Source organism: Caretta caretta, chromosome 1 (genome assembly GCF_965140235.1).
Source record: "Caretta caretta isolate rCarCar2 chromosome 1, rCarCar1.hap1, whole genome shotgun sequence".
Taxonomy (NCBI): domain Eukaryota; kingdom Metazoa; phylum Chordata; order Testudines; family Cheloniidae; genus Caretta; species Caretta caretta.
In genome coordinates, this window is record NC_134206.1 from 125,809,366 (window position 1) to 126,049,277 (window position 239,912).

At 43.5% G+C, this 239,912-nt stretch overlaps 4 protein-coding genes and 1 long non-coding RNA gene across 7 annotated transcripts; 2 read left to right on the forward strand and 3 right to left on the reverse strand.

The window, feature by feature from the left end:
• The first annotated feature begins 19,951 nt into the window (after positions 1-19,951).
• Positions 19,952-53,863, forward strand: LOC125640742 (granulocyte-macrophage colony-stimulating factor receptor subunit alpha). The gene is given in 13 exon segments (XM_048859602.2): positions 19,952-20,099; positions 20,101-20,172; positions 30,412-30,529; positions 30,717-30,850; positions 35,472-35,598; positions 36,263-36,392; positions 36,478-36,650; positions 36,875-37,020; positions 43,546-43,581; positions 46,536-46,665; positions 48,271-48,370; positions 52,120-52,210; positions 53,148-53,863. Coding segments are annotated over 13 exon segments (1,374 nt in total). The 5' UTR covers positions 19,952-20,054; the 3' UTR covers positions 53,220-53,863.
• Positions 53,864-68,079: 14,216 nt separating this feature from the next.
• Positions 68,080-73,363, reverse strand: SLC25A6 (solute carrier family 25 member 6). The gene is made up of 4 exons (XM_048859625.1): positions 73,179-73,363; positions 70,322-70,808; positions 69,248-69,388; positions 68,080-68,745 (listed from the first exon to the last, which is right to left on the reverse strand). Exons 1-4 carry the CDS (start codon positions 73,287-73,289, stop codon positions 68,588-68,590), a joined length of 897 nt encoding a protein of 298 aa, XP_048715582.1. The 5' UTR covers positions 73,290-73,363; the 3' UTR covers positions 68,080-68,587.
• Positions 73,364-87,366: 14,003 nt separating this feature from the next.
• On the reverse strand, positions 87,367-145,288 carry ASMTL (acetylserotonin O-methyltransferase like). Its single transcript, XM_048859645.2, has 14 exons — positions 145,095-145,288; positions 141,718-141,849; positions 138,953-139,000; positions 138,138-138,202; positions 134,841-134,902; positions 128,130-128,238; positions 115,642-116,068; positions 111,818-111,980; positions 108,894-109,078; positions 101,977-102,109; positions 100,430-100,573; positions 99,432-99,554; positions 96,289-96,518; positions 87,367-87,621 (listed from the first exon to the last, which is right to left on the reverse strand). The coding sequence occupies exons 1-13, from the start codon at positions 145,185-145,187 to the stop codon at positions 96,301-96,303; spliced, it is 1,902 nt and encodes a 633-aa protein (XP_048715602.2). The 5' UTR covers positions 145,188-145,288; the 3' UTR covers positions 87,367-87,621; positions 96,289-96,300.
• A 1,449-nt stretch (positions 145,289-146,737) lies between these two features.
• LOC142070169 (uncharacterized) lies at positions 146,738-153,939 on the forward strand. Its single transcript, XR_012666165.1, has 3 exons — positions 146,738-146,859; positions 150,581-150,681; positions 153,870-153,939. It is a non-coding gene; the product is annotated as an uncharacterized LOC142070169 (long non-coding RNA).
• Positions 153,940-165,385: 11,446 nt separating this feature from the next.
• On the reverse strand, positions 165,386-210,570 carry P2RY8 (P2Y receptor family member 8). Of its 3 annotated transcripts, XM_075131061.1 has the most exons (4): positions 210,312-210,570; positions 203,189-203,271; positions 199,027-199,180; positions 165,386-170,664 (listed from the first exon to the last, which is right to left on the reverse strand). In XM_075131061.1, the coding sequence occupies exon 4, from the start codon at positions 170,596-170,598 to the stop codon at positions 169,525-169,527; it is 1,074 nt and encodes a 357-aa protein (XP_074987162.1). In that variant the 5' UTR covers positions 170,599-170,664; positions 199,027-199,180; positions 203,189-203,271; positions 210,312-210,570; the 3' UTR covers positions 165,386-169,524. The 3 variants fall into 3 exon arrangements, with proteins under 3 accessions (XP_074987162.1, XP_048715633.1, XP_048715641.1); XM_048859676.2 differs by lacking the exon at positions 199,027-199,180; XM_048859684.2 differs by lacking the exons at positions 199,027-199,180; positions 203,189-203,271.
• Between the last annotated feature and the right edge of the window lie 29,342 nt (positions 210,571-239,912).

The following is a 239,912-nucleotide window of genomic DNA, read 5'->3' on the forward strand; positions in this document are numbered from 1 at the left end:
CAATGCAGGTAAAACAATAGAGCAGGAGACATACAATTCTTCTCCAAGGAGTTCTGTCACAAATTTAATTAACATATTTTTTTAAATGAGCATCATCAGCACAGAAGAATGTCCTCTGGAATGGTGGTCAAAGCATGAAGGGGCATACGAATGTTTAGCATATCTGGCACATACATACCTTGCAACACTGGCTACCACAGTGCCATGTGAATACCTGTTCTCACTTTCAGGTGCCACTGTAAATAAGAAGCGGGCAGCATTATCTCCCATAAATGTAAACAAAGTTGTTTGTCTTAGCGAATGGCTAAACAAGAAGTAGGACTGAAGTGGACTTGTAGGCTTTAAAGTTTTACATTGGTTTGCTTTTGAGTGCAGTAATGCAACCAAACGAAAATCTACATTTTGAACATTGCGCTTTCACAATAAAGAAATTCCACTAAAGAGGTGAATTGAAAAATATTATTTATTTTGTTTATCTTTTTTACAGTGCAGATATTTGTAATAAAAATAATAATATAAAGTGAGCACTGTACCCTTTGCATTCTGTTGTAATTGAAATCAATATATTTGAAAATGTAGAAAACATCCAAAATATTTAAATGAATGGTATTCTATTATTAACAGTGCTATTAAAACTCCAATTAATTGCAATTATATTTTTTATCTCATAATTAATTAATAATTAATTTTTTAATCATTTGGCAACCCTAATTCTTATACTTCTAATATGTATTTTAACAATAGTAACACAGAGATGAGCCAGACTGAATCCAGCTATGTATTTGTCAGCATTCTGTTGAGGCTTGGGGATCTTGCCATGAGCTGGCACCTGGTCTGCCAGTGTCACATTTGCCTCCCCCAATTCTGGGACTGGCCAGGGACTGAACTGCTCTCCAGGGCTGCTCTAACTTGCATTGGCTGGAACTATCTCCCTAGTGGCCATGTCACCTGCCCAGAATTGCCAGAGTATAGCATGTTCTAGCTCTGACCCCTCCCATGCTGGCATGCCCTGCCCCTTGACCCTCAACATCGAGGAGGGTAGAACAAGAGTAATAAAACCAGCATAGCGGGATCAGGGAGAGAACCTTTAGCCCTGAGAAATCTGACAAATAAAATAAGAATTATTGGGTGGCTGGCTAATTCATCTCTCCTTTTTCCCTCCAGATGTAAGTGTCATTCCCTTGTTGTAATAGTAACAACAACAAATTAATACTGCACTCTCAGATAGCATTTTTCATTGTACTTCTCAAAGGAGATAATATCATTCCCCCCATTTTATAGGTGGGGAAACTGAGGCAAAGAGATGGGAACTGACTTGCCCAAGTTAACCCACCAGATTAGGGGCAGAGCCAGGCAGACAACCCGGGTCTCCTGAGTCCCACTCCAGTGCTCTTTCCACTAGATCACACTGCCTCCCACTGTCAATTTTCATGACAGCAGGAACTATACATGACTAGAGGCACAGGTATTGTATTTCCATGTACATTCTATTGCTGGAAGCAGTCCTTTCATTTCCATATCTTCTTATATGCCAAGTACAGGGACACATTATATGGGGCAGATCCTTAATTGGATTAAAGCAGCAGAGCGCGATTCAAGTCAATTGAGCTATGCTGATTTACTGAAGGATTTACTGATTACAGGGGAGGTGCTGGCCTGATATCTTTCCTATATGGCTTATTTAGACCTTTCTTCTTTTGTGACTGCCCACTTACGATGTTCTTCTTACATCCTGGATGCTTTTCTAAAAAAGATATGCTCTACGAAATAGTTTGGGGAAATTCTATGGCCAGGCTTATACAGGAGGTTAGACTAGATGATCACAATGGTCCCTGCCGGCCTTGGAATCTATTAATCTGTGATCAAATTTGCCAAGCCTGCCACAGCTCCCGCTCATTAACATTCTCACCTGCACTTTGTCTGCATACGAGCTATAAAGCATTTGGGGCTGGAAGTTTAGGCCATTTGTTTTTGGCCTAATAGACAACTTGGAGTGGATCTATGAACGGAGCATACAGAAGAGTGGAAAGGATTTACACTTACCTGTGAAGCTTATGCTTCAGGAAAAATAATGGGCCAAATGAGAAAAAAATCTGTATTTCCCCATTACACTGTGTTGTGTGTATTACATGGTCATGATTTTCTCAGTTGCAGGAGAAAGTCCTCCACCTGGTGGGAAGCCTTGCTCACACCTTGTTTCAATGTATGCCTGTCTGAAAGCACAACCTCTAAAGAGCTAGGTGTTGTTATTACTATTGTTTTGATTGTTATAGAACTATAAAGTGAGACAAAAACTGGGCTTTTCTTGCATTTAAAGTAAATTTCATTTTTTTCCCTTTAACAAAAAAACAGACACTACTTCTTCAGTGTATAATCTACGTTCTCTTTTCTTTTGCAGTCATTCCTTCTAAACAATTGGGAGATATTACATTGTATATGTGTTGAATTAAGCGTAATTTCTTTTGTTTAAAGTATGTGATGCTAGTTGTCCATTGCTTATAATGGCTTGGAGTGCATTATTTCTCCCCCCCACACACACACACACACACACTTGAAAATGACATTGAGAAACTTTCTTTGAAATGTCCACTAAGGACCCTCACAGCACTGAATTATTTTATTTTTTTTAAGTCTGTCCTTAGGAACACTACTCACCTGCTGTACTCCCCTTTGATCCATCTCTGGTGATTTCTCAAAGCAGATAGCAAAGCAGTCCGGATAAGGCCCCTAAGAAATCTTCTCTAGGTTGAGGATAGCTAGCTCGCCTCTCTGGCCAAACCGAGCTAAGACTCCCATGGAATCACATTGTCAGTCAACCTAGCTAATGGTAGGAGACGTCAGAGGCTCTGGCTGGCTCCTCTCCCGCAGAGTGAGCAGTCCTCTAGGGGACTGAAGAGGTTTCTCCTACAAACTAATGAGGGTTTCCTTTGCAGGGCCACAGCCCTGGAACACTGACAATGCTGTTGCTATTTGTGGCTGAGACTAGCACATAACATCATGTTAGACAGGGAAGTTCACTAATAGACACAGGGTTAGAGCCACAAAGATACAGAGGCATCTAACTGCCGCAGCTCAACATTTAGGCACACTGACATCTTCAAAACCATCCCTCAGCTACTGCCTAAGCTTACTGGCTCGTAAGGTATCCTAGGTGGCTAAGTTTCTGCCAGTGGGCATGCACAAAGCTGCCAAAGTCCTGATGCTGCCCCACAGCTAAGGAGCTTCTTGGAGCTGTTGCTCGTGCTTAAGCCATGACAGGATTTTCAGACTAGGCATTCCCTAGTAAAGTAGCATGGCCTGATCTGTTAGGTGTTTTCAGAGCACACCTACAGGATCAGGCCTCACACACAAAATACAGCATAGGGTGAGCAAGATGGGAATTTGTCTGGCTGTGTGCATCTACCCAGAATGCTGTGTGGTTAGGGCACTCAGCTGAGATATGGGAGACCCAGCTTCAAATCCCTGCTCCAGTTAATATTTAATTATTTATACATAGCGGAACAGCTCCAACAGGAGAAAATGGAGGGAGCCATACCCAGAATAGCCAATAACCTAGTGGGAGGTAAGAGAACAGGGTGTAAGTTTCTCCTCCAAATCAGGCAGGGCAGGAATTTGGGTCTCCCGCATTCCAGCTTAGTGCCATAACCATGGGGCTATTGGTTATAATAGGAGGATTGGGGGGAATCTCTCTCTTTTTATGACAAGGAAGGGCTGGCCTGCCTTTGGCATATAACTCCAGGAGAATGTGTATAACACTGACAGACCCCGGTCATCGGTGGGTGGGATCGAACCTGGGACCTCTGGAGCTAAGTCCATGAGCTCTACCGCATGAGCTAAAAGCCAGCTAGCTATTAGCTAAGGCTATAGAGCAGACCCATTTTTTATATATATATCTCCCTCGCCCTCTTCTCGGTGCCACTAGATGGGACAGAACACCACACCCAAGGTGGGTTACACATGCACAGCCTCCCTCCAGCCCATCAGTCAGGTGCCTAACGACCTTTGTGAATCTGGGCCATCAGCCCCACCCCTTTCCTCTGCTTTTCACTCCTCGCTAGCTTAGACAGCTGCCCACTCAACACGCGGACTTCTGAGGATCCCTTTCTTAGGTGACTAACCCTCCCCAAGTATTGTACTGGGAGCCTGGGCTGAGGCTTCTTCTAGATGGCAAAGTGCCAAGAAGTTGGGTGTTGCCACACATAAGTCTCTTTGAGGCCTTAGCCCAAGACGATTGCAGACTGTAAAACAAGAAGAGCTTTTAAGTAGCTCTATTAAGGCAGTTCCTAAGCTCAGAGTTTGAACAAACATCTCCTGGAGGCAAAGTCCTGAAATGGTGAGTTGATCAACACCCAGAGAATTATAATTAAATGTAATCAAAGAAAACGTGATTTTTTCAAATGAAAAACATGTTGGCACTGTGCTTACTTGCATGCTCCTTGGTGGACTAATGTTGTAAAGACTTCCCAGTCACAACAGGCATGATACAAATTATCACTCCACTACTACTATATTGGGTCAGCCCTGAGGGTGGAAACCTGGACAAGGAAAATGGAAGTTGATTCTCCAGCAGCATCCAGAAGGGTGCTGGACTGTACACAGAGCTTAACAAAGTCTCATACAACAGTGACAGATAAGCTCCTGACCAAATCTTCTTTCTCATGAGTGTATGGTCACAGCAGTCAGGCAACTGAGGGGCAAAAGGGAAACACGTTATCCTAAATTTTAGAGAATTCCACATTTAAAATCCTAGGAAATTGCCCTTTTTTTGGATTTAATTTGACATTTCAAACACAAGTGGCTTTTCTGTGGTTTGGGACATTTTTGGAGGGAGTACTCTACACTTTCTGAAAAATCAGACCCTTAAAAGGTACCTCGGGTTGGGTGCCCAAAATCATTTTTGGTCATTTAGGCCACCGTGGACTGTCCAATACTAGAATGTTTACTGTTATTTGAACATACCCAACACACTAATCCTGTTTTACAATAAAACTCAGTCTTTAAAGAGAGATGTGAATGCAGCTTTCACTTAGCTGAGTTTGCATTGTTCAGAGAAAAACAACTTGCATTGTTTCAAAAGATCTCTTCAATATATGTACTATCAAAAGTGCAATGTAAGTTTCTAAGAACTCTGGATGTTGCACAAGTGCTGTTTATTCCGTTACAAGATGATTCCATGTAGTAAGAACTCCAGCAACTCTTTGAATGATATCAGCATAAACTGTTTTACCTATTTCTTTTTTTCAGCTTTAGTTTAAAAAAACAAAAACAAAAATACTTCATAAGTTGCTAAGATTTTCTGAAGATTTTACTTACAGGTAGTATTCTTCTTAGGTCTGCTCATAATCCAGGCTGCTCTCAGTCTTGATGCTAAAATAACATACCATTCACAGTAGATTAGAAGATCTGCATAATCATCCCTCTTTTGCTACATAGTTTGGTCAGCTGTGACATAGTTAACATTTCCATTTCAATCAACATCACTGGGCTTTAGAATTAGGCTCCTTTGAAACAACTAAAAGTCGTTCATCAGGCAGACATTGCTTCACCTGTTTCTGGTTCACATTTTGAGGGTCATCTTCATAAATATAAGGACTAGAGACTTTTTAAAAATGAAAATATGAGGCGAGATTCTGTGCTGCACCACTAAGAGTATGTCTACACAGCAACTGGGAGGTGTAATTCCCAGCTCGGGCAGACGTACATGCACTAGCTCTTCTCAAGCTAGAGCCTAAAAATAGCAGCGTGACCACCTAGCAGCACAGACAAGCTGCCTAAGTATATATCTAGGGGGTCAGCCGGCTCGTACTTGGGTGGCTAGCCCATGCAGCTAAGGCTATACTGCTAATTTTAGCATGCTAGGTTGAGCAGAGTTAGCACATGTGTGCATCTGCCCAAGTTCGGTGCTAGGAACCAGGACATAGGCATTCTGGCCTACCAGTCAGAGCAGGAGTCAGGGCTAGTGGGTAGAGCAGGAGTCCAGGTCAGGGAACTGAAGCGGGGATCAGAACCAGAGAGTAGAAGCACAGCCAGGACCAGGAACCTCAGCTGAGGGTCAGAGACAGGGTCAGATACCAAATGCCAGAGCCCAGGGTTGAGCCAGAGTTGGAGTCAGAGGTCAGAGCCAGGATTGGTAGCCCACGGTCAGGAGCGAGGTGAAAGGGCAGGAACTGGAGAGACACAAGGATCAGACACAGAGCAGGAGCAAGGTAGGAGTGAGGAGCAGGAATAGGACTGGATACAGACTGCAGGAAGCAGGCATGAACAGAGTCCAATGTAGCAGCAGAAAGAAGTCTGAACAGTTGCTTAGACAGCTCACCAACCTCACTTCCTGGCTTAAGCAGCAGGTATGGACCAGTCAGGAGGCCACAAGCCTTGAGTGTGCCAGTAGCACAGCTTGGGGGGCCTGACCTTCCAGGTTTAGAGACCTAATGCTTTGCCTATCTCCTTGAGTGGCAATGTCAGAGGTCCAGGGTTCTCACAGTCCTGAGTTCTAGACCTACACTCTGAGACACATAAGTGCTGGATTTATGCCTCCCAGTAGCTGTACCGCCCTGGGCACAGCCTAGAACTCACATTCCAGGAGACAGCTTTAAACCATTGAACAATAGTGCAATCCTGACTTGTTCTGGGACCCCAGGCATAATTTCAACAGCCCCCAAAGCACGTGTGAGTTACAGCAGCCTCCCTAGCCTAGAATCTCCACCATGCTGCACGTTGCAGCCCCACCCTGGTGACATACTGCTCCTGAAACAAGCACAACCGTGCTCTAAGACTTTCAGAAGAGAGCCTTATAGCTGCCATCTGCAGTGCCTGTCCCAAGGGCATCTTCCCACAGCCAGACCTGTGGCATTTAGGGTACTTTTACAGCACACTAGCCCTTTCACCCACTGTAAAGAGACTACAGAGGGGGTGAGGGGCTCACCCATAGTTTCTGGGTGGAGCACAAAATACAGCCAATGGATAGGTGTGATGTCATGGAAGAAGGCAGGAAGATGTTTGTGAGAAATGGAAATGAAAAAGGGTATTGAAAATGGTGTCTTTGAATTTGGCAGAGTGAACAGAGCTGAGGGGAACATGAAAGAGGATCGGGTCAGAGATGATAATGATAATGATAATATTGTTGCCCCTTGATCCAAACAGCTAGCCTATAGGTGGAGCCTTGCTAGGCTGTTTCTGTTAGGAATTGAAATCAGATATACTACTTAGGTGTTTCTTTGATGCGAGCCTGCTTATTTACAAAGAATATACACAAAGTCCTGTTTCCCTGAACACGGTAGGAACAAACAACAGGAGGCAGTTTCCTTATTCAGACATCCAAGCCTACTTTCCAGCCAGTCCTGTGCCCAAAAGAATCTCTCTCTCCTGGCTTTCTCTCAAGGCCACCCTCACAGTCATCAGTGCTCCTTTGATGGTCTGTTTACTTTCTGGTTTCTTTCACACACAGACAGATACCTGCAACCAAATCAGTGCCCCAGCCCCTGCATTTGCAATCAGTTCCCCTAGGGACACGTGGTGCAGCTTTGATTCAGGATTTACCTTGCTGCTCCATTTTGTGAGAGAGAGCTTCTATTGTTTCAGCTCTTTTATTCCATAAGGGAGTTTAAGTGCTCCTTCCATTTACTCTGAATGAAAGGTGGATAGCACACCCATCAGCTTCAGCGAGGTCTGTAATTGCCCATGGATCAAACACACCCTGTCAGACACCAAGACCAGGATAAAAATATTTAGCTTTCATATAGCACTTTCATCAATAACCTCAGAGTTGTACAAAGGAAAGCGTGTGTCGTCACCCACATTTTAACAGGAAAAACAGATGAAGAGCAATAGTAGGTGGGGACTGAGCTATACGGGGCCTTAAAAGGAAAAATGTTTGGGCTTTAATGCACAGCATGATGAGGAACAGTAAAGTAACTCCAAGAGGAGTGACATGGTCAAAGCAACAAACAAGAAAAATGATTTTGGCCACAGCATTTTGGTGTGGATGAGGGCTATGGATGGATCGATCTCTAATATGGATAGCTTCCCTTTTAAATAACTTACCTTCACCCCTAGAAGGCCCCAGAAACGCTCCTATATGTAGGTTTCAGAGTAGCAGCCGTGTTAGTCTGTATTCGCAAAAAGAAAAGGAGTACTTGTGGCACCTTAGAGACTAACAAATTTATTTGAGCATAAGCTTTCGTGAGCTACAAATGCTTTTGATGAAGTGAGCTGTAGCTCATGAAAGCTTGTGCTCAAATAAATTTGTTAGTCTCTAAGGTGCCACAAGTCCTCCTGTTCTTTTTTCCTATATGTAGAGATATCATTTATTCAGACTCCTCCCACCCCAAAGTTTTGAGGGGATGGTGGCCAGGTCACCTCCATCTTAAGGGCAAACAAAACGATAGGACGCCCCTGAGCAACATAAGTTTCACCACCCCCCAGCGCCCATGTAGACAGTGCTGTGTCGGCAGGAGAACGTCTCCCGCCGACATAGCTTCCACCCCTCGTGAAGGTGGAGTAATTAAGTCAATGTAAGAGCTCTCGCCTGCCAGCTTAGAGTGTCTTCACCAGACACATGACAGTGGCACAGCTGCATCAGTAGCGCTTCTAGTGTAGAAATTCATGAACCAAGAGCTGATGTAAACTTGTAATATTAGCTCTGGAAACAAGCTATCAAAATCATAATGGCAGCATTTTACACCCACTCTGCCTTCACTTTGCATAGATGTAAATGATTACACCAGCTGCAAGGCTGTGGAGAACGAGGCTGATTGTCACTTTTTTTTAGGGAAGGCCATTTGTGTGTGTGTGTGTGTGTGTGTTACAGTGTTAGAGATACAACCCTAAGTTTTGCAACGAGGGAGGGTTGAGCTCTTTTGCTTTAGCAGTCATTGCTATGCAATAGCTTTTTTAATAAAGAAGCAAGACATGAAAAATAGGAAGTGAAATGGTAAAATCACCAGAATTGAGGTTTTCATGGTTCACTATGAATTTTTGGAACTGGTCCAGTTGCATGAATAATTCTGTGAAATGTCACTGCACTGGCTTGGAAAAGGGTTCAGCGTTCAGCCTTAACTTCTGGAACTGCCTGACTTTAGCATTCTTGATTTCTCAACCTGGCTACTGAATTAATGCTACCGTTTTTTTGCTTGAGTTATACCATAACCAGAACAAACTAAAGGCATAGCCTTGAGCTGGAGATGTGTCTGAACCAAAGGCCTGGACCTGAAATACCCTCCCAGGCCTAACACTTGGAGGAGTTTCAGAATCAGAATCGAGTGGCCAGGTCCTATCTCTATAATGGGCCAAACCAAACCCTTGCCTGTGAATATCCCTGGAATTGCGGGGTAGGATGTTCACAATTTGGATCTGAATTTTGCAGCTCTGGCCCATCTCTGTCTATGTATCACCCACAAGAGGATGATCATCTGAAAAGTTGCATTAGTAGAGTAGCTAGAGTTGTAAAAAGCATGGTGCTTTGGTTGTTGTTACTATTTTTTTTAATTTCATGTGACCATTTTAGCCATTTAATTTGGGGCAATTTTGTATTCCTAGAATGTCAGTTTTCCACACCATTCTGTGAAATTCTGAGCAAATTCAGGGAATGCATTCTTCCTTCCTTTTTTAAAATAAAACCCACCTAATTCAATACATTTCATAATATTTGAGCCACATTTGTAGGTATATTTCTCAGAGCAGGTATTTTGATTCCTGCTCTTCTGTAAGGTGATGATCACTCAGGCCCAAATCCTCACAGATATTTAAGCCACTAACTTCTGAGCTGGGCATAAGGCTATATCCACACTACAAAATTATGTCAGCCTAATTTACGTTGGCATACAGCCACAGCAGTTATTAAATCACTTGTGAATGTGCACGCTTGTCTCCTTGTGTCGGCGGTGCACGTCCCCACCAGGAGCACTTGTATCTATTGTGTTGTCAGTGTGGGGCATTGTGGGATGGCTCCTGAAAGCCAGTAATGGTTGATGTAAGCAACGCAGTGTCTACACTGACACTGCGTTAATCTGATTACATTGACCGTGACTCTATGCTGCTGAGGGAGGTGGTGTTACTAAATTGCCATAGAGAGGCAGTTATGTCAGTGGGGCCCAAATTTAAGTGAAGACACTTCCACAGCTAGGTAAATGCAAGGCAGTTTGCGCCAACCTAAATCCGTAGCGTAGACCAGACCTAAGTTACTTCTTCCTTTTTCATAAGTTACTTCTTCCTTTTTCATAAAGCAGCTTAGGCCCTTATTTGCACACAATCAGTTGCTCTGACACATAGTAGGGGTGGATCCACAGTTTCCTTTTTCTGGGTCTTTTTCTGGGTTTAAATGAGTCAGACTACATTTTAGCCACTTCCTATTTTGTTTTACATGAAAAGTATGGTGAAACAGATATGTGGGTTCACAAAGAAGAAAAGATACTGATTGTTCCTCAATTAATATACATTTTTACTTCTGAAGAACAGCATACCTGTGTTAGTACATAGCAATACCTTACCTCAGAGACAGATGAACTAGGCACTGTGCCAACACATAGGAAGACCTGGTCCCTGCTCTAAAGAACTTACAATTCTGTAAAAAGAAAAGGAGTACTTGTGGCACCTTAGAGACTAACCTAAGTTAGTCTCTAAGGTGCCACAAGTACTCCTTTTCTTTTTGCGAATACAGACTAATGCGGCTGCTACCCTGTAACCTGACAATTCTGTGTCAACAGACATATACACAAAGGATACTTCTTGCTAACAATGATAGTAGTTCAATAAATCACAAAGATGTTCTCCAAGTGTCAAGTGAACATGTAGTAAAACCTATCAGTAGTTGTCAGGACTTCAGATTTATTAGTCCGAACAAACATGAATTAATTTATGGGAGAAAAGAAGTCATCCAGCCACAGCTTTTTGTGGTGTTAGGCAAGTATCTATTTTTTATCCATGTCACAATCTTTACAATGGTGGTTAAGCAATAACTTTCTATTCTATATAGGTTTTTACACTGTGCTCACCACCCCGGTATCTGAGCATCTTCCAGTAGTGCATTGACCAACATGATTAAAATCTGTCATGCTTTGTTTGTTCCCTCATCCTCTCCCCATGCGGAGAAGCATATACAGTGAAGTATCTCAATTTAGGTCTGTTGAGGGTGTTTTTGTTTTAAATCCACACGTTGCTATTTATTTATGTTAGAGAAGGCAAGGTCAAAGGAATGCACCTTCCACTTGGGATGGAAGATGGTGAGACTGGTGATTGTCCTTATTTCTTAGGGGAGTTCATTCCAAAGTCTTGGACTGATCCGCAAGAAATTTCTGTGTCCTGCACAGACGAGCTTTACCTTGTGGTAGAAAGCCCCATTGTAATAGAGGTGCACAGTTGTCAGCCACAGTCTTCATCCTGGAGCTTTAGATGACTGTAGCGATGTGAGGCTCACCTGTGTGGTGCCTCCTGCTGGTCATCTCGGGAATTAGCTCCTTCTAGCCTTCAGAGCACCCTCTGCAGGCCAGTGTCTCGCCTACTGCTGGCATCCAGGTCCCTCCCGGACCCCAGTGCCCTTTACCCTGCCCCAGCACTATCCCCACACTGTGGGTCTCCCCTCCCTGGGGAATCCCCAACCCTCTAAACCCATCTTGCTTCAGTGGCTACTGACAGTCATCATCTAGCCCCCTTTCACTGGGGCAGACTGCAGTCTATCATTGGCAAGGGGTTAGGACCTGCTGCCTTTGCCTATCCCTGGGCTGCCCCTCTGCAGCCCCAGTACCTTTTGTAGGCCTTCAACAAGGCCTGCAGCCTGGGTGTTTACCAGGCTGGAGCTCCCCAGCTCCCTTTGCCCTTCCACAGCACTGCTCCACTTCAGGTACCTCCCTCTCAGGCAGCTAGCCCTTCTCCCTCCAGGGCTGGAGAGAGACTCCAGCTCCTGGCCCTCGGCCCTCTTATAGGGCCAGCCGTGGCCTGATTGGGGCATGGCTCCAGCTGTGGCTGCTTCCCCCAATCAGCCTAGCTTTTCCCAGTCACAGCCCTCTCCCAGGGCTGTTTTAGCCCCTTCAGGGCCGGAGCGGGGTGATCACCCCGCTACATGACCTTTTAGATACCCTGGCCCCAGATTATGGAGTGCCTTAAAGATAAGGATCAAGACCTTCAATTTAATTCAAAATTCTATGGGAAGCCAGTGTAGAGACTGGAGGACAGGTTTGATGTGCTTGTGGTATCCTGTGTTGCTGCAAAGATGCACTGCAGCATTCTAGTTGAAGTTTCCTAAGCACTGGTGGCTTCATGCTCAGGTATATTGCAGTGCTTTAATCTAGATGAGCGGTGACAAAGGTATGAATAACTGAAGCCAGGTTATCGTCCACCAGGAGAGTCTCCCAGCCCTTTGAAGATGGTAGAAAGCATTACTTGCAGATGCTGCAGATGCTGCCAGCAAGGAACCCAAGAGTACTAGACTACAGACTGAATTGACCAAAGAGATTGCATCATAGTTTCAAACTCTTCAAAATTCTTTCCTATGTCCGCCAACATCGTCTCTGTTTTGCTCAGGTTCAAGTTCAGCTTCAGCCAGCTGTTCTTCACCCACGAGCTGATCTTGTCCAAGCGCTGAGCCATTGTGGGTGGTAGTGGTGTGGTCAGATATAGTGAAGGATAGGTAGAGCTGTGTGTCACCAGCATAGTGCTGGGAGTTGAGTCCATGTTGTCTGATCAGTTTAACTAGTGGCTGAATGTACACGTTGAAAATGACAAGGGGGAGAATCACCTTGTGGAATTCTGGAAATGAGAGGGCCTGTTGATGTTGTACAGTTTCCCATCACTACTCATTGGGTGCATCCTCCCAGGAAGGATTCAAACCATTTGAGCACATTACCCTGGGCCCCTGCCATTTTTCTCAGGTGGGACAGCAGTATCTCGGTCAACAGTGCTGAATGCTGCAGAGAAGTTCAGGGCAATGAGAATGGATGTCTGTCCTCTCTCCACCCGACAACAGAAGATCACACATCAATGCCACTAAAGTGATTTCAGTTCCATATTGTTCCCTGAATCCAGATTGTACCAGGTCTAAAATGTTAGTTTCAATTAGATGAGTTTAGCTAGTTTCTCCATGAGCTTCTCAGGAACAGAAGATTTGATATTGGGCAGTATTTGGCTAGAACTGATGCATCCAGGGTGGGGGGTTTCAGTGTTGGTTGGATTATTGCATGTTTGAAGGAGAAAAGGAAGATTCCTTCTGTAAATGATACATTTGCTATTTCCATCAGGAGTAGCACCAGTTTTTCATGACTGACTTTCAGAAGCCAGGAAGAGCATGGCTCAGGTTCACAAGTCTTGGGTCAAGACTCCTCTAGGGTGTCCAGAACTTCTTGATGAGTGAATGTACTGAATTTTGGGAAGGCAGGTGGGCTGTGGTTGGCAGGTACAGGCAGAGCAGATACATACTGTTTGAGAAGGCTTCCCAAATGTGCGTAACCTTTTCAGCAAAGAGGGATAATAGTTCTTCACAGCACTTGTGCTCAGTTTTAATGCAGGTTGTAGGTATACAGGATTGATGAAGAGGTTTACCACCCTGGGTAGCTCCTTGGGACAGGATTTGGCAGCTTCCGCAGAGGCTGATAGGAAAATTCTTTTGGCCTGTAATACAGCGTCAGCATAGGCTTTGAAGAATTCATTATGTTTCATCCTGTTTGATTTAGCCTTTTTTTTTCCTGCCATCAACACTCAAGTTTCCACCCCCCTCTTCATACAGTGCAGGGTGTCAGAAAACCCAGGAGATCTATGTGGGCAATGGAGAGGAAGGGACCATTTGGAGACCAGTGCGTCAGTGGCCAAGGTCAGTGAAGAATGGTAATGATTCACCAGATCTTTGACTCCTTGTCCTGTGGAAGGAGTGCTGCTGTCTTTTGGCAGGCTTTGGAATTTGTCAGAGTCCATGAGCCTTTGAAATTGAATCAGGATCATTTGTCTTTCTTGTTCCCGGGGAGCTGGACGATCTCTGACAAGTGCCTTAATGAGGTAGTCATCTATCAAAGACAGATTGCGGATTGTGATGTCTATGATCTTGACATTTAGGCTGAAGATCAGGTCCAAAATGCGACTGGCTGTGTGTGTTGGACCAGGGGTGACCCATGAAAGTCCTAGGGAGGCAAGTGACAAGATTAATTTTGGGGGCTTTTGCATCTGTGGCCTTGTTGCTATGCATGTTGAAATCTCCCAGGATGACAAGTCTGGGTATTTAATCACCATCGCCATCAAGGTATCAGTGAGCTCCTTTATGAATCGTTTAGTCTGTGATGGTCTGTAAATGAGTATAAAATCAGTTTGCTTTGGTTCTGGCTTCTACTGTCAGATGAATGAAAGAAGGCAGGAAGATGTTTGTGAGAGATGGAAATGAAAAAGGTATTGAAAATGGTGTCTTTGAATTTGGCAGAGTGGACAGAGCATTTAAGGTGTGCAGACAAGATGAAAGTAGTGCCATCTGCCTTCTTGTCCTCTCTGGGTCTCTGATGTGCCGAGTATACTGGAGGGACAAGGTGGGCTAGCACAGGGCTTGCGGTGTCATCCAGCCAGGTCTTGGTGATCCAGGTATATTGGGTGCTTAATTGCTGATGAAGTCATGTATCGTTTATTATTATTAGCAGCAGATCCTGCATTGTTCAGCCTCAGCTTTAGTTTGTGTTGCTTTGTGCTGTCTGCTTCTGACCTGTGCCTAGTCAGTGGTCCTGTGCAGTGTATAGGTGTAGGATGTCTGGAAACCGGTTTCTTACATCTGCTTTTCTATTTCTTTGGTCAGTTCCTCCCACTTTGAACTGGTGATGAAGTGGACGGTGCCATGGGATGATCTGAGTGGAGGAAAAGTTGACTGGTTTGCCAGATGCCATGGGAAAGGCAGGTCTGTTGGATACCTTTTGGGAGCTATAACCTGGTAAATCCTGGAAACAGGCAAAATTGAGGCAGTGTGCTCCTGGGGTAGAGTTGTTGTGCGGGAAGCATGGTGGCACAACAGCAGTGGAAATAGTAATAATAGTGACTGTTGGTAACTTTCCTCCATATCTCAGCTCTGAGATTCTGGAAGATAGTCTCATTACTTTGTATTTGAAACCAAGATCTCTTGTGGCTTTCTGCTGCATCGTCATGTGGTAGCTGGTCTACACACAAACTTGCACTGAAATAACTGTCACTTTTAATTCACACCATTTGTTATTTCAGTGAAAGTCAGAATACAAGTGCTCTAGACTGACAAGCAAAATCAAAATAAGACACTTTTATTCCAAACTTTCACACAGACTTGCACCAAAATAATAAAAAGCTGGGAACTAAACCTGATGTAGTTATTTAGGTGCAGATATGTGTGTAGATAAGCCCCCAGGATATACTTGTACCTCCTCTTGTTAGGCTGTAGCTCTAGTGGCAATAGCTTAGAATCATAGAATCTCAGGGTTGGAAGGGACCTCAGGAGGTCATCTAGTCCCACCCCCTGCTCAAAGCAGGACCAATCCCCAATGAAATCATCCCAGCCAGGGCTTTGTCAAGCCTGACCTTGAAAAACTCTAACGAAGGAGATTCCACCACCTCCCTAGGTAACCCATTCCAGTGCTTCTCCACCCTCCTAGTGGAAAAGTTTTTCCTAACATCCAACCTAAACCTCCCCCACTGCAACTTGAGACCATTACTCCTCATTCTGTCATCTGCTACCACTGAGAACAGTCTAAATCCATCCTCTTTGGTACCCCCTTTCAGGTAGTTGAAAGCAGGTATCAAATAGCCCTCATTCCTTTCTTCTGCAGACTAAGCAATCCCAGTTCCCTCAGCCTCTCCTCATAAGTCATGTGTTCCAGTCCCCTAATCATTTTTGTTGTCCTCCGCTGGACGCTTTCCAATTTTTCCACATATGTCTTGTAGTGTGGGGCCCAAAACTGGACACAGAAATCCAGATGAGGCCTCACCAATGTCAAATAGAGGGGAACGATCACGTCCCTCGACCTTCTGGCAATGATCCTACTTATACAGCCCAAAATGCCATTAGCCTTCTGGGCAACAAGGGCACACTGTTGACTCATATCCAGCTTCTTATCCACTGTAACCCCTAGGTCCTTTTCTGCAGAACTGCTGCCTAGCCATTCGGTCCCTAGTCTGTAGCAGTGCATGGGATTCTTCCGTCCTAAATGCAGGACTCTGAACTTGTCCTTGTCATCAGATTTCTTTTGGCCCAATCCTCTAATTTGTCTAGGTCTCTCTGTATCCTATCTCTACCCTCCAGCGTATCTACCACTCCTCCCAGTTTAGTGTCATCTGCAAACTTGCTAAGGGTGCAGTCCATGCCATCCTCCAGATCATTAATGAAGATATTGAACAAAACCGTTCCCAGGACCGACTCTTGGGGCACTCTGCTTGGTACCAGCTGCCAACTAGACATGGAGCCATTGATCACTACCCGTTCAGCCTGACGATCTCGCCAGTTTTCTATCCACCTTATCGTCCATTCATCGAGCCCATATGTCTTTAACTTGCTGGCAAGAATACTGTGGGAGACCGTATCAAAAGCTTTGCTAAAATCAAGGAGTAACACATCCACTGCTTTCCCCTCATCCACAGAGCCAGTTATCTCATCATGGAAGGCAGTTAGATTAGTCAGGCATGACTTGCCCTTGGTGAATCCATGCTGACTGTTCCTGATCACTGTCCTTTCCTCTAAGTGCTTCAGAATTGATTCCTTGAGGACCTGCTCCATGATTTTTCCAGGGATTGAGGTGAGGCTCACTGGCCTGTAGTTCCCCAGATCCTCCTTCTTCCCTTTTTTAAAGATGGGCACCACATTAGCCTTTTTCCAGTCATCCAGGACCTTCCCCGATCGCCATGAGTTTTCAAAGATAATGACCAGTGGCTCTGCAATCACATTCGCCAACTCCTTTAGCACCTGCAGTGCATCCGGCCCCATGGACTTGTGCTCGTCCAGCTTTTCTAAATAGTCCTGAACCACTTCTTTCTCCACAGAGGGCTGGTCACCTCCTCCCCATGCTGTGCTGCCCAGTGCAGTAGTCTGGGAGCTGACCTTCTTCGTGAAGACAGAGGCAAAAAAAGCATTGAGTACCTTAGCTTTTTCCACATCCTCTGTCACTAGGTTGCCTCCCTCATTCAGTAAGGGGCCCACACTTTCCTTGGCTTTCTTCTTGTTGCTAACATACCTGAAGAAACCCTTCTTGTTACTCTTAACATCTCTTGCAAGCTGCAACTCCAGGTGTGATTTGGCCTTCCTGATTTTACTCCTGCTTGCCTGAGCAATATTTTTAAACTCCTCCCTGGTCCTTTGTCCAATCTTCCACTTCTCGTAAGCTTCTTTTTTGTGTTTAAGATCAGCAAGGATTTCACTGTTAAGCCAAGCTGGTCGCCTGCCATATTTATTATTCTTTCTACATATCGGGATGGTTTGTTCCTGCAACCTCAATAAGGATTCTTTAAAATACAGCCAGCTCTCCTGGACTCCTTTCCCCCTCATATTATTCTCCCAGGGGATCCTGCCCATCGGTTTCCTGAGGGAGTCAAAGTCTGCTTTTCTGAAGTCCAGGGTCCATATTCTGCTGCTTTCCTTTCTTCCTTGTGTCAGGATCCTGAACTCGACCATCTCATGGTCACTGCCTCCCAGGTTCCCATCCACTTTTGCTTCCCCTGGTAATTCTTCCCGGTTTGTGAGCAGCTGGTCAAGAAGAGCTCTGCCCCTAGTTGGTTCCTCCAGCACTTGCACCAGGAAATTGTCCCCTACACTTTCCAAAAACTTCCTGGATTGTCTATGCACCGCTGTATTGCTCTCCCAGCAGATATCAGGGTGATTGAAGTCTCCCATGAGATCCAGGGCCTGTGATCTTGTAACTTCTGTTAGTAGCTGGAAGAAAGCCTCGTCCACCTCATCCCCCTGGTCTGGTGGTCTATAGCAGACTCCCACCACGACATCACCCTTGTTGCTCACACTTCTAAACTTAATCCAGAGACACTCAGGTTTTTCTGCAGTTTCATACCGGAGCTCTGAGCAGTCATACTGTGCTTGTACTGTGGTACTGAAAAATTAGAGTTCAGCCCTCATGATAATTTATGAGGGGATGGTCGGTACATAATATAATTTGATATTCTCATTTCCTATTAGAAGAAAAAATACCTAGGAAGTTACATTAAAAAGGTTATTAACCCATTAAAAAGGTTATTTAGGTTGGACAGTCAACTACTTGAAAGTTAGGAAATGCAAGATTTATGGTTGCCTGTGCAACCTGTTTCTTCTCCCTGGTGTATGCGTTATAATACGGTCTTTAATTACATGATCATATGCTACTTTTTTCCACAGAACCCCTGTCTTATTCAGGGCACAGTACTGACACACGAAGGGGGCAGGGGGTCAAGTGCTTGATTTTGCAACCAAAATAATCTTCTTTTAAGGTGTGTGTGTGGGGGGGGGGTTATTCTACATATATATAGGAGCAGAGTCTGATTTCAGTTATGCTGATGGAAAGCCAGAGTAAATCCATTCTGGAGTTACTCCAGATTTACTCCAATATAAGTGAGATCAGAATCTGGTTCACACAGTCTGTAAAGGTCTCAGGATGAGATGATGTGAGAAGGAGAAGGAAAGAGGGGAAGAAAGAATCTTACTTCTGCAGCTACCATGATGAAGGTTGCTCAGTGAATAATATCCGGCAGGCCCCTCGCCACTGTTGTTGTGGCTGGAAGTGAGGAATTGAGACCCTGAAGAAGAGGAAACATCTGCTTGAATTTGTACAGAGGGAAAAGTTGCTGTTGAGAATCAAACTGTAGGAGATCCAAGCAGCCAAAAGCACAGCAGGTTTGAGGAGATTGGTCTGTTTGTATTTTCTCCTGCCATTAGATAGAATATGCAATGTAGATATGTGAGTTACCTGTAAATATATGTGGTTTTTTATTACAGTCATAGCTCCCAGGAAATTAAAGACTAAAAAACCATATACAAACAAAATTAAGGTTGAGGAGACTTAAAAGGGACAAAAGCAGAAAAATGCAGAGATATGGTATAGATTGTAAGCTCTCTGGGGCAGTGATGGTATTATTGTTATTATATGTGTGTACGGCACCTAGCATAATAGGGCCTTGACTCCTGACTGAGGCCTATATGTGCTATAATAATAAAATAATAGTAATAATTAATAATACATAGGCTGTCCTTGACTCATTAATTTTGCCTGTAGTAAGATTTGTAGGACAGAAGTATGAAATGTTATTTACTGTTCTAAATCCCCTGAAATGAATGGGCACTGAATGGAGAAAACAGATCGTATGTTTCAAATCAATTTTTTTCTCTTATTAAACTGAGTTTTTATGATCATGAACAGATACAACATACATCCCGAACTGTGATGCAACTCCTACTAAACCAATGCTCATTTTTACTTCTAGATATACGTGCAAGTTAGTATTTCAAGTTCTTGGGCCAGGTTCTCCTCACGTGAACGCTGAAGCGTAATTCTATTCAGGAGTGACTCAAATGAAGATAATGCAATTTCACATGTGTGAAATCCTTGTGAGAGGGGAAGCAGTCCCAGGGGTGCATATTTAAAGTTCAGCCATCTGTACTATTGTTTACTTGTTATCCAAGCAGTATTTTTGATTTGATATGGTAATAGTAATAAATATTAATGTTTGTTTCACAGTTCAGTGTAGAGAAGGATGTTTGTTAAACAGATGCACGAAGGTGCCTTGATCCCGTTACACACAATTATACTGCTGTGTTTGCATTGGTCCTGTCTAATAATAATAATACTTATTGGAACAGAAAGCTCTTTTGGTGAGAAGAACTTACAGGCAAAGTATTGTTTGTGGAAGAGGGCTTATTTGTAGGAGATAAATTTTCTATATGTACATTTACATCCAATGGTAGACCCAAAGGCACAAATGGACCAGATGAAATGGGAAGAGGGTGTCTTATTAATTAACTAGATGTCCATTTTGTGTGAAATTATTTATATTCTGCAAACAAGGAGATTAAAGAAGTTCCGGAAACTGCGAAGGAAATGAACCAAAGAACTGTCTCAACATCAGTCTTGCAACACTTCCCATGAATCGGATACTATGCAATGATAAAGCATTGTCGCAGCAGTACGACAGCTTCAGTCTCAAGCCATTTCAATCATCTCTGAGTCTCAGACCCAAGACCCTAATTTAATTGAGATACCAGCCTTTTGCAAGGAAGAGGTAAGCTAGTTTTTGTCTTTGTTTTTTGTCTGTTTGTCTGGGGTTTTTTATTTTTATTTCTCAAGGCTCCTATGACAAAACACAAACATTTGCAATGGAAAAAAAGCTATATTAGACTGAGTTCATCTACCTCCAAGTGCAGATTTGAGGATGGTCTTAGCCAAAATTGTGATGGCACATTATTATTTATGATTTATGATCTGAAGTTAAGGATACATATCTAAATGTGAGTAAAGGGAGTGATCAGATTCCCAGCATTGCCTGCCAGGTCCAGGAAAAACATTAGCAATATTTTCCCTCATCTGTTGGGTTGCTTTATTTTGTCTGACATCTATTTTGTGTATCCAGGAGAAATGTTGCTGTCTCTTTCTTCTTTTAAAAAATAATCTAACTGGAAGCATTTGTATGTTGTCTCCTGTACATGAGTTTGTGTTTGGTAAGTTGCAGATCGCTCCATAGAGTGAATCAGTTCTAGGAATAGCATGAATTAACTAAAAAGAAAAGGAGTACTTGTGGCACCTTAGAGACTAACAAATTTACAGCTCACTTCATCAGATGCATTCAGCCGGTGAAGTGAGCTGTAGCTCACGAAAGCTTATGCTCAAATAAATTTGTTAGTCTCTAAGGTGCCACAAGTCCTCCTTTTCTTTTTGCGAATACAGACGAACACGGCTGCTACTCTGTAACCATGAATTAAATGTATATTTTAATGACTGATATGTATCCTGGCTTTTAATTTTATTTCAATCCTTTAATAGTAAATGTTACACATATATGGTGCTCTTAGGATCTCAAAGCAATTTATAAGCATCCATTTATCCTCACAACACCTCTGTAAGGTAAGTATTATTATCCCTATTTTATAAATGGCATTTCTATTTGAGATAGAGACATATGAACGCCATTGGACAAGGGACTGCTCAGCCCTCATTTGGAATTCTGTGTATAATTCTGGTTACCCATGTTCAAGAAAGAGTAATTCAGCTGGAACAGCTGCAGATCAGGGGAATGGCAAGCCTGTCTTAGAAGGAAAGACTCTGCTTGCTTTGGTTAGTCTATCAAAGCAAAGGCTGAGAGGGGATATGATTGCTTTTGTAAATACTAGCCATCAGTAAATTCAAGTTGGAAATTAGAAGCATTGTAAGTAGGGCTGTTGATTAATCGCAGTTAACTCATGCGATAAACTCAAAAAAATTAATTGTGATTAATATTTTAATCACGATTAATTATAATTTTAATAGCACTGCTAGACAACAGAATATCAATTGAAATGTATTGAATATTTTGGAGGTTTTTCTACATTTTTATATATATTGTTTCCATGTTGTAATTGAAATCAAAGTGTATATTTTATTATAAATATTTGCACTGTAAAAATGATAAACAAAAGAAATAGTATTTTTCAATTCACCTCAAACAAGTACTGTAGTGCAATCTCTTTGTCATGAAAGTGCAATTTACAAATGTAGATTTGTTTTTGTTACTTAACGGCACTCAAAAACAAAACAATGTAAAACTTCAGCGCCTACAGGTCCACTCAGTCCTACTTCTTGTTCAGCCAATCGCTAAGACAAACAAGTTTGTTTACATTTGCAGGAGATAATGCTGCCTACTTCTTGTTTACAATGTCACCAGAAAGTGAGAACAGGCATTTGCATGGCACTTTTGTAGCCAGCATTGCAAGGTATTTATGTGCCAGATATGCTAAACCAGTGGTCTCCAACCATTTTATGCCCAAGATCACTTTTGAATTTAAGGGCAATCCAGGATCTACCCCGTCCCTTCCCCGAGGTCCTGCCCCTTCCCCAAAACCCCACCCCACTCACTCCATTCCCCCCCCTTAGTCACTTGCTTCCCCCCCCCACTCACTTTCACTGTGCTCAGGTAGTGGTTTGGAGTTTGGGAGGGGGTGTGGGCTCTGGGCTGGGGCCAAGGGGTTCACAGTGGGGTGCAGGCTCTGGGAGAGAGTTTGGGTGTCAGAGGGGGCTCCGGGCTGGGGCAGAGTGTTGGGGTGCAGGAAGGGGTACACGGTGCTGGCTCCGGGAGGGGGCTCAGGGCTGGGAGTTGGGGTGCAGCCTCCCACTGGGTAGCACTTACCTCCGGCGACTCCCAGTTGGTGGTGTTGTGTGGTTGCTGCTAAGGCAGGCTCCCTGCCTACCTTGGCCCCATGCCACTCCCGGAAGGAGCCAATGTGCCCCTGCAGCCCCTGGGGGGGCACAGGAGGCACATGGCTCCGTGTGCTGCCCCTCTGTGCAAGCACCACCCCCACAGATCCCATTGGCTACAGCTCCCCATTCCCAGCTAATGGGAGCTGTGGAGGCGGTGCTTGGAGGTGGGAGCTGTGCACGGAGGGAGACCCCTGCCCCCGGGGCCATGCTGGCCACTTCCAAGAGCAGCATGGGGCTGGAGCAGGCGATTAATTGTGCAATTAATCATGATTACTTTTTTTAATCGTTTGACAGCATCTAATTATAACCATCAGAAGAGATAGATAGGTAGCCATCCTGCAGCAAAAAAACTTCAGGACCAGACTTCAAAGAGCAACTGCTGAGCTTCAGTTCATTTGCAAATTTGACACCATCAGCTCAGGATTAAACAAAGACTGTGACTGACTAGCCAACTACAAAAACAGTTTCTCCTCCGTTAGTGTTCACACCTCAATTGCTAGAAGAGGGCCTCATCCTCCCTGATTGAACTAACCTCATTATCCCTAGCCTGATTCTTGCTTGCATATTTATACCTGCCTCTGGAAATTTCCAGTACATGCATCTGAAGAAGTGGGTATTCACCCACGAAAGCTTATGTTGCGTCTGTTAGTCTGTAAAGTGCCACAGGACTCTTTGCCACTTTCATCAGAGAGAGAGGTTCTGGAACAGCCTCCCAATAGGAGTAGTGGGGACAAGAAACCTCAATGGTTTCAAAATGGAGTTTATTAATGGGATTATAGGCCAGGGTTGCCTGTGATAGCAGTAGACTGGACTTGATGATGCAGGAGGTCCCTTCCAGTTCTATGTGTTTATATTCTTTTATATGCGTAAAACAAGCATGAGTGACTTGCCCAAGGTTGCACAGCTAGTCAGTGGCAGAACTAGGAATTAGAATCTAAAAGTAGGGTCTTCCATCCCTTTCTCTCTCCACAGATGGTACTCTCTCATTAAAGACCTAATAAAAATGAATTTGTTGATATTTGCTCCCATATAAAGCCAAGCTGATCCTACTTACCCAGTGATAGTGGCCACAGTAATGATAGCCCTCATTACTTGAAAGTTGCATTTAGGGCTATTGGAATCAGTTAATCACTATTGTATAATCTCACCAATGGAGAACCGGAATCAATCTGGGGAAAATGGACACATCCATTCCAGCAGGATGTTACCTTGTAAGAACTAACATTTCCAAGATCCTTTCCCATCTTAGCCTGGGTCTTGAGGGGAAGATGAGATAGATTTGGATTATTATTTCCATATCACTGTAACCACCCCGTCCCTTTCATTCTCCGAATAATGCTCGTCTCGATGCCCTGTTTGGACACTTTTCCCACAAGCATCTCCACACTTTCCTCTATGCCTTTCCCTGTGCATGGAACACCTTTTCTTAACTGGTTTCAGAGTAGCAGCCGTGTTAGTCTGTATTCACAAAAAGAAAAGGAGGACTTGTGGCACCTTAGAGACTAACCAATTTATTTGAGCATAAGCTTTCGTGAGCTACAGCTCACTTCATCGCATGCATTCAGTGGTTTTCCACTGAATGCATCCGATAAAGTGAGCGGATGCATTCAGTGGTTTTCCACTGAATGCATCAGATGAAGTGAGCTGTAGCTCACGAAAGCTTATGCTCAAATAAATTGGTTAGTCTCTAAGGTGCCACAAGTCCTCCTTTTCTTTTCTTAACTGATCCTTTTCATACTGAAGTCCCTCCCAAAGACCCACTTCTATTGTAATGCCGACAAGAAACTAACCAGCTGATTGTGGCAAGGTTGGGATTTACTTGGGAAAAGTCGATATATGTTATACTAGTTTAAAAAAACCCAAACCTTGTTTTAACAAGACTTCCCAATCAGAACATGGCCAATTACCACCTCACCACACTGCTTGTGTGGCGTACATCCTTTCCCTACCCTCCATCTTGCTGTTTTTGTCCTCTTTGTTTTGTCTGCTTAAGAGTATAAGTTCTGCTTTTGCTTACCACATTGTGAGTGCTACTGAAAACATATAAATAATAATAGTCATAGGGCTTGTCGACACTAAAAATGCTGCAGCGGCACAGCTCACCACTGCAGCTGGGCCGTTGCAGCACTTCAGTGAAGAGTCTAACTACGCCAACAGAAAGGGCTCTCCCACGGGCATATGTAATTCACCTCCCTGAGAGGCAGTAGCAAGGTCTACACCGGGGATTAGGTCAGTTTGACGGCATCGCTGCTGGGTATGGATTTTTCACACTGCTGAGCGACGTTGTTCTGCTGACCTAATTTCCTAATGTAGACCAGGCCATAGTTAATAATAGAAGGCAACATATAAATGCATGGTTTCAAAGAGGGCAGTATGTACATTAGGAATGCAGTGCAAGTCCATGGCTCTTCCATTTATTCGTGCATTTTATTTATTTTCATTTAAATTTTTCAAAGGCCTCTCCCCAGCTCTAGGTGACCTGGAGGTTATTTAAAGCAACAGTCCACCAAAGAATAATCACACAAGCAGCAACCCATAGTCCACACACCACAAAATGAAATTATATACAAAGGTACATACCACTCACAACCCCCATCCCATTCAAACCTTATACCCTCCCTGAAAGCCCCAATAGATAGATGGCCTTTGCAGCATGTCCTAACAGTCTACAGACTCAGGACTAAAGCTAGGTGAAATTTTTCAGTCAAAACTTTTATTTGATGAAAAATGCAGATTTGGTCGAAATGAAATGTTCAGCTTTGGGTCAAGTGAAATATTTCATGTGACCTGAAATTATTATTTTCTTTTTGATTCACCAAACATTTAAAAAAAATCAGTTTTGGCTTGACCCACGATGATTTTATTTTATTTTTTGAAATTGCCAGTAAACTGAAAAATTTCCTCAGCTTTACTCAGCCTATCAGCAGAACAAGGGAAGCAAGTGCCAGAGCCAAGAGGTCTCACTGAAAATGCCTTCCAGCAGCTCGCTCTAGTTTACCCTGAGGGGGTTCCAGCTTGTCATCCCTCTGCTGACAATATGGCTGGATTAACTCGGGGGGGGGGGGGGAGGGGGGCACTCTATTTCAGGCAGATTCTGGAGATGCCAGTGCTACACCAATAATGGCCAGTTAGCTATAAAGGAGCCCTATTTACACTAGTACTGTACCAACAGCTGACTCAAAGTGATGCAAGGCCTTGCTCCTCACCTTGAGCAGACTGTAAAAGGGGTCATGATACTTGTAAGGTTGTTAAGGTGAAACAGGGACTCTTTGTGGCCCTGTATTCACCCCATAATGCATTATTTAAAAAAAGAAGAGTGAACTTTTAAAGGCCCCAGGATCACCCCAGAGAATTTCCCAACATGTCCTGATTCTGGGAGGAGAGTTTACAGCACTGTTCCTTGTTGAGTGGTGGGGCAAAGTCCATTCTGCAGTGGTGCCTGTGAATGTTTCCAACAGCAGCATCATAAAAACATGCACTGCGCTTGCAAAATCATGGCTAGCATCATGGTGGATGAGCTAAGCAGGGGGAGAGTGAGATTTTGAAGGTAGGATAGGAATGACAAGGGGAAACAATGGGGAATGAAGACAGAGTAAAGGGAAACAAGAAATTAGGGAGGGAAGGAAAGAGGGATCGAGTGGGATGCAGATGAGCAAGAGAGGGATGGTTAGGAAGAGCTGAGAAGAGGGACCAACAGTATCTAAGATTCCTGAGCACATCATTGGAGACAGATAGAAAACATCTTTTGTGTCGAATTTTCGCAGCTGTCTGTTCAGCTCTAGCACTATGTGTGATTTGTACTGAAGCGTCAGCAAACTCTCATCCCAGCAACTGTGCCCGTATTGTTGCCACACAATGACGTCATGAGAATGATTCTGCAGTGTTTAAAAGAGAAGGTCTCGGCAACGGTCTGTCTGCACTGCAATAACAGTATATCTTGGCTGTCCCAACCTGGGTTTAACGTGGCTTTGAAGAACAGTGGGTACGAAACTATTCTCCCTGAAATGTGGGGTGCCCTGTGGAAATGTTTAAGGGTCTAATATAGCTTGAGGATATGGCTATGGTTCTGTCTGCACTACAAAATTGTAATGAGTTTTAACCAGTTGTCATGGATCTACAGGGTCCGTGCTATGCCTCAGACTTGAAGTAGTCTCCTGGGAGTACCTCTTCAGTGCTCCATACCTCCAAGAAGTCCCACTTTTCCTCCAGGATAGGCCACACAGCCTCAACACCTCTGAGACTGGGCCTTCAGGCTCCACCCCTCCTGTTTCTCACTGTGAGCTCTGAACAGAGAGTCTGACTAAGGTAGACCTATGTTGAGAGACATTTTACCCTCTTCAGGGGCCAATGTCCTTCATTAAGTATTTGCAGCAACACCAGGCAGCCTTTTCAAAATGGAATGGGTTTTAATAGTCAACTGGAAAACAGTGTTGGGAAGTCCTTAGGCTAGCACAGAGAGGCAACGGGTAAGACAGAGTTCATACTGGCCAAATCCAGGGTTCCACCAAGCTAGTCTGCCCTAGAATCCATCTTCTCTCTCTCTCTCTCTCTCTCTCTGTCCCTTTGACTCTGAGTCCTGAATGGCTCCTGTGTTCTCTGTGAACCCTGTTCTAACACAATCTCCTATCACCTCTCATCTTTGATCTCTGGACACAGACATGCTTGTTCACATGTTCAGCTTGCCAGAACCTCCTGTGGGTTAGTGGTAATGTTCAGACACTGGGGTTCCTATTGTCTTTTCCGGATCCTCCATTGGTATGTGTTGATTCCAACCAGCTCTTGATGGTGCATTCATACTACCCCAGACAGCTAGGTGACCCAAACACCTCAGACCTCCTGCTCAGTTGCAGGAGACATATTTTAACCCCTCTGTCCCAGTCGGTAACAATCCCAAGCCCAATGGGGAGAGGCATGTTGCTCATAAACATATTCCAGAGTATTCTCACTTTCATAACATTTCTCCTGAAATGGCTGTAAATTGGGCTGTAGAAAGGCCTTAAGAAAAACAATTCACAGAATAAAAACATCATATTTCCGTTTCCTTGAGTTTGCGATGATTAACCCCCCTGAGAGCAATTAAAATCTTATGTAAGAGAAGAACTTTTCTCATCATGATCAGAAATTCCAGTAATTAGTGTTGTTTCTTTGTACTGTAATGGTTTTTCTAAGGAGAAAATCTCCTTTAACAGCAAAACAGGTACTGAAAGAAAGAAAAGATTTCTCCTCCTAGAACAGTAATACTCAGACGTCAGTGGTTCAGGAGCCAAATTAGTGATCAGCATTTCCCAAAAGAGCCACAGTAGTATGAATTCATTGTTTCATTTACTGTAGTACAATATATTCATATTTAAACAGTATGACAGGGGAAATATAAATATATATAAAATCACAATAAAATGACTGACCAAGTATTATTATTTTATCAAATACAGTTGGTTAATAACATAGTAAAAGCGGCAAAGAGTCCTGTGGCACCTTATAGACTAACAGACGTATTGGAGCATGTTGCATCCGACGAACTGGGTATTCACCCACGAAAGCTTATGCGCCAATACGTCTGTTAGTCTATAAGGTGCCACAGGACTCTTTGCTGCTTTTACAGATCCAGACTAACACAGCTACCCTTCTGATACTTAACATAGTAAAAGCATCCTGATTGATTAGTAACTTAGATTGGTTAATAATTAAATCACATTGTGTTTTAATATCATATGCTGCAGAGAGACGCAGGAGACACATTAAAGAGCCAGTAGTGGCTCGCGAGCCTCAGTCTGAATATCACGGTCTTGGAGGAAATTCAGTTTCCTATGAGAAGAGTGAAATAATGGATCTCTTGTTTAGTATTTCATAATTAGCCACTCTGAACTAAATTTAGATGTGAGTCTAACTGACTCTCAGGGAGTCTAAGCAGGTGTAACGTGGGTCTGCTCAGTGTTGTTACACCAACTTAGACTTGCACCTACTTGCCAACATGTTATTTACACTTTCTTATACATTACCTCTCGATCTGGCCCACTGAATGTAAGGCACTAAAGTCTTATTCATGAACTTAATTTCATTGGGACTACTCATGCAGGTGAAGTTAAGCAGATGTGTGAATCTTTGCAGGATCAAAGCCATAGCAAGAGTAGAAGAGGGGTCAAACAAGGGAGATGTAGCAGAATAATGAGCAGATGAAAGAAGGCTGTAAATTAAGTGGAGGTATGATCTACTTCTACCCTCCTATTAAAGTGCAAAAATAACTCCTTCAAAATTAAACAGTCTGGAGAACATGGTGAAATTTTTGTCTCTCTCGCTCTCGCTCTTTTTTTTTTTTTAACTAACTTTGGACCAGAACTTAAATCTGAAATCCAAATCCAGCTTGGACCCAGCAACCACATTAAAAAAATAAACCTCCAAACCTCAAAATGTATTAATTACTGGATATCAGGCAAAATAGCTACTTGTTATTTACCAGTAGTTACTTAGAATTGCTCAGAATTGTTTAATATTTGTTAAAAATTACTCTGTTTCGAATTACTAACTCCCAGCAAACTTATTATTTGGAATCTATTAATGATTGCCTAGAATCATTTAATCACTAATAAATGACAAGAAAATTGTTTTACTGAGGATTAGTAATATAAACCTAAATCATTTCTACCAGATACTGAGTACCTCCAGATAATTTTTGTTGGGAATTATCTAGTGATTTTTAAGTAGTGAATTCTGATTTGTACTAAAGCAATCACTTCTTGCAAATCTGCAAATATCAAGAATGATTAGGGAGGATCTGAGGGCAGTGGGGAAGCCACCAGGAGCAGAGCTGCCAAAAGCCATCAGAAAGATGGAGATAGGAGAGGGCAGAATGGTGGAGGCAAGAGAGCTCCATGGGGATGGCCTCTGTCTCAGCAAATCTTCTGAGATTGGTGGGGAGCTGAGTCCCTTGCTGAGTCTTCTCCATTCATCCCGCATGGAAGCAGTCCAAGAAAATTTAATCCAGCAATACATGGATTTTCCAGGTGTGAATACTTGGTATGATTAGAACTGAGAAACTGCTGAACTAAATTTCTTCAGATAGTTTGTTCCTTAGATTTCACAAAGATTTACAAAAATAGCCAATGTTTGAACAGTTGTTCAAGAATTCTAGAGACTTCTGTATGTAAAGTTCCTGATTGGGACTGTTGGGACAAACGTATTGTTTTCATTTGCATATGGTCCAAGCATAGAAAATTTCAGCTCTAGAGTATTTTATAAGAGAAAGTATTAAGGAACTGAAAAGAGGGATTTATAATGGAAGGGATAAATCAATGAAGTCAATGACAAATAGCAATGCATAGCAATATAATTAATTTCACCATCCATGGGTGGAGGAGCCATACCAAAAATTAAGCACGGTAGAAAGGGGATTTCTTAATAAAAAAAAAGAGGAAGCTAGTCAAAAAGTCCATAAAGTCAAAAGTGAAAAAGTGAAAATCCTTAGATCTAGTATGGAGGTTATTTATTTAACAAAAGACAAAGGCGACTCTGAATGGTCCTAAAGACGAAAGGAAGCAGGTAGATAAGAAAAAAAATATGGTAAGACACAAGATTTTATTTCTCCACACAAATTTCTTTCAGAAAATAGAAATCCATCCAAATGAAGTCAGTTGAAAGCACTATAAACTATGACAGGTAAAAAGTAAGATGGTTTTAAGTGGGCCAACCCAGATTTTAAATAGGAGATAGGTAAAGACATTAAAAAAATAAGAAATAATTTAAATGTGTCAAAAGCAGGGTGTCTGTGAATGAATTGGTGTGTCCACCCAATTACCAGGGATTAAAGGGAGCAATTAAGGAGGAAAAGGGCATTGCAAAGAAGCAAAATTATTTCTTTACATCATTCTTAACCAGAAAGACTCATGGGGAGGAGGGATAGCTCAGTGGCTTGAGCATTGGCCTGCTAAACCCAGGGATGTGAGTTCAATCCCTGAGGGGGCCATTTAGGGATCTGGGTCAAAAATTGGGGATTGGTCCTGCTTTGAGCCGGGGGTTGGACTAAATGATCTTCTAAGTCCCTTCCAACCCTGATATTCTGTTTCTTCTCTTGTAGGTTTCATTCCTGTCTATTTCCAAGAAAAAAAAGATGTCCGCCACTCTAGAATTTATTTCCATGTTTTGGTGCATCATGTTATTTCCTACGTTGCATGCTGTCATTTTGGATACAGAGTGTAAGTATAATACTTTAATTGAGATAATCTAAAGGACTGGGTTTAATTCATCTCACTCTAGGGATATTTGCCCATCTAGTTATGCTATGTATTGTCATAGCAGGCCTGCTAAATACTAGCCTCTGCACCTGAAAACTTTGAAAAATCTTATTGCATCCTCTCTGATATTAATTCATAAAACTTTCAGCGAAATCATCATCTTCACCCATTGCCAACTTGACGCTGAATCCCAGAAAACTAAAGCTGACCTGGGACAGCAGTGTCACCGTTACTGAATACAGCTGTTCTATGCATGTAGGCCTGCATATGGCGAAGAAAACTGTAAGTTTTCTATTTACTTATTAAAGGAAATAATTAACTGTACTTTTTTCTTTTCCTTTTATGTATTTGATCTATAGAGAAAACATATATATGTATCACTTGTAGAATCATAAAAGCCTAGAAAATGACAATATGTTTCCAGAGTTCTTAGAGACTTTTATTACATATATTAGGGCAGGTTCAGTTCCCAGTGAGGTATATCAACTGAAGGAACCAACTAGAAACACCCCTTAGCCCAATGTCATTCAATATCTTTATCAATGATCTGAAAAAAATGTACATTGAATGCTGGTAAAAACTGGTGGAATAGTAAATAATAAGTTATACAGAGAGCTGTAGATGACTGGGGGAAGTGGGACCATTGGAACATGCATTTTAATACAACATAATGCAAGGTTCTACACTTAGGAACATAGAATGTAGGTCACACTTACAGAATGAGGTACTCTATCCTGGAAAACAGTGACCCCGCAAAGGACATAGGGTTCATGGTAAAAACCAGCTCAACATGAGCTCCTGGTGCAACTCTGTGCCACAGGTATGTCTACACAGCAACGGAGAGGTGTAATTCCCAGTGCAGGTACATAGTCACACCCTGGCTCTGCTCAGGCTAATGCCTAAGAATAGCAGTCTGGCCTTGGCAGCATAGGTGACAGGTTGGGCCAGCCACCCAAGTACAATCCTGCCCAGTCACCAGGTGTATACACAGGCAGCTAGCCCAACCCGTTGTCCATACCACCACTGCCCCACTGCTATTCTTAAGGTGTCCAGGCAGTTCTAAACAAAACCTTTTTCTCTTTGTTCCAGGCAAACATTTCAGTACATTCTCTGATTCTCAAAAAAAGACTAACGCCAACAGTGCTCCTGGCCCGTCAGAGAAACAGCAAAATGTGAAACAAATAAAGTCCCCCTCTTGCAGCCACTGTCTCCAAACAGTCCTTTATAAAAAGGTATGCTGTCATCAGGAGGACTTTTCTGCTTTTGCTGTATCTACCAGATACAGTGGATCACAAGAATGCGTGCTAGGAATTTCTGTATTGGATCAGACCAGTTTGAGCAGACATGGCATGAGTATTTCATTTCCAGCATGGGCAGACAAACTTCCCAGCTGTTGTGTAGACATACTCTGAGAGCGCTACTGCGATTATTGGAAATATAAGCAAGAGCATATTGAATAGGCATAGGGTGCTCTGTGTACAGCACAGCACGAGGAGCGCTTCCACTGACCTAACAGAGGCAGTGTGGGGAGCTGAGCCATTAGTGAGCTCACTCTGTTTAGCTTATCAAAGAGAAGGTTAAGAGGTGACTTGATCAGTCTGTACATACCTACAGGGGGAGAAGACTTCTAATAATATAGAGCTCATTAATTTAGCAGGCACCTTTCTTTGTAGCATCGGCTGCTGGCCTCTCTCAGAGACAGGATACGGGACTAGATGGATAACTGGTCTGATCCAATACAGAAATTCCTAGCACGCATTCTTGTGATCCACTGTATCTGGTAGATACAGCAAAAGCAGAAAAGTCCTCCTGATGACAGCATACCTTTTTATAAAGGACTGTTTGGAGACAGTGGCTGCAAGAGGGGGACTTTATTTGTTTCACATTTTGCTGTTTCTTTGACGGGCCAGGAGCACTGTTGGCGTTAGTCTTTTTTTGAGAATCAGAGAATGTACTGAAATGTTTGCCTGGAACAAAGAGAAAAAGGTTTTGTTTAGAACTGCCTGGACACCTTAGTGTGTGAAGCTTCCCTATCATAGAATCATAGAATATCAGGGTTGGAAGGGACCCCAGAAGGTCATCTAGTCCAACCCCCCGCTCGAAGCAGGACCAATTCCCAGTTAAATCATCCCAGCCAGGGCTTTGTCAAGCCTGACCTTAAAAACCTCTAAGGAAGGAGATTCTACCACCTCCCTAGGTAACGCATTCCAGTGTTTCACCACCCTCTTTGTGAAAAAGTTTTTCCTAATATCCAATCTAAACCTCCCCCACTGCAACTTGAGACCATTACTCCTCGTTCTGTCATCTGCTACCAATGAGAACAGTCTAGAGCCATCCTCTTTGGAACCCCCTTTCAGGTAGTTGAAAGCAGCTATCAAATCCCCCCTCATTCTTCTCTTCTGCAGGCTAAACAATCCCAGCTCCCTCAGCCTCTCCTCATAACTCATGTGTTCCAGACCCTTAATCATTTTTGTTGCCCTTTGCTGGACTCTCTCCAATTTATCCACATCCTTCTTGTAGTGTGGGGCCCAAAACTGGACACAGTACTCCAGATGAGGCCTCACCAATGTCGAATAGAGGGGAACGATCACGTCCCTCGATCTGCTCGCTATGCCCCGACTTATACATCCCAAAATGCCATTGGCCTTCTTGGCAACAAGGGCACACTGCTGACTCATATCCAGCTTCTTGTCCACTGTCACCCCAGGTCCTTTTCCGCAGAACTGCTGCCTAGCCATTCGGTCCCTAGTCTGTAGCGGTGCATTGGATTCTTCCATCCTAAGTGCAGGACCCTGCACTTATCCTTATTGAACCTCATCAGATTTCTTTTGGCCCAATCCTCCAATTTGTCTAGGTCCTTCTGTATCCTATCCCTCCCCTCCAGCGTATCTACCACTCCTCCCAGTTTAGTATCATCCGCAAATTTGCTGAGAGTGCAATCCACACCATCCTCCAGATCATTTATGAAGATATTGAACAAAACCGGCCCCAGGACCGACCCTTGGGGCACTCCACTTGATACCGGCTGCCAACTAGACATGGAGCCATTGATCACTACCCGTTGAGCCCGACAATCTAGCCAGCTTTCTACCCACGTTATAGTGCATTCATCCAGCCCATACTTCCTTAACTTGCTGACAAGAATACTGTGGGATGCTGACAAGAATACTGTGGGAATAAGCCATGTAGGGGAGTAGAAAGTCTGGAGACATGCATTTGCAAAATTTCCTCCTTTCTCTTAGGCAGAGGGGTTTGCCCTCACATAGAAGTAACTGGTGATTTGGCCAGATCCTCAGATACACACAGATTCCTGAGAATCCACTGGAGGGAAGGGGTGTCCAAGCAGAAGGCCCTGGCTTCCACACTGTCACATAACCCTTTCCTGCACAGTCCCTGCAGGCTGTAATCCACACAAATTACCAAATTTCATTTGGCTTGCTTGTGTTTGGCCAAGAGGGGAAAGAATCTAATGAAGCACAGTTCCTACTCAAGCCCTGATCTCTCCTGCCCCTGCTGTGGTGCTGGACTCCTGCAGGGCCCCACAGAGGAGCTTTGGGACTTAAGGGAAGGTGGCTGTATAAGAATATATCAGATTTAAATAGTAGTTTTAGAAATATCCATCACAGTTTCATACACTCTATAGCTCTGAATGTGCTTTCAGAGAGAGCTTTCAGAGTGGAAGGATGGTCCAGGGGCTAGGGCACTAACCTTGTGTCTGCTCTGCCACGGACTCTCTGTGTGACCTTGGTCAAGTAACTTAGTCTTTCTGTGCCTCAGTTCCCATCTACAAAATGGAACACTCACTAGCTTATGAGGTAATCAGATGCTGCAGTGATGGGGGCCGTATAACTACCTATGATAGCTAGTTACTGGAGGACTGATTCGGCTCACGGCGAGGTCAAATATCATGATGGGGAGTAGGCCACAGGGAATATAGCTCTTCCTTTGAATGCATGATAAACACAAGAGACTTCTATTTACATTTTTAAAAAGAACAAATAAAACCTTAACTTTACAACTCTGTCAGTCAGGCTTCCTTCCATTCTACATTCAAATGGGAGCTGCCTTCCCAATATACCAGGATGCATTTTCAATATTTCAGCTTCCTTGTCACTGATTCTCATTTTTCAAGACTATGATCTCAAAGGGGATCGTACCACTGCTTCCTTGGGGTTCGAGAATTTTTCATTTAAAAATAGTGGCCCTGAGTCCCATCTGTGTCACTCCAGTTTATTCCGATGTAACTCCGTTGGATGTAAAACTGCAGTAATATAGCAGTGAATTAAGGCCAACATTGCTAATCATTCTGGCTGTGAAGCTAAGTTCCAGACCATAAATTGTTTCAATAATTGGATGTATTGTATATTGTTGCACAAATCGACAGACAGCAAACATTTTATAATAGGGGTAAAAATCATATGCACACCATCTTTAATTAGTCCCTCTGTAATTCTTTGGACAACAACAAACTTTTGGAAGACTTTTGATAATGCATGGGGGAATCCTCTGGATGCAGATCTACCCTTGCCTTTCCAGAAGAGAAGGGAGCTTGCTGCTACCATCATTTGATCCCTGCAAAAGCTTCTATACTCTTTGTTGAAGGAACTCCATGGAGTCTGGTGGGAGGGCAGTAGAGGAGAGGTTACTGCTTGCACTCCAGGGCACCTCTCTTTGTAGATCCCCTAGACTTCCCTGCAGAAATATGGGAGGCAATTCATGCAGCTGGAACTGTGCAAACAAAGACCCTACCGCTGAAAAGACTTACACCTGTGCTTAACTTTACACACTGTGAGAAGTCTTACAGGTTTCAATTGACTTATGCTTGGGCTTTTCCCATAGTAAGAACAAGTTAAAACTGGGAAGGAAAAACAAAGGATTAATACAAATGCATGTTATTTTTCAGGTGTACAATAAAACCTGCATGTTTAACACAGAGCTCGCTCAGCCTATACATAAGGGGGCATTATTTCAAGTTCAAGCAATGTACAACCACACTTCATATTCAGCAGAAGTCAGATTCATTCCTCAAGGTAATGCATTCGTGTTTGTGAAAGGTTCTGTCTATCTACAATATTTTGAGAAAAAATTCTCAGAGTACATTTCATTCTAGAAGTGATCATTGATTTCATTTTTTATTACAAATGCTTTTGCAAATCTGCTACAATGATGCCATTTGGTAACTAACCGTGGCCTCAGTTGTGCAGGTGACATTGTGGCAGAAGAAGGGTCCACTTTTGCACAGTAACTTGCAGGACAGAAACATCTGTGTGTGATATAATTGTTTTTCTTATGTCAATCTCTCAGAGAAAGTGGGGATTAAAATGGCGCATAGCACAATAAAACAGTGACCACAGTAGGCGTCTCCACTGAAGCAATTTTTGGCTAACATGAGCCTCATTCTGGCTGACTATACAAACTGAGCTCGCTAGTCATATTTTTAATGGGTATGACAACTAGGTTTAATCACCATGTTTAAATGTAATGCAAAAGTTTTCAAACTTCGGTGCCTAAAATTAAGCACCTAAAGACTTAGGTACCTAAAATCATCAATAGAAGTTGCAGATGCGCAAATTCTCTCTGGGTCTGACCTGGTGTGTGCAGAGTTGTACCAGAAGTTCACCTTTTCTTTTTCTTCTTCTTCACAAAGCCAGTTGCCAGTATATAAACACACATGTAACTTTTCTTGGTTTCCAGGCATGAATGGAACATCTGTTGAAAATTTCTCTTGTGTGATTTACAACATTTCCTTCATGAATTGCACTTGGAAGGCTGGCAGGAATGCTCCAGAAGACACCAAATATTTTCTTTTCTTGAAATACCCAAAGTAAAGAGTTTTCATTGGCTCAAACGAATTAAGATTTGGCAGATGACATTTCTCGTGTTTAACTGACACGTTTTGGTATATGCAGGGAAGATGAACAAGAATGTCCACATTACATAAGAGATGCACTTGGAAGACATATCGCATGCAGTTTTCAAGATGTGAAAGACATTAAAGAGAAAGTTTACTTCCTGGTGTATGGGTCTAGCAATGAACTGGAGATTCAGTTTTATGATGAGTACATCGACTTATATAAAATTGGTAAGGAAAAAGTTTCTTTCTGTTTAATTTCCATTTTTACTACAAGTAGCGTGAACCATTCTTCACTGGGAGAAGGGCCTGCATTTGTTTCAGAGCTGTGATCTTTCTTGTTTTAAAAGCTGTTTCTAGCCCTTATGGTTGCAAAGATGGAATTCCAAATGTGAACTGATTCTTTATCAAAAGCTGATTCTTTATCAAATGTAATACTGATTCTTTTATTCTAGAAAAACTCACTCCTCCATCAAATATCACTGTGAACTGTTCTGAAGAGCAACTACAGTGTACAGTGCAATGGAAACAGCCCCACCTAAGCCATCTGGAAGGAAATACGGCTGAATGCTTTGAATATCAAATTGAAATTCGAAATAACGTAAGTATAATTTTTTGAATGACTCTCATTATGAATATATATTTTCTGTTTATCCATCTATAATATATACACAAATATGAACCTCTCCTACACTATGAGTCGCCTCTCCTTCCCTATCTGTCATGCAGTCCTTTTTAGATCCAACCCTTCCTGCATGCTACATAGTTTATTGCCTCATTTGCTAACCTTGTCCCATAACTGTCTTTCAGCACCTGCAACTGACTGTGCCCACTCTCTTCTCTACTTTTGTTTCTCACCAGCATTATACTTGCTCTTACATCATTGCTAACCCTAACACAGCGATTACTTTTCTGAACTCAGATCCAACAGCATGCACCCACAGAGACAGTGGAGAGAACTAGACACTACAATTTGCTGTCCACTGAAACAGGTGAAAACCCCAGCTTACAATGCCATTCATTAGCCTGGGATGTGAAGACACAGCTTTTTATAGCTTTTATCCCTAAGAGTGCAGGTCACTAGATGATTGATTCACTAATTTAACTCATCCCCACCTCCAAATATGTCTTTTTGCAATGACAACCTATACAATATTATAAGCAAGGCTGATAACACCACCTATTATTAAGGTTACCCGACACTTCCCAGTCTAAGACCTTGTTTTTGGTTACTTATAACTTTCCCAAACTTTAACTGTTTGGGCTGAAATTTTCCATAGCAGGTATTAGCCAAAATGGTGCAGCCATTTCCAAGAATGAGACTAGAGAAAAATACAGTTTTTCAACATTAAAAGAATTCTAGCAATCTTTTTCTTTGGAAACTCAAGGCCCCATTATTTGGACCAGGGATCTGACATTTGGCAGGAGGTGTCCTTTGTGTCAGGGTGTGCCTTTTACCATCCATGTGAAAATCTGCCCAAATTTGAGCAGGTGAGAAGCCTTTGAAAAATCAGATTGCACTTGCTCAGTAGAGACTTGCTAAATGCTGGATGCACTGAGCATACCTGAGCCTCTCACAGCTCCTAATTTTGCCTAGACTGTGCATGCGTGTCATCCCCAGAGAGCTGCTGAGCATGCTCTAGCACAGGCCTATGAGGTTATGGCTGCTCCTGGCTGCTCCAGGCAGGGTGGGACTGAACATTGGAGCTGAGAGCTGGGCAGCTGCCTTTCCTGTGCTCTCAGTGCACCCCTGCTGGTGCCCTCCCAGTGTGGAGGAGGAAGACGCCAAATTCAGATTCAAATGCAGAAGCCACAAGAGCCCAACCTAAGACATTGTAGGGGAGGCCTGGGGGAGTAGATTGGGACAAGAAGCCTTGTGGGGGGAAGAAAGAGAGTGCGGGGCGGGGGGGGGAACTGAGACTGGATGAAAGGAGACTGTGACTAGGAACCAATGGGGCAGAGAGAAGGAGGTTGTGGGGGGGAGGAGAGACAGATCTGACAATGAGTTGGAGTGCCGGATAAGAACTGGGACTGGCTGCACAAAGAGACTGGGACAAGGAGACTGGGACATGGAGGGTAAGGACACAGAGTGTATGAGAAGCACAGGAATGAAGACTGGAACTGGGAACCATCAGGGATGGGGAATGTGAATGTGTGGGGGGGTGAGTAGAGGCTGCAGGGAGAGACAGACAGATCAAGGAGTCAGGACAAGGACCTGGGAATGGTTGGACAAAGGGAAGACTGTGTCTGGGAGCAGGGCAGAAAACTAGGACTGGGTGTGGGGAAGACTCGGAGCGGGAGTCTGGATGATGGGTGAGATTAGGACCTACTAGGCAAGGAGCCTGGGATTGGGATCAGAAGCTTGAAGAGTGGAGGCTGGGACTGACTAGGTGAGGAGAATGGGACTGGGATAAGCAGCCAGTGTTGGGGTCTACAGGAGTCGCTTGGGTTAGAGGGGGAAGGGCAGAATGGGTCATGTTTGTGGGGAATGGGCAGAAGAGTCTTTGTCCACAAAAGAACAATTGCCTCCAGAGCCTGCAATGAAACCCAAGATCCCAGAGTCTCCACATTCTTCTACAATCAGCAACTGTCTGTGAAACTCACTGGTAAAGCGTCCCATCCCCTTCTAGTGCTGGGCTAGTAGTGATCAATAATTAAAGACTGTATCATAATGCATACTACAAAGGGGCCAAATTAAGTTTGCACAGGAACTTTAATTTTTGTGCTACATTTTGAGTGCTTGACTTTGTAAACATAAAGTTCTTTTAACACAGGTGTTTTGTGTGTGATTTCATATATGGCATTTGGCAGGGGGTGTCCTTTGTGCCAGCAATGTTCCTACCTGTTTATGTGTTTCCATTATAAAGGTCATGGTATAGACAACCTTTGACATTTTCAGCGCTTCACTTGGACATTTAACATTGTTTTAAAGTAGCTTTTTATATGGACTATACTTTTATTCCACTTGAGATAAATTGATTGTAAGAGTTTGTTCCAGGAGACAGGGATTTGCACTAATTAACCAACCTTTTAATGCCTTCTGTATTCAACTGGTGTGATGCTAACTGTGCACTGGGTTACTACAACTAGCTGGGACTTGGAGCAAGGAGAAATCAAGACTGTGATGTGACATTCATAAGCCCAAATTCAGCTCTGGGAAAAGAAGGTATAACTGATGGGGATTTTCCGTCACTGGAGTTGTCACCCCTACGAGAGGTGGTAGCTAGCTTGACAGAAGAATTCTTCCATCAGCCTATCTGGGTCTACACCAGGAGTTAGGTCAAACTAACTACAGAACTTGGGTGTGTACGTTTTTCACACCCTGGGCAATATAGAAGAGCAATCTAATTTTTCAGTTTAGACCAGCCATCAGTACTTACTGAGGCAAAACTTCCCTTGGTTTAAGGATTGGGCCCTTCAGATGTTATATAAAAGGAACTCAGTGCCAGAGCATAACAGGAAAATATAACTAGAAGGGCAGAGTATCAGATCAAAGAATAATTATATAAAATTAAGGGAGGAATTTAATCCTGTTCAAAGTGAAATTTAGACCTTGAGCCTACCAGTCCTAGTAATTTTCACTCCATATGTCTGAAGAAAGGGGTCATAGCCCACGAAACCTTATGCTCTAATAAATTTGTTAGTCTTTCAGGTGCTACAAGACTCCTCTACTAGGTCAAAAAGCCAGTACCTTGTTCCCTCAATATTAGCAGTTAAATCTGAATTACATTTATAGATTTGTGGGGGGGAGGGACAGGCTCCCTGGACTCCCCCTGAGTTCCACTGTCTGTCATTTACCTCCTCTTCTCCCCATTTGGCAGTCTTTGGGGAATCTCTTTGCAGCCTTATGTTCTTATGCCTACCACCCACAAGCAGAAGTTTGGCTCCTGTTCTTCCCTTCCCTTTACAAGAGGGGAAAGTCTGGCTGGAACAAGGATCAGCCTCTCAGGCGGCCCCTAGAGAGTCTGCTCTAAGGGCTCAGTCTCTCCGAATCTATTGCCCCTTCATGGGGTTTACCTTCTACTCTTCTTCCTGGGGCTTATTGTTTTACTATTAGTCAGGGTGGCTTCAGGAGTGGTGCATCTTGCGGCTGTCTCCTCCTCGGCTGGACTCCCTCTGTTGCCAACAGTCCCTGGCTGGAGCAACCTTCTTCCTGTTTACTGTCCCCTCCTGTGGTAGGTTTCCCCCTTTTAAGCTCCTCCCACACCAGACTGAATAAGCCTTGTAGGTGTGTCTTGTTAGCATGGAACAGGCACAGAAGAGATAGTTAGCCTCTTCTATACCAGGGTAAGAGCATGTCCCTTCATATGTCCTACCCCTCAAGGTGGGAACACCATTCGGGGTTGAGTTGTCTCCATCCCCAATCTGTGAAAATAAATCTATGTTAGCATGGTCCTTTCCCACCCAGTATTGTACTCAGAAACTATAAGGTTGTATGAGGGTTCGTATCCGTCATGGACTGGACCCAGCATAGGGGTGCATGATCTGTGATCAGGGAAAAGGAGCTATGCAACGGGTAATACCTGAGGGCTTCTACTGCCCACTGGATAGCGAATGCATCCTTCTCAATAATGGAGTACCACTTTTCCCTTGTGAATAGCTTCCTACGTAGGTAAAGAACCCAGTGTTCTCCCCCTTCAAAGTCTTGTGAAAGGACGGCACTGAGACTGACGTCCAAGGCATCAGTGTGTAGTATGAATTCCCAAGAAAAAAAGCAGGGCTGAAGAGCATGGTTGCCTGGCATAATCATGTTTTCAGTTCTCTGAACACTTCCTTGCACTTGCGATCCCAATGGATTTTCTTAGGGTTGTTGCCTTTTATGAGGTCCATAAGTGGAGCTGCAATTGTGGCTAAGCCGGGGCTAAATGGTTGGTAATATCCTGCCAGACCAAGAAAATGTCTGACTTGCCTCTTTGTCTTGAGGATGGGACATGCCTACACCTTATCAACCACTAGTTTTAACCAGGCCACCTCCTCCGCAGTACCCCAAATAGGTCACTTCGCTCACAGCCACCTTACATTTCGCCAGGTTGGCTGTAAGTCATATCTCCTATAGCGCTTTTAACACCTCCTATTAATGCTGTAAGTGGTCTTCCCAGGTGGTACTGTAGACAATACTGATGATGTATGCTGCAGCATATTGATGGTGGGGATTGAGGATCTTATTCATAAGCAGTTGGAAGGTAGCAACAGTTCTGTGGAGACCAAAAGGCATGGTCTTATATTGCAAGTGCCCAAAAAGAGGTGGACAAAGCCATTTTCTCTTGTGAGGAAGGGGATCAAGGGATCTGCCAGTAAGCCTTTGTCAGGTCGATAGTGCTGAGGTGCCTCACTGATTCCAGCCATTCTAATAACTTGTCCACCCTTGGCATTGGGTAGGCGTAGAATTTTGTGTTGGCACTTACCTTCCTGAAGTCGATGCAAAATCAAACCATACCGTCTGGCTTGGGAAATAGAACTATGGGGCTCCTCGCTTCACTTTTGGATTCTATAATCATCCCCATCTTCAGCATCGCTTGTACTTCCTCTCGGACCATTTCCCACATCCTTTGTGACAAGGGTCTAGGGTTTTCTCGGACTGCCTGGCCTGCAGTAGTCTCTAGGTGATGTTGAACCAACCGGTTTTCCCCAGGCGGTTGGAGAACACCACAAAAAAGTCCCCAATTAGTGGGAGGATTTGTTTCCTTTGTGCAGGAGAGAGCCCTTCACCCCCTAGTACTGTTGCTGGAGCTTTGCTGCTAGGCACCTGGGGTACAAATTCTGGTTTTGCTGGAAGAGGAGTTATCAGCAGAGCCTCCCATGCCCTCCAATGTTTGAGAAGGTTCATGTAGTAGACCTTGGTTTCCTTCTTCCTCCTGGGTAGTTTGATCTCAAAGTCCATGGGCCCTGCCTGCCTGATCACTTCGAATGGACCCTGCCATCAGGCCATTACTTTAGACTTGGCTAAAGGCAGAAGAAGAACATGGTCACCTGGCTGAAAAGTCCATAACTGTGCTCTCTTATTGTAATTTTGTTCCTGGGTGTGCTGGGCATTCCTCAAATTCTCCCTGGCAAACACCCCTCTGTTTCTGAATTGCTCCCTTAAGTTAAAGATGTATTGGGTCATGTTTAAGGCTGCCACTTTTTCTTCTTCCCACCCTTCTCGCAACAGGTCCAAGATGCCCCACAGTTTTTGACCACAGAACAACTCAGATGGAAAGAACCCCTTAGAGGCTTCTGGGACCTCTCTTGTGGCAAACAGAAGTGGTAGGAGTAGCCAGTCCCACTGCTTGGGGTTGTTGCTGACAAAGCACATGAACATCCCCTTCAGGGTCTTATGAAACCGTTCTACTAGACCGTCAGTTTGTGTATGGTACACCGAGGTCTTCAGGGACTTGACCTTCAGAAGGGAGCATAATTCCTGCAGCAGTTGGGAAGTGAAATTAGTCCCTTGGTCTGTTAATATTTCACAGGGAAACCCTACATGTGAGAAGAGCTTCAAGAGCTCTGGAGCTATAGCTGTCACTTTTGGGGAGTGGAGAGAAACAGCCTCCATGCTTACAGAAGAAAGAACATAAGGCAAGCAAGAGTAGCCACATATGCACCCAAGGAACCAGACTTAGCCTCAGCCTCAGCGTCCTCTTCCTTTGTGTTGTCACAGTGAAACAGGGCAATGGGGAGGGAGACTTTAATTCAGCACCAGCATCATGCAATTGCTTAGCTAAAGAAAGAAAGAAAGAAAGAAAGAAAGAAAGAAAGAAAGAAAGAAGATTTAAGTTTCCTTTCTTTTTTAACCTGAAATGCAAGAAGCCCAAACTTTGAATAGAAACCAAACTCAGGAGAGTTATTGGAGCAAACTCTCCAGGTTTGCCAGTCATTAATTACAATCAGGGATATCTGTATGTGATAGGAGGACACTTATTGCATAATATTGGAATCTTACATATTGTACATTCTACTTGCACCTTCTTCTGAACCAAGCAAGCAAGTAAATAATCAAAAAGGAAAAGAAAGAAAGAAAGAAAGAAAGAAAGAAAGAAAGAAAGAAAGAAAGAAAGAAAGAAAGAAAGAAAGAAAGAAAGAAATGGATTATTACAGGGTAACAAAACAAATAATAAAATAATAAAGATTTTTCTTTGTTTTACAGGCCAATCCCGAGGAAAGCAGCACTGAGTCTCATACGGTAACTATTCTCTTCCCATACTAATATATGGTCTTGTCCCGGCTTAGCATTTAGTCTAGTGCAGTGTAAAATATTGTTACTAGTCCCTAAATAGTTTTGGTGTCAGTATAACACTCAAGTAGCTGTGACCGTGATCGCTGGAGGGGCCATGCTGAGATTGCTCAATCAGGGTCAACTGCAAAGAATGGGGCAGACGATCCCCAAAACCAACGGTTTATTCTTCTAATTAGATTCACCCAGTTAGACCAAGCAGCTTCTGTAATACTTTACTGGTTACCAAGAAGCTAAAATAGAGTTCCCCTTAAGCAATCCAAACTTTGGCTCCCACCAAGATAGCCAAGTCTGTCAAATATGGTGAGGATTACTTAAAATCTTATTCACCATATATAAAGTTCTAACAATCCCAAGAGATTGGACATATTGACCACCATGTCAATGAATATTTCAGATTTTACCCAAGTACACACTTACAGCCAATTCTTATTAGCTAATTTAAGATTTATTTACAAAGAAAAAAAAGATACTTTGGTTAAAAGATCATTATACATATAGATATGAATAAAGTTCTTAGGTCAGTTTCATAGCAGAAATGGTGAGCTGCTGATTTGCAAAAAGTCCTTCCAGAATCAGTTTAATAGGTTATAGTCCAATAGCCAGTCCATGTACAGAGTTTGTTCAAATTCTTCCATAAGAATTTGCAGGGACAGTCCAGGGTACCTGGAGATCTCAGTCTTGCGGCTTGAACTTCCTCTGACAAAGTTTAAGCAGATCTGAGATGAAAAGGATTAGGCCCTAGAGTCCTTTTATAGTTTGCTAGCAGGCTATGACACAGCAGGCATTCCTTGGATGAAGAATAGGTAATATACATTGTTGCTTTGAAGTAAATCTCTATTTCCTAGGCACACACTGGTAACTAGCTGCATTCATTAGTATAAGGTAATTAACCATTCAAGTAGTTGATAGGTAGTTTACTACAAATTTCAAAGAGAAATAAAGGTAATGATATTATTACACCCCAAGTTTCATCTAAATGTTTTCATATAAATGTTAATATTTCTTTTTCATCCCTGAATCAATAGAATATAATAACAGACAGGAACAGACATTTAGTATCCACAAGCTAATCTGGGCACATTTTAAACATCTAACAAGGTCTAGGTAAACAAAGACAAATACACTCAGTATCTTCTTCTAATTCTCTAACAATACAGGTTTACATTACAAAGAATTTAGTTTACTACTTTAACATGGCTTTGAAAACTATCTACAAGGAATGGCCCTGTTTACCATTTCAATACTTGTCTAATATGTCTTTAAGGTTGATTTTGGGTCACTTAGCCTTCTGATTGCTTAACCCTCACTGGCTCAGTGTCACAGTAGCATACTATAAGGTATCTTTATGTATCAGTTTTCTTAAATATATCATATTCCAAACTGTTGGGCCAGAATCAAGGATTTATGTAATCTGGATGGACCCCCTAAAAATTTTTACATGGAGCTGCAGACCCCTTTGGAAATCTTAGTCATAGTTTGCAGACCCACAGGTTGAAAACGACTGTTCTATGGTAATGACAACCTTTCACGAATCCCTTAGATATAATCTTCAGACCCCATGGGGTCCGCGGACCACAGACTGAAAACCACTGCCCTAGCACATCAGGTACTTCATTCAAAGATAGACCATTATCTAACTTTCCACACACCTTTCAAAACCTTCCGTTTTCTGTTGGTTTCACACACACACTGATACAAATAAAATACATTCTGTCTCTTTATCATAATTTGATGTCGTTTTGCAAAAGGTGGGAAACAAATTGTGTTCCCTTCTTTGCAATACTTCCCCGTGTATGGTGGCAAACAAATAACAACAAAAAACCCAACATCAAAAGCTTAGGAGAGTTTAAATTAGACAAAGAAAACTTCAAGCTCTCTAGGAGCCTCAGTATCTTATTGAGTGGGGTTCCAATATGTGCCAAGATATTCACCTTAACAGGAATATGGCCTGTGTACTTCACCTCAATCCAGAAAGCCATCCAAGAGTTAGCAGAACCATATCTTAAAGGAACTTAATCCTAGTAACAAAAAGTAGTGTAGGTCTTTACGATATACTGTATAGGAGCTATTGGGTGGACTTAAACACAGTAGTGTCTAGCAGAGACAGTGAATAGCATTGGGAGGACATCTTCTCAGCGTTCTTGTTTCTCCCAGCATAGGTAGGGGAGGAGAAAGGCAAAGGCATGCTGCCACTGTTCCCTATTTTATATCCTCAGTCCATGTGTCTAGAAGACACTTATCCAGACACGTCCTGGTGGGCTTCGCTGAGTCACTGGGTTGAGCAATCTCCCTGGTGTGGCCTTGTGCAACTGAGTCATAGAGTTGAGCTGTCCCCATTGTGTGGTGCTTGGCCAACTGTCATTGAATTGTAAATCCCTTGATTATAAGTCCCCAGCTGATTAATGGTCATTGAACACCCTCCTGGGTTGGAGTCCTTTGTATGTCACTAGCAAATTTACAGTATATTTCAGTAACCATACAACAAAATCTCATAACTTCATACATACTGATGATATACATATTTGGACAGAACAAGGGGTTTCAGCAGATCATGACCTTTCATATGATATCTTATATGGCATGCTTTATATGAAATATCACAACCACATATGAATGATGAATATGGGAGTTTCAGGGTGCTATTATGAGGTACAGTGTGTCACAACCATATTCTGTTTACATAAGCAGGCACAAATATACTCTTTGTAAAGCTTGGATTAACAAATGAAAACTTGCATGTTATTAACATCTACATATACAATGAAGAGAAGTACTTAGTCTAACTATTCTGTGTTTGTACAGTGTCTAGCACAATGGGGCTGCATTCTTGGCTGGCCCTTAGGCACTACCATAATACATGTAGTTATTATTAATAATACTAATAATTGCATTGTTTTTAGGTAACAAGAAGAAGCTACACATTTCAGAATTACAATGGGAAAAAAAAATACAACTTGCAAATCAGAGCAAAAGGAGATACTTGTCGGATAAGTGAGAATTGGGGGGAATGGAGTGAGCCCATTGAGTTTGGTAAGGATGTTGAGTATTTTATTTAATTTTCCCTCGGTAATTACCTGTTTCATTTACTGTCTGACCTTCACAGACACAAACAAATCTTAATTCGATTCAAATATTTTATTCCTACCTGCTCAGAAGAAAGTGAGGGAGATTACCATGTACCTTTTAATATTTGGGAAGCACTCAGATACTATGGTAATGAATGCCAGAAAGAGTTAAGACTGAAACAGCAATAAGTGCTCAGCTACCATGGTGATGAGTGTGGCATATCATAAACACATGTTCCATTGCCACCAGCTCATTGTTGTCATCTCTTCTTCCACCACCATGTCCTCTCCTACTCATCCTCATTCTCTGTATCCTCATCCCTGTCCTCCTCCTCTTTTGTCGTCTGATGGAGTCCTCAGAAACTCCTGGGCTCCATATGTTGGATCATATTAAAGAACTTCTGTATTAAAATCACAAATGAGTTTGATTCCCCAGAGTTTAAATTCCAGGGTATTACTAATTAAGAGGTCTCTTGGTTTTTGGTACTGTTTCTCTCCCTCTATGTGTGAAACTTGCAAGGTGCTAATTGTATTAGTACATCCTAAGACAGAGTCTGTTATCAGAGCAATTCTTTATAACAACTACTACTCACACAGAGAGAGACTCAAAGCAATACTCTGTAACAACAGAAACAGCACCCAGAGACTCCCCGCCCTTTTGTTGTATTCATCTCGCTTTGTTAACAATTGTGATTAAAATAGAGATAGAGGATGTATGTGGATGGATGCTTGGTGTGGATAATAACTGAATGATCAGGGAGGTGCCAGCCTAAGAATCCAGTGTCCATTGGCTGAAGAAGGCATCAAGTGGAAATAACCAGAGGACCCCCGGAGGGCAGACTGGAATCCACCCAACAGCCTCAAGGATGGGAGAACCAAAGAACAAGATAACATCTGGCAGCACAGAGCCGTCAGGAATGTGCCTTCTGCAGATTGATTCAGCAACAGCATGATGAAGCAATTCCCATAGACTGGCATAGGAAGAAATTCCTATAAAAATGGACTCTAGCAAGTGAGAAGTTTGGGGTCTGATTCTGCAAACCAACTTCCAGGAGCATCAGATGAGCATCTGACAAGGCCCTGCTCACTCCTCATGTCCAGGCCACCTGGCCAGTGGCTTGGCATGAGCAACTCTAAGGCTGGTAACTATGATAACAACCTTGCAGAACCTCTGTGTGTGTGTGTGTGTATGAATGAATGTGTGAATAAATATGAGATTGAATGGAATGTTATAGCTATAACTAACTGCTTACTATGATTCTTTCTGTATTCACAATAAATGTGGCATTTTGCCTTTTCCCCTTTAATAAGATCCTGCTGGTTTTTATTTTACTGGTATAACACATGGCCCTGGCTGATCTATACTTCTGTTGGATTTATAAATTCTATCTGTTCCTGAATCCTTTACTCAGTAAAGTATCAGACTGAAAGGTATTTCAGATTACACAAGTATGCTTGTCATGCTGGCATTCATTGCTATCGGTCATCTAAGCAGCTATTTGACATAGCCATGTGTGCTCATCTTTACTATGCAAAAAATGTATAACCTTTGTAACTGTCTTTCTTTAAGGTAACCCAGATGATACAGTTCTTACAGCTACAATTGTTTTACTCCTCATAGCACTTGGAACAATCCTAGTGGCATTGGTCATATTTTTTCTCTGCAAAAGGTAAAACTTTTTGTGAAACATGGATATACCCCCCCAAAACAACTTTTAAGTGTCTAAATTTTGCCTGATCTTTTTTTTGCAGGGTGATATTTATAAAGGGATTGCAATATATTAGGGGGAACTGGTACCACCACTATTTATTAAGGTTGCCCGACACTTCCCATTCTAAGACTCCTGTTTTCGGTTGTTTATAACTTTGCCAAGCCATTTGGACAGAAATTTTCCATGCTGCATCAGGGTGAATTAACTTTCTTTCTTTCTTTCTTTCTTTCTTTCTTTCTTTCTTTCTTTCTTTCACGTCAGCCAAAACAGTTCAGTCATCTCAGAGAATTAGGCTAGGAAAAATATGCTGATTTGCATTTGTAAATAAACAAGAACAGCGATCTTTTCTTTGGATAGCTCTAATGCTGATGCAGCCATGCTTTGGAGCAGGGACTTGAAATTTGGCAGACTGGTACCCTTTGTGGCTGTGTCTTTTGCTGTTGCTGTGAAAATTGCAAACATTTGGCCTAGTTATAAGCCTTTGAATAACTGAGGTTTGCACATGCTCGGTAGGGCCTTGCTAGAGCTTAACAGCTGAAATCTCTAAAGATTTCACCCTCACCTGCATGCTTGAGTGTCTCACAGCTCCTGATGCTGACCCAACTGCCTATGCACCATCCCCACAGAGTGACTGGAGCATGCTCCAGACCAAGACTACAGGGGTTCATTCCCTATAATGGCAGCTCCCAGGTGCTCTGAAACGAAGTGGGGCTGAACACCAGAACTGAGATCAGGGAGCCTGTCTCCCCTGTCCTCTCAGTGACACCCTGCTAGCACTCAGGCAACATGGAGGAGGGAGTAGTCTGATTCAAACACAGAGGGATCAAGAACCCAATGTAAGGCATTGCATGAGAAGTCTAGGGGAATAGATCGGGACAAGGAGTGTTGGGGGCAAAAACTGGGCCTAACTGGGCAAGACTAGGTCTGGGAGCCAAAGAGAGAAATGGGGGAAAGATGAAGAGAATGGGTGGGGAGGAAACTGTGATTGGATGAGAAGCTGGGTGAGATTGGGACTGGAAACCAGTGGGATGAGGAGAAAGTGTGGGGAAGGGAGAGAGATCTGACAATGAGCTTGTCTGCAGGAGGAGAACTGGAGCTAACAGGACAATGAAACTGGGACAATCAGCCAGGGGAGATGAGAACACTGAGATTGGATGAGAAGCCACAGGAGAGAGACTGGGAGCAGGGGAGGGAACTGGGACTGGCTGAGCAAGACAACTGGGGACAAGGAACTGAGGCATAAGGGGAGGGAGGACTGGTAATGGCTGGTCAAGGAGGCTGGGAGTTGGAGAGGATGGTGACTAGGTCTTACTGGACAAAGAGGCTGGGATTGGGATCAGATGCCTAAGGAGTGGAGACTGGGACAGGCTAGTGAGGAGAATGGGACTGGTAGCCAGTGGTGGGATAAAGAAAGGACTGGGAGAGGGACAGGTTGGGGGGAATGGGGAAGAAGAGGTAAAGCCTGTGGGGGATGGACAGAAGAGTCTGTGCCCACTAGAGCAGTGTTTCCCAAACTTGGGACACCGCTTGTTCAGGGAAAGCCCTTAGCAGGCCGGGCCGGTTTGTTTACCTGCCGCGTCCACAGGTTCAGCCAATCGTCCCACTGGCTATGGTTCGCTGAGCCCGGCCAATGGGGGCTGCGGGAAGCGGCGGCCAGTGTGTCCCCCGGCAAAATCTGTCAGCAAAATCTGCAAACCACACTGGCAAAGTGTCCCATCTCCCTCTAATGTTGGTCGACAGAGGATAACAACCTACTATTGGTACCAGTTATCTATTAGCTGAAATGGCAGAGGTCTATGTGGTGGAGGTTGAAAGGTTCCAACCCTGCTGATGACCCATGAAGATGTCAATTGATGCCATATGATGGAATTTCTGGGGGGGTTTTCAACAGGTTTTTTAAAAATCGTAGGTAATTACACACCAAAAATCCATTAAATCACATTCATGTGCAAAGTCAAGCACTCAGAAGTTAGGAAATGGCAACTTGTACAACCCTGATTTATTGACCTTGTGCATGTGCATTATGATACAGTCTTTAATATGACCACATACATACTATTTTTTCCACAGGACCTCTGCCTCATTCAGTGCACAGAATGGTGTGCATTTAATGAACCGCTAGTCAGTATTTTGTTTTATCCTCATTATTCAGTCTGTGGGTCCCAGGCCTTTTTTATTGCACAATATTCTAATCCTGATGTAAAGACAGAATTACTGGTTTTTAAATAGGCTTTTACATGGTGTTCATTACTATAGTACCTTCACTAGAGTGCTTCATAAACATTAATGAATTATTTCCTCAATACCCCTGTGAGATGAAAGGGGCTATTTTATTCCCATTTTACAGATGGGAAGAAGAGGCACAGAGAGATTAAGGTCATAACTATCCACTAATTTTGGATGCTCAATCTGAGACAGCTAGGACCTTATTTTTCTGAGTACTCAGAATTATGCAGAACTTCATGTGTTCAAAGTGAAACTTCCATTGACTTCAGTTGCATTTGTCAGTTCTCAGCACTTCTGCAGCTCAGAGCAAGGATTTCAAGTCAGGTACTCTTAAAAAGTGAAACACACAATTAGTGACCACCTGTGGAAAGTTTGTTTTAAGTGAGCACAGAATCTCATAGGAACTCTGGCAGAGGGAGGGATAGAATTCTGTTCTCGAGGGCATCATTCAACTGCCTCAACCAGGAGACCAGCTTTTCTCTTCCTGTGAGCCCTACCTCATTCACTGCACACTTTCCAAATTCTGCAACAAATGAGCCAGGGAACCTACACACAATACACTCATTCACTGCACAACCCTGAGCAGGTCCATCCTGTGAATTGAATGAGGCAGGAGTTCTGCAAAATAATATGAGATTATGTAATTAAAGACTATATTGTAATGCATGCACACAAGAGGGCAGAACTAAGATTGCCCAGGCAACCTTAATTCTGGCATTTCCTAACCTTGCACTGCTCGACTTTGTAATCTTAATAACGTTCTTTTAACATAGTTTTTGGTGCAGTTACATACAAAGATTGTCTTTTCTAAAGTTTTGTGTCCCAAAAAGCTTGCAATCTAATTTATATAAGTAAACACCTGGAGTAGTGAAATCAGTGACAAGTCTGTAACTATGCTTTCCTATATATTAAATCCTGTCAAGTAATATTTGTACTGTTTCTTTAACACTGCAGCAGGAAGCCAGGTCAGTGGGACAGAGGTGGAGCAAGGTTTGGGCAAAAGGTTACAAGTGAAACATAAGAGCTTTAATAAGGAGCATAATTCTCCACCTGTGTGGTTATTTACACTAATGCAAAATAAATGTAAGTTGCTATCATTCGTATTCAATAGCATTTTACATTTACTTTGCAATTATGTAAATGGCATCATAAAGTTCAGGGCAATGGAGAATCAGGCCTAAAATGGTTTCCTTATTCTAATCAAGTTCCTTGTTTAGTATTAGAAGACAGTGACTTTCTGTGATTTTTTTTTTTAACCAGTCACAAGGCAAGTAGTAGTAGTAATCAAAATTCTAAACAATTAATTGATGTTACTCCACTCTACGCTAACCAAGCATAAATTTTCAGTTCCTCCACCGATTCACTGTACCTTGAAAAAGGAAAATAAGAAATGTCTCAAACATGTAATAGAACAGAAAATATTTGTGCATGTCCTATACCCATCTTTTTTTTTATTTCACCATTTCTTTTTGTTCCCAAAGATACTGCAGTTTGAAAAAATTGTTTTCTCCAGTTCCACAGCCAAAAAACAAATTTGATGAACTTTTCCAACTATCTGATAAAAATATACAGGTACATTTTTCTTATGTAACATTTGTTGATTGTAAGGATCTATCACAGACTGGAAGGTCTGGCACAAAAAGTCGAGGTTTGCATTTCAATTTACAAATATTAAAACAGTTTGATGTGAATTCTTCTTTGCTGTTGTTCAGTGTTATGTGCTGTTAAACAGTTGTTCCAGCCCACTGGTTCTCCCACTCTAATGCTGAGTGACTATTGATACCGGTCAATTACAGGTATATAGATGTTTGTAATTCTGACCAGTGTCACGTGATTAGGGTCAAAACATAAAGATAATTCTTTTGCCAGCCCTGCTGTGTTGCTTCTTCATACCGTCTTAATATGCTTGAGTAAGGACTGCAGAATTCCCATTCACATTCATTGGAGTTTTGCCTGAGTAAAAACTGTAAGAACCAAAGTGTTTCACCCTTTATCTACAATCTATTTGGGTTAATAGAAAACTAGACAACAGAGAGACATTCACAGACTGAGAATAACTTTATTTTTCTTTACCATGTCTGGGAGAACTGAAAGAGAAGTTCAGTATTCAAATCACCTCCTTTGGTTTTATTCAGTTTGACATGGCTAGTTGACATTTAGCTCTTGACTATCACGTCAATAGTGTTGAAATAAACAAGACTGGCTCTTAGCTGGAAGATATTAATTTATTGTTTTCTGGAAACATCTTTTACATTGCAAAACAATGTAATGTTGATTTTGCCTTTGAGGTATCATAATACTGGTATACCCAATGTTGTTTTCCTCTTAATGATAACTCTCTGATAACCAAGAGGTGGGATTATAAAGAAAAATTAAAGGAAAAAAAGGAAATAATTCCATTAAATACCTTTAACCGTTAAATGAATAAACTGAAGTCTCAAGTGGTAAATCTCTAATTAATCTCATGCATGAAATTAAAGGGAGATTTTTTTTTTCTTCCCTTCAATAGAGGGAATGTATGGATCTACCACCAACAAAATATGAAACTGAAGAAATAACTACTGTTGAAGAAATTAAATAACTTCTAAAAGCAAAACGAAGCACTTGGATTCCCCAACTCAAACAACTACAAATCCTCATGGCAATTTTGTATGTTTTGCACACTCGTTCCCTTTCTCTTCCCTACAGATACTGCCTAACACTTACATTATAAGACCCTGTATTCAGTTTCTTATAACTTTGTCAAATTTGAATCCTTTGGACAGAAGCTTTTCCATGCTGCATGTCTACTTGAGGGTGAATATTCTTGGAGTGTTTAAAAAAACCCATTTCAGTAATTTGTTAGAACAACTTTAGGGAAAAAAATAAGTTATTTTGCCCATATTAAAAAACCTCTTACAACGTTTTCATTGACAATCTCTAGTGCTTCCCTGCTTTGACACTGGTGGAAATTCAGCAGGGGTGTTGCTGTGATGACAGGAATGTGCTTTATTCATCCTTATGAATATCAGCCCAAATTTGGCCAAGTTATTAACCCTTGAAAAATCATGGTTCATCATCCAGATCATTATTAAAGATGTTGAACAAAACCGGCCCCAGGACCGACCCCTGTCCTTGGTCTTTCTCTTGCTTCTAACTTATTTGTAAAATATTTTCTTGTTACACTTTATGTCCCTAGTTAGGCCAAGGAACAAAATGAGATTAAACTTTCTAATTTTGTCCCTATATGCCTGTGTTGGTTTTTTTAAATTGTAACCTTTCTGACAGGTGGAGCTGGCAGCAGCCAGGGCCAGGTTCAATATCTAGGGGTTCCTTTTCAACAATACAACACAGAACCGGCTCGAGCCTCCACTCAATAACATGGGAAAATTACACATCACCCCGGGGCGCCTGAAAGGCAATACTTCCCCACTCGCAAGCATGGAGTCTGAGTACAGAAAAGAAACTTTTAATGAAAGGAGAGAAGTCACTCAACATTAATTAGGGAAAATGCCACAAGCAGGATTCATAAACCTAAAACTGTGAGCAGGACACCCACCCCAGAGTGGGAGGGGCAGTGCCTTCTGCCTCATGTTCTACAACCAAAAGTTCCTTTACTGTGCCCACCTCTGCTCCCTCACCATATCCCACTCACAGTAGTTGTCCTTGGTCAGTGAGGACCCAGGGTTCAGAAATATATTTGTGTGAGTCCACCTCCCACCCGGTGAAAAAGACACCTGGCTTGCTCCGCCATCTGAGCACTTGCTCTGGCTGGCCACCCTGCCAACTGCTGCTTCTCGTTGTCTGCAGCCGGCCAACTGCTCACCACTTTTTCCGGCTGACTGCTTGCCACTTTCACTGGCTGCTCCCACCGGCCACCCATCAGTCACCTTCCACTGCCACTTGTCTCTCGACTGTAACCTCTGTAGGTCAGTCTCTTAGTGATTTTTTTAAGCTCTCAGTAGGATGGGCAGAAACACTGCTCTACCACAAGTGATTTCAGCTCTCATTGAGTACTTAACATAACAAAAGGCTCCTAATGATGCCTATTTAGCTTCATCTTTAAACACTGGGGAGGAACAGGGTAAACCAGACCAGGGACCTTTAAGAAAAGTCCACACCTACCATCTGGGATACCTATCCCCATGCCTCTTACTTTCACAAGGCTCTGGCAATCGAGCACCTGGCTTAACGAGGTCCTTTCAGCTGAGGGTGACCTCCTCATTTGGGACAGGTTAAGCACAGTTCTGCTCCCCTTTATTCATACAGCAAAGACAACTATATTGATAACATCATTTCATTCCCCTGCATTCAGTACTAAAGTGATTTGTAACCCAACACCAGCCAAAGTTGATCACTTTGAGCAACACCGCACTATCTGCTTGATATCTAAGCAGAGTATCATAGAATCATAGAATCATAGAATATCAGGGTTGGAAGGGACCCCTGAAGGTCATCTAGTCCAACCCCCTGCTCGAAGCAGGACCAATTCCCAGTTAAATCATCCCAGTCAGGGCTTTGTCAAGCCTGACCTTAAAAACCTCTAAGGAAGGAGATTCTACCACCTCCCTAGGTAACGCATTCCAGTGTTTCACCACCCTCTTAGTGAAAAAGTTTTTCCTAATATCCAATCTAAACCTCCCCCACTGCAACTTGAGACCATTACTCCTCGTTCTGTCATCTGCTACCATTGAGAACAGTCTAGAGCCATCCTCTTTGGAACCCCCTTTCAGGTAGTTGAAAGCAGCTATCAAATCCCCCCTCATTCTTCTCTTCTGCAGGCTAAACAATCCCAGCTCCCTCAGCCTCTCCTCATAAGTCATGTGTTCTAGACCCCTAATCATTTTTGTTGCCCTTCGCTGGACTCTCTCCAATTTATCCACATCCTTCTTGTAGTGTGGGGCCCAAAACTGGACACAGTACTCCAGATGAGGCCTCACCAATGTCGAATAGAGGGGAACGATCACGTCCCTCGATCTGCTCGCTATGCCCCGACTTATACATCCCAAAATGCCATTGGCCTTCTTGGCAACAAGGGCACACTGCTGACTCATATCCAGCTTCTCGTCCACTGTCACCCCTAGGTCCTTTTCCACAGAACTGCTGCCTAGCCATTCGGTCCCTAGTCTGTAGCGGTGCATTGGATTCTTCCATCCTAAGTGCAGGACCCTGCACTTATCCTTATTGAACCTCATCAGATTTCTTTTGGCCCAATCCTCCAATTTGTCTAGGTCCTTCTGTATCCTATCCCTCCCCTCCAGCGTATCTACCACTCCTCCCAGTTTAGTATCATCCGCAAATTTGCTGAGAGTGCAATCCACACCATCCTCCAGATCATTTATGAAGATATTGAACAAAACCGGCCCCAGGACCGACCCTTGGGGCACTCCACTTGATACCGGCTGCCAACTAGACATGGAGCCATTGATCACTACCCGTTGAGCCCCACAATCTAGCCAGCTTTCTACCCACCTTATAGTGCATTCATCCAGCCCATACTTCCTTAACTTGCTGACAAGAATACTGTGGGAGACAGTGTCAAAAGCTTTGCTAAAGTCAAGAAACAATACATCCTCTGCTTTCCCTTCATCCACAGAACCAGTAATCTCATCATAAAAGGCGATTAGATTAGTCAGGCATGACCTTCCCTTGATGAATCCATGCTGGCTGTTCATGATCACTTTCCTCTCATGCAAGTGCATCAGGATTGATTCTTTGAGGACCTGCTCCATGATTTTTCCAGGGACTGAGGTGAGGCTGACTGGCCTGTAGTTCCCAGGATCCTCCTTCTTCCCTTTTTTAAAGATTGGCACTACATTAGCCTTTTTCCAGTCATCCGGGACTTCCCCGGTTCGCCACGAGTTTTCAAAGATAATGGCCAATGGCTCTGCAATCACAGCCACCAATTCCTTCAGCACTCTCGGATGCAACTCGTCCGGCCCCATGGACTTGTGCACGTCCAGCTTTTCTAAATAGTCCCTAACCACCTCTATCTCCACAGAGGGCTGGCCATCTCTTCCCCATTTTGTGATGCCCAGCGCAGCAGTCTGGGAGCTGACCTTGTTAGTGAAGACAGAGGCAAAAAAAGCATTGAGTACATTAGCTTTTTCCACATCCTCTGTCACTAGGTTGCCTCCCTCATTCAGTAAGGGGCCCACACTTTCCTTGGCTTTCTTCTTGTTGCCAACATACCTGAAGAAACCCTTCTTGTTACTCTTGACATCTCTTGCTAGCTGCAGCTCCAGGTGCGATTTGGCCCTCCTGATATCATTCCTACATGCCCGAGCAATATTTTTATACTCTTCCCTGGTCATATGTCCAACCTTCCACTTCTTGTAAGCTTCTTTTTTATGTTTAAGATCCGCTAGGATTTCACCATTAAGCCAAGCTGGTCGCCTGCCATATTTACTATTCTTTCGACTCATCGGGATGGTTTGTCCCTGTAACCTCAACAGGGATTCCTTGAAATACAGCCAGCTCTCCTGGACTCCTTTCCCCTTCAAGTTAGTCCCCCAGGGGATCCTGGCCATCCGTTCCCTGAGGGAGTCGAAGTCTGCTTTCCTGAAGTCCAGGGTTCATATCCTGCTGCTTACCTTTCTTCCCTGCGTCAGGATCCTGAACTCAACCAACTCATGGTCACTGCCTCCCAGATTCCCATCCACTTTTGCTTCCCCCACTAATTCTACCCGGTTTGTGAGCAGCAGGTCAAGAAAAGCACCCCCCCTAGTTGGCTCATCTAGCACTTGCGCCAGGAAATTGTCCCCTACGCTTTCCAAAAACTTCCTGGATTGTCTATGCACCGCTGTATTGCTCTCCCAGCAGATATCAGGAAAATTAAAGTCACCCATGAGAATCAGGGCATGGGGTAGGTGTGCTCATGCAAATACAATTTGCTCCTGAAGTCTCTCTCTCTCCCAGCTAGCTGTCAGGGGAGAGTTCATTCAGACTTTGCTTACATCATATTCATCCTTTGTAATTAGACCTAGTTTCTACTCTTTGTATGACTCTTTTTCCAGTTTCAGGTCATTGAATATCTCTTGGTTAAGCCTAATAACTAGGTCAACATACAGTATTTATAAATTATTAGAGTGGCTCTACTTCCATCAGCCTTTTCCTATAAGTTTCCTCCTGGCAGCCAGGAGACACTGTGGTGCCTGACACAGGAACTGAGAGCAGGGAGACTCTCCTGTGCTCTGTGACATCTAGGAGGAATCAGCCCGATTGGAATGCAGAGGGGACAGAGACAGGCTCCAGGAAGGGCTAGGCCAGGGCAGAGATAGCCTGTCCTGGAGCAGGTTTGAAATGGGGCAGGCTTTGGAGGGATGGGGATAAGGGCTGAGACCAGGACTGCATTCTAAGGGCAGGGGCAGATAGAGTGAAAAGGGAAAGTATCTGTAATCACTAGAGAACACTCCCCCCTTCCCCCTTCCCCCCCCCCCCCCCCCCCCCCCCCGGCCTCCCTGAGCCTGGACTAGAATCAAGGATTTTTGAGTCTGCTCATTCTTCTGCTGTCTAGCAAATATTTATGAAACCCTCTGGCAAAGTGTCTTATCTCACTTTTGTGGCTGGTCCACATAGCAGTAGCTGGTGGTTATTTTCTATCAGTTACTCCATTGTATTTTAAGTGGTAGAAATCAGTGTTCTGGATCTAAAGGTTACAGTCTTTGCTGATAACCCATGTAAAGGGTCTATATGGTTCCACACAATTCAGTTTATTTTCAGTTTGTTTTTTTCTTTTTGTTTTTTGAAACCTAGGATATTCATACAAAACTGTTAAAATTAACATACATTACAAAGTGCACTCATACATAAGGAAATGCCTGAATAAAGGCTGCCTGTGAAACCTAAATTTGACCCCTTGTACATAAGTATTGTTATAGTCTTTAATGAAATGATCATATTCTATTTTCTTCCCACAAGACCACAGCTTCATTTGGTGTATAAGACAGATATTGCTCACTGAGCTGATATGTATTCAACATTTTTTTTTAAACTCAGTACTAAACATATGCTTACATCTGTTTCACAAACATTAACAAATTTATCTTCACAACCTGCCAGTGAAGAAAGGAGGTATTATTCACCCCTTTACATAAGTGCAACTGAAGAGCAGAAAATAATAAGGCTAAAATGGTCACATGTCCACTAATTTTCGATGCCCAACTTGAGATGTTTAGGGCCTGATTTTTCAGGGTACTTGTCCTATTGCTATCAAACTGAGTTGGCATATACATAACCATTGTAAAAAAATGATTCATAATGTCCAGTGAAACACATCTGTGAAAATTAAGAGGGAGAAAAGTATTCAGTATGCAAATAGTTGATATATTTAAGGGCTAGCTTTGTGAAAACTGGCTAGTTTTTATACTTTTTGAAATTTTCCATTATTCAGCATGTACAGCTGGTACCTACTACTGCCATTAGTCAGTCTTTTGGGCGTTCCAATTAAAAACTCTTTTTGGGTGTAAATTTCTGAACATCTCAATGTTGCCTATTTTCCTAGGGCTTTTTTTAAAAAAAAAAAAGTTTAAACTGTGATTGGATACGTTTGAATAGAAATTGGTTGTTGCAATAATACAGAAAACAAAAATTGTTAAATGTCTCATTTATTGAGTTCTGTGTTCCCACACTGTATAATCACACAAAGCTGCTGTTGCTAAATATGATAAAGAACCATAAAAAGCATGAAAAGTGATACAAGCTGTAATTTACAGCAGAGATGAAGGGGATGCAAGTTCCATCAACACTTCCTTAAAAAAAATTGGGTCCCCTCGTCCAGTTTGCGTGTGTATATATAAACATTTCAATACCATACCAATCACAGTGGCTGCTCCAGTGCTAGCAGCAGATTTTGGTCTTTTCTTAGCCCTGGTCTACACGAGGATTTTAGGTCGAATTTAGCAGTATTAAATCCATGTAAACCTGCACCATCCACACGATGAAGCCCTTTATTTTGACTTAAAGGGCTCTTAAAATCGATTTCCTTACTCCACCCCTGACAAGTGGATTAGTGCTTAAATCGGCCTTGCCGGGTCGAATTTGGGGTATTGTGGACACAATTCGACGGTATTGGCCTCCGGAAGCTATCCCAGAGTGCTCCATTGTGACCGCTCTGGACAGCACTCTCAACTCAGATGCACTGGCCAGGTAGACAGGAAAAGAACCGCGAACTTTTTAATCTCATTTCCTGTTTGGCCAGCGTGGCAAGCTGCAGGTGACCATGCAGAGCTCATCAGCAGAGGTGACCATGATGGAGTCCCAGAATCGCAAAAGAGCTCCAGCATGGACTGAACAGGAGGTACGGGATCTGATCGCTGTATGGGGACAGGAACTCCGTTCCAGTTTTCGAAATGCCAAAACCTTTGTCAAAATCTCCCAGGGCATGAAGGACAGAGGCCATAACAGGGACCCGAAGCAGTGCCGCGTGAAACTTAAGGAGCTGAGGCAAGCCTACCAGAAAACCAGAGAGGTGAACGGCCGCTCCGGGTCAGAGCCCCAAACATGCCGCTTCTGTGATGAGCTGCATGCCAGTTTAGGGGGTTCAGCCACCACTACCCCAGCCGTGTTGTTTGACTCCTTCAATGGAGATGGAGGCAACACGGAAGCAGGTTTTGGGGATGAAGAAGATGATGAGGAGGAGGAGGAGGTTGTAGATAGCTTACAGCAAGCAAGTGGAGAAACCGGTTTTCCCGACACCCAGGAACTGTTTCTCACCCTGGACCTGGAGCCAGTACCCCCCGAACCCACCCAAGGTTGCCTCCTTGACCCAGCAGGCGGAGAAGGGACCTCCGGTGAGTGTACCTTTTAAAATACTATACATGGTTTAAAAGCAAGCATGTGAAAGGATTACTTTGCCCTGGCATTCGCGGCTCTCCTGGATGTACTCCCAAAGCCTTTGCAAAAGGTTTCTGGGGAGGGCAGCCTTATTGCGTCCTTCATGGTAGGACACTTTACCACTCCAGGCCAGTAACACGTACTCGGGAATCATTGTAGAACAAAGCATTGCAGTGTATGTTTGCTGGCGTTCAAACAACATCCGTTCTTTATCTCTCTGTGTTATCCTCAGGAGAGTGAGATATTATTCATGGTCACCTGGTTGAAATAGGGTGCTTTTCTTCAGGGAACACTCAGAGGAGCCCGTTCCTGCTGGGCTGTTTGCCTGTGGCTGAACAGAAATGTTCCCCGCTGTTAGCCACGGGGAGCGTGGAGGGTTGAGGGGGTAGCCACGCGGTAGGGGGAGGCAAAATGCGACCTTGTAACGAAAGCACATGTGCTATGTATGTAATGTTAACAGCAAGGTTTAACCTGAAAGAGTGTAGCCACTGTTTTATAAAATGTGCCTTTTTAAATACCGCTGTCCCTTTTTTTTTCTCCACCAGCTGCATGTGTTTCAATGATCACAGGATCTTCTCCTTCCCAGAGGCTAGTGAAGATTAGAAAGAAAAAAAATGCACTCATGATGAAATGTTCTCTGAGCTCATACTGTCCTCCCACACTGACAGATGAATGCGTGGAGGCAAATAATGTCAGAGTGCAGGAAAGCACAAAATGACCAGGAGGAGAGGTGGCGGGCTGAAGAGAGTAAGTGGCGGGCTGAAGACAGGGCTGAAGCTCAAATGTGGCAGCAGCGTGATGAGAGGAGGCAGGATTCAATGCTGAGGCTGCTGAAGGACCAAACCAGTATGCTCCAGTGTATGGTTGAGCTGCAGCAAAGGCAGTTGGAGCACAGACTGCCACTACAGCCCCTGTGTAACCAACCGCCCTCCTCCCCAAGTTCCATAGCCTCCACACCCAGACGCCCAAGAACGTGGTGGGGGGGCCACCGGCCAACCAGCCACTCCACCACAGAGGATTGCCCAAAAAAAGAAGGCTGGCATTCAATAAATTTTAAAGTTGTAAACTTTTAAAGTGCTGTGTGGCATTTTCCTTCCCTCCTCCACCACCCCTCCTGAGCTACCTTGGTAGTCATCCCCCTATTTGTGTGATGAATGAATAAAGAATGCATGAATGTGAAGCAACAATGACTTTATTGCCTCTGCAAGCAATGATTAAAGGGAGGAGGGGAGGATGGATAGCTTGCAGGGAAGTAGAGTGAACCAAGGGGCGGGGGGTTTCATCAAGGAGAAACAAACAGAACTTTCACACCGTAGCCTGGCCAGTCATGAAACTGGTTTTCAAAGCTTCTCTGATGCATACCGTGCCCCCCTGTGCTCTTCTAACTGCCCTGGTGTCTGTGCGCGTAACCAGCAGCCAGGCGATTTGCCTCAACCTCCCACCCTGCCATAAACGTCTTCCCCTTACTCTCACAGATATTGTGGAGCGCACAGCAAGCAGTAATAACAGTGGGAATATTGGTTTCGCTGAGGTCTAAGCGAGTCAGTAAACTGCGCCAGCGCGCCTTTAAACGTCCAAATGCACATTCTACCACCATTCTGCACTTGCTCAGCCTGTAGTTGAACAGCTCCTGACTACTGTCCAGGCTGCCTGTGTACGGCTTCATGAGCCATGGCATTAAGGGGTAGGCTGGGTCCCCAAGGATAACTATAGGCATTTCAACATCCCCAACAGTTATTTTCTGGTCTGGGAATAAAGTCCCTTCCTGCAGCTTTTGAAACAGACCAGAGTTCCTGAAGATGCGAGCGTCGTGTACCTTTCCCGGCCATCCCACCTTGATGTTGGTGAAACATCACTTGTGATCCACCAGAGCTTGCAGCACTATTGAAAAGTACCCCTTGCGGTTTATGTACTCGGCGGCTTGGTGCTCCGGTGCCAAGATAGGGATATGGGTTCCGTCTATGGCCCCACCACAGTTAGGGAATCCCATTGCAGCAAAGCCATCCACTATGACCTGCACATTTCCCAGGGTCACTACCCTTGATATCAGCAGATCTTTGATTGCGTGGGCTACTTGCATCACAGCAGCTCCAACAGTAGATTTGCCCACTCCAAATTGATTCCCAACTGACCAGTAGCTGTCTGGCGTTGCAAGCTTCCACAGGGCTATCGCCACTTGCTTCTCAACTGTGAGGGTCGCTCTCATCTTGGTATTCATGCGCTTCAGGGCAGGGGAAAGCAAGTCACAAAGTTCCATGAAAGTGCCCTTACTCATGCGAAAGTTTCGCAGCCACTGGGAATCGTCCCAGACCAGCAACACTATGCGGTCCCACCAGTCTGTGCTTGTTTCCCGAGCCCAGAATCGGCGTTCCACAGCATGAACCTGCCCCATTAGCACCATGATGCATGCATTGGCAGGGCCCATGCTTTCAGAGAAATCTGTGTCCATGTCCTGATCACTCACGTGACCGTGCTGACGTCGCCTCCTCGCCCGGTATCGCTTTGCCAGGTTCTGGTGCTGCATATACTGCTGGATAATGCGTGTGGTGTTTAATGTGCTCCTAATTGCCAAAGTGAGCTGAGCAGCCTCCATGCTTGCCTTGGTATGGCGTCCGCACAGAAAAAAGGCACGGAATGATTATCTGCCGTTGCTCTGACGGAGGGAGGGGCGACTGACGACATGGCTTACAGGGTTGGCTTCAGGGAGCTAAAATCAACAAAGGGGGTGGCTTTACATCAAGGACTATTTCAGGCAGGACTTCATGGAGGGTTCCAATAAGAAATGGTGCACCTAAGTTATTGTTCTTATTGGAACAAGGAGGTTAGCTTGGCCTCTGATTGATACATGGCTATATTTACCTCGCTGCACCTTCTCTGTGAGTGACTGCAGTGTGACCTAGAGGAATGAGTCCCCTAGACGGGGGAGGGGGGGGGAAGCAAATGAGTACAAAACAAATCTGGTCTATTTCTTGTTTTGATCCACTCCATCTATCTTTTACATCTTTGGCTAGCAGCAGACGGTGCAGAAGGACTGCATGCCATCCACATCTCATGGCTGCCCGGCAGAAGATGATGCAATAGGACTGCTAGCAATCCGTATCGCCTGCCTGCTCACCATAAGATGGTTCAATAGGACTCACTGCAGGACTAAAGAGAATGACCTCGTCGAGTCACTCCAAATTTAGTCCCTGCGCCCATGTCTGCCCAGGCGCTCCTGGCCAACATGGCCAGGAGCACCTCGGACATGACGAGGACGGCTACCAGTCGTACTGTACCGTCTGCTGCCACAAGGCAATGGGTTGCTGCTACTGTGTAGCAATGCAGTACCACGTCTGCCGGCACCCAGGAGACATAGGGTGACGGTTACCTGAGCGGGTTCCATGCTTGCCGTGGTATGGCGTCTGCACAGGTAACTCAGGAAAAAAGGCGCGAAACGATTGTCTGCCCTTGCTTTCACGGAGGGAGGGAGGGAACGGGGGCCTGACGATATGTACCCAGAACCACCCGCGACAATGTTTTAGCCCATCAGGCATTGGGATCTGAACACAGAATTCCAATGGGCAGCGGAGACTGCGGGAACTGTGGGATAGCTACCCACAGTGCAACGCTCCGGAAGTCGATGCTTGCCTCGGTACTGTGGAAGCACTCCGCTGAGTTAATGCACTTAATGCACTTAAGAGCATTTTCTGTGGGGACACACACACTCGAATATATAAAACCGATTTCTAAAAAAACAACTTCTATAAATTCGACCTAATTTCGTAGTGTAGACATACCCTTACTGTGGAGTGCTGACAATTACTTAAGTGTACCTATTGTATTCTCTCCACCTTCATGTACCAATAGCTCCTAAAGGGGGAAACTAGGATGGATCCTGTTTATTTTTAACTGCTTTAATAAGTAGTCTTGACATCTGAAACAGCAGCTTGAGCTGAAAAACAAACACCACAGGAGCTGCCAGCTCTGCACAAACTACGTAGTATGAGAAATAACACCATTGAGTATGTTGAAGATAAGAACCAACATACCTGCTAGCAGTAATACCTACAAGAGTTAACCATGTGTGTTATTGGAAGATGCACCATGTATCTAAGGAATGTGATTACATTACATAAAAACCTTAAAATCAATGGCTAACTGCTACTGGAAGAAATCCAGCTTCAACTCTGACAAATGTCTGTGAACCTCAAGCCTCCAGAGGAAATATTAGCCAAATCATAGACCAAGTGGCCTGAGCACCTAGTGCCTAGGGTTATACTAAAGGTTATATCAGAGGTGGTCAAAATATAGCCCACGGGACAAATCTGGCCCATGTAATATTTCTGTCCGGCCCACCAGGCCCTTTGGCTGCCCCCTCACTATCTCCAGGCCGCTAAAAGTCCCGTGGTGCAACAGTGTGCTCAGGCAGGCTGCCTGACTGCTGTGGCCCCACGCCGCTCCTGGAAGTGGCCGGCTGCTACTGGCATATCTCTGCATGCCTCTGTGTACTACCCCCACCCCCATCCTCACAGCTCCCATTGGCTGAAACTGGCCAATGGGAGCTGTGGGGGCACTGCTTGCAGCCACCAGCAATGCACAGAGACCCGCTTTCCCCCCCCCCCCACGGGGACGCGCAGAGTCGTGCCACAGTGCCAGCAGCCACATGGGGCCATGGCCTGCAGGCCTGAGCCGCCAGTATAAGCGCCTCCCAGCCAGAGCCTTCACCTCACACCCCCTTCCCAAACCCCAACCCCAGGTCAGAACCCCCTCCTGCACCCAAACTCCCTCCCAGATCCTGCACCTGCTCCTACAAACCAATATCCTGCCCAGAGCCCCCTCCTGCACCAAACTCCCTCCGAGAGCCCACACCCCAACACTGCACAAGCCCAGAGCTCCCCCCTGCACCCAAACTCCCTCCTAGACTCCGAACCCCCTCCATTAACATAGCAGAAATGTGCAGCCCATGATGACATATCAAAATTCGTGGAGTGGCCCCCCTGCAAAAATTATTGCCCAACCCTGGGTTATACTAATGGTTCCCAACCTTTTCCCATTGGAGGAGTGCTCCTGTGTCCTAAAAGACCTCACACCATGCCCCAACATAGTTTTCCATTTGTGAAAGGGGGAGCTGGTTGAGGCTTTTGGAGGTGGGGGATGTTATTTTCTTTTTCCTGTTTCCCTCCTATGTTCTCTACTTCACAAAGCAGTTTTGGGGAAAAAACACATCAGGCCTCTGTACATTATAAAAATGTAAAAGGTCAGCCCATTTTAGAGCTGATCGCAAAAAAAAAAAAGTATTTCTCAGTAAGAGGAACAAAAAGAGGTTCCCATGTTTATCCTTATTATATCAATGCTGCCAGTTTTGAAAAGGAATATTTGCCTTCCACAACTGCCAACATGGGATTGACAGCCCTGTAGGTTCTTTATTATTGGGGACAATAGTGTGTAAGGAGTAAAGACCACGCGGGCTCTATTTTGTTGGATCATATTAAAGAAGTTCTGTATTAAAATCACAAATGAGTTTGATTCCCCATAGTTTAAATTCCAGGCTATTACTAATTAAGGGGTCTCTTGCTTTTACTGTTTCTCTCCCTCTCTGTGTGAAACTTGCAAGCTGCTAATTGTGTTAGTACATCCTAAGACAGAGTCTGGTCTCAAAGCAATACCTTGTAACAACTACTCACACAGAGACTCCCCGCCCTTTTGTTGTATTTATCTCGCTTTGTTAACAATTGTGATTAAAATAGAGATAGAGGATGTATGTGGATGGACGCTTGGCATGGATAATAAATGATCAGGGAGGTGCCAGCCTAAGAATCCAGTGTCCATGGGCCAAAGAAGGTATCACGTGTAAACAACCAGAGGACCCCCAGAGGGCAGACTGGAATCCACCCAACAGCCTCAAGAATGGGAGAACCAAAGAACAACACGGAGCCGTCAGGAAAGTGCCATCTGCTGATAGATTCAGCAACAGCATGATGAAGCAATTCTCGTAGACTGGCATAGGAAGAAATTCCTATAAAAAATGGACTCTAGAAAGTGAGAACTTTGGGGTCTGATTCTGCAAACCAACTTCCAGGAACATCAGATGAGCATCTGACAAGGCCCTGCTCACTCCTCATGTCCAGGCCACCTGGCCAGTGGCTTGGCATGAGCAACTCTAAGGCTGGTAACTATGACAACAACCTTGCAGAACCTCTGTGTGTGTGTGTGTGTGTGTGTGTATGAATGAATGTGTGAATACATATGAAATTGAATGGAATGTTATAGCTATAACTGCTTACTATGATTCTTTCTGTATTCACAATAAATGTGGCATTTTGCCTTTTCCCCTAATAAGATCCTGCTGGTTTTTATTTTATTGGTATAACAATTTTGCTTGTCACACATGTAAGTTACGTCATCAATAATAATGCACAACACAAATTGCCTTTGGTATATTTGGACAAGTATAATTGACTACTAAACCATTCTGTTGATACCAGCTTCCCCCCCCCCCCCCAAATATTTATACTGTACTAAGAAAAACAAAAACTTGTGGTGTGAATGACAAGACTACAGAGATCTGTGGGCAGATTCTTTGCTGCACCTAGCCCAGGGCTCAGCAGAGAAGCACAGCCTGGATGGCAAGGGGAACGAAGGATCTAAATTACTTCTGGGCTGTAGAGTGTTTTACAGGGGCTGAACCATTACAGCAATAGAGGGCAATTAAAGTACAGATGGCTTATGCTGGCCATACACAGCTTGTCCACCAAGGAAATTAAGTCTGTCTGTTACAGCTCCTTTATAGCCTCTCCACTTCAAGTATTCTAAACTACATAGTCCTTTAGATTACTACGGAAATCAAGCCTCTCTCTCCCCTAAAATTTGTTATCCCAAAACAAAATTTAAGCTCAATTTAAGTTTCACCTTCCTCTGAAGCATTCATCCAAAACTAATCCAAGAGCAATACTAGATACTATGAACATACATAAGTATTTTCAAGCAGTCATTGCTTACAGGGAGCAGTAATGCCTTTTCAGTGAAATGTGGACAGGTCACCCAGCTTAAAACATATTTAGGTCTTGGTGAAAAGCTTGGTTATTTAAAAAACAAACACACGCAAAGAACTAATACTCCCTTGCCTTTTATTTTTTAGGCCTTGGTTCTTAGCTGCCTTGCACTTTTTGCCATCATTTACAACATGCAAAGTATATGTGAAAGAGTCAGAATTACAGCATAGTTTGAGATCACTCTGGATCAGCGATTTACAAGTAGAATGGAATTTAAATCCCTGTTTGGAACCTGTAAGCTGCTACCACAGAAATGACTTTACACTAGGGACCAGGTAGCTGAGAACCAAGCAAAGACAAACCCATCCAAAAAAACTCCTCCCGTAGCACAGTGTACTCTTTATATCAAGCACGGAGAATTGAATGAGTGATGGACGTTTGCCAGCTCATGACACCATTGTGTACAGCACCTTTACATCTTCCATGGAAATGTTCCATCCAAGCATTTACCAGACCTAAATCTGTTTATAGCGATAATATGAATGCACCATGTTGTAATGCGGTGGGTCAAGCAGTGAAGGTATCAGGTGAAACTGGAATGTTCTTATGAAAAGATGGTTGCAAAAGTTCCCCAGGAGAGCCAACACTTCGATATAATTAGTTTCAACAGAGTAAATATGTTTATTGTTTTACAGCAGAATGCCCCAATTTAAAAGAACATATTTGCTAAAGGGTCAGCTGTGCAAAATGGTACAGAGTGCTTAAGTACAAGTGGAATAGACATGATTTGTTAAACAAATATGCAAACAATTTTATGGTCCTATAAGACAGGAAACTAGAGAATGATCAGAGGGCAAATATAGAAAAAAAAACAAACAACTTTCTTTGCCCAAACTGCTTCTGTGGACCCAGAACTACTGCCACTGATATCCAAACACTGATACAGAAAATTCAGTATGCTGAACTGTCAGTTTCAGTGTCTGCGAAAAAAGGCAATCCTGAAATGGATCAGTTCCCTTGATAAGTTTCTAGCCCCATCTACCAACGTGATCTGGCCCCGATAAATAAGACAACACAGGAATTTCTTGAAGGTCAATGGTCCATAATGGTAAAGTTATTCTACATGATCTGCTCAACTTGGTTTCCAATTCTAGTTAGGCTGTTTTTAAATTACTTTCTTTAATTCATCATACAGCACAAGCACAAAAGCACCACCCATGCCTCGGAGAACGTTGGACCATGCACCCTTGAAAAAAGCTTTTCCTCCTTCATCCCTTGCAATCTTCTTCCAACAGTCAACTGTTCCGGAGTACATGATGTCAGCTGTGGAGAAATGAAAATTTTCCCCCTAATTTAGATAATTTGCTTCAGTATTTTCCTAACTGCAACTTAATGTTATAATGGAAAAACTTCAATTTTATTAAAACCTAATTGAGACAGTAAATGATCATGAAGCTGTAACTGTCCATGTGGCGTTACCTATTTGCCAATTACCCATGCCACATAAAGATCAAGCACTACCCTACATAAAAACAGCACCCTCAATACAAGTACCAAACTCATTTGTAAATATTACAAAGTACTAGTTCCCTAAAAGCTAGTCTCGTGATTTGAAATGCTTATGACAATCATTGCTTAAGACAATTGGTTTCACACTATATAAAATGTGTTGATGGATTTGTTCTAAGAAAATTAAAAGCTGCTCAAAAAATAAACTGAACTGGAGTTACCAGCTTTTGCACCAAGTCAAAAGCACTGACAAGTATCGGTACCACCGCTAAAGTGCGGAACAAAAGTTTTAGACTAATAAATATCAAGACTGTACCTCCTTTACGTCCTGACTGCATCATCATTCGACGCCGCACTGTATCAAAAGGATAGGAGACAACACCAGCCACAGAAGTCACTGTTTGTGCAATCATCCAGCTTATCACAATGTGAGTGTTTCTGGGATCTGGGAGCATGCCTGCAATAAAGACACCATAACATAACTTTTAGTTTTATACCCAATCCCTCCTCAGACTCACACAATTTAGAAAAGCAGCCGTCATTCAAAGTTTTACAAAAGAAAGCAACTCAGTCTCCTGCAAGGATGGCAATGCATGAAATGTTACACCATGACCACATTTACATCTCTCTTCCAAAGATAATTAATATACTGTTTCAGAAATTTAGATTAACGATTAAGTGCTTTTGTTTTTATAACTTTGATTAGAAAAAGTATTTTTAACAATGAATCGCCCAAGGATTTGAAATATGTCATTTTTAGAGTATCTTGGAAACTTTTGCAGACTGAGAAATAGAATGGGGAAGGAGGGGCAGTCAAATACACATAGCCTTTACAGTAAAATTTGCTGAAATAGCCCATAAAAACACTAACTTGTTTAAGTGAAATTATAACCTGTGTTACTGTGATATGCCTTAGTAATCCATCAAATCAAAAACATTGAAGCTACTCTATCTCATTATTAGAACTTGTTTCTGCCAGAAGTGTGGTAAGCTGCTCTATCACCATATGTAGTCCACAAATACTCTGTCAATCCACAAACAGCATTCTACATTTTTAAAAGATGTAAATAGTATTTTCTCCAGCATTGCACTAAACACTGACAGGATAACAAGATTCTACACTTAGCTTTTTAATGCTGGAAAGTAGTTTGACTAACAATACAACAAGTAGTGGCGTCAGTAACTAGAAGTAGGGTGATAGTAATGGCTCCAATTAAAAAAAAAACAAATGATCACAGTCTTATATTCATCGCCAAGGCAATAGCATTAAATGAAATGAAATACAAAAAGCTACATTAAAGCTTTCATGTTGCAGTCAAGCACCCCAAAGTTATGAAATGCCAAAATTAAGGTTGCCTGTACAACTTTCCAGATTCCCCCTATAAGTTACCTTTTGCTGTATCATAGATTCCAAAGTAGGCAGCTCTATAGATGATGATACCCTGCACAGACACATTGAACCCTTGATATAAGCCACGCAGACCATCAGACTTGGTAATTTTGACTAGACAGTCCCCCAGACCTCTGAATTCTCTGTCAGCACCAGCTTTTCCGACGTCAGCAGCCAAACGGGTTCTTGCAAAATCCAAGGGATAGACGAAGCAGAGAGAAGTGGCACCAGCTGCACCACCAGAGGCCAGATTACCAGCAAAATACCTCCAAAATTGAGTGTGCTTGTCCACTCCTCCTAAGAACACCTGCTTATACTTATCCTTGAAAGCAAAATTGAGAGCCTGAGTGGGGAAGTATCTGATGACATTTGCCAAATTTCCACGCCAAAAGGACAGCACTCCTTGCTCCTTTGGGATACGCACCACGCAATCAATGATTCCCTTGTACTGTTTGTCAGCAGCAATTTGTTTACTTGCATGTTGTACCTATAAAAAATGTATTTAATACATTTATTATTTTGATCACATATCCAATAAATACTACAGGTGGAAATCAATATTAGTAGTTCAGACTGTTTATCTATACTCATCCTAGAACAGAAGAAAGGGACATCACTAAGTCTGATTGACTGGTCCAAATGATCATTTATCGAAATGTATACAACCCTTCACCCATCATTTTACTGTACATTTTCAAAAGTGGTTGTAAATATCTATAAATCAGAAATTATTTCATAACTGGAGACTATGGATAGAGTTTTCTATTCATTAGTACAATTTAATAGAAACTTTCTGCTTGTACATAATACTGGAAGTTCCTCCCCGTCAAAACAACTCAGTAATTCAAGAGGATGGGACATTTACATTCATAAAAAAAATTTAAAAGGTGAACGCCATAAGAAAAATTAAAAAGGAGTACTCGTGGCACCTTACAGACTAACCAATTTATTTGAGCATAAGCTTTCGTGAGCTACAGCTCACTTCACTGGATGCATACTGTGGAAAGTTTTCAGAGTAACAGCCGTGTTAGTCTGTCTTTGCAAAAAGAAAAGGAGGACTTGTGGCACCTTAGAGACTAACCAATTTATTTGAGCATGAGCTTTCGTGAGCTACAGCTCACTTCATCGGAAAGTGTAGAAGATCTTTTTATATACACACAAAGCATGAAAAAATACTTCCTGACACTCCACTCTCCTGCTGCTAATAGCTTATCTAAAGTGATCACAGTCCTTAAAGTGTATGATAATCAAGGTGGGCCATTTCCATCACAAATCCAGGGTTTAACAAGAATGTGGGGAGGGGGGATAAGGAAAAAACAAGGGGAAATAGGTTACCTTGCATAATGACTTAGCCACTCCCAGTCTCTATTCAAGCCTAAGTTAATTGTATCCAATTTGCAAATGAATTCCAATTCAACAGTTTCTCGCTGGAGTCTGGATTTGAAGTTTTTTTGTTGTAATTTCGAAACTTTCATGTCTGTAATCGTGTGACCAGAGAGACTGAAGTGTTCTCCGACTGGTTTATGAATGTTATAATTCTTGATATCTGATTTGTGTCCATTTATTCTTTTACGTAGAGATTGTCCAGTTTGACCAATGTACATGGCAGAGGGGCATTGCTGGCACATGATGGCATATATCGCATTGGTGGATGTGCAGGTGAACGAGCCTCTGATAGGTTGGCTCATGTTATTAGGCCCTGTGATGGTGCCCCCTCAATACATATGTGGGCACAGTTGGCGACGGGCTTTGTTGCAAGGATGAGTTCCTGGGTTAGTGGTTCTGTTGTGTGGTGTGTGGTTGCTGGTGAGTATTTGCTTCAGGTTGGGGGGCTGTCTGTAGGCAAGGTCTGGCCAGGACTGGGATTTTTAGTTTTTTTTAAAGTTACAACATTTAATGTAAGTGACTGACTCCAAATAAGGGGAGCCCCCCTCCTCCATTAGTCAGTCTCCCTGGTAGCTCTAGGGCCCCATCGCTAATTTCCCGGTGCCTCAGGCCAGCGTTGTTGACCCGTCCTACAGATGGGGGCGGAGGAACCGGGGCGAAGCGATCGGCCCCAGGCTGGGGCGCCGGATCCCAACGAAGCCAGACCGGTTCCTCCTGTCACCGAGAGGCCGCTCCCCGGCAAACGCCGCGAGCATCGGTCTGCCGGCAGGGGCGCGCCAAGGTCACCGGTCCCCCACGCGGCCACTGGGCTCGCTCCCCCCAGGCAGCGCAGGGGGACTGGGGGGGTCATGGGGCTACGGGCGCGCGCCCACAGCGGCCCTGGGGAGGGGTGTCCCTGGCAATAACGTGACCCCTGCGGGCGCGGGGCCGGGGCGCGGCCAGGCCACGCGCCGCCAGGGCTCCGGCGACAGCCGGGGCAGGGGAGGAATCCGCCGCCGCGGAGAAGAAGAGACGTCCCGCGAGGGCCGCGGCCCGCGCCACCCGCCGTCACGTGACGGTCGCGCTACAACAGGCGGGCGGGCGCCGGCGGCGAGAGGGAGGAGGGCACAGCGAGCCGCCTCCCCACGTGACACGCGCGCCAGGCCCCGCCCCCCTCTCGCGTCGCACAGCGGAAGACCTGGGCTGCCGCTCCTCCGCGCGCCCTCCCTCCACGTGACCGCCCCCCCCTCCCCGCTCTCGTAACCGGCTCCTAGCACTGTAGTGGCCGGGGCGAACGCGCCCCAAGCCCGCTGTTGCTGCTACCGCGGCAACGGCGCGAGGCGGGCGCGCTTGGGTCGACGGCGGGCCCAGAGCCTTGCGCCCCTGCGGACACGCGCGCTGTGGGGAAGCGAGGCCACGCGCCGCCACCCCGCTCTCTCCCGCCTCGGCCCCGGCCAGACCCCCGCCCCTCCGGCTCCCGCGCGCCGCTGACCTGGAGCAACAGCTTGACCCGCTCGATGGGCGCCACCGCGGTTTTGCTGATGGCCGCGGCCACGCCGCCCGCCAGGAAGTCCTTGGCGAAGGAGAGGGCTTGGTCCGCCATGTTCGTGCTGAGCCGGGAGCCGCTGGGGGGAAAAAACGCCGCAGCGCCCACGCACCGACAGAAAAAAAAAGGGCAGGATGGCCTCCGCGCATGAGCTAAACGCCCGGGCCGGCCGGGCCCGCCCCCGCCGCGCCATTGGCCGCCCGGCCGCAGAGAGGCGGGGCCGCCCGGGAGTTCTGCCCCGGCCCCCCGCTTCCGGTCGCGTCGCGCGCTCGCCCTGACGTGCCGGTTGCAACCTGCCGGCGCGAGCCCTGTCCCGCCGAGCGCGCGCGCTCCCCGGCCTGGGGCTGGCGCTGGGGACCGGCAGGTCTTGGCAGACGCCGGCCCCGCTCGCTCCCCCCCCGCCCTCAGGCAGCACCGCCCCGGCGCCTGGAGCCCGGCTTTCCGGCCTGGCCCCCTCCGCGCCTGCGGCTCCTCCTCGTTCGGTGCCGGTACCGGCGCCGCATTTCACAAGCCGCTGGGCGCCCACTGCCCTAGTGTGACACACGGGGAAGGCGGCTTCCCCCGTCCGCCAGATGCGCAGTTTCCCCATCTCTCCGTTTGAAACGCTGCGGCCTCAACAGAAAGAAAATGAGTACTTGTGGCACCTTAGAGACTAACCAGTTTATTTGAGCATGAGCTTTCCTTAGCTACAGCTCACTTCATCAGATGCATACCGTGGAAAGCATAGAAGATCTTTTTATACACACACAAAGCAAGAAAAATACCTCCTCCCACCCCACTCTACTGCTGGCAATAGCTTATCTAAAGTGATCACTCCTTACAATGTGTATGATAATCAAGTTGGGCTATTTCCAGCACAAATCCAGGTTTTCTCACCCACCCACCCCCCCCACACACACACAAAGGTATTTTTTCATGCTTTGTGTGTATATAAAATGATCTTCTGTACTTTCCACAGTATGCATCCGATGAAGTGAGCTGTAGCTCACAAAAGCTTATGTTCAAATAAATTGGTTAGTCTCTAAGGTGCCACAAGTCCTCCTTTTCTTTTTGCGAATACAGACTGACACGGCTGTTACTCTGAAACCGGTCTCAACAGTGACTGCGTAGCTAGCAAAGCGCGACAACGTGCTGGCCGCTTCTAATCTCATATTAAACAGGGGCTAGGAAGCCTTCCTCCGTTATTTATGTAGCTCCCGTTTCTGCCAGCTTTAACCACGCTGAGCAGCCCCATTGATTTATGGGGCAACAGGTGGAGCAGAGAAGCATTTTGATGCCAAAAGAAAAAAAAACCCTCCACTTGCTCCTCCTTTTGTCTTCATGACTCTTCTGCCTCATTAGATTTCTCATTGCCCATGCCTTTCGGTGTCACCAGAGGTTAGAATATAAATTTTTAACAAAACAGCCAGATGAGAAATCTGACCATCATGTTATGTATTTATTTAATTGAAGAAAAAAAGTGCTTCATTGTGAGACTGGTAAGATGCACAGTTAGATGTTAAGGTTGCACATGCAACCTTAATTCTTTCTCCTTGTGCATGTATGTTGTGGTGCAATTTTTAATCACGTTATTTTAAAAAAATACAATATACATTTTTTTCTATAACATTAAATACCTACATTAATGTAAGTGTCATAAAGGTCAATTATGTATTAAATTATACTTTGCAATTGATAACCTTTTTTCTTTCCAAGATATGAAATGTAATAGTTTTGTCAGCAGCCATGTAGTATACACGTTTTCTTTTCCACCACCAGCACAGCTTTAGATGCAATTCAAGGATGAGGCGGTAAACTATATATCTGATAGGCTTTATCAGGAAAGTTATTCAATTCAGAGGATAATCCAGTTGACTGTGAAACTAGGTGAGCTGTGAATATTTTTTTCAGTGCAGAGATGAGACAGTTACCCAGAAAGCTAATTTAAGGGTTTAACCTGGAGTGAACTGTGTGTGGGTGTGGCGTTACTGTGGTTTTAAGAGAATGAATAGATTCTTCATGGTGTGGGAACTGACAGTTGGACAAAGCAGTTGATTTTAGGTTAGGCTGATAGATTGTCTTGAGTTAAGATCAGTGGTGGGCAACCTGTGGCCCGTGCCACTTCCCGCAGCTCCCATTGGCGGATGTGCAAATGTAAACAAACTGGCGGCCTGCCAGCAGATTACCCCGATGGGCCGCGTACCACAGGTTGCCACCCCTGGTTAAAATGCTCTGTTTATATGTTAACAATGTATCTAAGAAAGACTTGTTAAATTACTACCAGTGAATTATTATTAAGACTTGTGGATTACTTGAATATAAAACAACACAGTGGGTTCTACATGGCAGGAGAGATCTGCCTCCATAGAGCCTGTTGCACTATCTGGGGCTTGTCTACACTTATAGTCCTGCAGTGGCACAGCTGGACTGGTGCAGCTGCTCTGCTGTAGTGCTTAGTGAAAATGCTGCCTATGCCAATGGGATTATTTCCCATCGGCATAGGTATTTCACTTCCCCGAGAGGTAGTAGTTGTGTTGACGGGAGAAGCCCTCTCGTTGACACAGCGCTGTCTACGCTGGGAGTTCGGTCGGTGTCATTGCGTCGCCCTGAGCAATGTAGTTATACTGACATAAGTTTGTACTGTAGACCAGGGCTGGGCCTTTACTGCAAACTTATGCACCCTGTACATGCTATCAATTCCCATGTTACTCTTTATTGTATGCTGAAAGTGATATTGCAAATTTAAAAGCCACACTTCTGTCTGACATTATACCTACTATTTTTAAAAGTAACATGTAAAATTAGATTACATCTGAAAAAGATTAGACAAAAAAAGTTTATTTTTTCAGCTGTGCATTTGACAGTACTTTGTATATAGCTAGTTTAATTCTTTCCCCTCTAATAAGTTTTAGTTGTCCTTTTTGTTGACCTTTCCTACAACATGAAACAAAGAAAAACATTTTTAAAACCAGGAAAGTATGATTGAATAATCACAAAAATTGCAGCCCATGAAAGAACTGTTAACTCATTTATGTAGTTGACTACATTTCAAAATGACAGTTCCCTTTTATCCTCAAATGTCATATAACAAGATTCTACATATGCATCTAAGAATGTTGAAGAAATTATAAAAACAAGGAGGAGTCAGGTGTCACCTTAAAGACTAACAGATTTATTTTGGGCATAAGCTTTCATGGGTAAAAAAACCCACTTCTTCAGATGCAGATTTTTCTTCAGATTTTTGTGGATATAGACTAACACGGCTACCCCTCTGATGTGCGGAAATTATTTGCTATTTTAGGACCTGCTCTTGTTACTGAATTCACAGGAGCAGACTCTAGTACCCATACAGATCTAGTTGATGCTGAATCAATACACATGCACAAGGGTGGCACGTGCAACCTTTTTCAAGCAGAGCAGGGACCTGAACCTGCAACTTCTACTTCACGGCTAAACCCCTAACAATTGAGATATTAGCTATGGTAGGGGAAGGGGAACCCACACATACTTTGACTAGAAAGTTCATCTTGGATCATGGACCCCTTTCCAATGAAAATTTAATTGAAACTGATACATACCCATAAAAAGTTTTGGTTTCATCAAATTGGCATTTTCCATTCAACCCCTCCTTCCCCCCCCAAAGGAAAACAAAAACTTGCTCTGTTGCTTAAGCATGCAACTTTAACTTCTTCTAATATAATGTTTTATATAGAATTTATTAGATTTTTAGAATAAATATGGGCGGGGAAATACATATTTAAACAACTTCAATTTCTAGGACTTAAAAGTTATGTTGACTTGTGAAATTGGAGAATAGCATATGCCAATTCTGTGATTTGGAACTGTTTAGCTAGACACAACTGAGTATCCTGTCCTATGCACCTTAGGAGATCAGATACATCAGCTTGGGGCTCCAGCCTCTTGCAAACCTTACAAAGGTCACACCATGTAATGTTTTGTATCAGCATGTTTCTGTATACTTTTCACCCTTTTGCACTGTTTCAGTGTATTTGTCTCTAGAGCTATCACTTTCTTTACTCCCTCTTTTTTATCTTTATTTTTTCTTTTTCCTTTCCCCATTTTGTCACACTTTTTATCATTCTCATTTTCCCCTTTTCACTTCTGACCCTGGGATCTCGTTCCCTTCTATTTCTGCACCTTCCTTAGTCTTCTCCCAGTGCTGGGTCAAGTCACTGGGGGGGCCTTTGACAGCCTGATTTTGCCCCCACACACACACACACTTGGAAGATCTAAGATTCACTATGTGACCTTCCTTTACCTGTTACGCTGGCATGTTCGGAGGTGGGATAAAGAAGTTTAGGTTCACGAAAGGCTTTGGGAGCAACAGGGAATATGTACAGAACTGGCATGTATGTTTTTGGAGAGAATTAGGGATATAATGGATAAGTGGGTTCTTGTTAAATGGGAGGAGGGGGATAGTGGTGGTGGATCTGAGATGTTCCCAAGCTAATACTGTGATAAAGGAGGAGCCATCATAGCCTCCATTGCTCTCAGCACAAAGATCTCAGACCTCAGAGCATGGTCAGTAAGCATCATGGTAGTGGAGTCTCTCATGCCTAAAATGTGACATCATTGAATGGGTCCTGATTTCTCCCCCCTTTCTGCTCTGTATTTCTGTATCTGTTTATATACACACACACACGCACATACATATACACATACGCACATATATACATACTGTGACACTCTATACCTTGGGGGAGCCCCCTGTAACCTCTGTATTCCTCATCTGTATATAATTGTGATATTGCATAAAACGCATGCCATGTGAGGTATCTGGGGAAAGGTTATGATTTGCTGAAAGTCATTATTCTATCTAAATATGTGTATCATCAACGCATATGAAGTTATGATAATTGTGTTGTATGGTTGTCACTAAAACATGCTGTGGGTTTGGGAGGCACCCAGATACTGACTCTACAGAGACAATGACAAGGGAGGTAACCAACACCCAGGTGGGTGCTGTTGAACAGAAATCACCAGCCATTGTCCAGCAAGGGGGCTACAATTCAATGACTCACTTGCATGAGGCCACACCAAGGGAATTGCTCAACCTTGCTTAGGGACTCACCAAACATGCCTGAACTTCTATTCTCCAAGCACACGGACTAAGGGTATAAAAACCAAACATAGGGGCCCATGCAGGGCCTTTCTCCTTCACCCACCTACACTGCAAGCAACAAGGACGCTGAAGACTTGAGACTCCAACTGAGGGGACTGGTCCAGATTTCAAAGGTGAAATCTGTATACTATGGGCTGCAATATCCAGTGGGGTGAGAAAAACTGCTTTATCTAGATGTTGCCCAGTCTAATAGGGTTGAGAGTTTAGACTGTGTACTTATATTTTATTTCTTTCAGTAACCAACTCTGACTTTTTGCTTATCGATTAATCTCACTTAAAATCCATCTTTTATAGTCAATAAATTTATTTTACTGTTTATCTTTACCAGTGAGTTTGTATGAAGTGTGGGGCAAATTTGCTCAGGGTACAAAGGTTAGTGTATATCCACTTTCTATTGTTGAAGTGGTGAACCAATTTATAAATTTGCACTGCTTGTCTTGAGCAGTGCAAGATGGTATATTCCTGGGGTACAGTGCTGGGAGCTGGGGGGATTTGGCTCTGGTGCCTTTCTCCATGTGATTCATGAGTGTCTCTGGGAGCATTCATGCAAGCTAGCTGGGTGGGGGGTTTCCACAGGTGGTTGTGCTGAGTGATAACAGCACCTGGAGGGATTGCCGCTGGTCACTAGCAAGGCATGGTGAGAGACAGCCCAGGCTGGAGAGAGTTAAGGGGGCACAGTGGTCCCACGTGGTTAATTTTTTTGAGTTAATGGCTTAATTGACAGCCCTAATAAATATATAAACAAAAACAAATCCAGAGAAGAAATGGGGGAGGAGAGAGAGCAAGATGTTATTTAAAAGCAAAAAGGCTTTCACATATTTAACTTTTCACAATACAGCTCTGCCTTCCACCTTCACAACAGCGCGCATACTAAGTAGCACTTCAGGAGGTGGGCAGCTGACTGTCTTTAAGCAAAATGAACTGCCTATGACCCCTTCTGTCATCTGATCACCGTAGCTACATAATTTTTGTTCTACCACTGGTTCCAGGTAATCTTATAGCATGCAGAAGAGTTTCTCTGGAGTCTGCTTTAGAGAACTGCTGTCCTAGTTCTTCTGTTTCCAGCTTCGATAGGATTATTCTGCCACAGCAGATTGCTCTTTGACTTCATTATTTTCTTAAATAACTTCACACTTACAATATTTTAGCAACCATGTACAGTATATATTGGGGAATTTCCTTTCTGGAAAGTAGCCTGTGGAGAGTAGCAGATACATGATTGATGAATCTTACAGAACTGTGACCAGATGATTTGAGAACACTGGTGTAAGTGAGCTGTAGCTCACGAAAGCTCATGCTCAAATAAATTGGTTAGTCTCTAAGGTGCCACAAGTACTCCTTTTCTTTTTGCGAATACAGACTAACACGGCTGTTACTCTGAAACCTGGTGTATCAGAGGGTATCTTTAATCACTTTTCTTCAACAATACATCTCTGCACCATTTAATGGAAATGCTACATATGTTGAAACACTCAGGAATGAATAAAAGATTAGAGGAAAAGGGTCAAATTACACCTGTGCTGTAGGATTCTCCAGAGAAGAGAGATGGCTCCTTGTCCCTCTCTGAGGGTCAATCCTGGTCTACTGCAGTCCTTACATAAGCATAGAGTCTTCTGGCACTGTCACTTAAGCAGTTCTGCTTTACTGAGGCATAATTTAGCCCAATGATTTTGTACCAAATTCATCCTTACGGTAATGGCACCTACCACTGTGTGGTCCTGGTCCATAAGTAGGGCTTCTAGGTGCTACGGTAATACAAGTAATAAATAATAACATCATTAACTTCAGTGAAGTTATACCAGGGATGAACATTTCCCTTTGTGTTTAATATGACAACTGTAATTTTAAAAAGGTGAAGAATAATTGCCAGAGTGATTGCAAAGCTCCCAGCTGTCTGTAAAAACAGTCTGTGTAGATAAAGAAAGAACTCCAACTTTCTTAAACCAGAACACATTCAGTTATACATAACCTGTAGTTCACCAAGAACTAAGAAAAGGGCCCAGGGGAAACAGAAAGTAGTGAGAACTTCTTGTGTTATCAGTGGAGGGGCTTGTGACTATATAAAGAATGAGAAGAGAGAGCAATTGCTTGCTTCTCTAGGGCCATACTGTTCTCATGATTTAATTAATCAAATTAAATATCACATGACAGTAGATAACCCCTTTCAACATCTATTTCTCAGTACTGTTGATAAGACTAGGCCAGCAATTATGATTTATGACTAAACTATTGTGTAGAATTTTTTTTAAAACTTCAGAATCAGGGCATTGATCTCTGAATTTAGCAAATCCCATCAACTGTAGTCTGCTTTTTTAATCACAACTGAAGATTAGAAGATATTTCATCTTTTAAAAAAGGGCAGGTTTAAACTGGTAGTAGGCTGAGCCATCCAGTGATGAAAATTAACTGTTGAGATTCAGATATTCCAAGAAAATTGTTTCTGCAGTGAAAAAGAAACACAGTCAATTTGTTACAGAATGTAATACAAAGTAGTTTTGTATAAGTGACTTTCATACTGTACATTTCCTAGAGTACTTTAGGACATGAGGGATATTAATTATCATTCTATCTGACATCAGTGGTGTTACACCAGTGATGAATTTGTCCACAGTTGTATATATACACAACAGTCACAACAAAGTGCTTATGGAGGCAGATGCAGTGACCATTATTGTCAGCAATTGCTCACACACAACACTGGACATTAGAACCTATTTTTATTAAGAGAGGCAATGTTGGACAGGACACCAAGGCTTAGTACCTACCCTTTTTGAATAAGTGCCAGACTACCTCAGGACAGTTACCAGAAATGAGAGAGAAGAGAACCTAGAAGAGACCCTTCTTATCTCAGTGGGCAGGTCATTCGTCTTGAATTGTTTCTCTGCAAACCCTATAGCTTGTTAACAAGAATCCCCAACTGCTGAATTGGTTACTTAATATTTTTACGCTTGTTTGAGAATATAATTTATTTTCTCTTGATTTTGTCTTTTCCCAGTCATTACACTGAATCTCGCCCATCCTGACTCCCCTGCCATGTTTCTAATGGATCCTGAGCCAAGTGTGTTTAGGGTTTTGTTTGGTTGTGTGTGTTTTTGCTATCAACTTTATTGATCATAGAATGAGGTAGAACAGAGCTTATTCTGACTGCACAGTATGCATCCAATGAAGTGAGCTGTAGCTCACGAAAGCTTATGCTCAAATAAATTGGTTAGTCTCTAAGGTACCACAAGTCCTCCTTTTCTTTTTGCTACCTTTCATAACTACTGTTCTTCAAGATTTGTTGCTAATGACCATTCCCTTTCTAGGTGTGTGCACACTCATGGGCACAGTTGTTAGAGAGCTTATTCCTTCACTCTCCCACTTCCCTGGTTCTTCTCGCATGAACAGAGAGCAACAATACCCGAAGTCCGAAGGTGCAAACAATTCGATGTTTATTGGGGTGAACTTCCAGCAAGCTAAATACAAGTTCCTTTTTCCTTATTTTCGAATCCCAACTTACTTCCTGTTTGCCCCTAATTTATATAGTAATATTCTTAGCTATACATTAACCAATCATTCTACTAAAATTTAACTAACCAATCCTAACATGGATTAGCTAACCAATTATATCCCACCACCTTAATTAGTTTACACCCAGCAAAATTAATTATACAGCAGACAGAAGCAATCACAGAACCAGACAGAGACCATGCCAATAAACAATAGCAAAGTGGGAACTATAATGACAAAACAATACAGAAGTGAGGATTTCACAACTACATCTGTAAAGACATAAGAGTTTCCCAGCTGTGTCTATTGATAAGTGAGTTCTTACCAGACAGAAAACTATCAACCTCAATTTCCTTTTACAGCTTCTAGGCACTTCCCTTTCTCTGGAGGTGATAGGCACTATAAGGACAGGATTAAATTCCTAACAGCCCAATAGCACCTTATTTCAATGTGACTAGTTTGGAATGTGAGGATGTGACCATTCACTTCCCAGCTTATGGCTGCCTCTGTCGCTTAGCCAAAGGCCTTAGCCTAAGAACAGGGCCTCAGACTGTCACAGTAAGAGAAGGCCCTTACACTGGCAGACAGTGATTTTGATTCTTTCTTTTATACCTCTAACTAGCCAAGTGATAGGAATACACCTAAATTCTTAGAGTATAGGCCTTTACAGACAGGCCTGAATATCTATATCCTAACAACAGTCATCAGAGATTTTTGCCTTAGTGGTATCCGTAGGGTTGTCCCCCACCTCTGGAAGAGGACACTGACCACCTCTGGATGGAGCAACCATTCCTGGCGAGATGAGAATGCCCTGCTAAGGCGATCTGCCAAAGCATTTCTGGCCCCGGGGAGGTGTGCGGCTACGAGATGAGTGGCTTGCTGAACACAGAAGTTCCACACCCTGAGAGCTTCTTGGCAAAGGGCTGCTGATCAGGCTCTGCCTTGCTTGTTGATATAGAATACTGCGGCAGTATTGTCTACCAGGACCTGAACCATCCTGCCCTTTTTATGACGTGGGAAAGCGTGGCAGGCCAAGAGTACCTCTCTGACTTTATGTGTAGGGAGCGATCGTGACTCAACCAATGACCTTGCAGGCTGAGATCGTCCAGGTGGGCTCCCTACTCCAGATCCGAGGCATCGGAGACTAGGGTAACTGACGGGGACGGGATCGCAAAGGGGACTCCTTCCAACACCAATAAGGGATTCAGTCACTATGCGATTGATGACAGTATGTGGCCCGGTACCTTGATCACATGGTCTATGTTGTATCTGTTGGGGCCGTAGACTGATGCCAGGCACGCCTGTAGGGGACTGAGATGGAGCCACATGTACCAGACCATGTAAGTGCAGGCTGCCATGTGGCCCGACAACCTCAGGCCCATGTGAGTGGTGGTGAGAGAGTGGGCTTGCATGCACAAGATCAGATCTATCATGGCTTGGAATCAGGCTTTGGGGAGGAAGGCTCTGGCCCAAGTGGAGTTGAGGACCACTCCAATTACCTGTATGTGTTGCATCGGCACTAGAGTTGATTTCTTCTCTTTTATTAAGAGACCCTGAGCGTGACACGTGGAGAGAACCAGATCGAGGTGCCACCACACCTGATCCAAGGACCGGCCCTTGATTAGCCAGTCGTTGAGGTACTAGTAAATCTGAACACCCCTCCGGCTCAGGTAAGCAACCACTGGTGCTATGCACTTTGTAAACACTCTCGGTGCTGATGAAAGGCTGTGACAAAGTGTGTGTGTGGGGGTTCTTGGTTTCTTCTTGTTTTTCCAATGGTTTGGATGCAGAGGAGGAGGGACTCAGTTTCCCTGGGTGTTACTGGTTTAATGAGGTGATGGGAGAGGGAGTTTGTTGTTACAGAGGTCCAGCGATGGAACTTGGGACCCCAGCCAATGGATACCCCAGCAACTGGTGACTTGGCAAACTGGAGGCCCAGCTCAGGAGTCACAGCCGGTTCTGGCCGGTGGGAGGACAATGGGCCGTGGAGAGAGGACACCTGGTGACCTGACCAGCCAGTTCCAGCCAGAGGGGGCCAGAGGACAGAAGAGAGGAAAGGAGGCCCAGGCAACTCTGTTTACCTGGAGAGAAGACAATAGACAGAGGTGGGGCTTGGGGGAGGTGATATCAGATGCCCAGCTGGAAAGCGCAGGGGCTCTGGGCTGGGGAGAGAGAGCAGGCAGAGCCCACCTGAATGCAGGGGAGACTTGGATATGCTGTGCTGATGCAGTCCAGGCCTGGGGGTCTGAGAGTTTCCTGTGCTAGGTTCAGACACTCACTAAACCCTCCTGTTTTATGCTGGCTGAGAGTCACTTCGGTCTAAAGATCAGGGTTGCATTATTCCCTCTGAGAGTGGAGGCCCTGGGGGTCCAGAGCGAGTGGATTCCCTGAGGGGGCCCATGGCGAGAAACAGGTGCGCTAAGGCTCAGAGAGGTGCGGTTCTAGGAGGTGGAGGGGCTTAACCCCCAAGAGAGAGTGGACCCCCGAGAAGGGTTGTCTCATTGAAGGGGGTTCCCCCCAGGGACTGCACAGGGCCAAGAGTGGGCACGACCTGTGAGTCCATGACAGAGGCCAAAGGGTAATCCCATGAATTGGAAATGGCGCTGGCCCAACACGGAATGGAGGAACCATGTGTGTCCTTGGAAGATGGAGATATGGAAATATGCATCATTCAAGTCGAGGGTGGTATACCAGTTTCCCGGATCCAGGGAGGGAATGATGGAGGCCAGGGAAATCATGCGGAACATCAACTTTTTGATATACTTGTTGAGGTGTCACAGGTCCAGGATGCGTCTCAGGCAATGTTCCCTCTAATTTTTTCCATCCATGTGCAGAATGAATTTTGTTATGTGCAGCACCAATATCAAGGGAATGTGCGGATGTGCACAACCAGTACAAATGAAAAACCTAGATATAGCACACCAAAATGTGGCATAGTGATTGGTTATGGGTATTTTAAATGAGTGTTTAGGACCCACGCTGTGCAAGTGCAACAGAGCCCTGTAGAAACGGGCAAAGTTCTCCTGGTTTCAGATTGTGTGTGTCACCAACTCAAAAACTCAGAGTAGACTCATTAAGTTTTTACACATTAACACATGGCTTCAGAGTTTGCAGATACTTCTCTGCTTCAAAGAGCTTGCAAATAAGGTCTGTATCCTACAAAAAAACTAGTGCTACTTGCTACTTATGAGTCAATGGGAGTACCTGAAGAGCCAGAACTATACCAGATAGCAAGGATCTGGCCTTAATGGTTTCCAATACCTCTCCCCAAACAAATTCTAAAACTTAACGGGAATCATTTGTCTGGACAAGTGATTTCCATTGTTTTAGAATTTTTGGGGGGAGAGGCACCTCTCCAGCACTGTCCCAGCCTTGGAGCTGGGGGAGAGGCATCTCTGGACAAATCACAGAGGATGGGAGGAAAAGACTGAAGTGCAAGGGGTTGGTAAACAGCTCAGAAGCTGCTGCATGCCTTCCCCATCAGAGCCCTAAAGCCCATTTTCAAGAGAAGACCCCGGCTGCCTGTAATTGCTCTTGTCCCATTCCCTACTGCTTTCCTTATTTTGAGGGAGGTCCTGATTGTTGTCACAACAGCCTGAGAAGAAGTACAGGAAATCCACTGAACTCTGTTTTGTGAGGAAAACAAAGACATGGACACAGGGAGGAAGAAGGCAGGAACAGAAAGGCAAATATATGGCTGGATGTTAGGAGCAGAAGGGCTGAGAAGAAGGGGCGTCCCTCCCTGGCCACCACAATCCCAGAGCTGAAGCTGAGAAAAAGGGGGGAGGGGGTGTCTTTCCCCCACTACGGCAGCCACCAAGCTGGGGCTGGGAAGGATGGGAGAGGGTTCTGCCATCTCAGACCCTTTCCTTCCTTTTGGTTTGCTATTTTGTTTTTCATCCTCAATTGATAATTACTCCAACCTCCCCCTGTATAAATAAAACCTACAACGACTGCATGTATAATACACCATACACGTGTTTTATGGAATTTGTTTCTGCATATAGAGGAACTTTGGAAGTTTGACAAAGTCTTCCAAGTTTCTATGGTTGAAATTTAAGCAGTGTCTTTTTTGTGCATTAACTATTAACCCCAGTCATACATTGTAGCTAAAAAGTCTACCAAATTGTTATCTGATTTACATTCCTTAGGGTATGTCTATACTACCCGCCGGATCGGTGGGCAGCGATTGATCCAGCGGGGGTCGATTTATCTAGTCCAGACACGATAAATGGACCCCTGAGCGCTCTCCTGTCGACTCCTGTCCTCTGGCGCCATGAGAGGTGCAGGCAGAGTCGACGGGGGAGCGGCAGTAGTTGACTCACCACAGTGAAGACACCGCGGTGTGTAGGTCTCAGTACGTCGACTTCAGCTACGTTATTCACCTAGCTGAAGTTGTGTAACTTAGATTGATCCCCTGCCCCCCGTGTAGGCCAGGCCTTAGAGTTATTTTAAAGCCAGAACCTCCTAGGTGCTGTATTTGGCTTATCCTGGGATATATCTTTCCTCCACCACGGCTGGGGCTGGGAAGGGGTGGGATGTGTCTACCCCGCAGCGGCAGCCCTGTATGCCCTAAACTCCCCCCACCTCATCCCACCTACCTCACCCCACTGCCCCCCATCTATCCCCTATATCCCCCAAGGCCACCACCTCACTTTACATGTGCATCCTCTCCAGGGTCCAGGCGCCTAATTAGTGGAGCCACGCCTGCGCGGCTCCACTAATTAGCTGCGTGGCCCTTGATGCCCTCTTCCGCAGCCGCCCAGGCATGCACCTTAGATGGAACACAGGTCGCGGGCCCCCTTTTGCTTTCGGATGGGGAAATAACTAACCCTTAACTTAATGGCTAACTAAATTCCTAAGAACTATACACAATGAAGATAGATATTGGGCTGTTAAGAAACGGTAACGCTCTTGCGATGCCAGAGAAGGCGCTTCGACCAACCGTCACGGGTGGTAAGAAGGAACGGACAGGGCGTAGGGCCAGTGGCAACTGATATACGGGACGCATGTGCGCGGCCCTCCAGAGGGCCCCACTGGCGGCCCTATGGATACTGCTAAGGCAAAAATCTCCAACGACTGTGCACATGGGCGTGCACACACCTAGAATGGACTGGACCTGAACAAGCACTTGAACACGGAGAGCCGTACCAACATCCAAGGGATAGAGTTGGGGGTGGGGGGGAAATGGCGGCGTGTTTTGGTCTAGAAATAAAGGCCAGCCTACGTGGCACCCAACACAAAGAAACAAAGTAGTTCATTAGCAATGCCAAAATTATTGTATGACTGTTGATATGTCTTCTGAGTATGAGGTAACTTTAAAAAGTACTCGCAAGTCAATGCAGCCCAGAGCATTACTGCTGCCAAGTGAAGAGCGTAGCTTCTGGCATTTTACTCATATTTCGGAACGGATATAATCTCTCTCAATTATTGAAGTAGTTTCAGAAAGCTTCCAAAGTCACATATCTCTTGCATAAGCTGCTGATGGGAAATCAATCCTATAATAAAAATCATCAGATGTGATTGCTGATGTGTTCTGGTTTTTATTGCCAAATACAATTTCTTTATTTCTTAGTGCAGAAGACATCATCGAACACATTTCCTGTCAGTTTAATTTCTACATTTGTGAAGCCAAGATGTTCCAGTAAACATCTATATTCGGAGCCACTCCTCTCCTTTCCCTGTGTCTGACAAGCATGTTCAAGGACTGCAGCAAAGCTGTACTCCTTCTTTTCTTCTCATTATCCAACACCATTTCAGCCAGGAAAATGCCACAGCCTAATTTAAAACAAAGAAAAATTATACTAATCTGCAATCAGATTAATAAAAATTATGGCTGCCATATAAAAATGCATAAAATATAATACTAGTGGTCTAATTTTGCATTTCAGATGTACTCTCAAGTTACTAGACCAAAATGACTATATACATACTGTACACATTAGCTCCTTGTAGAAAATACAATGCCCATGGGCTAGATCACCTTTTTTTCTGTGAGAGGCGGCGTGTGTGTGCGTGGAAGAAATAGAGGTAATCCCATCTCAGTGTTACTCATTGTCCCTATCTTCTCTTAAACCTATTATTTACGTTTATATTGCTGTAATCTTCAGAGAACTAAGGATGGGGGAGCATTGTGCTCGACACTGTCCAAACATAGAAAATGACAATCCTACAGAAGCCCCTCCACAATTCTTCTGTGGGGATAGGTTGCTTTGTGGCGAGGAAGGCCCAGGTGTGAGAATAGAGGGAAGAGACTATGGTGCAATTTTCCACTGCATCTTCCTACCTCTTCCACCCAGTACGGAATATCAGAGTAAGATAATGCTGATCAAATGAACATTATTTTACTTGCTCTTCTCCATTGCTGTGTACAGTCATTTACATCAGTGCAAAGTGGATGTAAAATGCTAACGAATCAGACCAACGGGTAACATTTTACTCATTTTGTACAGATATAAATGCCTGCACAAGGTGCAGAACAACAGTGAATCGAATCTCATAGCTATGTTCTGTCCCTTGAGATGATTACCTCGGAGGCACTCATGACAGTATGGCTCCTACTGGCAGATGAGAAGCTTTGAGAGGCATATAGCTTCTTTGTGGATGGCCCAGGGCTCTGATGTATGGGTTTAAGGGACCTAATCCCCTTTCTGTCAGGGGTTGAGCATGCTGCTGGAGTTCAATACAGAATACCATAAATCATCTGGAGACATGCAATTCCTTCTGGCTGGGAATGGATAAAGTCCTCTGTCCCAAACCCTGCCTTACAGTGTGTACATACAGCGTGCCACATTCTCACCAGCAGAGAATTTAGCTGTAGAACACAGAGGCAAATGTACACCTTCTGAAATACGTGTGTGCTCATTTGGTCACACAGCCTGAATACAGACAGATTCTGTATTAGAAGGTTTTTCTACTCATATCCCAACAACTTTCCTCCACCTGCACAGGCAGAACTGCTGCTCCTGATCACACTGCAAGTGTTGCTATGTGGAGCAAAGCAAGGTGAGCACTTCTAGGCCACCGAGCCAACCTTGTATCACAATGGTTGAAGGGTCCTCCTGGACACTTTGAAGGGAAAACATGAACAGCAAGGCAACTAATACGCTACAGCAAATCACTCAAACATTGGGGACATCTGAATGACATGAACACAACATGGACAAAACATATGCACGGGAATCAAACACTGCCAGTCTGGGAAGGATGCCCATGTACTTTACAGAGAGCAAGTTATGATTAGCATAGAAAAGAAAAAAAAAACACAACAGGTAATTAGTATTTTATAGTAGGAACAAAGATCCTTCTTGAGAAAGGCTTAGACAGAATTTAACTTGGGTTCAAGGCTTTTCAGCCTTATCCTTATAGGAGCGGCAAATATGAGGGGAGATTATTTGATCTCTTTGCAGAAGGTTCAGGAGGAAACTATTGTAATGGTCCTTGCATTAGCCCAATTCTACACTGGTGTAACTCAAATGAAATTAATTAAGTTACATTGCTATAAAACAGGAGCGACGTAGCAGTGGATCATGCATTGTATGTTTTGAAAGTTGCAGAGAGAAATCAGAGGTATAAACGTGTATAGGACAGCCCTATAAAAAATAAATTGTAAAGGTTCTTGCAGCAAGGAAGCAATAATACATTACGGCTTCCATTTAGAATAGTTTAAGAACATGGGAAAATAGCAATGGGCCCATATATTACACAGTGACTGCAAGGGCAGGGGCGGGGGGAAAAAAGAAAAAGGTAAGTCTGGTGTTGCACAGTTTACATGCTTCAAGTAAAAGTAGACTGTTGTACCAATAAAATAAAAACCAGCAGGATCTTATTAAAGGGAAAAAGGTAAAATACCACATTTATTGTGAATACAGAAAAACTCATAGTAAGCAGTTAGTTATAGCTATAACATTCCATTCAATCTCATATTTATTCACACATTCATTCATACACACACACAGGTTCTGCAAGGTTGTTATCATAGGTTTCAGAGGAACAGCCGTGTTAGTCTGTATTCGCAAAAAGAAAAGGAGTACTTGTGGCACCTTAGAGACTAACCAATTTATTTGAGCATGAGCTTTCGTGAGCTACAGCTCACTTCATTAGATGTATACCGTGGAAACTGCAGCAGACTTTATATACACACAGAGAATATGAAACAATACCTCCTCCCACCCCACTGTCCTGCTGGTAATAGCTTATCTAAAGTGATCAACAGGTGGGCCATTTCCAGCACAAATCCAGGTTTTCTCACCCTCCACCCCCCCCCCCCCCCACACACACACTCTCCCAGCAGGAGAGTGAATTTGTGTGTGGGGGGTGGAGGGTGAGAAAACCTGGATTTGTGCTGGAAATGGCCCACCTGTTGATCACTTTAGATAAGCTATTACCAGCAGGACAGTGGGGTGGGAGGAGGTATTGTTTCATATTCTCTGTGTGTATATAAAGTCTGCTGCAGTTTCCACGGTATACATCTAATGAAGTGAGCTGTAGCTCACGAAAGCTCATGCTCAAATAAACTGGTTAGTCTCTAAGGTGCCACAAGTACTCCTTTTCTTGTTGTTATCATAGTTACCAGCCTTAGAGTTGCTCATGCCAAGCCACTGGCCAGGTGGCCTGGACATAAGGAGGGAGCAGGGCCTTGTCAGATGCTCATCTGATGCTCCTAGAAGTTGGTTTGCAGAATCAGACCCCAAACTTCTCACTTTCTAGAGTCCATTTTTATAGGAATTTCTTCCTATGTCAGTCTATGGGAATTGCTTCATCATGCTGTTGCTGAATCAATCTGCAGATGGCACATTCCTGACGGCTCCGTGCTGTCAGATGTTATCTTGTTCTTTAGCTCTCCCATCCTTGAGGCTGTTGGGTGGATTCCAGTCTGCCCTCCGGGGGTGGGGGGGAAGGGGGGTCCTCTGATTATTTCCACTTGATGCCTTCTTCAGCCGATGGACACTGGATTCTTAGGCTGGCACCTCCCTGATCATTCAGTTATTATCCACACCAAGCATCCATCCACATACATCCTCTATCTCTATTTTAATCACAATTGTTAACAAAGCGAGATGAATACAACAAAAGGGCGTGGAGTCTCTGGGTGCTGTTTCTGTTGTTACAGAGTATTGCTTTGAGTCTCTCTCTCTGTGAATTGCTTTGAGAACAGACTCTGTCTTAGAATGTACTAACGCAATTAGCAGCTTGCAAGTTTCACACATAGAGGGAGAGAAACAGTACCAAAAACCAAGAGACCTCTTAATTAGTAATACCCTGGAATTTAAACTCTGGGGAATCAAACTCATTTGTGATTTTAATACAGAACTTCTTTAATATGATCCAACAAGACGATGATCTGTGTGTCAGGGCCACTGCAGATTAGTTGCCATTCTTAGAAATGAGAATATAATCTTGTTACAGATTACCCCTAATCTCATATATTTTAATAGGCTGGTTTTGTGAAAGTGCAATGTTGTACTTACTCTCTCTCTCTCTCTTCATCAAATGGGATAAATTGGAACCATGAACGTTGTCTTTGGCTCCTGGTGGTTGGAGTACTCCAAAAGTGAGGGAAGTTATTGCTGCTACCTGGTGTCCCCCCACTCCCTCCATCAACTAATTTAATCCTCACTTCAAGTATAACATGGCAAAACTCCCATTGACTTCCATGGTACTAGGTTTAGGCCCAGTGATAAAAGTTTTGCAGGCCAGGGATGCTGCTATTGCTAGACTGAGTCTCAGCAGGCAGGGCTTGAAAGTGTATGGGTAGGCTTGCCTGGGCTGCAGCCACAAACCTGCTCTGTAGTGGACCAATCCCAACACCTAGCCTCAGAAATGGGAGTCCTTAACTCCATCCCCAATCAGGCAGCTGGAGACATGGGAAATGTCAGGGAGGAGGTGGTGCCTCTCCTAACAACCCATCATGGTGGAAAGACAGCAGGGGATGCAACGAGTGAGCCTGGAAGCCCCCCTGCTCCAACCCAGCACAACGACAAACCGATCCAAAACTGAACTGGCAGCCAAGAAGGGGATGAGGGGCACAGCCTTTTAGACAACACTGCCTAAACTCCTGCACTTGGGGCTCATATTGAGCCACACCACAGCCCCTTTGCTCTCCCAAGCACAGAAACTGGTTAATATCTGTAGTGAGTGTGCTAGGGTTGTCATTTTACTATTGGGCTAGGGGAAAAAATCCAAACAAACCTCTGCTTTGTCTTACCAGACATCCCCCCAGCCCTCAAGGATTCTTATTCAACTCATCATTCAGTAAGTGAGCATCTGAGCTCTCTTTTCTCTTATTTCCTGCCCTGTGTCTACGGATCTTTTAATCCCCAATATTTTACACCTTTTCTCCATTCATCTGGTGATCTACTCAGACAACAGTTCCATTACCTGATTTGTCCACATTGGACTTCCTCTATGCCATTTATACAGACATCTGCAAATGATCCCACATTCAAATAAATGTGTTGGATGAAATTCTGATAAGTGAACTGAATTCATATGAACATCCTCTCATCCATACGAAATCAGATATGCAGACGCAAACATAGTTACATTTATTTCAGTGGGTGGAGTTACTCATATCAACACGGGCATTCCTACTAATGTGAAGCAGCTTACCACCAAACAGCAAGTAGTGAACAAGCGGGCTTTAGTATTGGTGACAGTTCAGACATCTGGAGGATACAAAATAATCCCTCATTAAAGATTACGCAGATTTAGATAATTAATTTTAATGGCTCAAAATTATCCTTGACAAAGTTTCCTTATTGGAAAAAACTGTCTGAACAATGTTTTAAGACCCAGTCATTATAACAATAGTGAATAGAAACAAATTTTGTCCAGGGAAGTGGCATATTAATGTTTGTACCTTTATAAAAATCAGATTATTGGTCTATCTAGTATTTGGAATGTCTATCACTCTTCCAGTATTCTGTAGTATTTAAAATGATCATAAACTCCTCTCCCTGCCCTACCCAGCCCTGAATTCCTTGCACACGCTATACTTTCACTGAACTCAGTGGGAGTCTTGGCAGTGGAAGGAATACACCTGTGAACAGCAAGTGAAAATATTGCAAATATCTTTCCCCTCTGCTCTCTGAAAGACATACAGCATTGATCTTTTCTGCATGTCAGCAAATCTCTCTGAAATAGTATGGAGACAAGGGAACAGCACACAGACACCCGCTGTTGAGCAAAGCACATTCTCCTGCAGCTCATTAGCCACCCTTTGCGAGACATTCAAAACCAGTTTGCAAAAATGATTTTAGCTGTCCCCGTTCACAAAGAATGTTATTTGTTTCAACAGCTACTTCAGATGCATGTCTTATATGGAGTTTTCAAAAGGTAAGCTTCCCCCTCCACACACACCTAAGTTTGCAAAGCTAAAGTTAATGCAGACACCCAGGCTCCAGGGACTAAGGTGGAGTAAATATATAATGTTGTGCTTTTCTAGTTTAAGACACAGAGTTTATGTTTTAGCCAATTGTGTTCTATAAGATTTACATACAATAAGTGACTACAAAATAATCAGAGGGCATAACATTAATTTGACAGTATGGTAGAATATGACAGTTCTACAGCTTATGTAAATCAGTCACATGCTTGGTGGGACAGAATCAAACAGCAAAACTTCCATCTGTTGAAATAATAATGTTCTCTTTTATAAGGCAGACCAGTTAAAAGTAGAAAGAGGCCTTTTTTTGTACCAAAACAGAGAGAAACTTATTTTTGGTTTATTAAGTTTTCAGTAGTTGTATATACAATCTTACCAAATTCTACTCATCCAGGGCAAGAAACTGCTAAAGGTAAATAAAAATTGTCATCATTATTAATTATTATTATTATAGCAAAAAACATGGGTAAGTAGAGGGTGACAAATTTTCATGATGAATTTGAATGGTTGAAACATACTGTAATAAAAATGTCCCTCATTGATAATTTAACTCATCAGGGCCCCTTTACCCTTCTCAGTGCTCAAAGAGAAAAGTAATTATGCTAATGACAAAAAGAAAAGGAGGACTTGTGGCACCTTAGAGACTAACAAATTTATTTGAAGTGAGCTGTAGCTCCCGAAAGCTTATGCTCAAATAAATTGGTTAGTGTCTAAGGTGCCACAAGTCCTCCTTTTCTTTTTGCGGATACAGACTAACACGGCTGCTACTCTGAAACCTATGCTAATGACAGACATTTATGGTGCACTTGAGAAGACAAACTCTGCCCGACAAAACTATAGTATCTTTGAAAGTTGCTGATGTCAGCAGCTGAAAGTAAGTACAGCCCCTCCTCTTTTGTCCTGTCTGAGTGGAGGGATATTGCTATGGAAATCTGCTGCAGCCAGTAAACTCAACTTCCCAGAGATGAAAAACAGTAGCTTTATTTACAGGCAGGAGGGGTTCCACTACAGCTTTAGCAAAATATGTTTTATATGAAAAAAGTCACGACTGAAGAGTATCAGAAAAAAATAACGCATGAAATAGTGGGAAAACCAGATTGACAAATTAGTTGATAATCTGGACATACAATATATACTTATCCCTCAAATTAAAAATCACAGCATGAAAAACTGACATTTCTATATTCCTCTTCTATCAGCATAGTTGGAAAGAAGGGAAGAGCACTAGTATTTATATAAGGAAATACAGTAACTCCTCGCTTAACGTTGTAGTTATGTTCCTGAAAAATGCTGATTTAAGCGAAACGATGTTAAGTGAAGTGAATCCAATTTCCCTATAAGAATTAATTTAAAAGGGGGGGGGGGGTTCCAGGGAAATTTTTTCATCAGACAAAAGACTATATTTATATATATATATATACACACACACACATACACACACACACAGACACAGTATAAGTTTTAAACAAACAATTTAATACTCTACACAGCAATGATAGAATCGTAGAATATCAGGGTTAGAAGGGACCGAGGTCATCTAGTCCAACCCCCTGCTCAAAGCAGGACCAAACCCCAATTTTTGCCCCAGATCCCTAAATGGCCCCCTCAAGGATTGAACTCACAACCCTGAGTTTAGCAGGCCAATGCTCAAACCACTGAGCTATCCCTACCTTGTGAAGCTTGGGTGAGGTGGTGAAGTCAGAGGGTGGAAGAGGGTGGGATATTTCCCAGGGAATGCCTTTCTGTTAAATAATGAACTAGCACTTGGATGAACCCTCAAGCGTTAACACATTGTTGTTAATGTAGCCTCACACTCTACAAGGCAGCATGCATGAAGGGAGGGGAGACAGCATGGCAGAGAGAGACAGAGACATACTGGTGGTGGTGGTGGGTGCGTGTGTGAGAGAGAGAGACAGACACACATTGCCCCTTTAAGTATGCTGACCCCACTCTAAGTACACTGCCTTTTTAAGTAGATCAGCAAGTTGAGACAGCAGCTGCTGCCAGGAAGCTCCCCCCGTCCTGCTCTATGGAGATGGGGTACAGGAGCGGGGGGAGGGGAACACCCTGACATTAGCATCCCTCTTCCCCCCTCCCTCTGCACAGCAAGCAGGAGGCTCCTGGGAGCAGCTCCAAGGCAGAGGGCAGGAGCAGTACAGGGCAGTGGGTGGAAGGGAATTGCCTGGCAATTGATAGTCTGCTAAGTGGCTGCCGCACAGGGAACACAGGGGAACGGGAAGCTGATAGGGGGGCTGCCAGTCCACCTTGGTTCCAAGCCCCCACCAGCTAGCTGCAACGGGCTGCTCTTCCTGCAAGCAGTGGACAAAGCAGGCAGCTGGCAAACAATGTTATAAGGGAGCATTGCACAACTTTAAACGAGCATGTTCCCTAATTGATCAGCAACGTAACAACGTTAACCACGACGACTTTAAGTAAGGAGTTACTGTAACAGACAGAAAGAGGATGTCACCATCTAACCCTTTACCACATGGACTCTTCTCTCGAGAACAGCTGTATTTGAGCGGTATGATTCAGTCTGAGAGCATGTGGGTGGCCAATTCATTTGTAAGACAGCCTCTAGAGGGGCTGCAGTGAAATTATGGTCACTGTAGGACCTGAGTCTACAGTAGTAAAGATCCTTGTGACACGACAGCTATGGGTGGGAGTTTCACGAACACCTAAGTGACGAAGGGGTAGTTGCCTATGATCCTAAGACCCTTCTAAAAATCCCACCTTTTTCTTTTTTATTCCTGTTTGCAAAAACATGCATTTCAAGGTTGTTTCCCTCTTTTGCTTCTGAGCAAAGCACTAAGGACCAATGAGCAAAAGGAGAGAGCACCCCAAAATTGCCAAAGTTGTACAAAGTGCATTTTTGTAAAGACAAATGCAATGATTAATAACTACTAAATAATTGCTTAAGTAGCAAGAAAATTCTTGCAGCTTTAGACCATTTTGCAGAGAACTTTATATACAGTTCATACTGTACCGAAGCAATCCATACTATCGCTGGTTGATGGTTGTATGAAAGTTAAGTTACAAAAGCTCAGTGCCACACTTACTTGCAGTGCAAACTAATGTGCAGAAGTTTTCTTAAAGCCCAAAATCGCATCTAAAACGTTTCCTGTAATCTTAATTTGCACATTGGTGAATCCATATTTCTCCAGTAGTTGCTTATACTCTGAGCCACTTCTCTGCTTGCCTTCAGTCATGCTGAGGGACTGTAATACTGCTCTAGGAGGGTGTGTTTTCTCTTCATCAAGCACAATTTCTGCCAGTAGCAAGGCACTTCCTGTGTTTCCAAAACAACAACCAAAAATAGTTCAATAAAATATTCTTAGCTTCCAAACTGCAGTGCTGTTGGTTCAAATGCTATTATAAATGGGGAAGATGTGTACCTAAGATTGATGTGTTACTGAGTTTACTGTGTGAGCCTTTGGAGAACATTTCCCTTTCATTTCTCACTCCTGAAGCAGAGAGGTAGTTATTTCATGCTAGGAGGACATGAGAGCCTTGAGAGTTTTCTTACGTTTTCTGATTTCTATGTGAAATAACCTATTGTTTTATCCGCTGGTCAAAGCACATTCTCTCAAGCTAACAAGAGACTATTCTAAAGGTATAAAACAGGAAGGTGTTGGAGAATTGTCTTAAAGTATTTTATACAGCCCAGATGTAATTCTATTTCATAGAAAAGGGTTCAAGGCCAATATAGTGACCATTTCCTGCTAGATTAGGAAGTTAGTAAAGTATACGAGAAGGCAGGCATTCCTTCCTTTGGTTTTCAGGGGTGTTTCAGCAAACAGCATCGTTACTACTTGAAGTAAAAGTTATCAGCTAATGATATCATTAAGACCTCCCACTATAAATGTCATCAGCCAATCACAGAGACTCCTTTGCGGCAACATTTAGCCACAAGGTATTCTGAACTGCCCTTTGAAGCAAGCAGCCCTGCTCTTCTCTTACTGCTCTCTACGTCCACTGCTCGCAAGGATTTTTTGTCATGTCTCCTGTTCTCCATCCTACATGAAGAGTTACTGACAAATGAGGTTATTTGGTTATCACCTTTCCCCACCTCAGTCCTACTACTAGTTCCCTCCTTCCTTTGGTATTTTTATATTTTGCGTATGATATGGTACAGCATATGCAGGGCCATCCCTACAGGAGTGCAGGGCCGTCCCTAGGTGAGTGCAGGGCCCAGGACATAGGCGCTGAGTTTCTACGGCCCTGCCCGCACTCCACCCCTTCCCCCAAGGCTCCACCCCACCACACCTCTTCCGACCCCTGCCCCGCCTCTTCCTGCCCCCTCCCCGCCTCTTCCCCACACAGTTCCGCCCCCTCCCCCGAGTGTGCGGCGCCCTCGCTCCTCTGCCCTCCCCCCCCAGCGCCTCCAGTCATGGCAAAACAGCTGATCGGTGGTAGGTGCTGATCGGCAGAGCCTGCCAGTGAGCAGGAGACACTGGGGGAGGGAGAGGTTGGTAGGGGGGCTCTTCTTCGCCTCCCCGCATCATCACCCCTCCTGCCTCCTCATGAAGCACCCGGCCCCCAAAGCCCAGGGCCTGGGGCAGTCGCCCCGATTTGCTGTACCCTAGGGACAGCTCTGGGCATATGTGAGAGTCCTATTTCTGGACAGGGCTGGCTCTAGGTTTTTTGCCACCCCAAACTCCGAGAGCACAACTGCCCAAGCTCTCTTCCCCCCGCCCTCCCACAAAAGGGATGGCTAGAATGCCGCCCCTGTGCCTCCCCAAGCATGTGCTTGCTTTGCTGGTGCTTAGAGCCGGTTCTGTTTCTGGAACACTTCATTATTTTTATTCCAATAACACCCAGAATATGCTAAGCACTATTCACACACAGAGAAAAAACAAAAACAAAAACAGCCTGTCTCCTGAAGAGTTTACCCTCAAAGGCCCTGATCCTGAAAACATTTATGCACATTTAACTTTATGCACATGAGTAATCCCATTGAGTTCAATGGCACTACGCTCATGAGTTAATATAAGCATATGCGTAAGTGTTTACAGGCTCAGGTTGATGATGGAAAGCAACACTAACGTGGGGGGGTGGGAGAGAGACACCATCAAAATAGGTATAATTTTTTATATAGATCGATTTAGAAGTTAAATATAAATAAGTGAATTGATGGTTCCTTTGTACAATGACAGCCTTGATAACTTTACACTTCTTAGTAAGTTGTGCCATAACACAATTTGTAAAGGCTTCTATTTTAAGATGGGGAAGAAAAAATTGATGACAGACATGTTCATCTTTAATTGGAGACATTGTAACCCACTACCCATAAAATCCTTCTGCTATTAAGCACTATACTGTAAACACTAAGGCCTTGTCTACACTGGCAAGTTTCTGCGCAGTAAAGCAGCTTTCTGCGGTGTAACTCCCGAGGTGTACACACTGCCAAGCCCCTTAGTGCGCAGAAACTCCTCAGTTGCAGCGTTGCAAAAAAAACACCTCGATGAGAGTCATAAGCCTTAAAGTGCAGAGGCTCCAGCGCTGTTATTGGCAGTGTAAACACATTACTGTGCAGAAAGCACTCAACTGGCCTCCGGAAGTGTCCCATAATCCCTCAAGTGGCTGCTCTACTCACTGTTTTGAAATGGAGACATGTGCCTCTCCCATTTCAAAGCTCCCTTTCTGATCTGCTCTGGGACACAAAGCAAACCATTAATGTGGAATGCTCCTGCTGTTGAACAGAGGCAGTTGCTGTGCAGAGAGCTGGGGAGGGAGGCGGGGGTTTCCCCCTCCCCCTGCCTCAGGACTGAACTTACAAGACAGCATGCTGAGACACTCTCTGTCTCCCAAAACACACTCACTCTCTCCCTCCCCCCCTCCATACACACACACACACTCCCTGTCACACACTCTGCCCCCCTCCCCACTTCAGTTGAAAAGCAACTGGCAATGTAGTAGGATGCACATGCTGTGCCTGCCCCTATGAGGCATTGCAAACCATTTCCAAAGTACCCTGATACCAGCTGCACAGTGGGATAGCTACCACAATGCACTGCTCTCTTTGCCATTGCAAGAGCTGCTAATGTGGATGCGCTCCGCCATCACAAGGAGCACAGCGTGGACACACAACAATGGTTTAATTCTAGCTCTTTAATAAAAGTGGTATAACTTGTCGATCAGAAACTTGCCAGTGTAGACATGCTCTAAGGAAAAAAAAACCCACAAGATGAAAGACCCGTACCTGGTTTGCAAATAGCTGATATTTTGCTTAACAATATGTGAATCTTTTCATCATTCAAGTCATGTAGAATTAGTGAAAGGATGTAAAGATCTGCTTCTGGAAGATTATCTTTGAAGAAATCACCTGTTAGAAAATGTATATTTGGTATGATACAATTCTATAAAGTAAAGTGAAAGATATTTAGGGGGAAATTTATGTTTATTTATAGCACGGATGTAGTTTAGGGTGCAGAACATACAAGATAATTTCACGTAAGATAATTTCAGTGTCAGTTTAGTTTTAATGTACATTTGATTTTGAACTTTCTTCTGCTCCAGTTAGCAAGTCCATGAAACGTTTTAGAAACAAGGAGGGGAACCAAAGCTTGCATCCTAAAATAAATAGGGAGCCAGTGGAGGTGATGGGGACAGGTTTTTCTGTATGCAGCTTCCTACATTTGCTGGAATTCAGAACTCAGAACTGATGAGCCAAAGTAAAGGGAATTTCAATAGTTAAGTAGACATGAAGTCATGAATAAAGACTTCAGCACAGGTTATGCACTGTGCTACACATGTAATATTTTGATCTGCAGTTACAGAAGACACAGTGAGAGAAGGACAATTCATATCAAGAATGCTGTAGTTTGTGAACCGTGTAGAAGCCCGAGTCAAGAAGTGAAATGGAATTGTGATGGTAATGGAAGTATCCTCAAGCAAATTAATCCAGCATAGACGGGAGGAGTGTCCAGCCAGGCCCCTCACTGGTGTTGCTTAAGCCATGTCTCCTCAGTCACCACTATTCTCCACTCTCACCCTGTCTCTTTTTACCCTGCCATCTTATGAGGAAATGAAGGAACATGCAAAGACCCAAGATTTTCACTCAACATGGAGGATTCTGCCTTGTGCTTAACCTTGCTTGCCCCCAGACATAGCTTCTGCTCACACTTTCGCTGGAGCAGACCAGTGTGCTCCCTCCATGCTGCACAGTGAACCAGGATTGGCAGCCTAATGGTTAGTTACCTGCTGTGAACGTCACTGGAGTTATGTGCTGTCCTGAAGGCTGAAAGCAAGAGACATTTGCAATGACGTCTGGAAGGTCAAATACAGTGACGTTTAGGTTTGGGTTTTTTTGTACTAGCTCATGGGCCAGAACTCCAGTGCAACCTGTCGTAAGTAAAAAATAACTAAGTGAACCTTTTCCTTTGTATCTGCAGACATTTTACAAGTTCATATTGTACCTTACCTGAACACAACAGCCCTCAGTTAAGGATGGGGGTGGCCAAGAGACTCTATAAAGGGACTTGGGAGCTAGTGTGGCCTAGTGGACACAGGTCTGGAGTGGGACTAAGGAGACCTAGGTTCTATTCTTGTCTTTGCCACTAGCCTGCTGGATGAATGTGGGCAAGTCACTTCCTGTCTCTGTGCCTCAGTTTCCCCAAGGTTAATGGCATATTACAAACCTCCTTTGTAATCTATGGATGAAGAGTCCTATAAGAAGAGCTAGTCATTATTACCACTGCAAGGTAATTCTTGTACAGTTTGAATAGTGCTCCTGTTGGGAGGCAAAGGACGCAAGCAAAGGAGTAGGAGCTCCAAACTCTGTGGAAGTTCACTGGTAAAAGCATTTCCAACCGTGCAGTGTGCTGGTCCCTATGCGCTGTCCACCCTCCCACCCCCTGGGCAGCACCGTTCTCTCAGCAGCTCTCTTCTCGGCAAGCTTTCGCCTGCATTACACACCCTCTCTGTGGAGGTGGAGGCACAGCTAGGAACAGCATTAACTCCACGCTGATTCCTACACACAGCGAGCCCTGGAGAATCGCGGTTCTCCACTTGGATCCCCTTGAGGACTGTAACTGGGACACTGCAGTGCTAAGCTACAAAACAATACCAAATACTTGTGGGGGCCATCTTGGATTTTTATCCCACTAGAGATTTTGTCACTGAAAGTTTTTAAATTTTCTGAATTCAATTACAATTTTCACTCTGATCAGTTTAATACTTAGCACTTCCATAGTGCTTTACCAAGTTCTTTACACGGGTGGGTAAGCATTTTACAAGTGACCAAGGTCAAAATTTTCAAGAGTGATTTGTGATTTTGGGTGTCCCATATAAGACACCTGAAAGGGCCCCGGATTTTAGAAAATGCTCTGTAAATCCTCTGTAAAGCAGGCCTCTTTAAAATGACTCAAGTTTCACACCAAAAATAGCAGCATCCAAATGTCAATAATCATTTCTGAAATCTTGACATAATTAATATGTGAAGATCACATGGCAGAGCTGGAAATGGAAGAGCTGGAAACAGAATTCCCAGTCCCAGCTACTGAACCACACTGCTTCTCCTGGGGGACCCCCCTCCCCCGTCTTAACAGCCATACTCAAAGTAAATGAACAATATTTTAAGCTAGTGTACTTCCATTTAACTTCATTTGAGCTTTTTATCAGAGCTAATAACAGCAGAAAATTTACCAGTTAGAGAGCAACAATTGTAATTTTTGATTAGATTTTCTTAAAACTATGATGTACATAAATTTCATTAACTTGCATAAAAGTCAGTGTAGTAGCAATACCTCCCAAATCACAGACAGATCTAAACTGTGAAAGATCAAAAGCTGTTGCCACATCTCTTGCTGTCAATTTGGCAATGCTGTGCATGGCAGTCATGAAACGCTGCTTTGCCTCCACACTGTGATAACTGGAATCCTTAAAAACAGAATACAAAGATTTTACTTATGCACTTAATTTATTGCGATTTAAACAACGGAAAATATGCCTGTCCAAGGGTCTCGGTGCTCTACCACACCATTAACACCACAACTCAATCTATGTTGTTTGCCAGTGTTGTTGTAGCTGTGTTGGTCCCAGAATATGAGAGAGACAAGATGGGTGAAGTGATATCTTTTATTGGACCAAGTTTCGTTGGTGAAAGAGACAAGCTTTCGAGTTACACAGAGCTCTTCTTCAGGTCAGGGAAACGTATGCAGAGTGTCACAGCGAAATACAAGGTGGAACAGATTGTTTCGCAAAAGCAGTTAACACATTGCTGATAACAGATTTCCATCACAACTTCAGCAGCCACCACCCATCCATCAAACTCTCTCTAGAACACTCCTACACCAGCATCAACTTCCTGGACACCACGATCAGCTTCAGCAATGGAACCCTACAGACAGCTACACACAAGAAACCCATGAATCACCGCACCTACCTTCACATATTTAGTAACCACCTCAAACATACCAAGAAATGGGTTATCTACAGCCAGGAACTCAGATACCACAGAATGTTCTCCGAGGAGAAAGTCCGGGATACACACCTTAGCACACTTAAAGCCACCTTCACCAAATAATGACATTCCACCAGGAAAGTAAGTTGCATCATCAAAGAGGCCACCCAAATACCCTAAGAGAACCTGCTTCAATACAGAAGTGAAAAAACCCTCTAACCACACACCCTTAGTTGTCACCTACCACCAAACACAGGAACTTGTATGGGGTATCAATTATAACCCACGCTAAACATCAGAAACAAGCTCCCCATAGACCAGTACCCACAAACTTAAAGTGGCACCAGATCCTTCCAGAACAGGTGCAAAACCTGCAGCCATACCTCCATTGCTACGATGATCAGTACCCCCACAACACGCCTTTCAACATCCATGGGTCCTATACATGCCTATCACAACATGTGGTGTACCTCATCCAGTGCACCAAATGCTCCAACAACTCCTCTGTGGGTGAAACCAGATAATCACCACGCTCTCAAATGAACCTACACAGGAAAAAGCCAAACACACCTTAACACCAGTGGGCGAAGACTTTTCACAGAAGAAATCACTCCATATCTGACTTCTCAGCCCTCATCCTCAAAAGGGACCTGCACAACACCTTGAAAACCATGAGCCTGGGAGCTTAAGTTTGTAACTTTGCTAGACCTTAAAAATCATTGTCTTAATAAGACACTGGATATATGGCTTATTACAACAATTTGTAACCCCTCTTTTTTGTCATATGACTGCAGAGGTATTACCTGTTCACTTCACTTTGAATGGTCTTTTATAATAATCATAATCGATTGTTTAGCTTAAGTAGTTAACATCTGTTACATGTTTGTATTTAGCTGTGACACGCTGAGTACCTTTCCCAGACCTGAAGAAGAGCTCTGTGCTGTTCAAAAGCTTCTCTCTTTCACTAGCTGAAGTTGTCCAATAAAAGATATTACCTCACCCAGCCAGTCTCTCTAATAACTCAGTCTAAGCAGATTTTAAACGATCAGTTCAATAGGAACTAGCCAGCCAGCCATCTACAAGTGCTTTCCACCCCTTCATCACTGCGGGAAGCATACCCTCGCCCACTCCAAAAACCTGATCAAACAAAGGTCTTTTCTAGCATGCTAGGAAGTTCACCAAATGCTGATTATTTTGGACCAAGCTCCAGAGTCCTGGAGACCTTCCAAAAAATGATCCACCAACGTCCCCCTCTTTTATAACTATGGGAATCCAGCTTGAGCACCCCTGCTGGCTGGAGCTAGGGAACTATGGCAGAGAAAGAGGCAATCCATCAGGGGATAACAAAATCCTTTCTTTAACCAGTTATACCTGTGGCATATGAATTTATACAATAATTAAGCTCCATTCAAGAGAGTTAGTTGTCTGTTTATACTGTAAACTTATTTTGAGAGAAAGGAGTGAATCTTTGCTTCTAAATTGTTTTTGGGTTGTATTTTTCCTGCTATGTTTCCCAGTTGTTTTCACTGAATGCTGACATTTATTTATATCTATAATCCTTTGTCAGCAGGAACTTCTTAGCAGGCATTATGTAACTGGAAGTCATACAAAGAAAAGAAAAGGAGTACTTGTGGCACCTTAGAGACTAACCAATTTATTTGAGCATGAGCTTTCGTGAGGTACAGCTATGGGTACCCGCATGGCCCCACAGTATGCCAACATTTTTATGGCTGATTTAGAACAACGCTTCCTCAGCTCTCGTCCCCTAAAGCCCCATCTCTACTTGTGCTATATTGATGACATCTTCATCATCTGGACCCATGGAAAAGAAGCCCTTGAGGAATTCCACCATGATTTCAACAATTTCCATCCCACCACCAACCTCAGCCTGGTCCAGTCCACACAAGAGATCCACTTCCTGGACACTACAGTGCTAATAAACAATGGCCACATAAACACCACCCTATACCGGAAACCTACTGACCGCTATTCCTACCTGCATGCCTCCAGCTTTCACCCTGACCACACCACACGATCCATCGTCTACAGCCAAGCTCTGCGATACAACCGCATTTGCTCCAACCCCTCAGACAGAGACAAACACCTACAAGATCTCTGTCAAGCTTTCTTACAACTACAATACCCACCTGCAGAAGTAAAGAAACAGATTGATAGAGCCAGAAGAGTTCCCAGAAGTTACCTACTACAGGACAGGCCTAACAAAGAAAATAACAGAACGCCACTAGCGGTCACCTTCAGCCCCCAACTAAAACCCCTCCAACGCATTATTAAGGATCTACAACCTATCCTAAAGGATGACCCAACACTCTCACAAGTCTTGGGAGACAGGCCAGTCCTTGCCTACAGACAGCCCCGCAACCTGAAGCAAATACTCACCAACAACCACATACCACACAACAGAACCACTAACCCAGGAACTTATCCTTGCAACAAAGCCCGTTGCCAATTGTGCCCACATATCTATTCAGGGGACACCATCACAGGGCCTAATAACATCAGCCACACTATCAGAGGCTCGTTCACCTGCACATCCACCAATGTGATATATGCCATCATGTGCCAGCAATGCCCCTCTGCCATGTACACTGGTCAAACTGGACAGTCTCTACGTAAAAGAATAAATGGACACAAATCAGATGTCAAGAATTATAACATTCATAAACCAGTCGGAGAACACTTCAATCTCTCTGGTCACGCAATCACAGACATGAAGGTCGCTATCTTAAAACAAAAAAACTTCAAATCCAGACTCCAGCGAGAAACTGCTGAATTGGAATTCATTTGCAAATTGGATACTATTAATTTAGGCTTAAATAGAGACTGGGAGTGGCTAAGTCATTATGCAAGGTAGCCTGTTTCCTCTTGTTTTTTCCTACCCCCCCCCCCCCCCCAAGATGTTCTGGTTTAACTTGGATTTAAACTTGGAGAGTGGTCAGTTTAGATGAGCTATTACCAGCAGGAGAGTGAGTTTGTGTGTGTATGGGGGTGGGGGGGATGTGAGAAAACCTGGATTTATGCAGGAAATAGCCCGACTTGATTATGTAAAGAGTTGTCACTTTGGATGGGCTAGCACCAGCAGGAGAGTGAATTTGTGTGGGGGGGTGGAGGGTGAGAAAACTTGGATTTGTGCTGGAAATGGCCCACCTGTTGATCACTTTAGATAAGCTATTACCAGCAGGACAGTGGGGTGGGAGGAGGTATTGTTTCATATTCTCTGTGTATATATAAAGTCTGCTGCAGTTTCCACGGTATGCATCTGATGAAGTGAGCTGTAGCTCACGAAAGCTCATGCTCAAATAAATTGGTTAGTCTCTAAGGTGCCACAAGTACTCCTTTTCTTTTTGCGAATACAGACTAACACGGCTGTTCCTCTGAAAGAAAAGAAATGGCTTCTTAACAGATTGCTTTCCTGGACTCCAGCAGAGCAGAGTATATTTTGGTATTAATCTATCATTTCAGAGAGGCTAACTGGCTCTGAGCAAAAGGGGGGGGGGGGAAATCCCAGACAGACAGTTGAAGAAGCGAGTGTGTCCCACCCTCTCAACTGAGAAGAGACAGAGAAAAGATGGTAGTGTAGATAGAAGTAGACTACTGATCAGGCTAGAGAAAGGCAGCTACAGTGTGTGGAGAAAGCCCAAAGAGTTTGGAAAACCAGGAAGGCAGTTTGCAATTGAATTCTAGGCCATCTAAGAAGGAATATGATCTCCTTCCTGAGGCAGAGAGAAGTTTGGCTATAGCATTCCTGATTCCTTGAAGTTTAGAAAAGAGGAATTTGGGAAGACTATTATAGGGAAATGAAATAAAAATAAATAAATGCCTAGTAGATAGAGACCAGACGAGATCGAAGTGCTAGTCTTGGCATTGCTACTGACTCATTGTGAAACCAGAACTGAGTCACTTACCCTACGCATGCCACAGTTTGTGCAACTGTAAAATGAGAATACTTACCTAAATGACGCTGACAGCATTAATTAGCTAATGCCTATAAAACGCTAAGTTTCTTGGGTGAGAGGAGATTGGCACATTTTTAAAAATCATGAACTAAGCCTCTCACCATCCCTCTAAGCACACCTACATAAATGTTACACACAGAACAAGAGTAACTGACTGATGTGAAAGCAAACAGACTCAGTCTTACCCTTCAAACATATGGGTGAAACCTGAGCAAACAGCTGGGCTTTATCAGAGTCTGACCTTGGCACAGTGTACCAGGTGAATGTAGGAAGCACATTCCAGAGGTGATGGCTTTTCAATGGAAATAGCTGCCCCTGGCTTCCCAATATTCAAATCTAGAGCCTGGAAATGACAGTGCATCAACTGATCTCTACTGCTGTCACAGTACACAGGGAAGAAGTGCATTCTGATCTCCCAAGTTTATGCAAGCACCTGATTGGGCTGCTCAGTGTCTTCAGGTCAATATTCTCCCATCCAGGGCAGTCCTTAGGAGGTTGGCTGAAGGCTTTGAAGAGGAAGACCACAACATAGGACTGGCTGAGGAGACTGCACAGTGTGCCTGCTTCCCACTTTTGTAGCTTTTGAGCCACTTAGAGCAAGCAGCTGTTTGTCTCCCACATTCATATGGCCCTTGCTATCGTTACGCATGACACTGTAACCTCTAGAACAGATTGCTTTAATACCTTCTGTATAGGGCTATGCCGAAAACTGCTTGGACTATACAGCCAGCAAAGAATGTATGAGCCCATTTGCTTCGCAGTGTTAACGTGTTACACCTGTTCCCAGAGACTCTGGCCCCCTATTCATTTCTAGGTTCAAATCCAGGTGTTCATTGATCGCAAGGCCCTATACATTTTAGGCCCTCGCAACCTCAGGACCCTGAGGTCTGTGGGAGTTGAGGGTGTCCAACGCCTCCCAAGAGGAGCTCAGCTCCTTGCAGAAAGAATCTCCTAGTCCCTACACTCCTCCAAGCTTCTTCTACACAGACAATCCATTAGGTCCTGGACCTCTGCCACCCATTCTGCTGCATGCCCTCTGCTTTCCCATCCCCCATCAACTACAGCCCACTTCTGTGACAGGCGCACAAAGTGCGAGAGAAAATATGCCCGGGGAGTGGCCTTTCTAGGATGTTTGTAGTGCAAAGAGAATATTGGCAAAGGGGTAAATTGTGCAGTCCTTGCAAAGCTACAAACGGCATGATACATATGACCCAAATTGTACATGAGATGGAAATAAATGAGACAAATACTTAAGAGGGAGAGTCAAGGGATGGAGAATTGTGAAAATCTTTGAATCAAGCAAGGCAGATTTATAGACATGCTCACATAAAGGAAGAATAAGTTTGGTGTCTAAGCAGATTCTGGTCAGGAGCAAAATTAAGCTCAGATCTTATCTCAATTCAACTATAAAAATGCTGAAATATTTTTGGTTTTCTGCTGAAATCAGTTTTGGATGACAAGCTTTCAGGAGAGATGAAGTACATACATTGTAGATATTAATTCTGGGTTTTGGTAACTGTACTGTGACATTCCAATTGCCTCAGCACCCCAGGGCCCAATCCTGCACATTAAAGTCAATTTTCAGAGTAGCAGCCGTGTCAGTCTGTATTCGCAAAAAGAAAACGAGTACTTGTGGCACCTAAGAGACTAACCAATTTAGTTGAGCATAAGCTTTTGTGAGCTACAGCTCACTTCATGAGTTTAGCCATTGACTTCAATGGGAGCAGGACCTTAAAGAGTCGAATATATTAAAGAGAGTGGTCACTTTGGATGGGCTATCACCAGCAGGAGAGTGAGTTTGTGTGTGGGGGGGCGGAGGGTGAGAAAATCTGGATTTGTGCTGGAAATGGCCCAACTTGATGATCACTTTAGATAAGCTATTACCAGCAGGAGAGTGGGGTGGGAGGAGGTATTGTTTCATGGTCTCTGTGTGTATAATGTCTTCTGTAGTTTCCACAGTATGTATCCGATGAAGTGAGCTGTAGCTCACAAAAACTCATGCTCAAATAAATTGGTTAATCTCTAAGGTGCCACAAGTACTCCTTTTCTTTTTGCGAATACAGACTAACACGGCTGTTACTCTGAAACCTGTCATTGGTATTTGAGACAGTTCTGATAGTTTATTTACATTCCTAGATTATGATAATCTGTGTGATGACATGCTCAATCTACAATTCTCATTAGTCAATTTTTCTGGGCCCTATGGTTTTTCCAACTTGATAATTATTTCCTGTTCTTCAGTGCACAAGTAGCATAAAGACAAAATAAGGACCAGAGTCCGCATTACCTGAAACAAGTCCTCTGTTTCCTTTCCAAAAGCCTGATGGGTCTGCATGGTCCCCTCTTTGACAGCAACCTCCAGGTGTGTAAAGAGATGCCAAAGGCGATCATTAGAGTGGATAATGTAGCCATGAAGTGAATATTCTCTGTCTGACACCAGATATGTGTTCGCTGAATCTGTATTACTGTAACCTTAAGGGGCAAAAAAAAACCAAAAAACCTGTTAACTAGTTTTTTGCAGTGTTGTAGCAGCAGCCATGTAACTAGTGACTAGTTTTGCTATACAAATGAGTATGATTTTCAGTTAAATGTTTGCGGTAAGATTCTCCACTGGTGTAGGATGGACAGCTCCACTGATTCTAGCAGATTTACACCAGCTGAAGACCTGCCTCTTGATCTGCAACATGTTTACTTTAAAAAAAATCAAATTACATTTGCTTTGTTCAGTCTGTACACACTGTCCGGTTGATTTGCATAGTCATATGTTATCTACATCACAGCAAGTTCAACACAAAACAGCAGTTTGCAGTTAAAATACCAAAGAATACATTTAGATGTTCTTGCTTTTCACGTTACAGATGTGACACAAACCAGAAGTTATTACTGAGAAAAGCCCACCTCCCTGCTCGTAATGTGTCTCTGATTGTGAAATGAAAAGTGCTCCCTTTTTTAAATTGGATTTTAAAAGCCAATAAGTAACGTGTAGTAGTGAATATTTATTTTATGGCAACACTCAAAGGCCCCAATCAGGATTGGAGTATCACTGTACTGGGGGCTGTACAAGCATAGGGTATATCTACACTACAAACCTAAGATGACCTATATTAGATCGATTTACAGCCTCTGCAGTCATAGAATCATAGAATCTCAGGGTTGGAAGGGACCCCTGAAGGTCATCTAGTCCAACCCCCTGCTCGAAGCAGGACCAATTCCCAGTTAAATCATCCCAGCCAGGGCTTTGTCAAGCCTGACCTTAAAAACCTCTAAGGAAGGAGATTCTACCACCTCCCTAGGTAACGCATTCCAGTGTTTCACCACCCTCTTAGTGAAAAAGTTTTTCCTAATATCCAATCTAAACCTCCCCCACTGCAACTTGAGACCATTACTCCTCGTTCTGTCATCTGCTACCATTGAGAACAGTCTAGAGCCATCCTCTTTGGAACCCCCTTTCAGGTAGTTGAAAGCAGCTATCAAATCCCCCCTCATTCTTCTCTTCTGCAGGCTAAACAATCCCAGCTCCCTCAGCCTCTCCTCATAAGTCATGTGTTCCAGTCCCCTAATCATTTTTGTTGCCCTTCGCTGGACTCTCTCCAATTTATCCACATCCTTCTTGTAGTGTGGGGCCCAAAACTGGACACAGTACTCCAGACACAGTGATTTCTGTGGTGGTGCATGTCCACACTATCCTCCTTGGGTCAGTGGTGTGTATCCTCGCCAGGAGCGCTTCCATCGACCTAAGACAGGTAGTATGTGTGTGGGGAGTTGAGGGGGTGGGTTGAGGGTCCTGTCTGTCAGCTCCACTAGCAGTTCCCTGCCTGGAGAGCAGCTGCCTCACAGGCTCCCAGAAGTGGGAGAAGCCCCCCGGGGGATTCTCCCCTCCCCATGATACACTTGCCTTTGAATCTTATTCCTCTCCTTTCCCCACTGTTCTTCATTCATATGCAGTTAAGCCTCTCTCCATCTGCATTCTTCCTTAAGGGCTTTGTTCTTAACAAAAATCAGTTGTTGAGTTGGTCAAGGGTTTCCTTTGCTAGGCACCTTTTCATCATCTTTAAAAGGTTTATTATTAAGTGATGTATATCTGGGAGCTTGAAATTATGTAGTGCAGATTGAAAAGGGAAGGATGAACTTCTTAATTGTTCCATCACCTGTTTGTATCTTAAAATATTGGCAATTATAAGCTGCAATAGTTGACTGTTGTCCAGTTTCAGTGCCACATTCTGAAAGTCTTCTCTCCGTCACATCCATGGCTACACTACAGAAATCAGTGGTTCTGCAAGAGTGTAAACTCAGAGCAAAATTTGTCCCTTGTTGTTTGACCCACACTGAGACAGCAGCAGGCAGGAGCAGAGGCAGCCAAAACAGGAACTGGGGCAAAGGGAGTGAGGGTGGCAAAATGCAACACAACCAGGGCCATCCCTCCTCCCAACATCCTCCTGGACCCATAACTGTGCAGCGGAAACCTCTCTTCCCCCATTATGGGAGCAAATGGCTTTGGAGGAAAGCTGCAGAGAGAAGCCAGCCAGACACCCCACCTGGCAGGGGCAGAAGCAGCCACAGCAGGAATCTCTGGACATGCAGAGAATAGTTCTACATTTTGACTTGACTGTCTCTGCCCTGTGCTGATTGGGTGTTTACTCTAACATGGCCTCTCCTCCTCCCCCTCCGTAACAGTCTATTCACCTCAACTTCACTCCACACTTGCCTCTCTTCTCCTCTGCTCCATCCCCTAAGCTCCCCTTCCCTTTTCCACTGAGCTGATCCCCTCAGCAAAACGAGTCATTGGCTTGGGGAAATTTTGATTTGACTTTGATCCCCTCCTAACTAAACCTACACACCCCTCCAAAAAAGTCATGGAACATGCCATTTGCTGCCTTCACACTGCTTTTGTGTTAGACCCCTTCCCCTACATGGTCTGTCTTGTTTGTTTAGATTTCAAGCGCTTTGAGGTTACTTCTTTGTGTTTGCACAGTGCAATGGGGTCCCGATCTTCACTAGCTCGTAAGTACTATCATAATAAACAAAATTATTATTATTAATAATTAACAACAGTTTAATTTGCCAAGGACTAGTAATGGAAGTTTCCTGTACAGCCCCAGTGAACAGGGACAAACAGCTTAGTTTCACAATGGACAATAATACATTAGAAGTTCCTTCTTTCCATCTCTCCCAGTCCCCCTACACGTGAATTGTTTTACAGTAAAAAGTCACCTTGATGGGTTTTCTCCAGCAATCCAAGAGAAGCACAAGCATCGAGCAGTCTTTCTGTTCCACACACAGAGGCTTCTATCTTATTGGCAACATCCACAGGCTTCAGTATACATTTATCTTTCAGAAGATCAAACACTTTCAGTTTAGAGGCCACAAACAAAGCCTGTGTATATGAAATATGCATTAGTGAGTTAAATTAAAAATTACTACAACTAAAAAAATAACACACGTCTGTTTTAAAACAAAAGTACAAATATTCCGGAAAACTTTCTAGAGGTATGAATTAAGTTCAGAATATAGTAGTTGTGTGAAGACAAACCCATGCCAAAGAACTTAAGAATTGCTTGAGTCTGTTGAATTTTCTCCTGCAGAAAATTTCAGTTCAGCCCTGCTACTTCTGGGACAGTTTGTTCCCGGAATCAAACAAGAGATATCAGCATCTTTGCCAACAATGTTACGTGAAAAACAAAAAAATTACTAGTTAAAGCTTGAAAGAACCTGAAATGCCTACTTCAGGTTTTGTGTCTTAGACTCTTATTCATCAGGATACTTAAGCACATGACTAGCTTTAAGCATGTTTCATGAAGTCAGCGTGTGCTTAAGTATGCTTCGGAATTGAGGCCATAGAGAAAACACATCAAATCTAAGTTGATTTACCTAAGACAATTTGAAATTTCTTCAAAATGTACTTTTTTATTTTAATAGCTATAATTCATGCCATACTAATTTTCTAAAAACAAAACAAAAACAGAAAACCACAAGCATATATATCTGTGTACCTTGAACACCTTAACTAAACTTATACAGTACATGCTTGTATTGGAGAAGAATTTTCATATTATGCAACATGCACCTTCATAGCTGTGATTAGGTTGCAATACTGTGCCTTCAATTAATAGTGTTTCTGAGGAATTATAAAAGTAAAAAAAAAAATCAACATAGAGTGGAGAGGGAAGAAAAGAGTTGAAATTCTGTTAAAAATCAGATGGAAAAATTGCAGCTGAAATTTAGGGGCTTCCTATTCGTGATTTTTATATTTAAAATGTTTGTTATTTTGGGGGTGAAGGTGGTATATACAATTGAGACTGTCTCCAAAATGCCACAAAAATTAACATGCCTGCCTAAATTTAACAATATGATTCTTGTTTTTAATGCATGTTCCAAATCATTGCGGCATTCAAAAATGTACACTGTTTTGTAAAAAAGTTATTAGGTTTAACCAGAGAGAGGGAAGGTTCACAGCAGGTGTTTAAACAGTTTCTTTGTAGTAGTGGAAGATGATTAACGGCCAGCTCAAGGCCTCTGAGTTGTAAGTCAGGACTGAAAATTAGGTCATTGGCATAACATTAGCAAATAGAGCCAGTATTTATATTATGAGAGCACCCAACGGTCTCATTCAAGATGTGCTGGGTTCTGTACAGCCACAGAGGAACTAAACCAAACCAAATTTAACCCTGAACTTTCATTGACCTCACTGAGTGCAGGACCAAGCAAAAAGTTCCTAGACATCATTTTAATAAAGATGATTATTAGGTTTTTCTCACTTGTAGTTGATTTCAGCCTGCATTGTGAGGGCTCTGAACCTACGTAAAGGTCAAATTAAATTGAATTTAATTACAGTTTATCTTACACTTTCAGTCTTCGAAGCATTTTACAAACTAACTAGCTTCACAACATTATTGTCTCCATTTTACAGAAGGGGCAGTGCAGGCAGACATAGGATGAGATTTGCCCAAGGTCACAGAGTCAGTGTCAAAATTGGGATTTGACTTTAACAATCCAATCCTGTGCCCAGTGAAGTCAACAGCAACCTCCCATTGTCTTCAGTGGGGCCAGGATTTCACCCCAGGAGTTTCTGGTTCAGAGTTTTGTGAAGAGACCACATATCTCTCTGTTTCTAGTTAGAATACTTGGCATTTATTTCATCTTCTCTTTCTTCACTGCTGTCACCTTTTCTTTAGCTGCACTAGTCTGGCTCTGAGTAGGAAACCTGGCAGTGATTCAAAATTATCCATTTATCTGTTTCCAGGCACAGCTGACTGCTAGAGTGCACATAAATATTAGCTTCTATGTACATGTCTTCATGAAGGCCCAACACAAGCTACATGCATCTGACGAAGTGGGTATTCACCCACGAAAGCTTATGCTCCAATACGTCTGTTAGTCTAGGAGGTGCCACAGGACTCTTTGCCGCTTTTACAGATCCAGACTAATACGGCTACCCTTCTGATACAAGCTACTGCATTGTGATCATAAGCTACAGGCCTGGTTCACGCACAAGAGATTCTTAGAGTATTTCTGTGAAAAGTAGAGATAAAACACAACATCTGAGCAATCAAGAGAAGGAGGTTCTTACAGGAACCTACAATACAAATACATGGAAGGAAAAAGGATTGAGGCAGAGCACAATAAACATTACATATACATATATATAAAAAATATTTATTTTAAATGGGGGCATTTTGAAGTATTTCCTCTGCAGAAGTTAACAGGGAGCATTCACTAAAAAAAGTTACGTAGAAAGTTCAGTTTCCCTCTGAAGTGTTATTGTGCCAAACATGGAGGTTAAATTCAAATAATTACAATGAAAAAGAATTTTAATATTACTTCAAGTGCAAATCTCAACACAGATGAGTCACTATGGACATTTCCAGAATATATATTTCTCTCACCATTTACATGTTGTTTTAGATAATATTTCTGATTACTATGAAATAAATGTTACTTTGTGAATGGTCTTACATCCTCTCTCAATAAATGGTACAAATACATATAATATTTTAACAGTTATGTAATCACCTCTTTCCTCTTATATACCAGTCCCTGTCCCATCCTGATCCTTGCCCCTCCTCTCTCCCACCTTTGTTCCCCCACTTTCTGAAATCAACAGGAGATACAGGTGCTCAGCACCTGTTAGGATCAGATCTGAAGTAAAATGCTCTAGTGAGTTTATTCAGTGCCATTCTAGGTATATGTTTCAGTGGGGCATTGCCACTTGCCTTAAATCTAAGGGTGCTCGTTATTAAGGGCACTTCTGAAGATGTCCCTCCATGCTGCTGCCTAGGTTCCCACTAAGCTGCACGGCTGCACAGTAACCTATTAAGTGCCGCACAGGCGCTCAGGGCCAGCCCTGGACCTGCCATGACCAGAAGGAGAGGCGCCCCTCTCCAGCCCAGCCCCAGACCTGGTGTGGCTGGGGGCAGAGATGGCCTGGGGGAGAGGTGGCCCTCCCGGAGCCCCAACCGAGCCCTGGCCCGGAGCTGCCAATGGAAGAGGTGCTTATTTCCCCCAGCCCAGGTGCTGCTGCGGGGAGACAGAGCTGTGGGGAGTCACACCTCACCTCCGCATTGGTGCACATAACAAAATTTATTCCGCACATGACTAGCTGCTGCTTTGGAAGGTCATGAGGAAACATGCACAGACAGTATTGGCATCACTAAAAGGTACTTTTCAAAATGCCCTAGGCATTCTGGTGCCCTTGTTAGCCCAGTGCAGTAAATCCCCAAGGCTACTGTTCTTTTGGAGCCTCTTACTGGAAGGTGCGCTGGTACTACACCCAGGGTCACTGGTGCAGCGGCTGGGAGATGCCATTCTCTTGCATAACACACACAGAATCAGAATGAACATTAGAGTAAAATAAATGCATTTGATCATTTGTTTGAATGGGGCTGTTCCCCATAGACATGCGTAGTGCTGTTGTACTGCCTTTATTGTTAGAACCTCCAGACTACACAGAAATGTTTAAAAATACAAATTTGAATTGTATTAGCTCACCAGTGCAGAGAAGATTAGATCAAGGAGCAGTATTTTTTTTTTTTTTTTACCTTTGAAGCTCTGAAGCCATCCATAAGTTCTACAATTTTTGATGGGAATTTAGCTGGATATTCCATCACTCCACTCTGATTTTCCACAGCCACTGTACAAACAGGCTGGATGCTACCACTGTTTACTGGAGTATGAATGGCTCCTGAGAGGGGCACTCCATTCCTCTCTAATTTGTTAGCACTTTTATGCTGCATGGGATTTGAGGAGTCACTCTCTCCATCACTGAGGTTCTCAAAAGTCTCGACGGAGGGGATAGAGTCATGCTTGACATGCTGTATAGTATGCTTGAGGGGCGGATAATACAACTCTGCTAACTTTTTGCAGAAGTGATTCAGAGGAAAGCCGACCACGTTCAGGAAGTCTCCATGAACATATTCCACTAACATTCCACCAAGGGCCTGGATTCCATAACCACCCGCTTTGTCCCTGCAGGGGGAAAAAATACAGACATTTAGTTAAGACAATGGTTAAGAGTGAATATCGGGATGGAGGAAAGTGGTAACCACTTAGTACGGATTGTAAATCCAGGAGTATGAACATGTTTTATAAGAATGGAAATGGCAGAACTTTGCCTTGATTGAACTAGTGTGCTAAAGCTAAAGATGGATTAAACCGACTTGTGACGGTCCTGGTTCAACACTGCAACTTTTGAATCACAACAGTAACGCTTGCTCTTTCACTACATAACTCTAGATAATTGAGTTCAAAGGAGAAAGCCATCCTTACCCACTAGTCCATATTCAACGCTGGTGTAACTCTACAGAAATAAATGAGATCCTGGTGCAAGACTAGTGCTCTTAGGTGCTACAGTCATATAAAAATAAATAATAATTAAGAATTTGGTGCAATTATTTCATATATCCTAAATAAACTGATTTTGGAGATCCAGATTCAATAGCCACTGGGTACTGTTGCAAATTTCTTTGGATCATTATATCTTCAGACACACACGTTCAATTTCCACTGGGCCAAATGGACCAGGGTGAATTACAGCCAAAGATTTCAATGAGAATTGTGTACATGTCTAAGGGAAAAGTTTAACCTATTGCTTGGAACTACATTTTCTACATCACAGCCTCACAACTTTCAGATCCCAAAGCCCATAGAAGACTGAAGGTTTAAAACCATGGGGCCAGATTCTGCTAATCTTACATGGAGTACTACCCTACCCTTTGGGGTCAATGGGTAAGACTACACCCTCCCAGCCCACGTCAACAAACTCAGGCTTGTGCTAAAGGCTCTAAAAATAGCAGTGTAGCAAGTGCTTTGAAGTTGCAGCTCAGGCTGGAGCTTGGGCTCTGGAGCCTATGGAGGTGGATGGGCTCCAAAGCCTGAGCTCCAGTCCCAGCCACAACTTCAGAGCGCTGTCTACATAGCTACTTTTAGAGAGCTAGTGTGAGCCCCGTTAGCCAAGTCTGTTAATCCATGCTGGGAGGCTCACTCCAAAAAGCTGTGTAGACATGTCCCGGGGGCCTCCAGCAGAGTAAGTTACTACTCAACAAGAGTAAGCTTGGTTGAATCTGGCCCTTAAGTCTAATCAGAATAGACTCCTTCTCACAGCCCATAACATTTGATTTCTGAATTGCCCCCACTCCTACAATCACTAGTTTCTCATTGCACCAGTACAATAGGGGAGAAATGAGATATGCCATTTTCAGTTATTACGAATTATAGCATTATGCTGGTTCCTAAATCTTGCATTTTATCTGGACTTTAACAGTATATAACTGTTTTTTTTTTTAAAGAGACAATATTCAACAAAAATATTCCTTTTTGAAAATGTGAATGTTTGTAAAGCACTTTGAAGTCATGAGGTGCTATATGAATACTAAGTATTATTTATATATGAATATATTAATACAAACAGATTTTTTTTCAGTAAGCAGACTAACACTCCACTAGCATAATGCCATTCTGACTTTCACTGAGGGGACATGCATGAGCTATGTTGTGGCCACTCACAGCAAGCACATTATTTTGCTAGGGAAGATCTGATAAAAAGTCAGCACTGGAATTCAGGAGAGAACCCCTGTCAGGGTTCCTTCCCCACTCTGAACTCTAGGGTACAGATGTGGGGACCTGCATGAAAGACCCCCCTAAGCTTATTCTTACCAGCTTAGGTTAAAAACTTCCCAAGGTACAAACTTTGCCTTGTCCTTGAACAGTATGCTACCACCACCAAGCGTTTTAAACAAAGAACAGGGAAAGAGACCACTTGGAGACGTCTTCCCCTCAAAATATCCCCCCAAGCCGTACACACCCCTTTTCCTGGGAAGGCCTCAGAATAATATCCTAACCAATTTTTTACAAAATCATCAAAGACCCAAACCCCTAGATCTTGGAACAATGGAAAAAAAGTCAGTCAGGTTCTTAAAAGAAGGATTTTATTTTAAAAAAAAAAAGAAAGGTAAAAATCATCTCTGTAAAATCAGGATGGAAAATACTTTACAGGGTATTCAGATTCAAAACACAGAGGATCCCCCTCTGGGCAAAACCTTAAAGTTACAGAAAACAGGAATAAACCTCCCTCTTAACACAGGGAAAATTCACATAAAACAAAAGATAAACTAATCCACCTTGCCTGGCTTACCTATACTGGTTGCAATATTGGAGACTTGCATTAGGATGGGTTGGAGAAGATGGGTTTCTGTCTGGCCTCTCTCAGTCCCAAGAGAGAACAACCACATAAACAAAGAGCACAAAACAAAAGCCTTCCTTTCCCCAAGATTTGAAAATATCTTGTCCCCTTATTAGTCCTTTGGGTCAGGTGCCAGCAAGGTTAGCTGAGCTTCTTAACCCTTTACAGATGTCAAAGTCAGATTCAGGACTCACATAATTTGTCAGACCACTCTGTTTATTAGCAAAGCGCTTTGCCAATGCACCCAGATATGGGAGCCCCTCTCTGAGGCTCAAGCTAACTTATTTATACAGATAAGCCAAAGCCAATTTAACATAAGAGACAAAAGGAAGCAGAAACTGACAAATATATATACACATATCTTATTTGCATACTAACATTTACCAATCTCCTAGCTCAGCAGTAGCTCTAAGTTAATTAGTCTGAGGACCCATTGTCTCACACTCCTTAATGTTTTCTTCCTGACAACTATATTTCAACAAATCCTTCAAGTAGCGTTTCTTTAACGAATTATAATTTCAATATAATTTATTCTACTTTCACACAGGTAACAGGATGTTGCCTCTGGCCAGGAGGGATTTTATAGCACTGTATACAGAAAGGTGGTTACCCTTCCCTTTCTATTTATGACAACCCCTTTCTAGCATTTTACTTCAGTCCTCTCCCATGGCAAGAGGTGCTGCCAGACTTTCAGCTACCAAGGTTCACCCTTGGCATAAATTCACTGATCAACAACCCATGCAGCAAAGCTTTTAGCCTAGTGCCTCACCATCTGCCTGTACGTAACTGCACACAATGCCACATATTACTTAGCCACTGTTTCTATTGTAGAGTAAAAGGTTATATGCACTGACGAGAGTTAAAATTCCCTCCCACTGGTCTCCTAATAATTCCTCCAGTGCTAAACTTCAAGGAATTGGTAAATATTTATACTTTACACACACTTTCACAATGGCTTTTTTTTTTTAAACTCTAGCAGTGAACTACCTTGTTGACATTTCAGACTAGATGAATTTACTGATATGTGGCTATCACAGAACTTTTTCTAAAGCAATCTTTTAGGGTTATCAATTATGCAAGAGCAGTAGATTACATCAATTCACCTACATTGGATCTTGCAACTAATAAGAATGCCCTTGAGGACCTTGACTTTTTAACCACTATTAAACAGCCCCCCACCCCATTTTTTTTTAAAATGCAACTCACTAATGTCAGTATTATACCAAAACATGCTTCACTGACTGCCCTTGGATGTGATTCCTCCTGAGGTCAAGGCAAGCCATGTATATATCTAATATGTTCTACAAGCAATGAAAAGGGATACAGTATCTATTTCAGGAAAATACTTCGAAAGGTGTGGGCTGAAAAATTACAGCACAAGGGAATGCTCCCTTTTCATCTGTTAAACAACCTGGAAATCATGTCCCAAAAATTGTATTTATGAGTGATACTTCAACAGTGTAACAATGGGTAAATGGGCAGGATAATCTCTACTAGGTTAGCTACTGTGAAAGGCCATACTGGACTGGAGTCACATGGCTAACAGAGCTTTGAAACGTGCAGAGAGGCAGCAGGTCAATGGTCTTTTCATACAGAGACTAGATCCAACTCCAGAAACTTGATGGGTTAAGCCAGGTTCCAAATTAACTCTGGATGCAAGGTAGGTGCAACTCCACTGACTTCCATAAAACTGTGCCTGCTTACGCAAACTGTAACTTTGGCCTTTATTCTTTGAGAGCCTGGGGCTGAAACCCACAGGCTGTCCATGCACCTATCTCTGCTATGGATTATAATTAAGCACAGGGTTTGAAAAATCCACTCTCCTACACTCTGGTGTGAAGGTTGAAAGCTTTTCTTGGCAAGTGTGATGCTAGGAAGAGAAAGTGCCATGGGTGCAGAAACTAAGCTTTCATTTCAGGAGTTAAATAGCTAGCCCTGGTGGCTGTGATGATAACTTTACAAATATGAACCAAGCAGTGCTGTCCTCCTAGATAGGCAGGTGGAGAGACTGACCGTTTGCAATGGCTTTTTCTGGCTTTAGCATTGCACTATTTCTTATAAAGTTTGCTCATGATACCAAGCTGGGAGGGGCTGCAAGCGCTTTGGAGGACAGGATTAGAATTCAAAATGATCTTGACAAACTGGAGAAATGGTCTGAAATAAATAGGATGAAATTAAATAAGGACAAATGCAAAGTGTTACAATTAGGAAGGAACCATCAGCTGCACGCATAGAAAATGGGAAATGACTGCCTAGGAAGGAGTACTGCAGAAAGGTTCTGGGGGTCATAGTGGACCACAAACTAAATATAAGTCAACATGTACCACTTTTGCAAAAAAAAAAAAAATAAAAAAATAAAAGCGAACATCATTCTGGGATGTAGTACCAGAAGTGTTGTAACCAAGGCATGAAAAGTAATTCTTCTACTCTACTCAGCATTGATAAGGCCTTAACTGGAATACTGTGTCCAATTCTGGGCACCACACTTCAGGAAAGATATGAACAAATTGGAGCAAGTCCAGAGGAGAGCAACAAAAATGATAAAAGGTCTAAAACATATGATCAATGAGGAAAGATTGAAGAAATTTAGTCTGGAGAAGAGAAGACTGAGGGGGGGGACAGGACGACATGATAACAGTCTTCACGTACATAAAAGGCTCTTACAAAGAGGAGGGTGATAAATTGATCTCTTTAACCAGTGAGGATAGGACAAGAAGCAATGGGCTTAAATTTCAGTAAGGGAGATTTAGGTTTGACATCAAGAAAAACTTCCTAACTGTAAAGATAGATAAGCACTGGAACAAATTACCTAGGCAAGTTGTGGAATCTCAGTCATTGGAGATTTTAAAGAACAGGTTAGACAAACACCTGTCACGGATGGTCTAGATAATACATAGCCCTCTCAGTGTAAGGAACTGGACATAGGGCTTGACCACACTTGCAAGTTAGAGCGCATTAAAGCTGGCAAGGCACATAGAGTGCTGGCAAGGCACATAGAGTGCTCTGACTCCATAGCTAGACCACTCCTGGTATTACACCTCGGCGAGAAGATTAACGCTTGTTGCGTAGTGGCTGAAATGCCCAGGCGCTGGTTTGAACGAGGTGTTGCATTACTGTGCTCTGATCAGCCTCCAGAAACGTCCCATAATCCCCTTAAGTCAAGTGGCCACTCTTGTCATGGTTTTGAACTCACGTAGGAATGCGGATATGCCCTTTGAAAGCTCCGTTTCTGACAGCCGGCTCTGAGACAAAGCAAGCCATTACTGTGGAATACTGTGTGTGAGAGAGAGGCGGGGGTGGCAGGGGAAGGGAAGGTCTGCTGCTGCATGAACTTACAAGACAGCATGCTGACATGCTCTCAGCCCCCCAAAAAACCAACTCTCTCTACCCCCACATACATACAACACACTCCCTGTCATACTCCACCACACCCCCACAATTTGAAAAGCACGTTACAGTCAGTTGCCTGCTGAGATAGCTGCCCATAATGCACCACTCCCAAAGCCGCTGCAAGTGCTGCAAATGTGGCCACGCCAGTGTGCTTGAAGCTGTTAGGGTGGACAGACTGCAACGCTTTCTCTACTGCGCTCTCCGAAGGCGGGTTTAACTCAAAGCGCTCTACATCTGCAAGTGTAGCCATACCCCATAACGGCCTATCGAGGTCCCTTCCAGTCCTACATTTCTAGGATTCTTGTGCCTGTGTCACTGATACTTAGAGCCTTCCCAAGTTGCAGTACTCTTGCTGGTTTAATTGCTGTTATTGAAAGCCCTGTGGAGGGCAATGAAATTGACAGAAATCACATTCATATTAATTTGCTGCTGCTTGGGAATTAAGAGCAGAAGCAGAGAATGGCACGAGAGCAGTGGTTCCCAAACTTTAACCACCTGTGAACCCATTTCACTAAAACGTCACTTCTCACGAACCTGCTCCTCAAAATGAATATTTCCAGGGATTTTCTCCTTTCCCTGAGTATAAATGATAAAAGCAGTGATCTTGAAAATACAAAATTTGTGTTTATGACATGATTACACACTGTTTATTATTATCTATCATTACAGTATTTTTATTACATTATGAAAACGGCAACACTCTTCCAAGATCTCACTTTCGTAGCTTGTCTCACTTTGAATAAGCCTGTTATAAGACAAGGCTCCTAGGTTTCATCAAGCAGTATCAGATGTGAAACAGCATGATGGTATTTAAGAAGCCAACTCGAAGAGTTCCTCCTACACAAGCATTCAGGTCTTGAGCAGTCCAGGCAAACGCCGCACGTTACAACAAAGCTTAAACTTGTTCTTCATAATAATTTAAAAATACTAGCTGCCTATTTAATTTAAAAAACAGCAAAAAATATCCAACTCCCTTTCCATTTCTTATAAGGAGTCTTGAAGTTTAAATCTCCTCAGTCTGATAGATACGCTTGCTTTGGTCTGCTTCGCTCTTGGAAGTCCAGGGGCTCCGGGCTGCTGGCCCCATGCTGCCTGGGGTCCCTAGGGACAGCTCTGTCCACCATTAGGGATTTTTTTCCCCCTGAGAACCCCCTGTAACATTCTGCAAACCCCAGTTTGGGAACCACTGCACTAGAGCTTTTCATTACCACTAGAGAAGAGATTCCAAAATAGAAGCTGGAGCAAGGGAGTAGCAGATAGGACCCCCTGAGTAATGTCACAGAACCCAGGAGGTATAGAATAGCTAAGGCCCAGCCCTTCCCCCCCCAAAAACCATTCAGACAGCTGCGGGAAGGAGATAGTAAAGACACTCACAGCAGGTAGGAAGCTCCAGGGTGGGAAGGAGACCGGGGGGCGGGGCGGGGGGGGGAAGCCAGAGAGGGAGAGAACAGCGTTATATTTTCTCCCCACCAGCAGGCAAAAGATTGGGAGGCTTCCTATTTGTCCGACACCCACTACCTAGAGAGTGATATGAAAGAATCCCTGTGCAGAATCCAGGGACAGCCCCAGAAGCCATTTCAGCACCCTTTCCAGAAGTTTGAGAGGGAAACTGGGCTGATCACCAATATGCTGCCCCAGGACAGTGCTTTCCACATCATTTTTTTACCTGCTTCATGCTTGTAGATTTAGACCCTGGCTCAAAGGAGTCTAGTAAATATCAGAAGCACTGATTAAGCCAACCTTTGTATTACAGGGTTCTTGGGTTTTGTCCACCATGTCACCAGCAACTTGATGCAATCCTCAATAATACAGAAATGTATTGCTTTGCTTTTTGGTATTCTGTGTAATGACTAAGTTGGCCATGACATCATGAAGCTGGACCCTCAAGAAAAAGCTTCTTATTTGGCGCAGAAGTAATGTCTGAACAAGTTCTTCAGTAGAGGACTGCTTTAGCCTATATAAATGGACACAGGAAAAGATGGATGAAAGAAAAACTTCCTCTTCCCAGGGCACACATTGGTTTGCATGTAATTTGTAGGTTGGTATTTTCAATTACTCCCACATCAACCCAGAGCAGATGCTTCCCCTCCTCTCAGGTATACAGTTTTCAGTCTGATCTGTTGCAGACAGGGGCAGAATAGATTATGTGAACTTTTGACCCCCAGAAGCCCACCTCGGTCTCTCGCTGTTAATTAACAGTCTGGTAGCAGAAAGAACAGCTAAGATGTGCTGTCCAGTTCCTCCCAACTGTGATTCTGCTGCAGCTGTGCTTCAGCAATGCTCTCTCACTCTTCCAGAGGCCATAATCACAACCCCTGGATTTCCCATGCTAAACTTAAAATTCTATCTAAAAATCCCAATAGTTTGCCCCTCAAATCTCATCTTTTTCATCAGTTGCATACTTGAGGGAGATTAGTTCACTAAATCAGTGTTCCCAAAAGCATACTGGGAATTTCTCTGCTAATGTGTACTCTTTAAAAAAAAAAAAAAAAAAAAAAAAAGGTATTTTTTTCCCCCCACACAGCCCAAGTGATCACCTTATTCTTTGTAACAAACTGCTCCTGCCCCAGATTTAATTATTCTTGTTTGGGTCGAATTTACATTGGTTCCTCTTATCCTACTAAATGTGATTATATTATTATTAGCCAAAAGCAAGGCCAATGGAACATGACAGGAAATTAAGAGTTACGGAGCCAAATCTTCAGATCCAGCAGAGCTATGTTTATTGCAGCACCCTAGGGGACTGGGACAAAAACAGTTCAAAATCACCTTTGCACTCTCCTGATCTCAGAGTCAGCTGGAGGCCAGCTCAGCTCCTAACACAAGGTCTAAGGCTGCACTAACTTACTTATGCTAAAAGTAACAACCCCCGAGGGGCTGCTCCAGCAGCTCAGGACTCCAGAGTGCAAGCAAGGAGTTAACTGGGAACTGATTTAACTGGGAATTGGTCCTGCTTCGAGCAGGGGGTTGGACTAGATGACCTTCTGGGGTCCCTTCCAACCCTTATATTCTATGATTCTAAGGCACTCTGGAGACTTACCCTTTCACCTTCAACACAGCTCCTATGCTACAAGACGGCTGGAATAGATTGTGTAGAGCTAGTTGTATAGATCTGGCGCTACACAGTTTCCTGGGCATCGTACTGCAGAGGTAGCTGAAGAAGGGTGGAGCAGGGGCCAATGATCTGGTCTACAGCTGGGTGTAGAGTATATGTAATATAATGGATTACAAAATCACGCAGTACTGGGCGATGTGACAGATCTGGCAATTCTTTTAAAGATATATAATGTGTAAGTTCCATAGCTTCCTTAGATTTCTCACTTCCCCAGCCTTGGACTGATTAGTGCTACTTAAGTTTTATACAAACCCACCTGTCTCCATGAACGCTCATGACATTCTGAGAATGCTGGCTAATTAGTGGAGGCCGGGGTGGGTGGAGGGAGAATAAGAGGGAACATGGGAAATCTAATAAATGCTTTATTAAAATTCAGTTGTAAGTGTCTCCTGAAATCTTCTTGAAAACATCATTCAAGTAGGCTTGGATAAAAGGGAGGACACACAAGGCCTGATAGTGCTTGATGGACTGTAAAGACTAAGGATTTGTGCTAGGTTCAATTTTATTTAACATCTTCTCTCTCGAGGGAATGTTAATGGCATTCACAGATTAAAATGAATTTAAAAACATCAGCTGAATAAGACAAAATGACCTAATTGATTTAGAAATATGAAGGGTTATTCTCCAAATCAAGAAGGTTCATCTCTTATTTCCCTTCCGTTTTTTACATCCTATAAGATCCCACATTGTGCGATATTCCATGTATCCAAAGATGGCTGGAAAAAACTTTCTCCACAGCACAGCAATGCTGCTCTTTTCAGAGCTGTCAATAAGCCTATTACATGACTCAGAAGGGTCTCAGCACCAGAAAGACTTTTCAACCCCACACCACCAAAGGATTCAGCCAATGCTGACTTGGAGATGAAAGACTCCATTAGTCTCAAACTCTGATCCACTGCATGATTATTACCATTTATTTTACTGAGAACACCAAGAAAGCACTACTTGAATGGTCTGACTTTCCCCAGAAGAACAAAAAACAAACAGATCACATTTTTGAGACAAAAAACTACCTCTAGTTAAGTGCAATTATTTAGGATTTTACTCAACCCATGTCAAAGTTAATGAATTACAAGTTTGATTGATAAACACAATAGTGTTGATGCAAGGTGTTTGACTTAGTACTGTATGACATTTTGATTAAATATTTAGAACAATATAAAATGAACATGGAGCACACTAAAACAGATTAAAAGCTGGCTAACTGACAGGCGTCAAAATGTAACTGCAAATGGGGAATTGTTATCAAGGTGTATTTGTAGTAGGGTTCCACAGAGATCAGTTCTTGACCCTATGCTCTTTAACATTTATATCAATGTCCTAGAAGAAAACATAAAATCATCACTCAAAGTCTGAAGATGACAAAAATTGGGGGAACTGGTAAATAACAAAGGAGGACAGTTCACAGATACCAAATGATCCAGATCACTCTGTAAGTGGAGCACAAACAAATATGCATTTTAATATGGTTAAATGTAAATGTATACATATAGGAACAAAATGTAGGCAATGCTTACAGGGTCGGGGACGCTATCCTGAGAAGCCATGATTCTGGAAAAGATTTGGAGGTTGTGGTGAATAATCAGCTGCCAAAAGGACTAATGCAATCCTGAGATAGATGAACGGGAATCTCAAGTAGGAGCAGGGAGGTTATATTATTTGGCATCGGTGTAACCATTATTGGAATACTGTTTTCAGAGTTGGTGTCCCCAATTCAAGAAGGATGTTGATAAATTAGAGAGGGTTTAGAGAAGAGTCATGAGAATTATTAAAAGGAGTGGAAAACATGCCTTATAGTGATAGACTCAAGGAGCTCAATTTCTTCAGCTTAACAAAGAGAAGGTTAAGAGGTGACTTGATTACAGTCTTTAAGAACCTAGATGGGGAATAAATATTTGATAATAGACTCTTCAGTCTAACAGAAAAACATGAAACATGGGCTGGAAGTTGAAACTAAACAAATTCAGACTGGAAATAAGATGCATGTTTTTAACAGTGAGGGTAGTCAACCATTGGAACAATTTACTAAGGGTCATGGTAGATTTTCCATCACTGGCAATTTCAAAAACAAAATTGGATGTTTTTCTAGAAGATCTGCTCTATTTTGGGGAAGTTCTATGGCCTGTGTTACACAGGAGGTCAGACTGGATGATCACAGTGGTCCACTCTAGGCTTGGAATCTATGAATCATGAGGAGTACAAATCCATACAACAGAAAAACTTGCATCTTTCTCTGTAGCAATATAAAACCTTCTCCTGTATTTTTTTTAAATTAGATTTACAGTCTAGTGGGTTTTTTTTTTATTACCTATCCCTCCCCAGTAGCAGTGGCTAGAGTCAAACTAATGTGGGAACATAGTCTGTCAATTTCCCCATGTAATTTGCACACGGTAACCCTTATGGACAGTAACCCTGCTAATTCCAGGCCTGTCTTCCACTGAAGGCAGTGCAGCCACTTCTGTATTGATTCTGTATGTATTTGCACAGTTTTCCATAGAGATGAGAAGCTTTAACATTACAGTCCCTTCAGCAGCCGCTGCCCCATTATTGATTTACAGGTAGAAGCCTGTAGCTGTTAATGACTCAACTCATAGATAAATCTAAGCAAAGACTCCTTTCAGCTCTCTGTATATCTTGATTAAGCTGTTAGTATCAACATGGACATTTATTAGTGCTGATTAATACAAAACAAATGCAAGTGTTTTCTCCACTTTGTAAGAGTTCTGCTGTAGGTAGTGCACTCATAACTGGAACATGCAATGATAACTGGCTCTATATCCTCACTACTGTGAGCTGCTGCATGTCCTAAACACCAACTGACGTCAGTAGGAGTTGAAAGTGCCTCACAGAATACAGGATAGAGTTCATTGTAAGTGTAAGGATAAGCTAAGGCTCTTCCAACTTTCCATACTATATCCATTGAGGGCCTAATTCTTTTCTCACTAACAATCTGTTTCATTGCTGAAGTCAGTAGATGGGTTCCAATTACCTTCATTGGGATCAGGCAATAATTAAACTAAAATTGGGCCTAAAACAGAATACTGCACAATTCCATTGTGCCATCCATTGCCTGAACTTTCAAATTAAGGGGCTATTGAGAAAAAGACTGCTAGCACGCTTAAAAAGATTGGGTTCAGAGTTTCCACCCTGGGAATTCAAATCTAGTCAATGTTGTGAATGCAACATTAACTTCCTTTTTGTTTCACACAGCACATCAACAACTGCATAAACACATGGCCAATTTCCCCCCAGAACGTGGCATACTGCTTCCTTTGTATTTGAGGCCAACAATGTCTTAAGGCCTAAACTCAAGTTAGATGTGCTGCGTTCAGCAGCCTACTTACATTGGTTCACCACTGTGAATATACTCCCACAAAAGCTCCTCAGATAGTTCAGCAAATTTAACTTTTGTCTCTTCATAGAAATCAGTGACTTCAGTCTCCAGACGATTATCTACAACAAAAAATCCCACTGTAAACAAAGAATTGTAACATTGTTACCTGGGGTTTTTTCAACCCAAGGCTCTCGGTAACTTTTACTCTGTGGGAGGTGGTGTCAGGAAATAAATCAGGGGAGACATGGCCATCCGAATGATAGATGGCTGGCACAAACAGGACAACACAACAGTGCTTTCTTTTAAAGCTAAACTTTACTTAGTCTCAAGCACTTACACACCTCCGCAACAGGTTAGTGAAACACCCACAACCCTCGATAATTACCGAAGCTGAGTGTGGCTCTCGAGTGGCACAGCGGCAGCCCATTTGCCAGTGGGGAACACAAGATGAATCCAGAGGGAGAGTCCAGTCCCGAAGAGTCCCCCTACCTCAAACTTTTCCCCCTTATTTACACATTAGTAATAGAATTACATGTCCCTTAAAGAAAACTTGTTAAGCAAGCAGTTCCAATGAGCAAGCAAGAAGCTCCTTCTGATTATTGATTAACCAGGTGTGGGTTTTTCCAGTTTGCAGCCTTGAGGCCCCAATAGACATTCCTGGGGCACATCCTGCTCTTCTAAAAATGCATGTATCAGCAACTTCAACACAATTCTTATCAGGAAGGACATGGGGTCAAGCTGCCCTTTCTGTGGCATCCAAAACTCCCTCCCCTCCTGCCTTGGTCAAACAGACTGCTGAATGGCCAATTTACAGCCTACTGACTTGGCTGCTTTTAGCAATAAGTCATAGTGGTTTCAGGCACTTTAATTTCACGTTCTACAGGGAGACTTTGGCAAACCAGTAATGAGACTAAAGGATAAAATAAATCTTGATAAATGGTTTACCTTTTGAATACTCTGCAACTGACATTGTTCACCCGAGAAAACAGTTATACAGGCAGACTTTTGATTCTATTTTAGGAAGAGATGTATTTAAGAGATGCTTTTAAGGTTAGTGGGCTCAAAAATTTGACCTACTTCCTTGCCTCCCTTATTAATGGCCTTTGTCACTGAAAGGTCCAGATTCCTGTATGTGTGTGTGTGTGTATATATATATATATATACATACACGCTACTCCTGGGGGAATTCTGCATCCCTGCGCTTGCGCAGAATTCATGGCCCCTGCAGATTTCTTTGCTTCCCCGCAGAAAAAGGGGAAGCAAAGGGAAGCTGCAAGAGAGGTCATGCGACCCATCCCCAGTAATGCAGGCAGGTTGGTTTGGGCACCTAGAGCAGCTGGTAGAGACATAAATCACCACCGGGGGGGTAGGGGGCTGGGCAGTGGCGTGCAAGAGAGACGCTCTGTCCCTCTTGCTTGCAACTGCAGCATGCTCAGTGTGGAGGGGCAGGGCTCTGGGGTGTTTCTGAAGAGGTTGGCGTGGAGCAGGCTCTGTTCCCTCAGGCAGAGCAGAATGCAGAAGCCTGCCTGCTTAGTGAATTCCCCCAGGAGTATAAAATAGATGTAAAAATTTTAAGGCTCCTTTACATTGCCAGAGTGGTCTAAAGGAGCTGTATTGTAAAGGACCATATAGTGCTTTAGTGATTAGAACTGGTCCAAATGTTTGGACTGAAAGAGTTTCCTGTCAAAATGTGCTCCATTAACTTTTTGCTACTGACCTTTTTGGAGATGGTCAGTAGCCAGTAAAAATTGTGAGTTTGAGTCCCCAGCCCTCACTTCCTCTTCAGTTGCCTATGATGTAGCACTCAGCATACGGCTGCATATATTTGTTGACTAATAACTAGAAGTAAAGGGTTAATACTAGCAATATACTATTAGACAAAGGGGTTTTGGCGATTTCCTCTAGTGCTCCTCGCTACCATTCTCCATTCTTTGTATTCTAGTTTAAATAAATTACCAAAATAACAGAAACCAGCTTGATTATATTGTGTTATTTTGACAAAAATTATGCAGAATTTTAAAATATCGTGCTCAGAATTTTTAATTTTGTGATGCAAAATTCCCCCAGAAGTAAGCAAGACAAGGGCTTACTCCCAAGTGCAAGTGGAACATCTATTCAAGAAAGCCAAAGTGAGTAAAACCCCACATTGTCTAATTCTGCAGAGTCACAGCATGTAACTCTCTACCCAGGTGGAGAGGGAGAGAGAGAATCATAGTAGGATGAAATTTGAATAGGAAGAGCTTATTCCCCCTTTATGGAATGCTCCCAGAATTAATTCTGTCATTGCATGACTAGTGGTTGATTGCCTGCACTGGCAGGAAATCTGCCTAGCTCAAAATCAGATTCAGTGGACATGCAATCAAAAACAGAGTAGAAGAAATGCAGTAGCCAACCCCCTAACATTGTGAATGCCATTATATTTAGCAATGTGTCACAGCATAAAACTGCAGCAGTGCATATAAGCACATACAATAGCTGCAAGCAGCAGTCTGTGTCATCCAGCAATCCCTATTATCCTAACATTTCCTCTGCAGCAGTAGAGAGCAGTGCTGAGCTGTAACATCCCATTTAAGCTGACACAAGCACTTTTGGTTTCTGTAGCTCGAAGCTGGTTTTGAGCAACCTGCAATGCAGAGTTGTGCAGATTTCGCTGCATGGAAAAAAGCCTTTGAGTGCTGGAATTAGAGCCCATGTGGGTTGCTCCAAGGGATCTGAAGCATACTGCCAAATATATATATATTTTAACTAGTGATCTGCATGCAGATAAGAGGAGAATATTGCTCTTGGTTTGGTAGGGAAGGAAGGAAGGAAACGTAATGCTCTATAAGTAGGCCCAAATGAATGATAGAGCATTATGTTTCCCTCCGTCTTAATATTCTGACAGCAGTGGAAGTTTCTTGGCAGAATACTCAGAGAACTGCAGTATGGATCAGAGATAAAGAGTTTTATCCAAATACTACAGTGTGAGTGATGGAAAACATTAACATTTCTCATAAAGCAACTTTCAGATTTCATCAAGAAGGTTACAAACAGTGAGTAAAAACAATTATGCATAAGTGATTAAACATAAATTGACAATGTCCTTTCAAGATGACAATGTGGTCATTCTGTAACACGATGCTTGGTAACAGGCTTTTTAATGATCTGCTAACTGAAAAATGGTGCATTCCAGGAACTTTTCTGTTAATTGCAATATTCTGGGGAATACTTTTCATTCATCAAATGCTGCTTTGGCTTAAGTGCATATACTCAAAATGGAATCTGCTGTCATACTCTCAATAGTACCGGATTGCTCCTCTTTACTTGCTTGTAAAAGTCAAAAGAAGAGTCTATAAATTTTAAGGTTTCAGAGGAACAGCCGTGTTAGTCTGTATTCGCAAAAAGAAAAGGAGTACTTGTGGCACCTTAGAGACTAACCAATTTATTTGAGCATGAGCTTTCGTGAGCTACAGCTCACTTCATCAGATGTATACCGTGGAAACTGCAGCAGACTTTATATACACACAGAGAATATGAAACAATACCTCCTCCCACCCCACTGTCCTGCTGGTAATAGCTTATCTAAAGTGATCAACAGGTGGGCCATTTCCAGCACAAATCCAGGTTTTCTCACCCTCCACCCCCCCACACAAATTCACTCTCCTGCTGGTGCTAGCCCATCCAAAGTGACAACTCTTTACATAATCAAGTCGGGCTATTTCCTGCATAGATCCAGGTTTTCTCACATCCCCCCCCACCCCCATACACACACAAACTCACTCTCCTGCTGGTAATAGCTCATCTAAACTGACCACTCTCCAAGTTTAAATCCAAGTTAAACCAGAACATCTGGGGGGGGGGGGGGGTAGGAAAAAACAAGAGGAAACAGGCTACCTTGCATAATGACTTAGCCACTCCCAGTCTCTATTTAAGCCTAAATTAATAGTATCCAATTTGCAAATGAATTCCAATTCAGCAGTTTCTCGCTGGAGTCTGGATTTGAAGTTTTTTTGTTTTAAGATAGCGACCTTCATGTCTGTGATTGCGTGACCAGAGAGATTGAAGTGTTCTCCGACTGGTTTATGAATGTTATAATTCTTGACATCTGATTTGTGTCCATTTATTCTTTTACGTAGAGACTGTCCAGTTTGACCAATGTACATGGCAGAGGGGCATTGCTGGCACATGATGGCATATATCACATTGGTGGATGTGCAGGTGAACGAGCCTCTGATAGTGTGGCTGATGTTATTAGGCCCTGTGATGGTGTCCCCTGAATAGATATGTGGGCACAATTGGCAACGGGCTTTGTTGCAAGGATAAGTTCCTGGGTTAGTGGTTCTGTTGTGTGGTATGTGGTTGTTGGTGAGTATTTGCTTCAGGTTGCGGGGCTGTCTGTAGGCAAGGACTGGCCTGTCTCCCAAGACTTGTGAGAGTGTTGGGTCATCCTTTAGGATAGGTTGTAGATCCTTAATAATGCGTTGGAGGGGTTTTAGTTGGGGGCTGAAGGTGACCGCTAGTGGCGTTCTGTTATTTTCTTTGTTAGGCCTGTCCTGTAGTAGGTAACTTCTGGGAACTCTTCTGGCTCTATCAATCTGTTTCTTTACTTCTGCAGGTGGGTATTGTAGTTGTAAGAAAGCTTGACAGAGATCTTGTAGGTGTTTGTCTCTGTCTGAGGGGTTGGAGCAAATGCGGTTGTATCACAGAGCTTGGCTGTAGACGATGGATCGTGTGGTGTGGTCAGGGTGAAAGCTGGAGGCATGCAGGTAGGAATAGCGGTCAGTAGGTTTCCGGTTTCCACTTTAGATAAGCTATTACCAGCAGGACAGTGGGGTGGGAGGAGGTATTGTTTCATATTCTCTGTGTGTATATAAAGTCTGCTGCAGTTTCCACGGTATACATCTGATGAAGTGAGCTGTAGCTCACGAAAGCTCATGCTCAAATAAATTGGTTAGTCTCTAAGGTGCCACAAGTACTCCTTTTCTTTTTTATAAATTTTAAATTACTGTTTACTCTTTGAAAACCACTGGACAACTTTTTTACAGTAGTTTCTCCCACCACTGCATATGCACATTTTTTATATGGGTACTAGGCTGCAGAGACAACTGGTTTGGTTTTTAAAGGTAAAAGCATTTATTCTGAAAAAAGCTTTTCAGAGAGTTGTATGGCATCTGCAAACAGAGAAAGAGGGGCAAGAGATTTGGACAAATTTCAGACAACTGATACTTCTGGGAGTTCCCTGAGTGAAATCCTTACTTTACTGAACTCAGTGGGAGCTTTGCCATCAAGTTCAAGAGTGCTGGGATTTTACCCCATGTGTGGAATGATGGTAGGAAACCATAATATTTATTATTGCTGTTATACTACCTAGGAGCCCTAGTCATGAACCAGGATGCTATTGTGCTTGTTGCTATACAGACACAGAACAAAGACAGTTCCTGCCCTAAAGACCTTACAATCTAAAGTATAAGATGTGAGACAACAGATGGATATAGACAGACCAATGGGGGAGTACAAGGAAACAATGAGACCATATTGGTCAGCATAATTTGACGGAGAAATCCCTTACTGGTCAGAAACCCATACATTTTAATGAATTATTTATGAAACAAAATATGGTCCAGGTCAATCTCAAACCCAGGATTGTACAGTTAAAAGTTAATGAACAAACCATTTTTTCACCTACCACCCAACAGATTTATTAGAACTGCTATTAATAATGGAAAAGTAATTTTCTAGAAAGCCATTCTCTTTACAACCTAGATATTAAGAAACTAAGTAGGACCCATACATGTGATAATCTTCACCATACTTGAACAGCATAGCCACTTCATTCTCACCTGAATAAAGCCCAGCAAAAAAAATGACTATGGATTGGATTCTGCCACCTTTCTCATGTTTACTCTGGGCCTGATCCAATGTCCGCTGAAGTGAGCGGGGAGATACTCCCATTGATTTCAGTGGGGACTGGATCAGGCTCTCTTTCAGTAGCCCTACTGATTTCAATGAAGTGCCTATTCTATTCTTAATAGGCTCTTATACCACTCTTAACACTAATTTCTGAGCACCCTTCAGCAATGCATTAGGTGATGCAACTAACATCTGTCACACATGGTTCATTCTCTCATCATCCTTTATGTGCAGCACAATGTTTAGTTTGTAGGAATGTTTGCTTATTTTATTTAATTACAGGTGTGGAAGACACTGCATTTCTGAGCAACAAGTCAGAGAGAGTTTATTACGACCAATTGCAAAGGAAGACTGCGGTCGGATGGGGGGGGTCTCCTGACCTTAGGCAGATCTTCCCCCTACAAGCAGTGTAAGACAAGTATTTATACTTTCCTGTTATATACATCAATGACTAACAGTTATCCTTTGTTTATGCAAATTCCCTCCAGACACTACCATATCTCAAGGTTTCTGCTTAAGTCGGCATTCCACCTTTAAAAACTAAAAACAAGGCGAAAACAGCATCTCTTACAACTCTCGCATTATTAGGGTAAGGGTTAGGGTTTCCTTTCACTCTACCCTTAAATCTGACTAAGACATTTACCCCCAGATCCTCCTTTTTCCTCTTTCTGCTTCCACATATATAATCCACTCCTCAGTATGGGAAAGGGTGGCAGAATCAGATGTTGTATGAAAGGGTTCCATCTTCACAATTAGAGTAAAATTAGATAACATATGTCTATAGAACATAAGACTTTACCACATAGGTATCTGTACAGTTCTCTGCAATTACCTTTACTGCTGCAGTGAACAATGGCCACTCCCGTAAAGACACTGTGCTCCTTCCCACTCAAACTAGGAGGGAAAAAATGAAGAGTTTTATAAAGTCTCTTTCTTCTTAATTAATGCATCATTGCATTACTATTTCACAGGTTTACAGAGTGTTCCACAAATAAGCCAATGGACACCACAGAAAAATACCAGCTCTGGTTCATATTCTTACACACAAGACATTGGGTTTTGATTTTTCTTTCACAAAGGTGAAGAGCTAAAACACAAAATGGTGCAGAAGGATTGGCACAGTCATCGGAATCTTTCAATGCTTAGTGTCCCCAAAATAGTAACACCTGCTGGCTGCTCAGTGGCCTACAATATGTTCATTTATATTGAGGTAAAATTTGGTTTTTTGGTTTTGTGTTCTTATTTTACTGTACTAGAGGAGAAGTGTCAGTCTCATGAGCAAAACAGGAACATCACCATAATAAATGGCACCGTGATAGGAAGCTTCAGCAAAAGGATAATCCATGGAGGGCTAGGTTGTACCTTTCCTTTCCTCATGCTGAATGGGAATATTGGTACTTCACAACACCAGTATTCCCATTCATTTCAACTGGGCTATTGATGGAGCAAAGTACCACGCGACTCAACTGAGAGTGGCAGAATCAGGCTCCAAAAGAGCAAGGAGAATGAACTATCCTTGCACCTGCCTAGGGATGATGCTTTCAAAGAATGGCTCAGAAATATCAGCGGGAAAGTGGGGGAAGCTTGAATTGATATTACTTATTTTGTCATGAAAAGGATTTTACTCTCCTGAGTAGTTAACTACCCTCTTTGCATGGAACATTGAGCACAGAGAGAAAACTGTACAGTTCACAGGTGCGTAAGCAGAACCAATGTAAGTTGAGGCAAGACAGCTTAACTTATTAGACAGTCTGATTATGAAATAGGATCCTAAACCTGAATTGTAATACCCTTACTCATATCAGATAATACCTCCCACCCTAGGTAGTCCCATTGAAGTAAACTACTTGTGAAGCATTAAACTACTCAATATAAATCATCCATTCTGACCCCTTGGAAGTTTGTGTAGCTGATTCGATAATTAACACAGAGATAAGAGACAAGAGTTTACATTGCTAGCACTGGATGCAAAATGGGGGGGGGGGAATATTTCAAATTCCCTCCCCTCCTTCCCAAATTCTCAAGTAATATATCCTAAGAATTGTAAGTCGCTTATAATTACTCTAGTTGCTTTAATCATTTAAGGACTGAAAAATATTGTGTAACAAAATCTTGTTTTAAAAGTTTTGGGATGACCTTTTTTTTTTTTTTTTTTGAGTAATGTAACTCACAAGACAGTTTATATTAATTCTGATCCACAAACATCTTTGTACATTTAGTACAAAAGTGACTATTTTCTGGAAGTCACCGAACCATGGTATAATTTCAAGCAAAGTTATGTATTAAATGAGAAGACCCTTTCCAGTCAGACTCCTTCATGAGTTTGGCAGGATATGTTTGGTCTCCTGAAAATATCACATTCTGCTCTTACTCATTCGCTCTGAACAACCATTACTTTTTATGGCTCCATCAAAATGGAGAAACCTAATTCATCAGCACAAAATCTAAATTAGAGCCACAAAGCAAAAATTCCAGAAAGCCATATGCAATGTGTTCTGTCCAGTGAATTTTTCCTAAATTAGTTTGTCTCTTTCATCAGCTCATATTCAATAAGTTGTATGTCACTGGCAGTTTGCCACACAATAGAATAATGATCAGCAGACTTTTCACATATCATTCTTTAACAAAGACACCATTTTATTTTAAAAGTGGTACAATGGCAGCCTTGAGAAAATGTGACGGTGTAACCTCCTACTTAATGGTCCCACCTGAATAACCCAGAGCTGCATTCCTCCTACACGACTACTGTAGGCAAGTATTTCTTAGTTTATGAATTATTACTATGTACTTCTTATCTTGAGATTTGTCTTACACTAAAAGCTTACATCCCACAAAACTGGCACATAAACACATTTGCTTTGATGACATTTTTCTACTGTGTTACTTAAATGTTTATTGCCATGATCTCAGAACTGCAAACCTTTAAGGGAAAAAAAGGTAGGTAAGTGAGTTGCCGCTAGAGGGCAAACGTGGTTTCTTCAGATTGAGATACAATCTGATTTCTCCTTCAGGCCTCAGGACAGGATAACAGCCTAACAGCATTAGAAAGTTAGGAGATTGAGTGACAATCAGTTCAAGTGTTCTAGCCTGGTAACAGGCTACAGTATTGTGTAATTGGCGCTTATTAAAAATGATGAGCTGCAGAAAGAAATAATTGCATTAATGAAATAGCTCACATATGGTAAGCAACAGAATGAGTCTGAAACATGGGGAAGAGGACATCATTAAGCTCAAATCATAGAATATCAGGGTTGGAAGAGACCTCAGTAGACCATCTAGTCCAACCCCCTGCTCAAAGCAGGACCAATCCCCAATTTTTGCCCCAGATCCCTAAATGGCCCCCTCAAGGATTGAACTCACAATCCTGGGTTTAGCAGGCCAATGCTCAAACCACTGAGCTATCCCTCCCCCTTGGTTGAGCCACCTTCAAAGAAGAAAAATAGAAGCCTGAGATGACTTAAGGACCCCAATGTATGACAGGAGAATAAGATATGATAGTAAAAAAAGGCAAAACTTTTGTTCTTGGTTACACCAATGTAAATTCAGTGTACTTCTATAAAAAAAAAATTATACTGTAAAGGAGAGCACAATATGGCTCCAAAAAAAGGAATTCCTGATTAGTTTTCTCCTAGTACACACATCATGCAAACCGCACCTGAGGAGAGGCAAAGGACCAATACCAAATGCCTGTACAGTTAAAGAACTTTTATTATTGACTTCCTTAATAATAAAACAATTGCAATGCAAATGCAAAAGAAGTTATCCTAATGATACTAATGCAACATTGTGATTGAGACTCTGGAAGGACACAAGTCAGGAAATTCCAAGCAATGGATCCTAAACACACCATATTTCACATCCCTTCTACAGATTAGTAATTTGTAAAAATATTTTATTTATAATCTTGTATTATTGTACTGCCTAGGAGTCCCAGTTATGGACCAAGTCCCCACTGTGCTACACACTGTACAAAAAGACGGTCCTTGCCCCATGGAGCATATGTTGTTATCTTTTATGCAACTCTGTGCGTGAGTGTTATAGAATTTTGCAGTTCCAATTGCTGCAGAAAACATTGCCTGGTTGTAGAATTGCCTGATTAATTCATTTAACCTTATTTAAAACTACGAACCTTGACAGCATCTTATATGCATCTTGTTTATCAACTGGTTTCTCCAGAATCTGTTTTCCCACAGTCTGAAATGGAAAGAGAAAAATACTCTGCTGTGTATCTCTAATATGCTGAAATTGAGATCAGGAACAGACTTTTCAAACCATGATTTCAGCCAGCCCTGCCAGCAACATTAGTCTACTGAAAAGTATCATGTTAAGTATCATATAATGATACTGACCTCCTCTGTAAAGCTTTTTGAGACCTATGGATAAAAAGCACTAAATAAGAACCTTGGAGACATGAGCCGTCTATTTATTAAGAGAGCACATACTATCAGTGCAAGCTTCCCCTCCACCTGGTGGCTGTTAGAAGAAACTGCAGAGGTGAGTGGCTAATTCAGGGTCTATCATAATTCATTCTTTGCCCTCTTTGTGAGGCTACCAGTAAGAGTGCCATTTGTGTTGGCTGTTAAAAATGTCTTAAATGACATTGCTTAGGCGATGCACGTTTCCTGATTCTCACAGCTGTTAAATAACTGAGTGTCTCTTCCACCATATTAGAGAGCCCGATACGGATTATGGAATATGGAGTATGTATACAAAAAATAAAATAAAGGTAGTGGTGGAAACCTTGTCACTTGAGATATTTCAAACCAGACTAAGTACTAGAAAATATACCGTAGGGACAATTCTGCACTGACAGGAGGATGGACTAGATGACTAGTCGGGGCCTTTTCCATCTTTAAATTTCTAGGAAGTTAGACCCCAATAAGGGAGTTTTAGCACTGGTCAAACAGGATTCAAACTACTGCTAAACTACACGAAAATTCTTACCACAATAGTGTCTGCTCCTATAACAATATCTGGAGTTCTAAGGTGTTTCTGGAAAGATAAGGAGACAAAAAAAAAGAAAAAAAGTAAAAAACAAACCATCAAACAAAAACCCCCAGAATATCCAACTCAAGACACTGTAGCTTTACCGCTTGGAAGGTATTGATCCAAATATATCTAGAAAGGAGTTGAAGTCTATGCATCCTTAACAGAATTGTAATCAGTTACATCTGTGAAAAACCAAGGAAAGCAAGGACTGTGGGCAAAAATAACTGAGGGTATGATTTTGCCTGCAGAACTTGTACTGATGATGAAGTGCACCCAGGAAAGAACCCAACTCAACTCTCAAGCACAGGTTGAGTTTCAAGGCTGCCAGTTACAAAAAAACCCCTTTTTTGTAATAAGCCAAGTGTATTGGATACAGAAATCATTGAAACACATTAACAATGAGTCCCAAAATGCCATTTTTATGGAGTTACTATTCAGATGTCCTTAAGTGTACTTGCATACCCCTCAACCACCTGAATTTAAACATATCCAGACATTAATAGGAGTTCTAAGGTTTCGTTTTATAGAATTCTCTCAGCCCTTTCCTTTTTCCCTCTCCCTGCTCTCAAACTGCAAAGTGTTCTGATTGTCCAGGATTTTTTGCTTGCCTACATTTCATTTGGATGCTTTCTGACCCTAACCCTACAGTTTATCATTGAATGATGTAACATGGCTGAGACTTACATTTATTCATTGTTCGTGATAGACATGACTGTTGATATAAACTTACTTCTTACGGCAGCTTGTTTTCATGAATAGAGAAGGCTCTAGTCTTAATATATTAGGTAAGAGTTAATACAGCAAATGAGAGGAGGAACTCTACTGGGAAACAGTGTAAGATTTGATATCATAATAAAAAGTGACAGAGCTAACATACTGATTAGTTTTAAATGGTACAGCTACATCAGGGGTTCTCAAACTGGGGGTCAGGACCCTACAGCGGGTTGCAAGGTTATTACCTTGGGGGTATCGAGCTGTCAGCCTCCATCCCAAACCGCGCTTTGTCTCTAGCATTTATAATGGTGTTAAATATACAAAAAAAAGTGTTTTTAATTTAGGGGTGGGGGTCACACTCAGAGGCTTGCTATGTGAAAGGGGTCACCAGTACAAAAGTTTGAGAACCACTGAGCTACATCCATATGCTACTTAACGAAATCCTGTATATAGGAAGCACTCAAAATCCCTCTGGATGGACTTAAGAAAACTATGAAGTAGCAGGAAAATTTTTAATAGTATAAAATACTATGAGTCTTTAAAAAGATTAAAAAGATTACATAGTATTCCACAATTAAAGTCCACTATATTCTTGTTAAGGTTTGAAATCCACTGCCCTAATATTACACCATAGTCTGAAGAAGAAAGTGACAGAAACAGATATGAATCTGTGTAATCATTTACATAGGATATAATTCAATATTTGCTCTGACAGACAGTGTCATTTGGCAACGGTGTTGGTATGGCGCATTCAGTATAGGTGAATCGATCTCAGAAAAGGATTAGTCTCTATTCCTCCCTTCCAGAGGAAAGTCATTAAGAAAATATTTGCAGATCCACACCAATAGCAAATGACATCCTATAAGAATTTTTTTTAAAACCTAATCATTTGGGCTTCAGGCTTGGTTGTGGCACAGAACCAGCCTTAATCACTGTGGTGGAGCACATTAGGGCAGTAGGCAGAAGTCTAATATCTATGCTGATAAATCTAATACTGGATTTCGACAACATTGATCACAAGGCTCTACTGGCTTGACTATAAGACTAGTGGAGAGGCAGACCAAGTTGCCTTAGTTCAGGGATTGGCAACCTGTGGCACGCGGCCCGTCAGGGAAATCCACTGTCGGGTCAGGACGGTTTGTTTACCTGCCACATCCACAGGTTCAGCCGATCGCAGCTCCCGCTGGCCACGGTTCACCGCTCAAGGCCAATGCGGGCTGGGGGAAGCGGCGGTCAGCACATCCCTCGGCCTGCATCGCTTCCTGCAGACCCCATTGGCCTGGAACAGCGAACCGCGGCCACTGGGAGCTGCGATCAGCTGAACCTGCGGACGCTGCAGGTAAACAAACTATCCCGGCCCCCAGCAGATTTTCCTGATTGGCCGCGTGCCAAAGGTTGCCGATCCCTGCCTTAGTTCATTGTTTTCAGAAAGAGGTCAGAGGGCTGTCTGCTGGGCAGCTGGTTTTTTGCTTCATTTATGAAGGCTCACACTGCTCACTCCAGTCACACTTCTTGTTCACGCAATATCTGAAGCCACTCACAGATTGCAAAGCATTATGGGTTACAGTATCATTGGCATGTTGATGACAGTCAGATCTGTATCTCTTCACAGGACCTAAATAGAATTGCATCTCTGCTCACCAAGTGCCTGGAAATCCTGGACAAAGTCTAACTATCTCAGACTCAATTTGGGAAGTTAGCTGTTGGCAGGACTTGGCGATTATACCTCAATTTAGAGCTTCTGCCTGCTGTCAGAGCTGTCTGTAATCGCTGTTTTGGCCTTTCACAAACTGAAGGCACTGGAGCACCTTTTAGCAAGTCTAGCCCATTTCAACAGGTAGTTGCCACAACAGTGACATAGGGGAAAATGTGTCTGTTTGCTTAAAGGATGCAAATGCATCTGTATATTTACTACCTTACAAGTGCACGTAACAGTAATAAATAGTGAGAACACCACACACCACACAAACACAAGATATGACTATTGAAATAGCTGACAGACTCACTAGATGCATTCTATTTGCCACTTCAAGTGCCTTCTGCTTTGCTGTTTCTATGGCATACTCATAAGGGACTGCAAAAGATGACTTCTCAAGTGTCTCTTTAAACCAGGATGGAACTACCTCAAATCGGAGACCCTAAAATATACAAAGAAAAGGCAATGTAGTGAGCATCATCAAATGTTTTGGAAGATTAAGTGGATTTTGCTCTTTTTTTAGGTCTATTTCCTCTACAGTACAAATTACATTTAATTATGCAAAAAGTAAATCAGAATAGAATGGAAGCTAATCTGAGAAATATCAGTGAAAACTATCTAGTTATTTATTTTTAAAAATTAACCTACTGTAAAATGCCATGTGTCTTCAAGAGAGGAAGAAAAAGACAGATATTGATAACAACATATAAACAAACTGTAGAATTACAAAACTATTGCAAACATTACAATCTAGTCCAAATATTGCAGACTTCACTCATTCTATCAGCAGTATGCAATCAAAATTAAAACCGAAACAAATAACAAACCTAAAATCCCATTGTGTGCATTTCATCTGAGAAGAAAAAACCCTATTGCACTGAATTGTTTTGAATTTACTCTTAATATGCAAACATCTCAAAATAAAGGCAAGAAAATCTATCCACGAAAAACAAGTTTTACACTTGGAGTACTTATAACCATTTTACTCTTGCATGTAACCACCTAACCACAAATGCATGACATCTCTCTCCTTTAGGGTTTTCTATTACACCCATCATTGTAGTATCTGTGGGCTTCTCACGTAAATTAGATCAGTGTGGTGAAGTCTTCAGTGACTATAATCTTGGCATTTACTTGTGCTGCACTGTGGATAAATCGGTATGAGTTTTGCAACACAACATTTAACTGAAACACAACTATCAAATGTATGCTTAGATGTAAATATTCACATGTAGCCAGAAATATACATTTTAGATTTGTCACAGCAACCTGGTTAGCTTTCTGGATTTTTTCCCCTAATTCCTGCCTCCAAACTACAGGTTCAATCTTGTTTCACCAGTGACTTAAACGAAAGCAGGATTTCATCCTCGGACACAATCTATGGTATGTTTGGATAGAGGGGAAGAAAGTGTGGCTGAGAAAAAGCATAAGTGAAAAAGTTTTTTTGGATTATGTGATGTGATCTAGTGCAAACATACCCTTCTCCCCCGCAAATAAAACACTAGCATTGTTTGTGTTTTTACTTCTACCAATCACCATTAATGTGAAGTATTGATCAAAATGTGTGTAACACAATTCTTTATATGAAGTGTAAAAATAAAAAAATATAAGTCCCATGGATACAATGACACTGTATGACTAACATTAACACTTAACGGGGTTTTTCCAAAAGTCCTGAAGGGCAGCAATGCAAAACCAATACACAGGGCCACAACTGTAAATTCACCAGTTAACACAGCTGAGACTCTGGCACCACGTATTATATTCCAGTGCTACTCAAAGTGGTGGTCTGCAGACTGGTGCCGGTCCGTGAGCCATCAACTGCCGGTCTGCACGCACATTGGAAAAAAAAATTGTTGATCCCCCACATCAGATAGCTTGAGAAGCACTGGTCTATTCTTAGGTTTCAGAGTAACAGCCGTTTTAGTCTGTATTCGCAAAAAGAAAAGGAGTACTTGTGGCACCTTAGAGACTAACCAATTTATTTGAGCATGAGCTTTCCTGAGCTACAGCTCACTTCATCGAATGCATACTGTGGAAAATACAGAAGATGTTTTTATACATACAGACCATGAAAAAATGGGTGTTTATCACTTCAGAAGGTTTTCTCTCCCCCCACCCCACTCTCCTGCTGGTAATAGCTTAGCTAAAGTGATCACTCTCCTTACAATGTGTATGATAATCAAGGTGGGTCATTTCCAGCACAAATCCAGGTTTTCTCCCCACCTTATGCACCCTTTTCACTGACAGCTGACAACAGTAACAAGATAAAACATGTTACCAGAGGTGAAAGTAACTTAAAGGACTTACTGGTACTCCAGAGTCCTGGGAGGGGGTGGGGGGTTGGGGTGGGGAAATGGCCTCGACCGGAAGAGGCGGGGCCGGGCCCTTTAAATCAAGATTTAAAGGCCCCAGGGCTGCGGCTGGGAGCCCCGGGGCCTTTAAATCACCCCCAGAGCTACAAGCTGCAGAGGCGGCTGGGAGCTTCGGGGCTTGGGGGCAATTTAAAGGCCCCGGACTCCGGCCGCTGCTACCGCAGCGGAGCTCCAGGCCCTTTAAATCATCACTGGAGCCCTACTGCTGCTACCCCGGGAGCTCTTGCGGCGGGGCTCGGATGGTGCTTTAAAGGGCCCGGGGCTCCCCGCAGCAGCCCTTTAGAGCACCAGCCTGGGGAAGCTGATCTGGTCCAGCACGGCATACTGGCTTTTGCCGGTACACTGAACCGGACTGGACCAGCTTACTTTTACCTCTGCATGTTACTATTTTAGCTGCATTCCCTACCGCAAACATCCCTCCCCCTCTGCCCTTTGTTGCATGTATTGAGACCACCTCATAGCTTGACCTAACAAGTTTCACATCCTATATCTGGGAATTGGCGTCACCCAATGGCATGTTCCTAAGAACTTCATTTTGTTCAGCTTCCTTGCCCCAGCCACACCAGCAGGCTACTTCCCAGCTGCATAACCCACCTCCCACCCCAAGACTCTGCTCAAGTGCAATTTATTTAAAAATATTCGCAAAAAGAAAAGGAGGACTTGTGGCACCTTAGAGACTAGCCAATTTATTTGAGCATAAGCTTTCGTGAGCTACGCTCAAATAAACTGGTGCTCACAAAAGCTCATGCTCAAATAAATTGGTTAGTCTCTAAGGTGCCACAAGTACTCCCTTTCTTTTTGCGAATACAGACTAACACGGCTGCTACTCTGAAACCTTTAAAAATATTGTTCTTCTGGTCACATAAGCCCACAAACACATGTCTTTCAACTTTAAAAATGTCAAGACGTCAACAACAGGGAAGGGGGGGAATAACGGCCCCTTGGCAGACTGTTAAACCACTCTCCTGTCTGTGCCCAGAGAGTCCAGCTGCTGCAGGGGCATTTCCAGGGAGCGATGGGGGGCGAGGGGGGCTCGAGCATTGGGAAGTGTACGTCTCCACCGCAATTAGACAACCGGGGCTGGCCGACGGGGCCAGCTGACTGGGGCTGGTCAACTGCTGTGTAGACTTCAGCTCTAGCACCCTCCCACCTCCCCGGGTGCAGCCCCAGGCAATGAAACAGCCCCTGCCCGGCGCCAGCGCCGGTGTCTGAGCGCCGTGCGGACTTTGCCGCGTAGACCTACCCCCAGTGACCTCGCCCCTCCATCGCCCGCTAGCGGCAGGGGGCCCGGGCGGCGCTGCCCCGGACTCACCACGTTGGCGAGGATCTCCTGCCGCCGGGGGGAGGCGCTGGCCAGCACCACCCTCTTGCTGACCAGCTTCCCGATCACCGGGTTCAGCGCCATGGCTGCGGCGAGGCCCGGGATCTCCCCCGCACGGCCCCGAGGCTCAGCAGCGCCAGGAAACCCGCAGCGCCGGGGCGGGGCGGGGGGGGGGGAGAGCGAGGAGCGGCGCGTTTATACGGCGCGGCGAGCAGGGAGGAGCGGGGCGGTGGGACCCGCCCCCGGCCCGGGAAGGCGGGCCCGGCGCTCTGCACTGGGCGGGAGCCGCGTGCTCTGCTGACGCTCCTGGCGGGGCCCAGGGGGAAGCGGGCCTGGCGAGCTGGGCACGTTCGAAATGGGACGGACGGACAGACAGACACTTAGCTACACAAAATGTTCCTGCCAGGTAGCTGGCGGGAATGGAGAGACAGACGGCTGGAAAGTTGGATACGGGGGCGGATTTAGTCCAGGGGCGTCAGTCCTGCAGTTTTCAACTTCCACCTGCAGTATTGGGAACCTCAGGTGCTTAAAAATCGTTATTCAGGCCCCAAAATCAAGAGCCTGGTTTAAAACGTGTGCGATTAAAAGGAAAATACATACAGGGTCGCTTTCTGGTTTCGGAGCCCTTAGGGTACACTCACCTTGCATTTTCAGCCTTTTCTCTGACACCACAAGGGCTAGATTTTATTTATTATTATTTATTTATTTATTAATGAATGCTGACCTTCACCTGCAAACTCTTGATTCCAGCTGCTGAGGCTTGCAGAAAAATGCCAAATCACATGAGACTTTTGATGAAACTGTGAGTTAGCAATACTGCAATGTCTGCAGGACGTTTTCCTTTGAGCTGGTCTACACTACACACTTCAGTAAAACTATGTTGCTCAACCCTGAAAAGGAAGGTGGCTTAACTACACTGATGGGAGAAGCTCTCCTGTCCTGTTCACATAGGAGTGTCTTTACTAAAAAAGCTGCTGTAGCACTTAAGTATCAGCCTGCTCTGAGGCCCATGGGGTGATCAAGATACATGGCAGTAAGGGACTAGTTTGATCTTTAACTCTTCATTTCCCAACTTATTTCCAGTGTTTGGGTACTTTAGAAGGTGTAGAATTTAACATCTTTAGATAATATCTTCATGAAGTGAGCTGTAGCTCATGAAAGCTTGTGCTCAGATAAATGTGTTAGTCTCTAAGGTGCCACAAGTACTCCTTTTCTTTTTATCTTCATCCTTGACTCTTATGTCATATGATGCTGAATGTGAGGGTTTGCACACCCTATATATATATATATTTTTTTCAAAATAAAAACCCTAAACATACATTTGCAAGACATTTCTAGACATGGAACTGATTAATATTTTCATTATCTGTCCTTATGCCAACTCAGTTACAAATAATCATAGAAAATCATTAAAGGGTTTATGCAGGTGGAAACTAATCAAAATTGCAAATGAAGACCACTTGTAGGTATGCATAAATAAGCAGGGAAATAGCTTTCAAAATAAGCATCAGTACAAAAGTGGTAGAATTTTCATTTGGCAACAATTATAGGAAATTCAGACAAAAGATAAAATTTCTGCAACCATAAAATATGCATCACTTGTTTTCTAGAAGTGAGACTGAAACAGCTGTAAATGATGGAGTCCAGATATCGCAGCCCCTCATCTGTCTTAAGGGCCAAATTTTGAGCTCTTCACTCCTGTTGATGAGCAATTCCTCATACAATTAGTCTCACCAAAGTGAATGGAACTGTCCATGTGAGTACTTTCACAGATTTTTGAAGTCAGAAAGGTTTATTATCATCATTTAGTCTGACCAGTTTCTCACCAGTGGGAACAGAGGAGTCACAATCAGGCCTTATAGGTAGGTGAAAGTTTTGCACTGAAGTTCAGATTCATCCTCAATAACTTTCAAGCAGCGATGCTGTGTCCTTTTCTTAATGGGCTTATTAAGAGTCATAGGGTTAAATATTCCACTTTTATTTAAAAAATTCATACACCCTCCAGGCAGTAAATTAGAATATCAGTTTGTACTGTAACTATGAAAGGGTTTCATAACCAAGAGCAGTGTCTCAGTATTCCTGGGCTAAGGATCATATCAGTGGGTAATGCAATTCTAAACATCAGAACAAAATAATATGGGAATGGGAGATTTCTTTTCATGACAGCAATGAGTGACTTGTGTTTGAGAAAGGATAAATGACTGTAGTTAGAAAGATTAGTGTTTGACTTTAAAGCTGCTTTAGCTCAAACCTTAAAATAAAAACAGCAATTAAAAGAAAAAACTCTAAGGAACTTGTACTGAATTAAAAAAGGAAAGAAAATGCCCAGACTCACTTCAATTGTTATCCTAGACCTACATTACTAAAAGCAATGGATTCTCCTTTCGCTCTGTCAAACTTACCCCACAGAAAAGCATTTAGGGAGTATTAGCTTTGGGAAGAGACCCTGGCAGTTCCATGGGAACTATAAAGCCAAAGGACTGGAGAAGGTCTGAGAAATGTGGGGAAGAAGGCCGTAGGTGCTGTGTCTGCCACAGATCTCCTGAAATCCACACAGATCTTGTAAGAGCCATGAGTTTTGGGTCCAAAACCACGGCTGCTACTTCAGGATTGTAGAGTGTGACACCTCTTCCCACACCTCCAAATAAAATAATAATAATACTTGAAAGAGGTGTTGCAGAAATAGAATGCACAATGTTTTTTAATTTGCAGTTGTAATGGTATCACATGAAAGAATTATACCTGATAAGAGCCCTGTCAAGGCTGCTACCAAGATACTTTTGAAAGAGTACTCTATCCCTATCCCCATGCCCATAAGTATTAATATCAGACCAAATCCTAATAAGTGCATAGCATCTGCTGAGCTGCTGCAACTCCCCATTGAAATTAATGGAATTCAAATAATCAGTTCTTCTTGGGATTTGGACCATAATAATTACAGATCCAAAGTCATTATTTCACACAATACCCCATATGATTTCAGGATATGATATTGTATTTCGGTGCTGTGCTGCTGTAGAGTGTGGAGTTGTTTAAATAGTGCTTGTATTAATCAAAAGTTTGAAAGACTTTTCCTCCCTACTGCTAATCAACCTGACTCCATAGTTACTTATGATTGTGTATATGTGGCAAAGTTCAAATATCCCTATGAGAACAAGCTAAGCGATGTCACATAAGCTAACACAGAGATGAGAAGTAGATGAGTCTCACACTTACATTTTTGATTTCTGAAAATTTATTATTGACAGGTAACCATTAAAAAAACACTCAGTTGCAGATTTTCAGAAATCAAAAGGTATAAGTGTGTGAGATTCTAGTGAATTGACTGAGATGAAGAACATTGACAGCAGTAGTTATTGGAAACGTGGCTGCCTACTCTAGATATGCTGGTCAAAGATTAGCTCATCCAAGGTTAGTTGTGAAACTGTCAACTTTTTCAAATACCTACTGTATTTTGGAAAAAGCAAGGTAAGAATTAGAGATGAATGGAAAGTTCTGAATTGTAAAGGCTTTTGCTATACTGTAAGATTGGTATTGCAGTTTTATATCTCTTCCTTTTTGTCTGTGTTCTTACACAATGCTTATCATTGTGGTAACTGTGAAATATCAGAGAATGTTTTAAGGGCCAAATTCTACACTCATTTCCACCTGTGTAAATTCAGAGTAACCTCATTGACTTAGATTTACTGGATTTACTTTACTTGGGTACAGTGTCTCTGCAAACACTGAAACTTCCTTATCAGGAGAACTATGCAGTTCCACTACACAGAGATGGCAGGATGCCAAGGGAGGTGCTACAAGGGGAGATACCGTAGAACCTCAGAGTTACGAACACCCGAGTTACAAACTGATGATCAACCACACGCTTCATTTGGATCCAGAAGTATGTAATCAGGCAACAGCAGAGAACAACAAAAGGCAACTACACTACAGTACTGTGTTAAATGTAAACTACTAAAAAAATAAATGGAAAATTTACAAAAAAGATTTGACAAGATAAGGAAACAGTTTCTGTGCTTGTTTCATTTAAATTAAAATGGTTAAAAACAGCATTTTTCTTCTGCATAGTAAAGTTTCAAAGCTGTATTAAGTCAATGTTCAGCTGTAAACTTTTGAAAGAACATAACATTTTGTTCAGAGTTACACACATTTCAGAGTTGCGAACAGCTTCCATTCCTGAGGTGTTTGTAACTCTGAGGTTCTACTGTATGTGTTACACTGTTAACCACAAGACTCAGCTTTGCAATGAGAACTTTGTTTATTCTGGGAATCCAAATGTTTGCCTGGTAAGAGCTTCTTTTAAGAGCTCACCCTACTGCATTCTCAAAGCGGCAGCTCCCATTTCTCTTGGGATTATTATACTGCTTTGTGCTAGAGAACACCAAACCCCTAAGATACCAGTAGTGTGCCAGGTGTATCATCACCTGCAGGCAAGCACAGTAGATGCTTTGGCAGTTAGGCCTTGTTGTAGGATCCAGCCCTGGTGGGTCCCATAACCACTCAGATACAGGGCTAAGGGAAAGGGTAGTTTACTAGGGCTGGCAGGAAAGGGAAAGATTGCAAATACAGTGGTACAAAGATTTAAACAGTGACAGTTCAAGGTGAAAAATAGTGGTGGTTGTTTGAGTCCATGTGGGATTCCATCAAGAATCAGGGCTCTTCGTGCCTAGTGCCTAAGGTGCCCTCTCCAGTCTAGTCTCTATTCTAGCAAATAGAAGCTTGCAGGTTTCTAAGCCAGGCTCACTTGGTATGTGTCTCTCTCAGGAGGCCCCTCTGCACTGTCTCCTACCTAGTTGCTGCAGTTGATCACATGTATGGCGGTATCACGTGTATATATAGAAATGTGGTCATAGATGGGTGCCTAAAGTTAGTACATTTGAAAGTCATTCCACGCTTAGGGGAGAAGCCCCCGAGAGGAAGGATGGTCAAATAATTAGGGTGTTAACCTTTGACTCTGCAACAGATTTCCTGTGTGATCTTGGACAAGTCTCAGTCTCTGTGTGTGAATTCCCCATCTGTACAATGAGCACAATACCACTTCCCTACAGTAGAGACTGTGAAATGCTTAGATACTTTGGGAATGGGGGCCATAAATAGGTACCTAAATATGGATTTAGGGTCTAGCTCCTCAAAGGCATTTAGGGGCTTAACTCCCATTGAGACCAATGAGAGTTAGGTGCTTAAATAGCTTGAGGGTCTGGATGTGAGAGCCTAATTTTAGGCACCCATATTTGGAATTTTTTGACCTATGGTAAGTTTCAAAAACAGGGTTCAGAATCCCATACTGCAATGGATGGGCCAATCATTCCTTTCATAGCCTACAATCTGTTTCCCAAAAAGCCAAGGAAATCATTGCGTATGATCTTACAGCCTGAAGAGTTGTAGGCCCTTTCTTCTTGGATTTCCCTGCTCAGAACAGTACTCCCCAAAGGCTCTGGGTGAATAGTGCTTAATCTATTACCTTTCTTATCCCAAAGGTGACTCTCTGTGAATGGTCTGATACGGTCTGCTCTAAAGTCATTTAACCATGCAGCTGAACTGCTGAGGTTGTGCACCAGAATAGATCTGTTCACAAAAGGTAATATAGTCAATCTCTTTTAAGGATCTTTTAAGCATTGGGTTTGCTTTTGAAGGCAAATTTTATCTTGACACGGCCATGGGCATTGGCTGTTCAATCTCCTTCACAGCAATAATTTGGGGGAGATCTGTCTGTGTACAACTTCTGAATTCTGTTTGACATTGGGGGACTCTTTATGTGTATCTGTGTCAGACTGCAGACTCCATTTTGAATGAGGGGCTCGCTGCCTTCTCTGTTGTTCTTTTACCTCCAAGGAATGATGGCACAGGGCTAACGGGGTCATGAAATCTTGATGGGGCCAATGTTGCCAACTCTCCTGATTTTTTTGCAAGTGACAGGATTTTGGCTGTGGCTGGAGCCAGCCTCACTGTGACACAATAACATCCGGTCCACTAGTGAATTTGAGTGCTACTTGGGGGGAAATCCCCTCTTCGTTACCTGCCCCACTTGCCCACCTCCAGGGGCAGAGCAACCAATTAGAGTTACAGAAAGCTGTCTCCCTTCCCTCAGCAGCCTGAAGCCGTTCTCACAGGAGGGGAAAGGAGAGGAAGGAGCTAAAGAGTGCAGCATCTCAGGGTGGCTCTGTTCCCACCTCTCACCTACCCTGCTGTGAGCAATGGGGTTGGTTCTTCTTCTCCCCCATGTAGCACTCAGCCTGCAAAGAGTTAGAGCGGGGGTTGGCAACCTTTCAGAAGTGGTGTGCCGAGTCATTTATTCAGTTTAATTTAAAAGTTTCACATGACGGTAATGCATTTTAATGTTTTTAGAAGATCTTTCCCTATAAAAGTCTATATATTATATAACCATTGTTGTATTGTCAAGAATCAGGGCTCTTCGTGCCTAAGGTGCCCTCTCCAGTCTAGTCTCTATTCTAGCAAATAGAAGCTTGCAGGTTTCTAAGCCAGGCTCACTTGGTATGTCTCTCTCTCAGGAGGCCCCTCTGCACTGTCTCCTACCTAGTCTCCTACTTAGTTACCTAGTTGAGCCTGGCTTAGAAACCTGCAAGCTTCTATTTGCTAGAATAGAGACTAGACTGGAGAGGGCACCTTAGGCACTAGGCACGAAGAGCCCTGATTCTTGACAATACAACAAGGTTTTCAAAATGTTTAAGAACCTTCATTTAAAAATTAAATTAAAATGTTGATCTTATGCCGCCGGCCTGCTCAGCCCACTGCTGGTCTGGGGTTCCGTTCATCTAGGCCAGCAGCAGGCTGTGCGGGGCCGGTGGCCGGGACCCCAGACCGGCAGTGGGCTGAGTGAGGCCGGTGACTGGGATCCCAGACTGGCAGTGGGCTGAGTGGCTCAGCCCACTGCCTCTCAGGGGTTCCATCTGCCGGCTCCTGCTAGCTGGGATCCCAGCTGCTGGACCCGCTCAGCCCACTGCCAGTCTGGGGTCCGAGCCCTGCCCACATACAGTGGGTACCTACCTTCTCCCTGGTTCTGGCCCATTATCTTCCTCTCTCTCTGCACTGAACTGAGGGGTGAAGAAGCAGGCCCGGGGTTGGGGTGTAGGGTCTGGCCAGGAGCTAGAATGAGGGAGGAGGCTCAGGGTTGGGGCAGGAGGTTTGGGTATGGAGAGCTTACCTGGGCAGCTCCCATTTGGTGGGAGGGGTGCAGGTAGGAATGTGGGGTGGGTGGTGCAGGAGCTCCCATTTGGTGAGGGGGGGGGAGATGCAAGAGTCAGGATGTGGGGGGTGCAAGAGTCGGGGCATGGGGTGTGGGGGACCTGGGTATATGTGGGGGTGCCAAAGTCAGGACTGGGGTTTGGGGGTGTGTGTGTGAAAGAGTCAAGCAGAGGGCTGGGTGTGTGTTTGAGGGGGGTATAGGGCTCAGGGCAGGGTGTGTGTGGGGGGGGTCCATGGGGTGCTCACAGCAGGGGGTATGCCCTGCTTCTACCCCACCCCCCCCTTCTCCAAGGCCCTGCCCCCACTTCTGCCTCCACCGGGAGCAGCAAGCACGCTGACCCTGCTCCTCCCCCGCCCCCTGGCAAGGGCCATCAGCTGATCGGTGCTAGGGAGGGACGGATGGAGAGGAGGAGAAGCAGGAACCCAGCACACTGCGGGACGAGTCAGGGAAGCCAGCAGAACCAAGCTTCTGCCACCTGCCCCTTGCCCCCATGGGAGGGGGGAGAAGGGCGGAGAAGAGCGGGCCGGGCTAGGCAGGGCAGGATTTTTAATGGCACGCTGCTGCTACCCCGGGAGGCAGTAGCATGCCATTAAAAATGGGCTTGCATGCAGTCTTTGGCACGTGTGCCATAGGTTGCCAGCCCCTGAGTTAGAGAAAGCTTGGGCAGGAGAGTGGAAGGGCACTGATTGCAGAGGTCAGAGTGAGAGTGTATGATTCAGAGGTTTCAGAGTAGCAGCCATGTTAGTCTGTATTCGCAAAGAGAAAAGGAGTACTTGTGGCTTTGCAAATTGGATACAATTAACTTAGGTTACCTTGCATAATGACTTAACCATTCCCAGTCTCTATTCAAGCCTATTTCCCCTTGTTTTTTCCTACCCCTCCCTGCCCACTGTTCCTCAGATGTTCTTGTTAAACTCTGGATTTGTGCTGGAAATGGCCCACCTTGATTATCATACACATTGTAAGGAGAGTGATCACTTTAGATAAGCTATTACCAGCAGGAGAGTGGGGTGGGGGGCAAGAGAAAAGCTTTTGAAGTGATAAACACCCATTTTTTCATGGTCTGTATGTATAAAACATCCTCACTGCATTTTCCACTTTATGCATCTGATGAAGTGAGCTGTAGCTCACAAAAGCTTATGCTCAAATAAATTGGTTAGTCTCTAAGGTGCCACAAGTACTCCTTTTCTTTTTATGGTTCGGACGAGAGCCACAGACAGAGGGGGTGCCCAGACTCCTCAAAGGTCTCTACCCTAAGCCCAAAGAATGCTTAAGAGCTATGAGGAAACTGAGGCAGAAAAATATGTACAGGTGTGTTTATTTGGTCTAGATCAGGGGTTCTCAATTTTTTCTTTCTGAGGCCTCCCCCAACATATAATAACTTCATTACCAACCTGTGACACAACAACTGTTTTTCTTTATATCCAATAGATTAAAAGCTGTATTAAATGGATAGTTATTCAGTTAAGCACACACATATATATATATATATATAATATAAAAAAGAAAGGGATATATAGGTACAAAAATAGAAAACTGAATATTATTTTTGTTTTACTTAGTGAGAAACTTTTGCTGGTGCTGGTCAACAATTCTGTGAAGACATGGAGGGTATCTTCAACAAGCATACGTGTATGTCATGGTCAGTGTTCATCATGGGTCAGCTTCAGCCCAGGGGTTCAGCTTCAGCGAGTCTAACACCAGCCCTTCTCTCTGGTTTATTTTGGTGGACCCCCTGAAACCTGATCACAGCCCCCCAGCGGGCTGCCGACCCCCGGCTGAGAACTGCAGGTCTAGCTCCCTGTATTTCTTGTGCTAGTTAATGTAAAGAGTAATTGTTTTAGAATCCTGTGCAAAGTCTGACTTTGCATCTTCTGGCTTGCACTGTCACATTCCCCTGAAGTAGTAAGGTGTAAACCCAGGGTACCAACAAGGGTGAAGATTTGCCAGTGTTGTGCTTAAACTTCTGAGGAGTCTGGAGGAGTCAGCACTAATCACAGGGCCTGGGCAGTTGAACTACTGGGTCTCAGTAGGTGCTAGACAGAGGATCTGCACCCTGAGAGATGCCTAGAGACCCTAGCCGGGGCAGTGCCTGGACTCTGTTCAGGCTCAAGAAGCTTCAAGAGCGCACAGGAGCCTGGTGATACGGGTCCCAAACACAACCACCTGGTGAATGTCCAGGGGGAATGCTCTATGTGTGAGAGAGTCATTCAGTGTCCTTGTAATAGGTTGTGCTCACCACCATGGCACCTCCTACTGGCTGCTCTGGGAATTAGCTCTCTCCATCAGCAGGGTGCCCTCCTCTTGTGGTGTCTCACTCTCCATCACTGCTTCTCCAACATCTCCACTGTCTGTGGGGACCCATGTCGCTCCTGGACCACAGCATCCTCTTCAGGACACAGCCCACTGGCTGTGCCCCAACTCAATTGTTTTCCCCCTTCCAGGGGGATCGGCAGTCCTTCTCCCAGCATCTCACCACAGTGGCAAACTGCAGCCCCTAGTCCAGCCCTCGCTCAGGGGAAAACTGCAATTCTTTGGCTGGCCACTTCCCTTGGCAGCCAGTGGGGCAAAGGTGGGGGTCAAGGCCCACCTGCTACTCTGGCCCCAACCCAGTGACCCTATAGCTGACAGTCACTCACTGCCTCTCCTTCCCCTCTGCTGCTACCTACTTTCCCTGGGCCACTTCCCCGTAGCCCCAGTACCCCTACTCAGCCCCTTTATCAAGGCCACAGTCTGGGAGCCAGCCAGGCTGGAGCTCCGCTATCTCCCCTGACCTGCCCAAAACTGCTCTGTCCCAGGTATTTCTCTCTACAAGCAGCCAATACATCTCCCTCAAGCTCCAGGGAAAGACTAAACTCCTCTCTGCCTAGCAGCCCTTCTTATAGGACCCAGCCTGGCCCTGATTGGCTGCTTCTAAGCCTTCCTCTGGTTGGCTGGGTTCTGCACAGCCATTCCAAGGGCTGCTATTAACCCTTTGCCAGCCAGTGTGGGGTAGCTGCCCCATCACAGTCCTTTATAGCTTTCAAGGCTTGTGAGCACTTTCTTGGAGTGGGAAGTAGCTAGGAAGCCTGACTTGCCTTGGCTAGCACATTATCTCAATGATATTAGAACATAACATAAGAATGGCCATCCTGGGTCAGACCAAAGGTCCATTTAGCCCAGTATCCTGTCTTCTGAGGGAATGAACAGAATAGGGCAATTATCAAATGATCCATCCCCTGTCATCCAGTCCCAGCTTCTGGTACTCTGTGGGTTATGGACATCCAGAGAATGGGGTGGGTTGCATCCCTGACCATCTTGGCTAATAGCCATTGATGGACCTATCCTCCATGAACTTATTTAATTTTTTTAACCCAGTTATAGTTTTGGCCTTCACAATATCCCCTGGCAACAAGTTCCACAAGTTGACAGCGTGTTGTGTTTTCTTTCTGGGGCAATACTGTCAACATTAACTTACTTAGGGAAAATTCCCCCAGATTTCCAGGGGCTGAGAGGTTACGGTGAGGGACTCTACCTCAGCTCTACCACCTCTTTCTCTGCCCTCCCGCCCCACCAATCCACTCCTCCCAAACTGACAGGGAAGCTCAACTGCATATTGTGTGCACAAGGCTGCTGATGGGTTGGCAGGAAGGAGAAATATTATCTCAACTCTCTCCCACTTCTCTGTGACAGACATTTCGCCTTAAAGAGTTAGTTTCCACTACTTTCATCCCTATTGGTGGGAATGTTTTAGTTCCCCTATTTGGAAATTCCTCCAAATTGTTCTTTGTGTAAATATATCTGTATTCCCCCCACCCCTGTATTTTTTCTCCCAAGTCTTCCAACATCTGTTTGATAGTCACCTTCAGGACTTGTCTTCACTCCATTGATAGCTTGAATTATATAATAACTCAAGTGTTGCCCCAACCTGAGGGCTGCGCACACACAAAATCTCTAGCATTTGTATGGGTTAAAGCTTGCAGGATGCTGATATTCGGGCTAGTATTGCAGTGGAGATGCTAACGCTGCTCTGTGCTGCTAATCCAATAGTTTACATACTTTGCAGTGTGACTGCTCTCACTCAAGCTAGACTACAACATTTAAGTTAACAGTAACTTCAGTTAACTCTGCAATGAAGATAAACCCTCACGCTCATGCTAATTCTGACAGGGTTTCAATCATGTTATGGGTCTTTTGCGAGACAGACCAAATACATTTTATCTGAAGATCCAGTTAATATTCTGGTTAGCCATAGAAATATAGTAATGTAAGGAGAAAATAGCATTGGTGAGTGGCAGCTAAGCTAACAGATCTATACTTTTTTTCTTGTTTGTCCTGTTAATGTTATAAAATGTACTCAGGAGGGCTTCAGATGGTCATTTTGCAGTGTGCCTGAGAATGTCGACTATGAACAATGGAGAAAGTATGTTACAAATATCTTTTTTTAAGTGCTGGAGGTATTTTTTTCATGAAACTACAAAGCAGTTTGTTTGTGACATTTGTAACCACAAATGTTGCAATACTTTAACTGTACTTGCAGAGTTACACTGATTTCTGTAAAGAAAAAAACCCCAAACCAAAAACCAAACCAAACCATCAACAAGCCTTTAATTCTGCAGACATCAGGAAAATAGGCCAAATTCTGTTTTCTCAGTTAGACCTCTGCAACCACACTAAAGTTAATAGCTTTACACAGGTAAAACTAAGAGCTGAAACTAGCCCAATGTTTTTAAATATATTTCTTGTTTTAGTGACTCATCTTTCTAGTCTTCAAGGACAAAGGATTCCAGCATTAGTCACTAAAATAGTGTAAACCTTAAAACAAAATGACTCAGATTTTTTCTTTTCTTCTTATCAGATTAATTGTTATAAATGTAACTTTGTGTTTTCCAGAATGAAAACCATGAACTATGAGGAAAAAATACAGCTCCTACTCAGAAACAAATTAAATTAATAATTTGGCAAAATCAAATTATTGTCTGTATAACCAATGAAACAAACATTGTTTAAACTTAAAATTTGCACAGCAATTAGTCCATAAAACAGTCTAGATTCGGTATTTTGTGAAACAAAGAAGTTATTTAAATTTTAAAAGACTTCCTCAAGTTCCTCAAAGACTTTTACCTTGCACGCTGTGATGGTCATAGGAAGAAAAATAGTGTAACTCCAGTAAAGGTCTTCTGCAAAGGATATTGGTGACGAAACGTTTGTCAGTTCAGGCAAAATATTAACACTAATGTAAAATTAATTATTAGCCCTAACTCAATAGTTTCCTACACTTATGCATACCACCAATATGTTCTTTTGTTTTTTCTAAATATCTACTCATTCAGTTAGCCACAAGATGGCAGTCAATTACTTCATTTTTCTCTATATCCCCGAAGCGGCTTAGCTTTCAAGTAACAATCGTGGCATAACTATAATTTCTTGTTCATTTCTCTTTAAAGTTTAAGGCCCCATTCTTGCAAACATTTATACACATGCTTGACTTTAAACATATGAGAAGTTAAGCATGTATGTAAGTGTTTGCAGGATGAAGGACATAAAGGGGCATAGTTAATAGCTTCATATTTAGGCTGTGTTGAGATTTGTAGCTGTAACAAGGATTAAGGACATAATCAAGCAAAGCACTTAAGCATGTGCATAACTTTAAGTATCTGAGTAGTCCCATATCAAGGGCTAAATCCCTTTGTTAGATATGAAGATTAAAAACAAAATGTACACTACGTACTCTTAGTGCACAGACAGTCTTCTAAAAAGAAAAGGAGTACTTGTAGCACCTTAGAGACTAACCAATTTATTTGAGCATGAGCTTTCGTGAGCTACAGCTCACTTCATCAGATGTATACCGTGGAAACTGCAGCAGACTTTATATACACACAGAGATCATGAAACAATACCTCCTCCCACCCCACTGTCCTGCTGGTAATAGCTTATCTAAAGTGATCATCAGGTGGGCCATTTCCAGCACAAATCCAGGTTTTCTCACCCTCCACCCCCCCACACAAATTCACTCTCCTGCTGGTGCTAGCCCATCCAAAGTGACAACTCTTTACATAATCAAGTCGGGCTATTTCCTGCATAAATCCAGGTTTTCTCACATCCCCCCCACCCCCATACACACACAAACTCACTCTCCTGCTGGTAATAGCTCATCTAAACTGACCACTCTCCAAGTTTAAATCCAAGTTAAACCAGAACATCTGGGGGGGGGGGGGGTAGGAAAAAACAAGAGGAAACAGGCTACCTTGCATAATGACTTAGCCACTCCCAGTCTCTATTTAAGCCTAAATTAATAGTATCCAATTTGCAAATGAATTCCAATTCAGCAGTTTCTCGCTGGAGTCTGGATTTGAAGTTTTTTTGTTTTAAGATAGCGACCTTCATGTCTGTGATTGCGTGACCAGAGAGATTGAAGTGTTCTCCGACTGGTTTATGAATGTTATAATTCTTGACATCTGATTTGTGTCCATTTATTCTTTTACGTAGAGACGGTCCAGTTTGACCAATGTACATGGCAGAGGGGCATTGCTGGCACATGATGGCATATATCACATTGGTGGATGTGCAGGTGAACGAGCCTCTGATAGTGTGGCTGATGTTATTAGGCCCTGTGATGGTGTCCCCTGAATAGATATGTGGGCACAATTGGCAACGGGCTTTGTTGCAAGGATAAGTTCCTGGGTTAGTGGTTCTGTTGTGTGGTATGTGGTTGTTGGTGAGTATTTGCTTCAGGTTGCGGGGCTGTCTGTAGGCAAGGACTGGCCTGTCTCCCAAGACTTGTGAGAGTGTTGGGTCATCCTTTAGGATAGGTTGTAGATCCTTTATAATGCGTTGGAGGGGTTTTAGTTGGGGGCTGAAGGTGACCGCTAGTGGCGTTCTGTTATTTTCTTTGTTAGGCCTGTCCTGTAGTAGGTAACTTCTGGGAACTCTTCTGGCTCTATCAATCAATCAAATACTCACCAACAACCACATACCACACAACAGAACCACTAACCCAGGAACTTATCCTTGCAACAAAGCCCGTTGCCAATTGTGCCCACATATCTATTCAGGGGACACCATCACAGGGCCTAATAACATCAGCCACACTATCAGAGGCTCGTTCACCTGCACATCCACCAATGTGATATATGCCATCATGTGCCAGCAATGCCCCTCTGCCATGTACATTGGTCAAACTGGACAGTCTCTACGTAAAAGAATAAATGGACACAAATCAGATGTCAAGAATTATAACATTCATAAACCAGTCGGAGAACACTTCAATCTCTCTGGTCACGCAATCACAGACATGAAGGTCGCTATCTTAAAACAAAAAAACTTCAAATCCAGACTCCAGCGAGAAACTGCTGAATTGGAATTCATTTGCAAATTGGATACTATTAATTTAGGCTTAAATAGAGACTGGGAGTGGCTAAGTCATTATGCAAGGTAGCCTGTTTCCTCTTGTTTTTTCCTACCTCCCCCCCCCAGATGTTCTGGTTTAACTTGGATTTAAACTTGGAGAGTGGTCAGTTTAGATGAGCTATTACCAGCAGGAGAGTGAGTTTGTGTGTGTATGGGGGTGGGGGGGGATGTGAGAAAACCTGGATTTATGCAGGAAATAGCCCGACTTGATTATGGAAAGAGTTGTCACTTTGGATGGGCTAGCACCAGCAGGAGAGTGAATTTGTGTGGGGGGGTGGAGGGTGAGAAAACCTGGATTTGTGCTGGAAATGGCCCACCTGATGATCACTTTAGATAAGCTATTACCAGCAGGACAGTGGGGTGGGAGGAGGTATTGTTTCATGATCTCTGTGTGTATATAAAGTCTGCTGCAGTTTCCACGGTATACATCTGATGAAGTGAGCTGTAGCTCACGAAAGCTCATGCTCAAATAAATTGGTTAGTCTCTAAGGTGCTACAAGTACTCCTTTTCTTTTTGCGAATACAGACTAACACGGCTGTTACTCTGAAAACAGTCTTCTAAGTTAGTAGTAAATCTGTTCAGTATCTTATCCATATGAAGGAGTTAAAAAATTCTTTTTAAAAAAATATGTCACCTGCTGTCTAACATTTTATTTCTGTATCCCTCTAATATACAAATGGCTTGGTTTTGCCCTTGAAAACTTTAGATACATTTATCTCCCCACAAAATCCCATGCACACTGGTATTCAAGGTGAAAATATAGACAAATTGCATTATTCATCAGTACTGTTTAACTTTCTGTTTATGCAAAGGAAGCCAATAGATAAAGTAATGCCAGCTAGCTCCTTTGCCCCAGGCAGTCTCCAATGTCCATGTCCAGCCCCTCAGCTGATCACAGCTCCCTGCCTTGACCACTGCACAGTCTGCCCTGCTCCATGGTTCCAGCCCTTCACCTTGGATCCCTTCATACCTCCCTCACGTGCATTGCTCTTCTCCTTCCATAGTCCTGCTGAAGAGAATGCCAGGCTGATCAGGCCTCCCAATTGGTCTTAGGACATCCACTAACCACAGAATCCTACCTCCTCACTCATCTCTGGCCCAGCAACAGCACTTAGGGGCCAGGAAAAAAACTGAGGCAAAATTTATGTTGACAGTGGAACTCCTAGCATCACTGGACAGGCATCTTCTCACACTGGCAAAGCTGGCAGGCTGGTGACCTTGTCCTGCAGTCCTGGGCCAGTTAGTGGGAGGCGGCAGCAGAATGAGGCACTTAAGCAGAAATTGGGATGATGTGCTGGCTGGAGGTTGGCTGGGAATCAGGAATGGAGGCTGATAGAGTGGCTGGAGTGCAAGGGAGATGGGGCCGGCGTAGGTATAAAAGGAACTGGGATGGTTGAAATAAGAGATAGCACTTCCAGAAGTGTCCCTTTTTTCACTGAAAAACTTCAAAGTCTGACATTTTCAACCAGCTCCAAAAATGAGAAAACTTGTCACAAATTCTTTTTGTGAAAACCATATTCCCTCGTTTAGTTGAAAAACTTTGAAGTTCAGAATTGTTGGACCAGCTTTACTCATCATACTTTAGATTTTCAGTGGGTCTAAGAGACCAAGTAATTTCAGTGGCATAATGTGGGGCTTGGAGGGCCAACCGGTCTAGTGGTTGGAGTACCTGGCTTCCTTCCCCTGCTTTTGTGATCAAGGTGCCTCAATCTTTAAGGCCCTCTCACTCTACCAGGTCCCAGCCATGGACATAGTTTGCGGGGCAGGGGAGGCATTGCTTCCCCCAAACTGCAAATGTCAGGCAGGTACAGAATTTGTGCCCCCCCCCCGCCCACGCAGTTGGCCTGACTGAAGCTGCCGCTCCAAATACAGAAGTCAAACTATGCCTATGGTCCCAGCTCAAGGCCCTGTTTATTTCACTCTGAGTACTGAGTCTACAGCAGGGAGTCTACATTCACTGCCCAGGGCTACTTCCTACTGTTTCCCTTTTGTTTGGGGCATGGCCCTTATGGTCCTTATGGTTTGTCTCTTAGTAATGTCGCCTCATGGACCCTGGGTGGTATCCTGCTGTGGTCCCCAGATTTCTCCAGGCAGGGCAGCCATAAGTTTGGTGGGGTGCGAACCCCCCCACAAGGTCTCTGTGTTTCGGTCACCCTAGTTCCTCTCAGGCCGGGTGCTCCTAGGCCTCTTTCTCTGTCTCTTTCAGCCAAGATGACAGTGCTTCATCCCTGGTGGCTGCCTCAGTCCGCAAGCTTGTGATACTTTCCTCAGGCAGGGTGGCAGATGGCTCCTGCCTTTTCACCAGTCAGTCCCAAGCTCCCCTCCAGGCCTGACACTGGCTGCAGATATAACGGAGCAGGGCTAGCTGGGCCCAAAGGCTCTTCTTAACCCCTTCCATGCTGGTGGGTGGTTCCTCTGCTTCACCACAATTGGCTTGTTTCTAACTATGATGTGAGAACTGAACACAATTGCCAGCAGCTCCTTCTGAACCAGAGTATAATTTTCTTCCCCCAAATTTAGAAAGCCAGTCTTAATGCTAATGGCTGGCCAGACAAACTTTGGACAGTTTTAATTAGATTAACCAAAGTGCGGATTTCTTTGGCTCACCTATCAGAACTGCTTGTGGACCATGAAGGTCCCATTTTGAATACCAGCTATGGTAATGTACAGGCCTTACAGATAACAGCAGACAATCAAAAATGTTCAAAAATCATGAGATTGTTTAAAATAATAAATGTTGGGTTTTTTTTCTTTGCCTTCTGGTTTTTCATCCTTCACATTTTCAAGGTTTTCTCTTCTACCAGAAGAGCTAAAAAATTTTAAATGACAGTTGAAGATTTTTGGGTAGTAGCATAATTCTGGGGGCTTTAAGAAAAACACTGAACATCACAAAAAATAAAATCACAAAATTTGGCAACATTGAGGGATACCAGATAGGGGACTCTGATAATAATTATGTCTGCTTTAGTGTTTGTTCACCTGATGTCAGCCACAATACAAAGTGGAACTATATTTACTCATCAAATATTTACTGATATATAGTTTAAAGACTTGTTAATTAGGTTTGGCAGCAGAGTTTGGCAGCATTTGGCAAGGTGAAGTTCAAAATCCACTTTGTCACTTTGTGAATACATGGAAGTGTATAGTGTGGGTCATGTTCTGCTCTTGGTTACATTGGCATAAATCCAGAGTTACCCCTGGAAGGCCCGGTATCTGCAGCATAATTGTGGTATGAGAACATCCTATTGTTTATCAGTGTGGATGTGCACAAAGTGTTCCAATTATCTTTCAGAACCTTTCCCACTCCATCTTGGACTTTTTAAAATATTAACCCAAATCTCTGCTTTCTGAGGTGGCAAGTCCAACAAATGGGAGCTCTGTGGTCATATTCATTATGGCAGGGTGACATTAAATCTGAATTATCTGAGAGTTGCAGAAGCTTTGCTTTCCTGACCATTATAAAAATGACATCATATTTAATGTATGGTCACAAAATTACTTCATGGGCTACCATCACTTTTGTTTGGGGGTTTTTTTGTGGGGGAGGGAGGGGGAGGTTGGACAAAGTTGTTCAGCAAGTCTGAGAACCTTACAATGCTTAGTCTCTCTTTTGACATCAATTATCAAAGGGTGTCTTTGACTGTTTGGGGAATATGTCTGTGTCCAGTTATGAATGCCATTTGGTTTTATGAACACTAGTTGGAGCTGTGACAGTCACTGTGAATTAGAACTTCCATTTTGGGACAGAACACAGATTATAGAATTGGCTACACTTGAAAGAATTTGCCAGTAAAGCTATACCAACAAATCTCCCTAGAGGAGATTTAACTTATACTGGATAAAGAATTCTTTAATTCCAGTTCCCCGAAAAAGTAAGCAATACTAGCAAATTGACTTTTTTACTGGCATGACTGCATCTACAGTTGGGCTTTTTCTGGTGTACTACATCAGTCAGAGGTGGGGGAGAAATCACATACCTGACCAAGATAGCTATGCCAGCAAAATGTATGTGTAGACCAGGCTGATGTCTGAGAAGCTGAAACAGTGCCATCTATCTTGAATAGCCCTACCCTGGAGGAGCAATAGGGGGCTACTTGCGGAACCATTAACTGTTAGCAATGTTTATGCACAGCAGCCCAGAGAAGCGGGTTGGAGAATGGAAAAGCCTAGCATAAGAAGTGAAGCAGGAAAAGGTGTCAGAAATTGCTTTTAAAAGTAAAGCAAAGGGAGTGACCACTGCTGCAGGGGAGAAAAGGGAGTCTTTCCTAGCCAGAACATGGACAGACCTTGGACCAAGAGCAGAGATTAAATCAGTCTGGTGGGGGACTGCATTCAGGTGTTTGTTGTTTTGCTTAGATCTTTTGCTTTGTGCAGTCTAAGAGTAAAATGTGGGTTTAAGAAACTAAGGCTATGTCCCTTACTTTACCTACCATGTGGTCCTTGAACAGAGTAACTTGAGAAACTAGGGATCACCCAGCTAGGTGGACTTCGTGGGGCACATGTCTAAGTAACTGGGGACGGGGGGCTGTGGCACTGGTTCCAGGGTTTAGGTGGCTGATCAGCAGGGTCCTGCTGCCAAGAAGGATGTCAGACATGTAATCTGCACCTGTAGTGTGCACCTGCGTGACCCTCACCTAGGAAGAGTGACCAGTCACTGCCCAGACCCGGGGGGCTTAGGGATTGAGTGGTTTCACTCACAAGGTTGGTATTGGTTCGGAGAATGGGACTAGACCAGGTTGCAACAGTGTCATCTATAAAGCCTTTTTGCATTTGATACATTGAACAATGTATACAATATAAATTAACACATATAGCTGAATGTATTTTTGATGACTCTTTACCACTAAGGAACATCAAAAACTCACAGATACTGAACATTAATATTTATTTGCAAACTGCAATGAAATGAAGAAAAAAGATACCGGAGCGTTGCTTCCATACAAGTGAGGAAAATCTGAATGTAGGTTTGCGCAAGAGAATACTACCCCTTTAAGGAACAGACAGGAGCCTATAGCTGGGACAGCCTGGGGTGTAATCAAGAAGGCCGGGGCTATATAAATAGGCAGAGGAAGCCAAGTTAGGGAGAAGAGAGTAGAAGTTATGCATGGGGGAGAGGGGTGGGAAGCGTCTCTCATGCTCTAGCAGAGCAGGCTCAGAGACTTTGTTTTATGGATGTTAAGGTTGGGAGCTCTGAACCAAAGTCCTGAGGTGAGGACCTTATGAATTGTTTTAATAGCTCCTGTTCTGAAGCCTTATTAAAAAGGGGAGGTGCTATTTGTTCATATGCATTGGCTTCTCCTTGCCCCAGTCTGTTACAGTGAATGCAGTGTTGCCAGTTAGGGGAAATTAAGGTAGGGCGCACCTGCAGTGCCACACTGAGGGTGTGCAGGGACTGCCCAGGCCTTTGCAAGGGTCAAGTTTTGTGGTATTTTTAAAATCTGCTTTACAGGTTTGATTGAGGAAAGTGTGAATGTTAATTCTGGCCCTGGTTTCTGTAAGGAAAAAAGAAGTGACCAGAAATGCAAAATATTCAGCTTTTAAGGCACTTGGGAAAACAGAGAAGGCTTTAAAGGAAAAAATAACCTAAAAACATAATAGAAATGGAAAACAAACTCCTGTTAGTTCATATTTAGCTGCCCTGTTACAAGTTTGGGAGCAACTCCTACATTGTAAACACACACAGAGGAATAATTCTTAAAATGTTTGCCTTTATTTTATTAACTACCCTAAGCATCTTCACAGCAATATCATAAAGCAAATACAAAAAAATTAGAACCCTATACAGTCATCCCAAAATGTAATCAACTATCCAAACAATTAATAAACAAAAGGTCCAACTTAGAAGTCTACATTCCCCCACAGTGAAAGCACTGTACACAAGGGCTACCTCCGCACTTCAGACTACAGATGTCATGTTGAGCTTGTGTAGATGTATGCACACTAGCTGTGATTGAGTTAGCAAGCTGAAAATATCAGTGTAGCTAAGGTGGGATGGGCTAGTCACCCCAAGCACATACCTAGGGTCTCAAGTGGTATGGTACTTAACATAACTAAGTTATCCTGCTGCCCTTGCCACCACCACTGTGCTTCTGTTTTTAGTGTGCTAGCTCAATCAAAGATAGCATGTATATGTTTACTTGAGCTGGAAATTACACCTCTAGCTCAAAACGTAGATGTATCCCATGGCTCCTCACAAACCTCCTAAATGGCCCTGTATTCATGTTGAACATGAAGGGTGACAAGGTAAAACTTTGGCAAGAGAATATTTTCAATGGTTCAAAGAACAACTCCCCAGACTGCTCTTTATGAAAACAGAAATACATTTCATAGCAAATTACCTTCACAACATGCACTACCCAGTCCTAAAGACTATGTACATAGAGCCAGATGCAATGTTCTTCAGTCAGGCAACAGCCGCACTGACTTTGATGGGAGTTTTGTCTGAACAGGGAGTCCAAGATCTAGCCCATAGTGGTTATTTAATAGATAATGTGGTGAACAATCAACTGTCCTGGCACCTGACTGAGACATCCTTCTGATTTATTGTCAGGTAGCACCAGAAGAAAGATGGAATGGTCTGCAGGGCTGTGTGGGGATGAGGGACAGAGCATTTTCAGTCACTTGGGACTGATCTTTTTTATTTCAGAAAGACCATTTCAGCATTTCTGAAACCATAAATCTGTGAGGGTCTGATCCTGCAAAGTTTCTGCACCGTCAAACTCCTTTTGAAGTGAGTGACAGTTGAGAGCATTCAGTCCCTGACAGGATTGGGCCCTAACTAAAGCACATCAAAAAATCTGCCCTAGAGCTAGGAGAAATTACCAATTTTTAATTGGACAATATTTGCATTTAAAACCCCCTTAATATTTAAATATGTAATCCAGAGCAAAATTGCTGCCATCTTAAGTATAGAACACCGATTTGGTAACAAGAATGCTGGAATTCTTAAAAGCTGATGGCTGAATAACTCAAATAGCAAAGTGAAACCATGTGCTAATAAACCTTAAGCACATTTGCAAGACATAAATAAACTCACTGAATTTCTAGATGATGAATGTGGAATGGGTTAAAGAGAATCTGCTCTGAAAATCTTCTCAGACACTGTAAGTAAATAGAGTACGTATCCAAATGCCTCAAATTCACATAATGTGTGTCCTCCCTTTTTTGAGTATTAATTTTTAAAAAATATTGTGCTTTCATTGTGCACTTTATTCGTAAAAATTAGTACTTTTATCTTCTTTCTTTCTTTCTTTCTTTCTTTCTTTCTTTCTTTCTTTCTTTCTTTCAGTGGGTTCCATATCAGATAAGTTCCCATGTGCTTAAAGAAAGTTAATGTGCAGTGTATTTTTTAAAGATAAGCAGAGTTTTCATGGACTGCTTAAAAATATTACTGAGAAGTGACATAAAACACTTCAGTTAACTTTAGAACTATAGTAGAACCTCAGAGTTACGAACACCAGGGTTACGAACTGATCAGTCAAGCAAAGACCTCCTTGGAACCAGAAGTAGGCAATCAGGCACCAGCAAAGACACACACAAAAAACCAAAACCAACCAAACAGACAAAAAACAAACACCCCCCCCCCCCCAAACAAATAGAGTACAGTACTGTGTTAAACATAAACTACTAAAAAGATAAAGGGAAAGTTTAAAAAAAAGATTTGACAAGGTAAGGAAACTGTTTCTATGCTTGTTTCATTTAAATTAAGATGGTTAAAAGCAGCTTATTTCTTCTGCATAGTAAAGTTTCAAAACTGTATTAAGTCAGTGTTCAGTTGTAAACTTTTGAAAGAACAACCATAATGTTTTGTTTACAGTTACAAACATTTCAGAGTTACAAACAACTTCCATTCCCAAGGTTTTCCTAACTCTGAGGTTCCACCATAAATCACTAATATGCATTGCTTTTCATCTTGGTTGTAATCTCCATCAGTACTTGACTATTTGACAGGTAGGATAATAGGTAGGAAAAATCCTTATAAATTCTCAAACATATTTTTTGGTTATCCAGTGACTATAACAAAGCACAGGCTAGAAGGTAGATGGTGCACAAGGCTAATGTATGGAACTAATAACATTTGGATTGCTGAGTTTGAATCATACTTTAGATGAAAAGGCAGATAAATTTTAGTGGTCTAATCTAGTACCTTTTAAATATTTTTGTCCATGTTACGGAGCTACCACACAGTTCACATAGCTGGCCGTCACTGCTCCAGGCTGGCCAATTTCTTGAGGCCTGATCCGATGTCATATCAATGTCAGTGGTAAGTTTCCTGCTGAGTTCACTGAGAGTTAGATCAAGCTCTAGGATATTAGAACTATTGTTGAGGTTTTTGGCCCAGTGGTGAGGGCCAAACTCTTGCTTGGCTCTAACAAGTGTCATTAGCTCCTCATTTTAATGAGTGTTGAAATTATGCAGAATTTCAAATAAAAAAATAGGAAAAAAAGTGTTTTGAGATTAAAAAGAAAAATGTAGATGCTGTTTTATTGTATTTCTAAGTAACCATTCAATTGCTGAGATATGAGGAGAAGCATGGTATGATGCAATACATTGGGACAGGATACTGAGGGTCTGAACATGCCACTGCACTAATAATACATGAGCTAGCTGCAGGAAGGTTGGTAAATTTCAACTGCCCAGTGCCTGCCTTTCTGTCTGTCTGTCTGTAAAACCTGTAGTCCAGATATGTAAAGTATCAAAAGCAAATGAGGTAATGCCAAGATTTAGGAGACAAATCTTCAGCTTGTTATATTGGCGTAATGCAATTGAGATAAATGGGATTACTCCCCTTTACACCAGATGAGACTCTGAACCATTATCTGAACTAGCTCCTAGAGGAAAGCAAAAATACTGTCCATAAACTACATAAAGCAATAGTCCCATTGACTGCAATGGGAACTGTATTCAATGCAGGACCATAGAGTTTGGCCCATTGCAAAACAAACAAATAAACTAAGTTAAGTGAATGCCAGCTCAGCAATATTAGTGTAGTGGGTCATTGTGAGAAAATTGCCATGTAAGCCACCTGAATTTCACCTCCCTCCTTAGAAATGTATAGCTCTAACAATGATGTAACCCACTCAGCAGCTGGGGCATTGATGTGGTTTAGGGTACTGACGTTGGTCTTTCTTTTTTACTTCATTTTACGAGATATTTCGATAGACGAAATTGAAATAAATAACTATTAACCAAGCTAACCTCTTTGAAGGTTAATGTGGTTAGGTTAAGCTGTGTATAAATCAAGCAAGTGATATATAAGTGTTGTGATGAGTTCATAGTGGCTACACATAATGTATTCATGATAAAATGGCAAGATATATTCATTCTTTTTCTGCAACAACACAAAAGAGAAACTCATGCCTCTATAAACAATTAACATATTATTTACAAAGGCAACTCCCTGCTCCCAAACCCACTTGAACATTATTTTCCTTTAGTATAATAAGTGAGATCCATGAGTATTTGGCTAAGCACTGAGATCTCGGAATCTGAAAGTTATTTTTGGTTTGTCCTTGCTTTCCAATCATATTCAGAAGTGTTCAGTAGAATTAATTCTGTCTTCATCCTTGTTTGTCAGTTTTGTCACTGGACTTGGACTGGATCACTTTCTTCCTTTGATAATTTTGGTTCATCTTACTCCTTCTCTTTTCCTTCCCAGTAAGTGGTTATTGATTTTAGACATGTGTGAGATACTTGCTGTTCAATTGGTTGGACTATTGTTGCTATGGGCATTGATGGTTTTTTCAGAAAATGGTTTACAAAAAATCCCTTTCTTTCTCCACTGAGAACTTGCTATCACCTTCCCACATCTGATTTGAAGTCTGTAGTTAAAAAACACTTTCTTGCCTTTGCAAACATACCTTAACTCCATCTAACCCTTCCATAGGCCCACTTGACATTGACCTGGCCGACATTGTCCTGCCAGAGAATAAGCTTTCCCTTCTGGTCTCCAGACTGTCAGTGAGCCGTACCTTATGACCTATTACCTGCATGAATTTCTGATAAAATTCTTTGGATGCAAAATAGTAAATGAATGGATCTATACAGATGTTCAGGCAACTGAGGCATAGGGTGAGCTTGTAAGCAGGGTATAAACTCTTGTGGAAAAAGAGACGGTTGATCATGTGCACAAGTAGAATAAAGTTATTAGGGGCGAAGCAAGTGATGAATACCAAGAGGACAATTGCAGCCAGGTAAATAGACCTAGTCTTCTGCCTGCTACCGGATCTGCTAGAGGTCTGAATGAGCTTCCGAATAGTGCCAATGTAGCAGGCTACTGTCACTATGAATGGGATCAGGAAGAAAAGAACAAACAGCGTCAGAAGAAAGGTTGCCCATGCTATAACATTGGGCAGCATGTCCCATTTGAGCACATCGAAACAAGTTATGATCCCTAGTGGTTTTACTTCATAGGTCAGATCTGTGCTTGCCAGTGGGTATAGGGCCAATAGCAAAACGGCCCACATGCCCAAGCAGGCAGCAAGTGCATATCTCTTTCTTCTCCACTTGACTAACTTCATTGGATACACCACTCCCAAGAACCGCTCTATGCTAATGCAGGTCATGGTGAGTATGGAAGAATACATGTTTGAGTAGAACATCACTGTGACTAAGCTGCAAAGGCTCTTACCAAAGATCCAGTTGTTGTTCTTGATGTGATAAACAATCTGGAAGGGAAAGCAGCAAGCCAGTGTGAGGTCTGTGATGCTAAGGTTAATCATGAAGATAACTGAGGGTGTCTTGGGTTTGATATGGCAGCAGAGCACCCAAAGGGAGAACAGATTCCCAGGGATGCTGATGAGGGCCACCAAGGAGTACACAGCTGGGAGGGTGATTGCAATAGCTCTGTTCTGAAGCATGGCCATTGTTTCATCATCCAGTTGGGATGTATTTGTAGGCATTATGGAAAACGACACTGTTGATTCTTAAAAGCCTTCTGGATCATATCATGAGAGTTCAGTTAAAATCTAAAGGGCAAATATAAAGAGAAGAGATATGTCAAAACAATAGTTAACAATACATTTTCCCTGTTAATTAAAAGTAAAACAATAGCATTATTTATGTTCACATTTCAAGTTAGTTTTGAACTGAACTGTCATTACATCACTCTGGGAAATATTTAGTGTGAAATCCTAGCCCTATTGAAGTCATGGCAAAACTGCCATTAACTTCAGTGAGGCCAGGATTTCACTCCCAAATTCTGGTTGCCCTTTACCATTCCCACTTTATATTCCTATGTTTGTCCAACAACAGTGTGGGGTCAAAGCTGTGAATGCATTGCAGCCAAAGAAGAGAAAGGGAAATGACAGACCAAAAGTTATCTCTGTGATGAGACAAGGTAGGTGAAGTGATATCTTTTATTGGACCAACTTCTGTTGGTGAGAGAGACAAGTTTTCGAGCCACACAGAGCTCTTCTTCAGGTCTGGAAAACACTCAGTATATTTCCCAGACCTGAAGAAAAGCTCTGTGTAAGCTTGTCTCTCTCACCAACAGAAGTTGGTCTAATAAAAGATATTACCTCACTCACCTTGTCTCTCTTATATCCTGGGACTCACACGGCTACAACAACACTGCACACAACAGTGGAAGAACTCTATGGTGGACATAACTGTGGCCCAGAATGAGGCCAAGGCTAATGCAGCTGGCAGCGGCGGGGACTGATAGTAGTGTAGAGAGGCCTGTAGGACCCGCTACATCCAGCTGGTGGCAACTATTGATGACTGTTTTATTAATTATTAGTTATTTCTCATAGTGCCCCAAAACTTTCTAGACGTCTGCCAAAATAGACTAAAATATATGACTGTTGCCCCAAAGACTTTACGAGCTAAAATCAGACAAGGCGTGATGAGGGGCTACAAAGACAGGAGGAAGGGGGCCGAGAGTATGAGCCCTGTATAGCCTTAAATTCCCAATTTTTTTTTAGAGTTAGCAGCCTTGGAATACTTTTAACCTAAGATAATTCAAATGTACTAAAAAAGATTTGATACTAATAAGGGTCTGTAGCAAACAGATAACATCAGTTATTGCTATTTGTCCTTTCGGGGTTTCTAGCCACAGTAGTTTTGAGTCACGCTAAGCAATCTGAGACACAGAACAAGGCAGTTTAGACTCTACAAGAATCCAGAGATGAGGTCTAATATGCAGTTCACATGAAAAGAAATTAACACATGCCAAGAAATAACTGCATCCCATGATCACAATTGCACAAAACCCTTGGGGGCAAATTCATCACAGCTGAATTTCATTCTTGCCAGTGGAGTTACACCAGGAGTGAAACTGGCCCTCTGTTTTTAAGAGGGAATTGCCAAGTCACTTCCTGACACAAAACTGTTGAAGAAGTGCAGCACGTGCAGAAGTCTCTCTCCCCACTCTGGCTGTCCATGGCTTTTACAGGAAAACATTTATTGTAGGCTCTGATCCAGCAAATCTTTATACGGATGTGTAACTTAAAGCATGTGAGTATAAGCTAATGGCACTGTGCTTAAGCGCCTACTGGATCAAGGCCACAGTGGCATATGACATAAGTAGGCACTGGAAGAACAGATGACAAGAATGACTGAAACCAGAGGAAAATGTGCAGAAGTCTGATCAGCTTTCTCATAGGCTTTAAATCTAGAAGGGAGCATCATGATCATCTACTCTGCCCTCTGCATAACACATGCAGCTTTTCTATCACCATCTTTCAGAAAGGGAATTGAGGCACAGAGAAACTAAATGACTTGCCCAAGGCCACACCAGAAATCTTTGATAAATCTGGCAGCTAAACCCAGGTTTCTCGAGTCTTTGGCAATTTCCCTAACCAGCAGACTATCCTTCCTCTTTGATTACTTTTCTTAACATAGATACATTCAATGGCAGTTGCCTGAAGTGGGTTGATCTAGTTTAATTGTCCCTATATTGTGCCTGGTTTTGTTTGGTATGTATATTTTCATGCTTTTCTGTACAATTTTTATGACCTCTTACCTACCACAGTCTTTTCTGTCACCTGTTGTTTAACTTAAATTTAATATGTGAAGTTAAAAAATAATTGTAGTAATTTTTGTGTTTAAAACCAGATTAGGATTAGGGTTAGAGTTGGGTTTATTCGCTGCATATTTTTCTTACCGCTGAAGACTTTTCCTTCAGTTATATCCTTCCAACCCAATTGAAATTAATGGAATTGCATGGGTTGAATGGGGAGAATTTGTCCCAGAACTATTTGAAATTTTAAACTTTACACATAGTTGAGCCACAAAAATGTTCATGTGAAAATGTCATGGTTGTGCTTGTACCTTGGTGACAGGTGCATTAGAAAGGATCACTAATTAGACAGATCATCTGACTAAGGGGTTTTCAAATGTGGAAGAGAAAAGGGAACAAAAGTCTCATTGCCATTCCTCTCAATTTCTGGGTTGTCAGATATCAAAAGACAGGTGTTTTAAGCAGTTAAGCTTCCTCTTGTCTTAATATGGACTTTTATGGAGGGTTATATGGGTTGATTTATTTCAGTTAACTTCTGATGTTAAGATGCTGCCTGAGTCTTCATAAGCACCCTGAAGTTGTAGCATAGAAGGGATTTCTTCTGATCATACTTGTCTCTGGTCAGCCACATCCCAATACCATAGCTCTTTGTAGCTTAAGTAAAATCAGATTTTTCTTCTGGCGTGCCAGTAAAGACGACCACCTGCATGTTAGATCTGGTGACAGGATCTGTAATTCCCCACCCCCCCTCCAATTGGCAGCCAAATGTAAATCACACAATAACAGCAATACCCTTACCCAAATGGGAAATATAGAAAGAAGATGGGACTGTGGGCTTTTTCTCACAGTAGGGTAACACCAAAAGAAATGTCTGCTTTCTCATATGAAAGTGCTAAATAGAAGAGATGGTTTTCCTCTCACACATTTGTTCTCTTCCAGTTAATAATACATCACCAAGTGCACATGTGAAAATTATGACTGACACAATAAATACTGGTTTCAGAGTAACAGCCATGTTAGTCTGTATGCGCAAAAAGAAAAGGAGTACTTGTGGCACCTTAGAGACTAACCAATTTATTTGAGCATAAGCTTTCATGAGCTACAGCTCACTTCATCGGATGCTCAAATAAATTGGTTAGTCTTTAAGGTGCCACAAGTACTCCTTTTCTTTTTGCGCATACAGACTAACACGGCTGTTACTCTGAAACCTGTCATTATGCAAGGCACTGCATTTAGCCGTATGGAGTGGAAATCTATCAACTGCACAATAAATACTCAGTCTTGGGTGAATCTACAAAGTTTTTGAGTTCAGGTTTGGATTGGATGCTTCAGTCTAAGCCTATCCAAAACTAATAAGATTTCACACTGACAAGTTCTGGCACCATCTCTCCCTCACTCCCAAGGAATCCACATTTCCTCTGTAGTGAAACCTGGCAACTTGCTGCTAGGTATCCTTACAGGTCTGTCTCACGTCATATGCCTCTGAGTTGGAGATAATCCGAGAGCACTGGAGTATTCGAGAAACCCTGTTTTTCTTATAACAAGAGAGCACAAGATATTCTTTACTTTTCCTGTAATATCTCTGACTGATCATCAAAGGCAAGTGAAATCTTGAGATCAGGTAGTAGAATGCCTTTCAATTTACTCTTATTCTATAAGACATTTATAACAGCCTGATAAAATAAATACGTCGAACTAAATGAGAAGCTTAAACGTTAAGCAACACAGAAGACTTTTTATTGGTTGCATATGTATTGAGGACATTGTTCCATCCCTGGAAGATGGGCTGGTTGCCTAAAAATAAGCAAACAAGGACAAAACATAATGAAAACCACACAGTTGGTAAATATTCAGCTGAGGATTTAATTCTACATGGAACCTCTGGATCACTAGGTTGGTGACAGGGCATTTGGTGAATGAGGCACAGTATTCCAAGTGAACGAATTTCCTTTTCTGATTGTGCGTGAGGAAGATGGAGTAGTTGCAGGGAGAGATACCATACTGCAAGAGGAGTTAGAAATACCCGATAGATAGCTAGGTAGAGCAAGGGGTTTTCAAAGGAGAAAAAGAGAAGAAAAGAACCTCATTGTCACATCTCAGTTTCTCTTCCTGAAATATAGTATGGCCTGCTTTTAGGTCCTGATTCAGTAAAGCACTAAATACATGCTTACGTCCCATTAAACTAAAGAATGGGCTTATGTGCTTTGTTGAATAAGGATGGACATAAGCATGTGCTTAAAATTAAGTGTGTGCTTTACTGCAACGGGGCCCAAATTAATAACTGGTGAGTGCTCCCTGGTTGTAATAACCTCATTCTGTTAAATATAAACTTTGGGGATGCAGACTTAGTTATTCATTGTAAATAAACTCAGAGGCAGAGATGTTTATCACCCCAGGGTTTGGTTATTGCAAAGTTACTAAAGCTCTGTCTCCACTGAAAAAAATAACGGTGTGTTTTCACATGGAGATAGCTAGCTTGATGTAAAATCCTAGTGGAGACAAGGCATTGTATCTTTTACTTTGATTATTTTCATCACTATACGGAGCTATACCACCTAAGTGAGGGGCCTAGCATTGCCCTAGTCTAGCTATAGAAATAAAATAACATGTGCCCTTGTTTACACTAGCATTTTACATTAAGATAGCTATCTCAATGTGACAACACACTATATTTGCAGCAATGATTTAGCCAGAGAAAACTACCATAGAGACCTTGAATCTAAGCTTTTTCTCCCGTAATCTGGGATAGCCACAAAATGAGGTGATGGCTTCATGAAAAAACTTCATGAAAAAACTCGTACAGATACAGACAGACATCATCTTAATTCCAAATGCAAACAGATGGACATCATACCGAAAGGCCTAAAGGTAAAAAATCCATTACAATCTACATATCACACAGACTATGCTGAGAGATTGTGCCATACACGCTCAAAGAAACTGCAAAACCACCTGATCAGCATCTTACACAGCAAACAGGGAAAGATTAAGAATGAGCTCTCAAAATTGGATAGTCTTATAAAAAAACAACCTTCCACTCAAACTTCCTCATAGATAGATTTTACAAAAACTAGACAAGCCATTTACAACACAAACTTTGCTTCTCTACAAAGGAAAAAGGACACTAAACTTTCTAAACTACTACATGCCACAAGGAACCACAACAGTAGTTCCCTTAACCCACCTAACAATATTGTTAATCTTTCCAGCTATACTCTTACCCCAGCAGAAGAATCTGTCCTATCTCGGGGCCTCTCCTTTTGTCCCTTTTGTCTCCAGGCCCACAAACATAATACAGTTCTGTGGTGACCTAGAATCCTTCTTTCGACGTCTCTGACTCAAAGAATATTTCCAACACACCTCTGAACAACATACTAATCCACAGAGACCTCCCTACCAACACTACAAAAAGAAGGATTCTAGGTGGACTCCTCCTGAAGATCGAGACAGCAGACTGGACTTCTACATAGAGTGCTTCCGTCGGTGTGCACGGGCTGAAATTGTGGAAAAGCAGCATCACTTGGCCAATAACCTCAGCCATGCTGAACACAACGCCATCAACAGCTTCAGGAACAACTCTGACATCATAATCAAAAAGGCTGACAAAGGAGGTGCTGTTGTCATCATGAATAAGTTGGAATATGAACAAGAGGCTGCTAGGAAGCTCTCTAACTCCACATTCTACAGGCCATTATCCTCTGATCCCACTGAGGATTACCAAAAGAAACTACACCATCTGCTCAAGAAACTCCCTGAAAAAGCACAGGAACAGATCTGTGCAGACACATGCCTAGAACCCCGACCAGGGGTATTCTATTTGCTACCCAAGATCCATAAACCTGGAAATCCTGGACGCCCCATCATCTCAGGCATTGGCACCCTAACAGCAGGATTGTCCAGCTATGTGGACTCTCTCCTCAGGCCCTACGGTACCAGCACTCCCAGCTATCTTCGAGACACCACTGACTTCCTGAGGAAACTACAGTCTACCTGTGATCTTCCAGAAAACACCCTCCTGGCCACTATGGATGTAGAAGCCCTCTACACCAACATTCCACACAAAGATGGACTACAAGCCGTCAGGAACAGTATCCCCAATAATGTCCTGGCAAACCTGGTGGCTGACCTTTGTGACTTTGTCCTCACCCATAACTATTTCACATTTGGGGACAATGTATACCTTCAAATCAGCGGCACAGCTCTGGGTACTCGCATGGCCCCGCAGTATGCCAACATTTTTATGGCTGACTTAGAACAACGCTTCCTTAGCTCTCGTCCCCTAATGCCCCTACTCTACTTGCGCTACATTGATGACATCTTCATCATCTGGACCCATGGAACAGAAGCCCTTGAGGAATTCCACCATGATTTCAACAATTTCCATCCCCCGATCAACCTCAGCCTGGACCAATCTATACAAGCAGTCCATTTCCTGGACACTACTGTGCTAATAAGCGATGGTCACATAAACACCACCCCATACCAGAAACCTACTGACCACTGTACTTACCTACATGCCTCCAGCTTCCATCCAGGACACACCACACGATCCGTTGTCTACAGCCAAGCTCTAAGATACAACCACATTTGCTCCAACCCCTCAGACAGAGACAAACACCTACAAGATCTCTATCAAGCATTCTTAAAACTACAGTATCCACCTGCTGAAGTGAAAGAACAGATTGACAGAGTCAGAAGAGTACCCAGAAGTCACCTACTACAGGACAAGCCCAACAAAGAAAATAACAAAACGCCTTAGCTGTCACCTTCAGCCCCCAACTAAAACCTCTCCAGCGCATCATCAAAGATTTACAACCTATCCTGAAAAATGATCCCTCACTCTCACAGATCTTGGGAGACAGACCAGTCCTCGCTTACAGACAGCCCCCCAACCTGAAGCAAATACTCTCCAGCAACAACACAACACACAGCAAAAACACTAACCCAAGAACCTATCCTTGCAACAAAGCCCCATGCCACATATTTATTCAAGTGACACCATCATAGGACCTTATCACATTAGCCACGCCATCAGGGGCTCGTTCACCTGCACATCTACCAATGTGATATATGCCATCATGTGCCAGTAATGCCCCTCTGCCATGTACATTGGCCAAACTGGACAGTCTCTATGCAAAAGAATAAATGAACACAAATCTGACGTCAGAAATCATAACATTCAAAAACTGGTAGGAGAACACTTCAACCTTTCTGGCCACTCAGTAAAAGATTTAAAGGTGGCAATTTTGCAACAGAAAAGCTTCAGAAACAGACTCCAATGAGAAACTGTTGAGCTTGAATTAATATGCAAACTAGATACCATTAACTTGGGTTTGAATAGAGACTGGGAGTGGCTGGGTCATTACACATATTGAATCTATTTCCCTAAGTTAAGTAGCCTCACACCTTCTTGTCAACTGTCTACATGGGCCATCTTGATTATCACTACAAAATTTTTTTCTCCTGCTAGTAATAGCTCATCTTAACTAATTAGCCTCTTACAGTTTGTATGGCAACTTCCACCTTCTCTGTATGTATATATATATATCTTCTTACTATATGTTCCATTCTATGCATCCAGTGAAGTGGGCTGTAGCCCACGATAGCTTATGCTCTAATAAATTTGTTAGTCTTTAAGGTGCCACAAGTACTCCTGTTCTTTTTACTTAGTTAGTGGGTTTGCATTATTGTAATGTACTTTTTTCTAAAGTCTTGTCTTCTGTTTTTGTCTGTCAGATCTTCTGCGGCAGCTCTCAAATGATGGACCTGATCTGAGAGAGAGGACTGAACATCCAATTATTGTTTCCTTTTCTGTTGTCTCATCCTTTTAATTTGCCATTCGGTTTTTCCTGTTTAAATTTAAACAGGGAAGAAGAAAACAGGATTGTAAATTGTTTCTTGTTCTACAAATGTATTACTGTTTTCGTCTGTTAAAGTTTTCATTACCAATTTATGTATCCTCTGTTTTTCCCCACATGTTATGACAGCTGAGAGAACATAGGCCCAGTTAAGGCAGCTCTCAGAGGCACGTGATGGGACTTATTTATGTTGGGGCTTAACTGACAGCTTGGCTGGACAGCTGAATCTGAAAAGTGATTCTTTCAGAGGATTCCTCCTTTTCTATAACCACCTTTTATTTCTTTGCCCTTCTCGAGCTGTGTGCCTTTTCTTTCCCTCTTTGCCGCACATCTGGCAGTGATATTTGCGGGCCCTGCCTTCACAGGATAGTCACTGAGGCCCCAATCCACAAAAGTACATAGGTGTTGGGGTAGACAGGCGTCCACCTACCTAACTCGCATGCAGGGCCTGACCCGGTAGTTGTGCTCAGAGGCCACCTACTGGATTGGGTCCCATGCAAAATCTGATAGCAGCAGAAGGTGGTGCCTGGGCTGTGGGAGACTGTTCCACTGTGGAAGTGGATAAATATTTAAATAGTTATGAGGCCGGAAACGGAGAGGAAGAGAGTGACAATGATGTGGTACCCTGGTGGTTCAGACACCCACATGGGAGACCCAGGGTCCAGTGCCCCTCCTCCAATGACCCTTTCATTATTTATCCACACTGGAACAGCTTCAACAGGAGGGACTGAGGGAGCTCCACATCTGACTATCCGCTCAGTGGTTAGAGCCCTCTCCTGAGACCCTGTTCAGCTCCCTTCTTCCCATTAGCCGTAAAAGGAATTGAACCTGGGTGTCCCATATCCCAGATGAGTGCTCTGACCACTGGGCTAAAAGTTATTAGGTGGGCATCACCTTCTACTTCTCCAGGTGTTTTATGTGGAGCGAGACAGGCACCTAACTCACTTCTGCAAGAAACTACTTAGGTGCCTAAACTACCTGACTCCAGGAGGGCAGTGGGTTCCTGTTCATGGATCACTAACTAGAGAGGGGTGCCTTGGGGAGAGCCACAGGGCTTAGTGCATACCCCTGTCATTGGCATCTCCCATTAGCTAGCTTAGCTGGCTCCCTGCCTAGCATGCTGGATTTTGTGGATCACATTCTAAAGCTCCTATCTCTCCCCATGCAGTGTATATAATGTGTTCCTGTGATTTTCTAGGCACCTAAAAGTTATGCACTGTTATTCTCAGCATCACAATGCCTCAGTCTGTGTATCTGGGCCCAAGCCTTTTCTGAACTAATCATGCTGCTTTATATTGGGACCTCTGCTGCCATCTGCCTTATGCTGTTTCCTAATGCCTGGGGTATTTTTGAAAATGTCTCTGCAACAATCAAGGCACAATTTTTGCTCACTAAGCTTGTGGTTATATTATCATACAGGTATAGCTCTTAATTTTCACCAATTTTTACCTCCCTTCCTTTAAAAAAACCTCAGAATCATGGGCACCTGCCAATTCTGCCTTCTGTGCACATGCCTGTGGATTCAGATTTGCACTTCTGAAAATTTAACACTAAATAGTTACATCATTTCTTACTTACTGTGTTTTGGCCTTTGAAGAACGAAAACAAAACCATAGTTCTTATTTTTCATTACATTCTCAATGTAAAATCCTAGTGGAGATGGACAAGGCACTATAGTTTCTACCTTGAGGTAGCTAATTAGGGTAAGCTATGGGTGAGGCTATAGGGTTGACCTCAACTAGCTAAGTCAAGATAAAACTACCGGTGCCTTGTCTCCACTAGGATTCTACATTGAGTTAATTACCTCAAATTATCTTTAGGTGAAAACACAACTGTTTTTTTTCAGTGAAAACATATGTATAAGTGTCACCATCTCCCTCATATTCCAAACCTCAGAGCCTGAGACCTGTAAAAGATTGAGCTCAGAGAATACACCAGTTCAAGCACAACCACCCACATTTGCAAGAGAACTTTATTTCCATCAAATAAAGAGCATTTTAGTTATCACAGGGTGCTGATTTATCTTATTTTCTCCAGTGTGAGAAACTGTAGAAGACCACATTTGCACAAGCCAACCAAAAAGTCTTAGGTGTGAAATCTACCCATGTAGAAGGAGGGGAAAAAAACAAGCAATGCTGTGTTAATCTGTTAGACTAGCTAAGGAGTGTTATTAACTGTAAACAGATAGCTTTTCGTTTCCTGTCTCTTTCCTGGATTTCTTACCATGCTTCATGAGTCTGTTTTCACAGAACACATTTGCACAGAGTTCTTGTCAATACTAAGGGAACATTTTTTAAAATTTCTACCTTTGCTACCACTGAGTCAGAAATGCTGGTAGCTCTACTGGTGTTAGCAACATTGAGAGCCCTAATCTATAAAAGGTTCCTATGGCCACCGCCATCTTATACATCATGTCAATTAAATCTGCTCAGAACAAGTCTAATCAAGTTGGTCTTAAAAATGAGCCTTGTCTACACTAAGGGCCAGAGTTCCCTAGTCTTTCAAACAGCACTACATTAAGGCGCACTAGGGAACTTTTAGTGCACATCAGCAGGGTCTACATGGACCAGTTAATGTGCAACACATTAGTGCGCTTTAGAAATCACACACCCTGCAGTGTGCATTGCACTATGTAAACAAACCCTAAGATAGGCTTTTAAATGGATTTAGTTAAACCAGTGAAAGAAGCACAATGCTCTTACTTCAGGAGTGGCTTATTTCAGTTTATCTTAAACCTAAAATTTAAGCTAAACTGAAAACAGCCACCCAAGCCCAAATCAGAATGTCCACACAGCAGTTTGCACCTGTTTAACTAAATTGGTTTCAGGTCACATCTTAGGTTAAACCGGTCCAACTTTCTCATATGGACAAGTCCTGAGTTAAATTGGCTCAACTTGAAATATAGACAAGTATAGTCATTGTTGTCTTAGTGTAGTCAAAACTTGTATAGTTATTTACATCGTGCAAAGTGGATTTAAAACACTACCAAGAACAATGGCAGCATTTTACACCTACTTTCCACTCTGGTCTAAATACTAAAATCTAACTTTTATATGTGTTTTTCATCTGTAGATCTCAAACTGGTTTACAAAGGAAGTAGTTGTCATTATCCCTTTTTTACAGAAATGAGGCACCTAGAGTGACAGCAACTTGCCCAAGGTCAGCCCACAGGGCAGCATTCCTAAGTCCCTGTCTTGTGCTCCCAAATGATCATACAGAGTGCATGGCAGTGGGGAACCAGTCCCCAGGGGCTCATTTGTGCCCTGTACAGAGGGTAGTGGAAATGCAGAACTATGCTGCTCCAGAAGGAACCCCAGTAGAGACTTAGAATGTTACTGAATTAACCATCCCAAAGAGTTGTTATAAGAATTAATTTGTTAATGATTAGACAGTTCTTTGACAATGCACTGTCTCAGTGCTAAGTTTAATTAATATATTAACTGGTTTCCGTTTGTATTAAATCTTTTGAGTACTGTCTATACCAGAGATCAACAGACTATGGCTTCCGGTCTGTGATTGCTCCCTAGCACTAGTGATTGCATCATGTGATTGTGGTGAAACTAAGAGGAAGATGTACAGTTGCTCATTTCCTTTATGACCTGACCTGCCTCGGCGAGGAAACAAGTGACAGTTTGTACACTGAGGCTGCCTGTTGCTAATATAAGGAGATATTTTTACAAACTCCTCAAAATTCAGGAAAAATCCTGCCCACAATTGTATATTTACTCTGTAGATTATAATTAGTGTTCTAATGTGTACTTTTCCCAGTTTAAATGCATAGGTTATATTTTCTCTCTCACTGTTCTGTGAAACTCTGGCCAAGCATTTTCTCACCTATTCAGCCCACTGAAGAATCCAGTCAGACCTGTACATGCACTTTAAAAGTTTATCTCCACAAATAGAAAACTCACATGTAAAAGACATTTGCTTTCTTTTTCTCTTTCCTGTGCATTAAGGATATGGCATTATGTTGCTGTTGCTGTTCAGTTTAAGACATGATGGAGTCTGTCAGCATGTTTAGTGCTGACGGCTCCAGGTTCAGTCTCCACTGATGACTTTGCTGGCTGTGTATGCAACGATAGTTCATTACAAAATGCCCTGATGGGTAGGACTTGAACTCCTGTGAACCTTGGATGCTTGGGAGAATATGTAATACAGTGACCTACTATGTATATAATTAGGTCTCCCCACGCCCCAGTTGTTGGTCCCAGTGACTTTACAACTTCCTACTATCTCACCTATAAAAGAGAGCTTTTTTAGATCTAGTGGTAGAGACCTGTGAGCGGAAGGGCCTGTATATGATCCCCATTGAGTGGACACACTTTGGTTTACTATTATTTTTATTACAGTGAAATCTATACATTAGATTCCTCAGGGCTAGGACCATCTTTTCATCGTGTTTATACAGAGCTCAACACAGTTGGGTTGGGGCCTTTAAGTGGTACAAGGATAATAATAACAAAGAGACAACCTTTATTAGGGAACCTACCTTCTTTAAGAGTTCTCTCCAATGTATCCACAAACACAACTAAAATTCTCTCTGTAGTTATTAGAGGATTATTTCTGTTAAATAGCCAATTGTTTCCAGTTCCTCGAGGGAGCTTTTAAGACAGGTTTCAGTTTATTAATAATACTAAAAGCTTTAAGGCCTTGTTTCTAACTAAAAATGAGCATCGGCAGACCCGTTTCATACTTACCACCTGTATTTAACCCTGGATCCCAGTGAAGGTTTATATTTACATATTCAGTGATACAGTTGCTATAATTGTTGGAATGAGACACTGTATCAATTTGTATAGAACTATACTTCATTGACAACTATGTATATATCCTTGGAAAATTCACGTTTTTTTTGTTTCGTGTGTGACAATTTACTGTACTACAATCACATGGTTTAGCTCTTTGTTTTTAAAACACAGCTGTTGTAATCTGACTGAGAAACAAAGTTTTTATGTATGCAGCATTGTTGTAGACATGTTGGTGCCAGGATATTCCAGAGACAAGGTGGGTGAGAGACTAACTTTTGAGGTTACACAGGTAACACTCTGAATTAGTTTCCCACACTTGAAGAAGAGCTCTGCGTAAGCTGGAAAACGTAACTCTCTCACCAACAGAATTTGGTCCAGTAAAAGATATTACCTCACCCAGCTTGTCTCCCTAAAGTTTTATGAGGCATTTTAGCAATTAGGCCCTGATCCTGCAAAGATGTTCACATGTGCTAAACTTTAAGCATGTGAGTAATCCCAGTGAAGTTAATGGGACAGATCCTCAGGTTGTGTAAATAGTGACAGCTCCATCGAAACTATGTGTCTAGGACAGTTTACACCAGCTGAGGATCTGCCCCAGTGGATTACTTATGTGCGAAAGGTAAGCATGCACATAGCTTTTGTCAGGATTGGGCATTATTCGTTATAATAGCCTGTGTTTAGGTCTTTCACAGGCTTTCCCTTCTTCTATGTATTCTCTAGAATATTTCACAGGTTGCTGCAAGAACTGTATCTGAGTCATGAGAATAGAACAGTTGCCTTTAGCCCAGAATTTATTCTGACATGAAAACAAGAGAATATTAAGCATCCGGAAAAAATAGTTTTCAGTTATATACCACAATCAGTGTATAAAATCAAAGGAAAGCATCTATCTGAGTTCTGAGTATAGGCCCGATCCAGCTTTGCTCGAAGCCCATAACTGTTTTGCCACTGCCTGCAATGGGGGAAGCACTGAGCCCCCTATTTGAATATAAATCAGTCAAATAAAACATGATTTGTTTCTTGCAGATCCAAGGCACACTAGAATAGTTGCATGTGAAAACCAGTCGAAACAAAATTGGAGTCCCAAAAAGGGTTTTATCTGCCTAACATTGATCACTTTTACTCTCTCTCGCGCGCCATATTTTTAACCAGTTTTATCCATTTTTGTAAAGATACATCTCTTGGTTCTGTAATGAAAATGCTGTACATAAAACTAAAAAGAAAATTTAACAAAGCACGTAAAAGACATGCTTTTTGTCCAACTGTTAGTAATTGTCCAGCACATATTTCTTACCATTCACTCACAGTTTACCTGTGAGACTGACTGCTTTACATAATCCAAAAATGCCTCCTCTTTATTTTCCTCAAGGCAAACTCCTGGCGTATGAGCCAAATGTGTCCAATCAATGTATACATCTGGCTCACACATGAATTAAAAATTATTCTACTGTTTGGTCAATCATCAGGATATGCCAACTCTCCCCCCGCCGAACAGGCTACAAAGTAAAATTACTACAGCCCCTGTGCAGGATCCCATGAGCTTGGTGAGATATAAAGTGACCTGGACTAGTTAATTTTCTTCTGTATCTAACTCTTTGCTGCTGGAAAGGAAAATTGATCAGGCTCCTTCCATAAGAGCTTTGGCACATGCAGAAGGAATCTGTCTATTCCTAGTCAGACTCCCTATGGGGGAGGCAAAAAGACCTCTAAGAGAAATGTATGAGAATATTCACCTTCTGCACTCTCTTACACAGGGAACACTTTGGAGGCAATATTCTGACCAATCCTGGAGAAAGCAGGGTGGCACAAAAATGGAGGAGAAAGTGATGAAAAATGCAACAGCAGAAGAAAAAGAGAAAAGAGCACATAAAAAAAGAGGAAAAATGGCAGAATTAAAAGGACTGAAAAGAATGAGTGGATACCTAAAAAGAAAAAAAAGAAGAAAGATAAATGTACAGAAAAGAAAGGAGACGAGATCTAAGCAGTAGGGACAGGTTAGAGAGAAACACAGACAGCAGAGGTAAAGAAAAATAGACCAAACAGTGGTCATCGTAACTCTGGTGCCCATTTGTTATTTCAACAGAATGTGTGATAATCTCTCAGTGACATGTGTACAACCCTGTTGAAGTCACTGCCCTACTGGGAAGAGGTAAACGTGTATATTGGAGAAGTGTTGCTGTGAGAGCTAGACCCACACAGGGATTTCAAGGTGATACCACCCCAGGCACTTGGAAGATGCTAATGTCCCTCACTATGATTTTGGACAATGCTCCCCCACCTTATTCCTACAGACCAGTGGTGTGTGCTCACTCTGCTCATCTTATGTGATCCTCCCAGGCTATATAATTGCTGTTTTCCCCAAGGGATCTTTCACTGTTATAACCCTTATCATGCCATAGCTTCTCCTTTTGTTTGTCACCCCTCCCAGTGTGAAGCCTAAGTTAGGGCCATGTTGCTGGCACTGTATTTTCTCTGAATGTTGGTCGATTACATATGGGTCCTATATCTGGTAAAAGTCCTGTTACTAGGGGAAGTTGCTATGTTGTACCATTAATGTTGCAGTTTTTTAGTGGGGCAGTCAACAGGATACCAACTGCAGTCATGGGACCCAATGGCTGACTGCCCTCCGGCCATGTCCCCCCCCCCCCCCCCCCCCCCCCGTGGTATTTGGTACACAGATCTCCAGGACAGTCATGTGCTGCTTCCATCTTTCTACATCTGAGCAATTCAGGGCACGTGCATTGCCACTGAACACTCTAAAGTAATAACAGGGATGACCACGGCTCCGTAATCTTAGGGGCTGCCACTCTTACATTTATGTAATTCCCACTGAAGTCAATGGCATTTTTGTGCTCACGACTACTCATATATAAAGTACAAAGGTGAGAAGCACCTTAGAAACAGATTGCAATAACTAGCCCATCTACACCAACTGAGAAAACGGAGTGGGTTCTTCCAGCCCCTTTGTTGTTTTTGTTGCTCTTCTCTGAATTCCCTCAAGTTTGTTAATGCATTACCTTCTAAGGCATGTCTACACAGCCAGCACAGCGCTCTGAGCATGCATCCTCCCCTCCCAAGGCTTCAGAGCCCAAGCTCTATAGCCCAAGGTGCAACTTCAAAGTGCTGTCTGCACAGCTATTTTTTGGAGCATGAGCTCTGCCAACCCAGGCTGGGAGGCTCACCCCTGTGCACTCTGTAGACATACTCCTAGAGGTGCAAGCAATAGCACATGGGAGGCAGAGAATGTGGAAAGGGAGGAGAGAGAAGGGGTTTTAACAAAAGCTCTTCTTGCTTTTTGACCTTTTATGCCTGCTTGGGCTAGCCCACCAAAAAGTAGACCCCAAGGATTCATAAAAATAACAGTGCTAATGTGCTGAAAGCACAACAACCCACTCAGTAATAGTTGTTCCATTCTCTTGCAGATGTGTTTTAGACGGTATGCAGAGTTATACAAGCCAAAGTTTCCTTCTTTTGAAAGCTCAGTGAAGGACATAAAGTTTCCTAATGTTAAAGTGAAAACCGTTCCTCAGTATTCCCCTTCATGCTCAAATAAATTATGCATATAAATCCCCTACAGATCAACAAGTGATTCGCCCTTCTAAAATTTCCCCATTTCTTCTCAGAGTGAAAAATTACATGTTTATCTTAACTATAATATTCATTCAAGAGTCATAGGCAGAGCACAATAGTGCTTTGTGGTTAGTTGAATTAATGGGGCTGATTGTGCTCTCACTGGCTTCACTATTACCCCAATGTTATGTCATTAATTTTACTGGAGTTAATATTGATGTCCGTAATGTGCCCAGAGTTTCTTGGATGACAGGTGCTATATAAAGCCTGGATCCACAAAAGTGACTTAGGTGTCGTGATGAGTGTCACAGCACCTAACTTTTAGGTGCCTAGAAGATCACAGGAAAACACTGCAATCCACAGGGCCCGAGTTAGGCACCCTAGGCTCCCTAAACAATGAATGGGGAGACACTGGAACCTCAGAATGGGATCCACAAAGCCTGCATGCTAGGCAGGAAGCCTCCTAAGCTAGCCAATGGGAGACACTGACCAGAGGTATGTGTGCAAAGCCCTGTTCCCTTTCAGAGGCAAGTTCAGGCTGCAGGGAGGCACCTATCTCTGCTTGTGATTCACAAACTGGGGAAGGATAGACGTTTGACCACTTAAGTCATGGTTGGGGCCCAGTTTTGTAGGTGTGCTCAGGGGCTGCCTAACTCCACACAAAACAGCTTGGGGGAGGGGCAGAGGAGCTCCCTTATAACCTTTAGCCCAGTGGTCAGGGTACTCCCCTCAGATATGGGAGAGGAACAGTTTAAGTCTCCCCCTCTGCCTGATGAACAGAAGAGATATAACGGGAATTTGTTACCTCGCAGTAGGCTATAATCATTCTAACTTTTTATCTGTCCCGATTAATATTTAATTATTCAATTATGTAATTAAGGTGGAACAACTTGAATAGGTGTGATTGAGGGAACCCCCATATCAGAATATTCCATACCCCAGCAGTTAGGGCGCTTACCTAAGAGTAGATCACTGTTCAAATCCCTTCTCCTTATCAGGCAGAGGGAAGACGTGAACTGGGGGTCTCCCACATCCTGGATGAGTGTCTTGGCCATTCGGCTAAAAGTGATAATAGAACTTCTACTCCTCCTTCTGGTTGTTTTGCGGGGAGTTAGGTGGCCTTTGACCATGCCTACTGGATCAGGCACCACATGACTTAGGTGGAGGAACACCTATCTTTCCCTTGGTACATGGATTGCTGTCAGGCTGAAGCAGGTGATAGACACCCAGATGCCCAGAGCTAGGCAGCACTTTACATTCTCATAGGCAAAAATTTAGGTGCCAAGTGAGTTTAGGTGCCAAAAGGATTAGGTAGCAGCTGAGTGGGAGTTTTGTGGGTCACATTGTACCTAAAAATAGGACTTGAGCATGTGATTAGTAATGCTTCTTTCTTTCTTCTTTTTTTGTTTGTTTGTTTGCAATCCTGGGAAAGTTAAAAAGAGGGATTTTAAATGTTAGATGTTATGATCTGAAGAGTGTAATTAATTTATCTCTTTATTTAAAAAATAGGAGGCAGTTTTTGGTTTCTGACCTTTGTATTTTGCAGCTGATGGGGTAGCAAACAAAAGAATTCTCATGCCTCAGTCAAGTCATGAAGAGCAAACCCACATTTTTAGCTTGCTGCAGTGTTTCCAGCTGCTCACAGATACAATCTGTGATCCTGACCCTCCTTTCTCAGGGTGAATTCTGATGTACCAGTTGGCTACTTTTATTTTAAAGTGACAATTACCTTAAAGAAACACAAAATGAGTCTATAAAAATGTGTCCAATTTTCCAATTATAGACACCAATACAAGGCCACAGAAACCTTAGAATGACTTCTGTGGGGTGGAAAGTGCGTTAGATGTATCTTATATTGAGTCAGGTCCTGAGAAAGTACTGCAAGGGTCTTTATGATGACAGTCCAGGTTGTGATATCATTTGGAGAATTTTTTTTTCTTTTTAAAATGTCCTCTCCCCTGTCCTCCAAAGAGGAGTTACAATGATTGTTGTGTTCCAGGTTAAAGGGAGCCTTTAAGTAATACTCTAATAGGATGATTCATGGCTGCCCTGAAACTTGTGCAAAGTAAGTGGAAGTCGATGTAAAATGAGACATCGAAGACCTCTGAGAATATCAAAAGATTGAATTCTAGTTCTTCCTGAGGCCTCCTCTACATAAATGGTTTGGATTCCACCCCCCACCCCCTTCTCCCCGCCCATCATCCCGTATAGTTACTGGATCATATAGGAGACTTTGCTGTGGAAGTCTCTTTGTTGTCAGGGGCCTGTTTCAAAGGGAATGGTTGCCCTGTAACCAGAATTCTGATGCATCCATCTAACCAGCCTCCAAAAGCCAGAATCTGTCCTTGACTTCAATGGAAACAGAGCTAGGCCAGTGCTGAGCACTTCTGCAAATCCTACTCTTGTGTCTAGCTGCTGTGAATGTATTCAGAAAGATCACCACTGTTTAGTGAGTCTCCATCTTCTTTCTTCGGGGTCTTATCTTTCATGGTGTTTAATTCTTGTTTCTGTTTTACGGCCCACTCTTACTTCCTTAGTAGCCAATTTTGATGGGAGCAGAGCAAACTCATAGTTCTATCATGGAGTAGGTGAAGCATAAGGAAATGAGTGTTCTTTCTGAAAACGTTTTTTAAAAATTTTAAACTCTTAATACTAGTCTTTTTTTAGTAAAATAACTCACTACTAGAATGAAGCATACAGTTTATCTGCTATCTAAAGTGTGTACGTGTGTGAATCATGAGAGATTGTTGTTATTTAATCTGATAACGAAGAAGAATGCTGAACTAAAGGGAGTAAGAAGATACAAGATTTACTATCCTATGTGGTAAAGAATTGGCAGAACACTACTTTGGTGGCAATCTACTGAAAAAGGGAATAGTTTGTACCTCAAGCTCAAAGGGAATAGGGATACCAAAAGTGGAGGTGATAGCTATGCCACCAGATACAAATAGATGTGAGAGATCATGTATATATGGATTTTGCTAATGGAGAAGAAGGAATGAAGCAGCATTTGGAAATTTCCATAGATATCCCAGTGTCATTACTTTGGACTGCTGAAATAATGAAGATATGGGCTGATCGGGCTGTTCAGTGCTAGAAATTATATAGTACCTACATCCCCAAAGTAAAGAAAATAGTATTCAGATATAATGGTAAAGGGGATTAAGTTTAATGGGAAATATATGGCTAAATCCCCTTCAATGCTTTTGATAATCTTAACCAAATCCCAAAAGAAAATCAATCTCAAAGAAAATGAACAGTCAATGTGAATTTCAGGAAAGTAAATTTAGAATATTCTTCACTCTTTTTCTCACTCCCCGACCCCAATAGAAAAGCAGAATTTCAGGCTTAAAAAAATCTTTTTTTTTAAAGGTAAGGTTATAAATTCTATTTTGTGAACAAATCTAGGAAGGACATGTTGTTTGTTAAAATGTTTTCTAGAACTAACTTGCAGGTGAGCAAAGACAGAACATTCAGACGTCTTAGACACTAAAGATAAGGTGCAATGATAAAAAGCTTCTCCTCGCACGATAAGGAAAAAGGTTTTTTACGTTGGTACTTTCTGCTTAGACCAATCCTGCTTTCTTCCTCTTTCACTTCTGCGAAACTCTTTAGAAAAATATCAAAAACAAATGTGAATGTGGTTTACTCACATCAGCTCTTCCACCACTCCCATATCATCTCTACAGATGTTACCTCTATGCGACACCATAACCTATGGTACGTGCTTTGCTTACTTATAGACTATAATAGATTTTGACGCATTCTATCATGCTAATATATGGATGATGACACCACACAAAAATATGCTTTATTTTATTTACCAGTTGCACTATTTTGCAGTAGCAAATTATTCTCCTCTACCAAGGACAACTGGAAAAAAAAGACACTTAGAAACTCATCAACCAAAATGTATTTTTTTAAAAAGAGTTTATACCTTCACAACAGGAAATATTTTTAAATGGCCATGTGAATCACAAGACAAACCAACCACTTTCTGAACTGTGTTCATTCTAGTCTTCTATTTTTAGATCACATCATGCGCAAACTGGCTGCCTACTCTGTTAGTATTTTATTACGAGCAATACAATAATCTAGTGCTAGCACCATTGGGAACAGGATTTTATCTCATGTCTCTATAAATCCTGATTTGGCATACTAAATTTCATCATTTGTGGGAAGCGGAGGGTAAAAACTGGTTAGAGACTTATGACCAGAGATTTCTTTGAATTGGCACCCTCAGCAATTAAATTTAATTCACTACAGTGTTTGCGAGGAGAGTGATTTAGCAGCAGAGTTCCAGCCTGGCTTCCATTCCCTGGCAAAGGCAAAACAAACAAAAACATACACAAAAACTAAACACCCCCCCACCACCATGTTTCCCTCCTTTTCCCATGTATATCCATGAGAGTAGCAGCGTTGTTAGCAGACAACTTTGCACGTGCATGAAGTTGCTGTAGAGGCTGAATAATTCATGCATGATGACTAAACATTAAAGCAACTAGTCATCTTGTTGAACATGCCTACAGTGCATGGGCATCTATGAAGCACTAACCAAAGCTTCCCAAGTGCTGTCTCAGCACGCACTGGGCCCAGGCTAAAACCTTTGATGGATCTCTTCATTATCGCTTGTTCTAAATGCATGGTTGGGAATGAGGTGAAATCATTACAGGCCTTCCCAGAGCTTTCTGTGGAAATACCCCTCACCCAAGTCAGTATCAGTCAATTGGAAGAGCCAGGAATCAGTTGAGAGCTAGTATGGTGTGGATGTCAAGGACAACTGGGATGAGGGTGGTCATGCCTGAAAGTGAGAGCCACAGGAGTGGGCCATGCCTGGAGATTAGAGCAGAGCCAAGCTAGATTCAAGAATCAGGACCATGGCCCATGCAGGGGCACAGTCAAGAGCAAAGCCAAAGGTCAGAGTCAGGGATCAGAAGCCAAATGCCAGAGCCTATGGGTGAGCCAGAAATTCAGTCAGGAAGTGAGATCAGGGGAATCAAGGATGGAGAACAGTCACCCCAACCCCAACACATTGAGTAGCCAGCAATCTCTGGGCACTGCTGAGTCTATCCCTCCATCAATCAGGAAATGCAATCAATTAGGCAGCCCCTTCCACGATCAGCTGTGTCCAGTGTGTTGCTAGGAGAGTAACCCTGCTGCAGCCGGCACCCTGACTCTGGAGGAGAGTGAATGACTTTGGCACTCAGATAATCCTGACTTTTAGTGCTGGCTCTGTCACTGTCTTGCTATATGATTTTGGGCAAGTCACTTCTCCTCTCTGATTCAGTTTCCCCATCTAAACCAGGGGGATGATAATACTTGTTTATTTACTTCTCAGGGGTGTGTGAGGATTAATTAGTCCATGTTTGTCTGTCACTTTGGACATCATTGTAGAAGTGCTAAGTATTATTATTATAAAGAGAACAGGAAGCCTTTGGAAATTGCCAGCACATGTCTAGATAAGTAGCCTATATTACTCATCTGATTTGGTCTAGGAGCACTTATTGCTTGTCAGAAGATGAAGCCTTTGCTGTAATGCATTAGCTCCTTTGCTTCAGAAGCTGCTTCTGTTCTTTTATGAGTTCTGGGCAACCATCTAGTCATTTAATTTTTTCTCTGATAGATAGACAATGTTGTATTGAGTTTTAAAACTACCTCATACAATTGTAAATATCATTGACTGGATTCACTCTTGTGTATGCCAACTTCTGCCAGGGGTGCTAGGAATAACCCCCAAAGTAAGCAGCAGTGGGCTGGGAAAGTGTGGTGGCCAATACATCAGGCGAATGTGCTCCTGTGAAGCCCCTCGTAGAAACTAAACCCTCATGCTTCAAACCCTAATATATATGCATAACTCTAAGCATTTGAATAGTCCTGTTGTCTTCAGTGGGACTACTAACATTGTAAAGCTAAGTATGTGTCATGGTTTTTCAGGACAGAGCCTAAGGCCGCTCCCCTGCAACATAACCTTTGCAGATCCATGGAAGTATATTGAGTAACTCCATGAGGCAACCATGATGAAACAAGGCCAAGGAAATAATTCAGAAGTTAAGGCCAAGGTTTTCCAACATGACTAGTGATTTTTTGGTTGCCCTACTTGAGACACAGTAAGGGGACTGCTTTTCAGGGGTGGGTGCTCAGTATTTTTTGAAAATTAGGCCTCTTTAAGGCAGTTCAAGTTGGGCACCCAAAAACAAATGTACCCCAAATCACTAGTCACTTTAGAAAATCGCTCTCCATGTGAACATAAGAACAGCCATACTAGGTCAGACCAGCTAGCCCAGTATCCTGTCTTCGGACAGTGGCCAATGCCACGTGCTCCAGAGGGAATGAACATAACAGGTAATCATCAAGTGATCCATCCCCGTCGCCTATTCCCAGCTTCTGGCAAACAGAGGCTAGGGATACCAGATGTGGCATTTGGAGAGGGGTTCTCAACTGCCCGGAGTGTAATAAACCACTTCCTGAGAGAAAGGAACAGGGGAATCTCTACAAACATTTCCCAAAATATTTTTCTCTCAGGTTTGTTTGTTGTCAAGAAACTTCAGGGTATAGTGAGATTTTCTGGCTGCATTTCTGTAGGCATCAAGTGCCTACTATTATACAACGTAGTGCAGCCCAGTTTCTGTTCTCACTGTATACTGGGTGGGGATTTTTGATTTAATAGGTTATTCACAACTCTTTCAGCAATTTCAAAAAGCCACATAACCTCACACCACACAAGTTCAACTGACAAGAGCAAGTTTTGGTTATCTAAAAGAAGTTCTTTGGAAACTTGGATGTATAAAGTGATTGTGGGCAGGGAGTTCATAGAGTTCCGCTCCATACATTTCTGTCAGGGAACATCCAAGGAAGCAGCTGTCAGTTTTCCCTCCAAGGACCAACGACCCTGGGGGGTCCACAAAAGGCCAAGGCCATTCAATGGAGGCACAGTGCCTCTGCACTGGCTCTGGAGCCCAGGAATCTCCTTTTGTTTCCTGGCAGCATGGTTCCATCGGAGCTGTGCTATTAAGGCTTCCCCAGAAGGAGATGCTACCAAATCCCCTTAAAGCAGTGGAGTTGAGCAGTGGTGTATTATCTTTCCCTGAGAAACTCTATAGTGTGCCTTCCTCCATGGCCTGCCTCTCCCACAACTCCTGTGAAAACCTCAGGGGTCCCAGGAATGGGAGGCCAGGGCCATGGAGGCAGCTGTGCCTCACCCTTCCACATGTGGCAAGGAAGATCTACACATAAAGGCCCCTCTCAGCACATGGATCTTGGAGACACAACATGGGCCAAAGAGCCTGTCTTTGTAAGGGTACGGCACCTTTAAGACTCCCACCCTTTGTGCTGAAGGAACACTTTGTACTTTCTTAGCAGTACGCGCAGTCAGAGTGGTACTTGGTGAGCTGTCTCCTGTTTCACACACTGTCCCCTTCATGTGTTGTTTGCCCACTTTTATTTATTATCAATAATCTGTTAAATTGACGGGCTTTTTCTGTAACTGCTTTGTCTCAGTCTCTTCTCCTTTTAAGATAAAGTTCTCTGACAGGTGAAGATCACCCCAAGCCAGCTGACCAATCCTTCCAGGTAATGGTGCCTTAAACATTTTGGCTGTATCCGCTGCCAAGCGCTCACAGGTATATAGCCAGCCCAATAGGTACATGGGTTGGGGAGGAACACTGCCTGATTCCTCTCTCTCTCAATTGCACTTCTGCAAGACTGGGCAGAGTTTTTCCCGTAATGGCAGGAGAAGTCACAGAACAGCTGGATGATGCTCTTTACTTAGAATCAGAAGTCTCAGTTCTCCTGCCCCTACGTTTTGGAAGGAGGCAGATGGAGAAGCTGGTTTGTACTCCTCATGTTTTTAGGCCTGCAGGGACTTGCCCAGCCTCCCATGTAATTTAGAGCAGCCTGATGGGGAGCAGAGAATAACTGTAGTATGGTGCATTGCAGTTATGTTCCTGCTCCATCCCTGGCTTGTCCCAGTACTTAATTTGTGCCAAGGCTGTGCCCCGGCACCTCTAGGCTTGGTAGTTCATAGCCCCAGCACCTCTGCGCTTGCCACGTCACTTATGAATGTAAAAAAAATTGCTTGATCCCCAGCATCTCTTTCATTACAAATTAAGCACTGGTTGCCCCCTCCCTATCCTGACATCCTTCTTATGCCAGATGCTGGGAGCAGGGCCAGTATAAAGTGCTTACACCAGCTAAGGAGACCATCTGTATAGGGAGTATTCCAGGGGGTCTATTTCTACCCCTTTAGGGCCTATTTATGCTGCCAGATGAACATAAAGGGGACTTAGTACAAATGAAAATCAGGCCCATAGGATCATACTGTAGGATGGATCAGTGAGACAACTGTGAGCCTCATGAATCATCTGTTAAAGAGAATTAGATGTATGGAAGGCACACAGAGCAGCAGCTGCGCAACACACCAACCCCAACACAAGACCTCAGATGTCTCTTGGTGTCTCTTGCAACTTCCTGTCATTACCCACACTACAAATTCACAGGAGGAGCAAACCAGTATGTGGCTACACAAGGTATAAGGAAGATAGTGGAGAATCAAGTCACTGTTAAAGGCATTTGGTGATATATCTGTAATACTTCCTATGATAGCATTAAAAATGAATGATCAGGAAAAGATCCCCTGACAGAGAATGCAAAGTGACTTCTGGATAAAAGCTAAAGAAAACCACCTTCCCTGCCAAACCATATTTATTAAGTCTTCACACTCCTTCTTCCTGTCAACTATGAAACCAGCTGAAAAAAGTAGCACACACCCACACACGCATTAATGGTGGAGAAGTACAAATGATCTATTCATAGACCAAAGCCAGGGAAGAAAAGGGAGACCAAAAGGCTTAATTATGGAGCCTGAGAAACAGCAAAAAAAAGAGTTAAACGGAAGGGAGGAGAAAGGAGGAAGTAGTGGTTGAAGCAATCTGCAAGGCAGAGGAGGGGGTCCATCCTATTTAAAACAAAGTGCACAAACAACAGGGGAAAGTATCCAGAAAAAGTAAGTTGATTTTGTCATATTAGTGAAAGCTGTGATGGCCACTTTGAAACCTGAAGGCCTCTTGTTTATTCAAAGAACAGGTGCCAGCTTCCCACCCATCCCTCAGCCCTTGACTGAAGGGACCATTTCTAGCAGCAAAGAGATAGTTCAGTTTGTATGGTCTTTCAGTACTGGTATGGAAATTATTCTTATTTTTATTTTCATTTATACATTTTGCTTTTAGATATAATAATGAACCAGTTAGGATTGTTAAGATGCTGTATAACTGACGTAGGCACCAGCCATCTAAAACAGATGGGCATTGTCAAAGAGACAAATGTGAAGCACTTTTAAAGTATAAGGGGGTAGCCGTGTTAGTCTGTATCCACAAAAACAACAAGGAGTCGGTGGCACCTTAAAGACTAACAGATTTATTTGGGCATAAGCTTTCGCAGGTAAAAAACCAAGTGGTTTTTTACCTGCGAAAGTTTATGCCCAAATAAATCTGTTAGTCTTTAAGGTGCCACCGGACTCCTTGCACTTTTAAAGGTGTCTTTGCATGTTGCTGTTATGAAGAGGTCATATTTTCTCTTAAGCAAAACTATGCAATACATGGCCTTGTCTCTGCTAGAGAGCTAGTAAATGCTCACTGATGGTGAGAGTGGCTCGGCAGCAGCAGTGTTAACATTGGGAGCCCTAATCTAGACATCCTGGTTTTAACACTATGTTAAGAGTATTAGACTTTTTCAGAGCAAATCTAATCAACACCTTGTTCATTTTTACCTTGTCTGTATGCTGAGCTTCCAAAATTGCTAATTGCAATGCAGCGGTACCAGTGTTAGCAGCAATGGGAAAGCTGTAGGAAATTTGCCTCGGTTAGACAAGGCTCTAAGGAAAACAGGGAAAAACAGGGCTGATGGGTAACAGAAGGAAGGCCCCGAACATGCAGATACTTAGGCACCTACTTAACTTATGCGCATGTTCAATCTCATTGAGTTATTTAGGTTCATAACTGTAAGCACATGCATAAGTTTTTGCAGGATCATGGCATAAAAGGGAACAGACAGTGGTTGAAGTCCATCCTACACTGTTTGTTTTTGATAGAGACAAGGCAAAAGAAAAATACTTAGACTGTAAACTCTTTTAGACAGGGACTGTTACGTGTTTGTGCAGCAAACAATGGAGCCTGGACCTGGTTAAGGCCTCTGGGGGCTACTGCAATGAATATTTTAACTTCCATTATCAAGGGACCATGTCTTTTAATTAGAAGTCACTATGACTCTTGTGCTACATTCTAGCTTTGCATTCCTATCACTTCAAAAGGAGAGTTAATGGTAAGTGGTTTAGCTATAATGAGAGGAAATACAGTCCCTGAGGAGGATGTCAAACAGCAGCACAACACCCAGGGTACATTTACGCTTCGCACAGAGGACTGACTGCTGCTTGGGTAGGAATTCTGCGCTAGCTTTAATGTAGCTAGCGCACTAAAAACTGCTGTGAAGACACTGCAGGGCGGGCTCCAATGCGGGCTGGTAATGCAAGTCTGTACCCAGTGTTCCAGGTGGGCTTCCACAGCTCGCTCTGAACTCTGCTCTGCTGCATCTGCACTGCTATTTTTAGCCACGCTAGCAACATTAAAGCTAGCAGATCTATGCCTCCCCAAGATGCAATCACACCTCTGATTGCCTAGTATACAGACCCTACATGACATGGTGACGGTACAGAGAGAAAGTGAGAGAGATAAGGGCTGAATTATTTTCCCAGTGGACTCAGCGGGAGCTTTGCCACTGACTTTGATGGAACAGGGTTGTCCCCTTCAAAGCAAGATTCTAATTTCTTACCTAATATTTCTTTTCTATAATCAAGATTTCTGTTATTACACAACTAATTAGCCAAGCTAGTTGGGTAGTTTTACGATTTTTATTTGCCTGCAGGTTTTCTCTGTTGTACCTGAAATCAGTTGTTATGTTTTATCAATCTGACGGTTATGCTTTATGATTATTATTTAACATTTATATTGCAATGGTGCCTAGAGGCCAACCAGCTGGGGCCTCCTTGGATGTCTACACTGCAATGAAACAGCCCCACAGCCTGAGTCCTGGGACCCTGAGTCAGCTAGCACAGACCGGCCACGGATGTCTAATTGCTATGTAGACATACCCTAAAGCAGCGGTTGGCAACCTTTCAGAAGTAGTGTGCCGAGTCTTCATTTATTCACTCTAATTTAAGGTTTCGCGTGCCAGTAATACATTTTAACGTTTTTAGAAGGTCTCTTTCTATAAGTCTATAATATATAACTAAGCTATTGTTGTATGTAAAACAAATACGATTTTTAAAATGTTTAAGAAACTTCATTTAAAATTAAATTAAAATGCAGAGCCCCCCAGACCGGTGGCCAGGACCCAGGCAGTGTGAGTGCCACTGAAAATCAGCTCGCGTGCCGCCTTTGGCACGCGTGCCATAGGTTGTCTACCCCTGCCCTAAAGGGTCCACGGGGCACCTAAAAGGCAAGGACCAAGCAGTAAAGGACAGTCATGTACACATATCCTCACTACTAGAGCTGAAACTAAAAGTGCTAATTGAGATGCTAGTGTTTTCTGATGCTTCACATAAGCCATCAAACACTGTCAGGTGATAACATTTGTTCTCTGACCACCTGGACTGGACTTAGAGGGGAAAGGCTCATTGCTCATTATAACAACGTTGGCCATTTAGAATTATTTTGAGGTATTATTTGGAGGTTTAGGGGTGGGCCCTATAACCTATTTTGCAAGGGGAAGGTCCACCATAGGGGAATCTCCACAGGGTAACACTCATGGAGATGTCCTTCCCCAGAGCTACAGGTTTACAGTAGTGGGCCCTAGCTGATGTCACGAAGAGCTAAAGCTGTGAGTTTATCATCGGGATAATTTGGATATTTTCACTGTCATTTTTTAAATAAAAATGATATCAACAAAACTGCTTTTATTTTTCCTCTGGGCATTCCACTGAAAGTCAGTTTGTTGCAGGCAACAAGTTCATCAGGTCACAGAATCGTAGAAACATGGGGCTGGAAGTCTTTGCTGCCTGGATACAAAGGGCTGTAAAATATGGTCAGAATTAATGAGATAGTATTAGATGCCACTATAAAACCCATCTGAAAATGAAGAGTCAAATGCAGCTTGACACACTGCATTCCTTGCACATGGCAGCTCCATTTTGTGAATACTCACCGGTGAGCATGCCTAGCTCCCATTGAAGTTAACAGGAAGTAAGGGTGCACCACATTGTACAATCAGGCTCAGAGCTGGCTGCAAAAATACCCTTTATGTAGACCTGTGACTTCTATTTCTCGCACTCGTCCAGCGTGTATGTTTCTGGTCTGTTCTACGTGAGAAAATGTCACATTTATTTATGACTTCTTTCAGATTTACAAGGCAAAGTTGAAGCTGACAAAATATTGGTAGTAAATTGATTTGTTTGTAGGAGGAGGAAGGCTCTACATGGTGGCTAGCCTTGCTGCTAGTCCAATCCATATATATAGTGGTTGGCAGTGGCAGGCAGGTACCACATTGAGAGCACTTCTGAGTGTAGGCTTGAGGGCTATGGAATCTTCTGATGTGGGACTCCCGCAGCCTCGCCTATTGATTGCCTATTTATACCTGCCACTGGAAATTTCCACTACATCTGTCTGAAGAAGTGGGTATTCGCCCACAAAAGCTTATGTTCCAATACGTCTGTTAGTCTATAAGGTGCCACAGGACTCTTTGCCACTTTCTGTTGAAGTTGTTCCTCTTTAATTAAATAGTTAAATATTCATTGGGACAGTGAAAGAGTTAGAATGACTTTATAGCCCAGTAGTTAGGGTACTTGCTGAGAGGCAGCAGATACCTGTTCGAATCCTTTCTCTTCATCAGCTGCAGGGGGCACTTAACTGGGATTCTCTCAGATCCCGGTGAGCATCCTAACCATTGGGCTAAAGATTTTAAGGTGGAGTTAAGTGCCCTCTGAGCAAACCTACAAGATCGGGCTCCACAGGCAACTTAGGCAGAGGAGCACCTAGCTTCCCCCAGGTTTATAGCTTGTTCCAGGGCTTAGGTGGGAATAGATGCCTAGACACTTAAAGTGAATCAGCAGGGCACATGCCCAGAGGCAGAAACGTAGGTGCCTAGGGAACTTTTACTGCAAAAACTTAAGTGCTCAGTGGGTTTAGGCACCTCTAGGGTTAGGCGGCAGCCAAATGGGAGGTTATGGATCACAGTAGTGCCTAAAAACAGGGCTCAGGCTCCGAAGTACCTTTATGGCTCCCACCTTTACTCAAACAAGTAATCCCACTGACATCGATAGGAATAATCATGTGAGTAAAACAAGCAGGTATTGGGCCAATACAGCATGTGAAATTGCCCTGGGTACTCCTTGTTCTCTCGAAAATATTTTAGTGTCCACAGGATACATTTGATTTAATTTAATGAAGTGAAAATGCTTTTTAAAAAATGCAGTTTGAGACCCCAAATCTCTCAGAGGACCCTGCACCCTGAATTGTGATTTCATTTCAAGTGAGAATTTGTCCAGCTTTTTTACTGCAGAAGCTGATGAGATCACTAATGCCCATTGCAGAGCAGGGAGTTGCTAGTTTGTCCTGCTAGAGGTGTTAGGTGATGCCATTAGCTCCTGGAGTTAAAACACATGACCCAGAAGTCAGATCTTTACATGGAATTAAAGGAGGAACTGGCTTTCAGCCATTTTGTTTGAAAATGTATTTAGTTGTCATTGCTTAAGCCCAGGCATGTATTCAGTTAATGATTTTGGCTCATCAAGGGGTTTTTGTCTAACGTATATATAAAGCAGTTTAGTTCACTTTATGGCCCTGGTCTTACGCCCATTGAAGTCAACAGGAATTTTGCTTTGTTATAGCACCCATCAGCTTTTGCTGACTCGAACGGTGATTGATCTGCAAAAAGGATTCTGAGGAGCTGTGTATTTCTGTGGACTGTAAAATTGATACCAACTACTCATTTGTGGTCATCAACATTGAAGTGACCTATAGGGAGGTTGCTTCTAAAAATGTAGATTCTTTATTTCCTTTCCTTCTGTGTTGGCAAAATGCCACACTGATTTCACTGGTGGGCACTAACGAACCTAGAGTGACAGATTTAAGTATTGTAACATCACTAACCATACAGACTGTGTGAAATGTTCTCAATGACTTTTGGAACCTTGCACAGTTTCATTCATCCACTACTAACCATTCCCTTACATCCTGTCCATAGTATTATCTGTGTCTTGCAATGCGAGCTGTGCTATGGCTCCCTGAGTTCTTTACAATCAGCCTGGAAAATCGCAGTATTCTTTGCAGTTGTCTGCTGTTGCTCACCATTTTGCCCTTGGTGCACTTCTGTAAGCAGATTCCTGTGCCTCTGTAAGGTATCATTGTGGTGGGGAATTGTGGACATGTGCCAGGGCTCTTGGCTTTCCACTTGGCGCCTAGATTGGCATGTGAGGGTTGGGGTCTGTGTTGCCTCTCAATAATTAATCAGGTTACCACAGACTCATACTACTATCATGGGGATGAATCCAGCTCCCATTAAAGTCAGTGGAAAGAGTCCCATTCACTTCAGCTGAATCAGGCCCATGTGTGGTCTTGCCAACCTAGGTCATGTTCAAGGTCACTCTGGCAGCACAGATACTGCCTTGTCCACTTGTCTTCTATAACTATTACATATAAATATCTATATTTAATGAAAATTAAGTTTGCAGAGTCAGGTGCTCAGAAGTTAGGAAATGCCAGGTTTAGGGTTGCCCATGAAACCTCTAATGCACATACACAAGGGAGCCAAATTATGATCATATACTATTTTTTCTACATGACTGCTGTCTCATTCAGTGCATATTTATGGATGGTGTCAGGTAATGAATTAGGGCTGTGCTGTGCATTGGGACATTTTATGTGGGTTCCTTGAAACTTGAATTCTATCAGTTTTCAATATTTCTTTTAATTAGCGCTGATAAGGAACAAGATTTTTCCATGCCATAAAAAGAATCCAAGGTTTGGAAAAAAAATATCTTTCCATAGTGGAATGGGAAAAAAAAAACCTTGGAATTTGTCACAGAATGGCTGCCTAGCTCCCTGGGCTCCAGCATGAGCCTAAATATCTACATTGCAATTTTATAGCCCCACAGTCTGAGACCCACGAACCCGAGTCAGCTGACACAGGCCAACTGCGGGTGTTTTATTGCAATGTAGACATACTGAGAACACAGGAGAGAGAATCTCCAGCTGTCAGGGTATGTCGACACTGTAATGGAAGCCCAGGATTAGTGGAACTCAAGTTGGTGGACCCTGGGTTAGAGAACAGAGGGCTTGAGCATCTACACTGATTGGTTACCGTAGGCTGAGAATTTCTGGAGCTGGGCCGCAACCTGGGGCTTCAGCATCTTCACTGCAGAGAGCTGAGTCTAACCAGTTATATCTCAGATTTCCTAGTGCCCTCCCCGAAATGTGTTCGTGCCTAATGCCACAGAGTCCCCTGAAGCCTAGAATGGAGTGTGCGCAGTGTAGACTCTGGAGAATTTAGCTGACAAACTTCTACTGGGCTTGTGTGAAATGTGCTTTTTGGAAGAGCATAACTTGGCTAGATCCAGACAGATTTTCATGGGACTGGCAAAAAGGCACGCCCCTGACACGACGGTGAACCTCTTGGCAAATTTCAAGCCCCTGCTCCAAAGCTTAGAGGTGCTAGAGTCTCTCAGCAAAACAACTGTAAACATTTTCTAATATGTTAAACTACGTATTTTCCCCTAACCTCGTTCTGAGATATGGCTGAAACATTTCTGCTGACATTTTCGAAAATATATTCCCCAAGAGGCAGACACCTGGCATGGAAGATTTCAGTCTGAGTGGTTGGCATTTGGCAAAGTTATAAGCAACTGAATACTGCATCTTATAATGGGACATGATAGGTTACCTTACTATAGGTGCCACTACTATTGCAGCCTATACCTATGAGAATTGGCAGGTTTTTCCACACCTCTTGGTGAGGATTGGTGTTGGTTCATTTGAGTACACTTTTCACCATTGTAGACTCAGGGAGAACAGGATTGTGTCCAGTTGAGTGTTAAATGTTTACTTTCAAACAATGGAGCTTCCTCCTTTCTGCCTGGGAGATTATTCTTCAGTCTAATTGAACTAATTATTTAGAAATTATTTCTGACATTCAACCTAAATGAGCCCTTTCTTAATTTCATCCCAATATACCTATCAGGTGCTCTTGAACATTCTCTCACTCCATCTGTCACCGGAGCTGCCCAATCTAGGTAATAACAGACTGCTACAAAACACAACACTTTTCATCTTAAAACACAACCGTATGAGTGCAAAACGTTGGTCAGACTTACAGGCAGTTCCCTAGGGAATTTTCATCTGATCAGTGCTGGTGCTTCCACACTGTAACAGATTTTAATTTCTGTACACATACGAGCTGCAAAAAAGACCCAAAAAACAACAACAACTTTAAGAATATCATATTTCAAAATGATCAAATCTCAAGACATTTCTCAAAAACAACGAGGGGTCCAGTGGCACCTTAAAGGCTAACAGATTTATTTGAGCATAAGCTTTCGTGGGTAAAAACCCCACTTCTTCTTGCATCTGAAGAAGTGGGTTTTTTACCCACAAAAGCTTATGCTCAAATAAATCTGTTAGTCTTTAAGGAGCCACCGGACTCCTTGTTGTTTTTGTGGATACAGACTAACACGGCTACCCCCTGATACAAGATATTTCCCAGTTCACACAAGCACAGATAACACGATCATAGTTTTCAAATGGGCTAGCTAGCTCAAAACCATTTATGGGCCAGATTTCCAAAAGTGCTTATTCAGCACCCACAACTGAGGCCAGATTTTTAGAAGCACTCCCCTCTCTTGTTCTTTTGCACCTACCCCTTTTCCAGATTATTTCCCCCCAGTGCTACTAGATGTGGGTTTTCATTACAGTAGTTGTTTGTGTTCAAAGTGTTTAGTCAAGGGTTGTGTGTGTGCAGGAGGGGAGTTGAAGAGAGGGGTGGAAGTCTGGCATCCCAAGGTGGGCAGATGGAAGGTTGTGGTATGTGGTCTGCGGTGCACAGTACTTGTGGCAAGGGTAAAGTGTGTGTTTCTGAGTAGAGGATGTGACATTTTGGGAATCTGTCTGTACAACACATGAATTCTGTGTAAGATTATGAACTCTCTATGTATCGTTACCAAACTGCAAACTATCTTGAAGGTGCTGTTGCCTCATTTGATGGGAGGTTAATAATATTGCTTAGATAATATGGGTTATAGCCTCACCAATTAATCTGATCAGAAGATAATAAGGTTCTTGTCCCAGAATCAGGCTACACAGAATTTGCAGGGACCATCGGGATGTCTGACTAGGAAACTCACACTGAGAACAAAAGGCAGCTTTAAGCCTATTACTGAGATAAATGGAAAAGTAATGGAATAGCAATCAAATAATAATCAAATAAAGAACCAATTACAAAAGCAATAATATTGTTCTAGCAGTACAGATGGTACTATATACTATAAAGACTTCTCGATTAATATACTCACACCTTCCTTGAAAACCTGGTGATAAGAGACAAAGGACCAGCCTTGCCCCTGGCATGTCAAGAGAGTTCAATGGTCCAGGTTCCTCAAGTCTTGAATGAGAGATGAAGACCAAAGAAGAAGCTAGAGCTAAAAGCTATAGAAAGACTACAGAAACTAACGTAGAGTTTACTTAAAACTAACTATTAAGAACTAACAATGACGAACTAACAATAAACAAGCTGAACTTCCCCAACATGGTGGGTTGCCCTTATTATAGGGCCTGATCTTTAGTGCCCTCCTTCCATGTCCAAAGTTAACTTCCTCACCCACAAAAATGTTAGGGTACACTTTCTCTATGGGCTGGCATGTTCATGTGTATTAAGACATATTCGTAACTATTAGAGACCATTAGCTCATCCTCACCTCTGTTGTTTCTGTCCTGTTTTGGTTATTTTTATGTTCTTTGTGATGTACCTGTTAACTCTGAAAAAGTCCATGAACTTGGGTGGCCTTAACCACCAACTTGCTTTGACTTGCCCACTTATCTATGTGAAAGGTCACACACATATATACTGTATGTTTTAGCTCGTCACCACCTATCTAAGATAAAGGTCTCGATCATATGTATGTTAACTTGCTTTAGCTTAACATACAGGATGTTGCCTGTAGGTTCCTTGAGTTACAGTTAAAGTACTCTAATACAAACGGATAACCCTATTATAAAACCAATAGCAACCCTATAATGTGGCAAATGATCAACTCATAAGAAAAGACATATATGCAAGCAAGCAGGCTAGCTCTATAGGCTACAGAGCAACCTTTTGCCTTCTCTGTTGTCTCTTTGCCTCCATATTAGACAGAAATTCCAAAGGCTGGTGGCAAAAGAATAACAATAGAAGTTAGTTGACTTAGCTTGCTTCTCTCTGAAATGTCATAACTCTAGAGAATAGGATAGTGCCTCCCCAGAAGAACCAGTTTGTCTGGGGAGAGGTCAGTGGATGTATTTGGGATCTTTGGCCACTTTTAGCAGCTCAAGCTGACGGGAGCTCATATAGCCTTAAGATGCAGGGAAAACGCTGCTTGCCTGACTTCCTGAGCCCAGATGGTCCCCCAAGGACTCCCAAGGGAATGGTGAACTAATGAGGGGCATTGCAGTTAGGGTGTTTGTTGTTTTCTAAATGATCCATACTCTCTTGTGCTTTGTTAAGTAAAATAGCAAGAATGTGTTAAATGCTGAGCAAAGTCTCTCTGTGTTATATTCCTCACAACTGCCACGTGCCTCTGGAGAGAGGGAACTGTAAATGAGAAGACTCACATCTTGGAGTGGATTTCTGAGAGAAGATGTTTTTAAGTAGGGGGGAGTCTGAAGGTTCAGCAATGAGCCCAGGGGCTAGGCAGCTGGACAGCGGGTTCCAGCTCCCAGAAGGGAGTGTTAGATGCTGGGTTGCACTCTGAGGGTGTGCCTTGGGATCCCAAGATTGGGGTCGTGGCTGGGCTTCATTCAGGCTCCAGAAGCTTAATACACCCTGGGGACCTAGGGGCTGAGTCCTTCACAGCAATCTGCTGGGTGGCCTGGAGGGGGTGCCGTATCAGATCTGTGACAGTGGCCTACAGACTATGTACTGTTAGGTGGCTTCCCGTTTCACTTGCCTGCTTTTTTGTGGGTTTGTGTCTGTAGCAATTCTAAATGCTTCACAGTGAAGATTTTGTGTGTGTTAATTTTCTAATTACTTCAGTACTTAATTGGGCGTTCTGCAAGGGGACCTGTGGTGGTAGAAGTATCAAGAGTCCATCAGCAGCTGCACATGTATCCATAACAGGTACAAGATAAAATATGATAGAAAAATGTAGCCTTGTATTAAAAAAGGGTTTGTGTGCCTAGCCCCCATACATTAAGTTTCTGGGCGCTCTACTCCCATCCATCAGCAATGTGCATAGGGCATAAACTTTCAGTCATAACAATAAATAATGGCTGACCCAACATTTCTTTTTTTTTAATGAGCTATTGCACAAGACCTGCGCAGGACCCACCTCATTACCAAGTTTTGTGGAGGTAGATGATGGCTTTTTTAAAAAGAAATATTCATCAACAATGAAAAGTAGGTTTTTCAGCCAGAGGCCTCAAAGGTTGCCCATTAAAAATGTATAAAAAATCTGACAAAAACTACACAGACAATTCAAAGGGCCTCAAATCTAACCCTGTGAGAAATTTCTTTTAGCAAAAAAACTGGAGCGCATTGCTCATTTTACGTCCATTTTTAGAACACAGTCCTAACTATGAAGCTACTACCAGGCTTCCTTCATGTAATACATGACCCAGAAAGCAAGCCAGCTTGACTTTCAGAATCCAAGCAGTTTTCAGGGCTGGTGGTCAGAACAAACAAACAAGCTTCTTTTTACTTGTAAATCCAGCACGTTTGCTCTGGAGCTCGTTGCGGCACAATAAACCTGGAACCCCATGATGCCATTTTTACAGAGTCACTTCTCGGAGTAGAACCGCATTTTAAAACTGTACTTAAACAGAATGAAACAGTTTTGGACAAAGGCAAAAGAACAGGAGACAAAAAATATGGCAACAAATCTGAAGGCTCGGAAATTGAATCAAAACTGTAGTACTAGGAAATGGAACCTGGCCTCCTCCGTTTCAGTTTAAAACCATCCTTTTATTTGTAAGCAAAGCAAAGAATACGGAATGACTGAGAGATAGTAGCCATGGAACTCCACTATGCTATTTTAACAGCCCTTCTCGCCTACCATAGGGTGCAAATCCTCACTGAGAGGCCATAGGAGCCCTGCTCCCCATGTTCCAGTGGAAGTTCTCCAGAGAGAGACCATGGGAGGCCTGCTTCATGAGCCTAACAACTGAGCTTCTCAAAGAGATATTGCTGGGGCCTGGTGGCTGGGTGTGTTTAGTTTGGAAAAAGAAGATTAAGGGGGAGACATGATAGCCATCTACAAATATTTGACAGGCTGCCATAAAAAAGATGGATAAAAATTGTTCTCTCTTGCCACAGAGGCCAGGACAAGAGGCAACGGGTTCAAACTACGGCCTAGCAGATTTAGATTAAATCTCAGGAAAAACGTCCTATCTATAAGAACAGTAGGACAATGGAACAAACTGCCTAGAGAAGTCTTGGAAGCTCCTTCACTGGGGGTTTTCAAAAGGAGGCTGGGTAGCCATCTGTCTTGGATGGCTTAGACACAACAAATCCTTCATCTTGGCAGGAGGTTAGACTAGATGACCCTTGTGGTCCCTTCTAACCCTATGGTTCTATGATTCCCCACCCTCCTACCCACACATGGTTTATTGGTGGGGGCAGACCACACTGGCAATTTCTCTTATAAATCTTTCCATTTTTGTCACTACAGCTAACCTACCCCTTTCTCCTTTTGGTACTCTTTCCAATCAGGGGCATGCACAAGGGTGGGGGGCGGCAAGCAGAGGCACCCCCCCCCAGTAATTGACAGCAGCCCTGGGGCCCTGGCGGGGAGAACAAGTTCCTTTGGCCCTAGGGTTCCAGTGTTGAGAGTGAGGTGCTCCAGCCCTGGGGCCACAGCGGGAAGAACTGAGCTCCTGTGGCCCGGGGCCACAGTGGGGGCACAGAACGTGTCCCCCAAAGGAGTGGAATTTAAATTTGTTTGCACCCCCCTGCTTCCAACCCATATTCCTGCACCAGACAAGAATACTCATTCTGACCAAGAATATTCTGGGCAAAATTTTTAAAGACCCTCAACTTGGCCTCTCATTTTTGCACTTACAAGCTTTGCTGAGAGCAAAATTGCCTGCACAGTTAATTGCAAGTGTAGATGATACCAGGTAAAATTGTCACAAATACTTGGAAGTATCTTGAAAAGCGCTGCAGAAAGGTGTAGGGTGCAGCTGGAGATGTGGATTCAGCTCCAGGCTCCCCACCAACTTCCTGTTTGACCTTGAGCAAGTCACTTAGCCTATCTCAGCGTGTTGACACTGCAGCTGAGACTGAGCCTCCTAGACCAGGTAGACAGATATGCGGTGGGTGAGGGCTCATGCTCGCATGCCAGAAATAGCAGTGTGGATGTTGTGGCAATGACAGAGGCTTAGGCTAGCCACCTGAGCTCAGACCCAAGGGCCAGGTTGAGCTTGAGCTGGTTGGCTAACCTGAGCCTCCGCTGATACTGCAATGTCCACACAGCTATTTTTAGAGCACTAGCATGAGCCCGGCTAACACAAGTCTGTGTACCCAGGCTGGGAGGTTTGCTCCTAGCTGCAGTGTAGACCAGAGGTCCCCAAACTGTGGGCCGTGCCCACCTAGGGGGGCGCAGAGAAACTGTAGGGGGGCACAGCTGGTGCTGTGGTGGAGAGGGAGCACCACCCAGCCTCATTCCTGGCCCCAGCCTTAGCTGCTGGCCTCAGCTGCTGGCCCCGCACCTGTGGCCCTGCTCCCGGCCCCGCACCTAGGACCCCAGCTGCCGGCCCCGTGTCCAGGGCTCTGCACCCAGAGCCCTACTGCTAGTCCTGCGCCCAAGGCTCTGCCCCCGGCCCCGACTGCCACCCCCATGCCTGTGGCCCGGGCTGCTGGCCTTGGCCCCTGGCCAATGCTCCACTCCTGGTCCTGCCTTCAGCTGTGGCCCCAGCCTTGCCCCCCTTACCCATGTCTGCCTTCCAGAGCCGCAGCCCTGCTCCCGGCCCTGGCTTCAGGGGTAAAGAGGGGTGTGAGGTAAAAAGTTTGGGGACCACTGGTGTAGACATACCCTCTGAGCTCTGTTTCCTGTCTGTCTGATGAGGATAATAGCACTTCCCTTCCTCACTGGAATGCTGTGAGGTCAATACATTAAACGCTGTGAGGTGCTCAGATTCTACAACAAGGGGGTTGAATAAGTACTTAAGACAGAAGCGTCTTAGGAACCCCATTGAAAGTTGATGGGACTTATGTTCCTAATTCACATGGGGGCTTTTGAACCTCTTATCTAGAATCTATGTAGGTATTTTTTCCATTTATAAAATCCAGAAGGTGCTCATTCGAAAAGGCAAGCACAGTCAGGTCAATGTCTAATGCTACAACTGATTGTGGGCAGGGCAGGTCCTTTTAAAACATTGGCCTACAATAGCTGAACATTTCCAGGAATCATGGAATAGTGATAGGCTGGTGGCATCATGCAATTATTATAAGTGCCCTACAAATAACTTTTTTTGAAATATGGAAAACCTTTCATATAGAAATAGTATATTGCGAAAGACAACAAATACAACATGCAAAAGTGCACTGTGCTACAAGAAGACTTCCATCTGGTGATAGTCTGTCAGAGTTCTGCTTTTATGCTGTGAGGCAGTCACCAAAAGCCCGTGTGAAATTATATCTTTTTATGGTCTGACTGCATATTTATGATTCTTATTGTGTGCATGTGCTCATGCTGTAAACTTCACTGCAAATGTTTTGCCCGCGCAGTCTCAGAATGACTATAAATCGCAACTCTGCAAAGGTTAAAGATACATATCTAGTCCAGATTTACAAAGAAATTGGGTACAAAGTTTATTCATTTGGGTTTCTGTCAAAGACTAGAAGCTGATTCTCTGCTTTTATGATGTCACTTGGAGTTCTTTACATCTTTCACAGTTCTTCTTACTAAAAGCAAAATTTACACTTGATGCCCCTTTATTCTAATAGATTATTTGAACATCTTAGCTGTTTGTCCTACTACAGTACCTGCTGCAATAATTTGGACTGATTGCAAAGTTACCTTTTTCTAATATGCTGTCACTTTAACCCATAAAATAATCATTTTATTTCTAAATTGTCCAGTCATCAGTGCTGCAGACATATATCGCTCGTTATTTTTCAGTGATCATTTTGGACTCTTTCCATGAGTAAAGAATATGGCGGGAGGAGGGAAATAAGCCAATCTATATTTCACCTACTGAAAAACTACTCTAAAAAAAGAGCATGAAAAGGAAGTGAAAAGTTGTCCTTACCTGCTCCAGTGCGTATGGCGTAGCATGAAAAGCCCATAAATGACAGATTGGCTGTTAGAAAACATCTTATGTTGGTTACTCCTCAGAGCACAGGGCTCAGGAAATGACCACATATTTCTGCAACGGTTAGTTGTTTCCTCACTTTGCAAGTTGACTGTTTTGATACACCCCTCACGTTTTTTTTAAGTTCAGAAAATCTTTCTTCGTCTCCCAGTAAATCTGTTTGGTGTCTGATGGCTGTGCTCTCCCGCTGACTAGTTTCACAGTGAGAATGTGAAGCTTGCAAGAGAAATGGTGAGCCTGACAACATTTCCACGTAGTAAAAGGAAATGGAGCTTCTAAGATGTTTTCTGCCCTAGCGTAGCAAGTGCACAAACCGTAGAGGGAAAATAGTAGAGTAAAATTTTCAGAGGCACCTAAGTGACTTAGGCTCCTAAATCTCATTTTCAAAAGAGACTAGGGTACTTAGGAGCCAAAATCCCATCCTAAGTGCCTAAATTCCTTTTGAAAATGAGATTTAGGCTCCTAAATCAGTTATGTTGCAATGCTGAGCACAGGCATGCCCAAATACCTTTAAAAATCTGGGCCTTGGTCTAGAAGCAAACTGCTGTCATAGGGATATTTTCAAGTGGTCACTATACATTTCCAGTACTGTTTTGTTCAATTTCTAGTTAGTCCACCTCCTCTATAGAATCAATACTTGCTTGGTGCTTTGGTGCTTACTGAAGACAGATTTCATTGTAATAAGTATTTGAAGTTGCATTAATTGTACATTTAAGTTTTATTGCAGCAAGTGTATGCTTAGAATCCATTACATTCCTAGTTTCTTTGGAGTAAATTGCTATTATCTGGAAGCTTCAGATCGCAATTTTTAATAACCTTAGAGTTCGGCCAATGCCACTAGTTGGTGACTCAGCTGGTGCTGTGTGAATAACTGATTTTCGGTTCATAGGCAGTTCTGAAAATTCAAAAATAACATTAGTTTCAAGTCAACCCCAAACCAAATTTTTTTTAGAAATTTTCAGTGAATTGAAAAATCAGAAAAAGAACAATTTTGGGTCCAACAAAACATTTTGTTTTGATTTGAAGCATTTTAAACTGTTTTTAAAGTAAAAGCAGAGAAAATTTGGAAATGAAACCTAACTTTACAAAATTGAGCAGGAGGTACCTTTCCTTGTTTACCCAATAGCCCAGTGGTTAGCCCACTCAGCTAGGCTGTAGAAGATCCAGGTTCAAATCCTTACTCTGGAGCAACAAATTGAAACCAGGTCTCCCAAATCCTAATCCTTCTCCCTCACAGGCTATTGTGTGGTGGTGATGGGTCTGCTTAATCTCTCCTATTGAAGCTGCTCCACTTTGTCTGAAATCCTTCAATGTTTATTGGACCAGAGAGAAAGACAGTGACTCTATAGGCTATGGGGGTCAGGGCATCCTCCTGCGAGGTGGGACCCCAGATTCCAATCCCTGCTCCAATGAATATTTAGTTATTTATACCAAGTAGAACAGCTTCAACAGAAAAGGTCAAGAGCTTGTCCTATGCTACAATTACCCAATAGCCTGCTGGTTAGAGCATTTACCTGGTATATGGAAGATCTCAGTGCAAGTCCCTGCTCCAGAGGAGGGATTCAAATGTGGGTCTCCCACAGCTGAGATGAGTGTCCTCACTATTGGATATAAGGGGACCACCTCCTTCTTGTCCATTTGTGAACCTAACCTGGCATTTTCAAATATATATATATTTTTACCAAAACAATTCATGAAAATCAACACAAATTTGTGAAATGTTTTGGTCGACTCAAATCTGCATTTTTAGTGAAAAAAAGTTTTGGATGAAAAATTTCACCCAGCTCTAGATTCAACTCCCTCATTTGGGGCTTTCCCCAAAGAACATTGAAATCAGGAGAAAGACTCCCCTGACTTCAATGAGCTTTGGAGCAAGGCCTTGCTGTTGCAAGCTTTGGTCCTGGTCCTGGGAGAAACCAAGTATTTCCATCATGGTGTTAAGTGCCCTCAGTGCCCACTGTGCTGTAGGTCATTGGCATCTCCCAGGATCAGGCCCTGTGACTTTATAAACAAGACAACAAATTCCCTTTGTTATCTGTTTGGTTGGATTTTAACATAGAAAAGCATAATTAAAGGCCAGCGGTAAAATCCTGTCCCGACTGAAGTGAATAGGAGTTTTGCCATTGACTTCAGTGGGGCCAAAGCTTCACCCCTGGGATACATTTCCAAGAATAAACAAACAAAAAAACAAATGCACCAAGGGCTAAATCCAGCAAGGCACTCTGGCCTCCATCCACAAAAACACGTAGGCATGTGCTTAACTGTACACATGCCCAATCCTATTGTCTTCAGTAAAATCACTAGGAATACCCATAGGATTAAAGTTAAGCTCATGCTTAGCTAGATGGAGCTCAGCGCGCTCAGCATCTTGCAGGATCAAACCCTAAGTCAGTTATTTTTATCCTCTGTTCTTAACTGGCCACAAGCTACATTGTTTCACATGCAGAAATCTTAAGGGAGCTTTGCATACAACAGGATGGCTGTATATGGCCTCAAGTGTTTCTCCCTCCTTGGCTGCTCTCACTTTTGCACATAAAAACTGAATCAACTGTCACTTGCCCGACTGGCTTTTTATGCTGAGTCGAAAGGTAAAGAGAAGTGACTGACTCAATATTGCCAGCTGCAAGAGTTCAAAAATCGTAAGATTAGCTTAAAAATCATGAGATTTGTATTAAAATATACATTGGGGTTCTTTTTCTTTTCCATCTGGTTTCTGAGCCTTTAGTGTGCATTCACTGCATGTTTTCAAGCTTTTTTCTACAACCCTGAGGGCTAGATAATCATGTATTTATCTGTCTTCTGAAGCTGGGTCTTTAAGAAAACACCAAATATTACAAGACTTGTGGTAAAATTGCGGGAGTTCGGAACACTGTTAATAGCGCCAAGGGAATCAGTTGGTGGCATTCATTCTACAGAATGCAAATCCTTGGGTGAATCCATCAGCGCTGCTCTTGTGTAGAAATATTATTTAGGAGTGCTTTTGATTTTCACGATAAAGCTTTGATTTTCTCTAAAGCCCTTCAGCATGGGTGAAATCTTGGCTCTACGGTAGTCAATAGCTAAACTCCCACTGACTCTAGTGAGTCTTGCTGTGGACTCAGATTGAAAGAAGCAGCCAGTTAGTGCTTTTTAAGAATTAATTTGCAATTACAAATGTCACACCTTCCTAGGAAACTTGGGCTGGATAGTGTATTACACTAATACCCTTTTACACTGCTCTGGCAATGGAAATGGCCTTAAAATGAACAGAAAAGGCTCCCCTCATTCTACCCCTTGTGCATAGGGCTTCCCTGGATAGCATAGAGCTACTACAGTGGGGTCTGCACCTGCCCAGTTCCTGCTGGCTCCCTGTATAGCAGGTGGAATAGATGTGTGACCAGAGTGCACTTTATTATCACTATTCTTTGCTTCTCACTGTCCAAGGGAAACAGAGTATGGAGGCTGCTCTAACTTATAGGACCAGCAGACCCCCGCATGGCCCCAAAAATGTAGGGACCACCCCTTTCCCCCACCCCATTGCATTATCCAAGAATGGAGAAACTGAAAATCGGGCCTTTGCCTTAAAGGTCTACACTAAAGATACAATGCTTGCATAGCGATAGCCCTGGTTCTGAGGGTGACCCTCCTGGTAAGATGACCTCTCTGGAGGCTGTTCATGAGGTTATTGAATCTACATTCCTTAATTATAATTTGCACTAGGCTGACTGGTCAAATACGCACTGGTGTAGTGTGGAGAGGTCAGTTTTAAGACCTGCTTATTTATGAAGGAGCAAATGTAGCCCCCTTGTCTGCCGCTGTGGAGGACCCCCTGGCAATGAACTATTACAGTTTGACTGTGCAAGGGGAAAGCTGAGTATGTGGCCATGCAGAGGGCATGCAGTCCCTGCCCATCTTGGATCCCAGTTCAAGTATGGCTCCTGCATGGCCATGGATGCAGTCAGGACCAGGGCAGCTCTACAGCTCTACAGCTACTTTGCAGGCCTGAGTGGAGAAATTTCTTCCCGTTATTTCCCCTGTGCAGCTATCCCAGCATGCATTCCAGCTAAGCAGGGAGCTGGGCTAAGGAGCTGGCCCTCCAAAGATTTTACTGTGCACATTTAAGATACTGTTATAATGAGACACTTTCCTTACTGTTACACATTTTGGTAAACTCACAGTTCTCATTGATTTAGACTGACCAAGTTGGTTGATTAGCTCCCTTTACTTTAAATGTTGTTACACCAGAATAAGTGGGGTAGTCCTGAAGAACAGCTGTACACTCCCAAAATGATTCCAGGTCTGATAATTGCCTTGATTCATAGATCCATAGATTCTAAGGCCAGAAGGGACCATTGTGGTCATGTAGCCTGACCTTCTGTATAACACAGGCCATAGAATTTCCTTGAAATAATTCCTAGCACAGGTCTTTTACAAAAACATCCCATCTTGATTTAAAAATTTGCAGTGATGGAGAATCCACCACAACTCTTGGCAAATTGCAGGGATGCAAAAGTGGGGGAAGAGGGAGATATGGAAGGCCAAGGGTCAGCCTCCTTTACCCCTCGCTCATAGATGTCAGGGGCAGCAGCTGCAAGAGGTGATCCCTCAGCATGTCTGAGCCTGGCAGCCTGCAAGGAGTGGGCCTAGCTACTGGGGTGTGGGGTAGACCTCCAGGGCTCCAAGTTCAACTGCAGACACTGCAGAGCCTGCCAATCTCCACCCCACTCAGACAACCAGGGTCTGAGTCACCCAGCTCCTGGAATCATGGCCCCAGTGAGTCCCCTCCCCAGGAGTACCCTTAGCTTTAAGGGGCAAGGAGAGCTGGCCTAGTCCCTGCTCAGCCTCCCACAGGGGAGGGGTAGCCCCAAGGCTGTCATTCCTGAGCTGGGGAAGGCTGAGCGGGGCCCAGGCCGGCTCCCCCTGCCCTGTGCTGCTCAGGAGCTCCTGGGGAGGGGAAGCCCCAGGGCCATGATTCCTTGAGCTGGCCAGCTTGGGTCCTGGTGGGGCTGGAGCTAGCAGGCCATGCAGCAGCTGCAGCTGGGCTCCTGGCTCTTGGGGAGACCCCTTAGGTGCCTACTTCCTGCTCACTGCGGGGCTCAGACATGCCATGAGGCCACCGTTTCCAGTGGTGGCAGAACTGGGGATGGGGAGTACTAATGGTCTGACAATGGTAATATTGTCATGTTTCCGCCACCGTGGCCCTGCATGTCATTCCCTGTAAACTGCACATGGGGAGGGGAGAAAGGTGAAAGTGGGACCCCAAAAGACTGGAGCAGCTGCTTCGGCACTTCGGCTTTGACTGGGGAGAAGGTAGGAACATTTGACCTAGGCCTCATCCTTAGTATAATTGTGGTTGCGCTGGTAAATTGTTCCAGTGGTTAATTACCCTCACTGTTAAAAATGTATATCTTATTCCCATTCTGAATTTGTTTAGCTTCGACTTCCAGGCATTGGATCATCTTATACCTTCCTCTGCTAGCTTGAAGAGCCCATTATTAAATATTAGTTCCCCATATAGATAAAGATAGACTGTAATCAAGTCACCCCTCAACTTTCTCTTTGTTAAGATTAAGCTATTTGAGCCGGTCACTATAAGGCATGTTTTTTAATACTTTAATCATTCTCCTGGATCTTCTGTGAATCCTGTCCAGTTTATCAACATCCTTCTTGAATTGTGGGCACCAAAACTAGACACAGTATTCCAGCAGTAGTCACACCAGTGATATATTATAACCTCTCTACTCCAACTTGAGATTCCCCTGTTTGTGCATCCAAGGATTACATTAACCCGTTTGGCCACAGTGTTACATTAGGAGCTCATGTTCAGCTGATTATCCACCACAATCTCAAAATCTTTTCAGAGTCACTGCTTCCCAGGATAGAGTTTCCCATTCTGTAAGAATGGCCTACATTCTTTGCAGATGTATACATTTACATTTAGCTGAATTAAAATGCATATTTTTGCTTGCACCGAGTTTACCACATGATCCAGATCGCGCTGTGTCAGTAACCTGTCATCTTATTTATTTTCCACTTCCGCAATTTTTGTATCATCTGTAAACTTTATCAGTGATGATTTTGTTTGCTTCGAGGTTATTGATAAAAATGTCAAACAGCATAGGGCCAGGAACGTATCCCTGCAGGACCTTACTACAAACACATCTGTTTAATGATGATTCCCCATTTACAGTTTGAGACCTATCAGTTTGCCAGCTTTTAATCCATTTAATAAGTGCTATGCAAATTTTATATCATCCTAGTTTTTTAATCAAAATGTTCTGTGATAGCAAGTCAGGCACCTTACAGAAGTCTAAGTATATATTATATCAGCACTATTATCTTTGTCAGACAAACTTGTAATATCATCAAAAAAAAGTATCAAATTAGTTTGACAGGATCTATTTTCCATAAACCCATGTTGATTGGCATTCATTATATTATTCTCCTTTAATTCTTTATCAGTTGAGTCCCATATCAGCTGCTCCATTATTTTGCCTAGGATTTATGTCAGACTGACAGGCCTTTAATTACCCGATGGGATGGGATGCATTTGGTCTTTGCAGCTACCTGCTAGGGGTCTCCTGTCCTACTATACCTCAACCCAAGAAGCAGCGAGCTGCCAGGAAAAGAGCACCAAAAGTGGGTCCTCCAAGCTTGCCTAGAGAAAACTACTAAGACCTGGTCCTCCAAGGGCTAGAGGGGCCAGCAACAGACAATCTAGGCCTTGCTGGCCCTATAAAAGGAGCTGCAGAGGCCTAGTAGGGCAGTTTCTGGCTGGGACCAGAGAATGGTGGTCCTCTCAGGCCAAAGGAGGCTGACAATCAGGAGAGATTATGGCTTGGTGAACTTACCCAGCTGGGATAGCTGAGAGAAGAATTTGAGAATGTTGGCCCTGAGATAGGGGTGGACTTAGAAGGGCCTGGTAGGAAATAGTAGTGAAGGAATGAGGTAAGTAGGGCATGGTAGCGTCCCTGGGTTGGAACCTGGAGTAGCAGGAAGACCTGGGTTCCCCCACCTCCACAAGAAAAGTGGCATAAACCCTGAGAAGGGGATAGGGTTATTTGGGAGTAAGAATAAAGGGCCCAGAGCCAGGACTGAAGACCCTAGTAAGGGCAAATAGACTGCTTATTGATGGGACTCTTTAATACCCGGAAGGGGATCATTCAGTCTTTGTGGATTGGCCAGAGGGTCAAGCCACTGAAGAACTACCAACAACGTGTCAACAACCTACAGGGAATGCCAGGAGCAAGAAAAGGATTGCAGTGCCACACCCAGTCACAAAGAGGTGATCAAGAGGTAAGTATTTCCCTTACACTGGGTCATTCTTTTTACCCTTTTAAAATATTAGCACAATATTAGCTTTCTTCTGTAACTTCACCAGGGTTTCAAGACATATTGAAAATCAACATTAATGGTCCAGTGAGCTCCTCAGCCACCTCTTTTAAAACTCTTGCATGCAAGTTATCTGGACCTGCTGATTTAAAAGTATGTAACTTTAGTTGTTTCTCTTTAACATCCTCCTGAGGACTAGTGGAATGGAAAGAGTATATCCTCATATGATATAACTACATCACCTGTTTTTCCCAAATACAGAATAGAAATATTAATTGAACACTTCTGCCTTTTCTGTATTTTTATTGATAATTCTACCATTTTCATCTAGTAATGGACAAGTACCATTGTTAGGATTCTTTTTTCCCCCCAATATACTTTAAAATTCCTTTTTATTGTCCTCAACTCTGCTGGCCATAGATTGTGTCCCTTTGCTTCCCTTATCAGTTTTCTACAAGTCCTAGTTTCTGATTTATATTTATTATTGTCAACTCACCTTTTGTTCCATTTATTATATTTTAATTTTTATAGCTGCTTTCCCTTCCCTTCTAAGCCTGGTTGTTGTTATTTAAAAAACCAATATACCCTTCTTTATTTATTGTGCGATTGTGACTTTTTGAGCATCTAGTGAAGTGTTCGGAAACAATTCCCAATTATCTTTCACACTTTTTCTGATTAAATTCTTCCTCCCAGAAAATTTGGCACATAACTATTTTCAGTTTTGTGAAATTGGCCCCTTTAAAGCACTGTATAACATTCATTTTTAGTTCTGTGCCGAGTTCCTCTTTAAGTGTCAAGAGAAGGTGTAATATAGTGTTGGATGCCATCTATAATGTTTAGAAATTCCACGGATGTTTTAGTTCTGGAAGCATGAGACCTCCAGCATATGTCACTCAAACTGAAGTCCCCCATGATCACATACCTTTTCCCCTACATATCCCAAGTAGATGCTTAAGGAACTGGTCATCCTGTTCCCTAGTGTGATTTGGTTGTCTGTAGCAGATATCAAATAATACCCCATGTCAAGGTTCCTTCCCCACTCTGAACTCTAGGGTACATATGTGGGGACCTGCATGAAAGACCCCCTAAGCTTATTCTTACCAACTTAGGTTAAAACTTCCCCAAGGTACAAACTTTTACCTTTTGTCCTTGGACCTTATGCTGCCACCACCAAGCGTGTTAAACAAAGAACAGGGAAAGAGACCACTTGGAGACGTCTTCCCCCCAAAATATCCCCCCAAGCACTACACCCCCTTTCCTGGGAAGGCTTGAAAAAAATCCTCACCAATTTGCATAGGTGAACACAGACCCAACCCTTGAATCTTAAGAACAATGAAAAAGGAATCAGGTTCTTAAAAGAGAATTTTAATTAAAGAAAAAAGTAAAAGAATATCCTCTGTAAAATCAGGAAGGGAAATACCTTACAGAGTAGTCAGATTCAAAACATAGAGAATCCCCCTAGGCAAAACCTTAAATTACAAAAAGACACAAAAACAGGAATATACATTCCATTCAGCACAACTTATTTTATCAGCTCTTTAAACAAAACAGAATCGCTAATGCATATCTAACTAGATTGCTTACTGACTCTTTACAGGAGTTCTGAAGAGTATTCCTGCTCTGGTCCTGGCAAAAGCATCACACAGACAGACAGAACCTTTGCCTCCCCCCCCCACACACACACAGCTTGGAAAGTAACTTGTCTCCTCACTGGTCATTTTGGTCAGGTGCCAGCGAGGTTATCCTAGCTTCTTAACCCTTTACAGGTGAAAGAGTTTTGCCTCTGGCCTGGAGGGATTTTATAGTTCTGTATACAGAAAGGTGGTTACCCTTCCCTTTATATTTATGACACCACATCTCGTGCTTTCTCTGTTAGGGCATCGATCCATAAGCATTCAAGACCATTTTCTTCGAAGTTATCAGTGACTTTGAAACAGGTAATGCCATTTTTGACACAGAGTTCCCTCCCCTCTTGCACACTCAGTCCTTCCTAAATAGGTTATAACCAATGATTTTAACATTCCAATCATGTGAATAATCTCACCAGGTTTCAGTAATACCAACTAGATCAAATTTATGTTAATAAATGAACAATTCCAATTCCTCCTGTTTGTTACCCAAGCTTCTACCATTGGTGTAGAGGCAATTAAAGAATTTCTCCTCTTCAGGTCCTTTGCTCCCTTGATTAATTTTGTTCCCAACATCTTGATTCTGTGCTAAATAAGCCCTCATGTCTTCCCTCTTTTACCCTCCCCTTTTCTTATTAGGCTGACTAGAGTAGTCAGCTGGGTATTAAACTATCCCTGAGGAGATTGGTTCCCCTTCTGCTGAGGTGGAGATCATCCAAACTATACAGCCCTCTCTCCCTATAGAAATTGGACAACTGTTTCATGAAACCAACCCCCTCCACCCTATATCGCTTACCTAACTAGCAGTTCACTTCCATAATCTTCTGCCTTCTGACCTCCTTCACTCACATGACAGGATCTTAGAGAAGAGCACTGGTATATTCTTCTTCAGAGTGCTTCCAAGTTCCCTGAAGTAATCTATCTGTGAAATATCCTGGAACACCATGCCATTAGCGGTGATATGAACCAACACCAATGGATCTTCGCTTGTTGAGTTCAGTAGCTATCCAATTTTAGGGTGGCCTCTTCTATTTTTGTTGGGGCTGACCGCAGGTTACCTTGGGCTGTTGTTACAGCATAGTTCGGGGGGAGCTAGTAGTAAACTGGCTTTGACCGGCCGGGCTGGCTTGCAGCCACTCAACTGGATAAACAAGTGAAGAAATAAGCAAGGCCCAAGGCTGAAGTGTGGGAATAGAAAACAGTAGTGTTTCCTGCCAGAGCCTGCTTGTGGGTGAATACACCCCACCCCTTAGAAGGATATGATGATAAAAGTGGCTATGAGAGTTGCCATGAGGTGAACAGTCTCACCTGCGGACCTAGGCCTTTTGGGTGCCCAGGTATTCCCCTTGATGGAGTAGCACCTGCTACGAGCCCTCAAGGACAAGGCTGGAGGGTCCAGGACTGTCCTTAGCAGAAGGGGCATAAGCATTGATTCTTGCTTGCTTGGTTAGTTGCTGGAAAGCACGTATTTAGTAACGCATGAAGGCTGGGAAGCTTATTACACTTTCGCAATTAAACCGATTATACTTATGCACCTGGTGTGGCTTCATTGAGTGTATCCGAGTCCCCTTCCCTCCGCCCCCCCTTGGCTTGACAATCTTGAGTCTGGGAAGACAGCACACCAACCCGTTGTCCATCTGTCCCCTGCCGCATTTTCTTTTGATGTTTCTGAGTATTCAGTCCCCAACAAGGATTTCCTGTATTCTTTGGATGGTTGCAGAACACTTTCTGGGCAAGCTTGATTTTTCTTACAGGTTGGGCTGCTCTGCCATCCATGTGTATGTCCCATACATCTTTCTGTTCCTTGGTCCAGCTGGATCTTGAGAGAGATCTTCCACAGTTTTCACTCTGCAGACCTGATATCAATTGGAGAATTCTAGATATGTGGCCCTCTACCTGGTCCTCTTCTCCCTGGTCTGCCTCCAGTCACACAGAATGCCACCAGGGCCTCTTGCCTCCAGGGGCTACAAGCTGCCAAACCTCCCCTCTGATTCGTTGGTGACCAGCTCCTTTCTTCCTTCAATCTGGGATACTGATGTTTACCAAATCTGGCTGCCTAGGAACTCCTCAGCTTCTCTGATTCTAGTAGCATCTATACTTGCCCATCCAATCCAAGAATCTTTTTCTCCAGCACAGCCATCAACCTGCATTTTATGCACAGGAAGTCCTTTCTGGCTTCAGGCAGGAAAGAAAACATAGCATATCCATTGCAGGTCACCACCACTATTCCATCACTGGCCAATGTAGAATTGCACTTAGAACATAATCTGGAAGAAAAGCGTTTCACATACATTCTCTAAACTCCCTCTGAAACTCTCTTGTTAGCTGCCTCTGTTTGGGTTTGTCTAGCAAGTGATTTTTTTTTTATAGCAAGTCTTCCTTCTCAGCTCAGCTCAGCTCTACCTCTCACCTCAGACCTCAAATAGTGGGCTGGTCAAAGTTCCAAGGGTCAGTACCACATAACCCTTACTGAGCCATCAACAAACAAACTTGTCTCAGGTACTTACTCAGGGGCCCAAGACTCAACTATTCAGCCCATAGAGAAACAAACAAACATAATCCACAGATGGACCAAATGCACCACTTACCAAGTCCAAGCACAGAATCTTTCAATTGTGTGTAGAACTATAAAGACGATGTTAGCAAGCTATTTCCTAGACTAGATTAAGTCCCTCGAGACTCTGGTAGTCTTACTGGCTGGAATGGTGGACTCAGGGGGCAAGGCAGAAGCAGCACTAAGACTCTAGCTTGTGCAGAAAGCAGTGGCCCATCTCCTCAAGTGAGTCAAGCTTCTAGGGCAACATCACACCTGTGTTCCTCTCTATCCACTGGCTCTCAGTTTGCTTCAGATGGCCAATTCAAAGCCTTGGTGCTGATTTTCAAAGTCATCAGTAGATGAGGACCCAGCTACATCAGATACCAGAGGTTAAATCTTGGCTTCACTGAAGTCAATGGAAGAACTCCCATCAACTTCAGTGGCTTCATCCCATGTTGCCACCTGCCAAGATAGCTGTGCACCTTTGGGACAAAGCTGCTAACAAAGCTGAGAATAGAGCACATGAGAGCTGGAGATAAGGTATTCTCAGTTGGAGAGGTTGATTTGTAGAATGAGGTACCAGAGGAAATTAGACTGATTAAAAGTCTCACCAATTTTAGAGTGTGTGCAAGGCCAGTCTAGTTGATAAAGGCTTCCCACAATACCCTAAGTGTAAACAGCAAAACAAAAAATCCACCATCAAAAAAACAAATTGGAAAAGGACACCTACCCAAATCCTCAAACAACCCAAAAATCTTATAGTAGTTCCTAGAATCATGGAAAAATGAAGAACAGAACTCTTGACAAAGTTCACGTTGCACTCAGAGCCAATTTACATTGGCAGCACTTAAATACTACAGTGAGGGATGCTATAGAGAAACCTAAGATGGGTGTCTTCCAATGGTTCTGAAGATTTGCCAGCAGTCATAGAGCTCTGTTTATCAAATCATTACTTTAGCACCAAATTCTGATGTCCTTACTTAAGAGGACTAGCTTCTAATTCCATGAGTGGTCCCATGGACATCACAGAGTAAGGTGCTCATCAAGATGAGGAAGGATATCAGAATCTGGCCCTCAGAATACATTTTCAATTGTTACATTACGTTCTTCAGGCAAATCATAGAATCATAGAATATCAGGGTTGGAAGGGACCTCAGAAGGTCATCTAGTCCAACCTCCTGCTCAAAGCAGGACCAATCCCCAATTTTTGCCCCAGATCCATAAATGGCCCCCTCAAGGATTGAACTCACAACCCTGGGTTTAGCAGGCCAATGCTCAAACCACTGAGCTATCCCTCCCCCCAAATGTCTAGTTAATTAATCTGTTGTATTTTAATCAAAGAAAAAGTGTGGAAATCAGATTAGGGACATATAAGCATCCTAAAATTCAGTTATCTGAACTTTTTTTAGAGCTTCATCCCTGCCCAATTCTCCCCCTGCCCCCTCCATTCTTTCACTCAGACCCCCTTGAACAGGCCCAATCATCTCTGGGGGGTTTCACCTTCCTCTATAGCAGTGGTTCTCAAACTTTTGTACTGGTGACACCTTTCACATAGCAAGCTTCTGAGTGCGACCCTCCTTAAATATATAAAAATGTGTTTTTAATTTATAACACCATTATAAATGCTGGAGGGAAAGTGTGGTTTGGAGTGAAGGTTGACAGCGCGCGAGCCCCCATGTAATAACCTGGTGACCCCATGAGGGGTCCTGACCCCCCAGTTTGAGAACCCCTGCTCTACAGCATGGGGCACAGGTCACTTGCAGATTTAAACTAGTGTAAATGGTGAATTCTCTGTAACTGGAAGTCTTTAAACTGTGATTTGAGGACTTCAGTAACTCAGCCAGAGGTTAGGGGTCTATTACAGGAGTGGGTGGGCGAGGTTCTGTGGCCTGCAATGTGAAGGCCGTCAGACTAGATGATCATGATGGTCCCTTCTGACCTTAAAGTCTCAAAGTTTATTTACTCTGACTTCTATTGGATGAAAAGGAGCCTTCTCACACCTCTCCCCACCAAGTTTTTTTCCAAGGTAGCCACCAGGCCCATTTTCCCCTTGTAGTTCTTTAGAGGATGAATCCTGTTACTCCCCCAAACCTACTCTCCCAAGAGCTTCTGGGGGGGGGGGCAGGAGGCCTGCCTGACCTATATTTTGTCTGCAGCAAAAGCTGACGCATTTCTCTTAGTCTGACTGCTCCTGCACATGGACCATTCTGGCCTTTTGGGTCTGAGAGGTGAGTGGGAATATTTTCATGCTGTATTGCACTCTAGGCTAGGCACCTCAAACTCAGGCTGTGTCAAAAAGTTCATGTGCAGCAACAGGGGGATCAACATACACCCCACCCCACTCAGAAGATGCAAAGAAAGAGGATTTGGAAAAGAACAATGTCTTCAGGAGAGTGAGATAGGAGACTGGATTCCCCAGAGAGCCACAGAAGCGAAAGGGAGAGGGTCAACTCACTGCCAGTTCCAGAGCAGGTGTGGGGACCCTCAGGACAATTAAGCTGAATTAACAGAAAACGTGAATTTAAAACATGCTAAGCCTCCATGTGGATGCTCCCAGTCACATTTTAAAGTAAAGGAATCTAAGGCTACTTTACTTCTGAATTACAGCCTCCTCACAGGGGATTCATGCACTTTAACTAGTGCACTTTAAACTCACATCTTCAGCTGATTCTGCTTAACTTTCCTGAGTGTTCCCATCTAGACATGTCCCCAGATGACAAAGAGAGGGAAGGGCAAAGAACACTTTACTTCCCTATCTCAGAAAAACTCAAGGTAGGTGGAGGAGCCTGGATTTTTGGGGTGTGTGTGTGAGGATGGGGGCAGGGCATTCTGTATGCAGGGAATGGGGAGCCCAGGGTCTGTGGGCAGGTCCAGGGCCGTCCTTAGGCATACGCAGCATATGTGGCTGCGTAGGGCACCCAAAAATTTGGGGCACCGCTGGGTGTTGCGGTTCAAATACAAGACAGAACAAGGCTTTAAGCAAGCAAGCAGGCTGGTCTGCTGACGGGCTGGTCTGTCTGTCAGCTTTCCACCCTCTCTTTTATTTCTCTCCCTCCTCCTGCGCATTACATACTCCAACAGATAAAAGGAATACACTGGCTTTGTTTAATATTCTTATTTACCACTTTCTATCTACCGCATTCCTTGCTCTTGGGCCTTGAGCCCAGTCCTGGGAGGCTTTCCACCGTTCATGTCATCTGGGCGAGATTCCAAGGTTCATGCCCTTGAGAGGAGCCGTGTGTGCACTGCTCCTACACAACACTCCGGGTGTGCCCTGAATGTTGCCAAGTGCATGAACCCCGTATGAATCCTACATCCCCTCCTTTTTTGTTTATTTGTGCTCGGCCATCTCATGGTATCCATCAATTTGCTTTTGCAAGCCATTAACTCCTGGACAGACAAGGTAATAACTCGTGGAGCCTGCCAGGGCAGGTCTTGACAAAGCCCTAACAAAAAGAAAATACGTTGCACACAGCAACAGCAAAAAATAAGCCCAAGAAGGTAAAGTGTAATTGGCCGGGCCCCAATTAGCCATGCTAGAATACTGGGAAGAGAGGTTCACGTAAGCAGCGAGCATCGTCTCATTCCCTATTTCCTCAGGGTGATGACATACTGGAATAAGGCACGTACCTAACAATTCTTCAGCTGCTACAAAATCAAATAAACAAAAGTGGATAACATTTGCTATTGAAGCCAATCTTTCCCATAGGTTATATGTCATTCGGGCCCGTAACGGAGGAGGCGCTCCCGAGTCAACCCCTACAGGAAATAGCAGGCACATAAGGCACACAATCAATACAGAATTAGCAGTGATTTGGGCGAGAATGGCCACAAACAGAGTCTTAGGAGTCTCTGGCTGTTGGTTTGCTGCCAGTCTTCGTTGAGCCGCGGCGACCAATGCTTTCACTGCTCCCCATGTCACGGGCTGGCTTGGGACGCTACGTCTCCTCCGTCTCCGTCCCGCCATTGTCGACCCGGGAGGCACTGCATTCTCCTCCAAGGTCAGCTGAAACTCCAGTATGGGGTTCGACAGCCCCTGGTGCCACGCCATGCTGTTTCAGTGCCGGTCGCACACACCAGGCCGGAACCCACAACGGTCCTGCAGGGAGAGACACAGCAGCATATCCCCGACCCCAAGTAATTAAAGGTACTGGGCCCAACCATTGCGGATCGGGCAGCTGACGGTAATAGACACGCGGTCTTTCCAGTACCTCGGACTTATGAAAATGCCAGTCCGCGGGGGTCTGCTGATCTGTATTCAGTGTTAAATTATTTAAAGTAAACAAAAGGACATGCAATTGTTGCTGAATGTCTCCTAAGTTTTGGAGACGCAGCTCCCCTTGTTTTAATTGTTTGTCAAGCAAGGTTTTTAGCGTGCGATTTGCATGTTCAACCATAGCTTGGCCTGTGGAATTATAAGGGATCCCGTGTTTGAGACGGACGTCCCATTGGGCACAAAAGGTGGAGAGGGCTGTGGAGCAATAGGCTGGGGCATTATCCGTTTTTATCTGGCTCGGGCGACCCATAACAGCAAAACAGGCTAGCAAATGGTGGATAACTTTGGGAGTGGCCTCCCCACACTGTGAGGTCGCCCAGAGAAATCCAGCATAGGTATCAATGGAGACATGTAAAAACGAATAGGGGCGGAATTGTGGCATGTGAGTGACATCCATTTGCCACAGCTAATTCGCTGCGGTACCTCTGGGGTTAACGGCATAAGAAAAGGTAGGGGCAGCAGCGGCACAGTGGGGGCAGGAACGAACAATAGAACGTGCATGATCAGCAGGAATGTAAAACTATCGCGCCAAAACAGAGGCAGACTGATGAAAAAAGGAATGGCTTTCGATGGGGTCAGAAAAAAGGGAATTTACCAGACCATGTAATGCGCAATCAGCGCGCGCATTGCCCTCAGTGAGTAGCCCAGGCAGAGGGGTATGACTGCGAATATGAGCAACAAAATAAGGGAAATTACGAGTGGTAATGAGATACTGTAAGGACAAAAACAGGCGAAGAAGGTCCGCATCGACCTGAGGGGTAATGAGGGCAAGGGGTAAATGATCAATTACCTGATAAACATAATGGGTGTCCGCAATTAAATTAAAGGGACAATCAGCAAAAAGTTGAAAGGCCAAAGTAACAGCAGCCAGTTCTGAGCGCTGCGCGGAGCACTGAGGCAGCGTAAAATGAGAATGCCAGCAAGGGGGGTCACCTAATTGATAGGTGACAACACCGCGATGTGGAGAGCCATCAGTAAAAAGAGTGATAGCTGAAACAATAGGTCGAGAGCAGCTAAGACGATGTACGATTAGTGGCACCTTTTGTGTGATCACCAACCGAGGATCTTTTGGGGGATTATAAAAAATCTCTCCCAATTGAGCAACCTGCCAGGCCAAGGAGGTGTGGTACAAGGAATCAAATTCACTACGTAATAAGGGGAAAACAATGGCAACTAAATCAGTGCCCGTGAGTTGCACTGCACGGTGGCGGGCTTTACGAACAAGGTCGGAGAGGGCGTCTAAATAAGGATAAATGTTCCGAGGAGGAGTGGAAGACAAATACATCCACTCTATAATAGACATGGCTGTGTCTGTGCAAGGTACAAACAGAGCCGCAGTAGGCGTATGAGGGGTGGCAAGGAGAACCAACCGCAGGAGACGAGCCTCAGTGAGTCTATCCACAAACTGTTGACTCAACACTGCATTGATCTGTCGAATGCAGGCAATGTGCTCCTCAGTAATGGCAATAACTGCGCCCGGTGCCCGAGCTCCACGTAGGAGCTCGAACAACGGCTGCAGCATCGATGTGGGGAGACGGAAGTAGGGTCGAATCCAATTTAAATGACCCAAAATTTGCTGTAATTTAACGAGGGTTAGGGGTTGGGGTAGGACCACTTCCGGGCGAACAGGGGCAGCATAGGTTTGTAAAACCTTATGCCCGAGATATTGGTAGGGATAACAGCGTTGAATTTTTTCTGGTGCCACTAACAGGCCATTTTGGCCAAGAATCTGAGACAAATATTCAAGCTGTTGTGCTGTAACCTGGGGACCGCTAAGCAAAATATCATCCATATAATGGTAGACCTTTAGTGTGGGGTATCGGGCACGAAAAGGGGCAAGGGCCTGATCCACAAAAAATTGACACAAGGTGTCAAGGTTCCTCCCCCACGCTGAACTCTAGGGTACAGATGTGGGGCCCTGCATGAAAAACCTCCTAAGCTTATATTTACCAGCTTAGGTCAAAACTTCCCCAAGGTACAAAATATTCCACCCTTTGTCCTTGGATTGGCCGCTACCACCACCAAACTAATACTGGTTACTTGGGAAGAGCTGTTTGGACACGTCTTTCCCCCCAGAATACTTCCCAAAACCTTGCACCCCACTTCCTGGACAAGGTTTGGTAAAAAGCCTCACCAATTTGCCTAGGTGACTACAGACCCAGAACCTTGGATCTTAAGAACAATGAACAATCCTCCCAACACTTGCACCCCCTCTTTCCTGGGAAATGTTGGATAAAAAGTCTCACCAATTTGCCTAGGTGACTACAGACCCAGACCCTTGGATCTTAAGAACAATGAACAATCCTCCCAACACTTGCACCCCCTCTTTCCTGGGAAATGTTGGATAAAAAGTCTCACCAATTTGCCTAGGTGACTACAGACCCAGACCCTTGGATCTTAAGAACAATGAACAATCCTCCCAACACTTGCAGCCCCTCTTTCCTGGGAAATGTTGGATAAAAAGCCTCACCAATTTGCATAGGTGACCACAGACCCAAACCCTTGGATCTGAGAACAATGAAAAAGCATTCAGTTTTCTTACAAGAAGACTTTTAATAAAAATAGAAGTAAATAGAAATAAAGAAACCCCCCCTGTAAAATCAGGATGATAGATACCTTACAGGGTAATTAGATTCAAAAACATAGAGAACCCCTCTAGGCAAAACCTTAAGTTACAAAAAAGATACACAGACAGAAATAGTTATTCTATTCAGCACAGTTCTTTTCTCAGCCATTTAAAGAAATCATAATCTAACACATACCTAGCTAGATTACTTACTAAAAGTTCTAAGACTCCATTCCTGGTCTATCCCCGGCCAAGACAGAATATAGACAGACACACAGACCCTTTGTTTCTCTCCCTCCTCCCAGCTTTTGAAAGTATCTTGTCTCCTCATTGGTCATTTTGGTCAGGTGCCAGCGAGGTTACCTTTAGCTTCTTAACCCTTTACAGGTGAGAGGAGCTTTCCCCTGGCCAGGAGGGATTTTAAAGGGGTTTACCCTTCCCTTTATATTTATGACACAAGGTTGGACTATTTTGCATTCCCTGAGGCAAGACCTTCCACTGATACCTTTGAGAGGGTCGCTGATTATTATATTCTGGCACCGTAAATGCAAATTTTTCGCGATCTTGTAGGCAACGGGGGATTGTGAAAAAACAATCTTTTAAATCTAACACACAAAGCTGATTGGTTTGAGGAATTAAATTTGGGTTTGGCAACCCAAACTGCAAGGGGCCAATGGGTTGGATGCGTTTATTTATTTCCCTTAAATCGTGTAACAGCCTCCATGCACCAGATTTTTTCTTAATAACGAACACCGGGGTGTTCCAAGGACGAGTGGAGCTCTCCAGGCGCTGTGCATGCAAATGTTGTTGCACAAGCGAATGAAACGCTTTCAGCTTTTCTAGGGGGAGGGGCCACTGGTCAATCCACACGGGCTCTAAGGATTGCCATACCAATGGTAATGCGGAGGGCAAGGTGGGTAGGGGAGGGTTTTGGGCCATTATATATTAATATCGAGGGTGGTGTCTAGCTTTACAAGTAAGTCACGGCCCCAAATATTGAGGTGGACAGGGAGCACAAAAGGGCGGATCGAGCAAGGGCACGGCCTCCTGGTTTAGAGACCGTGACCCAAGACAAACTTTGGCGCCCGGGTTTGCTACCCCCGATCCCCCACAACTCTTTAGAAGGAACTGTTGGCCAACTGACCGGCCAGTCCTGATCACAAATCACCGTAACGTCAGCTCCAGTGTCCACCAGCTCTATAAAAGGAATATTATTTAAAAGAAGTGTTAACTGAGGTTTCGAGGGGCGGAGCAACATTGTTAGAGCAACAAATTGAGAGGACGTGTCGTGAGGCGGCGACTGAGACAGCGTCGATCCAAAGCCGCCTCCGCCCCGGGCTCGATCCTCTGCGGCTGGCACCTGATAGGGGACTAAAATCAATTGTGCAATTGACCGTCTACGCAGGAGCGACTGCGGAAGATGGGTCCACACCTGAACCTTAATAACGCCGGTGTAATCGGCGTCAATGACCCCTGGGATGACAAAAAAACCCTGTTTCCCAGCGTGTGAGCGAGGGAGAACCAGACCCACAAATCCGGCAGGGAGAGGTCCCGTCACCTGTGTAGGTATGGCGCAAACCTCCCCCGGCAACTGAAAATCAGCATCCTCCTGCATAATCAAATCAAGCTCTGCACTTCCAGCAGTCGCCGCCCTCATGGAGTCTATGGATTTTAAGGCAGAGGAACAGTTATCTGAGTGGGAAACACCCCCGTTTGGCCCTGGGTTTGGGGGGGATCTGTTGTGCAGTTTCCTGACCCGCTACGACACTGATTAGCCCAGTGATAGCCCTTCTGACACCTGGGGCACTTCTTTGAGGGGCGGGCGGGCGCCGTTCATGAGCGGCACTCCCGCTGAAAGTGAGCCTCCTTACCACAGTGGTAACAAAGCTTCCCCTCCTTCCCGCTTTTCCGCAGGGCGGCGGCCAGAACCCCAGCTTTATGTGCTTGTGTGCCGATGTTTTGGCACGCCCGCAGCATGTCCGACAGCTCTAGAACGCCAGCGGCTTGTGCCGCCTGGAGAGCACGGCGGCAATCCTCGTTCGCATTTTCAACCGCCATTTTTAACAGAATCTCCTGAGCTGCCGCAGGGTTATCCACCTGTCGGAGGATAGCCTCCTGCAATCTGTTGGTAAAATCCATAAAGGACTCTGATGCACCCTGACGAATACTGGCAAAGCTTTTGGTAGGCCTGCCTGAATCCGGGACCTTCCGGAAAGCATGCTGGGCGCAGGCAGAAATAATGGGGAAGACAGCCTGCTGGAGTTGAGACTGCATCTGAACGGTAGCAAACGGGCCCTCTCCTGCTAACTGCTCATAAGTGACACCTTGCGCTATATATACCTGGGCTTGGCGTTTCGCCATCTGCCTATACTCACTAAGCCAAATGACATACTGACTGGGCGTCAGCATCATGTGCAACAGCGCCTTCCAATCTTCAGGGACCAGGGTGTACCCAGTACCTAGCCCTTCAAGGAGACCACGTCCATACGTGCTAGTGAGGCCGAACTCGCAAATCACTTTCTTTACCTCTCTGATCACCGAGTAAGGCAAAATGACCCAGTTTGCAACCTGGTTGCCCTGGCCATCATCCTGCCAGGTCACCGGGCAAACTGAGACCAGATCAGCTAATTCCTCTGCTGTAAGATCTGGGCGAGTCTTCGCTGCGTGAACCATTTGTTGCACCAGTGAAAGCCCCTGAGCAGACACGGATGACCCCACGGGGGGCCCCGGCGCATGGGGCCCCACGGGGGGACGGTGACCACTCACCGGCTCCAGAGGGGAAGACAAAGGAGGCGGCAGTAATTGAGGCACTGGGGGCGAAGCAGGGGGAGGGATGGCTGCAGGAGCGGACGGGGGTGGCGAGATCGGCAGCCCCTCTATTGGCGCGGGAGAGGGTCTTTCCAAGGCGACACACTGTGTCGCATCGCCAGGAGGGGGGATGGCTGCAGGAGCGGACGGGAGTGGCGAGATCACCAGCCTCTCTATTGGCGCGAGGGAGGGCCTTTCCGAGGTGACACGCTGTATCGCGTCGCGGCAGAGGTGCCAGGCATGTAAAGCCTGCACGGGCGCCCGAGGCTCTTCGTGCAATGTCTGGCCCAATCGCTCCCAGTCCGCTAGCTTAAGGGTTCCGGCTTTAGGGTACCACGGGCATTGGGCACGCACCTCCTGTAGCAGGAGAGTGAGTTCTCGAGTGGGGCAATCATGCTGAGCCTTATGCAGCAAATACTGTAGCTCATTGCGGTGTTGCACTTGCAAAGCAGAGAGGGAGCTTCCCATACTTACCACAACAAAAAATACTCACCGGGATCCGCGAGGCGGATGAGTGACGCGTTTGAAACCCTTGACGGGCGAGGTGAGTGCTGAGGGCCCCACGTTTGGGCGCCAGTTGTGGCGGTTCAAATACAAGACAGAACAAGGCTTTAAGCAAGCAAGCAGGCTGGTCTGCCGACGGGCTGGTCTGTCTGACAGCTTTCCACCCTCTCTTTTATTTCTCTCCCTCCTCCTGCGCATTACATACTCCAACAGATAAAAGGAATACACTGGCTTTGTTTAATATTCTTATTTACCAATTTCTATCTGTGCATGAACCCCGTATGAATTCTACACCTGGGACTTAGTGTCTGCCCTCCTGCCTCTTTGTTTCAGTGAGTTAAGTATGTCGTAATTTGGGATTACTTTATGAAGGCTTAAGAGTTGTGATGGGGCAAGGCCAGATGGCTATAGAAAAGTAGCGGGAGATAGATATATTAGCTCCAGGTTAAACAAATCCCTGGTACCAGGATAAGTTAAATGGCAGCAGCTCCAGGTCAATTAAGACACCTGAGGCCAATTAAGAACTTTCCAGAAGGTGGGAGAATGCTAGGTTGATTGGGACACCTGAAGCCAATCAGGGACTGGCTGAAACTAGTTAAAAGCCTCCCAGTTGGTCACATGTGGATGGATGTCAGAAGCTGTGGGAGGAAGTTGTGCTGTTGGAAAGACTAAGTAGTACACATCATATCAGGCACAAGGAAGGGGGCCCTGAGGTAAGGGTGAAGTGGAGCCTGAGGAAGTGGGGGCTGCTGTGGGGAAGTAGCCTAGGGAATTGTGTGTGTCATGTTTCTAAAAGGTCAGCTACCATAGCTGTTACTATTAGGGTCCCTGGGCTGGAGCCTGGAGTAGAGGGTGGGCCTGGGCTCCCCCCGATTAATCACTGAGACTGGAAGACAACAAAGACTGTGCAAGGGAGGATAGCTTCTCCTCACCTCCCTTGCTGGCTTATGATGAAAATGGCTCAGTAGGCTGTGACCCTTGTCTCTAGAGAGAGAAGGGTTACGTGGAGGGTCACAGTGAGCCTCTGAGGCTAGCGAAATCTGCCAGGAAATGCGGGACCCACGGAGACAAGGACAGAGCTTTGTCACAGAGTACATTTACTTATATATATATATATATATATAATCAGCTTAGAAATACTAATTAAGAAAATGTAAAACAGAGAAGAGCTGCATCATGTATTCCATAATACTTAATGTTGTATTCAGCAGGATAGCTGACTTTCCCTTACTACAAAGTTTTTGCAAATCTCTGACAAACTTCAGGGTATATCCAAAAAACCTGTGACTGACACTTTTTATTCCCAAATTTAATGCTTTTAATTAGGTACGTTCTGCATGTCCCGTCTTCACTATCTCGCATGCAGTGGAAAAACATGCTCCATTTTCTTTAGAAAGAAATTGCAGAAGAGTGGTATTTTCAAGTGTCATTTGCTTCATTTGGGTTCAGGGATTTGGCTTGAAGGGGGTGAGCAGGAATGGGGAAGGAAGAGAGGAGGGAGACAGTGGCGAAGGGCTGGGCCTAGGCAGAGCGGGGGGCAACTTCTGGGGCGAAGCAGGGGTGGAGTATGGGCGGGGTCACAGGCAGAAGAGGTGGGCCTCCCTAAGCGGCAGCTTCACCCACCGCCCATGACAGCAGGTAAGAGCCAGTCGGCTCCTGCACACCCAGCGTGCGCTACAGTCTTCTTAGGCAGGGGCTGTATTCACAGAGCTGAATAGAGCTGGCGCTGCGCATTCTGTGTGAGGGAGAGGGTGCAGGGGTCTCTGCAGGGAACTGTGACTCTCCGCTGCCATAAGGTGGGCCGGGCGTCTCTGTATCCTTTGCTGCCTCATCCCTCTGCCCTCTCCGCCCCCGGGCTGCGAGCCCGGGCTGCCGTTGGGCATAGGGGCACCAGTTTAATAATACTCCGTAGGGCCCCATAAATCCTAAGGACAGCCCTGGGCTGGTCTCTGTGATCAGGCTAGCTGAGTGGTAGAGGAGGGGTAGGACGTGGTTTGACCCCAGTCCCAAAACTGTTACTGGGAGGGAAAGAAGAATGTAACTTGATTAATTTAGCACATCCCATTTTCAACCAGCCAGAAACTAGAAGTTCAAAGATTCATACATTCATAGATTCATACTAGATTCATATATTTCAGAACCTCAAAGGATGTTTGCTTCTATTCAGATTTGTTTCAGATGAAAGGCTAGAAGGATTCTCACTTTATCCAAATCAGTTTTCCCATCCTTAATGCCTTTCTGATTAGCTGCTTACATTTAGTAGAGAAAGGCCTAATCCAAAGCCCACTGAAATCAATGAGAATCTGTCCACTGACTTGAATAGGCTTTGGAAAAGCTCTAAATTGGAATACACAGTGAAGATGTATTAATAATGAGATAACACTTAGCACTTACGCTGCACAACACTAATGGATTAGACTGCTAGTTTGCATTGCGTAAACATCAGTATACTCATAACTGCTTTTGAAGTTGTTTTTAAGAGCTGATGCCTTTTTGCTGAGTAATTGATAGCTTGGGTAACTAGTGCTAAGTAGATTTCAGTTTGATAATTCTGACATGCAGTTGTAAGCTGTAACAGCAACTTCCTTTGCCCATATTTGGAAATGTACATTTTGTGGGGCTGATTCTCATTTACACTGAGACCTCTTTACACCACCCTAGCAGTGTAAGGGAGCCATTCAGTGGACATAAATGTAATAAAATGGGGCTCTAAATGTCTCCCTTTATGTTTAACTTTGTAGAGGATTTGTCCATAATAATGTACAGTTCTCATCTTTTTTGGGGCGGCGGCGGGGGAGGACGGACGACGTATTTAAGCTCCACCCTGGAGACACTGCACTCTGCAGAAATAACAAGTCCCAAGTGATGGACATAATGAGCCTGATCATTGTAGGGAGTTCAAAATTGCACTTCCCTGGGGGTTGTTGTACTCTAAGGGGATTCACTCCCAGAGGAGGACAGGCAGCATTTCCATCACATCCTCAGGGATTTATGCCAGGGGATGCTGGCTTTAAAATTTCCCATTGGTTACAGAGGAGCCTGGGGCGTTCTGCCCAAGCAGAACAACACCCTTTTGTTTCAGGCTGAGCTGCCTTCTGCCTCTCTGCAATCTTAATTTGGTCCATTTGTGCATCTGTGTTGTGATAAGTCTTTAATGACATGATCAGATCCTATTTATCGCATTCATGGCACAGAATGAACTTGCTTTGGGCATGAATCAGGGCTGTGTAGTAATGGAGACGGTTGTAGAAGTTGGAAGCTCTGTGCTATTTCTAGGACTGGGACAGGCGCCTCTAGGCCTGCACTAGACTAAAGCGTCCCCCCCAACCCCTCCCTCAAGTAAGGGGGAGGAACCACTAAGCCCAGGCCACAGTTGAGTGTGTGAGACAATGAAGGAGAAAAAAGGAATGGGAAAGAGGTCAAAGGTTAAAAATGAGGGACCCAGAAAGGGGCACTGAGCAGAAAACCTGGACAGCTCCCCTGCTCCTAAAAGTCAGTGGACACTGCTCAGAGGAACTCTGACTGGAAGCATGATTGGATAAGGGATGAGAAATAGGCTCCACAGCCAGAGAGTACCCCCCACCTCCAGCTTCCTCCTCCTGGAGTGATGGATGGCCATCTTGGCTGGTGGCAGGAGGAGGTCCCGTCACTTTGTGGGGCTAGTGATAGGATGTGCATAGATCAGGAGGCAGCGGGAAAATGCAGCCAGAACCTCTTACTGAGGTTCTGGAGGAACTGGAAGAGCCATTGCAACCTGGTGCACATCTATGTAGGGTGAAACAGGGCTTTCCTCTCATTGCAGAAGGAACAAGTGTTGGTGGAGTTTGTGAACCACACCAGATACACACCTGTGCTCATGGCTCCATGGAGGAGCTTCCAACTAATATCCCCAGCGGGTTGTGTAACAAGAGTAGAGTACAGACAGTCCCACTGGGGTTCCTCAGGCTCCACAGGTGGCAACCGGTCCCGCCACATGGTGTCAGAGTGGGACATGAGGCCATGGAAGTGTATGTGATGTTCTCTGATCCTGGTTCAGAGGTGGACTGGCTGGATGTCATGCAGTTGGCCCAGGTGGCATGTCGGGGTAGCCAGGGAGGCTTGTGGGGTAGGGGCCTGATGATGGGGGCCAGGGTGAGGGATGGACAGGGGGCACCCTCCTGCAGGACCTGCTCAAGAAAAATGAGAGAAGCAGGAGGCAAGGCTGCCTTCATCTCCTGGAGCACATGACAGGGAACACACAGAGTGGGCAGCCCCATGAGCTAGCTGAGCATTGCAGGATCCACCCAATCACTCCAATTGCAGTCCAGGAGGTCTCTGGTTCTTGTGGCACCAGCCAGGACCATCCTCCAGTGCACCAAGAGGAACTCTACCACCTGCGCACAACGGTGTGAGTTATGTATGAGGGTTCTGTGAGGAGGGCCTCCCCAGTGGGGGCCACTACAGACCTGTTTACTGAAACTAGCTTCCGGGTTCTGAATAGGTCCTGGTAAAAGACCAGCAGCACAGAGGGGTCTCGTGAGAAACCTCTTTGATGGAGAAAAGAGCTGCTTGTTGTATGAGTCCTAACAGAGGAAGGCATTTGCCAGTATGCTCCGTAGCAGACTACCTACAATGTAAAGGAGTCTCTACAGGGCCTGGAGGCGGAAGGCAGGGACCTGGCTCTAGATGCATACTAGATCTGTCCCCTCTCCCCCAGGGGGAGACTCAGGAGGCTGGTCAAGGTCCCTGTGGGAGGGCTCAGGAGGTTGAACTGGTGCCAGAACACAGACCAGATTAGCTGGTTGATAATCAGCACCCTTCCCCAAGGGGAAAGGGGTCAGAGCAGCCCCATCCACCTCCGCAACTGGCAGAGGGGTGTGACAGATGGTGATGGGGCGGCAGGCAGGATTGCAGCCACCTGGGCTTATGCTCTGGAGGCCGAGGAGCGAGCATCCTTGGCGCTGGTGGAAGGGAGGGCAGGGGGAGCCAGGGCCGACGGTTGGGCCATGCCAGTGACTGCTGCCGCCATGGAAGGAGCCTTCTGCCTGGGGATCTTGCCCTTTTTCCTATCCTGGGCCCTTTTTGCCAACCAAAGGGGTTTCCGTGGTGGCGGTAGGAGTTTTGGCAGTGAAATCCCTGCCTATGCCTGCTGCTGCACCAGTGGGGGCACTGTTGGTGCCAGAAGTGGGGGGCGGGGGAGGCGGGGCGGGAGAAAACTGAGGTAGGGCAACAAAGGTTCCTCTCCCTCGGTCTGCCACCTTCCATCCACGGATGAAGCCGCCAGAGCAGAAGCCTTGTGTGTGGCCAAGTTGGGCTCTGCCATCCAGGGCAGGTGGTGGGACAGATACCAGAGGGGAGGCTAGAAATGATAAAGGGGAAAGTAGGGGCAGGAAAGATGGAGGTTGACTCCTCCCACCCATTAGCCTACATGTGTGGGGGACAGGGTGTAATCAGAAAGTGAGGGGTGGGAGGGGGTGAATTAAACAAAGAAGGTTGGGGTCGTAGCAGGCAGTTTTGGGATGACCAGCTGCTCTGGGAGTGAGGGGCAGAGGTAGGTGTGAGAGGGTGCAGTGGAGTGGGGGGAATCACAAGTGCTGGGAATGTGCAGGTGCCTGGGGTGAATGGGGCAGTGGAGGCAGGGAACAAACAGTAATGGGCAGTGGCCTAGACAGGAAACAAACAGGGAAGGGGGAGACCTGGGCTGGGCAAGGAAGGAGAGTACCAAACAGTGTGTGTGTGTGGTGGGGGGGGGGGGGGGTAGGGCAGGGTGGTGAAGCTATCAAACAGCAAAGTGAGCCCAATGCAAACTGAGTGGTGGGGAAGAGTCCGAGGGAGCACGTGCTCTCATGTGTGCTTGTGGTAAGGTGTCCCTGCAGCAGTAATCCAAGGACTGGTGGGTGGAGACAGTCCAGCTAGCAGATGGTCAGTAGCAGGAATGGATGGGAGGGGGGGCAGGAGTGCTCCACATGGCTGCCCCTATTCCCACCCTCAGCCCCACCCCCAGCAAGATCAATAGCAAGCCCCACCCTCAGAGTGTCAGTGTGTAGGAAGGAATGGTGCAGGGGATTGCAGGAAGGGAAAGGGAGTTTCATAGGTAGGGCCCTACTGAATTCACGACCGTGAAAAACCCATCATAGACTGTGAAATCTGGTCTCCACTGTGAAATCTGGTCTTTTGTGTACTTTTACCCTATACTGTAAAAGTTCCTATACTATAGGGTAAAAGTATACAAAAGTACACAGTGTTTCTCAAACTGGGGGTCCTGACCCAAAAGGGGGTTGCAAGGCTATTGTAGGGGGTTTACAGTATTGCCACCCTTACTTATGTCTTGTTGCTGGCAGCAGCGCTGCCTTCAGAGTCGGGCACCCTGCCAGCAGCCACCCAGCTCTGAAGGCAGTGCAGAAGTAAGGGTGGCAATACCATGACCCCCCTTTCAGGCTGGGACCCCCAGTTTGAGAAACATTGAGTCTTAAGGGCTTTACATGTTTATATTTTGCCATTTTTAAATACATATTCATGTTTTGTTACAAAGCTGTGAAATTTAATATTTAAATATCTGAAACCATGAAATTCAAGATTTTAAAAATTCTATGTCTATGAAATTTACAAAAATGGACTGTGAATTTGGTAGGGCCCTATTCAGAGGTAAGGCAGTTGAATGCTGCTCTGGGGAATTGGATTCTATCCCTGCCTCCATCACAGAGGCCCTGTGAGATTCTGGGCAAGTCACTTAAACCAAACTTTTCACAGATGGCCACTAATCATATTCCTCATTTTCTTGAGACACCTGGGATCTGATTTGCTGAATGTCTGAGTGCTCACAGCTGCAAATGAAGTCAATGTGAAGTGCTATCTAATGTGAAGTACAGCTGGTTAACATTTTTCCAATGAAAGTTTTCTATTGGAAAATGACGATTTGAGGGAATTGAAATATTTCATGGGAATGTGTCAATTCTGTCAGAACGTTCAATGAAAACCAGGCAGGCTCCCCAGGCTCAATGTCTTGTGACTCAGACTGGCTGCCTAGTCTCTGACAAACACCTGAACTCGGCAAAGGTTGTGGTGTTTGGATCCACAGCTTTCACACTTTCATGTCATACCCGCTCCCAGTATATCTGACCACAACCATTCAATTGTACGCAACCCTAGCTATTTTTAAATCTGTGATGCTCTTTGCTGTCGTATCTGAGCACTTCTGATCATCCACAGACTGATCAAACGTTGTGACTTGAGGTCATCGCTTGGGTATCAGATATTATAAATTTCTTTTGAAAAGGTTTTCCCCTCCCTCTTTTCAATAAACGACCTACATGTTTCTTACTACTCATTTATTGAGAAAGTGTGTCAGGAAGGAAGTACCCACCCACTCTCAGGCTATCATGCACCATCTCTTAAAGGTGTCATTATCACAAGTTAGATTGCAAGTGGTTTTGTAAAAAAACAAAAAAGAAAAATGTGCAGTATCTTAGTACACGTTGTAGCACATATGTACAATAACGCTTTTGATTTTTTTCAAAGTGCTGTAAAATACATTTACTGATTAACCTTCTCAAAACCCTTCAAAGGTACCAAAAATTTATTATCCTCATTTTACTGCTGGGGAAATGGAGACCGAGAGGTTAGGTGATTTGCCTGATAATATCAATGCACTTGGATTAGAACCCTCGCTCCCAGTTGCATACTCTAAACACTAGGCAACAGTTCCTTTTGTTATAACTATTCCCTGAGATCATAAAGTAACGACTGGATTTGATATCAAAAGGGCCTCAACCTGTGGCTGGATTCTGCTCTTGGTTATGCTGGTGTAAAATTAGAATAATACCTTTGAAGTTTGTGGAATTATTCCATATTTCCTGCAATGTAAATGAGAGCAACACTTGGCTCTTGGTCTCTAAATGTTTATGGATCTATAGTTCACGTGCACAAGTGT

Bases quoted from the DNA above. Each gene is read 5' to 3' on its own strand.
- ASMTL (XM_048859645.2), bottom strand. From the start codon at position 145,187: ATGGCGCTGAACCCGGTGATCGGGAAGCTGGTCAGCAAGAGGGTGGTG. The intron at 138,203-138,952 runs GTAAGAATTTTC...TTTCCATTTCAG, and splicing joins TAGGAGCAGACACTATTGTG to ACTGTGGGAAAACAGATTCT. The intron at 111,981-115,641 runs GTAAAAAAAAAA...TCATATACACAG, and splicing joins ATGGCTTCAGAGCTTCAAAG to GCTTTGTTTGTGGCCTCTAA.
- P2RY8 (XM_048859684.2), bottom strand. From the start codon at position 170,598: ATGCCTACAAATACATCCCAACTGGATGATGAAACAATGGCCATGCTT.
- SLC25A6 (XM_048859625.1), bottom strand. From the start codon at position 73,289: ATGGCGGACCAAGCCCTCTCCTTCGCCAAGGACTTCCTGGCGGGCGGC. The intron at 70,809-73,178 runs GTCAGCGGCGCG...CATTTTTTATAG, and splicing joins GGGTCAAGCTGTTGCTCCAG to GTACAACATGCAAGTAAACA. The intron at 68,746-69,247 runs GTACAGTCTTGA...ATTTCTCCACAG, and splicing joins GCAGTCAGGACGTAAAGGAG to CTGACATCATGTACTCCGGA.